Source organism: Artibeus jamaicensis, unplaced genomic scaffold, assembly GCF_021234435.1.
Source record: "Artibeus jamaicensis isolate MK-2021 breed Jamaican fruit bat unplaced genomic scaffold, CSHL_Jam_final contig_1028, whole genome shotgun sequence".
In the NCBI taxonomy this organism is placed as follows: Eukaryota; Metazoa; Chordata; class Mammalia; order Chiroptera; family Phyllostomidae; genus Artibeus; species Artibeus jamaicensis.
The window spans coordinates 715,625-959,417 of record NW_026521201.1 but is presented as its reverse complement, the minus strand read 5'-3'; the positions used below and the strand labels follow the sequence as shown (position 1 = coordinate 959,417).

Sequence of the window (243,793 nt, the reverse complement as noted above, 5' to 3'; positions counted from 1 at the left end):
GTTTCTCTCCTTTGCGTTCACCAAAGCGCTTCCAACAGAAATGAGGACCCAGTCCAGTCTCAGTGCAGTCACAATGACAAATTTCACAAAGCAGCCTGAGGTGCTGTAGCAAGGTACCTATCTCCGAGCTCCGCGGTCAGGGACACCCCCAACTGGGCCCCAGGGTTTCTCAACCATCTCCCTGGCAGGCACGCGGTCGGCTCTCAGTGCGACCTCTGACGGACAGCGAGCTTACGCTCAGTGGCCACCGTTTTTTTGCCGGACCACCGGAAGGAGCAGCGGAGCCCGTACCCAGCCGCTTGCCCATCACGCGGTCACGCACTTCACGCTGCTTCCGATTGGCGCGGGGCTGGGGCAGGCCCTTTCCAGCCCCACCCCCCGAGGATGGACAGGCTGGATGGGCGGGGTGGCGCCAGGCGGCCCGCCCAGCTGTCAGTTACTGGGGCGGCCCGGCGGGCGGGCGGATGCTCGCTGGCAACCTAGTCGCTGGCTGGCGCGCTCCCTCTCACCGCCTGTAGGGAAGTCCGGGCCGCTCCAGCGGTCACCGCTACATTCTCGCCCGGACCTCCTCCTTTGGTCCCCTCCTGGCTCAGTCCCTTCCTCCTGCGCACCCTTGAGTAGTCAGTGGCCCGGCGCAGGGTCCGGAGAGTCACCGCTGCGGCGCCGGGTGGTGTTTAAACCATGTTTAGGAGGATTTTGCAGAGGGTAAGAGAGTGAAACCGCCTTTCTGACAGCACGTGAGCGGGAGAGCCCAAGCACAGGGCTGTAGCTGGGGCGTCCCGGTGTCCCGTCTTCTCAGCGGGCTCCTTCCTTCCCTAGGCCCTGCTGCCTGGGAGGCGATTAGGCCTCGGTTGTCCGCCCCAGGGTCGGGCTGTGGGGGTGGGGAGAGTGGCCGGGGCGGCGGCGGGGCGACAGGCCGGAGCCCCGGGCCTGGAGCCCAGTCTTTGGTCCCACGCGCCCAGGTCAGCCGCCCCGCTCTGGCTCGGGGCTGTCAGTGCCAGAGAGGGCGGCGGGCGGGAGGGTGTGGTACCAGCACGTTCCTCCCAGATCCTGGAATGGCAGTGTAAATGGGGAGTTTGCGCCTGTGGGACCCGCCGTCCATCTGCCGGGCTAGTGATCGCCCGGTGGGAGAGCGCGGGAGGCTTGCTTAGCCTTAACCCCACTCTCCTCGCCCCCCGTGTCCCCAACTTAAACCTCACACACCTGCTACACAGGGCTTCCGATTCGCATCTGGACAATGTTGGCCTAGCATGGGCCCAATCGTGCTGCCGACACTTACAGGCAAAGTCAGCTGAGAAAGAAGATATTACTCACTGTTGGAAACTTTTTTTTCCAATTAAAAATGTATTCTCTCCTCCCAGTCAGTACCTTTTCTGAGCTATCCAGGAATAAATCCACAGTAAGCTTTGTCCAGTGGTATTCATTTACTCTTCCACTTTCTGCCAGTGCTATCTGTATTTGAATCTGGAAACACCCCTTAAGATAGAAAGATGAGAGCATTGGAAAGCTGTAGGTGTATTGTTTAGGAATCAGTTCCTATAATAAATAAAATCTGTTTTTCTATAAGAGTTACTGTACTAAATTTTTGTTGTTTTGGACGGCTTCTTTTTTATTTTGGAGACTAATAGGGTGCACCAAAATGTAAATGATTGTGTAGTGGGTGCTGAGCCCATTTGTTGGTTATTGAGTGAGTAGGATAACTAATTCAAAAACAGAAGAAATTAGTGAATTTGTGGTATTTAGCCCGTGTGCTAAGACAGTTGAAGCCTTCTTGCTTTTGCATAGCTTTTGTGAAATGTTCAAGTAATGAGAAACTTGATCATATATCAGGTGTAGAAATAGTTAACTCCTGTATATGCCACCCTTTATTGACATTTGATGATTTTTTGGTAGTGGTTTTGTCAGATTTTTTTTTAACATCTTAATAAGCTGGTGATTTTGGCAGTGGCCAGGGTGTGCCCTTTGCTCTTCCTCTTGGTTCCTGTGTTCAACAGTAAAGACATCTGTGCGTGATATACTTGTAGTACTCAGAGATTTTTCTTTCATTGGACCTAGAGGAATGGATTACCTCATGCCTCAGATTTTTTGTCATAGTTCCACAACTGAAAATTAGTTTGCCTGTGGTTTCTTTTAAAGTTCAGTTTTCAGAAATAATGGGATGCCTTCTAGTACTCTTAATGTTGGTAAGCATTACAGTTACATAAAGATAATTTTTAGTGTTGGTGCATACACATCAACTGTTACAGAAGTTTCAGTTGAAACTACAAAATTTGAATTTATTCTGGTTATTGATGAGATGTGAATCATTGCATATGAATAAGTTAATTGACAGTTGAGTTCCTTGACCATGGCAGTATTGACATTTGTGACTGGATAATTCTTTATTTTAAGTGGGCTGTTCTTTGCACTGTGAGATATTTAACAGCGTCCCTGTCTTCTACCTGTTAGATGCCAGTAGTATCCGCTCCCCCAAATCCCCTTCCCCTTGTGTGACAACCAAGACTTTACCAAATGTCCTCTAGGGGCTAAGTTGCCCCTGGTTTAGAACCACTGTGTTAAATGTATATACTCTTTTATAGGCAAGTTTGAATTGTTTCTCAGTCAACTACTTAACTTTTTTTTTTTTTCAGTGTACTTATATTGAGTGTCAGTAAATGCCAGTTATATAGGGGCTGGGAAACAGTTAAATTAAAATATGGGTCCTCCCTGTAGAACTCACAACTTGTTTGTGGAAGTGGACATTTAATAGTAATTACAATACTATGTAATAGAAGAGTGAAGAGTGCCCTGGGAGCCACTTTGTAGGAGAGTGTTGGGACAGTCATGAAAAACTTCTGGAAGTAGGAAATATTCGAAGCTCAAAAGAGGGAATGGCATGTCTAGCAGAGGGAACTGCAAATACCAAGATACAGAGTCATAAAAGGGTGGGTAATATTATGGGGAACATCAACAATTAAGTTTAGGAAGTGAAATGATGTCTGGGGATTGGCGGGTGATGGTGCTGCAGAGGTAGCTACAGACCAGATCTGGAGAGTCCTGTAATGCCTTCCAGGGCTCATCTTTATCTTGTAGATGGGTCAGTGTTAATGCTCAGCATTTAGTAGGGGCATTTTGATAAAAGCCTTAAAGAAATCTTATGATTTTATTAATATTTTTGAACCTAGACTACATATTTAATTCCACAGGTGATATTTATTAACAAGTATAAGTGGGATCCTTAAATTATGTAACTAGTAACCATTTTATTTTATCCCACTTTAATAATCTTTTCAGTGGAAGTATTAAGATATAGAATTAAAACTAAAGTTGCTGATTTAGAGATTTGTTTGAAATGGTCTCCATGCTTTGAAATTATATTGTATTCCTTTAATATTATGTTTTTAGATGACCATTTCATTTTAACTGTTGTATTTTCTTTTAATAGTGTCCTTTAAATAGAATTTTTGAAAGAAGAAATGACAATGTGCTTAAAATCCATTATAATTCAGAGTCTTTGAACATAACCAGGTCCCAGGGTACTTTACAGAAGATTTAGTGTCTGATTCCCTTCCTCCTGCTGCTTCTCCTCCTCCTTCTAAAGAGTATCTCTCTGAGGTTTGAAAGAGTCTGAAAAAAATTGAGGTGTCTTCTCTATGTATGTATTGACTATTTTACTAATAGTCCTTTGAAGAGAAATGTGAATTTAAAGTGCTAGATGGCCAGAAACTTGATCAGCATTTAGTAGTTTAGGCAGTTTATAAATTTCATTGCAATTTCTTTCTTAAGTAACTTACTGTGATTTAACAGTGTATGTGATGTATTTTTACTGGTATATATCAATAATATTGCTAGGGAAAATGGATTTAATTATCCTAGAATTGTAGAAATAGGAGGCTTCTATGGTCAACAGGTCTATCTGATTTAAAAGATGAGGAAGTAGAAGCAGAGAGATTCAGTGATTTATCTAAGGCACACAGTTAGTAGATGTCAAAGCAGACTACAGTCAAATTTTTCAACTCCTAACCTATTTCTCTTTTTGGTGTCTTGTTGCTGGGGCCCTTCTCCCCACCCCTGGATCCCTCCCTACCCCCTCCTTCTGCCCCCCTCCCCATCAACTGATATAGTTAAGACTGTGCTAGTCACTGTGGAAGATATAGGAAAAATATGAGATCTGACCTCTCCCCAAGGAACTTATATGATTAAGTGCCAAAGTAAATGATACAGCCAATGAAGGCTATAGTAGCACAGAGGAGGAAAGATGAAAATGAACCTGTGTGAGTGGGAAGTCTCCTTGGAGAAAATGGGCATACAAAAATGAGTTTTGAAGAGTATTAGAAGAGGAAAAGTTTCCTTGTAGGAAGGAGTTACAGTATAAGCAAAGACTCAGATGGGAATGAGTACATTCTTGCTGCCCACCCTTCTTCCTTTGCATATTGCCTTTGAATAAACAAATATTTATAACACTCTGTATTAGGTACTAGGGATACAATAAAGACCCAACCCCTACCCTTTGGGAAGCTTAAAAGCAAGTGATTTTTAGAGAGAGAGATATGCTTAGAATTTGAGAGAGACAAAGAAATTGAGAGACAAATTTACAAAAATAGTGTGCTACCCCATTTTGGAGATTCTTGTCTAGCTCAGCCCTGTCCAATGCAGATGAGCCACACATGTAATTTAAAGTTTCTAGTAGCCACACTTTTAAAAATTAGAAAGAGGTAAAATTAATTTTAAAAACATATTTCCTTTGACCTAATACATCTAATATTTTCACATGTAATCAATATAAAAATTATTAATGAGATACCTTACATTCTTTTTTGTACTAAGTTTTTGAAATCTGGTATATTTTTTGCACTAAAAGTACATAGTAATTTGGACTAATCATATTTCAGCTGTTCAACAGCCTCATTTAGCTAGTAGCTACTGTACTGGATTATGCAGGTTTAGCTGAATACATATATAATTTTTAACTTTTTATTTAGAATGAATTTCAAGCCTACAAAAAGTTTCAAGAATAAAACATTGGGCTGGCCAAAAGTCAGGGTTTTTTTTTTTTGGTAGAATAAAAGACACACTTTTCATTTTTACCAATAACTTTATTGATTTGGATATTTTGAGTATGTTGGCTATCTCTTGCATGGTATAACGTTAATGGTTCTCATTGTCTTGATTTGGTCACTATCAGCTTCAACTGGTCTACCTGACTGTGGAGCATCATCCAGCGAGAACTCTCTAGCATGAAACTTCAGAAACCACTTTTGACATGTTCAGTCACTCCCAGCACTGTCTCCATACATTGCATGAATCTTTTTTTTGCATTTCTGTTGCATTTTTACCTTTCTTGAAATAATAAATCATAATATATGCTGAAAATGTTGCATATTTGTTACAGAACAGACCAGGGGGGTGCGCATGATATACTGTTACCAAATGGACCCACCCTTGTGCTTCAGTGTCCCTCTCCTACCCCCTGTACTAGGTTTACCTCGCCCGTGGGCAGGCAAAGACATCTCTCAATGCCAGAGATTGGTGAAAAGGGAAGGGATTAGTTATTTTAAAAGTTATACAGACTTAGAGTAATGCCTTAATGTTTTCATTAAAAATATTAAAGTCCTTTGGAATGTTCACAAATGCACAGTCCTTCCTTTTCCCCTTTGCCCTGTCCAGGGTACCATATCTCAGAAAAAGAAGTAGAAGTCCGTGGTTCAGGCAGCCCCTTGGTTCTGGCACCATCAGCTGTGTCACTGCTGTGATCTCCAGTTAATCCAAAACCATGTGGCACCTTCTCATGGCCCACCAGCAAGAATCCCTTCACTCCCTCTCTTCCAGGCAAAGTCTCTCCTGCTTCCAAAGCCATGCGGCAAAAAGGGTGCACCGTAAAGCTGCACAGTTCCAACTTTTGCCAAAGCCATGTGGTCCTAAAAAGCCCCCAGCATAGCTGCTACACCTGGGTTTAAATCCCAGCACCAATCTTCCTCTGCAGCATCATTTCCGACTCTTCCCACAATCAGTTATACCTGGCAGCATTTCTGTATTTTTTCCAGCTTTACTGGGCTGCCATAGTTAAGTCTGGGCGGGTGTGGCCCCATGGCTTGGAGCCAGTCATCTCCAAGCTCTCACACAGGTGCCGTAATTAGTGGGAGTTGCCTCCCAGTTACATCATGGGTTGAAGTCACTCCCATCCCCCTGGCTCAAAGCATGGCCACAGCTACTTAACATATCAATGAAACCAGTTAAAGGTTATAGATATGTTAAATGGCCATTCTAGAGGTTATCTGTAAAACTGTGGCTATACAAAACAGCTCTCAATGGCTCTACTCCATGCATCCCATCTCCCAGCTCAGACTTGTGGGGATGAGGACATCCTATATATATATATATTTCTAATATTTCCTGGACACACTGAGTTCTGGACCCCATTACAAATCCCCATTTGGTTCCCCCCTTGGCTGTACCCTGTTACATATATTCTTTCATCTTCAATATTAAAATGGCTACACAAAAATTCACCATTTTTGATACATTTCTTTAAATACATGCCGATATGACAGCTTTCACAATGCAATCTAACAGAATTGTTTTGAATGAAGTTAAAGACAACTCAGCATTGCCAGAGCCATCCTGAGGAAAAGCAAACAAACTTTTTGGCCAACCCAGTAATGCAAGGAACACATGTTATGTGCTTTATCTAGATTTACCTATTATTTAACATTTTATCTTATTTGTTTTATCATTTGCTTAGGTCTTCTCTTGCCTTGATGCTTCCCTTCCCCCTTATCCTTTTCCTTCTCTTCTTCCTCTTCCTCTGTGGTGTTGGTGTTCTTCCTCCTTCTCTTCCTTCTGTCACTGTCTCTCTGTAATTTTTTTTTCTGAATCATATCAGGATCAGTTGTAGTCCTTCACCTCTGAATACTTCAGTGAAGATTAGGGATATTTTCTTACATAACCATGATATAGTTGTCAAATACATAAATTTGCATCGATTCAGTTTATTATTTATAATTTCAGTTTTGTCACTTGATCTGATAATGTCCTTTGTAGCATTTTCCCTCTGTGGTATAGGGTCCAGTTAGGATTGAATATTATATTTTATTGCAATGCATTTCCACAGCATTTCTTTGTAATTTATGACATTTGTGAATAATACAGAGTGCCCCCTTGCTTCCCACCCCTCCCCCCACCCCAGTATGTTCGTCCTGTTGTGTTTGTGCCTTTCTTGTGATTAGATTGGGTTTATTCACTTTTGGCCAGAATGCTTCCTAGAAGATGTTGTGTCTTGAGATTATCACATCAGGAGGCCCGTGATGTCTTTTTTTCTTTCCCAGGTGATGTTAACTTTAATAAGTTTGTCAAAGGTCAAGATGTAGCCCAGTTTTTTTGACTGGATGATAATTAATTTTCTTCTTTTGCATCTATAGGCAGATATTTATAAGACCATGCAAATATTCTGCTCTTTGTCAGAATTTTCCCTGGATTTAACTTCCATTGTTGATTCATATCTGATCTAGTCTTCACCACAGTGATTGAAAATGATGATTTTCCCACTCCAGCATTCCCTCCACATTTACCATTTGGCTCCTTCCCCTGCTTCCCTTCTACCTCTCTTCTATCATAGCCCTGCTTCCCTTCTCTAGAAGTTCCCCTCCCGCTCAGCTTCATCTCCCTTCTTCCCTCCCTCCCTCTCTCCCTCCTTTTCTTCCCTTCCCCTCTTCCCTTCTTTCCTTTCTCTTCTTTTTTCCCTCTCTTTCTTCTTCCCTCCCTTCTGCCTTCTTTTCCTATTGGTGTGAACTCATAATTTCAATTTTTTCGTGGTTATACTCATCACTGTACTTAACTATTTTGGTGCTCAAATTGTCTCAAATTTGAACAGTGGGAGTCCCTTCCAAATGGTTCCTGAGTCCTTTGACATGCCCCTATCATTTTTTTTTGAGCTTTTCCTTAATTTCTGGCTTAACAAGCTATTCCAGTCTCGTCCTTTATCTACCTTTTCCAGCTCTGAAATTAGCCATCTCTCTGAGGACCCCTTTTCTTTTAGTGGGGAATGGTATTGAGACCAAGTTTGGGGTGACTTTCCTTCTTGTTTCTTTCAGCAGATAAACCTAACTGAAATTTTGAACTTTGTTCTGTAGGCATTAGGAAATCAATAAGATTTTATTAAGCAGTGTAATATATTTATCATGAAGGGGAGGAAAAATTCATCTCTGCATTGTTTGGGTTTTGACTGGGCCTAAGAATTAAGCTGACATAAAACAGATTAATAGGAGTAAAGCATACAAATTTTATTAAATTTTTACATGTACATGGGAGCCTTCCCAAGAAAATGAAGACCCAAAGAAATGAGCAGAGCAGAAAGTGTTTATGTTTTTTAGAAAAAGAAATAATACATTTCTGAAGAGCTGGCAAGACAAAGGGCTTTGGGTTAGGGGTAGTAAATGGTGAAGAAATAACTAGGAAGATAAGGATGAGTTTAATAATGTTTGTTAGTATAGGTTTCTCAGCCCCAAGTTCTCCATCTCTGGTGATGAGGGTGCCTTCTATCTCGTTGGTGTAGGGAGGGCACCTTTCACATAGGAGCTTTGCCTCCCGCTTTCAGGAAGAGAAGGGAGGGTCAGAGTGTTATTTTTGTACATCATGTTTCTAAGTGCTTTTAATTAAAAATTGTCAATGTGCCAAAGTGGCATATTTTGAGGTAATGTAGTCTGGTTTCCTTCAGGCACATAGTAGGAGTTAATATTTGCTGAAATGAGTATTACAAGGAATGTTTTGGAAAGATTAACTTGCCAGTGTTGCATGTGATGCATTAAAACCATAGGCAGAGTATAGGCAGAGATCAGATTGGAGTGATTTAATATTTTAGGCATAAGTAATTATGTTTTATATTCAGATGATGGCTATGTGAGCAGAAAGAAAGGGTGATGAATAGGGAAGACATTTTGAATGTATCTATTCCCCAGACATCTATTAGGGGCCTGTTATATACTGTGGACACATTGTTGAGTAAAACAGACATTAACCCCTGAGGAACTCAGTGTCCAGGGAAGGAAAGAGGAACTGTTCGAAGAATCACATAACGATATGGTCACATTCTTGTATGAGTGTTAGGAAGGAAAAACATAGGTAGCCCTGAGAGTACACAGCAAGAGGACCCTAAGGTAAACTAAGATGCTAGGGATGGTGTCCCAGATTAGTTACTCCTTTAAGTTTCATTAAATTATAACTCACTTATTAAAGTAAAATTTAAAAAGTAGGATTAATTTCCTCTGTATAGATTTATTTTCAGTGTTCTGAGAATAAAGAAGAGATTATCAGGGCTGAAACTAAATTTTCTCTTCTAATTCTGGTGGTCTTTTGCTTGAGCTAGAGTCAACATACTTAGTGGTTAAGAATGAACTGTAGAGCCATGCATACTGGGGTGGTATCCACACCCCATTTACTAGCTGAGTTGCTTTTCTTGTAAGTTACTTGACTTCTCTGAGTCTCATTAAAATGGTTATAATACTACAATAGTACCCTTCTCACTGTGTTGTTGGGAGGACTAAATGAATTAGTACATATAAAGGTATCTGGCACACAATAAACTCTCTATAAGTGTTAGCTGCTGCTAATGTTGGTATTGTTATATACTCTAAATTTCTTAAAGGAACACTTTCCTTATCACTCCCTTGCTTTATCTAAAAAAATTCCATGTGTGTTTGTCTGTAGTCATTCATTCATCATACTGTTAAATGTTCCGTTTGTGCTAATTTCTGTGCTGGGTTTAGGTGCTTTGAGTTTTAATGGGAGAGACAGATGCTTAAATAATTACAAAGCAATGTGATAAGTGTTAATAGATACATAGAGGAAGTTTTTGAGTACAAAAGAAAAAGTAATTTTAGTGTCAGAGGGGTGAGGGAGAATTGGGGCAGAGTGTTGAAGGTCTTGCGGAAGTTGGAAGAGTAGTAAGGCAAGGAGGAGCAATGGAGAGAAGGCATTTTAGAGACAGGAATGAGGTAAATGCAAAAGTATTTCTGCATGGGGATAGGGTTAGTTATAACATGTGAGATTGGAAAGGGTTTTGGACTTTATACTATAGAAAATAAGGAGCCATGAAAGCTTTTTAAATGATTGAATTTATAATAAGGAAAACCCTTAAAAATATTTTTTTCCAAGTAATCTTTATAAAAAGCAAATCAGGTGAATACGTCACTCTTCTGTCTAAACTCTTCTGGTGACTACTCAGTGCCCATAGGAAAGATGTACAGATTCCTTACCTTGGGCCTCATGCTCTGGTCCCTTTAATACATTTCAGGCTCATCTTCATGCATCTCTGTACACATATTCCCTTATGACCTGGCTATTCCATTAATTACATTTCCCCCAATTTACCCTGTTCTCTCATCCCATCATACCTCTGTAGGAGCTCTTCATTCTGCTCAGCGTCCTACAATCACTTTTCCACATTGCTCAGTTTAGATTGATTTTTCAAGAAAGTTAAGAGATAGAATTGATAGGAGGTAAATGTGGTACTTACATCCTCCCACAACCACATCAAAATTACATCTAAACTACAGAACAACTATCATTTAGAACTGTCTGAAATCAAACTGAATAGTAGCCCTACAATTAAGGATGTAAAGAAGAAGCCACATCAAGACAGGTAGGAGGGGCAGAGGCATGGAATGGGCTGGTCCCACACCCACGTGTGGTGGATAAAAACTGTGAGGGGTATCTCAACCATAGACATTCTCCCTGAGGAGCAAAGGGTCTCAGCCCCGTACCAGGCTCTTCAGCCCAGTGTTCAGTGCCAGGAAGAGACCCTGTAACTTGTAGCTGTAAAAACCAGCTGGGATTGTGGTTGAGTGAGAGGGAGGGCTTCTGGAATCCCAGGTAGTTCCTCTTAAAGGACCTGTGCAAAGACTAACTTGGACTTACTCCCTCTGAGTTCCAGTGCTGGGGCTGCAGCTTGAAAGGCACCAGGGATATATGGAGAGGAACTGTATTATATGACATCAGGGCATGATCTGGAGGGGCAGGTTTTTCCCAAACCAGAGTCCTGGAAGAAACCAGTTACTTTTTCTGAGCCCTTCCCCTGACAGAGATAGAAGGCAGGTGCCATATCTGAGATTCTATTAACCTGCCTCACACTGTTTGTCCTGCCCTGGTGATACCTTCAGGCCCCACTTTAACCAACATTCAAACCCATCTGTTTCCAGTGGGTTTTCCATAATAATGGAAATGAATGAATGAAGAATAATTTATAGGGAATCAACAGTAGAGTAGATGAAGCTGAGAATCAAAACAGCGATTTGGAATATAAGGCAGCAAAAAACACCCAATCACTGCAGCAAAAAGAAAAAAGAATTGCCCTGCCCTCACAAAATGAGGAAAGTGTAAGGAGTTTCTGGGACAACTTCAAGAAGACCAACATTTTCAAATTGAAAACCTGTTTGAAAAAATAATGACCGAAAACTTTCTTAACCTGGTGTAGGAAATAGACATACAAGTCCAGGCAGTGCAGAGAGTCCCAAACAAGATGAATCCAAAGAGCCCCCTCCACACATCATAATTAAAATGCCAAAGGTTAAAGACAAAAAGAGTATTTAAAAAATACTTATTTTTAGAGAGAGATGAAGAGAGGGAGAGAAACATCAATTTGTGAGAGAAACATCAGCTGGTTGCCTTTGCATGCACCCCAGCTGGTACTGGCTTACAACCAAGCATGTTACCTGTCTGGGAATTGAACCATTGACCTTTTGCTTTGTGGGTTGACACCCATTGAACTGAGCTATACTAGTCAAGGCCAAAGAGAGAACCATAAAACCACCAAGAGAAAAGCAGTTAGTTACCTATGACAGAGCTCCCATGAGATTGTCAGCTGATTTCTCAATAGAAACTTTGCATGCCAGAAGAGAGTGGCAGGAAATATTCAAAGTGATGAAAAACAAGGACCTGGAACCACCCATGGGAGATTACTCCACCCACGAGAGCTATCATCTAGAATTGAAGGGCACAGAAAGAACTTTCCATGAGATACAAGTATTAGAGCTTTTGGCCAAGATGTAGGTAGATACACTTTACTTCCTTGCACAACCAAAAGATGGATAACAATCAATTTAAAAATAAAAAACAACTGGAACTACCAGAAAAGTGAACTGTATGGAAATCAGATAACCAAGGAGTTAAAGAAGAAACATTCATTCACACTGGTAAGAGGGGCAGAGGCCAGGAGCTGGGACAGTGAGGACATGCAGCAAGGTAGCTGGTGGACTGGGCAAATCCACATTTGTATGCAGATAAGCCAGGAGGAACAACTGGGGAGTGAGAGACCATGCAACCCAGGGTTCCAGCATGGGAAACTAAAGCCTCAGAACCTCTGGCTATAAAAATCTGTGGCAGCAGGAAAAACTCCCAATCTCACAGGAGAGTCCATTGTAGGAATCTGTGGGGTCCTAGAACTTACATAAACCCACCCCTCCTGGGAATTAGCACCAGAAGGGTCCAATAAGCTTGTGGATAGCTGGGGAAGTGACTGAAAGCAGGTTGAGGGCCAGGCAAGCAGCATTGTTCCCTCTGTGACCCCTCCTGGACGTACAGCACCACAACACAGCAAAGTGGGTTGTCCCCCCCTGGTGAATACCGAAGCCTCTGTCCCTTACTATGTAACAGGTACACAGAGGCAAAGAAGTATGGCTCAAATGAAAGAACAGATCAAAACTCCAGAAAAAGAACTAAGTGATGAGGACATAGCCAACCTATCAGATGTAGAGATCAAAACACTGGTACACAGTATGCTCACAAAAATGATTGAGTATGGTTGCAAAATAGAGGAAGAAGTGTAGGCTATGCAAAGTGAAATAAAGAAAATTATACAAGGAACCAACAGTGAATGGAAGGAAACTGGGACTCAAATCAATGATTTGGAACTGAAGGAAGAAATAAACTTTCAATCAGAGCAGAATGAAGAAATAAGGATTCAAAAAAAAAAAAAAAAGGAGAGGCTTAGGAATCTCTGGGACAACTTTAAACATTCCAACATCCTAATCATAGGGGTGCCAGAAGGAGAAGAGGAAGATCAAGAAATTGGAAACTTACTTGAAAAAATAATGAAGGAAAACTTCTCCAGTCTGGCAAAGAAACTATACACACAAGTCCAGGAAGTTCAGAGAGTCCCAAAGAAGGTGAATTGAAGGAGAAACACAAGACACATCATAATTACATTTCTCAAGAAGAAAGATAAGGAGAGAATCTTAAAAGCAGTAAGAGAAAAGGAGAGAGGTACCTACAAAAAAGTTCCCCTAAAGACTATCAGTGGACTTCTCAAAAGAAATCTTTCAGGTAAGAAGGGGCTAGAAAGAATTATTCAAAGTCATGAAAGGTGAGGACCTACATCCAAGATGACTCTATCTAGAAAAGCTATCATTTAGAATGGAAATACTTCCCAGATAAGGTTAAGTTAAAGGCGTTCACCATCACCAAACACTTATTATATGAAATTTTAAAGGGACTTATCTAAGAAAAAGGAGATAAAAACTATGAACAGTAAAATGACAACAAAGTCACAGCTATTAACAACTACACCTAAAAAGAAAAAAAATAAACTAAGCAAACAACTAGAACAGGAACAGAGTCACAGAAATGGAGATCACATGGAGGTTTATTAGCGGAAGGGGTGGTAGGAAAATGGATAAAATGGTACAGGGAATAAGAAGTACAATGGGTATGTGCAAAATAGACGGGGCTGTTAAGAATAGTATAGGAAATGAAGCCAAAGAACTTGTTTGTACTACCAGTGGACATGAACTAAGGTGGGGGATGCTGGAGGAAGGGGAGTGCCCAGCAGAGGGGGATAAAGGAGAGAAAAAGAATGGGATAACTGTAATAGCATAATTAATAAGATATACCTAAAAAATAAAAAAAAAAACCAGCTTTCTATGAAAGGGAAAAGCACCACCAAACCAATATTACATGCAATGTTAAAGGGTCTTCTTTAAGAAGAAGAAAAAAAAAAGTAAAAAGTATGAGCAATAAAATGGGAATAAATACATTTCTATCAATAATTGAATCTAAAATGCCAAATAAATGAACAAACAGAGGAGAAACAGACTAGGATAACAGAGAACATTTGATAGATGCCAGATGAAAGGGCTTTGGGGATGAAAAGGATGGGTGAAGGGATTAATAAGCAAAGATTGGTTGTTACAGAATAGTCATGAGGTTGTAAAACACAGCATAGGGAATATAGTCAATAATATTCCAATAATTATGTACTGTGTCAGATAGATATGAGATTTATGGGAATGATTGCTTAGTAAGATATTTTATAATATCTAATCACTGGAGTGTACATCAGGAACTATTATATTGCAATAATATAATATTGTATGTCAACTGAAATTGAAAAATAAAAATGATTTAAATTGTAAAAAAATAATAACATCGATAGGATTTGTTGGCTTGTGAGTAGTTTGGGTAGCTGAGAGGATGGTAGAATTAATTAAGGTAACGAACAGAGCAGGAAGAACTGGTTTGGGGAGGGAGGTGAGTTTGAACTAGAGGTGTAGACATCTCAGTGGAGAGGTTTGCTAGGCAAGTGGAAATATAGGTTCAGCACTCAGGTGACAAGTGGAGGCAAGTATGTATGAATGTTGGCGAAAATTCAAGTCAAAGACAGACATGTCCACTGAATGGAACAGGTATATCATACCTAGTTCAGTTTCAGACTAAATAATTGGGAAGTAAGGAAATAAATTTTTAAAATATAAAAAAACACTAAAAATAAGTAAAAAAGTAAATCAGCCTACTTGTCTAGAAAATGAGGAGAGGAAACAGATAGTAATTAAATATTAAATGGATAAATATGATCTGCCATCACTGGACAGTATTCTAATAAATTCTTTTTGTTTTTCGAGGATCACAAATTTTATCAAATCAGTTTAAGTTGAGAGGGGTATTTATTGTGAGGTTTCAAGGTGATAGAAGAATAAGATTTCCTGTACCATTGGGTGTCCAGAGAGTAGGATCTAGAATGGAGTTAGAGGCAGCCCTTTCCTCTTCCCCAAACACTCTCGGAGACCACTGACATCTTGTATCTTCATGTCAGCATGCATCCTCCCTGTTGCTGCTTGGTCAGTGTCTCAGGACCTCAAATTGCCATCTGACCACATGATTCTACTTACTTTTCACATACTTTTATATAACCAACTTGCCCAGGGCCTCCATTTTCAAATTCTAAGAAAAGAATCTGAAATGCTCTCCTTATCTTTTCTTGTGCGTCATGCATTGGTCTCTAGTTGGGCAAGAGAGTTGCTTCATCTGGGTCAGGTGTCCATTGCTGGTTTAGTCTTCTGAGGTTGGAAGTAGAGTGAGATCATAGGATATTTAAGATTCTTCTTTCTATGAACTGTGGCACCATGAAGCACATCTTTTATAGATCGTTCTAGAAATAAGCTTTGTCATGGCTCTGAAATAGTAATAATAATTATGAGTAGGTTTATCAGTTTCTAGGAAGAAAGGGTCTATCAGGTTAGCTCAAAAATAGAATAATGGTGGTTGCACTTAGCAATAAGAAAGATGGAATTTCATGGAAATTCAAAACCAAAAATTTAATATGGAGCTGAGTCTCTGAGACATTTTTATTAAAGGTCTTTGAAGAATCCAACACAGTGCAGTTCAGTACCTTTGTGACAGGGCTTTATAGGTTTTTGACTCTAGAGTTCTGCTGCTAAAGGTCTCAGTGACTTCTTCACAGATATGTGTCGTTTGCACAAGAGGTGACCGGAAAAACTTGGAATTTATTTATAAAAAATTGTGTATTTATTGTTATATTTAAATGTCAGTCACTTTCAAAGTACTCTCCATTCGATGCAATACACCTATCAAGACTTTTTTTCCATTGTTCAGAATAGTTTTTGAATTCACTAATTTTGATGCCTTTTATTGCTTCTGCCATTTTTTGTTTCATCTCTTCCACATCAGCAAAATGTGTCTTTTGTGAAATGCCTAAAGACATTGGAAGAGTCTTCAAAAAAATTCACTAAAGCTGAACACAGCCTCTCACAACAGTGCCAGTTGGTACACTGATATAGGTGGGATCCTAGAATGCTCACCTGACAGTGGAAGCCTGTACTACAAGAGATGCTCCCTCCAGATTTAATTTTGGTATTTTTGGGTCCCTCCTTGCATACTTTTGTTTCTGCTATTAGCTAATTTTCTTACCATCTATTTTAGTTTTTTTTCTTCATAGCTTCTGCATACTCAGAGTCTGTGGTATTTGAAACTTTGGCTGGGTTATAATTTTGATTTGCTTAATTCCTCAATACTCTTATTTTATATCATATCTGCACTGTGTATCTGTTTAGTGACAATTTGTGTAGCTAATTAATCATTTGTCTTTATAGTTTGCAATTCAAAGGCCTAAGCATGGGACTCAACAGTAGTTTTTAACATTTTTTTCTATTAAATATTTTTGTTGGCTGCTATCTAGTTTATGAATAATTGCTGTTGGGTCCAGGTGATCACGTCTGGTCAGTTGGCAATAGACAGGGGGCCCTGTAACCTGGGTGTCTTGGATTGTATTCTCAACATGGGCTGTGATAGGGTAACTTACTTTAGGGTAGATCCATGGCCATTACATACACTGTGATTGATTGGCATATTTATAAATCACATTTTCCCCTCATCTCAGTTTTTAATGTCAGACTATGATTAAATTTTACTTAAGTATGCTAATATTAAAGTTTATCCAGAGTCTAAGTGAAATTTTATTTGGATTTTATTAGCTAAATAATATTTGGAAAATGATTTAAGAATTTCTGTCTTTACACAGTGCTGTGCCAAATGCATTGTGGTGTGGTTTGAATTAAGTGATAAATCATATTGAGTTAGATCTCTAACAAGGATATGACTTTATTTTATGCTGTAACATGTTTATTTTTTGATATAACCTTATATTTTTAACTTCCTTTTTTCCTTTAAGTAGTCTATTTTATTTTTAGTTGTATTTTATTGATTATGCCATTACAATAGTCCTGATTTTTCCCCTTTTGCTTCCTTCCACACAGCACCCCCTACTCCCTCAGGCAGTCCCCAACCGTTGTTTGTGTCTGTGAGTCACACAAGAAATTCTTTGACTACTCCATTCCCTCTACTGTACTTTACATCTCCATGGCTTTTTTTTTTTTAAGATTTTATTTATTTATCTTTAGAGGGGAAGGGAAGGAGAGAGGGAGAGAAACATCAATGTATGGTTGCCTTTTGTGCGTCCCCTGCTGGAAACTAGCCTGCAGGGAACCGGCCGGCAACCCAGACATGTGCCCTGACTGGGAATCGAACCGAGATTGTCTGGTTCTCAGGCCCGCGCTCAATACACTGAGCTACACCAGCCTGGGCCCCCATGGCTTTTTTGTAACTACCTATTGGCACTTCTTAATTCCATCACCTCTTCACTCATTCCACCCTCCCTCCTCCCATCTGGCAACCATTGAAACACTCTCTGCATCCATGATTCTGTCTCTGTTCTTCTTGTGTTTTGTTTTTGTTTTTAGATTCAACTGTTGACAGGTATGTATTTATTGCCACTTTATTGTTTATAGTTTTTACCCTCTTTTTCTTAGTTAAGTCCCATTAACATTTGATATAATGATGGTTTGGTGATGATGAACTCCTTTAGTTTTTTTCTTACCTGGAAGCTCTTTATCTGCCCTTTGATTCTAAATGTATCTTTGCTGAGTAGCACAATATTGGCTGTAAGTCCCTACAGTATTGGAATATTTCTTGCCAATTCCTAGCCTGAAAAGTTTCTTTTGAGAAATCAGTTGACTGTCTTATGGGAACTCTCCAGTAGGTAACAAACTGCTTTTCTCTTGCTGCTTTTAAGATTCTCTCTCTATCTTTAACCTTTGACATTTTAATTATTGAGTATCTGGGAGTCGAAAACAAGCCTCTTTCCACTTGTTTGCAACTTTCTGTGTTTCCTGGACTTCCATGCCTATTTCCTTTACCAAGTTAGGGAAGTTTTTTTTTTTCATTATTTTTTTCAAACAGTTTTCCAATTTCTTTCTCTTTCTCTTCTCCTTCTGGAACCCCAATGATGCGAATGTTGGAGAGCTTGAAGTTGTGCCAGAGGCTGCTTATACTATCTTTGTTTTTTTAGATTCTTTTTTCTTGTTGTTCTGATTGGTTGTTTTTTTCTTCCTTATATTCCAAATCATTGATTTGATTCTTGGCTTCATCTACTCTACCATTGTTTCCCTGTAAACTGTTCTATATTTCAATCAGTGTATCTTTCATTTCTGACTGGATCCTTTTTATGCTGTTCCTCACTAAATTCCTTGAGCATCCTTATAACCAGTGTTTTGAACTCTGCATCTGATAGATTGCTTATCTCTGTTTTGTTTACTTCTTTTTCTGGAGTTTTTATCTGTTCTTTCATTTGGGCCTTTTCTTTGTCTCTTCCTTTTGGCAGCCTCCTTGTGTTTGTTTCTGTGTATTAGGTAGAGCTTCTATGACTCCCTGTCTTGGTGGTGTTGCCTAATGTAGCAGGTGTCCTATAGGATCCAGTGGCACAGTCCCCCGTAATCACACAAGCTGGGTACTTGAGGTGTGCCCTTTGTGTGGGCTGAGTACCTCCTCCTCTTCCAGTTGAGCTTTGGTTGCTGTTGGCAGGTCAGTGGGTGGGATTTACCCAGGCCAGTCAGTTGCAAGGATTGGCTGTGACCACTGACCACTAACCTCTGTCCTCTGTGGAAGATCAGCTCTGCAGGGATAGGGAGGTGGTATTCTGACGTGGCCTGTAGCTGTGTACTGGGTGCACAGGCCCTGGGCTTTCCTGGGTGGTGCAGGCTAAGGTCAGCCCTGACCTGTGTTTTGCTAGGGCCAACCAGCATGAGCTGTAGAGTAATCTGAGATGGCTGCTACTTGTGCTGGGTTTTGAAATTCCCAGGTGAAGCCAAGCTGTGAATCTAGTCTGGCTTCTGCTAGTGTTGTGCCTGAGGCTACTTAGCTAGTGGTATGGGGGCTGTGGAATCACTGAGGCCAGCTGTTGCTTTTTGGAAAGGATTTAGGAAGTTGCATGAACCAAGACAAACCATTTATATAGAAAAGCTATTGTTAGCAGCTATAAGTTGGGTGGGATGGAACCTCAGGGCATCTCCAGTGTAGAGCAAACATTGTTAGCCAGGTCAATGGAGTCTCAGATATGGTACCCACCAAATGGCTCTGTGGCTCTGGCTGCCTTTCTGTCTGGAAGAAAGCTGTAACCCAGGTCTTGCCTTGATGCCAGATACCACAATTCCTCCCTGTATGCAACTGGTGCCTTTTAAGCTGCTATTCTGGTGCTGGAGCTCAAAGGCAGTGAGTCTGAGTATGTTCATATGTGGGTTCTTTATGAGGTACTGCTGGAGACTCCTATAGTTCCTTCCACCAACTCAATCTCTGTTGGTTTTTACAGTTAGAAGTTAGGGACCTATCTTTCTGGCACTGGAACCTGGGCTTGGGGGCCTGGTGTGGGGTTGGGACTTCTTGCTCCCAAGATATCCATTCCTAATTTTTTCCCACCACATGTGGGTCTGAGAGCAGCTCATTCTGCATCTCTATCCCTCCTACCAGTCTGGATGGATGTGGTTTCTTTTAATTCCATAGTTGTCAGACCTCCATTCAACTTGATTTCTGCTAGTCTGAGTGATGGTTGTTCTATAATTTAGTTTTAATTTTGATGTCATTATACAAGGAGGCAAGCTGTGTTTACCTATGTCTCCATCTTTGGAAGTCTCAACTTTGAAATATTTTAAACAATGATTTAATCTTTAAAATAAAAATGTTCATATGTAATAATATATTTCTAGTTATGAAAATAAATTATGTGCATCATGGATATTTGCAAAGTTCAGAAAAGGAAAATTGAAAAGTGTAGCACAGTGGATGGTTTAACATTAAGAGCACAAGTTTTGAAATCAGGTAGAATTCTAAGTGGGCATTATTACATTCATGATCTTAGCTAACAACTTTTTTTTAGCTTTTTTAACCTTATTTTTTTCTTCTCGGCTAAGTGAGAACAATCCCTTTGACTTTATTCAAAGGATTGTTGAGTGGATTTAATGTATCATTTTGTATTGTCTTTGTCACAGAGGTTATATGTTAGCTGTTATTATTATTAATAGAAAGATAGAATTAATAGAAAGATAGATATTGAAAGATAGAATTTTTAGCAGATTACCAATTGTATTTTCCTTAAGTGAAGTTTCTTATGTTTATGACTTTGAAAATGCAAATGATCTAGGGGAGGTTGGTATTCTGAGCTTTCTTTTTTAAAAATTTTATTTATTTACTTATTTTTAGAGAGAAGGGAAGGGAGGGAGAAAAAGAGGGAGAGAAACATTGATGTGAGAAAGAAACACTGATCAGTTGCCTCTCGTATGCGCCCCTACCAGGTATCAAACCCACAACCCAAGCATGTACCCTGGCTGAAAATTGAGCTGGTGACTTTTCTCTGCTGCAGGATGATGTCCAACCAAGTCACACCAGACATGGTGATATTCTGAGTTTTTTAATAAGATTTATGCCTCAGGGCTATTTTGGTTTTACGTTTTTGAGTATAAAGGTACCAGAGCAAGTAGAGAAATCCCTGAATTTGGAATCAAAAGACCTGAGTACAGACTCTACCTCTGCTAGTGTGATCTTAGGAAAATCACCGAGCTACTCTTGGCTTGACTTTATCTGTCCATTGAGGGCATCACCTAGTGATTTCTGAAGGGCTTTTCAGGGTAAAAGTGTTAGTTGAAAATTAAGTACCAGGATTTACTTAATCCTGGTAAAGATTAAGTAACCCCAAAGTAGCATTTTAGGTATGGTACGTAACAAATCCTGATATCTTTTACCCTATTTTCTAACATTTTGCTTCAAGAAAACAGTGACTTCAGGAGGCAGGCATTCAGTGATAAAACTTGAATACTCCAGTAAAGTGAGTATTGTAGCACTTGGCACATACTAGGCCAGAGAAGATAATAGGTCCCCTGCTCATCTGAGATCTCTCCCCACTGTGTAGCCCTTTATGGCCGTCTCCAATGCAAGTAGGGTACATTCATTGCAGCGGATGTTTTGATGTGTACCTAGATTCTCCTTCAGGATGGAGAAACATTCTCCTAGTTGTCTGGAATCATGGCTGCCAAAGGCTAGTGCATCCTTCTCTGGGAATTGCCCTTGCAGAAGGAAGCTACCTTACCTAAGATTATGTCCTCTTTCTGGAACCATTCTGTCCTTAATCACTGGTTGATGTGGGGGTTACAAAGAATTATCATCCCTTTTCTTTGATTTGGGACTTCCAAGAAGGGACAGCCTAGCTTTACAACTCTTAGCAGGATTAGCTGAGGCTGCCGTTGCAACTGTGTTACTGATCAATACTGTTCTGTTTCTCCCTGGGCCCAGTCATGCTGCCTCTGTTGGCGCAGGTGTTCTCAAGAGCATTCCTCAACAAATCACCTGCGTGCAGATGTCAGCGTCTCAGTCTGTTTCCTTGGGAACCTGAATTACAAGTCATCTGCTATTTAGATAGTTTTTATCAGGAATTTTACATGATAAAAGATAACTTTATTCAGGATGGATTTTATTTTTAAGAATGTTGTGTTCTACTTCTTTGAAACTGGTATTCTACATATCTTTTGTAATAGGAATCCATGGCCAGTAGGTAAAAATTTCTGTTAGATTATAAAAATGCTAAGTAATATATGTTCAAGCCTGTTTGCTGGGATTTTGAACATGGCCTACAGATGCTCTGCTTAGGAAATTTTACTATCAACACCTTTTGCAGTTTCTTCAAGTGATTTTTTAAGACTTAAAAATGAAAAGTGACTTTTCAAAACTAGACTGTGATGCTTATTCTGGAATATTTTCATGTCTATCTATTTATATATTTGTTGAATCAAAATGTCTGGTACTCTAAACTTGTTTAAAATATGTAAGTCAATTTGAATTTGTTAGATATTTAAAAATATATTAGATATTTAAAAACTTTTATTTTGTTACTTAACATTGAATCGATTGTATGATATCTGTTAATACAATTTAGTTACTAGTAACTTATCTATAATTAGTTTTAGTAGTCTTGGTCTCTTACTGACTTGGTTGCTTTTTTTTTTTTTTGACTTGGTTGGTTTCGAGATGTAAATTACTTTCATGTAACCATGACAAAATAAGTTTTAGTGTTTTGAAAGTGTTTGTAAGAAAGCCAAGCATGTATAGAGATGGGAAATATGTTTAGGGCCCAAATGAATTTGGGAGCTGAAAGGGCCATGATCTTGTCCTGTCCATGCAATTTATTGATGAACATTGAGATTAGAGAAATTGTCTTGATGGGTATTAGAGGGATGCCTGAGAAACACTGTAGATAGTAGTAGTCTTGCTAGATTATTGAATTGGTTCCTGGGAAACCTAAGGTTCTTTTTTCATTACCATTTACCCTCTTTGACCTCCACCCCTTTTACCGTCTTTGACCTCCACCCCCTTCTCCCAGTCATCACACTGTTGTCCATTTCCATGACTTCTTTTTCTTTTTTACTCGATCCCTCTATCCCCCCCTCAGTCCTTACAACCCCCAGGAGCTATCAGTCTGTTTTCTGTCTATAAGTCTATTTTGCTTGCTGGTCCGGTTTGTTCATTAAATTCCACATATGAGTGAAATCGTGTGGTACTTGTCTTTCTATGACTGGCTTATTTCACTTAGCATAATGTTTTCTAGGTACATCCATGCTGTTGAAAAGGGTAATGTTTCCTTCTTTTTTATAGATTAGTAGTATTACATTGTGTAAGTGCACCATAGTTGTTTTATCCACTCATCTACTGATGGACACTTGGGTTGATTCCATATTTTGGCTATAGTAGATAATGCTGCAACAAACACAGGGGTGCACATATGTTCTTTGGAAGTATTATTTGGGGTTTCTTCAGATAAATTCCCAGAAGTGGATTGCTGGGTCATAGAGCAGATCCACTTCTAATTTTTTGAGGTATCTCCATACTGCTTTCCACAGTGGCTGCACTGATCTGCTTTCCCACCAACGGTGCACAAGCATTCCCCTTTCTCCACGTCCTTGCCAGTGGTTGTCAATTGATGATTTATTGATGGTGGCCATTCTGACTGGTGTGAGGTAATATCTTATTGTGGTTTTAATTTGAATTTCTGTGATGATTAGTGACATTGAGCATCTTTTCATATGTCTACTGGCCATATGTATGTCCTCTTTGGAGAAGTGTCCGTTTGGGTCCTTTGCCCATTTTAAAATTGGGTCGTTTATTGTTTCGATGTTGAGTTTTATAAGTTCTTTATAAATTTTGGATATTAACCCCTTATCATATATATTGGTGAAATGCTCTCCCATTCAGTGGATTGTCTTTTTATTTTGTTGATGATTTTCTTTGCTGTGGAAAAACCTTTTAATTTCATGTAGACCATTTGTTTTTTTTTCTTTTATTTGCCCGAGGAAATACAGAAGAAAAAAAAGTGTTGTTATGAGAAATGTCAGAGATTTTACTGTCTATGTTTTATTCTAGGATTTTTATGGACTTGGGTCTTATATCTAAGTCTTTAATTCATTTTGAGTTTATTCTTGTGTGTGGTGTAAGAGAGTGGTTTAGTTTCATTTTTTGCATGTATCTGTTCAATTTTCCCAACACTGTTTATTGAATAAACTGTCTTTAGCTCACTGTATGTTTTTGCCTCCTTTGTCAAATATTAATTGACTACAGAGGAATAGGTTTATTTCTGGGATCTCTATTCTGTTCCATTGATCTGTGGGTCTGCTTTTATGCTAGTATCATGCTGTATTGATTGCTATGTTCTTGTAGTATAGTTTAATATTAGGTAGAGTGGTTCCTCTACCTTTGTTCTTAAGATTGATGTTGCTGTTCAGGGCCTTTTGTGATTCCATATACATTTTTGAAATATTTGATCTGGTTCTGTAAATAGGTAGTTGGTATCTTGATAGGTATTACGTTGATTCTGTAGATTGCTTTGGGTAGTATGTACATATTAATGATGTTAATTATTCCTATCCTTGAACTTTCTGTATGTTTCCACTTATTTGTATCTTCTTCATTTATTGTCTTCACTGTTTTATAATTTTCTGAATATGGGTCTTTTATATCCTTGGTTAAATTTGTCCTGCAGCATTTTACTCTTTTTGTAGCAATTGTGAATGGGCTATGTTTTTTTTTTTTTAATTTCCCTTCCAGATAGTTCATGATTGGCATATAAAAAGGCAAATGGTTTCTGAATATTAACTTTGTATCCTGCTACTTTCCTGAATTTATTTATCAGTTTTGTAGTTTTGGTGAAGTCTTTAGGGTTCTCTATGTACAACATCATGTTATCTGCAATAATGACAGTTTTACTTCTTCTTTTCCAATTTGGATGTCTTTTACTTCTTCTTGTCTGATTGCCGTGACTAGGACTTCTAGTATTATGTTGAATAGAGTGGTGAAAGTGGACATCCCTGTCATGTTTCCAATCTTAAGGAAAATGCCTGTTTTCCTTGAGTTTTTGCTCCTTGAGTATGATATTGGCCTTTATTTTGTTGAGGTATGTTCTCTTTACCATTTTGCAGAAAGGTGTTTTATTTTGGTGCTTTTTTCTTTTCTTTTTAAAAAATATATTTTATTAATTATGCCATTACAGTTGTTCTATTCCCCCCTTCATTCCTCTCCACCCTGCACACCCCTCCCCCACCATTCCCCCCTTTAGTTTATGACCACCTGTCTCAAGTTCTTTAGATTCTATATTTCCCATGCTATTCATGCCTTCCCCCCATCTATTTTCTACCTACCATCTATGCTACTTATTTTCTGTACCTTCTCCCCCCTTCTCCTTCTCCCACTCCTCTGTTGCTAACCCTCCATGTGATCTCCATTTCTATGGTTCTGCTCCTGATCTAGCTGTCCTCTTAGTTTGCTTTTGTTTTAGGTGTGGTTGTTAATAACCGTGAGTTTGCTGTCCTTTCATTGTTCATATTTTTTATCTTCTTTTTTCTTAGGTAAGTCCCTTTAACATTTCATGTAATCAGGGCTTGGTGATGATGAACTCCTTGAATTTGATCTTATCTGAGAAGCACTTTATCTGCCCTTCCATTCTAAATGAAAGCTTTGCTGGATAGATCAATCATAGATGTAGGTCTTTGGATTTCATGACTTGGGATACTTCTTTCCAGCCCCTTCTTGCCTATAAGGTCTCTTTTGAGAAATCTGCTGACAGTCTGATGGGAACTCCTTTGTAGGTGACTGTCCCCTTATCTCTTGCTGCTTCTAGGATTCTTTCCTTCATTTTAATCTTGGCTAATAAAATGATGATGTGCCTTGGTATGTTCCTTCTTGGGTCCAACTTCTTTGGGACTCTCTGAGCTTCCTGGATTTCCTGGAAGTCTATTGCCTTTGCCAGATTGGGGAAATTCTCCTTTATTATTTGTTCAAATAAGTTTTCCACTAGTGGCTGTTCCTTTCCCCCTTCTGGTACCCCTATAATTTGGATGTTGGAGTGTTTAAAGATGTCCTGGAGGTTCCTAAGCCTCTCCTCATTTTTTTGAATTCTTGTTTCTTCATCCTTTTCTGTTCAGTCATTTTTTTCCTCTTTCTGGTCCACTCCATTGATTTGAGTCCCAGTTTCCTTTCCATTACTATTGGTTTCCCATGTATTTCCCTTCATTTCAATTAGTTTAGCCTTCATATGTTCCTCTAATTTGTGACTAAAATCAACCAGTTCTGTGAGCATCCTGATCACCAGTGTTTTGAACTGTGGATCTTAAAGTTTTGCTATTTCTTCATCGCTTAGATTTATTGGCTCTGGGGGCTCTGAGTTGTTCTTGAGCCATGTTTTTATCTGTTTGTGCCTGTTATGTATGAGGAGCAGAGCTTCAGGTATTCACCAGGGTGGGGCCACCCAGGTCGCTGGTTTGTGATGCTGCATGTGGGGGCGGGGTCAGAGAGGGACAATGGCGGTTCCCCCTGCTGCTTCCTGCTGCTGGGGCCTGCGTCCGTCTCACTGCTAGCTCCTTCACCGGTTTATCTGCGTGCGAATGTGTGACCACGATCAGCCCTCAGTGGGTCCACCGCCTTGTGCCCTCAGAAGCGGTTTGCCCGCTTCTCCACACCTGGGATCCGCCCACAGCTGCTGGCGCACCTGGGTCACGCCCGGGTTGGTCCAGTGGATCTTTCATGCCTGACCCCCCTCTGCTGCTGGCTCTGCCCCTCTTACTGGTTTGGCTGAAGGGTTCGTTGTTGTCAGACTTCCGTGTAGTTCAATTTTCTGTGCTTTGGCTGTGTTTTTGTTGCTAAAACTTTGATGTTTTTAAACTTGGTTGTGCGAGAAGGTGCAGTGCTTCCACCTACGCCTCCGTCTTGGCGGAAGTCCAGAAAGTTTCTTTTTTATTCATACACGGGTGCTGTATTTTATCAAATGATTTTCTGCATCTGTTGATATGATCATGTGGTTTTTATCCTTTATTTTGTTTATGTGGTGTAACATGTTTTCTGATTTGCAAACGTACCAAGCTTGCATCCCTAGAATAAATCTCAGTTGATCATGGTGAATGATCTTTTTGATGTATTACTGTATTCAGTTTGGTAAAATGTTGTTGAGGCTTTTAGCACCGAAGTTCATCAGGGATATTGGCCTATAATTTTCCTTGTTTGTAGTGTGTATATGGTTTGGGATTTAGGACAGTGCTGGCCTTGTAAAATGAGCTTGTGAGTTTTCCTTCCTCTTTAATTTTTTGGAATAGTTTGAGGAGAGATGTTAGTTCTTTTCTGAATGTTTGGTAAAATTCACCTGTGGAGCCATCTGGTCTAGGGCTTTTGTTTGTTGGGATTTTTTTGATTACTCCTTCAATTTCACTAGATGTAATGTTTCTATTCAGATTTTGATTCTTTCTGATTCAGTTTTGGAAGATTGTATGTTTGTAGGAATTTATCCATTTTGTCCAGGTTGTTCAGTTTGTTGGCATATAGCTATTTGTAATATTTTCTTATAATCATTTGTATTTCTCTGCTGTCAGTTGTTACTTCTCATCTTTCATTTCTGATTTTTATTTGGGTCTTCTCTTTTTTTGTCTTGATGAGTCTGTTTAAGGATATGTCAGTCTTATTTATCTTTTAAAAGAACTAGCTCTTGGATTCATTGATCTTTTGTATTTTTTAACTTTTATTTCATTTATTTCTGAGGGATTTTTATTATTTCCTTCTTCCACTCACTTTGGGGTTTGTTTGTTGTTCTTTTTCCAGTTCCTTTACGTGTGGAGTTACTTTAAGATTGTTTATTTGAGCTTTTGCCTGTTTTTTGAAATAGGCCTGTATTGCTATGAATTTGCCTCTTAGGACTCCTTTCCCTGTGTTCCACAGATTTTGGATTGTGTGTCCTCGTTTTCTTTTGTTTCAAGGTACGTTTTGATTTCTTCCTTGATCTCATTGTTAACCCATTTATTGTTTAATAACATGTTATTAGCTTTCATGTTTTTGTGTGTTTTTCAGTTTTATTCTTGTGATTGATTTCTCATTTTATGGCATTATGGTCAGAGAAGATGCTTGATATGATTTCAGTCTCATTAAGTTTATTGAGACTTGTTTTGTGTCCATGTGTGCTTGAAAACAATGTATGTTCTGCTGTTTTAGGTTGAAATGCTCTGAAGTTACCAATTAATTAAATCCATTTGATCTAGTGTGTCATTTAAGGCCACTGTGTCCTTGATTTTCTGTCTGGAAGAGCTATCCATTGAAGTCAATAGTGTGTTAAAAATCCGACTATGATTATATTTCTGTTATCACTGTCTTTATGTCCACCGATATTTGCTTCACATATTTATGTATTCCTATATTGGGTGTGTGAATATTTACTAGGATTGTATCCTCTTGTTGGATTGTTACTTTATCATTATGTTGTATCCTTTGTCACTTACTATAGCCTTGGTTTTAAAGTCTGTTTTGTCAGATATAAGTATTGCAATTCCAGCTTGTTTTTCCTTTCCATTTGCATGAAATAGTTTTTCCATCCCCTTAGGTTTATTCTGTGTGTATCTTTTGTTCTGAGGTGAGTTTTTTGATGACAGCAGTGTTTTGTTTTTCTTATCTATTCAGCTACCCTAAGTTTTTTGATTGGTGCATTTAAGCCATTTACATTTATAGTGATTATTAGTAGGTACATATTTATTGCCATTTGATTTTTAAAACTACGTTCCTTTGTTTTTTCTTTTTTAATTTAAATTATTTTATTGCTGTTTGATTACAGTTGTCTATATTTTTCCCTATCCTCCCTTCATCCTGTTTCTTTTTCTTAGTGTAAGCCCTTTAAATTGGTTGTGATTCTGTTTTATGGTAGCAAACTCCTTTAACTTCTTCTTGTCTGGGAAGCCCTTTATTTCTACTTTAGTTTTAAGTGATAGCCTTACTGGGTAAAGTAGCCTTTGTTACAGGTCCTTGCTTTTCATCACTTTGAATATTTTATGCTAATCCCTTCTGGCCTGAAATGTTTCTGTTGATAAATTAGTTAACATTCTTATGGGAGCGCCCTTGTAATTAACTAATTGCCCCCCATGCACCTTATTTTGCAGCTTTTAAGATTCTTTCCCTGTTTTTAACCTTTGCCATTTTAATTATGATGTGTCTGGGTGTGGGCTTTTTTGGGTCCACTTTGGACTCTCTGGCTTATATGTCTATTTCCTTTGCTACGTTAGGGAATTTTTCAGTCATTATTTTTTGAAATACATTCTCTGTCCCTTGCTCTGTTTCTTTCCCTTCTGGTACCCATATGATCCAGATGTTACACTTCATGTTGTCTCAGAGGTCCCTTGAACTGTTTTCATTTTTTTATTGTTTTTTTCTTTTTGGTACTCTGATTGCTTGTTTTTTTCTACCTTGTCTTCTTAATCGCTGATTCATCTGACCTACTCTTTATTACTTCCAGCGTTTTATTTATTACAGATGTTTTATTCTTCATTTTGACTGGGCCTCTTTTCTACTCGCATGTACTTTTTCATGCTGTTAAGCATCCTTATAATTATTACTTTGAACTAACTCTGTACTTATTAAATTGCTTGCCTCCATTTCATTTAACTCTTCTGGAGAATTCTTTTGTTCTTTTATTTGAGGCCTGTTTCTTTCTCACCCCATTTTGGCTGCCTCTGTGGTTGTATGTGTTAGGGAGGTTTGCAAAGACTCTCGTGCAAGCCTATGTGAGACTATATACCTGTGACTCTCCCTGGACAACCTGTTTGGAGCTTTCAGTGATCCACAGCTTGTGGCTCCCTCTGCTAGGCCTGGGTGTGTCTGGAAAGGACCACGCTTTACCCAAGGCTTCCTTTTAGTACCAGGCCCAGGGGCAGGTGAGCAAAAGTCTCAAAGCACCTGGAGATCCACTTTAACCTGTAGGCTGCCTGTTAGGCTTAGTCACTAAGAAAGCTTTGGCTCTGTTCCTCCGCGGGTCTTAAGCTCCACAGGTTGGGGAAAGAGGGATGTCTGCGTGTGGGACTATTGCTTCTACCCAGGGTGTATGGAGTGGAGCGATCTACCCAAGAAAGATGGTTTAGATGGTTTATGCAATATGGGGGGATGACTGAAAGCACAGGGATCCTGCTGACTGACCATTCAGTTATTTCCCCAGTGCCACCAACCCCAGACAGATATTCTTCTCACCGCCGTAGTTCACTCTGCTCTCTTACCACCAGAGCCCAGGTTAAGTAGCTACAAACCAGATTGTGTGCATTGGTCCTTTAAGAGGGTGGGTGCATCTCTAGCTGTTTTTCCTTGGTGGCAGAAACCCTGCTGCTTTTCACAGCCAAATGTTATGTGTGCACCTTTCCGGGTTTTGGTGCTCTAGACTGGGGAGCCTGGCTTGGGGTTTTAGACCCCACGCTTCTCGGGGCAACCCCCACAACTGAGATACACCCCCAGAACTTCAGCTGCCCATCCCACGGGAGCCCCGCCAGCCCCTCGGGCCTCTGCACTTCCTACTAGTGTTGCTGTGATTTCTTCTGTCAGTTCGTGGTTATGAGGCTTCTCTGCAGCTAGTCTTCATATGGTTATTTAGGATGATTTTCTATATTTTAGTTGTAATTTCAGTTTGGTCCTGGGAGGAGGTGAGTGTACCTTCCACCTAATCTGCTTCCATCTTGGAACCTCACAGAAACCTAAGTTTTAATTACAGCTCTACCATTTGATAGCAGAGTGATGTCAGGTAAGACGATTATACTTTCTCATAGATGTTACATACTTAACATCTATAAAGTTATACAATTGTAATATTATTTCTGAGATGCTTGATTTCTGATTTGCTTTTTGAGATGCTTTCCAGCTTTTACATTTGATTTGGGGAGAGGTGTACTTATTAATAAGTGCCTACTATTTATTGCATATCTACTAAAGGCAAGACACTGATTTGGACATTTTACATATATTTTTTATTTAATGTTCGCAAGTCTCTGAGGCTGACATTGTTAGTTCCACTTTAAAAATGGGAATTGGAAGTTTAGAGAAGTTATTAAGTTTACCAAGCTTCTAAGTGGGTAAACTGGAAGTTGAATTCAGTTCTTTGTGACTCTATATTCTAAATTTTGATTCACTGTTCCTAGATTTAGGTGGACTTTTGTTTTTGGAACACATGACAGGCCCTGCTAAAGACAGGAACCTATTATATTTAGATGAACATGTGCTTCTAAGCCTCTTCTCTGGCACAGTGTAGGACTGTCTGTCAGCAGGTTAGGCAGGCAGACTTAGGAAGCAGAAGTATGTTGTGTCTTGGTGCATGAGAAATTTTGAAGAGGAATGGAATCAATTATAATGGAGATTGGAATGAGTAGAAGTGACTGTTTTTAAGGTGAATATAAAGAGCAAGCAGGAAAGGGCTTAAGAGACAAATTGTTAGGTTTAGGTGGACAGAAACTGTAAAATGAAAAGTAGAAGTTTCCTTCTCCAATGATTATTTCTGATAGTTTCTTGTGTATCTTTCCACAATTTTTTGATGCACATAACCACTAACATTATACAAATATAATCATATTCTTCATATAAGTTTGCATTTTTTTCACGTAATATAATTTGGAGACCTTTTCAAATCAGCACTTTCAGACCTACCTCTTACTGTTTATTTTTAATAACTGCATTATATTCAGTTGTGTGGACTACCAAAACTGAACTAATCTTGTACTGTAGTACACTTAGTTTGTTGCCAGTTTTGCTATTATAATTGTGATTGCAGCGAACATGCTTATGCAGATAGGTGGTACTTTTGCGAATTTGTCCACTGGGTAATCTCCTAGTAGTGAGTCAGAGAGTATGTACATTTTTTATATTTAGTTAGACTCCCACTAACAATGTTTGAAAGTGCTGGTTTTCCAGCACTCTTTCCACCAATGGGTATTGTCAGAGGATAAAAACATCTTGATTTTACTCAAATATCCTGAAAACCAGATTGACAGATTGTCATTTAGACTTCCATTTTCTGTGTTGTATGAAAGGAGAGAAGGTTAGACTTCCATTTTCTTTTAACTTAAAAGGTTGACAAAGAAAAGATGGAAAATGGAATGCTGTAAACTTTGGAGTAGTTACATTAAGCCTTTGTCAATGTATAAAACCTATTGTGTTTGCTTGAATTCAGGTGGACACTTTTATTGTGTCCCTACTAGAAATTATGGTGAATACCTCACTCTGTATAGGGATCCCATCCTCCAAAAGTTTTATTTTCTCATTGTAGAGAAGATATGACATCACATGTACTACTTTTATGGTATCTATTGCTGCATAACAAACCACCCACACACTTTGGCTTTGGCTTAAAACCACCACTGTTTTATTTGCTCTAGATTCTGTAGGCTTGTATTTGTGCTAGGCTTAGCTGAGTGGTTCCCCTAAAGGTCTCTTTTGGAGTTACTCAGACAGCTGGAGTTATTAGTTTATTTGACTGGGACATGTAGTCTGCCGTGACCTCACTAGATTGCTGATTATATTCATTGGACCATATGTGTCCATGGCTAGCCTGAGCTTATAGAGTGGCAGAAGAATTTCCAGCAACAAGAGGGCAAACCTCACTGTGCCAGCCCTTCGCAAGTCTCTGTTTGTGTCTTGTTTGCTACTCTACCACCAGCCAAGTCAAGTCTCATGGCCAGTCCAGAGTCCATGTGGGAGAGGATTACACAAGAGAATTACCAGGGTGTTAAAACATAGCTGTTATTCATTGAGGTTCATTCCTGTAGCAGTCTCCAATAGGCACCACATTCTTTTTCTTTAATGTTACAAGAAAAGTATAAATAACAGACAGTAGAATTTAAATGACAGGAAGATTTTCTAACTGAATTGGAGGGGGTGTGGGGCTTCAGGGAAGGTTTTATGTCATTTAAGTTGAAAAAACTAATTTTATCAAAACTTAGAAAATAGTGATTTTCTAAAGTTTTTATTTCTTCTACATACATTGACATTTTTCTGTAAAGAACTTTTCATCATTAACCAGGGCTATTTGGTTACTATGAATTTCAGTGCATATTGGAAAGTCAGGATGAATGCTCAGTTCTTTTTATTTAATTACTAATTTTCAGAATAAGAATTGGTACACTACTTTAGTAGTGATCAGTGAGGCTCATTTGTTTTTTGACTTTCTTTTTCCTTGAGAAAAGAGAACTTAAGGATTTTTATATACTATTTTACGAACTTGTGGATTTATAGATGTTTAGTGGCTTTCAATCATTTGAAGTCAGTGTGAATTTTGATTTGTGAATTGTCCCAGCTTTGGCTAGTGTTAGGGCCTCCAAGGCAACTTTTGTCATCATGACAGGAGACCCTATTAATGTTTGATAGCTACCTTACTTTTTTGGCATAAGATGTTCTAGGTTTATCTTGTAAAATTTCTCCTCCAGGGTTGGAATCAGCTATTTCTCCAAAAAGTCTTGGGTTCCTTTCAGTGGGGAAGGCTATTTAGATATCACCATCTGGGCATTTAAGGTGCTCATTCCTCTGGGTTGCATTGCTTGTAAGTGATGAGAAATAAGATATATTTATCTTTAAATATCATTTTGTAAGCTTTAAGCAATAGAATTAAGATAAGTATATCTTTATATTTAAAGGTATATGAAAGCAAACAAAATTAGTTCAAATTTAGGAATACAAAATGGTTTTTACTTTTTTGATTTTTTGTATTTTGCATTTTATTTATTTTATTTTTTAGAGGGGGGGGAAGGGAGAGGAAGAGAAACATCAGTGTGAGAGAGAAACATTGATCATCTCTTAGAAGTGCCCCAGCTAGGGACTGAACCTGCAACCCAGGTATGTGCCCTGACTGGGAATTGAAACGGTGACCTTTGGCTTTGCAGAATGATGCCCAACCAACTGAGCCACACTGGTCAGGGCTGCTTTTGTATTTTTATCTGTTTTAACTTATATACTGAATTTCTTGGTTTGTAACATTTGCATAATTATTTTTTCTAAAAATATACATAAAATAGCTTTAAAATAATAATATTAATATTACTGTTAATAAGATTACTGATTAAACCTTTGTCTGAGGTATCAGTGGCAATTATGTTTTCCCATACAGTTGGTTGTCTTGCTAATTTAATACTGTTTTCTTTAGCCATGCAGAAGCTTTTTATTTTGATGAGATCCCATTTGTTTATTCTTTCCTTTATATTTCTTGCTCTAGGGGACATATCAGTAAAAAAGTTGCTGCGTGAAATATCTGAGATTTTCTTGCCGATGTTTTCCTCTAGGACTTTAATGGCCAGGTGCTGAAAGACAAATACCATATGATCTCACCTTTAACAGGAAGCTAAACAACAAAACAAACAAGCAAGCAAAAAAAAAAAAAAAAACAAAGACACTGAAATAGAGAACAAAGGGACAGTGACCAGAGGGGAGAAGGAAGGGAAGTTAAGGGAAAAAAGGGGGAGGGATTTGGAGGAACAAATAGGAAGGACACAGGGACAAGAACTAAGGGGGTGGAAATGGGAGGGAGGTGGGGAGCAAGGGGCGGGAGAGGCTGGGATGGGAGAAATAGAGAAAAAACTGTACTTGAAAAATAACTAAATAAATTAATTAAAATTAAAAAAAAGATTACTAAATGACTTTTACTTTTTTAGCAGTTTTCTTTCCTTGTACTAGTCAATATATCTCACAAAGGCTATGTAGTCAAAATGCTGTGTTCTTAAAGCACTTGGGATAATTATTTTAATCCCCAACTTTAGATTCTGTTAGATTTAAAAATATTTTTAAAAATTTAAAAATGTGATAACATAAAATTTAACATTTTGCCTGTGTAAGGCACACCATTAATATTGTGCCACCATGGCAACTGTCTGTCTTTATAGAGTTTTTACCATCTCAAACTACCATTAAATGGTAAGTCACAGTTCCTCCTACCCGCTAGCCTCTGGTAACCACTATTCTACTTTCTGTCTCTATGAATTGGATTATTCTATCCAATAATCCAAGGCTGCTACCTCATATAGGTGGAGTTTTATACATATCGGTCCTTTTACATCTGGCTTATTTCATTTAGCATAATGCTTCCTAAGTTCATCCATGTTGTAGCATGTTTTAGAATTTCTTTTTAACGTAGAATAATATTCCATTATATGTATTTACCACATTTTGTTTATTCATTCACCCATTAGTGGATGTTTGAGTTGTTTTCATCTTTTAACTATTGTGAATAAAATAGCATGTGAATTTCAGGCTGCTATCAAAATTGGAGCACAAATATCTATTCATATTAGACTGATGTTTTTAATAAATGCATATTATTATTAACTTATGTTAGAGAATTTAGGAGGGAAAGCAAAATCTTCCCCTGGGAAGGTGAAAGGTTGAGGTAAATGAAGGGTTTGATTTTTGACATGATTCATTTCAGGTGCTTTGGGAAATCAATCAGGAAGCAATTGGAAATGTGGGTATTGAGAGATATGGTGCTAAAGTACATCTTTTATAGTTGGGTGAGAGATGATGGCACCTTGAACTGAGGTAGTGGCAAAGGAGATGGACAAAGGACAGATTCAGAACTCATATAGGCGATTGAATTAGTTTGGTGTTGGGATGTGAAGGTTAAGGAAGAGAGGTGATGCTTTGGATTTAGGCAAGATAGGTATATGATGTTTCTAGAACTTTAGAGAGAATACAGATGAATGAAAGGTTTGTTAAGAAAAGATAATGACTTCAGTTTTGAATAAGCTGATTCTGGGGTGCTTTCATGGCCTTCCGGTAGAAATATTTAGTAGGACAGAAAAATAGGAATTTGAAGTTCAGCATAGATCTGGATTAGATTTAGAGTTTAATTGTTGTCAGCATTGAGATTTAATTAAAATTAAAGCAGTAAATGTGGTCACTTAGGGAAAGTATATGATAAGAAGGTTAAGCATGATAACTCCCTGAGAAGTCCTCAGATGTTTTCCGTGAAATAAAAAAAAAAAAATTCTCCATGAAATAGTACTTGTCATTTGTACATATACATTCTCACTTTATCTGTTGTGTGGTAAATTCTTAGCTTTCAATAGTAGGAAAAGAGTAGTAAGGGCCTTAAGAAATCTTTGGTTATCCATTTATGTATAATAAATGGATTAGGTGATAATTTAAAGCTCCCTTCTTAAGGGCTGCATATAATAGATAGCTTTTCAAACTTTTTAAATTTGAAAATCTTTCTAATTGGTTTTTATAGTGGGCTGAGGATGCAATAGAGTAACAAGATAAGTACTGAAAATTACATTTTATAAGAAATCCTAATGAAAGGATTTATATAGGGCGAGGGGAGATACTGAAAATTTGGTAGCTCTGACTCAGTATATCACCAAATATAGAAAAAACTTTTGGTATTCATCTATAAATATTTGTATTTTTGATGCTGTTAGGTGTTTGTTTTGTTTCTGTTTTTTTTCCTCCACTATTAGATTTAGTGATTGATTTGCAGGACACAGCTATTGGTTACTTTGGACTACAGTAGTGCATTGGTGGATTATTTAATTGTATCCAAATATACAACTAATCTGAGTAGGTAATTATTCCAAGAAACTTCATGTTGTTAAAACTTCTATTATAGTGATATTTTCTTTAAAGGTACAGTAAAAAATGATAACTTTCTTTGTGCTTTTTTTTTTGCCCATTAAAGTACTGTTCTTTCTCCAGAAGCTTGAATTTGATTTTTTGATAGTAGTTTTTGCAGAGTTTAATACTGCTTTCTATTGATCATGTGGTTGTTGATAATATGGATCTGTTTTTGTATTACCAGCCATTTGGTGTAGCCTATCTGTTGCAGGTATCTTATTTGGTTGAAGTAAATACTTCGAATACCTCTTGGGCTTATTCAGGTCTGTTTAATAGGATTATTTTAGGCAAGTTTTAAAAAGGGTACTTTTGGTGATGATAGTAAGATTATTACAAGATGTTTATTTATTGAGGCAAATGTGTATTGAATTGTTCTAGATCATGATGAGTGCTTGAAGTACAGCTCAGTGAATATTTCCAATGGAGAAGCAGAATAAGTTAGTGATTAAAAGCCAGACTTCAGGAGCTAAAAATCCTCTATTCCATTTATTAGCTATGTGATTTTGGGCAAGTTACTTAGATTCTAGCTTGGTTCTCTCTTTTTTTAAGTGAGAATTATAGAATTATTTTTTAAATAAGGATTATTAGTCAGTTCTTGTGCTCTGAATCTATTTGCTCAGTGTTTTAATAGACATTCAATTCCGTTAAGGTAACTTTTAGATATTAATGATGATTGTGTTAGATGATAACAGTTGCAGGGGGAGAAACAACTCTAACTCTGCACATTATATCTTTGGTGGTGGAATATCAAGTATTGGAGCCAGATTGGTAATGGCTGGTAGGTGGATGGGTGACTAGATAATGTGAACTATGTTGGTCTTTTGAGCACCTCTCAAATGATTGTAGTTTAGTTGGTATAGTAGGCAGAGCAATGCAAGAGGAATCAGATCAGTATTTTATTCCTGCTTCTTTCTGATTTTTGTACAATAAAATCTTGAGAAGTCCTTTTGCTGCTTTTAATCTGTCTTCCATTTATAGAGATAACCTTTTTCCTGCCTCTCACAGGGATGTCATTGTGATTAAATTAGATGTTCTGTGAAAGTGGGTTGAAACCATAAAGCACTATATCCAAAAGTAAAATTTTTATTAATTTAAAAAGAGTGAAAGTAAGATAACGCATATAGAGATCTTGATACAGTATTAGGTCCAGTCGGTTTTCAGTAAAAAATTGCTGCTAGGACTGTTTGTTATTATTGAGAACATATACTTATGAGGGATTACCAAAAACCCCTGAAATTTATTTATTAAAAAATATGCATTTGTTCTTACAGTTTAAATTTCAGTCACCTTTCAAGGATTCTCTATTTGATGCAATACACCCATGAAGACTTTTTTCCACTGCTCAAAATAGTTTTTAAACTCATTGATTTTGATGTCTTTTAGTGCTTCTGCCATTTTTAATTTCACCTCTTCCTCATGGCCAAAATATTTCCCTTTGAGGACTTCTTTCACGCAGGGAAACAGAAAAAAGTCACTTGGGGCAAGATGGGGTGAATAGAGACCTGGGGTGAGCACGGAGGTCATGCAATTTTTGGTCAAAAACTGCTGACCACCCATCCTGATATGGGCAGGTGCGCTTGTAAATCACCTATCATGAAATGGACAAACGTCTCAAAAAGGTCTTCAAAAAAACTCATTAAAAACAAATGCAGCCTCTAACAATAATGCCAGCTGGTATACTGATGCAGATGGGGTTCCTAGAACACTCACCAACTGGGGAAAGCCTGTACTACAAGGGGCCTGCCCTGCAGAAGATAATTTGGATTTTTTGGGGGGGCTGCCCCTCATATGCATTAGCCTAGACCTGATTACTATTTAGGTTATTAAATATTTTATGAATATATTGTTAATATATGCTTTGATTTCCCCCTTCTGTTTATGTTTTAGACTCCTGGGAGAGTTGGCTCTCAAGGTTCTGACTTAGATTCTTCAGCAACTCCTGTTAACACAGTGGATGTCAATAATGAAAGCTCTTCAGAGGTATGAAAAATAATAATTTGATAATAAAATTCAATATTATTTAAGGGGAAATAACAAATATTTGGAGTAATGATTGGTAATTTAAAGTTTCATAGGAAGAGTTGTTATATCTTTCTTATAAAGGAATGTAACTTTTGAATCATACTTGTAGATATATACTGGTTTTAGTTGTGAAAATGAGGAAATGGATATTAAGACTGAAAAATAATATTGCTAATATGTGTTTAATGCTAATGTAATTTCAATTTAATGAAGATTTAAAATCTGTTGTTAAAGAATTCTCAGTTAATAAGTACATATTTATGTGTTTTTACTGTCATGAACTGCTGAACTAATGAAAAATCAGGTTATCTTTAAAATTTCATAAGAACTTTTATTATACCTTTGATAATTAAAAATTAACAGAGAAAACAAATAAGTGTAAAAAAGAAATAACTTAAAATTTTGAGGTCAGCCTTAATAATTGCTTTATTATAATTATTTTAAAACAAACAATATTTGCACATTATAGAGAAAAGAGATAAGGAAAGAGAATAAGATAAAATCACTCATAGTACTGTCCCTGAGAGATGTACACACATTCTGCTCTGATAGTTGCCCCTTTCTGGGTCCAGCAGTACCACCTACCTAGTCCCCTTTTGTCTGTTCTCTCCTCCCTCACCTCTTGGTTAATGAGTCTCTCTCATATGTGTTTTGGGTATATTTTTCTTTCTAACCATTCATCCTCCTGTTTTTTCTCTCTGACCATTTGTCTTTTCAATTCATCTGTCTTCTTGTATATGTGTATTGACGTTAATATTTTATAAGATTGTGAGACCTAGAATAAAAGTACCAGATGAGCTTCATTAAGAACACGTTTTTAAGGAAATGTCTTTAAGAAAAATATTTCAAACTGTGTTCATGATATGATGAATTTAAAGTGCTCAGCTATAACAGCTCTAACCCTGGAAAGAAATCTATTAATAATTGTTGATTTCAGTTAGACCAAAAAGAAGATCTCCAATGGGTAATGAGTAGTGCCTGGTAATCTTGCTGTATTTTCTTATTAAGGTTATTGTCTTACTTTATGAGATAGTTGTTATCTGTTCTCTAGCCTCAAATCTCCCATGTATCTTGTCCTGTTCCCACCTTCCTCAGTCACCTTCTATGTCATGGGAAAATAGGAGTCGTAAGATGAAATGTTCTGTCACCAAACTTGCATTTCTGTTCTCTTTCTTACTTTAGTAAGACAAGTTTCCTTTCCTATCAAATTTCAGTCCTTTCTCTTGTGCACTGGAATCCATTTTTTCTTACATTCTCAGTTTATCTTCCTTCCCATTTGTTTTTACCTATGTCATAAATTATGCCCATCAGCATTGCTCTAGAGGTGCCACTTACTTGGGACTCTCTTAAATTAAGTTCTATGCTTAAAATTCTTCAGACTACACAGTAACATAAATTCCAACAACTAATCTAATTGAGGCTTATTGGTGATTGTGAATTCTCAGGGGAAATTGTTTTTGCCACGTGCCCATTGCTGAGGTACGGACTCGCCCAGGTCACTGTTGATCTCTCCCTTTCAGTCTCTCATTCTCTCTCTCAGGGTCGTTTCCCTTTTACTCTGAGGCCGGCTTCCCATTCGGAACAAACTCTAGGTTTTAACATTTTGCCCTTTGCAGCATCTAAATGGAATTTGAAATATCATGATATCCAGAAATATTAAGAAATAAAGCAATGGCTTGCTTTGTTGCTTATTTATGTTATGTTTTATATTTTATTATATATAATGTATATAATATTGTCTTAGTCATTATAGGCTGTTTGTTACAACAAAAGTACCATAAACTGAGCTGCTTAAACAACAGACATTTATTTCTCCCAGTTCTAGAGTTTGAGAAGTGCAGGATCAAAACTCCAGGAAATTTTATGTCTGGTGAGGGCCTGTTTCTTGGTTCGTAGGTGGCTGTCTCACCTGGCAGAAGGGATGAGAGAGCTTTTAGGTCTCTTTTGTAACTGCACTAGTCCCATTCATGAATTCTTCACCCTCATAGTCTAATCACCTCCCAAAGGCCCCACTTCCTAACACCATCACATTGTGGGTTAGGATTTCAACATGAATTTGGGGGTACAGAAACATTCAGTTCATAAGAAATATATAATATGTACAATTATATAACATAATAGTGATATTTTGTATCATTTAGTTGTTACCAGGATAGTTGTTCAGACTATTTAGTATATTCTATGGCCAGAAGCAAATGTCTGTGTTTCCTCTCTATCCCTTTCCAATCTGGCTTCCATCCTTAATACTTGATGAAACTACTCACTAATAACCTACTTATATATTGCACATAATGCAATATACAGGTCATGTATCATAGTAATGTATACTTGAAACTTATGTGACCCTATTAACCAATGTCACCTCAATAAATTTAATTAAAAAATCCTATATGATGCCAAATTTGATTTTCATTTTCCTGGTCCTTTGGCTAGAGAGAGTAAGTTTTTCTTAGAGCTTTTTTGTAAGTGCCCACTGAATTTCTAGGTTGCCAGCCTCTCTAGTAACTAGTCTAGATTATATGAGGCAAAAAGAAAAATCCACTGTGTCAGTCTTTGGGTCTTGAATTTTTAGCTGGTATGCCTTATTCTGTTTACTTTGCAGAGTCTTCTGATGTTTGTTTTATATATAATATCTAGGGATTTTTCCTGAGCAAGAAAGAATAGGGAAAAGTGCATCTATTCCATTTTGTTTGCAACCAGAAATTTGCCTATTTAAAAATTGGATTTATCTTTTTTACTGTCGAATTGTGAGAGTTCTTTATTCTGGATCCAAGTCTTCTGTCAGTGTATTAATTGCCTTCTGTTCACCCTGTTGAAGGTAATGGGGATGGCTGAACACATAATTAACCTAAAACTTGTCAGATGAAATCAAGAGTAGTTTGTTAGTCACATATATTCACACCCCAGGGGAGGAGGACATTGCATGCCATACAGAGCTACATGAGGATTGCACTTAGGAACAAAATGAGCAACCAGGGATTGTGAGAGGCTGGCTTTATTGTGTCAAGAGAGTGAGATGCCCCATGGTTCTTACAGGAGGATGTGATTGGCTTGTTTGAATAACTCCATGGATGGTGGGACACCGACACACACTACTTAGGGATAATAAGGAGGCCCTGTGCCTGTTTCCTGTGGGAAAGAGGGTTTTTTTCACTGGAGGAAGGGGAATTTAACACTTACTATGTTTTTCAAACTATAACATGCACCCTGCCCTCTCCCTTCCCCCCGCAAATTTGGGTGGAATATGGTTGTTAATGCTGCTGTTGAGTTCTGTTTACATTTACATTGGTGAAATATTATGTTATTAAATACTTTACCACATTTTTTGCTTCAAATTTTTTTTCTATTTTCCTCCTCTAAAACCTAGGTGCATCTTACAGTCCAAAAAATACAGTAAGTTGTCTGAAATGACAAGTGAAGTTTCATCACTCGTCAAGGCAGCATATAATACTGGGCCTCAATTTTAGGCCTTCCACCTCAGTCAGATAGATGGGATGTGGATATTTTCTCAGTCTGCAGCTTGTTTTCAAGGAGAAGTTTTTAATTTGGGTCAAGTCCAATTTGTCAGCCTTTTTTTTTAATGGTTAATGCTTTTTAAGTTCTATGAATTTTTTTGTACCCCTAAGATTGCAAAGACATTGTTATGCTTTCCTCTGATTAAAAAAATTATTTTAGGTTGTACATGCAAATCTATGATTATTAAAATTTCTTTAATTTTAATTTTTTATTTTACTTTTGAGATGTTTTATTGGATTTGTTATTACACTTGTCCCAATTTTTTTCCCCTTTGTCCCCTCCACCGAGTTCCCTCACTCCCTCCAGCAGTCCCCTCCCTTAGTTCATGTCCATGGACGATGCATGTAAGTTCTTCGGCTACTTCATTTCCTGCACTCTTCTCAATATTCCCCTATTTCGTACATACCAATTTGTACTTCTTATGGTGTGAGATAGTGTTTAAAATTCATTTTTTCCACATAAATGTGGAAACCACATTTTCCTATATCGTTGTTTTAGTACCATTTGTTGAAAATGTTACCTTTTCCCATTGAATTACATTTTCACTTTTGTGAGAATTCAGTTGACCTTATATGTGTGGCTGTATTTCCATTATCTTTATTCTGTTTCATTGGTCTTTATTTATGCCAATACTGTCTTAATTACTGTATAATTTCATAGTAAGTCTTCAAAATCAGATAGTTTAAGTCTCCCAATTTTGTTGTTCTTTTCAGATGTTTTATTTTTTATGTAATAGGGCTCTTCGCATTTCTATATTTATACTTGAGAAAAGTTCTACTAGGATTTTGATTAGGATTATATTTAACCTATAGATTAATTTGGGGAGAGGCCATCTTAATATTGAATCTTCTGATTCTTGCACACAATATAATTCTACTTCTTTAACTTTATGAGCTGTTTTGCAGTTCTTTTTTAACAGAACTCTTTTTAAAAATTTTTATTTATTTATTTATTTTATAGAGAGAGGAAGGGAGGGAGAAAGAGAGGGAGAGAAACATCAATGTGTGGTTGCCTCTCATGTGGCCCCCACTGGGGGGACTTGACCTGCAACCCAGGCATGTGCCCTGACTGGGAATCGAACTGGCGACCCTTTGGTTTGCAGCCCGCACTCAGTCCACTGAGCTACACCAGCCAGGGCTGTTTGGCAGTTTTCAGTGTAGAAGTCTTATATATCTTTTTAAATTTTTTATCTTTTTTTAGAGACGAGAAGTGAGGGGGAACAAAGAGAGGGAGAGAAACATTGCTGTGGGAGACAAACATTGATAGGTTGCCTTTCACACTCCCCCAGCTGGGGTCGTGGCCTGAAAACCAGGCGTGTGCCCTGACTGCATATGAATCAATCCTGTGGCCTTTTGATTCTCAGGCTGGTGCTCAATCCACTGAGCCACACCAGCCAGACCTTATATTAAATATTTTTTTAAAAGATTTTATTTATTTATCTTTAGAGGGGAAGGGAAGGAGAGAAGGAGAGAAATATCAATGTATGGTTGCCTCTCGTGCATCCCCTGCTGGGAACTGGCCTGCAACCCAGGCATGTGCCCTGACTGGGAATCGAACCATGATCATGTGGTTCGCAGGCCCACGCTCAATCCACTGAGCTACACCAGACAGGGCTATTAAATCTTTTATTAAATTTATTTATTGGTAATTTGTGTTCTTCATGCTAGTGTAAATAGTATTGCTTCTAATTTTATTTTCCACTTGTTTGTTTCTGTGATACAGAAGTCAGCATTTGTATGCCTATCTTTTATTTTACACCCTGGCTAAATCATTTATTCATTCCAATAGGTTTTTTGAGGGGATAGGTATATTAGGGTTCTCTAAAGAGAAACAACCAATAAATTCATATATATGTGTGTTCTCAGCACCATAGCATAGTGGATAGAGTATAGTAATCATACTGAGTAAATATTTTTGCATAAACAATTGTATGATTTTATGTGAAAATGTAAATAAACCAGAGTAAAGTGAAAGGTATAAAGCTGTGATAGAAAAAAAGTCAATGATGCCTTTACAATTTTTTTTTAATTTTCAAAAATTGTTCAAGTACAGTTGTCTTCATTTTTTCCCCCCTCCTCTCACCCCTTCCCCAGCCATTCCCACTTCCCACTCTCAATCCAATCCTCTGTTGGCTTTGTCCATGTGTCATTTATACATGTTCCTGACAACCCTTTCCCCTTTCCCCTCATTATCCTCTCCCACCTCCCCTCTGGTTACTGTCAGTTTGTTCTTAAGTGCAATGTCTTTGGTTATATTTTGCTTGCTTATTTGTTTTATAGATTAGTTTCCACGTATAGGTGAGATCATATGGTATTTGTCTTTTTCCGTCTCTCTAATTTCACTTAGCACAGTGCTCTCCAGATCCATACATGCTGTCCTGAAGGGTAGGAGCTCCTTTTTTTCTGCTGCATAGTATTTCATCATGTAAATGTACCATAGTTTTTGATCTATTAATTTACTGATGGGTACTTAGGTTGCTTCCAGCACTTGGCTATTGTAAATGTGTTGCTATGAACATTGGGGCGCATAGGCTCTTTTGAATTGGTGTTTCAGGATTCTTAGGGTGTAGGCCCAGCAGTGGAATTGCCAGGTCAAAAGCACTTCCATTTTTAGTTTTCTTAAGAAATTCCATACTGTTTTCCACAGTGACTGCACTAGTCTGCATTCCCACCAGCAATGTACTAGAGTTCCCTTTTCTCCAAAACCTCGCCAGCACTTCTTTTTTATTGATTTGGTTATTATGATGGCCATTCTGATGGTTGTGATGTGGTATCTCATTGTGGTTTTATTTTGTATCTCTCTGATGTTAGTGATGCTGAGCATCCTTTTATATGTCTCTGGGCTCTCTGTATGTTTTCCTTGAAGTGTCTGTTCAAGTTCTATTCCCATTTTTTTAGTTGGGTTGTTTGTCTTCCTAGAGTGGAGTCATGTGAGTTCTTTATAAATTTTGGAGTTCAAACCCTTGTCTCTGGTATCATTTGCAAATATATTTTCCCATATGATTGTTTCTCTTTTCATTTTAGTGCTATTTCCTTTATCCATGCAGAACCTTTTTATTTTGATGAGATCCCATTTGTTTATTCTTTCCTTTATGTCCCTTGCTCTAGGGGATGTATCGGTGAAAATATTGCTGTATGGAATATCTGAGATTTTCCTGCCTATGTTCTTTTCTGGGACTTCCACGGTGTTGTGATTTATATTTGTCTTTTATCCATCTTGAGTTCATTTTTATATTTGGTATAAGTAGGTGGTTGAGTTTCATTTTTTTGCACGTAGCTGTCCAGATCTTCCAACACCATTTGTTGAAGAGGGTATTTTTACTCCATTTTATGTTTCTACCCCTTTGTTAAATATTAATTAGCCATAGAGATTTGGGTTTATTTCTGGGCTGTCTAATCTGTTCCATTGTTTAATGTGTCTTATCTTATGCCAGTACCAGGCTGTTTTGATTACAGTGGCCTTATAATACAGTTTGATATCAGGTATTGTGATCGCTCCTGCTTTGTTCTTCTTTCTCAAAATTGCTGCGGCTCTTTGAGGTTGTTTATGGTTCCATATAAATTTTTGAATTGTTTGTTCTATATCTGTGAAATATGTCATTGGTATTTTAATAGGAATTGCATTGATCTATAAGTTGCTTTGGGTAGTATGGACATTTTGATGATGTTAATTCTTCCAATCCATGAACATGGTATATGTTTCCATTTGTTTGTGTCTTCTTTGATTTCTTTCTTCAGTGTTGTGTAGTTTTCTGCATACAGGTTATTTACCTCCTTGGTTAGGTTTATTCCCAGATATTTTATTTTTGTTTTTGCTATATTGAATGGAATTTTTTTCTTGATTTCTGCTTCTGTTGTTTCATTGTTGGTATACAAAAATGCCTTTAATTTCTGGATATTGACTTTGTATCCCACCGTTTTGCCAAAGTCATTTATTAGGTTGAGTAGTTTTTTTGGTGGAGTCTATAGGATTTTCTATGTATACTATCATGCCATTTGCAGATAATAACAATTTTACTTCTTCCTTTCCAATTTGGATGTCTTTTATTTCTTTTTCTTGTCTGATTGCTGTGGCTAAGACTTCTAATGTTATTTTGAATAGAAGTGGTAAAAGTAAGTGGACATCCTTCTGTTGTTTCTGATCTTAGTGGGAAAGCTTTCAATTTTTGGCTGCTGAGTATGATGTTGGCTATGGGTCTTTCATATATGGTCTTTATTATGTTGAATGCTCCCTCTATTCCCACTTTCTGAGTGTTTTTATCATAAATGGGTGCTGAACCTTATCAAATCTTTTTCTACCTCTATTGATATGATCATGTGATTTCTGTCTTTCCTTTTGTTTGTGTAATGTATTATGTTTATTGATTTGTGAATATTGTATCATACTTGCATCCTTGGGATGAATCTCATTTGATTATGGTATATGATCTTTTTAATGTATTGCTAGGTGTGGTTTGCCAATATTTTGTTGAGGATTTTGCATCTATATTTACCACCAATGTCAGCCTGTAGTTTTCTTTCTTCATTGTATCTTTGTCTGGTTTTGGGATTAGGATGATATTGGCTTCATAAAAAGAGTTTGGGAGTCTTCCTTCTTCTTGGATGTTTTGGAATAGTCTGTGCAGGTTAGGGGTTCACTCTTCCTTAAATGTTTTGTAAAATTCTCCTGTGAAACCATCCAGTCCAGGGCTTTTGTGTGCTGGGAGTGTTTTGATTAAAGCTTTGATTTTGTCAGCTGTTATTGGTCTGTTTAGGCTTTCTGCTTCTTCTACTTTAAAGTCATGGCATTATAACTTTATGACCTGTTTTTCTTCACCACTGTCCTCATTTTGTTTAATTTTCCCTTGATACTGCTAATTTTTCTAGTCTCTTGTCTTCTACTATTCTTGACAAACTTCTAAACCATAGCTCAGTGTAACAGTTCACATTTTAAAATACAGATTTTGTTAGGTATAGGGAATTGGAAAGATTTTTTTCAAATGGTATTATTTGACTCAGAAAAGTAAAATGAAGGGCCACCTACAGACAACTATGGGTGTGGGCAAGACAGGTATCTCAGAATATGGGGATATGATGAAGACTAAAAATTGCTTTCATTAACTTCCACCAAGATGGAGGCATAGGTGGAGATGCCATGCTTTCTCACACAACCAAGTTTAGAGACAACAAAATATTAGCAACAGAAAACACAGCCAGAACACAGAAAATTGAACTTTTTGGAAGTCTGATAACAACAAATTCTTCAGCCTGACCAGTAAGAGGGGTGAAGCCAGCAGCCAGCAGAGCAGAGTTGCACAGGAAAACTCTGTCAGATGGATGCAGGCACGCGGATCCCAGGTTTGGGGTTGCAATGGGCGGACCCAGTGAGTGACCCGCGGACCCAGTGAGGGCGCAGGGTGGCGGGTTGACTGTGGACTGTGCATTCATGCACAGATAGACTGGCAAGGGAGTGGGTGGTGAGATGGGACCGAGCAGGCCCCAGTGGTGAGAGGCAGCAGAAGAAGCCATTTCCCTGCTCTGACCCCGCCCCCACATACAGCGTCACAACCCTGGGCCCTGGTGAACATCTAAGGCTCCGCTCCTCATACTTAACGGGCACGAACAGACCAAAAATGGCTCAAGAAGATCTCAAAGCCCCAGAGCCCATAACTCTAAGTGACGAAGAAATAGCCAAATTTTCAGATGCACAGTTCAAAATATTGCTGATCAGGATGCTCACAGAACTGGTTGATTTTAGTCACAAATTAGAGGAACATATGAAGGCTAAACTAATTGAAATGAAGGGAATTGCACAGGAAACCAATAGTGATGAAGAGGAAACTGGGACTCAAATCAAGGGAGTGAACCAGCAGGAAGAAAAAAATGGTCAAACAGGAAAATATGAAGAAACGAGAATTCAAAAAAATCAGAAGAGACTTAGGAACCTCCAGGACATCTTTAAATGCTCCAACATCCAAATTATAGGGGTACCAGAAGGGGGAAAGGAACATCCACCAGTGGAAAACTTATTTGAACAAATAATAAAGGTGAATTTCCCTAATCTGGCAAAGGTAATAGACTTCCAGGAAATCCAGGAAGCTCAGACAGTCCCAAAGAAGTTGGACCCAAGAAGGAACACACCAAGGCACATCATAATTACATTGGCCAAGATTAAAATGAAGGAGAGAATCCTAGAAGCAGCAAGAGATAAGGGGACAGTCACATACAAAGGAGTTCCCATCAGACTGTCAGCAGATTTCTCAAAAGAGACCTTACAGGCAAGAAGGGGCTGGAAAGAAGTATTCTAAGTCATGAAATCCAAAGACCTACATCCAAGATTGATCTATCCAGAAAAGTTTTCATTTAGAATGGAAGGACAGATAAAGTGCTTCTCAGATAAGGTCAGGTTCAAGGAGTTCATCATCACCAAGCCTTTATTATGTGAAATGTTAAAGGGACTTATCTAAGAAAAAGAAGATAAAAAATATGAACAGTGAAAGGACAGCAAACTCACAGTTATTAAGAACCACACCTAAAACAAAAGCAAACCAAGAGGACAGCTAGATCAGGAGCGGAACCATAGAAATGAAGATCTCATGGAGGGTTAGCAACAGGGGGGTGGGAGGAGGAGAAGGTGGGAGAAGGTACAGAAAATAAGTAGCATAGACAGTAGGTAGAAAATAGGGGGAGGGCAAGAATAGTATGGGAAACATAGTATCTAAAAACTTGAGACACATGGTCATAGACTAAAGAGGGGAATGGTGGGGGTGGAGGATGCAGGATGGAGGGAAATGAAGGGGGGGAATAGAACAACTGTAATGGCATAATCAATAAAATTTAAAAAAATTGCTTTCATTATAAGAAATTTTGTTTAGTATATTGTATCACACAAAGGTATTTGTTATACTTACTAGACATTTCTTGATGAAAGTAAAAGCTAACTTGCTAATAATAGCTCTCAAGTAAGGATAAAGAGTCATAAACAAAAATAATAATCCAATTAATAATAAACACTGGGTTATTATAATTTAAAAAATGAACCAATGGCACTTTATAGCATAAGATGGGGATTAATTTTAGCAATTTTACTTTGTATTGATTTTCCATATTTTATGACATAACTACCCCAAACTTTCCTTTACATATTCTAAGAAGAGATAATACTAATTGTTTTCTTGTCATGTCTATTTACATTGTCTGTATTTTATTTTATAAATAACTTTTATGTAAATCATCCTGAAAGTTGTTATTTCACAGGGTTTCATCTGTCCATTATGTATGAAAAGATGTATAACTTCTATTGATTTGTCGGAGCATTACCAGAAAGTGCACGCTGAAAATGAAACAAGAGGACAGGAACTTCTTAATGACGCCAGTGCTACTGTGGGTCCTGTATATTTTGTTTTAGCAGCTTGGTTATGGGATGCTCAAAATAGCTTTGTTTTTCCTTGGCTTGGTGTCGTATACCTTTTTATGCTACAAGGGAATATGGGATTGATTGCTTTAATTATGCATGCTTTAAAGAAAATTCAGTAAGGAGAAGAGGCTCCTGGGAAATTGGCTTGGTTTCTTTTACTGTTTGCAGCTATCTTTTGGTGAATCTGTAAACAAGTATAAAAGTTTAAGTTGGTATCTGTGCATAAATTTTGTTATGAAATTTGAAGTATGTGAATGACATTTTATTTCAACATTTAAGCTGTATCTTAATTATATAGGTAATGCTTTAGTAATGAATGTATTAAAATGCTTTTGGTTAAAATGCTTTGCTCTTACACAGAAAGAGGATTTTGCATGTGAGCAGTTACTGTCTTGGGAAAATAGACAGCATTAGAACCTGGGTCTACCAGTCTTCTGACTCTCCAGATCTGAGATGACAGAGTGACACACACCCAATGTTTCTCAGTGGTGTGTACAACTGGTGCATGTCTAAGGCTGGGAGTGGGGTCCAGTGAGGGGAGGTGTTGTCCATTTTTAGGCTGGAAAAAGTTCCTCTGATGATCCTGATATATCTTTCCCTTGAAAATTACTGCAGTGTTCTAAAAAAAGAGAAACATAGCTTTTTCCCCCTTTTTTTATAAATCTTAACAAAAGGATGAAAATTTTTATATTAGGAAAGACAAAAATATCAGACTCAACTTTTTCTCTGTGAGGCAGTTACTCATATAAGGAAATGATCTCACCAAACACTCAGTTATTTAACATATTAATAGTGTAACGTGTTGCCAGGTATTTTGCTAGGTCAAGGAGACAAAAAGGTAAGATACGATATCTACCCCAGGAAGTGTCTATGATAGATTTTATTGGCAAAAAGAGTGCAATGACTAATTTATCTTGAGGGGACATCGGATAAACTTCACTGGGAAAAAAATTAAACTGGACATTCTCTGGGGTGGTAGGGAAAACGGATGTTGGTGAAACTTGCTGGAGCAGTGCTAACATAGAGGTCTAACTGATTCTTGGAACTCTGCTTAGCATTTTACTAATTGTTTTCCTTTCAGAAGTGTGGGTTAACTGTTCTGATTTGTAGCCCTCAAAATCAGAAGGGACAATCTCACCTGGGTCACTTAGATAAGAACTTTCTTTTTAATTCAAAGGACATTTGGTATTACAGGGATACCATAAGTATCAAGTTAAGTTTTTAGCTGTAGGAAATCTGAGAAAGGATTGCAGATAACTGAATATAAGAGTAAAGAACTTACTGTTTTTAATATTAGGTAAAATGTGTGTGGGTTTTTTTTAAGTGGGTGAGAATTTGGAATGATTAAGGGTAATGAATGTAGCTGACTATTTTTAGTGTTTTGTTTGCTAACAACAGCAAACTTCCACTTTTGTGGAAGTTATCTACCTAACAACCTCAATCCCCTTGAAAATAGTTTAGAAAAAATAGAGGTGGAGTCTCTTAACATCCAGAAATAGTATCACCTTGAGCTAAAGAGATCATGTATTCTATTCATGGAGTATCACTCAGGCACTCATTCTAAGCCTATTTTACTTCTTTTTTAAAAATGAGTGATGTTGTTTTAATAAAATATTTTTAATCTAACCTTCCTATCTGTAGCTGACTAACATTGTTAGACATAGCATGCAAATAATTTTCAGAAATGATTGTTGAAAGGCAAGACAGAATGTAGGAAAAGCTGTAAAATGTGGTACAGGTATTAAAGAGTCTTGCCACAATTAATAGAGTGGATGGCACCCAAATCAGTGATTAATAATTTATGCCTCTGAGACATCAAGCAAAGGTTTAGTATCACCTATTTAAGAAGTTGAGGAAATTTATGTATTTTGGAAAGATTTATTTTTATCATTAATATATCAAAATTGGAGTTTTATTTAAACGGGCAAGCTCTAATCACATGGAAAATTTACATAGGTGGAATATTTTCATTATTAAATATATATTACTGAATTTCTAAAATGTATCTTTAGGGGTGAATCAGCTCTTTCTGAATTATGAACCTGGTGATACTTAGAAGTTTTGATAATGTGTGGCACACCGTCATGCGAACGTTAGCTTTCTGGTGTCTTTTAGGCTCCTAGAGCCAAACGTTGGAAGTGGAGATGCTAGTCAGAGAGCCCAAATTGTGAAGACTGAAGTGTCATCTGGATGTGGGTTCTCTGAGGAATACTCTACAATTTGTCTTCTATGTCCTAGCAGAAGTTAAGACATAAAAGAGACATGACAGGCTGAATGTTGTAGGGTCCATGTGTTGTTGCGCTAAAGGCATTCCAGCTGGTACAGTGTAACAGTTACTGGGCAGAAGTTACAAGAATGCCATGTTAAGCATAATGTAGAGCCATTATACAACGTGGTAGTAGAAATGAGATGGTTTGGAAGAAAGAGAGTTGAATACCAGTTAGATTAACACACAAACTGGGAGCATTCATTCATTCAAAAGACAGTGCTGAGTACCAAATATCTCTGGGGGCCTAATGGCATTATTCTGCTGTCCAAAGGCATATCCTCAGTACTACTGTCTTTGCTTGTCTCAGGAGTTTTGTAGGGGATCACTGCCTTCATTCACCTGCTGTGCCCCTGCCCTTCACTCTGGCTCTCTCATCATGACATGCCTGTGTTTCCCAAACATGGCATGACTGTCATGGCATGACCTCTTCCTGCATCGTTGGTGATGCTCCTCCATTTGCTTAGAATGTCTTTCTTTTACTTCTCACAAGTAAATGTTACTCATTCTATAGTAACTAATTCCAGTGTCTCATTCATACATGTATATGTATATGTATGCATGTGTGTATGTATATCTCATTTTTTAAAGCATTAACTGTTTCCACAAGCAGAGGTAGCTGTGTCTTCCCCTGTGTGTCCACAGTTTTTCACACATACGTGTGTTACAGCATTGTCTGGTGACGTGTGTCTGTGTCTGCATATCAGTATTTCCAATACTCAGTGAGCCTTCATTTGGCCACTTGATGTACATGAATGGTAAGTGAGGATATGCTATTTGCATAATATCCAACAAAGAAGCACAATTTTAATTTATTTCTTTTTAGTTTTTACTAAAAATAGTAAATAGTGTTCAGAGTACTTATTGCTTAGTTCAGTCTTTCCCTCAGAAGGTTTGGTAATCTGTAAGCTGTTAAATCTTTTTTTCTTCACCAAATTCTGCATTGTTAGGTTCATTCACATTTCATAAAATAAATATACAATGTAGAAAGTATATAGTATGTTCAAAATTCTACATTAGCCATTAGGGAAACATAGATGAAAAGCTTTATGTATTACATGAATATAGTAATGTGGATAGTGTTGGAGGAGAAAGCAGTACATGCAAAGTCAGAGAAATGTGAAGTGCCATGGTGTGTTCAGGGCCTTACACATATCCAGTTCTGACTGTCCTGAGGAGGCCCCCTACAGCCCTCCTCTGATGTGGCAGCCCTCAGCCCTCTGTCCTCCGGTGGGCCTGAGGAGCAGGACACAGAACTGGGTAGTACCCACATAGAAATTTTGCCAACTGCAGTCTGGTCTCCTGCCTTACATCATCTCACGGGCCTGTATCTTCGACTGTTTCCTTCCAGCCCCTGGCCTGTTCCACCCCCAGGGCAAGCTGCTTTTCTGGACCCCCCATATCAGCTCTGTCTATTGGCACCTCTTCCTCCTCTGCAGGGGGTACTGGTAGGCTGAGGCTACCATCTGCTGCAGTGGGGTTGGGGTGCCCACAACTCTATGACTACCAGCACACCACACTCCGGGGTGCCCCTCTACTCAGCATTTAGCAGCACAGTGCCTTCCAACTTGCCCAACAGGTCGAAGCCTCCCGGTATAATGCCCACTAATGTGCCCACCAGTCTAGCCTATCAACCATCCAAACTGCCTATGCTGGCCCAGCACCACCCAAGGAAGGTACCAAGGTTGGCTTGGTGGCTGAACACAGGTTGCCTACAACCTTGGTGCCCAGCAAGGTGCCTGCCAATGTAACACCCACTATCAGGAGCAGCAACAGACCCACAGAGGAGACACCAGTGTCTCCAGTGCCCACAGGTGCCACTGCTGGAGGCAGCTCATCCTGTGCAGACAGAAGCTCTGACAATTGGAGCTCAGGGGCAGAGCTGAGCAAACCAGGCAGGCTGTTTTCCTAGGACAGCCAGCTATTCTCTGGCTGCTCTGTGGACTTTGCCATCAGCTGTGACTCCTTGGGCCCAGAACCTGACAGTGCCCCAGAGGAGAATGAGTTTGTGTTGGTGAATGTCCTGACATCCATATGGCTGAGGGTCCCAGCACTGACCTTCTGGTGAGCAACCCTGAGCTGCATGCTACCCCTTAGCTGAGGACAGAGGAGGAGGAGTCCCTGCTTTGTTAGGATGGCGTATGGGCTTCATGGCTAGGGGTAGCTGCTGCTGGGACACTCCTGTCCACACTCCTGGCTGTGCTGTACGAGTGGTGCCTGCTTTGGTGAGGCCCCTCTGGCCTCCCCACCATGCATCTGCTCCCTTCCCCTCCATACATTTGTCCTTAGCCACAGAGTTGGTCCCACCCACCTTGTCCCTTTCTTGGGGCTAGCAGAGGCTGGGTTAGAGGGGACTCAGGCTGAAGCCCTGAGTAGAGGCTGTGTCATCACCAATTTCATCCTAGGAGGCAACACTTATATCCTAGCTGGTGTGCTTTGCAGCTCCCTTACCATCCTTGGATTTCTGGGCTCAGAGTTGCTCTGGGCTGAGTTGCCCCGTGCTCTCCAGACCTGCTACCTGGCAATCTGGGTTGTTAACTTTGTCCTCTGGAGGAGGTGCCTACCTACAGGCCTTATTTCTGTTTGCCCAAGTCCATGGATCAGGAGGTGCCGCTGAAGAGTACAGGGGTTAGCAATACCCACCCATCCCTGGCAGCTGACAGATGCCCAGGAAGGGGGATCCACAGGACCTTACCTCTGGTCCCTTGGAGTGAAGCCTGAGGCTGTTGTTTTACCCCAGAGAATACCAGAACTGCTTCTAGTCCTCCACTCACGCCAGGCAAGGGTGGGGAAAAGATCTGGAGGTTCCTGTGGACCCCTGGGAAGCCTGAGACAGCTGCCAGGCCTGACGATACCCTCTGAAGCCTAGTTTCCCCACCCCTCTTCTCTTTCCCTTCCTCCTGGTCCCCATCCCCATGCAGATTGGGGAGGGGCCCTTTGGGTTGGGGCAGGAACCTTCTGAACAGAACTCAGGTTGAAGTTTGGACTTCAGCTTGACCCCTTCCTAGGCTCTGTAGCCTGGGCAGGTGATTAGACTTCTCTGGTCTTGTTCCTAACATGAGCTGTGTCATGGCTCATTCTTCACTGGGTTCTAATGAGATTAAAGCATACAGGTGTTTGTCAAGTGCCTGGCCCAGGGCAGGTAGCCACTAAGTGCTTCTCTCTCCTCTCCCCTGCCCACCGTGGTAGGAATGACGGCAGGAGAGGCAGAGTGCCCAGTCGGTAAGGGTGCAACTCGGCAGCATAGGGTAGCCTAGGCCTGAGTCCTGCTTGGCCTCTCATCACTCTGTGCTCTTGGGCAAGGTGTTAACCTCTGTGGCCCTGTTTTCTTAGCTGTGAAAGGGGGGTGAATAGTAAAATAATAATAATAATAAAATAAATAAGTATATTTTAAAAAGGTACTTCAGTATTTTAGTATTGTTGAAGCATGCTGTATGGAGAGAGAGGTGTCAAGAGATCATTTGGGGGGATAGTCATGCAGGATTTGGTACCCCATAACCATTTAATAATTCTGGGATTATTTGTAAGTTTTTTCTATTCTATGGGTCTGTATATTAATTTTAGGCTTTTGCAGTATTTATCTTAGAGTAGTGAGAAGATTTACTTCTCAAGCACTGTAGATACTCTGGTAGTTATGAGTTATATATTATATTACCCATTTCCTCATTCAGTGATGAGAGTGCTTCATATTCTTAATTTTATTGTTTTCATTCCTATGAAGTAGATTGGAGCAGAGATTATTTTATTGATGGGGATATCTAGAGAGAGGGAGGATACAATGGCGTATGTTCTCTACTGGTCCTCCGAATTAGAACTAATTTCACAGATTAGAATTGTATACTTTAGCCATTAATTTATTCAACCTAAAAAATGGTTGTAAGGGATTTCTTTATATTTTATAAACTCCAATCAGAAGAGACAGTGATGTACCTGTGTACAAAACCAGAATTTGGGGTTAATACCAAATTATAACGTACTTATTGGCACCATTGTGTGAATAAGACACTTGACTATATTTCATAATATACAAATAATTATTTTGCAATATTAAACAGTATTTTGAAATATTTTTTTCTGCCTTTTCTACAGGGTTTCATATGTCCCCAGTGTATGAAATCTCTTGGATCTGCTGATGAACTTTTCAAACACTATGAGGCAGTTCATGATGCTGGTAATGATTCAGGTCACGGAGGGGAGGCTAATCTTGCCCTGAAGCGGTAGGTATGGTATAATAGTTTTGAAGTGCAATGTTATGAACATATGTAATGTCACTGTTTACAGATGAATAGTTAGTTTGTGAAAATAGCAGTATTTTTATGTGATTTAATTTAAGTCTATCCTCAGCATAGCTTTTCTCCTTTACTATTGTAACCTTTTCTTTTCTTGCCCAGCAGTGATCTATATTAGTGTCTGTAGTATGGTCTAGAAGTTATGTTTTTAATGGAGATTGTAAGTTATCAAAAGATGGTTAAGTTATATGTATCATATTCTGTTTAATAAAGAATATATGCTTTGTTTAGAAGATTTTATGGTAAGTTGTTAAATAATAAATATAGCAAAGATTTAAAATTTCAGAATTATTTTCAAAAATTTCTTTTGTAATTACCAATTTAACAGTAAACACACATATACATTCTGCTTCTTGACAATTTTGCCTCGCCATTTTAAAAATTAAATTAAACTAAACTATAATTACTTAGAATAACACAGCAATATAATTTTGCTTTTCTTTTGCTATTGTTGAGAACTCTTGTCTTATACCACCACTAAGGAAGCAAGTTTGATTTCATTCTACTTGTAAAAATTTTTTTTCATGCTTCTCTTAAAAGCAAAAAAGGATGCCTCTTGCTTAATCTGCTATAACACAAAGAATATCACGTAAAGAAAAAACATTATGATCACAGTAACTCTGGTTGTTAGATAATATAGAATTATAAAATATGACTGTTTTAACTTATTAAAATATCTGGAAAAAGCAGTGCTTTTCAGAATTATGATTCTCCCCTTTTACTTGATTGTTAATGCTCTTCAGTATTTTTATGTGTGAGTTGATAATTCTGAGTACAACTTTGGTCATTTGTTAGGAAATTTATATAAAATATGTACTTAAAGCACATTATAAATGTTTATATATATATATCAATTTAACAGTTGCTTTTTCAGCTATAAATTAGTGCCAGTATATGAATTTTCAACATAAAATTATCCACAGTCTATACTTATTTTTGCTTTTTCTAAAAACAAATTTTATTTATTTACATATAGAGAGAAGGGAAGGGAGGGTTAAAGAAAGGGAGAGAAACATCAACGTGTGATTGCTTGCCTCTTACCTGTGCCCACCTGGATACCTGGCTTGCAACCCAGGCATGTACCCTGACTAGGAATTGAATTGGTGACCTTTAGGTTCGCAGGATGACGTCCAAGCCAGTGAGCTACACCAGTCAGGGCTATTTTTGCTCCTTGACTGTCATTTAATGTTTAGCAAGTCAAGGCCTGGAATCTGCCCTACCATTCTCCTGAAACTGTTCCTTTGAAGGCTAAGAGTAACCTGGATTATTTTCAGTTCTTATTGTGTATGAGGAAGAAATTTTCCTTTACCATCCCGGGTTATTTCAGCTGGTCTAATAATTAAATCAATACTTAAGATGGATTAACAAGAGAAAATAACCAAATTTAATTACATATGTACTCATGGGAACCCTATATATGTGAAAGAGTTAGACACACCACATGCATGAGAGTTTCAAATAAAGAAGGGTAAAAATGAGCATTTATGACATTCTGAGCTGAAAAATGAGATGAGGCACCTTTAAGGTTTCAGAGGGGAGGAAGGTCATTCCTAGGATAAAAAGAGCAGATATTAAATAATTAGAAGTTTTCCCTGCCCTAGGTCCTAAAAAGTTATTTCTGGTGATAACTTTTGTGGGCAAGTCCTCAGTTTAAATTCTTTAAGGGAACAGTACCGGTTCTCTTGAGCTTGTAGGATCTCCATTGCCTTCAGCTCAAAATAATCCCCATGCCAAAGTAGCACATCTTGGGGAGGCCTGTTGTGAATCCCTTTGGTATCTTACTTGACTTTTGTTTTGGTTCTCTATTTCCTTTTAACAATTCACCCAAGATTTGGTGGTTTAAAACTATAACAGTTTATTATTTATGATTTTTTGGGTTGACTGGATGGTTCTTTTGCTGTAAGTGATATAGACTGGGGTACTGGGAAGGCCAAAAGATCCAAAATGGCCTTAAATTCATTGCTGGGAATTGATGTTGGATACTGGCTGGAAGCTCAGCTGGGGCTATATGTGGGGCCTTAGTTCTCCTACTTACAGGCTTCTTCATGTGGCTGCTTGGACTTAACCGACCAGCAGTTGTGTTCTGAGAAGGAGAATTTCAAGATGAAAGAAGCCAGAAGCTGCTCATTTTCTTCAGGCCCGGCTTCACAAGTGTCAGAGCCTCACTTAAGCTACATTCTGTTGGTCAGAGTGCCACACAGGTACTCTGGAATCTGAGGGCCAGCTCAGTTTCAAGAGGCCAAGAAGCAAACTCTGTCAGTAGAGAAGTGGCTTCTGTAAATATGAAGGGAAGAACTTGATGGCGGCCATCTTTCTGGATTAACTACCACAATCTGCAAAATTTGGCTTTGCTTACTCTCTTCTTTCTACTCGTCTGAGATAACATACAGTTGTGATTATTCTTTCTTGATCTGTTTTGTGTCTCATCTTGCTCTGTATCCACATCCATGACTTCCTCCTAAACTACCTCTCCAGCACAGAATTATTTCCTGGGATGCCTATTAGGTATCTTCACATAGATGTTCCAAAGAAACATCTCACTGTTGACATTTTGTAAACAGGGGTTATTATGGTTACTTTAAACCTACTCATTATCTACCTCTTCTGGTGACTGGCAGCGTTATCTTTCCACCCAGTTACTAAAGCCAGAAAATTGAATTTGCTTATTTTTACATACCTGCCTCTGCTTCGCTATCTGACCTGTTACAAACTCTAGGTAATTTTGTCTCCCTTAGGGGTACTAGTCTTGTTGGGGTGATCACTTTATAAGGTATATAAATGTCTTATCACTATATAGTAAACCTGAAACTAATATAATATTGCATGTCACCTGTAATTAAAAAATTCTATCTCCTGAACAGCTCTCATAACCTTTTCCATATTTAGTGCTGCAGCTTATTTTAGGCTTCATCTCTCACTCAAAAATATTTTTTTCAGTATTTACAGTTGGCTCTCTTCCTTCAGTCTTGTACCTCTCCAATGAACTCTATATTGCTTCCAAGGTAATAATCTTAAGGTGCAAATTTGATCGCTGTTGCTCTAAGTAGTAATTTTCACTAGTTTATCTCTTACTGTATCTATTCTCATTTTTCTATATCTCTGCAGTTTCTGACAATTAATCCTGTCCCTCGCTAACACAGAGGATAACATGTGACTGTGGGCACCTCATGTTTTTTAGATCAAAAGCCCACATGAGTTGGGTGGGTCATGAAACCTTTTTGCTTTAAAACTCTTTGTTTATCACTTTACACATGAATTTTATCAACATCAGTTACATATTTGAAATCTGATGCATTAATAATTTTGTGGAGACCATATTTTTAAAATGTATGTATGGATAGTATATACAGAATGCAAAATTCAGATGATTCAAGAAGTTATATGGTAAAAATGTATTACTTGCCACTCTTTTCTAGCCCCTCACTGTTTATCAGTTTCCTGCATATACTTTCAGAAATAGTCTATACCTATATACCCATATGTTTATATCTATGTACAAATAAAAATATTTAAATTTCTGTAATTACATAAAAGAGCAGTTCTACAATGTTCAGCACCTTCTATTTCTCCGAGTATCTTATGAATTGCTTTACATAAATGCTGATAAAGCTGTTTCACTTTTTTTAAATGACAGCATGGAATTTTATCATTCTTCTATTGATGAGCATTTAAGGTATTTCCAGTGTTTTGCAATTACAAATGATATGATATATACCCTTGTGGATGTATCATTTGTATGTGAATGAGTATATCTGTAGGGTAAATTTCTAGAAGTGGAATTTTTGGACAAAATTTCTCTTTAAAATTTTAATAGATGTTGCCAATTTTCTTTTATAAATATCCTAAGATGTTTTATGTTATACGTTAGAAGATTTTTCTGTTGTAGGCAAATTACTTTCACTTCAACAAATTTGTTGAAGTGGCACTTTAAAAAAGAGTAATTGGAGCAACCGGGGCTACCAATTTAGAAGTTGAATTGGAATTATCCTGATTGGAATTTCATTACATTTTATGCGAGCCATTTAAGTATTCTGTTATTATTTTCTTTCTTCATCATTTTAGTTTATACATAGAGCTGGAAGATCACTTAATTGTAGAGAAAACTTAAAACGCACCCACAGTTTTCCATACACATGTGAAGACTAAGTGTCCTACATTAAATGTTCTCGTGTGATTTCTACACACGAGGTTAGTTGGTAGAGCCATATGGGAGAGAGGGAGTTGTGGGGGACACACACACGTGCCGGAAATGAGGACTAATGAAAATTTTACAAGAAAACAAATTTTAAGAATCAACAAAAGCAGGACTCTGTTATTAAACTTTACTTTTGTATTCAGAAGATTATAGACTTTCTCTCAGAGTTTCTATCATGAAGCCCTGCTAGGTAGAAGTTGCCACTATCTTTTTATCTGTTTTTATTTGTATCATAGAACTGATGATAGTCTATTACTCATACATATTTACGCGTTCACTTCTCCCATTAGTTTGAACAACTTGAGAGAATTAGCAACAAATTGCTTGAGAGAATTAGCAACAAAACAAGAATAGGCAACAAATGCCTGTTGAATAATGAATGAATTCCTTACTTATGAATAGCTATAAAAGTTAGAGGACTTATTTCTCCATCTTTTACATTTCTCTTAGTTGGCAATTTTCTTTCTTTTTCACTATTAACCTTATTTCACATATGAAGCTGACTCTGTCTTTTTATTCTCTATCTCTGCCCTCATTCTAGAGAAGAATTCTCCTATCAATATGTTTCATTGTCTTTTACCTTGCTGATAAATGCTTGTGCTGATGTGGACTTGGTCTTCTCCTCATTAGAAATGACCTTGTTCTCCTATTCCCTTCATCCTTGAATCAGTTCATTTGAGGACTCCTAATGAACTCGTTTCAGTTCTTGTGTCTTCTACCATGGCAGCTATTAGTAGTTACAAGGAACAAGAATTGTGTGTGTGTGTGTGTGTGTGTGTGTGTGTGTAAGAGATTTATAATCCAAAAGGGAAGATATGTCCAAATATCTAGAAGGACAATTCCAAAAGTATTTTATCATGGCATCTTTCTTGCATTAGGGCCTACAGTGGATCTTGGCTCACCATTCTTTTTCATACTGACTCTTAGGTGAGGGAAATAATGTGAGAAGTTTCCACAGGGAACAGCATGTCCGGCTTAAAGAACAGAGCTAAGTGAATGAGGGGTACAGTATACAGTGATAAGGCAGGGACTAGATGCTGCAGATTTTATATTTCTTGTTAATGAGTTTAGATTTTATGCTAACTACACTAGGAAACCATTGATGGTTGTTGGTAAATTAATCCAGTACATATAAAATCTGCAAGAGTCTTTATTTTTTTTTAATTGAGAAAACTAGAATATCAATATATAGTCACTAGCTGTGATTGTTAAGAGAGCAGGTTGTTAATTAAACAACATTAACTATTAATTCTCCATCCCCCCACCCCTGCCCCAAATATGTTTAGAGATGATGTAACACTACTTAGACAAGAGGTCCAAGACCTACAGGCTTCACTTAAGGTAAGGTTAACAAGGATTATATTTGTTTATTTTCAGAGTTTCCGGTAAGAAATCTTTTAAAATTTGCTAATTAAATCTTTTTCTTTTTAGGAAGAAAAATGGTATTCAGAAGAATTAAAAAAAGAATTAGAAAAATTTCAAGGGCTGCAGCAGCAAGTAATTGTTTTTAAATGCTTGAAGTATATTTATTAGTTGATGTCATTGTTGAAAATTAATTATAATGCTTTTTTTGTAAGCAAGAGGCCTGATAGAAACAAGTTCCTAATTTGTTTCCTGTGTTTAATAGCCAAGACATGTATGGGAATGAGAGATGTAACTTCTTAAAGGTGCTCTATTAAAAATCAGTTATCTGTGGATTGTTTTTTTATAATAGGCTGCATTATTTTATTCTAGCAATGTACCTAAATGGTAAAAATAATACAGGTTTAAACAATAGTGAAACTCTTTAAAGCATTTGTGGTCCTGACAAGTTGGAAATGACTAAAATGTGTGTTAAGGGAAAGAATTATTATTAACTGTTATAGTGAAAGGTGTTTGAAAATGTGGGAAAACTTGTATTAACAATGTCAGGTTTTGAAAACAGAATAAAATATTTATATATGTGTGTGCATACACACCGACATGTATATATTATATGACTTTAACCACATAAAGTGATACTAGAAAAAAACAAGAAAATCACTGTGCTGTCAAAAACTGGTTATCTCCAACTAAGATTCTTTTAATATCCTGATTCTTTATAGTTTAGAGTATTTTGTAAGTAAATATCTTAACCAATTATGATTTTTATACTAAAATTATATTGACTTCTGTACTAAAATGATATAAATTGCATAAAGAATTGTAGAATAATGAATTTTACCAAATCTGTATATAGTTTTCATTTGTAAGAATAAAATGAATACCCTTCAACAACAGTTTTAATATTTTCATAAAGTAATTAGTGATCTCCTTGCAGATTACCTGAGCATATTGTGACTCTCAGTCAGTCCCTTTGCCTTTTAGTCTTTTCACCAAAAATTGTCCTTTGGATTAGAAAAGACAAAAACAAATAAGTGGATAACAAGGTATCAGTCTTGCTACTACTCAGCCTCTATTAACTGAGGTTGCATTAAAGAGGTTTTTAATAATCTAAAATACTTGTGATTCAATTACTCATCTTTTACATGGATGCCATTAATGTGATGCCATTAACAGATGATCTGTATTATCGTCTGTACTTGAAAACAGACAGGAAATTCCTAACTACATTTGAGATGACTATTTCACGTTTAATAAATTAAATAAATTTTCCACAGTGCTAGGTATAAATTGACTTATTTGGAGATTTAACTTTGGGGAAAAATGTGTTTGAAATATTGATGATTCTTAGCAATCATAATGTCCAAATCCAAAGAATAGGAAAAATCCAGCTATATCATGAGATACTTCATCAAACACTAATCAGATGTGAATAACTTTTTAGTATATGAAAATACTGATGAAGCAGTACATTATTTTGTTCTAATGCATGTGATAAATTAAATGTTATGGAATATATTCTTTATTTTTGCTTTTTTAAAAGATGGTTTATAATCCTGAATTAAAAGTTTATGCTTTTAAAGCCATTTTTTTAATAGTGATAGTTCCCTGGAATATTTATCATATGCTAATTTTCAAATATTATAGGATTGAATTTTGCCTATTAACTTATTTGCTTTAGAATCCATTTAATTGTAATAATTTATATTTTCTTATTACTGAATTTATGGAATTTAAGGTGCCATCTACTGCAAGAAACAGTAATTTCTTATATGTTAACATAAAAACATTCTTAGAACCAGTGAGATGCATTTAAATTATTATGACAATGTGCCTAATGTTATCTTAGAGATATGGAAGAATGTGAGTAGGCCAAAATTTAACTTTTATCAAAATCTTCTTACCTGAGAGATTGCGTCTTTCAGAGATGTTTTTTAACATTGTATTTGTGTGTGTCTTATGTTTTCTTTGAGGAGTCTAAACCTGATGGATTGGTGGCTGATTCATCAGCAGGTAACTTTACTTAAAGCAGCTATTTCATTTCTCTTTTATGTCTTTCTCATTCTTCTTTCTTACTTTTTTCTTTTTCTCTTATGCCTGCTATATGATTTTTGTTTTGTGGTTATACTTTATGGCTCTAAAATAGTGAAGAGAACAATAATATTCTAAGTTTGCAGTGCTTGTTACCTGTGAACTCTCTAATTTAATCAGTGTACTGAAATCTTAGTGTTTTGTTTATTTTATTATAAAGTTATAAACTTCTGGATTACGTTGATATGGTTGTTTAATGAAAAGTTAAATCTGTTATCAAAGAGTGATGTAATCTTTTTCTCTTAAAATGATGAAACTAGCATCTTTGAAACTAACTTTAATTGGAGGAATGCTTAATGAATCAAAATTATTTTTGAGGTTAGTTTTGTCCATATTTAGCTTCCCTCCGAAATCTCTTTTCTTTATGAGAATTGGGATCTTTAAGAAGTATTATGAGAATGAAGGACTTGATTGCCTATTTTAATTGATTATTTTACTTAAGACCTTGATTATTTTTAAACCATTTCTCATTTTTTTCACATTATTACAAATTTCTTTTCAGAGAAGAAGAATATGTGTGTTCCTTTCTAGTCAGTTGAAAGATATAGGGAAATAACTATGAAATGTGAAATCAAAATAATTTTTAAAGAAATACTTATAGATTATTTGGGTGTGATGTTAAATACTTCTTTCACTTATTTTATATGTTTGTAAATGATGACTTATGCCTTAAATAAACCATATGTTTAATTCTTAAAATATGAAGATACTCATAATGGGTAATAGACATGTTAATTGTTTTTAACTAGTGCAATGATTATGATATAAGTTAGCCAATGTAAATAACATTGTATTTGAATAAATGATATACTTTTTTGTAGAACTTCACTCTTTGGAACGACAGTTAGAAGAAGCCCAAACAGAAAATTTTAATATTAAGCAAATGAAAGACTTATTTGAGCAGAAAGCAGCACAACTTGCCACTGAAATTGCAGGTAAATTGAATAAAAATTTTTTAGCTGATATATTAGTTTTATTTCTTTTTTGCCATTATATAGCCTAGAAATAAATATTGTATTTAGTGATAAAGTATGTGTTATAGAGTATGGTGGTTATTACTGCAATTTAATAACATAATTGCTATGTAAATTATTTTGTTTGTCCTCCCACGTGCTCCCTTCAAAGGACTGATTTTCTCTGTTGAATTTGTCTTGAATTGGGTGGGAAGGATATCTTAAAGGTTAACAAAGAACATTTTGAAAATGTTGAATAACATAGTATATATAGATTTAACCTTTGATTTATACTATCATTTACATATATTATTTACTAACTACATACTTTAGCTAAAATATTATATATGATTAAATATGCACTAAAACTCTATTTAGTAGGATACTATATATACAAACATTAGATTTTTAAAGTTCATTTAATGTAATCATAAGTATACTTTTATTAGGTTATCTAAGGAATGTGAATTTGAATTAAGTGGTATATAGATATGCACTGCAATGTACAGGAATTTCTAAAACTGTCTTCTAGAGTTAATCTCATGAAACATAATCTTTGTTTAGATATAAAGTCAAAATATGATGAAGAAAGGAGTCTTCGAGAAGCTGCTGAACAAAAAGTGTCACATTTTACAGAAGAATTAAACAAAGAGGCGACTATAATTCAAGATCTGAAGACTGAACTGGTAATTTACAAACCATTTATTAGAATGTATTTTATAATCTTCTAAATTAAAAATGAAATACCCGCTGTGATGAAATTAAAAAAATATATAGCTTGAATAAAATGGAGGAAATAAAATTCCCTGTAGTTCTTCTTCCATCTTCATATATACTATATATGATTTTTAAAAATCAAAATGGAATTTTGTGATACATAATCTATTACCTTAACATTTTTGTTGTTTCTATCTCGGTATCATCTGTCTTTTTAGTAGTATCTGTATCTCTGATCCTGGTCTTCCCTTGCACTTTAGTTTTATAAACCCACCTACTTTAGGATACTTCTAGTTGCATTTCTAGCTTTTATTTTGAATTCAATTAAGTATAACATCAAGTCATTGTATCTTCTCCATAACTGTATTTCTTTCATTGGTACTGTACATCTTCAGTACTTACCAGGTTTAACAGTCTTGGACCTGTTTTTGACTCTGTTCTTTATTTAGCAGTCAATAAGTGTATAAATGAATGAATCAACTATATTCAACCTACAACAAACCATAATTATGCTTACATCTGTTCCTTCTTCATTTTTATTACCAGTTTCTTAGGATGGAAAATGAAGGAATGTAAACTTTTATCAAGTGATTGTTATGACCAATGGGTGTAGTTTGTGCAAGAAAGGAAAGCAAAGAAAGTCCTAAGGATAATTGGGAATTTGCTATATTGTACCTGGAGTGTTAATACTATTAATTATAAGATAGAATGGGAAGAGGAGATGGTTATTATGGGAAGGAATCTGTGTGATGTTTAGAGTTCAGTAATTGATATTAAAGATTGTTTTCATTTTGATTTCTTTGTGGTGGAACCATTTAAAATGTTTATTATTTTAGTTTTTCACTATAATTTTTAATTAATATGTGTTGTTGCTTCATAGCTTCAGAGACCTGGTATAGAAGATGTTGCTGTGTTAAAGAAAGAACTAGTTCAAGTTCAGACACTAATGGATAACATGACCTTGGAACGTGAGAGAGAATCTGAAAAACTCAAAGATGAGTGCAAAAAGTTACAAGCAGATTATGCTAACTCAGAGGTAATGAAGTTCAGTGTACTTAAATGTGATTGACATTAACTTGTTTATACTGTCGAAATAATCAATATTTGAGATTTTTCTGAGTGACCTAACAAAATAGTATTCACCTTTCTTTCATTTACTCTGAGTAATATTTGTATATAGTCAGTATGGGTGAAAGTTAATATTTTTGTTTCTGTTTTATGTAGCTAGATACTCTGAGAAGAATGTTTTCTTAAAAGTGTATTGTGCTATTTAATGAATTATGTATATTGTGTAGAGATAATACTTAAAATTGTATGTGCTGCTGGCTAGTCAGTAAGTGGTGATTGAGCTTATTTCAGTTAAGCCAGGGGTAAAGGAAGCATCTCTGATAACAGATTCACTACTCTTGCTAGATGATGTAGGAGTTCATATTTCTTCAAAAGTTAGCCATTCCAGTGAGTTCCCTGTAACTTACATGCACAGGTTCCAGGTCTTCTGAAGAATCACACAGAATAAATCCTTTCTTTTTTCCTCAGGAGGGATTTGAAGGCCATTTGTTTCTTAAAGATTTTATCTATCTATCTATCTATCTATCTATCTATCTATCTATCTATCTATCTATCTATCTATCTATTTAGAAGGGAGAAAGGGAGAGAAACATCCATTGGTTGCCTCTCACATGCCCCCAACTGGGACCAGACCCACAATCCAGGCATGTGCTCTGACCGTGAATCCTGAATTCAACCTGTGACCTTTTGCAGGATGACGCTCAACCAGCTGAGCCATGCTGGTCAGGGCAAGGCTGTTCATGTTTACTCTGAGATTCTTCTCTTCCAGGATAAACATTCTCAGTTCCTTCTTTAATTTCTCGCATGGCGTTACTTTGGCCTTTAAATCCCTTATATAATTATGTCAGCATATAAGCTCTAGAATATGTAATAAACATATTTGCATAAAAATACTGGCTTTTATCCTTTTTACTGTATTATAGGAGGTATTGTTGTGACTATATTATTTGTAGTTCTTAAACTCAGAAAAGGGAGAAAAAGTGGGAACAACTATATAGCATAAACAATAAAAAATTAGAAAAAACAAAAAGTTAGGGAAAAAGTAAATTATAGTGATCTTTTAATTTGTCTTAGAGTTTTTAAAGTAGTGATCTAAAAGATACTCTGTTCATATTTGGTAATATATTAGTGAGCTATGGAGTATAAATATCAACTCATGTCTTCTTTTACTTTTTCATATATCTTACCAGTGGGGGAATGGTGAAAGTTTATGCAGAGAACACTCATAGGCATGTGAGGCTTTATGATGCTTAACCCTTCAGATTTTAAAGTTTATGAATTTCAGGTACGGATTTCCCAAAATTGATCTTCATAGCCCAATAACAAATCCACAATCCCACACTTTTTCCATCAGTTCAAGGAGTTCATGAACTTATCAAAGATGCTCAAAAGCTCCTAATGTGTAATCAAGTAGAGGCTGAACCAAACATGTCTCGATGTGGACCCCGGCCCCCAGGGTCCATGTGTTGTGGCTGTAATGAACAAATACACACAGACTACAGAAGTCCTGTGGGGAAAAGGGATGGCAGGGCCACTCTAAGTGAGAGAGAGGGCCCCTAACCCTTCCTGGACAGGCTTTTATTGCTTTTCTGGGTACATTAGATCGAGGATGGTCCTCATTTACTATGCACAGGTTCACCGTAGGTGACTACCTTTTACAGATAACAAAGGAAAGAATGTTGCTAATTACTTCAAAAAAAAAGGAATGTTTGCAAATCAAGGGGAAAAAGTGGTTGAACTGGTTACACTCCATACTTGGGAGGTTTAGCACATACTTTAGGAAGTTATTTTAAAGATATGCAGTAAACATTTCTGCTTCAATCCAGGGTGAGAGAGTTTTAGCAAAAGTAAGCCTCATAGCAGCCTAGGTATAATGCAGGCCTGATTCCCCATGGGAAAACCTATCTGTGGGCGTGGGCTCTGTGTGCCAACTCCCTCCCTATTGGTTTTCTGAATTAGGGGCTAGGCTACATTACTCATACCACCTGAAGTGGTTCCCTATAATGTCTCACAAGGAAATTCCTATTTAGATAATGCTAAATTAAAAATACTTGAACCTGGGTGAATCCAGTCATTTACTTCTGTGCTTCAATAAGAATTATTTTTGATTAAATTTGCCTGCCTCCTAGGATTTCTCAAATTAAAAAAATGCTCTTTTGATTAAAAATTCTTTTAACGGTATTTTAAATTTTAAGACAAATGCAATAGGGTGACTAAAATTTAATCAGAGCAATGGCAGCTTTAGAATATGTCTATGTTGAAGTACAGTTCTCTCTGACCTTTTCTAGCTGAGAATTATGGCATTATAGTTACACAAGTAGAATTGGAACAAGGAGAAGAAATTTGTGTACATATATACACACACTTGCACTTTAAGGAAAATGTATGTGGGAAAATATTTTTGAGTAATATTTTACTTAAGAATTATACTAAGTTTAATATGGAAGCTTTTTATGTTTATATTTTTATTTATATAGATCAACATGTCTTTGTATGTGATGAGAAGAGCTTATTTAAGATGACTAAGTTATAGCTAAAGTTATAAAAGATTTGTGAAAAGGTGTTCATGTCTTCTCACATTGTCCTTTCAATGGGGGAACAGCAATATTTTTTGTTTGTTTTTATTTTGATTCGTGTTTTCTTTAGAGAAGATTTTTTTAGGAAAGAAGAAAAGTGGCTTAGAAATTTATTTTTTACATCTTAACTTCCTTCAAGTTTTTATATAAAACACTTATGATTTGAAGTAAATTTTAAAATAAAGGGATTTATTCTTGATGAATGGTGATTTAATATTTTATTAATCATTAGTAAAACATGGATAATTAGTCCCTTCTTAGATAATTAACAGTTATATAGTTACTGAGACCTCAGATTGTTCTTTAAATATTTTTAACAGCTTCAGGAAATGGTACCATAAGAGAGCAATATTATTATTAGGAACAAAATCTTAACGTTTTCACCATTAGTTTTGGATACTATGCTAGGCACTTTAAATATGTGGTCCCATTTGTTTCTTTTAACCCTGTCAGCTAAGTACTATTTTAAGTTTGTTTTATATGTTAGGAATCTGAGGCTTAGTGAGGTTACACGACTTGTTCAAGGCTGTGCCCCTAATAATAGAAAGCTAACATTAGAGTGCAAAGCCTGTGGGTTGTTTTTTTTTTTACCGTTTTATCTTCTATTTCAGGCGGTCTGATGATTTGCCTTAAAAGTAAATTTGTGCTTTTAATATGGATCTAATACTTGTTGCTATTACTTTTTATCTGTTGCTGTATTGTATGTTATAATATTTATATTGAGTAAACTTAAAATTACTTTTGAGTTATTTCTTATATTATTTTTATATAAAAAAACTAAATATTCCATCTCATTTATTTATAACTGTATTGGTTTTTAGCCTTTGCTTACTCTCTAAATAGATGGCATTACTTTATTAACTTATTAAAATTCAATTCTATTTATTCTTAGTTAAGTGTGTTGGTCAATTACAGCACTTAAAGAACTTAATAAAAACTATTTTATATATTAACTAATTTTCTGAACTTAAATATTGGCATGAGAAACAAAACACATTAAAAGAAAATAAAGAAGCTAAAAAATGCAATGATTTATTTGTTATTTCTAGTTGAGGCTGGAAACACTGTTAAATATGTCCTTAAATTTCATTACTTTCATTAAATGTATACCTTATGAATTCATTGACAGGTTTTTGGGGGTGGCTTCTAGATATTTTAGAGGGTGCATATATGTGTGTTTATGTGTGTGTGTATATATATATAATATATGTCATTCTATAGAATTTACAAGTACTTTTTATATACTAATTAGCTATTTTATAGATCAGAAATTAAGGATTTGAAGCTAAAAATGGTATTCTAAAGATCTACATTATTGAAAATATCAAAGTTGCAATCCACTTACATTTAGTGTGGTCTTTAATAGAAATTCTTTTTTTTAGAATTTTATTTGTATTCCAGATAAATTAATTTGAATTTTACTTCTAGGAGCTAAAATGTTGATAAAGGTATAGAATAAATGTGATTATATTCAGCATGATTTTAAAAGAGAGTATATAAATGTCTTTTAAAAGTATGCTAGTACAAGAAATCAGATTCATCAGCATGGTTCTGACATTTTCATTGTGTGTTCGGTCTGTACTTTTGGTCTTGTTTCCCACCTTTCATCCACCATTTTATTATTTTTTCTGCTTTCTCGTGGAGATGCTTAAACTTGAGGTAATGTTTTTTTGGAAGGATTTTAATATTAGTAATACTTTTAATATAGTACCTTGATCTTCATATGGTGATTTATGATTTAGGCAATGTCAGGTCTTCATAGATATGCTTATTTTTGTTTTTATTAATTATGCAAAATTTTAACCACCTTTAAATGATTATTTGGTAAGAGTAGTAGTTATTGGGACAATAATTATAATTTTAGACTACTAGCAGGATATTTGCCTGAAATATCCTAGTTATTTTGTAATGTAAAGATTTTTAGTGAAAGTTCAATGTTGAATTCAATAACATGGCTTCAAGGAATACAAAGTATTTTTAGAATCTGAACTACTGTTTCCATGGAAACATATCTATTAACTCCTTAGAGATAGAATCACTCATTTCTTTGGTATTTTTTGAATGCCTATGTGTCAGTAGTTAGGTATATATATAGTCAGTAGTTAGGTCAGTAGTCAGGAGTGAGGGATATAATAGTGAATGAGACAGTGCCTGCTCTCATAAAGCTTGTATTCCTTCACAAGAAATGGAAGCCAAACAATACATATGTACGTAAATAAATCATGTTAGCAAGTCAATTAATGCTAAGTGCTATAAAGAAAAATAAAGCAGGACATGCAGTAGTGGAGCTGACAGAAATGTGGGACAATTTTAGATAGAATGATCAGGGGAGGTCTCCTCAAGGAACACCTGTGTGAGGAGAAGGACGTAAGAAGGAATCAGGGTGAAGAACTGGGAGCAGAAAGAGGCAGTGCAGGGGCTGAAGCCTCCTGGGCACAGGTGAGCTTGACCTGTTAAGTAAGGAGTAAAGGTAGTGCGGCTAAAGCAGAGGACCTTCTTTGCTTGGATTTCACCGTAGTGATATCTGAACAGGGAATGTACAGATATCATTTTTTTGGAAAATGATATTTATTTGGAAATTTTATCTTTCTTTAGTTTTTATTTTTCCCAAATATAAACATAATACTTGATCATTGTAAAAGATATATAATGTGCAATAAAATGCAAGTTCTTGTAATTCACTGCCCTCCCTCCCCTTCCCTATAATTAAAGTGTACCTTTTGTTGTATATTCTTTCCTCATCTTTCTTCTCACCCCTTGCTTAAATTTAAAAATGTAAATGCTTGCTTTTATATTTTCAAACATCTAGTTTTAAAAAATTTAGATCATGTACAAAGGATAACTGATAGATCTGATGTTCAGATCTTCAGATGTTAATGTTACAAAATCATTTATAAGAACATGTCTAAAAACTATAAAATAAAACTTACATATTTGGATATATTTTCTTTATATTTTGGATTTATTTTCTTTTGTGATAAGTTGGCATTTGTACTATATGATTAAGACAGTAATTTAAAGTAGCAAATTGTTCTAATATTTCCATTAACATCTAAAAATATTACTAACAAAATTATTCTGAGATTCCAAGTTGTTAGAAATAACAGTTAGAAATAAACTCCCAAAACCTATGTCCATGTCACAGCTACATGATTAGTTTAAGACAGAAGGTACTACGATATGCCTTTAATTTGAACACAAGTTACAGATGCATGAATAGTTAAACATTTCCTTCTTTGAAATTATTTATATATATATGTATATATAACACTAGTTGTTATATAGTATATTGAAATACACTGTATAAGGTATAACTATAAAGTACTGTATTTGAACAATAAAAAACAAAAAGAAAAAAAGTAATGTGACAAATTGCCTTTGAGTGTATCAGAATTGGTTCATTTTCATGAACGTTTTCCTTAAAAGGTCATCTATAAACATATCTCAGACATGCTGTCACTTCTAGAAAACGTTTTTAAATCCTCTTTGAATTGATTTTAAACTAGTTTGGAAAACAATAAAAAACTAGTTTCATTAATTTATGGTTATTAAAATAATAAAATAAAATAAATAGCCTATCTTTGATTATTCAGTTTAGTCACTTAACTTGTTTACTTGGTGGTTTCCAAAACCTAAAACCAAAGCCACTGTAAATGGATGAAGATACACCACTAATGAGAATGCTTTAAAAAGAAAAGGTGCCACACATTCTGGAAGGGTTTCCAGAAGAGGAGTAGCGTGTTGTATGAAAGGAGAGAAGGTTATTATCCCCTTGACAAAAGAGGAGTAGCAAAAGATCTGTTGACATTTTTGTCACCATAAATTAAGTAGCCTTCAGGGGGCGAGTGGGGTGAGAGGGAACTAAATGATAATAGGAAAAAATACAATAAAAAATATGAGTTAAAAAATTATAGCCTTCTAACTGTTCTTCTTTGAAGATGCAAGTACTTATTTGTAATATATGATGTAGGTAACTGTTGATGGCATTTTTTAAGAAAAAATTTTGAAGTTTGTCTAGCATATTATAAAGTTTATATACTAATATAGAATATAGACAGTGAAAATAATTGTAACTTTAGGAATATAAATAATGAAACATAAATTCAATAAGCTATTTTAGAAACAGTAAATTCTTTTGTTAATGTCACTTATAGGAAACCATACCAAAAATTCAGTTCTTAGTCTTTTTCTCTAGTATTTAAGCTTTCATGTATAGGAAGTTTGTATTTCCAAAATCTGCTTACCTTTCTCTTACGTTATTTTTAAATGATCAAATCATTGTGTTAAATATGGAGATTAATTTTCACTATCAATGTTAAAATGTATTTTTATAACTTTTATGTACAGTTTCCCTTACAGTAAAAAAGATGATTCATGTGACTCTGTGTTGTATAGTTGCATTTAATATGCTTTTAAAATAAAAGTAAAAGGCTATGTTAATAGAAATTGGGAGAAAATATAGGTGTAATTTGAATATTCTTTTTAAATTAAGGAGGATTAAAGTACAGTTTCAAAGTCAGTAAATTCAAGTTTGCAGTTTGATGCTTACCTCAGATGCATAAAGTAGGATGTCAATGTTTCATTTTATGTATTATTAAATAAATGAAGTTATGAATTTGGGTAAGTTTTGAAAACTATTTTTAGGCAAAAGCAATGTGGGATTGCAGTAGGGTGATAGGATAAAGAACCAACTTGAAACTTCTAAGGATTATTTCAATTTAAAAATAACAATAAACATCTATGTAATCTTAAAACCTTTGGATGATTCCGTTTCCTTTTTTATTTTAGTTTGCTCTATTTTTTTTTTTTAGGCCACAATAAGCCAGCTAAGGTGTGAACTTGCCAAAGGTCCCCAAGAAGTTGCTGTGTATGTGCAAGAACTACAAAAACTTAAAAGTTCTGTTAATGAATTAACACAAAAAAATCAGGTGAGAATTTAAACACTACATATTGTGCTGAATTGATTTTATATATCTTAAATTTTAATCCTGTGTATGTTATTTAGATATAAGCACAGTGCAATGTAATATATTCTGTATTTTTTTAGTCATAAGTACATTCATGATTATATACCCTATCTCCAGAACTCTCACCATCTTGCAAAGCTGAAACTACTAATTAAATAACTCCTCATTCACTGATACTCCCTACATCACTATTCTTTCTCTATGTATGAATTTACTGTTTTAAGTAACTTATAAGTGTAATCATATAGTATCTGTCCTTTTGTGCATGACTTATTTCACTTAGCATAATGTCCTCAAGGTTCATCTATGTTGTAACTTTGTCAGAATTTTCCTTTCTTTTCAAAAGGCTGAGTAATATTCTATTATATGTATATATCATATTATTGTTACCAAACAGAGGTCCGGAGGGGGGCAATATTTGGCCCACCTAGGGACGCCAAAAACTGCTACAGAACAACTGGGGCCCCTCCCAAGGATGGAATACTAATATCTACTGGGCTCTTCTGTCCACTGCCAATTGGAAAGACATCTCTCCATGCCAGAGATTTGTGAAAAGGAAACAGAATGTTTATTTAATGCTATTCAGGCCTAACGCCTCCACTAAAATATCAAAGTCCTTTAGGGTATACACCTACACCCACACAGCTCTCCCTTCTCCCACTGTCCCAACTCCGGGTACCGTAAATCAGGAAAAGAGCACACGTCTGTGTTTCAGGCCGCTGGCACCATCAGCTGTGTCACTGTGCAGGCAGGATCTCTCGTTAATCCAAAGTCATGTGGTACCCTCCTACGGTCCACTGGCAAGAGTTCTTTGTACCAAGTTCCAGTCAAAGTCTCTCCTGCTTTCTAGGCCACATGGCCAAAGGGGGCACCCCAAAGCTGCGTGGGCCTCTTCTACCAAAGCTGCAGGGGTCTGCACTCCACCAAAAGCATGTAGCTTTCTTCTTCACCTGGCTGCAGGGATCTCCATTCTGGCAAAGCTGCGTGGTACTCTTTCACTCTGCTGAAACCTCATGGCTCTCTCTTTTACCTCGCCAAGAGGGAACCCTTACTTTGCTGAAACCGCGTGGCTTTCCCTTTCACCTCACCAAGAGGGGGTCCTCACTCTGCTCAAAACTGCATAGCTCTCTCCTACATGACTTCAGGGGTCCTCACTCTGCCCCAAACCTCGTGGCTCTCCCCTCTTAATGGCTGCTGTGCTCTTGTTGTGGGAAGAAACTCACACTGAGAGGAGATAGAGGAAAGCACGAGAAGTTTATTACGTGCACGGGCCCATAGGAGTCAGTCTCCAAATTCTGAGCCCCGAACAAAGGATTCTTGGGGTTTATATAGTCTACGGGGTCTTCCTGTCTAAGTAGCAAAGCGGGATACAGAAGCAGAATGCGGAAGTTAGTTCTAGCTATAGGGCTCCATATACCTACCTGGCAGAAGCAGAGGTAGGTACAAAGGCTAAATGCGGAAATTAGTTCTGACTGCGGGGGTGGGGGGGTGGGGGGGTGGGGAGGTGGGGGGGAGTGGGCGGGGGGGGGGGCTAATCTTAGCCCTTGTGAACATCTAGGGTTCTTCCTAGGGTGCTTGGGGTTTGGGTAAACAAATGTTCTTCAAAGCTTCCCGCATCACTCTGGGTTTTAAATCCCTGAGCCAATCTTCCTCTGTACCCCTATTTCCAACTCCTCCCATGATCAGTTACACCTGCCAGTTTTATGTATTATTACAAGTTTACTGGGCTGCCATTGTTAGTCTGGGCAGTTATAGCCCATGTCCTGGAGCCAGTCTTCTCCAAGCTCCCATGCAGGTGCTGTAACTTGGGGGACCTGCCCCCAGTTACATCTTGGGGGAAGTGACTTTATCCCTTTGGCTCCAAGCCTGGCCGTAGCCATTTAACATATCCAAGTGACCCACCAAAGGCTATAGATATGTTAAATGACCCTGCCATTGATTAGCTGCAAGGCTGTGGCTGTACAAAACAGCCCTGCATGTTCCTGCTCCATGTGTCCCTTCCCCCAACTCACACCTGTGGGGGGAAGGAGTAGAAAGACTTATATGTCTCCCCAATATTCCTATACACTTTGAGTTCTGGACACCATTGCAAATCTTTTTGAGCCCCCCCCCCCCGCTGCACCCTGTATCATTATCTCTTCATTTGTTGATGGATACTTGGATTGCTACAATCTTTTGGTATTGTGAATAGTACTGCTATGAACATGGATATACAAATATCTCTTTAAGACCCTGCTTTCAATTTTTGGGGGTATATAAATGAAGCAGAATTGCTGTATCATCTCGTAATTCTGCTTTTAATTTTTTGAGGAAATCACCATAAACAATATATAGGGGTTCTCATAATTATGCACAAGAATTACATAATTTTTCCACTTTTTTACCAACATTTGTTTCTCTCCCTCCTTCTCCCCATTCTGTGTGTGTGTGTGTGTTTGCGCTTCTAGTCACCATCCTAATGAGTGTCAGCTGGTATTTGATCATAGTTGATTTTCCCTGTTGCATTTCCCTATTGGCCTATTGGTTAGGATGTTGAGTATCTTCCCATGTTAAGTGTGTTGTTTTTTGTTGTTGAGTTGTAGGAGTTCTATATATATTTTGAATATTTTCTTTCTTTTTTTAGGTTGCCTTTTCACTCTGTTGTTCCTTTTGTTAAAGAAAAACACCTCTCCTCCTATATGTCTCCTCTCCTCTTAATAAATACTCTGACATTAGATGTGTGGGTGCTCCTCACATCCTCAGTTCTGCAACACAAGCTGGGTGTCCTACAGTTTCCCTCAGTTCTGAAGCAACTTATATGTGGATGGCATAAGGGTTCCCACACATTAAGGGTTCAGTCCCACAAGACGGACATCGCCCTTCAGACATCAGTTGGATAGCTTGTTATCTATAATTCTGACCCTCTGGCTATAAATAGAGGGTTCCCACATGCCTCTCCTGGCGTTCAACTGATTTGCTAGGATGACTAACAGAAGTCAGGAAAACATTTTACTTACTAGATTTCTGGTTTATTATAAAGGATTATAACTCAAGAATAGCCAGATGAAGAGATGCACAGGGCAAGGTACGTGGGAAAGGGCTGAGCTTTCATGGTCTCTCTGTGTTCTCTCCACGTGTCCACCAACCAAGAATCTCTCCAATCCCTGTGCTTTTGAGCTTCATTACATAGACATATTGATTAATGCAGCCTCTAGCTCCTCTCCCCAGCCTGGAGTGCGGAGAGTAGGGCTGAAAGTTTTAACACTTGAATTATGATTAGTGCCCCTGCCCTGACCCCCACCCCCATCCTTAACTGCTTTCTAAACAAAACAGCTCATTAACATAAACTCAGAGGTGGTTGAAAGGGGCTTGTAATGAATAACAAAACACATCTTTATTGTTCTTATCACATGGAAGATTCTAAGGGTTTTAGTAGTCTGTTCCAGAAATGGGGATGAAACCCAAATATATATTTCTTATTATAAATCACAGTATCACACCTTTGATACACAGAAGCTTCTCATTTGATGTAATTTATCTATTTTTACTTTTGTTGCCTGTACTTTTGGCTTTATATCTAAGAAATCATTTCCAAATCCATTGTTGTTGTGACTACTGCAACTTTTAATAAGCTTTGAAATAAGGAAGTGTGAGACCTTCAACTTTGTTCCTTGTTTTGTATTTTGTAATGTTAATATTTTCTGCCTTGTTTTTTTATAGATGGACAACAGATAACATTTAGTTTGGGGGCAGGCAGGTAATAATAGTATTAGCACTTTTTCTCTGTAATTTTACTTTTTTGGTGGTTGGGGGAATACCAAATTAATAAACCTTTATATTCAAAGATATAGTGAATTTGTTGGCTTTCCTGTTAACTTCGACCAAATATTTCGGTGAAATGGAACAAGGGCAAAATCAGGAAAGAAAAGAACATGGTAAAAGGGAACTAAGAGGATCGACTTTGTTAAAGAAGCCATAGGCCTGAGTCTACAGGACTCAGGCAGGGCTGTTGAGGACGGGACACTGTGGACTTACTCGTTTGTAAGGTCTTAGGAGAAGGAACTGACTCAGTTGAACATAGCACACATAATTGGCTGTAAATGTTAAGTCTTTGGCCAACAGCCAGGTGACTAGTCAGGAAGAGGACCCTTCAACTCATGTCAAATCTTTAGAGACTGCAGCTCTGACTCACAGTTTGCTACAGTCTCGTGAGAGACTGTAAAGTGGAACCACCCGGCTAAGCTACTTCTGGATTCCTGAGTCTTAGAAGCTGTGTGAAATAATAGATACAATTTTACATTGCTAAGTTTTGGGTTAATTTGTTCCTTGTGCCTTGGCCAACAGTTCTCAAATTTCTTGATCTCTTTATATTCACAAAGTTGTTATGAACCTGAAAGAGCTTTTGTTTTTCTGAGTTTTATCTATGGGTACTTATTACATTAGAAATTAAAACATAAAATTTAAGATATTTATTATTTTATGTTATTTAAAAAAGATTTTTAAATTTATTTTTAGAGAGAGGGGGAGAGGAGAGGGAGAGAAACAGCAATGTGTGGTTGCCTCTCGCATGCCTCTTACTGGGGACCTGGCCTGCCACCCAGGCATGTGCTGTGATGGGGAATCAAACCTGCGACTGTTTGGTTCGCAGCCTGCACTTAATCTGCTGAGCTACACCAGCCAGGGCTATTAATTTATTTTAAAACAGCACTTAATTAACATAAATACTACTTTTTATGAGAAATAACTGTATTTTCCAAAACAAAGAATAATGATAGTGGTTTGCAGTTTTGCAAACCTCTTAAATATTTAGCTTACTGCAGGACAGGTGGATTCTCAATCAGCTTTTACATTTAATCTGTTATGATATGGTTGAAATATATGAATAAAGTAAGCCTCACACAGATGTGTAACTGGGAAAGGTAAGGATGTCTTAATAGGCTTTTTAGGTAATGTAGCTATTTTAATTTGATACTATACTGAAATTAGATAAGGTATAGTTTCTCAAAAGTTATAGTATAGAATCTTGAACCATATCAGTGGAGTTTTTGTACTTTGTAACATTAAAATTCATTCCTCTATCTTGCCTTTTGAGTCTGTCTTTACTATGCATGCCTTTGTAACATTGAGTCATGTAGAAAATATGGTTCACTGACTTAATGCAACTCCCCCAAATATTGACACATTCCATTGTACAGTATAAAAACTATAACATTTGTCAATATCACCATCCATAGTCTCAGACTAGGCTTTAAGTGTGAGGAAGTATCAAGTTCATGGTGGTGGATACAAGTTTTCCAAAATTCTAAGCTTCATTTGAAAACTCTAATTTTATCATTGGCACCAAATACTGTCAGTTCTGTTCTTTAAAGTGACAAGTTCTCTTCCTCTGCAAATCTGAATAATCATAGTTTGTCTTATTATTTCCATAAAAATGGTGTTTCATGAAAAAAAAAACAACTAACTCAGTTTATAACTTAGTGTGTTATAAAACACACACACGAAAGATTTTTTCCACGTGATAATTATATTATTCTTTGGAATGTAGCAGAAATCATTTATATTTACTTCCTATTTTTTCAGTCTTTTTTTGTTGCTATTACAAATATTGCAACTATGAATATTTGTAACCAGAAAAGACACCGGTGTTTGGGCTGTCTGTCATTACCAAACCCAATAAGCAATAACAGCTATTAAATCTTTATGGGAACTTTATTCAGATGGCCAGCGATATGAGAAGATGGTGGGTTCATACCCTAACAGACCATTTTCCCTTTTCTCTCTAGGCCAGACGTTTTATACCAGGGAAATACAAGGTGCAGTGAGGGCTTTGAGATTCAGGGAGGATTAGGTGAAAGAAGCTGCAACATTTCTGTCCTAGGCAGTTAGCTGTTCCCAGGGGTAGGTGGTCATCTGTCTCTCCCTGGAACACAAAAGCTCAGATGCTTCCACTTGTCCCCAGGTGGTAACCTTTAGCAGTGCCCCAGGAGGTCAGCTGTTTTCCCAGGAGCCAGGATGGGCCTTATCTGTAGTTTCTGAAACAAAAACTTTGACATACATATTACTTGCTAGATTTTTAACTTTTTACCTTAAGCTAAAATTTCTCTTGAGTCCCTTATCATATTCACATGTAAATCTCATGCATTTGTTTAAGAAATTTTTTGTTATATATTCCCAAGTGAAATTTGTATAGATTACAGACACGATCAAATATACTAGGTGACCCCAAATGATTTTCCAAAGTAATTATATCAGTTCACCAGGGTCCATTGTTTGCCTCTTACAAACTGACCAGCATGTGTGCATGCAGTGGATGTTTATGCTCAGTATAATTTACTGTATTTTTTTGAAATATTATACTATTAATAAAGGACATGGTTTGACACTGATAGCCTGAGATGTATTGTCAAATAATGAAGCACAGATTGTGTGTGTGTGTACATATATGTGTATACATACACACACACACATTGTTAAAGGAGGTACTGTAGCTATTTTATGAATAATACATGAAGTGGAGATGGTTTGGTTTAGTAAAATTAGAATATTTTTTATTAGAGACTGTGATCTTCTGCTAATCTTAATAATCTTTGTGAGTCTTCACATTTTTTTCAAAGTATTTTATTATTTAGAATTTGCTCACCAGTAAGAGCAAATGCTAAGGTGCATTTACCTATTTTTTTAATCCTTACCTGAGGATATATTAATTATTTGAGAGAGACAGAGAGAGATAGAAAGAGGGAGAGAGAGGTTGACATTGATTGGTTGCTTCTCATATGTGCCCAGACCAGGGAGCTAACCCGCAACCTGGTTTTGTACCCTGACCAGTGATGGAACTTGCAAACTTTTGGTGCATGGGGCAGTGCTCCAAGCAACTGAACCACCTGGCCAAGGCTGCATCTACCCTTTCTGATGGTCCTTGCTATTTGCCTCCCCCTTTCCTCCTCACTCCCTGTCCTTGGCAAACCATAATTGTTGACAGTAGTGATATCCAAGTGTTTTGAATTTGGAAATTTCTGTGTGCGGTCTCTTGAAAACTATTGCATAAAATGCCTTGGGCAGCTTCTGTGGATCTCCAGCAGCATCAAAGTGAGTAGGTGACATTATAATATATAATAAATAGAAAAATAATTGCTTTTGTGCCGATGTCAAGGTTTTTAGCATTAAAGCAATGTTTTATAATTTTTGGTTTTGAAAACTTAAAAACAATAGGGGGATATTGAAGAAACTACTTTTTTAGGTTTTAATAAAAATGATACTCTGACATTTAACAAAATCTGCAGTTTGATTTTAATTAACTATTTTCATATAAATTTTGAGCAAAATCATATGCTTAAAGCTACCATTATAATATTGGTTATTGTAAGAGACTGAGTTATTTTTGAGTTTCACCTCTCATTCATTTTCCATCCTTCTTTGCTCTTCTCTTTCTAACAGTCCCAGTATTAAGGTGCTCATTGGCCAAAGCAGGTACCAGGTGTGGCAAGAAGTTATATTGCTTTGTGTTACCACTGTATTGCAAAGTGGTGTATTTATGTGAATGGTAGAGTACAGTGATCAAAGGCATGTTTAAATCTCAGCTTCGCTGTGACACTTAACCTCTAAGAGTCTTTCCTCTTCTGCTATGAAGCACTGTTATACCCATTTGCTTCTTAGGGTTGATATGAGTATTAAAAACATTAATAGTGATTAGACCAGTTTCTGGTGTTTAGTAAGCACCTCAGTGAATGTTTGGTTTTGCTTTTATTTGGTAAGTATTATGATACAAGATTGGGTCAGGACCAAGGTACAAGTCTTCCTAACTTACTTTGTACTAACTCAGGAAAAGCTTTTGTAGAAGGCATAACTTTTTGGGTTAGTCTGTAAGGATTCTAAGGATCATTTTACATGGCAGAGGGGTAAACAACATATTATTTTGAAAGCTTGATACACAGGAGGCATGGGAACATGTAAGAGCACAAAATATGAGATGTATGGAGAAGTTCTTTTGAAGAAAATTTAATTTTCTCCCACCTGTAAATTTTTTCCTACCTGCAGTAAAGGAGGTAGATTTTGAATAATTTTTTAGGACAAGTGAATTTTAAACGGTCAGTTGTTGCTATGTATGTTTGCTTCTTAAAGAGCGAAGCGGTCTGAGGGGTCATTAATTTATAGTACTGGTAGGATTACTTGGTAAGCCTATGGAAGACTACTCAGTATGAGCCTTAATTTTTGTAGCATGTTTTAAAATTGTGTCTCATCGGAGCTCTCGGTATTTGTGAGCATGATTGCATTCATGACATTCAATAACTTAGAGTTTTCATTTACAAGATCTTATACTTTTATAGATCAATGAATGAACTTAATTTAGCCTACAAGTTCCAAAATAAATGTTATTGTCTTAAAAGAAAAAATGTAAAATTATTGCAAAAAAAGATTACTAGTTACTAACTAGTAACACAAAGAAATGTTTATAAAAAAGGAGTTTTCCTAGCATATCCTTTGACTGAAAAGTTTTTTCTCTAGAATTTTGGCTCTTCTACCTCTTATTTCTGTTTCTGCCAGTTCGTTGAGGCACACATCTCTGCACCGATTTTGCTGTCAACTTCTGGTTGCTCTTCTAAAGTTTTTCTCCCATCTTGTCTCTTTTGTATGTGCTTCTGTCATCTTTCTGGGCGGTACTTTTTTTTGGAATGTGTTACTACTTGATAATTTACATGAAGGTGCTTTTTCTCAGATAAGTTAGTGCTGCCTTTATCTGCGGTGCCTAGATTTATTACCCCCCTTAAGGTGATAGTGTTTGCTCTTTCCCCACATGCAACTCGTTCATCTGTGCCTCTCTCTCTTTTTATATGTTTGTGTCTCTTTGTGTAGAGCAGGTTGCATGAGTCATGTATGCTTATTACTTAACTCCTCTCACCACTTTATCAAGTTCAAATTTTATTTTTAGGTGATTAACTTACTAGTTAGCTCCACCTGACTTTGCTCATTTTACTTTTTAAAAAATTTGCACTTAAGAAATTTGACATACGTTTTATATTAATCTATTTTTGCTTGCACATTATGTTTTAACTTTCTTAGAAGAGTTTTTTTTAATGTGTGTATTTCATTTAGGTTATAGTCTGTTTAAAGGCCACAGACTTTGACTCTCTTCTACCATTTTTATATTATTTCCTTCTAGGGCACTACATATAAAAACTAAGTAAAATAAATGTCCATGGATAGATTCTCCAGGTGCTTGTAGTGGCTTCTTATTCTGGCTTACATAATTAAGTCAAAATTCTGATTTCTGTTTCATGTGTAAATATGTTGACTGAAAATGTTCAATATTAATTGTAACAAGTCCACTAAGACTGGACTTTGACATGTGCTTAGTGTTGTTGAGTCAGATCTTTGATTGGTGGTATCATTTTTACATTATGTACTTGACAGAATTAAGTGAAGTAATGAAATATAAAGCAGGTAAGTGATATTTTTAGATCACTACTTCTTATAGTCGGAAAGAAATTTGAATTAGTTGGAAAATTGTGACTCTTAAAAATGGCCTTTCCCAAGAACGAAGTAAGGAATGAGTAGGATCAGCATGAGCAGTGAATGGCATTGCTTATGCGGAAGCACTGACAACTGTGAAACTGCAAAGCCAGGAATCAGAACTGCAGCAGCATCGTTGTTCAAAGTCGTTTTTTGTGCTAGGAGGGTAGAATATAAATATTATTCTAAGGACTCTAGTAGGTTCTAGGGTTTTGATCTTATGTCAAAATTTTGTTGGTAATTCTTAAGTTATATTAAAGAGTTTAGTCAGGTGGACCAATAATAAAATCATATAATTATGTAATAACAATAATTCTTGACTCGAATAGTTGTACTGTTTTTATATCATAATATTAACTAAACTCTTTAGTAAGAGATGGTACTGCTGTGTAAATTATTTGAATAATTAGACTAATTAAAAATATTGGAAAGGGAAATAAATTGTTAAATTGATATTTCAGAATTTGACTGAAAAGCTGCTGAAGAAAGAACTTGACTATACCCAGCTAGAAGAGAAATATAGTGATGAATGTGTGAGTAAAAAGAATATACAAGCAAGCCTCCATCAAAAAGACCTAGATTGTCAACAGCTTCAGTCACGATTATCTGCATCTGAAACTTCACTGCAGAGAGTACAGGCAGAATTAGGTGAAAAGGGAGAAGCTACTCAAAAGCTCAAAGAAGAATTATCAGAAGTAGAGACCAAGTACCAGCATCTTAAGGCAGAGTTTAAACAGCTACAACAACAGAGAGAAGAAAAGGAACAGCATGGGTTACAACTCCAAGGTGAAATTAATCAGGTAAGAGGTGTTACTTTTATTTATTGGAATTTCTCCTATGGTTTCTTTTAGTGTACCTGATAGTTATTTGATCATAATATAGTTCATTAAAATGAACATTGTCAAATGACATTGTCATTTGAAAAATTAACTTTTAATTTTCACAACTGTAGTATTGAGTCAGATTGCATTTCCTTTCATTTCAGTTTTTCTTAAGATGAGACAGTGATATTATCTATCATGTAGTAATGTTGTGAAGTATTTATGACTTCATACGTATAATTGCTTAGGATGGTACCTGGCTCATGGTAGGTACTCTGACTATGTATTAGCTTTTGTAATTAATTCAAATTTTGACCATTCTTTAATTTAAAAACTTGTTTTTTCCTTACTAGATTTTCAAAATATAATTATTTTTAAACCAATAATACAAAATTAGATATTTTAAAAGAAGAAAACATATTAGTTCTAACAGGTATTTCTTAAAGATAAATAATGCCTCTCAGATGACATTATTGCAAGTTTTATACAGTTTAATGCAAGTTTTGACTTTTTTCCATTAATTTAATTTTTAAATTATATACTGTAGTTATTTCTTTTTATTTATTTATTTATTTTTCAAGAGAGGGGAAGGGAGGGGAAAGAGTAGGAGAGAAATATCAATGTATGGTTGCTCTCATGCGTCCCCTGCTGGGAACTGGCCTGCAACCCAGACATGTGCCCTGACTGGGAATCGAACCACGATACTCTGGTTCGCAGGCCTGCACTCAATCCACTGAGCTACGCCAGCCAGGGCTGTAGTTATTTCTTATAGATAACTAAAATTGATTAAGAAAATGGAAATTTTGGGAAGAACAAAGTCCTCAGCTAGTTTTTTTTATTATGTTCAACCATTTTTACTTAAATGGTATTGATATTTCCTTTTGTGGCATTAATTCTTCTGTCTTTCTATTCCTCTGCTACTTGATAAATAATGCTTATTTTACTTGTTACATTTCTAGAAATCTGTTTTTGAACAGTGCCAGTTCTAACCTCCCTCAAAAGACGGCTTAAGCATGCACATGATCTTGTTTTACTTACCATAGTGTACTACCAGACTACCAGATGTCTTTCTTTTCTCAACTCTGAACTCTTTGGGTACAAGACCATGTCTTATTCATTTTTTATCCTTACTACCTGGCATATTGCTTGCTTATCAGATGTTTTAGTGAGTAAATCAATGCAGGCATTCATGGAATGCAACAGAAGCTTGGAGTGAGCGTAGCAGTGAGTAACTTAACTTTTTGACTTTTCGTTCAGATAAGCAAATTGAGCATTTATGGTTTCTAAAGTATATTATTCCTTATTGTTGGGAGATACAGAAGTGAAAAAGGACACAGTACCTACCTTAAATCATTATGTAAATATCATTGAGAATAAGGCAAGTACCATCATATACTGAAGACCATGGAATTACAATAAAATGATCCCAAATACTGTGAGAATTTGGAAGAGTTCTTCTCCTGTGTTTTTTCCGTGCCCAGTGTACTTCATATTGTGTAATTGTTTTGTCCAGTTATGTGATCAGGAAAAGCTTTGTGGAAGAGAGAGGTGGTGCTTGAAGCTGTGAATGTTGAGTAGGTTTAGGCAAGTAGCAGTTTGAAGGCAGGAGGGCCCTCCAGGCTGAAGGATCAGAGAGAGTAAACTAGTGGCAGGAAAGTATTATAAGAATCAGGAGGGGACACTGATTTTTTCTTGGAATAGGTTATATGTGATAGGAGTGGACTATTGTGGAAGAGCATTTGGGATTTTTACGTAGGCTCTTGAATGACAGGCTGAGGAATTTGGGCTTTATTTTGTTGTCAGTGGATGGAAGGGCATTAGGAATTTTTGAGAACCTGCTCAAATATATTTTTATACAAAGACTTGAATGTGTGACCATTGGATTTAGCCACAGCTCTGTGACAAAATAGAGATTATACTAAGAACCTGAAGTGATATCATTTATCTTCTTTCTTTCAGCATGCTGTCTGGATTCTACCATCAAAGTATGTTTCAAATCTGTCCACTTCTTTTCATCTATACTGTTACCACCCTTAACCTAAGCCTCCGTCATTACTGACCTGGGCTACTGTATTAGCCTTCTTACAAGTTTCCCTTCTTCTAGTGACCTCCTTGATCTATTCTCCATACAGAAGTCAGAGACATCTTTTTAAAACATGAAGGATATCACTTTCTTCCCTGCTTAACACTGCTTAAAGTGGCTTTGCATTGAAACCAAATATCTTAATTTGGTATGTAAGCTTCTATATGTAATACGGCCCACACTGCGTCTTCAGAATCATCTTCTACCACTGCGAAGCCATGTTCGACTTCTTTCAGTTCCTCAGACCCACCAACACTTCAAGTGCTTTCCTGCCATAGGTCCTTTGGCAGGAAAAGGACCTGTGGCAGGATTTCCTGTATTTTCTTCTTATTGTGCCCTTGATTTCAGTTCTTCAGAAGGCTGGCCCAAGTGTTACTTTTGCTATAAAGCCTTCGGGGACCACTCTGTTTTAATAGCTTGTTTTCCATATGGTTTGACCCCTTCTTTATTTCAGCAAGCTTCTTCTTTCTTTTTCTCTATAACACTTTATATTGTATATTAGTTTCTTGTTTACAATTTCCCTTGGACTGTGAACACCTTAATGTGAGGAATTTGTTTTATTCTATACTCTAACAGCCTCTATACTTGGAGCTTTCAGTGAATATTTGTTGGAAGAATGGACGTGAATCTCACTTTAAACCTTTTTTCCAGCACTCTTAACGTGTGTAGGCACGAACTGTGTGTGTGTGGCTCTCCACTGCATCATACTCAGCATCCATTTCAGTGCTGACAAATGATGTAGTTGGCACTTGTCAACAAAGGACTTAAAGTAAACCATGTTCTTCATAGGTATGTTTATGAGCACTTCTACAATAGCCACAGATGTGCAGGTAGTGATTTATTAGTTAAAAGATTAGGTGTCGTCAATTTTACTTTTAAAAATTATCTAACGTACTATCTTCAATAGCATAGTGGTTTATCTGTGGATTTAGGGACCGACTATTGAGATTCTAGTTCTCTGGCCTACAGACTGATCTTGGACAAGTTATTTAATTTGTGCCTCAGTTTGTCCAACTATGAAATGAGGATAATAATGGAACTTTCTTTATAGGATTTTTATAAAGATTAAATCAGTTACTACTTGTGGAGCATGTAGAAGGGGCCTGGCACATAGTAGACGTTATTGGGAATATAAATAAGGAACTATATATATAAGTTTACACAACCGAATTTCCTGAAGAATGTATACATATATGTATATATATGCCAAAATGTGTCTTTAAAGTAGGATATTCTGTTAATAATTTCAATGTGTGATTTTACTTTTAATTTTTTAATTGAATTTATTGGGGTGACATTGGTTGATAAAATTATACAGGTTTCAGGTATAGTTCTACAGTACAGTATCAGATTGAGCACTTAATGTGCTTGAAATAGGAGTTTACTTTGAAGGTCTTTGCTTTCACATGTCAGGATTGCGCCTAGTTGTTTTAGTGAGAGGTGGTTTGGGTAGTTGTTATAGTACTAACTCACTGCATTTTCAGAAGAGTAAATGAGACAGGCGTTAGGGTACTGGCTAGGGACAAACATAAAGTAAGTTTATTCTCTTTAACTGTTATTGTTTCCTGTTTTAGTTTGATGGAAACATGTTTTACTTTAGAAAATAACTTCCTGAAAAAATTAAGGATAGGATATATTTCGATAGCCACAGTTTGTTTCATTCAAAAATAATGTCTAATTTTCTTGAAGAACTTTTTTCCTTGCCATATTTTTAATTTTTAAATTTTGCTGAGGTGTATGAATTTATTTTGAGTTTTGAGGCTGGTGTGTGAGAGCATTCTCAGTGCATAAGCCTTGCCAAATGTCCTGCATTCTTATCTCCATGCAACTCTTTTTTGTTCTGCACTTCCAATACTCGGGCAGTGATTCATCTGAAATTAATACAGACTTCTGTTTTTGTTTAATGGAACTGCCACCACTGCCCACTTACATCCCAAGAGAAAGTAACTTATTTCTGCTGGTGTTAGAAAAAAATAGTGAACTCGAGAGAGTGATGGTTCTTAGCTCCAGGCCAAATTTTTATTTTAGTTTTCACTGGGTGGCAATTTTAGAGTTAGTGAATGATAGTCTCCTAATGTTTTTTTTAAAATATTCTTTGCTCTATTTTATTTAAAAATTATCTACCAGTCTGAAAACTTTGGAATGCTTTGTGCTCTTTAATTTCCAGTGTAAGAAGTCAATTGTGGTGGTTCAGAATTGTGGAAAAATGGCAAGAATTGCTGTAATGTTTCAAACACACTGTGGAATAGGTCTGAGCTGCCCTGCCTTAGTTTTTAATGTTCACTTTATTATTTTTAAGTTTTTCAAGTGATTCCAATACTTATATCTAAACAACATCCTCTGGTTCACTACATTTTTTAAGAGCAAAAAAACTAGAAATTGTGATGTTTAATCACAATTTTATGTGATTCATCATATTTATGTGATGAAAATTCAGTTGTATTATGAAAATTACTATATTGTACTTATATTGGTGGAATATAAAACATCATTTGGAGACTAGGTGGTGGTAGTGATGGTGGTTCATGTGTTTATACATATGTGCACACCTTTTTTCTCTTTCAAGTTACATGGCAAACTTCTGGAGACTGAGCGGCAACTAGGTGAAGCCCATGGCAGGCTGAAGGAACAAAGGCAGCTCTCAAGTGAAAAGTTGCTGGATAAAGAGCAGCAAGTGGCTGATTTACAACTCAAGCTTTCTCGTTTAGAAGAACAGGTGAGTTAGCATTTCAAATGAGTTTATGTTAGCCAATTGGTTGATAGAGTTGAGGTGTCTTGACTATTGTTATAATTCATCCTTTTCAATAAGTGATAGTTATGATTCTTATAGAAAAAGAAAACAAATACTGATACTGTGGTTTAGATTATTGTTACAAAATATTTGTATGCAATGAATTCCTTGATCATATTAGCATACACAACAAAGTATAAAATAAATGCAAACCTGGAGAAAGGATTGTATTTTTCTCAAGATGAGAGTCTATTCCTAGGGAATAGTTTCTTAATCATGATATTGAGATTCTATAAGTAATGAGATACTGCTTTTAAAGGTTGATTTTATATATTGTCTGAATTTAGTTTTCTCTCCAGACTTCAGAATTATGAGATTTGAAGTAATGCCAATTTTTTATGAATGATAGCATTATACCTTTAAGTTGTCAACTGACAGGCTACGTCTTTTTAAGTTGAAGGAAAAAGTAACAAATTCCACGGAACTGCAGCATCAGTTAGAGAAAACAAAGCAACAGCATCAAGAACAGCAAGCCCTTCAGCAAAACATTACAGCAAAACTCCGAGAAGCTCAGGCAAGTAAATATTATTTGAATTATTAGCCTTTTAAACAAAACTAGCCAAATCATTATTCTTTTGTTGTAGTAAGGCTAGATGATGTAAAATACTTGATTATGAAGGATTTAGATAATTTTCAGTATCTGGATAATCAAAAAATCTTTTTATTTTGATTTCTATGTTGAAAATTTTCTCTAAAATATTTTAAGTAAATTTATTTAAAAATAGTCATTAAATTTTTTATTAATCAAATGTATATTAAATTTAAGTAAAATATATAGTGTTTAAATTATTTTTATATAATATATTATTCAGTGTGATTTATTATTTTATTTATTAAATTATTTTCCAGTTGCTGTTGACATACAATATTATATTTGTTGCAGGTATATTTAAATAACTTATTTGAGAAATAAAAATATATGAATAAAATTTTCTGGTCTATATAGTTAGCCCAGTAAATAAAAGAACATTTTGTATGTCCTACAGTAGAACATAATGTTTGTGGTCATGTCTTCTGCTTGAGAACTGTCATGTGAGCATTGGCCCTGGCTGGTGTGGCTCAGTGGATTGTGCACTGTCCTGCAAACCGGAAAATCGCCAGTTCAATTTCTGGTCAGGGCACATGCCTGGGTTGCAGACCAGGTCCCCAGTTGTGGGTCCCCAATTGAGCTATGTTTTTTATTCTCTTTCTCCCTTCTTTCCACTCTTTCTAACAATAAACTAGTAAAATCTTTTTTTTTAAAAAGAACTATCAGAAGAATATTGGAGTTGCTAGTATAGAAAATATAAGTGATCGGTTAAATTTATACAGATTCTAAAGAATAACTTAGAAGATTAAAAGAAATTAGATTTTTATTTTGTTATGGTAAGGGAGGAGGGCACCCAAATGTTTGAAATGAATTTGACTTTGACTTTCACTTATTTGATCTTGTATTTATTCATTGAATACTATTGAACACTGTATGTCAGGTCCTGTGGTACATGCTGAAAATAGAGGAGTAAGACACAGTGCTGCTTTCTGGGAAATGGCAATCTAATGTGCACACAGAACAGTGTTGGAGTTTAAAAGAGGCAGTGATATGCCTCTGTATCCCTTCTAAATTTGGAGAGTGGCTTGGGAGTCGCATGGACAGGGATCACAACACTGTATTCATTTTTTGTTCTTTCATTCACTCAGTTGACAAATATGGGTTATTGCCTGCTCTTAGCCAAGGAAGGGATTTCGTGTATATGACAGTGAAGAAAACAGACAAACATGTCTTCTCTCATGGAGCTTAGTGAGGGAGAAACTATAGCCAAGGTAAATAGGCAAAATATATAGTGTGTTAAATGGTGATAAGTGCTAGAGATGGTAAAAGGGATGGGGAGTAGGAAGTATCTGGGAAGCTGGAACTCAGTGACTGCAGTGTTAGATAGCATTGCCAGGGAAGGCCTTTCTCAGAAAATGAAAGTCCTGAGGGAGAGGAGGGTGTGAGGCATCTGGACATCAGAGAGAAGAGCATCAGTATATTAAAAAGCCATGAGCCAGGAGCATATGTAAGGAACCTCAGGAAGTCAGTGGTTGGAGTGGTGTGAATGATGAGACGTATTAAAAGGGGACACAATCAGAAATCATAGAGGGTCAGAACATGTTGAGCCACTTAGGCAATTTTAAGTATTTTACTCTGAGATGAGAAATCAGTGGAGGCTTCAGAGCAAAGAAGTACCATGATCTAACTTGTAATTTCACAGGATTACTCTGGCTGCTGTGTTGAGCAGACAGTAGGGGCACATGAGTAGAAGCAAAAAAAAAAAAAAAAAAGGCTGAGAGGCTACTATAATAATCCAACTTAAGAAATGGTATATAATTTTATTAATGTCATCCCGATGAATTCGATAAAAATTTAAAAAATAATGATACAGATTTGAAAAGTATAGGTAGTAAGAAGCAGTCAGATTCTAGATATATTTCAGAAGTAAAGCTGACAGACTTACTGATAGATCGATGTAGGGCATTGAGAAAGAAGTCAAGAATGATTCCAAGGATTTTGGTCTGGATGGTCAGAAGGATGGAGGTCAAGGAAGATGAAGATGGAGAATCCTAGTAGATTTGGCAACATGGAGGTCATTGATGATATTGATAAGAGCAAGTTGGATAGAGAAGGAGGACCGAAAGCCAGATGGAGAGAGTTCAAGAGAAAACGGGAAGAGAGGTTTGGCAAATGAATGTGGATAACTGTAGGAATTTTACTGTAAAGAGGAAAGAAGTAGGGTAGTAAAGCTGAGGGAGAATTTTGCATAGGTCTGTAGCAAGTGGGCATTCAGGTTCAGACACTATACCCCACAATTAAATTTATTCCTCCAGTCACAGGCAAAGCTGGAAATAATAGCCTTTCACCTTCTTATAGACAGATTTGTGTCTTACACTGAGGGGAAGCAAGGGGCTGAGTTTAATGTGTTTGGTCTTTTATCCAAACTTTCTAATTAGTCAAATTCTCATTCCCTGGGAAGGAATAAGAAAAGAATGGCAAAGAGGCCATGCAAAGTCTCTCATTATGGAAACATGAAAAGTCCTAAAAACTAATTAAAGAAATGTAACGAGTTTAATTCTAGCTGTATATATGTATATAAAATTATTATGATAGCATAGAAGATAGATATAACTTGGATAGAGTCTGGAAGGAGTAGTCATTAAGAAGTTCTTAGAAGTGACAGTCTGAGTTGCAAAGGATTCATAAATGTTTCTAGGTTGCAGAGAAGATGATAGTTAAGGGTATACTGCAAGGAGAGGTTACAAGCACAAGGATACTGAAGCTGGTGTGAGCCTAAACTATTAGGTTTTGCTGGAGCATTGAATGTCATTGAAAGATTAGTTAGAGAAGAGGCCAGAGCATTAGACATCTATAAGTTTATGAAAGGCCTTGTATGACATTTATTCTTGAATACAGAAAGGGGTTGAAGGTCTTTAGAAGTACCATAGTCAGATTTGATTTTTAAATAGGTTATTCTTGTGGTTGTGTGAAAGATGGATTTTGGAGAGAATAATCTGAAACAAGAAATCAATGAAAAGATCAATAAATACAGTATCTTAGATGAAAAATAATCTTAGTTTAAACATTTGTTTACAAATATCATAGGGACAAATATAACTAATACTTTGGAGGTAAAATTAAATAGGACTTGCTGACTTAATAGTTGGAGGGAATGAGAGAGAAAGGGAATGAATGGTTTCCTTACTGAAAACATTGAGGGCATGGTAAATGGGTGTGTCATCAATTGTGTTACTAAATATAAGACAAATAGCCATCATGTTTTATAAGAGAATGTGATGAGCACTGTTTTGAACATGTTTTGAAGCGCCTCTGAGAATATATTAAAGCTTATGTATATTAACTAAGAGACATCAGCGTATATGGGGTAAATGGAATTATTAGACTAGAAATGATGTAGTTGAAAGTCTGATTTTTGATTGATGAGTAAATAAGAGATGAGGGAGTTAGGAAACTAAATATGTATTGCTTTCAAAATTTAAATGTAAATTGTATAAAGATTGGGCAGAAACTGGAGTGGGGCGTGATTCAGGAAGTGTTTGGGAGACTAAGTGTCTGCCAATGTTTGTCGTCCAGCACAGAGGGGCTGATGGAAAGGGAGCAACTGAGGATGTTAGAGGAGAGATGACTAAAGGAATACGGTATTGAGAAAAAGCTATGATGTCATTGATACAGTGGGTGGTGGTAAATGTGAATTTGTCCTTTGCAGAATATCCTTTGAAACTTGATAAAAAGAGGTAAGTTGGATGTATATAATTTTATAGGTAAGGAGATGGAAAATTGAGGATATTCCTGAAGATCTACTCCTCACCTCTCTTGGATAATAGCTGAATGTCAAGCAGGCAGAAACTAAGAATTTGAGAGACTTTTGAAGCTTTTCCATAGATATTGAGGGAAATGTTTGAGGATGAGAACTTCACTAACTGATAGGGTTGACAAGATGATTCTGGATATGTAATGGAGATTGGATTATAGAAATTTGTAGAGAGGCCCATGTGGAATTTTGTGATATTTGCTCTAATGGTGCTTAGAAAGGGGTGAAGGAAGCAGATTGCAATATTGACCCAAGTTTGGGCTTTTTGAGGGGAAGGTGGCTGTATTAGAAATTTGGGAACAGGAAATGAAGAATGTAGTTGAAAGAAGAGTTAAAGTTAGTTCATATCCATATATGAGGTTCAGGAAGAAAAGCTAGGCTTATGTTAAATAAGCTTGAAGAAAATTCAGGTAAATGTCTCTTTGACCTTGAAGAGCAGAAATGGGTCATGCAATTGGAAGACAGGAAGTTGTGGTCACAGAGTAGGATAAATGAAATTTTTCATCTGGAGCAATTTCAGGTGATTTACAGGATTCCACATGTTGAATAGAATGACTAAGGTATAGTTATTAAGGTAATATGAATATTGAGGCTCTGCTTTTAATTTGCAATGTATTTTGTATTTCCCCGGAAATTGAAAGGAATTGGGATTGAGAGAAAGGCTAAATCAGGTCTCAAACTTCTGTGAATGAGGTAGAGATTTATAGATGACAGTAACACAGAATAGAGGGTAGAATAAGTGAATTACATACTCTCCAAAGCAGCATGAAACTTTTGCATAAAGGAGAGAGTAGTGGTGGTGAAAAACCAGGAAAGGGTCAATCTCCCCTGCTTTCCCAGAGGAATAAGCCTTAGAGGTATCAGATAGGGGTGAGAGGAACTCAGAATTTGTAAAGGGAGAACCGCATGTGAATTAGCCTTGGAAATAGTATGACTGGAAAAAAACTTAGGCCTGTGGTTCTAGAAGATTAGTGAAATGTGGAGAAGAGGGGTCATTAGTGGCAGGAAAGAGGAAGAAGTAGAGAGGTTAGGTTTCTTTCGTTTAGCGATTGAAGCTTAGAGGGTTGAGAAGTACATTTAAAACTGACTGACCTGAAAAATTTTAGTATTGGCACAAATTGTTGAGTATACCAGGTGGTTGCTGGTTCTGCCTCAGAAAGTAGAGTGGACTGTGATAAGATTTGCAGAGGGACTTGTTAGGGCCTTGTTCAGTGTAGGGGCTCTGGCTTTTAAAATGATTGAGGCAAAGGTTGTGTGTGGGTAAGACAACTTGAAAACATTGGTGGTCATTTTTCAGGATGTGGGCTGTTGCATTGTGTTCTGTGTAACATTACTTTGGTAAAGTGGAAGAGGGATCCATTGATGTGTTGATACATCGAAGAGTCCTTTTGTGGTATTGAAGTAAGTGAGTCTTCTAGAGTGTCTGTGTTAGAATGCAGTCATTTATTTTTCTGTTCTTTCAACAAATAGAGCATAGGTGTCTTAGATATCTTAGATATATCAGTGAATAAAACAGACAAAAGTCCTCCTCTTTGTGGAGCATAGATAAGTGCTATGAAAAGAAAAAAAATTCAGGAGAGGGGATATTGGGAAAGGCTGCAATTTTAAGTGTATTGGGTAGGGTAGGCTTGGGGGACATTTGAACAAACATTTGACGGAGAGGGAATCAGCCAGCACTGTGAGAGAAGTGTTCCAGGCAGAAGAAACAGTGTGAAGCCTCTGAGGTGGGAATGTGCCTGGAGTGACTAAGGAATAATGAGGAGTCCCATGTGTCTCAGGCGGATTGAACAAGGAGTAGTGGGTGGTGAAGTCTGTGCTGCAGTGCGAATGTGGTCAATTGAAGGTTTTTGTTGTGTTTGTTAAGTTCCAGTTTATTATCAATAATATAGATTTACATTCATATATAATGCTAATTATTTAATTAAATTTGTCATGTTAAAATGTAATAATAAGTAAAAGAGGTTTGAGTTATAAAATTTATTAGTTATTTTAAGAAGTAGCTTTCTAAGTTCTCTATCCTTAAGGTTAGTTTCCAATTCTTTACAGAATGACTTGGAACAAGTACTACGCCAAATCGGCGATAAGGACCAAAAGATCCAGAACCTTGAAGCCTTATTACAGAAGAGTAAAGAAAATATTTCCTTACTAGAAAAGGAAAGAGAAGATCTTTATGCAAAAATTCAGGCTGGTGAAGGGGAAACTGCCGTTCTTAACCAATTACAAGAAAAAAACCATACGTTACAAGAACAAGTAAGCTTGTCAAGTCTATTTCTAAAATTTCCTGTTATCTTTCTAAATCTTAAATGCCTTATTTAAATGATTCTTCATTATGGTTAGTTTTAGTACTTTTTAATATTCTATATTTATGACAAATACTATCTCATTTACATTAAAGGTGGGTTGCTATTGTAATGAAAGTAAGTTAACATGATTTGAGAAAGGAAACCCCAGTTCATGTGCCAGGGATGTAATTTATTACCTAATGTGACCACGAGAAAACCATTTAATCTTGTTAATTTATTTAAAAAGTAGAGATGTTACTGATAATTTTATTTGCCTTGTGGTAGTTTGTTATGTTTTGAAAAAAGAATGAATAACAAAACATGTTAATAAACTCCAAGTACTAATCAAGTAGTTATTACTCTGTATTGGTTAGCATATAGACTTAGTGATTACTTGTATTTTGACACTGTCTTTGGAATTTATAAGTAATAATAATTTTGATGTTACTATATTCTAACATTTGTATGTAGTTTAATAGAAGCTTATAAAATTCAGCTTATTACATTTTCACACTGAGAAGAATTTATAGTCACTTTTTTGGGGAAGAATTGTCCAATGAGAGAATCATAGTTATCTACATGAGAAAGCATTAAAGTATTAGTAGGTCATATCACTTCTCAAACTTGGGTATTAGATTACAAGGGGGACTCCCAAAATATGAAATTTATCTTCTTTGGGCTAGGCCCCTTGTAGTACAGGCCTCCCCTGCTACATGAGTGTTCTGGGAACCATCTATATCAGTGTGCTAGCTGGTGTTGTTGTGAGAGGCTGCATTCGGCTTCAGTGAATTTTTGAAGACCCTTCCAGTGCATTTGCCCATTTCGTGATGAGTGATTTAGGAGCACACCTGCTCACACTGTGCTGAGTGTTCAGCAGGTTTTGACCAAAAATGCCATGATCCCCATGCCCCATACTTCCTATTCACCGGATCTTGCCCCTAGTGATTTTTTGTTTGTTTTCCTGGATGAAAAAGTCCTCAAAGGGAAACATTTTGCCAATATGAAAGAGGTGAAACAAAAAATGGCAGAAGCAATACAAGGCATCAAAACCAACAAGTTCCAAAATGTTTTGAGCAGTAGAAAAAATGTCTCAATAGATACATTGCATCAAATGGAGACTTTGAAGGTGACTGAAATTTAAACATATAAGAATAAATACATAATTTTTATAAATAATTTCAGGTTTTTTGGGTCCCCTCTTGTTAAATAGAATTTTTTCTCAAATTTCAAAGTTAGCCTTGGTTACCAGTTTTTATGAAAAATTCTTTAGACTAGTTTTTAGTTGTGACTCACATACAACTTGACACTGCTTATCATATAAATGTGACCAGAATAGCCTATGCATGTTTTTATAAAGGAATAAATAAAAGTCTATGTACTTCTGCTTCTGGCTATTTCAAGTAACTGATACTTCTTTAGTCCTCCCACCATAAACAACTAGAAAATTGGGAAAAGATATGTAAAACCACTGTCTTTATTAGACATTGTACAACAAGCAGTACAATGAAAGAAGAGAAACAAATGAAATGAATCTTTCAGCTACTTCGACTTTGGACATGGAGACATTTTATAGACTGTGGTACAGGTTGCGGAAATCTAAGCAGCACAGTGGTCTCACTGAATTGAGGAGTGAGTGACTGAAGTCCAGGAAAGTTGACGCAGCTCAAACTTTCAGGGCAGAATATCAAAGAGGAGAGAACATGGAGATAAATCTGCATAGGGATCTGCTTGGGCCTTTGGCTGAGTATTAATCTTTGTGCTCACGAGATGGGATTCCCTGAGGCCAGGCAGTAAATAATTATTAGGAGCTGCAGGCTGAAAAATGATCAGATTTGCAGTCCTGGAGGATGTTCAAGTTCTAGCCAGTCAGAGAAGAAAGATGTGTATGGGTGAATGCTTGGGGGCGGTGAGTTGAAACCACAGAGATGTCACAACTTAGAAGAAACATTAAACTAGCCCTAGAGTCAAAAGCCAGTGCATATCCAATCTGACAAAGCATAAACACGAGCCTCAAAAGGATCCAGATGAACCACAAGTACATTAACTGCCACTGGAACAAAATTCATTCTTTGAAAGAAGTCAGCAAAATTCCGAGCTGTCACAATAAATATCAAAAGATGACTAGTTATATAGAGAGGTAGAAAGTGTGAGCTATAAGCTGAACAATCATTCAATGGAAAAAGACCCTGAAATGAGAGATGATAGAGTCATCAGACACGTACTTTAAAAAGTTCTTCAAATATACTTACGGATATAAAAGAAAAGCTATAATAATAGAAATAGAGGTGGATCCGTAAAACAGAACCAGATAGAACTTTTAGAGCAGTGATTTTCAGTTGGTGTACTGTGGAAGGCGCGCGAGTGTGAGCAAGAATTTTTAAAATGTACAATACATGACTGTTCAGTAAGGGGCAGTGACCTCTTTTCCCTTAGATTGTCAAATAAAAATGATAACAGCCAACCCAACAATAGCCATCCAGTGTGAATGAATAAAAATTTACCATATTTTTTGGACTACAAAATTCACTTTCCCCCCAAAATTTGGGGGGAAATGGGGTGCATCTTATAGTCCAAATGTGCTTACTTGGCTCGCTGTGGGGGGCGGAGGTAAAGCAGGGTCAAGGTTATTAAATATTTTACCATACTTTTTGCTTCAAAATTTTTTTTCCTATTTTCCTCCTCTAAAACCTAGGTGTGTCTTATGGTCTGTTGCGTCTTATAGTCCTAAAACTATGGTACCTATTTTTTGTCAGATCAGCAAAAATATATTTTTTTCTAGTGTGCCATAGAATTGTAGTAATGAATTTAGGTGTGTCGTGGAATGAAAAAGGTTGAAAATCACAGTTTAAGGGATTTTAAAAAGGTCTGAAATGAAAATTTCATTGGGTGGGCTTAATAGATTAAGCAAGTAAAAGACAACATCAGTGAACATGAAGAGAAGGTAATTGAAACTTCAAAATGAAGTGCAGAGAGAGAAAAGGCTAGGAAAAAATAAACAGTGCCTTGTTAATTAATGACCTGTGGGATAGTATCATGGAGGCTAGCACACATATAATTAATATCACAGAAGGGTGGGGAGGAGGAAAATAGTAATAGAAATGATGGCTGAAAAAATTAAATTTGATTAAAAATATAAATCTACATTCATGAAACTCAGTGAACTCCAAGCAGGGTATCCCCCACCCACAAAAAGTCAGATAAGTTGTATTTTATCTAAAATTAAAATACATACTCTTCAAAAGATACTATTGTGAAAATAAAAAACAAGACATAGACTAGGAGAAAATATTTGCAATACACATATCCGACAGTTTAGACCTATGTAGCATGTGTAAGGAACTCAGTGCTCAGGTCAGTGATTAGGGCTGAAGATGAGGAGAGGGTACCGACTGCAGAGGGGCACGAGGAAACTTTTTGGGGTAATTGACATTTTCTCTGTCTTGATTTTGGTGTTGGTTAAATGAGTGTATGTATTTATCAAATCTCAAACTGTACTATCCATTTGGGTTAGTTTTATTTCATGTAAATTTATTTCATGTAAATTATAGCTCAATAGAGGTGGTTTTAAAATAGTAGGAATCTCTGAATTTTATGTTATATTTTGTGATTTTGAGATACTATGTTTACTTATTTTTGGAAAGATGTGAATGATTCTTGAAAAAGTTTTAAGATAATCTATCACAATTTGGGTTTCTTAGTTCTTCTTATATCATTTGTGACCTACATAATAGCATCTTGCTAATGTGGTAGGTAACTCAACTAACAGAGAAGCTGAAGAATCAGTCAGAAAGCCATAAACAAGCCCAGGAGGATTTGCATGACCAGGTGCAAGAGCAGAAGGCACATCTTAGAGCTGCACAAGATCGTGTCCTTTCTCTAGAAACCAGTGTTGATGAATTAAATAGTCAATTAAATGAAAGCAAGGAGAAGGTCTCTCAGCTTGACATACAGGTAATATTGAATCATGCAATTTAATAAGTTTGTATGAATAAAATACTAATTTTAGGCCACGAAATGTTTATTTGTTTATTTATTTATAATCCTTACCTGAGGATATATTTATTGATATTAGAGAGAGAGGCTGGGATGGGGAGAGAAAGAGAAAGAGTGAGAGAGACATTGATGTGAGAGGCAAACATCGATCAGTTGCCTCTTGTATGTGCCCTGACTGGGGATCCAACCCTCAACCTTTTGCTTTATGGTGTGATACTGCAATTAACTGAGCCACCTAGCCAGGGCCGTCAGATGTTTTAAATTCTTTTCTTTTCCTCTCTCTCTTTCTGTCCCTTGCTCCCTACCCCCACTCCCTTGCCGCCCCCATGTCTCTCTGTCTTTCATTAATGGAAAAAAGTTAGGAATAGGAATTAAGTAAAGATTGTATTTAGTCAGTTGGTTGACGTTTCCTGTTTGCCATTTTTTCCTCTTTCTACTGATAAACTATACTTCCTTAAACTACTGATATTTTCACTTTTTTCCCCATGAGGTTATTATTATTATTTTTGAAGTTCAAAGTAGTTGGATATTATACTATTAGATTTCCAGGTTAAATACTTTTTTAAACTTTATTTTTTATTTAATTTTACTTTAAAGGTATGATTTAAAAAATACTTTTATATGGTATCATTGTTTTTAACTGTATATCCTTTCAGAGGCTAATATAGAAATTTTGCTCAATGAGTCAGTTATGGGGTGAATAAATAAATAAATTTAATAAATATATTAAAATATATTTATTTCTCCATTTGCATCATTGATTTCTTGTTTTATTCTATTGTAGAGAAAGTTATAGAAACATTTCTAACCTTTGATTTTCTTTATTTTAGGAGATTAATTCTATTGAAAATAAGAAATAGTATCATAAGTTGGAATATAAGGTTGCATATTTCTTTCTTTTAAAAATATAATTATTTGTCAGCTGAGTTATATGATAACTCAGTAAGTGGATATCCAGTTTAAGAGAGGGAGAAGTGTTTCAGTGGCTTATAGGAACATCTTTTCATCATTTAGCCAAACATTATTAGGAATCTTCTCCCCTACTCTTTTCTATTTGGAGGATTATCACATACTAATTTTTCAGCATTTAAATCCTTATGTTTTTGCCAAAGGACTTAAATTTTTAAGTTACTTAGTGAGAAAAGCAATGTATATTCAAGTAAAAGGAAATCAAGAACTAAATACGAATTAAATGACTTGTAAATTTTGTTACAGATTAAAGCCAAAACTGAATTATTGCTATCAGCAGAAGCAGCAAAAATTGCTCAAAGAGCAGATCTTCAAAATCATTTGGACACAGCCCAAAATGCATTACAAGATAAACAGCAGGTAGGGGGTGACCTGATGCAGTTCATACCATAGCCTAATATTCTGGAGGATAAATTCATTGCAAACATGTATGAAGATGATACCAAGTTTTACATAGTGTTGTGATTGACTTGCTTATTTTAATTTCTTCCTGAGTTCAGAACCAGTTGGAATGGTAGATGCAGGAGTCAGATAGATGAAGATAAAAATATATCTTTTTGTTTTTGATAAGCTCACCTGGAGTGCTGCTATGGTTGGGCTTCTTAATGTTCTGCTTCTCCCCTTGTCCAGAACTTGGTGTGGAACTGAAATATTCACTCCTATTAGTGCTTCGTCCCATCAAGTGCTAATACTGGGAAAGAGAGACAGACTTGCACGCATGTTTTTAGTAGACAGTTTGGGCCATAAACCAGATATACCAGTACTTACTCTTACCTCTTGGAAGCAGAAAAGAGCAACATGTATTCCATATCAATAATAAGAGTTACTGTCTTTTCTTGGGAGTAGAAGTCAATGGGGCTGAAGGGAATATAGAAGTTTTTCTATACCTCTTTTCTAATACCTCTGATAAAGTAAAAGCTTCCTTCTTAGGGCCAAGGTCAAAGTGCTGGTAGATTATTCTTATTTTTTTTACTAGGTAGGCATTTTTAAAATTTGTATTTTATTTAAGAGGTAATACCAGCTGTTGGTCTAATTTTTAAAAATGATATAGTAGCATATCAAGTTAATAAAACAAAACTGTTTTCTGTATTTACCCTAAACTCCCAATTCTTAGATGGGATATTTGCTATTAAATTTGGTATGGAATGTACACACAGATATTTTTCTTTTATGCACATAGAATCACTATATATGTTATTTATTCTGCAACTTGCTTGTTACTTACATTGTTGATAAACACATCTGGAAAGTATTTTCTAAGCACAAGATTAGTGCCAGAAACTATAATGGAAAAAAATATTTATAAGAATAACCACATAAAAGTTTACAATTTATCTGCCAAAAACATTAGTAACAAAATCCTAAATCCATTAACAAAATAATTATTTCCTGAAGTATGTCTGATGAAAGGTTACTAGCCTATATATTTAAAACACTTTTACATAATAAATAAGCCAACCTAATGACAAGTAAGTGATCAAAACTTTATTAGCAAATGTGCAAGTTCATTAAGAATCAACTGCAAATTAAGACAACAATGGAATATACCTTATGAGGTAAAATGTGTAGCTATGTGTTTAACACTCAGAGGATTAGAGATGGTGCAGAGGAACAAGCCACTTTCATGCATTGCTGGTGAGTTGTATAAATCAGTTCTGTATTTTGATGCTGGTAGGGGAAACTATAGCAGTTTATTTCAAGAACTTTAGGATTTTTCATATATTGTAGTTCACTCTTAGTTATTTTAAGGGACTTATAATAGCTTTAAGAATGCTTTTGTATCTCTGTTAATAAATGCAGAAAGTTTAGTCACAATCTAGGAATCTAAAATAGGGCATTTGGATAAAAAATGGCTTATATCAATAAAATGGAAATTTATATAGTCAAGTATAATGATATTTTAGAAAATGTTACAGTTTTATAGTACATTGTTATGTAACAGCAAAGGTGGTTACGGTACAACAGTATATAAAGTGAGATCCTGTTTTTATTATAAGCGTGCAAGTCAAAAAATAAAAACTAACAGAAAGACAAGTTATCAAAACATTAATAGTGGTTAACTGTGGGTGGTGGATTTACTAGTAGTAATTTTTATCTTGCTCTTTCTGTGTAACAAGATATTCCAAATGAATTGAACAATTGTAGATGTAATCATTTATTTTTAAAGTGTTATTTTAGGAGATGGCTACTCGAACATTGAAAACATTTAATTATAAAAGCATTATTTTATTATTAGCTTGTTTATTATTCTTTTGCATCTTTTGGCTTTCTGGAAAAAGTTACTGAGTTGTTATGTGTATAAACTTAATCTCTCACACTGTGCACAAGTTCAGTTCAGATTCTTTATATCAGTAGATAAATTTATGCTCTGAATCATTAGACTTACCTGCGATCTTACTTCAAATAGTTTGTTAAATAAAACTAGAGTTTTAATTTTACTTTGACCAAACATTTGGACACTACAATAAAGTAAACCTTGCCAAAGTTTTCTTTAATTATATTTCCCTATAGGAGTTAAACAAGATCACTACTCAGTTGGATCAGGTCACTACAAAGTTGCAGGATAAGCAAGAGCATTGCAGTCAGCTGGAAAGTCATCTTAAAGAATATAAAGAGAAACACCTGTCCTTAGAACAGAAAACCGAAGAATTAGAAAGTCAAGTTAAGGTTTGTATAAAAGAAATTGAACTTAGCCATGTTTTCTACAGCTGTAGCAATAGAAACTGATAAAGTGAATGGAATCAAAGATTTTACATTTGCAAACAAAGAGGAAGTTGTGATGTAAAATTTTTAAAAATTACTTGTAATTTTTATGTATTAATTTTGAATTCCACCTTTGCTCCATATTTTCTTCTTTAATGGTGGCTTTTACAAATGGTAGTTAACATATATACTGTTTCCATTGTAATGTGTTACTAGTATTTCAAAGAGACACGCAACCAGGGATCTACCCTATAATTATAAGGAACTTATAATTTTTTTTTGTTCTTGTAAAGTCTCTTTTGTTCTATTATTTCCACTTCCTTACCTCCTTATTCCAATAGAATATTGAGATATATTAGATATTTACCTTTTTTTACATTATTTTAAATTTAAATTATTTTATTGTTGTTTGATTACAGTTGTCTGTATTTTCTCCCCACCACTCCCCACCCACCCCAGCCAAGCCCACCTCTCTTCCTTGCTTCCACCCTCCCCCTTGGCTTTGTCCATGTGTCCTTTATAGTAGTTTCTGAAAGCCCTTCTTATCTCTGTCCCCTCCCCCTCCCCTCTGGCTATTATTAGATTGTTCTTGATTTCAACAGCTCTAGTTATATTTTGTTTGCTTTTTTCTTTTGTTGATTATGTTCCAGTTAAGGGTGAGATCATATGGTATTGGTCTCTCACCACCTGGCTTATTTCACTTAGCGTAATGTTCTCTAGTTTCATCCATGCTGTTGGAAAGGGTATAAGCTCTTTCTCTGCTGCGTGGAATTCCATTGTGTAAATGTACCATAGTTTTTTGATCCACTCATTTGCTGATGGGCACTTAGGTTGCTTCCAGCACTTGGCTATTGTAAATTGTGCTTCTATCAACATTGGGGTGCATAGGTTCTTTTGAATTGGTGTTTCAGGGCTCTTAGGGTATAATCGCAGCAGTGGAAATGCTGGGTTCCATTTTTAGTTTTCTGAGAAAATTCCATACTGTTTTCCACAGTGGTTGTACCAGTCTGCAATCCCACCAACAGTGCACTAGGGTTCCCTTTTCTCCACAGCCTCTCCAACACCTGTTTGTTGATTTGTTTATGATGGCCATTCTGACTGGTGTGAGGTGGTATCTCATTGTGGTTTTAAATTGCATCTCTCTGATGGTTAGTGATTCTGAGCATCTTTTTATGTGTCTCTGGGCCCTCTGTGTGTCCTCCTTGAAGAAATGTCTGTTCAAGTCTTTTGCCCATTTTATAATTGGGTTTTTTGTCTTCCTGGAGTGAAGTCATATGAGTTCTGTATATATTTTGGAGATCAAGCCCTTGTCTGAGGTATCACTAGCAAATATGTTTTTCCATACAGTTGGCTCTCTCTTCATTTTAGTGCTCTTTTCTTTAGCCATGTGGAAGCCTTTTAATTTGCTGAGGTCCCATTTGTTTATTCTTTCCTTTATGTACCTTGCTCTAGGGGATGTATCCATGAAGATGTTGCTGCATGGAATGTCTGAGACTTTCCTGCCAATGTTTTCCTCTAGGGCTTTTATAGTGTTATAACTTATATTTAAGTCTTTTATCCATCTTGAATTTTTTTTGTGTATGGTGTTAGTTGGTGATCAAGTTTCATTTTTTTTTGCATGTAGCTGTCCAGCTCTCCCAACACCATTTGTTGAAGAGGCTATTTTTGCTCCATTTTATGCTTCTTCCCCTTTGTCAAATATTAATTTACCGTAGAGACTTGGGTTTATTTCTGAGCTCTCTGTTCTGCTCCATTGGTCTATGTGCCTGTTTTTATGCCAGTACCAGTCTGTTTTGATTACAGTGGCCTTGTAATACAGTTTGGTATCAGGTATTGTGATCCCTCCTGCTTCGTTCTTCTTTCCCAAAATTGCAGCAGCTATTCAGGGTCATTTATGGTTCCATATAAATTTCTTAAAGGTTTGTTCTCCATCTGTGAAATAAGACATCTTCCTTTTTTAAACTTTACATTTATACCCTTTGGATTTTGTTTCTAATTTAATAATAAATTTACTCTGTGGTACCCTCCTTCTTTAACACAACTCTGAGTGAAAGTATTTTTTACTAAAGAGAATAAATTAAAAGATATCAGAGATGAAATTGACCTGAGTCCTTTTTTCTTTTAATTGGAACTGACAGTTAAACAAAAATTTCTCAAGTTTATAAGTCAGTCAACCATTACAATCAAATGAAGCACTTCAGAACCATTTCACAATCTTGGGATGTATATATGTATATATGTACAGCCACACCAATATATATTACATAGAAAAAGAATTACATTTACAATTCTGTTTATGGGTTTATTTTTTTCCCTTATGGCCAGTGGTAATAACAATGACAAATTTATGTAATAGTTGAAAGCATAGAAAAAACTATTTCACTGAAAAATAGCTAATGAGAATTCTATTTGGGTATCGTTTAAAGTAGTATTTTAGAATCAGTACTATATATTGTATTTATCAGATCTTTAACATTTTATAATTATTATTTTAAAGTGTTCCATATGTTTTATATCAATATATAGTTATAAAATTATTACATCAAATATCCAATAAAAATGTCAAGTAAGAGCCACAGGTACCTAGATTAGTTTATAAAATAGAGTGTAAAATTATCACAACTATATAAGAAAATACATTGCTTATAGATATTCATTCAGCCTATATACTTAACAGTTAGATTTTGGAAATTCGTAAAAATATGCACAGTTATATGATTATGTCTGAGTGAAACTGCACTGCGAGGGTCACTCTGTAGATCACTAAGAGACTAGAGAAGCAAAATCAGGAATTTAATTGGCTTTATATTTAGGATTAATAGATATTATGAGAAGGATGATAAGACAGCTTCATTTTGGTTTTGAACACCTGTAATAACATCAGTGTTGTGAATACAGAGGACAATAGGTTTTAAGTGGGTCTGTATGTGAAGTTTTTAGTTATTTTTCATACTTGAATTAGTAATTTTTACCCATTATAAATATAATTGTTTTAAGTTTAGTCTCTTTCAGATCATTTAAAAAGTAATAACTTAGTGACTATCGTGTGTAAAACCTGCTGCTAGCTCCTCTGAAATATTTTAAGATAAGTGGCTCCTTTACTCATTAATGGCTTCAAATGTATTTTTTATTTAAACAAGTATTTATGGCTTTTTTGTGTTATGTCAACAGCAATTTAAATATAAAACAAAAATATTACAATATTTAAAATAATTTTTGACATTGAAATGGTTACTATATTATTTCTTCCATAGAAACTAGAAGCTGATATTCTTGAAGTCAAAGCAAGCAAGGAGCAAACTTCGCAGGAGCTGCAACAGCAAAGACAGCTGAACACAGGTTTAGAACTTAGAGCCACAGAGTTGACTAAACAACTGGAAATGGAGAAAGAAATGTAAGCTTAACTGCTTAAGGGGAAAGATTATATTTAAGTATTATAATTTTTAAAATTTTAATTTTGCTAAAACAGTGCTTAAAGATTTAGTAAATATTTGTGTTGATTTTATAAACAGCCGATATTAATGTAAATGAAAAAGTAAAGCCATCATAATAGATTAAATTTACCTTCACTGCTGAAAATTTGAGTTGTTAACAGTAATGTGGTACTGATGTCTCTGGGTTAAAGCAATTGTTTTTAGTTGTTCACCAATTTGTAAAAGTTAATATAAATTAAAAGCATAGAAGGGTGTTTAGATATAATCACCCAAGAACAGCAAGGCTGCTGCTTTGAGGCACAGTACAAAGTAGGAATAAATACTTTGTGGTAAGAAATTATCTATTTTAGCTTTTGATGCATTTTGGCAAATTGTCTATGTTTATGAGCATATTTATTTTATTTTTAATAGTTTATTTTTTATTGTATTTTTCCCATTACTATTTATCCTCCTTATACCTTCTTCCACCTCCACCGACCCTTCTTCCCACTGTAGTTAGCACACTGTTGTCTGTGTCCATGAATTCTTTTTCTTTTTTGCTCAGTTCTTCCACAACTCACACTTCCCTCAGCCCCCAGAGCCTGCTCTCTATCTGTGAGTGTGTCTCTATTTTGCTTATTAGTTCAATTTGTTCATTAGATTCCACATCTGAGTGAAATCATATGGTATTTGTTTTTCTCTGCCTGGCTTATTTTACTTAACATGATGTTCTCCAGGTCCATGCATGCTGTTGCAAAGGGTAAAATTTCTTTCTTTTTTAAAGCCAAGTAGTGTTCTAGTGTGTAAAGTATCACAGCTGTTTTACTGACTCATCTACTGATGGGCACTTGAGCTACTTCGGTATCTTGGCGACTGTAAATAATGCTGCAATGAATATAGGGGTGCATATATTCTTTCAAATGATTGTTTCATGTTCCTTTGGATAAATTCCCAAGAAGTAGTATTTCTGGGTCATAAGGCTTTTTTTTAGGTAACTTCATAGTGCTTTCCTTAGTGGCTGCACCAGTCTGCATTCCCACCAACAGTGCACAAAGATTTCTTCTCCTTTCTTCACTTCCTCCCTAACAGTTGTTGTTTGTTGATTTAGTGATATGATGGCCATTCTGACAGATATGAAGTCATATCTCATTGTGGTTTTAATTTGCATTTCTCTGATGATTAATGACTTGAGCATTTTTCATATGTCTGTTGAGCATCTGTATGCCCTTTATGGAGAAGTGTCTGTTCAGGTCCTTTGCCCATTTTTAAATTGAATTGTTTGGTTTTTTGGTGTTGAGTTTTACAAGTTCTTTATAAGTTTTGGATATTAATCCCTTATCAGATGTATCAGTTGAATATGTTCTTTATGTTCTTTCATTCAGTGGATTGCCTTTTCATTTTGTTGATGGTTTCCTATGCCGTGCAGAACCTTTTTGTTTTGATGTAGTCCCATTTGTTTATTTTATTCTCTTCCCTTGCTCAAGGAGACACATCAGAAAAAAAACATTGCTATGAGAAATGCCTGAGATTTTACTGCCTATGTTTTCTTCTTGGAATTTTATGGTTTGGGGTCCAACATTTAAGTCTTTAAACTACTTTGAATTTATTCTTGTGCGTGGCAGTGGTCTCATTTTTTCCATGTGTTTGTCCAATTTTGCCAGTACCATTTATTGAACAGACTGCTTTAACCCACTGTATGTTCTTGCCTCCTTTGTCAAATATTAATTGACTATAAAGATGTGTTTTTTTTCTGAGCTCTATATTCTGTTCCTTTGATCTATATGTATGTTTTTATGCCAGTACCATGCTGTTTTGATTTCAATGGCCCTGTCATACAGTTTGATAACAGGTAGCATGCTTTCTCTAAATTCGTTCTTTTTTTCCTCAAGATTGCTATGGCTATTCGAGGTCTGTTGTCATTCCATGTAAATCCTGGAGTATTTGTTCTAGTTCTGTGAAATACGCCATTATGATGCAAATTGTTTTAAATCTATACTATAGATTACTTTGGATAGTATGGACATTTTCATGATTATTAAAATATTCCTATCCATGATCATGGTATGTATTTCCACTTATTAATTTTTTCTTCAGTATCTTATCATTTTAATCCTTGGCTAAATTTATTCTTAGGCATTTAATTTTTCCGTGAAGCAATTATGAATGGGATTTTTTTCTTAATTTCCCTTTCTGATCCTCATCGCTGTATAAAAATGTAACTGATTTCTGGATATTTATTTTGTAACCTGCTACTTTACTGAATTCATTTATCAGTTCTTAGTTTTTTGTTGGAACCTTTAGGGTTCTCTATATAGTATCATGTCATCTGCAAATGATAACAGTTTTACTTCTTCCTTTCCAATTTGGATGCCTTTTATTTCTTCTTTTTTTTTCTGATTGCTGTGGCTAAAACTTCCAGTACTATGTTGGATAAGAGTGATGAAATCTGACATCCATTTATTGTTCTTGATATTAAGGGAAACACTTGAACATTTTGACCATTGAGTATGATGTTGGCTGTGGGCTGAGAAATTTCTTGTTCTCACATGTATTAAATTGGGTCCTGATACTTTGAATTTGAGGATATAGCTACATTTTGTGCCTCAAATGGCATTTCTTCTCACTGCTGGCATCATAGTTTCCATTGCCAATGTATTTGGGGAACACATCTGAACCTTTTTATCACCAACTGAATTATTCTTTACCTCTGGAACCCAGTCATTGGTTTGTGAAGATCACCTCTGTTTTGGTTCTTCTTCTCTTTTCCAATACCCCTGGGCCTTTAGTTTCTTTTCATTTTTAGTGGACTCAATGCAAACGGGTCCATTTCCATTCTGTGTTCTATTCTCATGGTTCAGAACTCACTCAGTGGCTTCTCTATCATATTGGGTTAGTGAAACATTTTTCTAAAGCACTAAAATCATTTTTGCCTACATACTTTATTTAGACATTTCTTATGTGTAGAGTACTAGAAATGGAGAGCTGGATAAACATATCTCAGGTTTGACCAAACCTCCTCCTGATTCCAGGGCTCATCTTAAATAACCAGGTCCAGAGCTCCCCTTGCTCAGGGCCCATCAGCATCCAGCTCTTTCTCTTCAACTGACATTGTACAATATATTTTCATTACAGTGAAGTTTAATGTATTTTCTAATATCCTTTGTGATTTCTTCTTTTATGTTTGGGTGATATATATATATATATATATATATATATATATATATAATTTATTTTCTAATATTAGAAGGCTTATTTTCTTATATTATTGATTTCTAATATTATGTAAAATTGAGACTTTTCAGACTGTCTTATTTCTGGACCAGTGTATGGTTTATCTTGGTTAATTTTTCATGTGCACATGTGTGTACTCTGTTTTGGGGTAAAGTGTTCTATAAATCTCAGTTAGATCAAGGTGGTTGATAATGCAGTTCTAATCTTATTTTACCAGTTTTTTTCCTCTGGTTATTCTATAAATTTCTGAGAAAAAGGTATTAAAGTTTCCACCTAGGATTATGGATTTATTTATTGCTTTAGGAACTTTAAAGAAATAAACAACTTTATAATGACTGCAAGCCTTTATGTCTCTTTACCTCTTTTTTAACATAATCTTATTTTATAATAATTATTTATGGAAAGGTTCAGTAGCATAGTAAATAAATATGTCAACTTTTAATTTTACATTTTTTAAATTGGGGTTTTAACTATATTAAAATGATAAAATAATATTAGTATAATGACTTTTCTATTTAGATCTTTAAAATCAGTGAGGTACAGTATCCTATGAGTGTACTTAACTTCATCTTTTTTAGCTTTATTTAGGAAGTAAAAGTAAGTTTCTGGGACTAAATGTTGGAAAAATTCAAAGTTCTGGTATTGTATTCATACCTGACTTCAAATATGTGGCTAGTACATCTTTTACAACCTCTCCTTAACATCTTATTCAGTTTGTAATGATTATAAAGTACATTGGAAATCATGTGCATTCCAAAAAATATTACCTAGCATCTGGTATTATTTTCAGTGTAGAAAATGGTTGATATTTAATATTTGTTTTTTGGTGATATATTTAGAAATACACACATATACATATATATACATAAATATATAAATATATATGTAGTTCATTTCTTGTATGAAAACAATAAAACTTTAATTTTCCTAAAGTTATATATACATTTCCTCATTATTGTAGTTTATTTATTCAGGAGTAGAAAAGTTATGTTAGGGACAAATGACAGCATTTCTTGTATAATCTGATAAGCTCTAGACTTAAAGTGCATCTCTTGTGTTTCCTCTTTGTTTAAAATGAAATATTTGTTTTTTTAATTAATTTTTTTCCTGGGTTAACCTTACATGTTTTGAAGTTTAAGACCTATCAAACATATTATATATTTTATGTTTTAAAGAAAAGAGGCAAAGTTCTCTATATACTTGGAAGATAACACAATAAATCTGTTCTGTAAGGTACATGGAAAAACTTTTTTGGCTATTTTATACTAGAGGGTCTTTTATGTGCAGGGGTTTTTTGGATCCATTGTGGTAAGACTGAATTAAGTCAGGAGGCTTAAGCTAGATGCTCTTGGCTTTACTACTATCTTATTTCACTTGAAGAAAATCATTTTTGTCTGTTCAATGATCATATCATATATTTTGAGACATTTTTTGATTGTGGACATTAAGTTGTGTGTGTTTTTTTTTTTACTTAACTACACAAGAAAGTTTTAAAACTCAATAGTCATTCATTTTGAGTGGTAAATTAAGAAAGGTAAATTATACATTGTTCTTTAAAAAATTGTTTTTTTTTTTTTTTTTTTTACTATTTAGAGTATCCAGTACAAAATCGGACCTACAGAAAAAATCTGAAGCCCTTGAAAATATTAAGCAAATGCTTACCAAGCAAGAGGAAGAAAAAGTAATTCTTAAAAAAGAAATTGAAAATTTGAGTCAAGATGCAGAGATTCAGCACAAGGAATTGAGTAACAAATTTCAAACAGCAGTAACAGAACTACAAAAAGTGAAGATGGAGAAAGAAACTCTAATGGTAGAGCTTTCTGAAACAGTAGAGAAATTATCAAAAGTTTCTGATACTTTGAAGAATTCCAAAAGTGAATTTGAAAAGGAAAATAAGAAAGGAATGGCTACTATATCAGATTTGGTTAGTTGTTTACATTTATTTTCTTAGGTAGAGTGATTTTTAATTAAAAAGTAGTGATTTTTCTACTTAATTCACTGTTGACTTTTGATTTTACAATTGAATAATTTAAATAGTTCTTATGAGGAAAGGAATTGGGAGCTTAACCGGAAAAAGATCTTGTCACGTGCATGTGTAGTTTTCCAGAGACCCAGGAAGTTTCTGGTTGAATACACCATCTTACTCCTTTGTTAGTATGATGTGAGTTTTGGGAGAGACTGCGTCAGGTTTGTTCTCAGGCACAGTTCCACAGACAGCAGAGCTGCTAATTGAAATGTTATTCACATGTCTGAGAAAGAAAAAAGTCTAGAAAGATCTTGATGACTCCTATTAATTCTGGTACTGTAAACTTTCTAATACTTATTGAATATTCTAAAACCATCACTATTCCACGTTTTAGAGATGCCATAAAACCTATGTAAACTACAGAGGAAAAAAGTCTTGCAGTTTCAAAATGCTTAAAGAGGAATTCTCAGAAATATTTTAACATAGGATAACAATGAAAGTAAAGTCCTTTTGTTCTCCATATGAAAATTGGGGAAAATGTTTAGTAGTATGAAAAACACACGATGTTAATATGTTAACTTTATGTTCCTTTCTGTTTGGTAAAAACATCTTTTATCAGTATATCTTCCCTCTTAAATTGTGATCATTTTTTATTTAGTGTTTTAGTACTTTTTGTTAAAAAAATTTCATGCTTCCATTTTTGAAGCCTATTATTCTACTTTAAAAATTGCATGACAAGTTAATTATAATTAACATTGTGACATAAAAGTGTTCTAAAGTATTGCCTAAATATTATCTAAAATATTTATTGTGACTGTTGGTTGATGATAGAAACTCTTAGCCTTTCCCTGTCTCTCCCTTTACTGCTCTACTATGTGCTTGTTTTATAATCAAAGTGAGTCTATCCCATCTTAAAACACCAATGATTCTAGTTTATTTCTTTCTGTGGATCTTTATGTTTATAAACCAAACTTCTTAAACTTACTACAAATATCTTCTGCATAACAATGTAGTTTCCATTTTTTTTAGGAAAAAACTTGCAAAGAATTGAGGCATCAATTTCAAGTCCAGATGGAAAGCACACTTAAGGAACAGAATGAACTGAAAAAGTCACTTGAAAAAGAGAAAGAGGTAATATTTTTTTTTATTACATGAAGTATGTAAAGTATAAAAGATCTTTGTATTTTAAGGTGATATTTAAGTCTAAGGAAGGTTTATTTCTCTGAAATGTGGTATATTTATATATACATTTTATATACATTTATACATTTACATATACTTATACATTTATATATACATTATATATATACATTTTAAAGCTAAAATTTATGTTCTACTTATTACTAAAAAATTTGTTAGTGTACTACTATTACTAAAAAATTTGTATATATATTTATATATACATTTTATATACATTTATACCTTTATGTATATATTTATACATTTATAATACATTATACATATATATACATTTTAAAACTAAAAATTTATGTTCTACCTATTACTTAAAAATTTGTCAGTTTATAATAAAAGGCCCAAAATTGAGGATTATCATTAATAAAGGTGGCAGAGTGAGTCAACTAACTATTGAGTTATAGTTAGATAATCTAAATTAATGAACATTATTATAGTTGGGAAAATCTTTATAGACTTTCCATGGAAATGACCTTCTAAGGGCTCTTTATTTCATGGACATTTATATTAATGGTGTATTTGTTAATGGTTGAATAATAATCAAGAGATTTGTTTTCCCTATGGTTAATGCTTCAGTTGCTGTCTTTCAAGAACAAACAAGTAAATGAATAAATAAATTGTTTTAACATAAGGTTGTTATTTACTGAAGACATACGTCTAACAACTATTGTTCAGACATGTAGTTTTTTAGAGATCTGATTTGATAAAGCAGCAAAACCGATTGCTGACAAGTCTTTAATATGAAATGATGTTGGCTTAGTAGCCAAGCTCTGAATCTAGATTGTCCAGAAATATTTACTGGCTATGCCATTGATTAGCCTTGCTGTCTTGCCTTGTTTTAGGCAGGTTACTTAATCTCTCTTTGCTCCAGTTTCCTCAGCAGTACAATGGGGCTAATAATAAAATATATGTGATAGGATGATTGCCAGAAATAGGTGGGTTAATATATTTTAAAGTGCTTAGAACAAAATAAATGCTGAATGTTTGCTATTATTTTATTAGTGCTTATCATAGTATAATCATCATTATTGTTACTTTACCTGACTCTTATTTTACACAAAAAATGTTTTCCTTTGCATTGGAAATATCTGGAGTATCTGTATGTAGTACTGATACTTATTTTAAAAAGTATTGTAATGTTGAATATGTTCAAATGCTCAAATTAGTATCTTAATGAAATATACATAGGGCATGAAAACATGACTTTGGCTGAAAGGGTGGGAGGTAGCAGTAGTTCACTTTGGCCACAGAGAAACCTCAATATGAACCTTTTATATATATATATAAAATTTTGAATAGAAATATATGATAGTAGATTGTAAAAATAAGATAGTAAGTAACAAAATATGTCCAATTTCTCTAAATAAGGAAACTATTGAGTGGTATATTTCAGCATCATCAGACAGATACTAAACATATTTGCCAAAAGTGATTTTAATTTCTATCATAGTTAATATGGGGTTATTCTTTCTGATTAACCATGAGCAGCAGTCTCAGCATTTTGAGAATATTCTAGAAAGACATTAGGCCTTTGGCAGTCTAAAGAGTGATGTTGATATTTTTATTTTCTATGACACAAAGGGATACTAGTCTAGTTCATTTATAAGCTCTACCTAAGTACATAAGCATAAATTTAAATGGAAGTTAGGATTAAACAAATATTGAAGATTAATCCATTATGTCATCTAATACTGAATAGTGTCAATTATGAAAGTTCCATGAAAGTGAGGATTTTTTTGTTTTGTTTTGTTTTATTACTAATTACCTGTGGCCAACAGGCTCAGTAATTTCTACCTAGAATAGTGCTTGGCATGTAGTACTCAGTAAATGTTTGTTTGATGAATGAAATGATTTTATTCATTTTACTTAAATGATTGAAGAGATTTTTTCTTTTAGACTTCTCATCAGTTGAAGTTGGAACTCCATTCAGTTCAGGGACAACTCATACAGGCCCAGAATAATTTAAAACAAAAGGAAAAAGAAGAACAACAACTTCAGGAGAACATAAATGAGCTAAAGCAATGGACTGAACAGAGGAAAAAGCAAATTGAAGCACTCCAAGGAGAAGTTAAAATTGCTGTTTCACAAAAGGTAGTGATATGTTTGTTTCCTTTTTATGGGAAGAAAAACTTTATAATTAAGGTAATATGATAATTAAACAGATGAATTGCAACAAAGAAAATTTATATATGCTTAACATAGTTCTAAGTTAAATGTATTAAAGTACTTAATGATATATTTAAATATCTAAATCCATCTTTTTATGGCCAAGTAGCATTCCACTGTGTAATGCACCACAGCTTTTTTTATCCACGCATCTACTGATGGACACTTGGGCTGCTTCCAAATCTTGGCTATTGTAAATAACACTGCAATGAACATAGAGGTGTATATATGCTTTCAAATTAGTATTTCAGGTTTCTTCAGATATATTCTAAAAAGTGGTATCTCTGAGTCATAACGCAGTCCAATTTTTAATTTTTTGACATAACTCCACACAGACAACAGTCTGATGATTACCAGAGGGAAAAGGGGTGGGGGATGGATGTAGAGAGGGTACAGGGGGGATAAATGGTGATGGAAGTAGACTTGACTTGGGGTGGTAAATACACAATACAATATGCAGATGATGTATTGTAGAATTGTATATCTGAAACCTATATAATTTTATTAACCAATGTCACCCCAATAAGTTCAAGAAAAAAGAAAAAAGATCTAAGTCCAGATTCTTATTTGGTATAACCATTGTCAGATAATTTGTATTTAAAATTCTAGAACTAATCATTTGTCTGATAGACATAAAATGACCTTTTTGTAAATTAACATATAACTAACACTTATTAAGAGAATGCCTATTAGTATAACATTTCTAATGAATTTTATACAATTTCTAGAGAGTTTTAAAGGAATTTAAAAATAAATTATTTTTATTAAGGGAAAATAATGAAGAACAAAAATCACAAATTAGGTATTTTTTAAAAATTCAGCAGGGGAGATTTTATATAGTTGTAAATCATTTGATATTTTAAGTTATCATCATGGCTTTCAGTTCTAAACCTATTCTAATAGGTTTAGCATCTGTTTAAAGCATCTGTTTTGATTTTAAATGTTTTAATACTTGTCCAGATTAAGAGTTGATAAAAATGGACCATACCTGTTATTTGAACAAAATGAACATTTCCCCACCTTTGGTACATGCATATTAAGTGTTCCATGGAGAAGAGGGAGGTAAAATCCCTGCTATGTAGAGCAAATAAAATATGTCATATAATTAAAAGATAGCTATGATAAGAATATTGATTCTATAAATAGATATTTTACATTGACTACTGTTTTTATAATTATTATTATGCCACTTTATAAAAGTAATTTTCTAAAAATACAAACAAGCATAGACAAATTTTTCTACCCTTTGTATGTGTTGTTATATATAATCACAGGTTAGTATATAATTATCATAATACATATTTTGTTGTATGCTTTGGTATCTTGCTCAATTTTTTAAAATCTGTTAGACTTGTATCCAAGTATTCCCCAGATCTTCATTTTTATAGCATCATAATTAGTTAATTTAAAAAAACACCATTTTAGCATACTCTGTTTTCATTAAATTATTGGTTATAATAAAATTTCTTTCAGATTTATGGTGAATGTATCTTGCCTGTATCTTGCATGGTTTTACTAGATCAACAGGAAATGTTCATATTGGTAATTGTTTTAGTTCAGACTGCTATAGCGAAAAGTACCATAGACTGGGTGGCTTGAATAATAGACCTTTATTTCTCACAGTTCTGGAAGCTGGGAAGTCCAAGATAAAGGCCCTTGACTTAATCCATTTCTGGTGAGGGCCCACGTTCTGGTTTGTTGCAGCAGCCTTCTTACTATAATAACCTCATATGGCAGAGAGAGATTATCTTTCTTATGTTTATTTTTATAAGGATCCAGAGGACTCTACCTTGATGACCTAATGACCTCCCAAAGGCACCACTTCCAAATACCATCACATTGGGTATTAGTGTTTCCACATGTGAATTTGGGAGTGGCAAGCATTCAGCCATAGCAGTAGTTCACTTATGTTAGTATGGATGGTAGAATAAGGAACACACTTTTTAACTTTGGGAAGGACAGTATTTTGGGGAGTATTGGGTAGATAGCTAGTCTCTGAAAATTAGACTGGGAATTTAGAATAACTGGAGAATCATTGAAAGGCAAGAATGGTTAGGTTTTGTTGAGGAGTATAGCATCATGGAAAGAAGAGACATTTTGGATCCAGGCAAATCTTAATTTAAATTTTATATAACATACATTAGATATATGCTCACAGGGAAGTAAGTGATTTATCTTTCTGAGCTAAATAAAATGGAGTAATAGAACTGTGGTAATGATGAAGATAATGTATTCAAAGCACCTAGTACTGTTCCCAGTGCAATATGGGAGCAAAATAGTTGTTGAATATTATATGCAAGTTTAGCAACCTATGACCTAAGAGTGTCAGTGAGCATGATAGGTTAGTGTGATGGTCTGTGACAAAGTTATCACTGGTCTACAGTGAAATAAGAAAACAAGAATAATGTTTACATGGGTGTAGATGTATATTGTGTATATGTACACACACACATTTTATATGTATATATTTACATCTAATCCTATTTTTATTTACATGTAATTATTATATAATGCACATGTATACACTTATATACAGTGATATATATATGATTATTTAGGAGCCATTGATCGAGGATCCAGCACACAGGCCGTAAGTCAACAGTTACTGTACCCACTTTATTCAAACCCTAGTGCGGGAATACAGAATGAATAGTATATGACCTCCTCCTCTCAAGCAGCTTATAATTTAATGAGGAAGCTAGTATATAAAGAAAAAGCTGTGATAAATGAAAATGAAACAAGAATTTTAAGTAGAAATATAAGAAAAATTATAATTTAGTAAAAATTTTGACTGCCTTTCTGATGGGACTAGCATTAGAGCTGGGCCTTTAAAGATAATTATTATAATTTTACAATTAAAAAAAGTGGAATTCAGGCATTTCAAAGACAGGAAATAATACAAGCAAAATTTGCAAAACTTAATGTCATTTCGAATATTAGCTATTGTAGTGCATGGTAAATGGAGAAATGAGGGGAGATTTAGCCACAAAATTAGATGAAGCCAGGTCTCAGTTCATGTATGTAATTGTTTCCACTTTAAATTTTTAATATAGGAGAACTAAAGGTTATTAATAAAGGAGAAATGTGTTCAGACCTAAAAACATGCAGAAACTGTTTTTTTAAGAGGAAAAACTTATGGTTTACTGAAGAGTAAATTGTAAATGTCTAAACATCCTGTATTCTCCTTTGGGGCTTTGGGTTTACTGCTATTAAAGCAATTATCAAACTGTTGCCTTGATCTGTTTAAAAATTTTTTGTTTTGATATCCTTACCTGAGGACATGCTCACTGATCCTAGAGAGAGGGGAAGGGAGGGAGAGAAACATGGATGCAAGAGAAACATCGATCAGTTGCCTGTCATGTGTGATCTGACCAGGGTCCAAACGCGCAACCCAGGCGTGTGCCTTAGGCAGGAATTGAACCTGTAGCCTTTCGGTGTACAGGACTGATGCTCTAACCTACTGAGCCAGGGCGTTTTTTAAATTTTTAAATTTTTAATAATTCAACTTTCCCACTGCCAGATTTGAGTTCTTCAGAGTTAGACAACTGTGTCTTTTCACAAATAAGCTATCATCACTATTTTTAAAAAATGTATGAATGAATCATTCTGTCAGGATAAAGGTAATGAAGGCCCAGATATAAGCCTGAAGGGCCATTATGGTCATTGTTGAGACTTCACAGAGGGCTTAGTTGAGAGCCATGAAGGTTATAAAAAAAAAGAACACTAGGTCTCTGAAAAATGTTAAAGAAATTAAGTAGTGTTCTACAAAGAACATATATTTGTATGTATATCTGTGTGTGTGTATAAATACAGCATAGTCTTCAACATGAAAAAAAGATGTCCAGGCATTTATCATCATAAAAAAATGTAAATTACAGGAAATGAAAGAGAGGTAATATGGGATGTTACCAGGTGAGGTGTAGGGAGATCAACCCCACTTTTCTCCATAGACAGTTAGCACCACCTTCTGGCCACCTGCCTCCTTGGTCTCTATCCGTCCTCTTCTGATTTCCCACTGCCAGTCTTGATCCAGTCTATCTTTTTCTCTTATGTGGGCCATTACAATAGCCTCTTGATAGACATTTTGGTTTTTCCACCTCATATCTATTTTTCATTCATTTATTCGAAATATTACTAGGCACCTGTTTTATGTCACTGCACAATTCTGGGTGTTAGACATATAGCTGTGAACAGAAAAGGAATGTGTTCTCATGGAGCATACACTTTCTTGGGGAAACATAGTAAACAGGGTGATGCAAAAGATAGCAATGAGGCAGAGTATCACTAAAGACTGAGTATCTCAGAAGCCTCTCTGTGAACAGCTTTGTGCTGCTACATGGAATACAAGAGCTATCCGTACAAAGGTCAGGGGAGACAACTGGTGCATAGACTTTAAGGCTAGAACAGCTCAATATTTTCTAAAAAGACTAGTATAGGTTAAGTATAGTGGGAGAGAAGAAGCATAATATGATACAAGCTCAGAGAAGTAGGGATCAAAGCATATACATGCCAACTTGTAGATTATAAGACTACAAAGAATGATATACTTTGTTCTAAGGACAATTAGAATCAACTGGAGAGTTTTGAGCAGAGAATAGTACTGTCTGACTAAAGGGAGATAAATAAGCAAGCAAAGAAAGCATTGAAAAATTATTGCAGTAATTTAGACATGATGATGGCATGAACTAAAGTGTTAGAAGTGGATGATTTTGTATAATTTCTTGGTATTGAGTTTTATAAGTTCTTTATATATATTTGGATATTAACACCTTATCAGATATATCAACAAGTATGTTCTGTTATTCAGTGGGTTGTCTTTTTATTTTGTTGATGGTTTCCTTTGCAGTACAAAAACTTTTTAGTTTGATGTAGGTCCCATTTGTTTATTTGTTCTTGTATTTCCCTTGCCTGAGGAGATATATCAGAAGAAATATTGCTATAAGCAATGTCTGAGAATTTACTGCCTATGTTTTCTTTTATGAATTTTATGATTTGGGGGTCTAACACTTAAGTCTGTAAACCACTTTGAATTTATTCTTGTGTGTGGTAGAAGACGGTGGTCTAGATTCATTTCCTTGCACGTATCTGTTCAATTTTCCCAACATCATTTATTAAATAAAATATCTTTAGCACATTGTATGTGCTTGTTTCCTCTGTCAAATATTAATTGACTATAAATATGTGGGTTTATTTCTGGGCTCTCTGTTCCATTGATCTGTGTGTCTGTTTTTATGCCAGTACCATGCTGTTTTGATTACTATGGGTGTAGTATAGTTTGATATTAGGTAGCGTGATTCCTCCAACTTTGTTCTTCTTTCTCAGGATTGCTGTTGCTATGTGGGACCTTTTGTGTTCCATGTAACTTTTTGAAATATTTGTTCTAGTTCTGTCAAATATATCATTGGAACCTTGATTGGAATCGCATTGAATCTATAGATTGCTTTGGGTAGTGTGGACATTTTAATGATGTTACTTCTTCCTATCTATGAACACAGTATGTGCTTTCACCTATTTTTATGTTCTTTTTCCTTGTTTATTGTCGTATAATTTTCTGAGTACAGGTGTTTTGCATCCTTGGTTAGGTTTATTCCTAGATATTTTATTCTTTTTTGTAGCAATTGTAAATAGGATTGTTTTCATAATTTCCCTTTCTGTTACTTTGTTATTGGCATATAATAATGCAATTAATTTCTAGATATTAATTTTGTATCCTGCTATTTTGCTGAGTTCATTTATCAGTTCTAGTAGTTTCTTGGTGGAATCTTTGGGGTTCTCTATGCACAGTATCATGTCATCTGCAAATAAAGACAGTTTTACTTCTTCTTTTCCAATTTAGATGCCTTTTATTTCATCTTCCTGTCTGATTGCTGTGGTTGGAACTTCCAGTATTAATGTTGACTAAGAGAAGTAAAAGCAGACATACCTGTGTTGTTCCTTACTTAAGGGGAATGTTTATAGTTTTTGTCCATGGAGTAAGATGGTGGCAGTGGGTTTGTCATATGTGGCCTTTATTATGTTTAGGTATGTTTCCTCTAATCCTACTTTACTGAGAGTTTTTTTATCATAAACGGGGCTGGATTCTATTAAATGCTTTTTCTGCCTCTATTGATATGATCCTGTGGTTTTTTACCTTTCATTGTGTTTATGTGGTGAATCACATTTAGAGATTTGCAAATGTTGTACCAACCTTGCATTCCTGGAATGAATCCCATTTGATCGTGGTGTATGATCTTTCTGATGCATTGTTGTATTCAGTTTGCTAATATTCTGTAGAGAATTTTAGCATGGTATGTTCATCAAGGATATCGGCCTATAATTTTCTTTGTAGTGTCTTTTTCTGGTTTTGGAATTAGGATAATGCTGGCCTCATAAAATGAATTTGGGAGCCTTCCCTCCTCTTGAATTTTGTGAAATAGTTTGAGAAGCAAAGGTGTTAGTTCTTCTTGGGATGTTTGGTAAAATTCACTTGTGAAGCCATCCAGTCCAGGACTTTTGTGTGTTGGGAGTTTTTTGATTACTGCTTTAATTTAACTGGGTATAATCTGTCTATTCAGATTCTCTGATTCTTCCGGATTTATTTTTGGAAGATTGTATGTTTCTAGAAATGTATCCATTTTGTCCAGGTTGTCCAGGTTATTGGCATATAGTTGTTCATAATATTTTCTTACTATCCCTTGTATTTCTTTGGTGTCAGTTGTTATTTGTCCTCTTTCATTTCTGATTTTATTTATTTGGGTCCTTTCTCTTTTTTCTTTATGAATTTGGTTAAAGGTTTGTCAATCTTACTTATCTTTTCAAAGAACCAGCTCTTGAAGTCATTGATCTTTTGTATCATTTTTTTACTCTATTTTGTTTATGTCTTCCCTGACAATATTATTTCCTTCTTTCTACTCACTTTGGGCTTTGTTTGTTGTTTTTTTCCAAGTTCCTTTAAGTTTGAAGTTAGACTGTCTGAGCTTTTTCTTGTTTTTTTTGTTTGTTTGTTTGTTTTTTTGAGATAGGCCTATATTGCTATGAATTTCCCTCTTCAGACTGCTTTTCCAGTGTCCCATAGATTTTGGATTGCTGTGTCCTCATTTTCATTTATCTCAAGGTATCTTTTGATTTCTCTCTTGATCTCATTGTACAGACCCATGTATGGTTTAGTAATATGTTATTTAGCTTCCATGTCTTTTCTTGTTTTTCAGTGTTTTGTGATTGATTTCTAGTTTCATAGCATTGTAGTCAGAGAAGATGCTTTCATGATTTCAGCCTTCTTAAATTTATTGAGACTTGTTTTATGTCCTAACATGTGGTATACCCTAGAATACATATCTTATGGGTTGAAAAGTATGTATATTCTGCTGCTTTGGTGTGAAATGCTCTGAAGATATTAATTAAATCCATTTGATCTAGTGTGTCATTTAAGGCTGCTATCTCCTTGTTGAATTTCTGTCTGGAGGATCTATCCATTGAAGTCAATGGGGTGTTAAAAGCCATGACTATGACTGTATTTCTGTTGATTTCTCTCTTTATGTCTATCAAGATTTGCTTCACATATTTAGGTGCTCCTATGTTGGGTATGTGAATATTTACTAGGGTTGTATCCTCTTGTTGGATCATTCCCTTCATCATTATGTAGTGTCCTTTGTCTCTTACTATAGCCTTGGTTTTAAAGCCTATTTTATTGGATACGAGTACTGCTGTCCTGGCTTTTTTGTTCCTTTCCATTTGCATGAAATATTTTTTCCATTCCTTTACTTTTAGTCTCTGTGTGTCTTTCAAAATGAAATGGTCTATTGGAAGAAGCATATATGTGGGTCTTGTTTTCTTATCCATTCAGGTATCCAGTTTCTTTTGGTTGGAGCATTTAAGCCATTTACATTTAGATAAATACCTGCTTAGTGTCATGATATTGTTAGACTATTTTCCTCTGTTTTTTTCTCTTCCTCCTCCTTCTTTTCCTTCTCTTCCTCCCCTTCTTCCTTCATCTCCTTTTCCTCCTCTTTTTCCTCCTCCTCTTCCTTCTTCTTCTTCTCCTGTAACATTTGTTGCAGTACTGGTTTGGTGGTAACAAACTCCTTTAGCTTTTTCTTATCTGAGAAGCTCCTTATTTCTCTCTCAATTTTTAATCACAGCTTTACTGGGTGAAGTAACCTTGGTTTTAGGTCCTTGCTTTTCATCATCTTGAATATTTTATGCTTCTATTTCTATTTCATGCTTCTATAAATAGAAATGTTTCTGTTGAGAAATCAGATGACAGTCTAATTAGTGCTCCTTGTAGGTAACTCCCTGTTTTTCTCTTGTGGCTTTTAGGATCCTCTTCTTGTCTATTTAAGCCTTGTCATTTTATGATATTTTATGTTGTGCTTTCACGTGGGTGTCTTTGAGTCTATCTTGCTTAGGACTCTGAGCTTCCTGGGCTTATGTGTCTTTTTCTTCAGCAGGTTAGGAAAGTTTTCAGTCATTTGTTCAAATATCTTCACTATCGCTTGCTCATTTTCTTCTCCTTCTGGTATTCCCATGATGTAGCTGTTGTTACACTTAATGTTGTCCAAAATGTTTCTTAAGCTCTCCTCATTTTTCTTTCTTTCTTCTTTTTTTCTTTTTGCTGCTATGCCTGGGTGTTTTTTTGTACTTCATCTTCCAAATCACTGATTTGATCTTCTGCTTCATCTAACCTACTGTTTATTCCTTCCAGTGTATTATCTATTTCAGATAGTGCGTTATTATTTCTGACTGGTCCTTTTCTACAATTTCTGGGTCTTTTTTCATGTTGTTGAGTATCCTTATAATCATTACTCTAAACTATCTGATAAATTGCTTGCCTCCATTTTGTCTAGTTCTCCTTCTGGAGAATTCTTGTGGGTTTTTTTTTTTTTTTGGTATCTGTTTCTTTGTCTTCCCATTTTGGCTGCTTCTTTGTATTTTCTGACTTAGTTGTTAAATTAATCAATGATAAAGCCTTAATCTGTAACCAGCAGCCCAGTTTAAGCTCCACAGCTTGAGGCAAAGTAATTCCTGTGGGCGGGGCTATTGCTTCCCCTCAGGCTGATGCCACTGGGAGAGGAGTGCTCTGCCTGAGAGAGATGGCTCCACCAGTATGGGGAATGATTTAGCATGGGGACCCTGGCAGCTTTTACTTCAGTTTTCTCCTCAGAGCCACCAACCCTAGACTTTCCTCAAGTACCTCTAGTCCATTCTGCCCTCCCTTTGCTAGAGCCCAAGGTAAACTGCTGTAAATGAAATGTTGTGCATTGGCCCTATAAAAGGGTCACTGTGTCTTTAGCCATTTTTCCCTGGCAGACGGAAACCCTGCTGCTTTTCACAGCTGGGTGTTATCTGGCCTCCTTTCTGGCTCTGGTGCTGTACACTGGGGCGCCCAGCTTGGAGTTCAGACCTCACACTTCTCAGGGGGACCTCCAAATCACTGAAATATCCCTCTGGAACTTCAGCTGCTGCCTGTGGGAGCCCAGCCAGCCTGTTTGCACCTCCTCTCTACACGGTACCAGTCTCATTGCAATGAAGTGGTTTACCTCTTGTGTCCTTGGCTATAAGGCTTCTCTCCAGCTAGTGTTCAGTTGTTATTCTGGATGATTTCTCTACAATTCTAGATCATTTTGTAATTCTAAATTGGTCCTGGGAAGCTACAAAGGTTAGTGTAGCTTCCACTTACTCCTCTGTCATCTTGGATCCCCACCAGTTTTTGTAAGTGTTTTTTAAATGCATGCTGGTAGGACAGCTGTCATGATATAAACTAATAAAATTGTTTCTAATGAAGTTAAAGATAAATAAGTGCTTCTAGAGCCATCTTACAAAAGAAAATAAATCAATTTTTTTGACAACACAATAAATTCAGGAGTCGGTTGTAAATAAATATTTAAAGCCTTGAGTCTAGTTGAGATCTTCTAGAGAGAGACTGTATACAGAAGAGAAGAAGGCCAGGAACAGAAACTTGGGACTCTGTAATTTTGAGAAGTCAAACAGAAGAACACTATCTAATAAAAGATTTTAAGAGGGAACAACCAGTGAGGTAGGAGCACCTAAAACATAAGGTGCCTGGAAACCAGGCTGAAAATGTTTCTGGGAGGAGACATCCTCACCTAATTCAGGTACTGCTGGGAGGTGGGGTAAGATGTGAGCAACGACGTAACTATTGGATATCCAATAACTATAGTTATAGTTATGTGAATAACTGTTGGATATTGCAAAAAGATGGTTGCAGTTTCATTGAAGTAGTATGTTTAAAAACCAAGTGTTTATTTGCATACCATGCATATATGTATTTTAATAATGCATAACTTGTGCATAGCTTCTGAATCTTCTTAAAGTCTAACGACAAGTTTAGAAGTTTAGAGGAGTTGAACCTTTGAAAGACTTTCTTTTTCTGCCTTGATGTTAACAAAGATGACCTATAGAAATTTCCTTAGCTTTTTTTTTCTAATTTCAAGGAGAGAAAAATTTTAACACAGTAATAGCTTTTTAATTTCTTTCATGTGCAAATTTTATTCAGTTTAACTGTTAGCTGTTGTCATTTCCCACAGTCTCTCTCACATCTTCTCTCAGAATGTGGTTGTTGCCTGCCCCTCTCCTGAGACTTGGATACTTAGGGCTTTCCATTAAAATGCTTTTGTTCCTTATTTAATTGCTCCTTCATTTTTTTGGTTTTGAAATTTGAACATGTTGGAGTTTGTAATTCTTTAACTTTGTAACTATGTGGTACATACGTTACTCTTTATTAAAGTAGAAAAAACATAGGGCTTGGATGCAGTTCACTTTGTTCTCAAGATTCTTCTTAGTTGTGTGGATTTAATTTTATATTTGTAACTGGTTTTTGGCTTACATACTGTTTTAAGTAACTATTGTATATTTCAGACAGAGCTTGAGAAAAAACTACAGCAGCAGTCAACCCAAGCAGTGCAGGAACTTGCAGCAGAGAAGGAGAAAATGTCTGTGTTACAAAACACCTATGAAAAAAGTCAGGAAAATCTAAAACAGCTTCAGTCTGATTTCTATGGGAAGGAATCTGAACTTCTTGCCACAAGGCAAGATCTTAAGGTATGGTAAACTATATTTTTTATTAAAAATTGTAAGTTGTTTATAGACCTTCATTAAATGATTGATTTCAACACGAGTTGTCAAGGGAATGTTAATATTTGTGGAGTATCATTCTTGTTTTCTTTTTTTAGTTCTATTTTATTGACTATGCTACTATAGTTGTCCCAAATTTTCTTCCCTTTGCATCCCTCTGCCCAACACACCCCACCCTCTCAGGTAATCCCCACACCATTGTTCATGTTCATGGGCTATGCATGTAAGTTACTTGGCACTATATCTCCCATGCTGTATTTTACATTCCCATGGCTATTCAGTAACTGCCAGTCAGTACTTCTTAATCCCCTCACCCATTCACCCATTCCTTCACACTTCTGTCCCACTGACAACCATTTTCTTTAACATTTAACATTTCATGTAATAACAGTTTGGTAGTGATGAACTCATTTAGTTTTTTCTTGTTTTGGAAGTTTTTTATGTGCCGTTCGATTGTTAAAAGTAGCTTTGCTGGGTAGAGCAATCTTGGCTATAGGTCCCTGCTTTTTATGACTTTCATAAGTACGGGTATGACACACTCTACTGTAATCACCCAAGCTGGGGACTTGAGGTGATTACACAGTCCTTTCTGTAGGACGAGTACACCCTTCTCTTGTAGTTGAACCTCAAGTGCTATTGGCAGGTCAATGGGAGGAATTTACCCAAGCCAATCAGCTGTAAGGACTGGCTTTGACCACTGACCACCAACTTGACCCTTTATGGAGCATCAGCTTTGCAGGGTAGGGAGCTTGTGCTCTAATGTGGTCTGCAGCTGTCCATTGAGTACATAGGTTCTGGGGTTTCTGGTTTGTGAAGGCCAAGGTCAGCCCCTGTCTGCATTCTGCCTGGGGCCACCGTGCATCAGTTATAAAGCAATCTGAGATGGCCATTACTTGTACTGGGCTTGAGGCCAGGCAAAGCCAGGCTGTGAATCTAGGTTGGCTTCTGCTAGTACTGGACCTGGGGCCACTGAACAAGAGGTACACTGTGAATCCAGGTTGGCTGCTGCTAGTGCTTGGCCTAGGGTCACTTAGCAAGAGATATGGGGATTAGGGGTTTACTGAGGCTAGCTATTGCTTGCTTGAGAAGATTGAGGAAGTTCTGAAGCATGAGCCAAGATCAGCCATTCATATGGAAAAGCTACTGTTAACAGCTTGGCCGAGCCTGGAAGTATGGTGGGACAGAGCCTTAGGGGATCTCCAGAGTGGGTTGACTGAGTCTCAGATATGGCCCCAGCCTGCCTACTCTGTGGCTCTGTGGTGGGAAGGTTTAGAAGGTGGACAGTGGCCTCTGCCCACCTTTCTATCTCAGAGAAAGCTGTCCCCCAGCTTTTGCCTTAATGCCAGACACTTCATTTCTTCCCCATATGCCACTGGTACCTTTTAAGCTTCTGCCCTGGTGCTGGAGCTCAGAGGGATTGAGTCTGAGCAAGTCCGTGTGTGGGTTCTTTAAGAAGAACAGCCTGGGACTCCAGAAGAGTTTTCCCAGCCAGAAATTATGGGGACTTATCATCCTGGCACTGGAACCCTAGGTTAGGGGACCTGGTGTGGGGCTGGGACTCCTCACTCCTGATGTATCCCTTGCAAATTTTTTATCCACCACACCTGTCAGTGTAGGTGGATATGTTTCTTTAATTCTGTAGTTGTTAGACTTCCATTCAACTTGATTTCTGATTGTTCTGAGGGATAGTTATGCTGTATTTTAGTTGTAATTTTGATGTGGTTGTGCAAGGTGGCGAGCCGTGTTTCCCTATGCCTCCATCTTAACCAGAATCATACTTGTTTCCTATTAAACTTTTACTTTTGATGTAACATAAATTTTAAAAGTGAAATTGTTTTATAATAAAATGTTGTGTAACTTTACACTAGTCAGGATGGCTATAATAAACAAAGCAACAAACAACAAATGTTGGAGAGGTTGTGGGGAAAAGGGGACCTTAGTTCACTGTTGGTGGGATTGCAGACTGGTACAACCATTATGGAAAACAGTATGGAATTTTCTCAGAAAACTAAAAATCGACCTGCCTTTTGACCTAGCAATTCCACTGCTAGGATTATACCCCAAGAATCCTAAAACATCAATTTCAAAGAACCTATGCACCACAATGTTCATAGCAGCACAATTTACAAAAGCCAAGAGTTGGAAGCAACCTAGGTGCCCATCAGTAAATGAATGGATCAAAAAATTGTGGTACATATACACAATGGAATTCTATGCAGCAGAGAGAAAGAAGGAGCTACTACCTTTTGCAACAACATGGATGGAACTGGAAAGCATTATGCTGAGTGAAATAGGCCAGGCATTGAAGGACAAATACCATATGATCTCACCTTTGACAGGAAGCTAAACAATAAAACAAACAAGCAAACAGAATAAAAACAAAGACACTGAAATAGAGAACAAGTGGGCAGTGACCAGAGGGGAGAGGGAAGGGAATTTAAGGGGAAAAATGGGGAGGGATTTTGAGGAACAAGTATGAAAGACACAGGGATGAGGACTGGGGGGGGAGGGAATGGGAGGAAGGTGGGGAGACGCGGTGGGTGGGGCTGGGATGGGAGAAATAGACAAAAAAATGTACTTGAAAATAAAATGTTGTGTATAAACATTTAAAATAACATCTGTAATAGTAAAAAAATTGTAAATATGTTTATTGCTATATTATTAGCTTATTTACAAACTTTGCTTCTCTATGTAAAAAGTAAACTTTAAAATATACTACAGTTAGGAATTCTAAGGAGTTTTAAATGTAAACTACTTGTGAAAATGAAGGCAATTTTAAAGCATATTTTACTGATTATTCAGCTGTCTCACCTTTTTTCTTCCCCTTTATCTCCTTCCACCCTATACCTTCCCACTCTAGCATTCCTCCCCTTACTATGTCCATGGTTCATGCATATAAGTTCTCTGGCTTCTCTATTTCCTGTACTATTCTTAACTGCTCCATCTATTTTCTACCTACCAATTATGCTTCTTATTCCCTGTAACTTTCCCCCCATTCTCTCCCCTCCTACTCTCTGCTGGTAACCTTCCATGCGATCTCCATTTCTGTGATTCTGTTCCTGTTCTAGTTGTTTGTCTAGATTGTTTTTGTTTTTAGGTTTGGTTGTTGATAGTTGTGAGTTTGCTGTCATTTTACTGTTCATAGTTTTGAAATCCTTCCTTTTCTTAGTTAAGTCCCTTTAATATTTCATATAATAAAGGCTTGGTGATGATGAACTCCTTTAATTTGACCTTATCTGGGAAGAATTTGATCTGCCTGTACATTCTAAATGATAGCTTTGCTGGATAGAGTCGTCTTGGATGTAGGTCCTTGGCTTTTGTGACTTAGAATACTTCTTTCTGGCCCCTTTTTGTCTGCAAGGTTTATTTTGATAAATCAGCTGACACTCTTATGGGAACTCCTTTGAAAAGAAAAGGTCACTCTTTCCTTTTCTCTTGCTGCTTTTAAGAGTCTCTCCTTATCTTTAAACTTGGCTAATTTAATTATGATGTGTCTTAGTGTATTGCTCCTTGGGTACAAGTTCTTTGGGATTCTCTGAGCTTCCTGAATTTGTATGTCTGTTTCCTTCACCAGACTGGGGAAGTTTTCCTTCATTATTTTTTCAAATAAGTGTTTAATTTCTTCCTCTTCTTCTCCTCCTTCTGGCACCGCTGTTATTCAGATTTTTGAATGTTTAAAGATGTCCCAGAAGTTTCCAAGCCTCTCTTCATTTTTTTGAATTCTTGTTTCTTCATTCTGTTCTGGTTGAATGTTTATTTCTTCCTTCTGTTCTAAATTGTTGATTTGAGTCCTGGTTTCTTTCCCATCACTGCTGGTTGCCTATATATTTTTCTTTATTTCACTTTGCATAGCCTTCATTTCTTCCTTTACTTTGCAGCCATCCACAATAATTTCTGTGAGTATCCTGATTACCAGTGTTTTGAACTCTGTATCTGATAGATTGGCTACCTCCTTGTTGCTTAGTTCTTTTTCTGGAGTTTTGATCTGCTCTTTCATTTGGGCCATATTTCTTTTGTCTCAGTGCACCTGTTACATTGTAAGGAGTGGAGCCTTAAGTATTTGCCAAGGTGGGGCAATCCACGTTGTTGTGTTGTGGTACTGTATATGGGGGAAGGGTCAGAGAGGAAACCATGACACTTGCTCAGCTCTTGCCCTGCTTTCAGTTACATCCCCACTACCCACAAGTGAATTGGGCCTTTCTGGTGCTCATTTGTGGGTGAGTGGGTTCGTGAATGTTTAAAGACCCTATGGGTCTCTCTAATGGACTCTCCTGAGACTGGGAGTCTCTCCCACCACTGAAACCCCCACAGGTTTTTACATCTAGAGGTTTGGGGGCTTTATTTCCTGTGCTGGAGTCCTGGGTTGCACAGTGTCTCACTCCCTAGTTGTTCCAGCTTATCCACACACGATGTGTGGCCATCTAGTCCACCAGCCGCCACCTTGCCCACCTGCTCTACTGCCTTGCCTTGTGTCCTCTCTGCCCTGGCTATTCATCTCCACCCCTTCTACCAGTCTGGATGAATGTTTCTTCTTTAAACCCTTGGTTGTTGGACTTCCATACAGTTTGATTTTCTGGGAGTTTTGGTTGCCTTTTGTTTTTAAATTGGTGGTGGTTGTGCTTTTGGTTGTTCAAGGAAGCAAAGCATATCTACCTATGCCTTCTTCTTGGCTGGAAGTCAAAAGCAGTTTTATCATTACTTATCCAGCAATATTGACTTCAGTTTTATATATTTTTTACCTCTCCAAAACTCTAAATTAAAATTAGGAAATTAGACTTCCGGCCAAGATGGAGGCATAGGTGGAAACACTGTGCCTCCTCACACAACCAAAATTAAGGACAACAAAGATTTAGAAACAAAAACACAATCAGAACAGACAGAAAATTAAACTGTATGGAAGTCCGACAACCATTCATACACACAGGTAAGAGGGGCAGAGTCGGTGGCTGGCAGAGAGGGGTTGCGGCAGGAAAAGGCAGTGGTTGGCAGACCCTGGGTGTGCAGGCAGTGTGTGGCTAGCAGACTTCGGGCAAGGGGAGGAAACAAGCAGACCCAGTGAGGTGCGCAAGGTGGTTGGCTGACCATGGTCACACATTCACATGCCGATAAACCAGGCAAAAACAGGCAGCCAGACATACCATGCAACCCAGGGCCCCAGTGGCAGGAAATAAAGACTAAAAGCACCGATTGAAAAGGTGCCAGGAGAGATTCCCTGCCTCACAGGAGAATTCATTGGAGAGATCCACAGGGTCCTAGAATGTACACAGGCTCACCTACCTAGGAATCAGTACCAGAAGGGACCAATTTGCTTGTGGGAAGTAGCAGAAGGGACTGAAATCCAAGAGAGAGCAGAGCAAGTACCATTGTTCCCTCTCTGATCCCATCCCCACAGACAGTGTCACAACCCAGCAATTGGGTCGCCCCACCCTGGTGAATACCTAAGCCTCTACCCCTCATACATAACAGGCACGAACAGACAAAAACATTATGGCTTAAACAGAAGAACAGATCAAAGAAAGCCCCAGAGGGACCAAGAGTTAGCCAATGTATCAGATGCACATTGATAAGAGATAAGGAGCCAATTACCTACACTGTTCAAAACACTGCTGATCAGGACGCTCACAGAACTGGTTGATTTTGGTCCCAAATTAGATGAAAAAATGAAGACTACACTAAGTGAAATGAAGGGAAATGTACAGGGAACCAATAGTGATGGAAAGGAAACTGGGAATAAAATTAATCCAGTGGACCAGAAGGAAGAAAAAAATGACCAAACAGAAAAGAATGAAGAAACAAGAATTCAGTAAAACGAGGAGAGGCTTAGGAACCTCCAGGACATCTTCAAACGTTCCAACATCTGAATTATAGGGGTACCAGAAGGGGAAGAGGAACAGCCACAAGTGGAACACTTATCTGAGCAAATAATGAAGGAGAACTTCCCCAATCTGGCAAAGGAAATAGACTTCCAGGAAGTCCAGGAATCTCAGAGAGTTTTAAAGAAGTTGGACCCAAGAAGGAGCACACCAAGGCACATCATAATTACATTAGCCAAGATTAAAATGAAGGAGAGAATTCTAGAAGCAGCAAGAGATAAGGAGCCAAGAGTGCCCATCAGACTGTCAACTGATTTCTCAACAGAAATCAGCAAGAAATCTTGCCTGATTTCTTGCAGGCAAGAAGGGGCTGGAAAGAAGTATTCCAAGTCATGAAATACAAGGACCTACATCCAAGATTGCTTTATCCAGCAAAGCTTTCTTTAGAATGGAAGGACAGATAAAGTGCTTCTCAGATAAGGTCAAGTTCAAGGAGTTCATCATCACCAAGCCTTTATTATATGAAATATTAAAGGAACTTATCTAAGAAAAAGAAGATAAAAAATATGAATAGTGAAAGGACAGCAAACTCACAGTTATTAACAACCACACCTAAAACAAAAGCAAACTAAGCGGACTCCTAAAACAGGAGCGGAGCCACAGAAATGGAGATCACATGGAAGGTTAGCAACAGGGGAGTGGGAGGAGGAGAGTGGAGAAGGTACAGAGAATAAGTAGCATAGATGGTGAGAAGAAAATAGACAGGGGGAGGGCAAGAGTAGTGTGGGAAATGTAGAAGCTAAAGAACTTATGACACATGGACATGAACTAAAGAGGGAGAATGTGGGTGGGAGGGGGTGTCCAGGGTGGAGGGGAATGAAGGGGAGGACTGGGACAATTCTAATGGCATAATCAATAAAATATATTATTTAAAAAATTAGGAAATTATAGCTCAAAGTAAATTTACTCTTAATTATGTAAAACACATGGAATGCTATATTATTAGATAAAGTATCATGTTTATGAAAATGGAGGATATGGAAAAAGGGTAAATAAATTATGTAGCATTAAGGTATCAGTTTTCTAAGGGAAATGCAACACATATTCTCTCGTAGAAGATTAAGTCAGTTCAGTCTTTGTCTCTCTTTCTTTTTCATTTTTCTTTTTTAGTGAAATATAGTTTTTTGTTTTTATGCTTAAATTTTTGTTTGTTTAACTTAGAGTGCATTATTGAAATATTTGAAAATCATAGAATATTTACATATGTTTTATATATATAAATATGCATAAATATACTAAGTCTATATTTTATTCATAGGCTGCTGGCATAGGGAAGGCTCTATGAAGGTGGTCGGATTGGACCAGGTCCTTAAGAATACATGGAATTTGAGTACACGGAATGTCTTGAAAAAGGTTATTTTACTCAGGGTCTCATTTGAGAAAAGCTATTGCAGAGGGAATGAGCAAAGTCAGGAGACAGTTAACAACACGCTTGTCTTGCTAGAGTGCTGGTTTGTGTTTGGAAGTGAAGGTTTAAAAGGTTGGGATCAAATGGTGAAATATCTTAGATGCCTACCAAGGATAATATTTGGGGGGAAAATGAAGAGTGTAAACAGAGGAGCAGAAGCTTCATTTTGGGCAACTTAACCTGGAAGGGGATGCACAGGTAGCTCGGACCGGACTGGGGATGTGCTGGTGTTAGGGAGATTAGTGAGGAGGCTCTCTCCCTTCCTTCCTGCACACATTGCAATAATCCAGGTGTGAGTTGATTTTAACTAGGCTTAAGGTGAAAGAGGATGAAACAGAAGAGACTTATGAGAGAGACAAGATAAAACAGAAGGGCTGAGTACATACAGGCTTGCAAGGAATCAGTGGTGACTAATGATTTGACACAGAAATAGGAAGTTAGGTAAAAGAATTTTTGCAGTGCCGACAGGCAGAATTTATATCTATTTAACTATTCAAAATTAATAATAGTTTTTATAAGAAAAACCATACCACCTGAAATATAGAAAGTGTCTTATTTCTATGCCAAGTAATTTTAAATTATTTTTTTCTTTACAACATATTGAAAGTCAGGGAAATGTTTGTAGAAGAGTTTGGACTTTATTTTAAAGGCAATAGGGAACCACTGAAAAGGTTTGTTCAGATTCTTATTTAGGCCAATGACTGGCTGTAGGATAAGGGATAGACCGCAGAAACTAGAGAGGAGACTTTGCAGCAGTCCAATTGCAGATGATGGCAGCTTGGGCTACTAATAGTAAGACTGGAAAATATGGTTGACTTTGAAGGGTATTTAGTTGATAGAAAAGATGAAACTTGACTGATCATAGAAGTCACACTCTTTTTTTCAGATGAAAGTGTTTTACCCAAGAATATAACATAGTAACAAGACTTAGATCTCTTAAATCAATATTCTTCCATTAAGCCAATGACAATTTTTATTATGCCTAAAAGCTACATCATGCTTATTTTTATACATGAAAGAAAAATTCAAATGTAAGTATGGGCAAAAGTGAAGGGCAGAGGGCTAACCCTGCTGTGGAGTGTTGCAGCTATTAAGAGGCCATGAGAGACCTCCTTCCAAAGCCTCCCTGAGCAGACTGAGGCCCAGCTTGGTTTGTGACAGGCCTGGTGCTACACAATAACGGAACCGTGATCAGACACCAGTTCTTCTGATTCACTGCCTTGTAAATACTCTTTTATCATAATGTCACTAGAATTTTTTAATAACTAAGAATATGATAAATTCTATACTAATGCTTCCAAAATCAGAAGTATCTGAATTACTCAGGAAGTTAACTTTCTAAAAAAGAAGCAATTCCTAGGGAAGTTCAAATGATATTATAGGCCAAAATAAGATAGTTATCAGTCATTGACTTTCTTTTGCTTAAGTGATGCTATATGATCTTGTGTGTAAGAGAGAAAGGGTTCAGAACCTTATAACATGACACCTACCTAAGGCAAGGCTGCCATCTGTGGGCTGAGGGTGTCCACCAGGACACCAGAATGGAAGGTAGGTGGTTTGTCCTTATCTATGCCTGTAGCCCCACCTGCTGGATTACTTGTGGAATACTTGTTTGTTGACTGGGTATTTCAAATTGGCTGTGCTATGTGCTATTCTTTGTTGTTGTGGAAGGGTAGAAGTGGACTTTAACTGTAAATTTCACACCCTGACTGAAGTGAAAATTCTAGGTTAAGCTCAGAATTAATATAAATCTTCTTAGCCTACTATTCTTCCTTATGTCATTTTATCAGTTATCAAGAAAATATTAACTAAAAATAAAGTTTTATTTTGAAAGAAGAAAGGAAAAAATTGTTGAATGAACAAAAAACCCACAAAAGCTATGACACAGCACTTCCGAAATTCTTGTTTAGCTACAGTACTATAATGTGATTGGGGTATTTATTTGGAGGCAAGGTTTGATGTACTCAGGGATTTGCCTCTTCCGGTGGGAGTGGGATGGCTTGAAGATAGCCCCAGCAAAACCACTGAATGAGAGAGAGGGGTTTCTTAAGGGAAGAGATGCTGCGCGGATGAAAATAACAGGTTCTGCAATAGGAAACCAATGGAACACTTACAGTATATGTCAGTATACCTCGGAATGACACATAAATATTTAGAGGCAAGGTAGAGCAGCAATATGTGTGGACATCTTCAGAAAAAGAGTAGTCCAGATTTTGAACTTGACAGTAAAGATTTATTCACTGGGTTTTTGTGAATTTAAAATTTTACAGGCTTTTTTAAACCATGAGCATTTTGGAATTCTTGTGGTCAGAGATCGGGGGTACTGCTACTTTCTGGTTCTAGCAAGCCTTGGTATTCCTTAGCCTCCATTGCCTAATTACAACTGCTGTAGGCCACAGGTGGCAAACACAGGGCCTGGGGCTGGATCCGGCCTCCACCTTGTTTTACCCAGCAGGCACCTTGTTCTATCCAGCAGCAATGCTGAGCTTCTTGCCTCTAGTTAAGGAGTAGTTACATTTATATGGTCCTAAAATTGCATTCAGCCCTTTGAAGGCAGCTGCCAGGCTGATGCGGCCCCCCAGTGAAAATGAGTGTGACGCCCTGCTGTAAACTGTGTGGATTAGGCATTGTCAAATGTTGTTCTTTTTATCTGAAATCACTCTCACTCCTTTACAGTGAGGCTTCTGTAAAAACATTGTACAGAAAGCTCTCACACTGGTCATTTTTCTGTGCGTTTGGCACACAGCAAATGCTCTACTGCCTTGTTCTTCTGTTTTACATTCTGGTTCTGTTTTTCAGGCTACGTAGTCATCTCCTTTAGTCAAGGACCACCTTATACCCTTGGACCTACTCCAGTAGTAAACTTAATTATTGGTTAGCTGCTTGATTAATAAAGGACTAGATGACTTTAGGTCTTTCCTGAGTAAAGAAGTTTTAGGGTGGGTTTTTTGTGTTCTTGCCAAGGTTCTTGCCATTTCTATTACCTACCTTTTCTCATATCTGCCCCTAAATGAAACCTAATATGTCAAAAAGCTTGCCCTTTCCCCCATCATCGGCACCTCAAGACGTGTGGGCCTTAGAACAGTCAACGGCTGTGAGCTGTGTTAACTGGCAACAGTGCATCTATGACACGGGTGGGAAGTTGAGAGCAGGGGGTGACGGTCTTGTCAGAAATGAAGCCTCGGATGTCCAGTGGACTTTCCTCTTCTAGTTCACTTGGTCAGGTTGGCAGATGTGAAATACAGTTTTGTTTGATACTTTTTATTTATTAAAGGTTTTAGCAAGTCGGGATATCACAGGTCCTAGAAAACGTATGCAAAACAGTATGTTATTATTTATTAACTATTGTGTTATTTTTAATATGAATAACTGTACACCTACTTTTGTCCTATCCTATGTGTACACATAACACAGAGTTTAACTGTATCTCTCTTTAGTTTTTTTCATGTCTCTCTAGGTCTTCTCTCTAATCATATGTATATTCTGTGTGTTCGATATGGTTCCTACTTACTTGATATTCTTTCATATCACTTATCCAGTAAATAATTATAGATTATTTATAGATATTTTGGAATCATTTCAGCTTTGTTTGCTTGTGTTAATTATTATGTTTCTGTTGAAATTTGCAAAGACAATGGCATGCAATAATTTGGGGAAATTGTTTTTTTTATAAGTCTGTAGAAGAGAAGCTTTCTCTAGCACAGGAGGACTTGATTGCAAACAGAAATCAGATTGGAAACCAAAGTAAATTAATTCAAGAACTAAAGACTACCAAAGCAACGTTGGAGCAGGATGTCGCAAAGAAAGAACAGCAACTAAGGGAGCAGTGTGCAGCACTACAAGATACCCAGAAAGAAAAGGTATTTCATTTTCAGACTAAATCCAGAGTCTTAGAGTTGAAATGGCCTTGGAGTTGAAATGGCCTTGGAGATCATCCAGTCAAACCTCCTCATTTCAATGCATGTATCACCTTTCTTTTCAACTGCTCTTTCAGGTGGACTTTTAACTTCTGATAAACAGTTTTAGTAACTGAAATTTTAATTTTAAGAAATACTTCTTAATAACCTCCTTTCATTTCCATCTGTTTTTAATACTATTTTTAGTTTTATAAACTAATCTATTTTTCATATTATAGATCCTTGGTTATTCAAAAACATATATCCCTTCAACTATTTCTCATATAATATGCTGTTCTCTACATGTGGGAATGAGATAATAAAAGGTCTAGAAATAATTCCTAAGCTTGTTAAAAATTCTTAAAATTAAGAACTAGCTTTTTTTTAGAAGGAAGTATGGGTATATATATATATATTTTTTTTTTTTTTTAAAGATTTTTTATTTATCTTTAGAGGGGAAGGAGAGAGGGAGAGAAACATCAATGTATGGTTGCCTCTAGTGCATCCCCTGCAGGGAACTGGCCTGCAGGGAACCTGACTGCAACCCAGGCATGTGCCCTGACTGGGAATCGAACTGCGATTGTCTGGTTCACAGGTCCGTGCTCAATCCACTGAGCTACACCAGCCAGGGCTATATGGGTATATTTTTAATAAATGATGCTAAGTTATAAAATTTAAAACATTGCATTATATGACCAGTACATTTAAAAATCAGTTAAAATTCCATATGAAAGAGAAATTCAGCTTCTGGGGAACACTGTTTGGATTTCATAATTGAAATCTTCTGTTTCCATCACTGATAGGATATTATTCCAAAGTATGCAATTCCTGAAGTGCTTGGTATTCTTAAATTGTAAAATTCCTGAAATTCTCTTTAATTAAAAAAATGAGTGATATTTTTGTGGGAGCGAGGCTGGTAAAATCATGAATTCTTGATTTGTGCTTTAAGTTTAGAAAATTCTGACAGAACTATAGTTTATAGGCCTTTAATTGCAAGGGCTGTGATTTAGTTAAAACTTGTTTTAGTTTTACCTCTAATAGGTTATTCAGCTTTTCTAAAGCATATTGTTCATTTACCTATAAAATGGGTAAAAGAGCTACCTAGTATAGAGATTAAATTAGATAATATACTACTAGCTTAGGTGTCTTATGTAAAGTTAACAGTAATAACAATAGTATTAATAAGAGTAAGAATAGTAGATTTGGCTAAATTTTATAGTATTCTTACTTGGTTAGTCACTATTCTTTTTACAGTATTAACTCTATAATTCTTATAATGATCTTATGGTTCATATTGTATAAATAAGGACATGGAGGCAAGAGAAGGTGAGTAATTTACTGATGTTAGGTAGAAAGGGGAAGAGAATGTGTTATAAGTGGTGGCAGTCATTTTGATAACATTAATAATCAGTTAAGTATTTACTTTAAAATTATTTTAATACATCTTTTTTCTACAGTCACTGAAAGAAAAAGAACTAGTAAATGAAAAATCTAAATTAGCAGAAATAGAAGAAATTAAGTATAGACAAGAAAAAGAAATATCTAAACTGAGTGAAGAACTCAAGTTCCACAAGCAAGAAAGCATGAAGGTATATTAAGATAATCATCGTTCTTCCTTCAACATTGTATTATTGTAGCTGAAATTTAAATGTATACTTTTGTTTTTGAAAAATTCTTTTGTTCTCAAGAGTATTCTTGAGTTGTATAATATCAGTGTACATATTGAAAATATATTACATTTGTTTTCAGGTTACTGAATAAAACAAAGTAACCTTAAAAATTTAGATTTTGTTGAAATGATAATCAAGAGAGCTATAGATTTAGAAACTTCTACTTGTAGATAAACTTCAAAATATGTAAGACTTTACAATTAAAAATTTTTAAGATTTTATTTATTTATTTTTAGAGAGGGAAAGAGAGGGAGAAATGGAGAGAAACATAAATGTGTGGTTGCCCCTCAAGCGCCCCCAACAGGGGACCTGGCCCGCAACCCTTTGGTTCACAGGCTGGCACTCAATCCACTGAGCCACAGCATCCAGGGCAGAATTAAGATTTTTTTAGGAATTCTGTTTCTTCAGCTGTTTTTTTTCAAAAGTTCTTTAATAATCTCTTGAATATTCTTCCTGTCATAAGCAAAGCCAGGGTGCTATTTAAAGAAATTAATTGTTTATAATTTGCTCTGAAAAATGTTATTCATTTTCTTAGAAAAAGGTTAGATTCTCTCAAGTGCTCTCATACTACCTGCTATGTCTATCAGTATAATTACAATTTTGCTTTATAATTAATTATCTCTATATTATGTCATTAAGTTCTTCCAGATGGATTTCCTTAAAGCAGTTAATGTATACAGTGCATCTTCGTGTAAATCCTCAGAACCTAACACAGTGTGTGATGCTTAAATGGCAACTATTAAACACTTGCTAAGTGAATAAGTAGAAATTGAGGGTAGAAATTTTTCTGTCAAAACCTATATGTAAAGTACCACTTGAATTTAAATGATTGTTGAGCAGACTAAATAATCTTACATTGTTCTATTTGTATTAATTTGTTTTTCTTAAAAATTGTTGACACTATTATAGCTGTCCCCCATTTCCCCTCCACTTTGCCCCTCCATCCAGCCCCTGCCTCCCCTCCTTCCCCAGCCTTCACTGCACTGTCGTCTGTGAGCATGGGCCATGCACATGTGCATTCGTGTTCTTTGGCTAATCTCTTCCAGTCCTCTCACTGTCCCCTCTGCAGTGTATCAGTCTGTCTCACATATGCATATGTATCCATGCCGTCTTGAATCTTTTTAAACAATTATTTGAAATACCAAACTTTAAGAATTAGAAAAGAGACTAAGACTCATGTTGTGTATATTTCAGCTGTATTTTGAAATATTTACTATGAAGGATGGTTTATTTTTGGCCTTTTTTAAATAGGAGTTAACAAATCTCAAGGAAGCCAAACAGCTTCTGATTCAGCAGAAATTAGAGCTTCAGGGGAAAGTAGATTCCCTGAAGGCAACCCTTGAACAGGAGAAGAGGAATCAGCAAATGCTAAAAGAGCAGGTGAAAAAGGAAGAAGATGAGCTGAAGAAACAATTGATTGAGAAGGAAGCTAAATTGGTCAGTAGGTTAATAGTGGGAAGTGTGTTTTGTGATTGATTTTGTAAGTCAGTCCTTAAGAAGGATTTTTCTACCTAGAATGTTCACCTCACATTTTAATTTTATTTAAGAGATCTGATTTGTTTAAATGACTGAGGTACTACTAGAATATGTATTTTAGTTTATATTGGTTTATATAGATGAAAATCCAATAAAACATGATTAAAAAAAACATTTTTAGTGTCAGAAAAACCCACAACTGTGCAGATTGAGGTAAATGGGATTAATGCTAATCATGTTCAACTCATTTGCTTGGTCAAAGTGAATGTTGCTAAAGGGGGAATGTAAACCTACATTTCAGATTCTGATGCCAAAGTCTACTTTTCATTGCCTAAGTTGTGGATGCCAAATGGGAAGCATCTGGCTTTCCTTTGTTGAATGAAGTCCAAATATTCTCAGGCAATTTGTTCACTGAATGTTTTAGTTGAAGAATTGCAATCCCAAATTCAGTTATTTAAAGGGTTTGTATTGGTTTTTGACAGGTTGGTAGAGACAAAAGGATTTAGGTGGATTTTGAGACATAAGAAAATGCTAGCTTTGTCTCTGGGGCACTTTGCCACCCTCACCATGTGTTCTTCTCCTGCTCTAGTGGGAGAAAGGGAAATCTCAAATTGCTCTGCTTCGGCTTGTTCTTACAGAGACTTGCTGACCATTGTTTCAGCATTACAGCCTTTGAACCAATTCAAATTGAACAGATGTTTGTGGAATCAATTTTATTAGTGCACAATGAAATATATTTTCCTGCTGCTTTCCTGAAGAAGTATTACCTTGTCACTATTTTAAATTGAAGAACTAAAATTTATTTTGCACTATTCCTGTAATAGTTTTTTTCTCCTTGTTCTTCCTTTTCTCAGCATTCTGAAATAAAAGAAAAAGAAGTAGAAATGAAGAAGAATGAAGAAAATGAAGCGAAGCTCACCATGCAGGTTACAGCATTAAATGAAAATCTGGGCACCGTGAAAAAGGAGTGGCAGTCCAGTCAACGGAGGGTCAGCGAGCTGGAGAAGCAGACAGATGACCTGCGGGGCGAGATTGCGGTGCTGGAGGCCACGGTGCAGAACAACCAGGACGAGAGGAGAGCACTCCTAGAACGGTGATTGCTGTCCAGTAAAATTAGTTTATTTTAATTCTAAGTGATAAAAAGATTGTCACATCTCACATTTTTTTAAAATAGAAGAAGTGTCTTAAGAAAAGTACATAGCTTCTGTGGGAATTTAAGTAGCCATTCAATAAAAACTCATACTTAAAACAATCAGATTGTTGAAATTAATGTATCCTATTTAAAGTTACTAATTATTTACGTTTTAGAAGGGACTTTAATGACTTTTTAAAAATTAATGACTTTTTACCATCTATTCTAGATGTCTTAAAGGAGAAGGTGAAATAGAAAAGCTTCAGACCAAAGTACTAGAAGTGCAAAGAAAGCTGGACAACACAACCGCAGCAGTGCAGGAGCTGGGCAGGGAAAACCAGTCCCTTCAAGTGAGTCACGTGGCGATGGGACGCAGTTACTTAGTCTAGCAGTCAGCTCTTAGTGAAAAGTATATTTCAGCCCTTTTAAAGAAATCTCATATATTTAATAAATACTTTTGAGCGGCTGCTTTCCATGTAGCAGTATTAGAGATGCTGTAATTAAGTATAAGAGAGAAAGAACTTGTCTGAGAGACCGTAGCGATAGTGAGAGAGCCGTGTCATTCATGAATGGTCAGTAAGGGGAAACTTCGAGAGCCCCAAGGAATGGAGGAGCTGCTGTGTGCTGAAGAAGTGGACTGAGTATGTGCTCAGAGTCCCAAGGAAGGATTCATTGTTAGAGTTAGAGTGGGTGAGAAATCACCAAAGGTTGGAGAATAAAGTCCGATTTACTCTACGTACCTACCTGTCTGTCTGTCTGTCATTCAGACTTAAGAATGTAGCAGCCTTTGATAATGGAAGTTGACCAAAGTATTTCTGATTATTAAAATTTTATACCATGGTACATATAGTCAAAATTTTATTAAATTAAGGCACCAAATTAGAAAATATCCATCATTCTTCCAAAAGTCGATATTACAGTGTATCAAAACTTTGTTTCTCATAGATCAAACACACCCAAGCATTGAATAGAAAGTGGGCTGAAGACAATGAAGTGCAAAACTGTATGGCCTGTGGGAAAGGCTTCTCAGTGACAGTGAGACGGGTAAGTGATTTCGTTCACGTTGCTCTGGTTCTGGGTTTTATTCCTCAGTGACAGTCGATGTTTTGACAGGTTAAAACAAATTTCCATATTTTTGGTTTATGTACAACTACATAGAGTAATTAAATTTAGTTTCTGGTTAGCATGTGTGTTTCAATTTTAGTTTTGAATTCAGTCATTGCCTTCTTACCGAGTTACTCTCTGGAATAATCATTTTCTGAGTCAGTGCACCAGTATTAAACACTAATGTTTTAGTCATCATTGAGTTCTTTCAAAGGAAGAAAAAGCAGAGATAAAAAAAAATATTTTCTAAACAATACCATTATGTGATGTTTCAAGATTTTATTCCTACTGAAGGAATGCCTGAAATATTTGGCAAATATTATAGTAATAGTTTTTCACCTGGTAGAGGTGGTTTATTAACACTTTAAAAAGCTTCCTGTTTCTTTTGAGAATTCCATGATAAAATTCATATAAAATGTTTAGCATACTATCTGATAAGTAGGAAGCATTCCATTTAACTAAGAAATTACATCGACATATTAAAATATTACATTATTAAATAATGCATTCATCACTTGAAAGTTAATACCTTCATAGTGCAGTTTGCAGTATTGTTAATTTTATAATGCATTTGGTGTAGTTTCTGTGCTTAAAATATTTCATTTTTGTCACCTACAGCATCACTGCAGACACTGTGGAAATATCTTCTGTGCCGAGTGTTCAGCCAAAAATGCCTTAACTCCTTCTTCCAAGAAGCCTGTCCGTGTCTGTGATGCATGTTTCAATGACTTGCAAGGGTAATGGGTATCGCAAACTTCAGAGTAATATGACACTAACATTAGATTTTTAATAAATGTACTTAATAGAGGTCTTGGACTACTCTGGTTTGGACGCTGGTTTCCATACTAAACCAAATTAGAATTCATATATTTTGGAATGCTATCAATATCAAGTAAAACTCTTCTATTTTTGTGAAACTTGGGCTCATCGTTCATTACTTTTTTCCGTTTAACCCCTGGAACAGCTTTCACACTAAGTTTAGAATTAGCCAATGAAATGTAAATAAATTTTGGACAGAAAATAGCAATGTATTTTTTTAAATATAATTTTGTTGTTCACAAATGACATGAATATACTTCAATAACTTCTTTCTCCCAAATTTAATGGACAGAAATGTACATGGATGATGTCACATTATGTATGTTGCACAATAACATATTAAATACATCGCGTGTTCTCTGTGTGAAGTTGCGCACAGAACTATGAAACTTTCTGACTCTTTTCATATGTATTGGTACATGCCTTAGTTACACTGTTATGTTATAAATTTACTACTTAAGTGTTCTAAACACATTCTGTGTTGAAATATGTATTAACCATGAATTCAAAATTGTTTTTGCTTTAATAATACTTACATTAGAGTCTCTTGGGTAGATTTTATGAAAACCTGTGTACAACTGATTTGCTTACTTTATGATTATCCTAGAATTGTATTGTAACAATTAGGGTTAATATTTCTTTTTCATTCTCATTTTTAAACTCCAAATTATTCTCCATTAGGAACTCTGCTAAGCTTCCCACCCTCACCCCATTTGGAAGGTGAATAGTAGAAATTGTCTAGTAGTCCTATTCTCAATTTCTAGTAAGTGGAAAATTTTCTGAGATTAGCCTTTATATTATCCCCTCATTTTGTCTCTCCAGTATCTTCAGGAATGAGTTTGCTTTTTCAGAGGATCTGCTTTTTACCTTTATTTGGTTCAATCTTCTCAAGTATAGCTCACCTTCACTGTAATTGTTATATAATTTTTGCATCTTAAAGTCAGTAACCGATGTTGCTAGAGTTTTTCTATATTTGTGAAAACAAATGAAAAAGGATAAGGGAACATTAAATATTCTTCTTTATATTTTCTTTTTACCTAATAGGGAAGAATTTTTTTAAATTGTGAATTTAAATTTAAAATGGTTCTGAATTTGGGTTCCATACTAACTGGGAAATCTTTTTACTTTGCAAAAATAATGCTGTGAAGTTACCTTGAAGTAATAGCTTGAGAATAGAGTTTCACTAGAAACAAATGTATTTAGGAATCCTGAAGTTGCAATCAGAAATGAAACAGAATGGCTAATTAAAGATAATTAAAAACTGGCTTATTTGTATGCTGAACAATCACATTGAACTTTAAATTATCATAGTCTTATTAATTTGGAAAATTGGGAAATATCTGAAAAGAGAAATCATTAATGTTGGTTTATTACTCCCTAGAGAAGAAATGTAAAGTTACACATATTTTTCAGTGCAGTTATTTGGTAGGAATATCAGGAAAGGAAGGGAGTTAATTTTCCATTTCCAATAAATAGTGTATAATATACACTTGCTTTCAAATATCATGCTGAAATGAAATGTTTATGCTACACTTACTACATATATATATAAACTTAAAGAGATTGCCACATACTCATTTAATTATTTAAAAACCCCATTTAAGTAAACCCTATTGTTAGTATCTATTAAGGACCTGGACTGAAGCTCTGGACTTGGATAAACATGTGACATTTAACACATATAATGAAGAAATCCAATGACTCTTCATTAAAAATAATACTTGGCTAATAGAAATTGAGGTAAAGTTATTTATTTATTTTCAAATACTTCTCCTTTCAAATAACCTTAATTCTGTGCTTTCACAAATAAGGGATTTAATAAATATATTAGAAAAAATAGTCACAGCACTGCTATTTATTCTTTAAGATAATAAAATTTCATGAGAATTATGCTGGGTTAGAATATTTGTTTACTCCATCCCCTAATTGTATACACTAAAGGCCTTTTCCCGTATTCCCCTATCCACAGTATTCACCCCCCAGAAACTGTAAGGACAACAAGTAGAACTGTGCCTGAGAGATTCTCTAGTTTTCATCTAGCTAATGTCGTCTCATAGGTCCTTAGTAATTTACTGTAGGCTGTTGTACTAATCATAATAGAAATGAAACCTAATATTTTTGCTGTTAACTCTCACCAATTTTAGGTGTTTGGAAACAAAAACAAAAGAGTTTTCTCTTTCTTTTCATTGAAAAAGTCAACTTCTCCCATCCAAGTACTAACCAGGCCCAATCCTGCTTAGCTTCTGAGACTAGACAGTATCAGGTGCGTTCAGGGTGGAATGGCTGTAGACAAAAAGTCATCTTTTCAGTCCTTGTCAGCTCTACAGTTCAGAGGTCTGCTGGTTCTGTTCGGTAGTGAGTTAGAGTATGTGTGGAGTCTCAGCTCTCAGCTCTAATGCAAAACATACTAGCATTGCGTGTTAGTGAATTCCAAACCCCAGCACAGACATGTGAGCTGAAATCAAGTCTTGCTGGGTTAGCAGATAGTAAACTATACCTATGGAATTTTTAGAAGACAGAGCTGCTGGTATGGGATTTGTTCATTTTGAAGAAAAACAAGGGAAACAAACACAAAAACCTCAAAGCAGTGTACAAATAACCTTTTGTTCAACTACCTCTTAATGTGGAATAGGCTAGTTTCATAGTTTCCTCACAGTAGTGTTAAATAGTAACTGCCAAATTTGTTAGTTTCCCATTTCTCTTTAAAAAGGCTTTATGATTATTTTATAGTTTTGAGAACTTCAAATAAACTTTTTTTAAACCTTGCATTTGCATATAAGTATTCAGCTTTTAAGTGGAGAGCAAATTATGATCATATATTTTGATATTCATGATCTATTTGACTATAGCAATTTTTTTTAATGCACTTTGGCTATAAAACCATGGATGACTTGATCTATAAGATTTAAATGTGCCGTCAATTTAGTATTCCTAGACATGAGTGTGATGAATGCTATTCTGTAATTACAGTGTGCCACACATTAGCGTGTCTTAATCGCCCTTTGCCTGAATTTCAAAGATCAATTTGTTATTGTTACAGATGTGAATATTGTGCATAAACTTACTAAATTTATGTAAAACTGTAAAATAGAGCTAAGTTCTTCCAGTGTGGGAGTAATGGATTCACTGTAACACAATGCAGTCGTGTCCATGACATTCTGTACTTCTTTGAACTGGATCACATATCATATCTTATGTAGATACTTTTGCATGAGGATTTCCTTGTTTAGTTTTTGGATTCATTATTTGTATTGTGTTTACTACTTGTGATCATGTTGTTGTGCCTTACTTTGTGAGAGAGTTTAGCTCAGTAAATACTGTAATTTCTAAACTCAGTGATTGGAAGGTTATTGATTATAAATGTAACTGATGACAGCATTTAAATCTGTATAAAGATCAATGGAAGGATCCTTATTGAATTGTTGCTTTTGTTTTTTAATATGTTAAAGATGATATTAAAAACATTTCTTTATGCTAGATGTATTCTATGGCTACAAATTATTTTGTCTATTTAAAAAAGAGACAGCAAGATATTAACCATTTTGCATTAATTTATTTACAGAATGTTAGAACCTTGCTTGGATATAGGGAGTGAATATGCCCTAATGTGCAGCTTAGAACAGTAATTAAGTTCATAATTTTAAAAGAAATTACTAATGCCATTTTGCTTGAGACATTCCCTTTTCATTCCATTCATTATTGTGGAAAATTAACAAAACTAAAAAGAAATATTAAACAAAATTAAATTAATTTCATTATATATCTAAGTTTAATAACCAGGTGACCATTTAAAAATATTCTTGTGAAGGCTTTACGTACCACTGTTTTTGTTTTTTTTTGTCCCCTTACCCCACCCCTGGGAACCAAAGTTCCAGACTGTTTTTTTCATTTTACTCTGATATGCTTCCCTCTGAAGAGTTTACTGTGTATATTCTCTAGCACTTAATATATAACATATTAGACATGTTCTCTTGTAAGCCTTATAGAATTCCAGTTTAAGTACATAGCATATTCTTCTTTTAAATTTTATGGTACTGTCATAAGAATACAACATGAGATCTATCCTCATGACATCTTTTTAAGTGTACAGAAGATAGCTAAGGCTTCTTCACCTTCCTTAACTGAAGCTTCACGCATTGGCATTGATTTGTAACTACTCATTTCCTCCTCTCTCTGTTTCGCTGGCAACCAGCACTTCATGCTTTGATTCTATGACTTTGACTATTATAGATATCTCATATAAGTGGAATCATACAGTACTTGTCTTTCTCTGTGATTTGCTTATTTCACTTAGCATATAATGTCCTTAAGGTTCATCTACATTGTTATATATTGCAGGATTTCCTTCTTTTTACAGGCTGTGCAGTATTCCATCCTATACATACATCCCACATTTTCTTTATTCATTCATCTGTCAATGGCCATTAAGGTTTTTTCCACATCTGACTATGTGAATAGTGCTGCAATGAACATAGGAGTGCTAATATTTCTTTGCATATAAGCTACTTTAAATTCTTTATTAATTTAGTCAGTTTTTCCCTCATGGAATTTTAGGGAGAAACTAGTCCTTTATGCATATAAATATATAATTACTGGACTCATATGACTAAAGGAATCTTGAGAGATTGCCTAGTCCTAGTCCATTGTCATCCTCCTAAGTTGGCTGATATCTAAAAATCCATGCAAGACTAATATTAATTTCTTTTTCTAAGTACGCATATGTGTATAGTTTTTGGCCATATTTTTTTTGTACATCTTGTGTTAGTCTGTATTGTCTTCTGAAGATAAATTCCTTTCAGTCTCACCCAGGTTCCATCTCTAGGAATTCACTTGAAGTCTGTTCTCCCCTTTGTCTTTTTTTCCTTATTTGTTTTTAGCCTTTAACAGTAGTTACTGCTCTCCAGATTTTATTTTTATTTGCGCTTCCTTCTACGAACGTGTCCCATCATTACTCAGTGACCCTCCATGACAGCAGTGGCCAGCCTCTGCCCTCCACCCGTCTGCACTGCCTGGTTGGGCAGGAAGGTGGGCTTTTCCTCTGACGGTTAACCATCCCACATGACCTCTCCAAGCACCATCCCATTCTCGATCGTGTTCTCCAACTTAAAGAGATCAGTTGACTGTTTATCTGGAAGCCCAAGTTAATAAATTTATGACTTGCATTTTGGAAATTTATGACACATGGTTGAAAATGAAATTTATGGATTTCCATTTGATACAATCTGACTATAAGACCTAGTTCCTTAAATACAGTTAATAGTTTGTTCTACAACAATAATGTAGTAATTCAAGCTGCCTTTCTTAATAAAAATTCTAATGAGATTTTGAGTCTTGCCAAGTTAAATTAAGTGGCTGTGCTGTGCTAAACACACAACAACCCCATCCTATTCAAAACTATAATATTTTCTATGACAAACTCCATTACTCTTCAAAAAATGAGGTTTAGAGAAAGATATCTTTCTATTCCTAAGAAAATTTGCCATGTGAAAGTGTTAACTGTGAAACTGGAACAGGTAGATACTTGCTATTCCTTTTGTAAAATAATAGAGTTTAGTCTTTGGGATTTTCTATTTCCAAGTTAGAGTATTATGAAGTATACCTGAGATAAGTAAACTGTTAGAGAATAGGAATTTAAAAACGATTAAAATGTAGGCCTTATTTACTGCTTATGTATTAAGAGAGCAATTAAACTCTGTATCAAAAGAAGCGTCATTGTGTGTGAGGTAGGACTGTAAAGCAGTGAGATGTTTACGAGCCCTGTAGGCAGGAAAGTCGGCTTCATTACAGAGATACACAAAGATGCCAGAATTCCTATCGGACACAAATGATGCTTTCCTCCTGCCCTTCCATTCACCTGATAGTTTGCCCTTTACAAATTTTAATAGCACCCTACCTCACTCATGCCTCGCCAGCCTGACTGAAACATTTTAAGGTAGTCTGAATATCAGTGTATACCTGACAAGAAATTCCTCACTTTGAAGAAGTTCAAATTTGTTGCAGCCATTATTCCTCTGAACTGAGAATTTCCTTAGCTAAAATTCTCCAATTCTGGAATTCCTCTAAAAGGTACATTTCTTTCTAACTCATCACTAAGCGTTAAAAAAGTTTGAATGGATACCCTAATCCCTCATTTCTAGAAAGGCTGTTTTAGGTCCCTAAATTTCAGAGGATTCTGCAGGCGATGGGAATAAAGGTATTTTCTTGGTCTCGCGACTCTTGGTGAAGCAAGTGATTGCTGCTGTTATTTGTACCATCCATGTTTTCTGTAAATAAAATACACATACACACATATGGGGGGGGAGAGAAGAATGTTAACTTGACAATTTTTCACAATTGGATTAATATTTTCCTTTACTGACTTGTTCTTTAAAACTGAGAACTAATAAAATACTTGCATATGACTCCTATTTTCTTACATCTAAGATATCATCACTGAGTCTGCAAATGGATTAAATGAATATGCAAGTGGGATAAGTGGGAGTAATCAAAGAACCATAATAATCAATATGACTAGTTACACTATAAATAGTTTGAAAATTGAGTTTCTGTTTTGTGTGGAAATAGAAGTTCTTAACCAATGGTATAATTTGAAAATCAGACTAAGAGATACGACCCAGGAAACAGTCCCTAAGAAGAATGCAATATTGTATTTACTGCCTGGCCACCCCGTTGCTATGGTGAAAGCCTACTAGACGAAAGACAAAAATGGAAACTTCTAAGATAGAGAAATCAGAGTCAGGCAGCTGATTTTCAACTCCATTGTTCTAAAAACAGGGGCATAATTTCAAAGGTTGGAGAGCCGACTGGACATGGCTCATGGCTGCAGTGGTCCCTTACTGAAGTCAACATCACGTTATTTGTTCAATGAGACTTTAGAAATTGGTTGGAGCATCTTAAAGCCAGTCGTGCAATCCAAAGCAGTCCTTCCCCCATTTCATACAGAAACTGTATACAACTCAGAAGTCATTCTGGAGCTTCTGCCCCAGGAGAAAATGAGGGAGGCTGTGTCAGCTCTGCGAGTGTCAGGAGATTGTCAGCTTGAGGTTTCTGAGCACGAGACAGACTACATGTTCACATTCCTCCCCACCTCGCAACCCCTCCCCTTCCCAAAGCCGGTGAGGGAAACACACACAACTTTCCTTTGAGGTGAGATTTTTTTCTTACATCAAGTTTAAAGAATCAAAACCTACAAAATTGGAATACATACTTTGATGTTTTCCGTTGGGGCTTGTAATAAGAATGCTGCTACACACTGTCGATACCGGTTTTCATGTTGAACAAGGAAGGCATTTCTCAGTCCAAAGACTAGAAAAAGATTACAAAGACAAAAAGCCAAATCACTTAGTGTGAAATCCAAACAATGTCTCAAGTTCTTCTCAGAGAACCTTGAGTTTTTGCTTGTTTTTTAAAGAAGGTGGGAGGTTTATATAGATGACAAAATAAAGTCTGATTCCAAAACCAAGACTTCACTACTGTGTGCAAACGGAGCCTGCTGACATATGAAAACCGTTTCTTCCCTAGCCTGACAACTTCCAGGGCAACCATGTAAGATAAGTCAGCCGATTCCCACATACAGATGTAGATTAATTTTTCCATGCAGTTATGGCTTGTGATGGGAAATGAGCTCCTCAAGGAAGAAGCTTAGAATGTTGGGAGGATTGTGTGTGTGTAAAATATAGATAATATAAATATGGAAAACAATGAGATTATTGTTTCTTTTTAGACCCCACCACTCCTTTAAAAATGTTTTATTTATTTTTTGTATTTAAAAAGGAAGCCATATCAAAACAAGGGTTATAAGCGAATTAAGGTGCGGCGAAAGTAAAAACCACCTCTGAATGCTTCACAACAGGGTGAGAAAAGGCAAAAAAAATGGACTCAAATAAAACCCAACATCCACCAAAGTATGTGAAATGTACAACAAAACAAAAAGAGACAAACATTGGCATGGTTTCTGTGTGTGCAGAAGGACAGCCTGTCCTGCCATTTCCCAGCTGGTCTCTTTAGTAATGACAGGAGAGAGAGGGAGAGCAGACTCCTTTATAAATACATGTATCAGCGGGAGCGCTTAATATAAAAGCTGCTTCCTTGAATTACTAATACAACATAGAGAATAACATTCTGCAACCTATAGCTCCTTTCTATAGTTGATTAATGTTTAGAAGCAAACCCAAACATCGAACCAGAGTGTGTCCTTGTCAAGTAAGTGAGAAAGGGACTAGAAGACCGCTTTTTCCTGGCTGACCGTTGAAGCCAATGCTTACCCACCATCATTTTCTCCATTCGTTGGAGTTTGTGGGTTTAACTCAGACTTATTGAGGCAGGTTGGGCCTCACTTCAGAATCAAAGAAACTGCCAGACTTTTATTTTAACTGCAAGAACCATTCCAGTATCACACATACTCATAATGATCTAAAACTAATACTTCCTAAGTCCTACTGCAACAAAGTCTGTCAAGGTCATGAAATTGTCCAGCTTCTCTGAGGTGAGAGGACTGGAATCGATTGAATGACTGTCTGGAGAAAAAGATGTGCTTGTGTTGGTTTGACTCCCTCCCTGATTTTTTTTTCCTTATAAATTCCCTGTAGCAAATGAGGCTTTAAAGATCAGGTGGTTTTCCTCAGCTAGGTTTTTGAATCCATGTTCCTCAAAATTGTGACTGTAGTTCTGAGTTATTGAAGGCGTCCTTCACTTTCTTGGTTTGCAAATATGGGTATGAGGGACTCCATAAGCAAGAGGACCTGGTATGGTTAGGCTTGCAAAATAATAAAGGAGATAACACGTGGTCAAGAATAGCTCTCTTTCCCCCTGACATTCTATATATAATAATGAGTATAATAATTGACACTGTTCATTAAGTATTTATTTGGTGCTGAGCACTGTGCTGTTTCTCTTTCTCTTTTTCTCACCACCCCTCCCTCTTCTGCGTGGAATTTAAGCCTACAGCAACCATATAAGATAAGTCACCTGGTTTCCTCATACAGATTTAGATAAATTTTTCCAAGGTCACACAGTAAATCATACAGCCAGGGTTTGAAATCATGTCTCAGTCACTCCAAAGCTCAATCTCTTCTCCCTTCACCCTTGACCTTTCACCCTCTACAGCTGTCCTGTCTCAAGCACTGGGTCTGAGCAGTCAAAGCAATAGACCAGAGGAATGAGGAAAACATTTTTTAAAAAAGAAGAAATGGTAGTGACAAATTAAAAAGCAATAAAATGATGGAAGTATAGTTTTAAAAAAGGTATTTTTATTTTTAAAAAAAGAAAAACCCTTAGTTGTATACCATAGTGGTATAAATGTTTGCTGTTATTATCATTAATGTGTGTACTCTTCCACTGATTCGTTCACTGTGAGATGCGCTCTGTACGGACAGGTCCTCCCGCGCCTATCATTGATGCTTTCGGCTTGGCCACAGGGGTGGGAATTGAGGGGAATGGGTACTGCTCCCTCTTTTCCTGCTCCTCCCTTGGAACAGAAAGGCAATCCCCTCCTTCCTGGCTTCAGGGGGTCTCCTCGGAGCCTACACCCAGGGCAGAATGACACCTGCTTCCTCCCGAACACTCCCCAGCACTGAAGAGTCGGAAATGTCCTTTAAATGCCTTGAGTGCTTTCATGACAGGAGTTACTGATCTCGCATTGTTCTGGGAGACGCCCAAGGAAAGGGGCTGTTTCTCATTCATCTCTGTAACCCCAGGGCACTCACAAAGTGGCTGGTTCTCTGCAGACACTCAGGAAATGCTTGAAAATGAATAAAAATGATATACATCTATTTATGACACATGACATACATGCCAACATTATTTCTGGCATATTTCTTTTTATGTTGCTATGTAACAGAATATCTTAGGGTTTCATAGAGTGTTGTGGTATACTAGTGATTTATCAATAGCAAGAATATTAATAGTGATAATATAATACTACTAAATATAGCTATCATTTATTGAGTGCTTTACATGCATTATTTCATTTAATTCTCATGATGACCCACTAGCATAGATATTATTATCTCTATTTCACCAACAGGAATCTGTGGCATAGAAACATCATTTCCTTGCCTTTGCTCACACAGCCAGCCAGTGGCAGAGTGGGTCGTGCAGGCGTCGGAGACCAGCCCAACAGTTCCGCAGCCAGTGTGTGGAGTGTGTGCTATACAGCTGCACAGAAAGCCAGTATTTGCTCTTATGAGGACTTCAATTGGGTTTACATGCTGTCACCAAAAATGGCCAACATAAAGCTCTACAGTGGCAAACAGATAAATGGAATGATGAAACTGACACAAACCTGACACGTGGAGAGGATCAATACTTTTGACTACCAGTCTATCGAGTGGAATGGGCTGATCGAGTACTGTACACGAACCACCCTCTTTTATCACCGTTTGCAGCTCAGGAGTAAGTGCAGGACACATCACACCTGTGTCTGAGCCGCCAGCTTTCTGAAATCAAAGGGAAAAATAATGCCGTAAACAGGAAGTAAACATTGGTGCCCACCCCTAAATCGATTTTTAGAAACAATTGCTTGAAATCCAGCTTGCTATTTCTTGGAAAGCAGTTCCCCAAAGTACGTAGTGATTTAAAGCGTAGTGTTCCTGAAACATAACTTTAATTACCTGAGTAAATGTGTGAAGCCTGTGACTGGGAAGCATTTCAATCACATCATGTCTCTTCATTTCTGGTGTCTCACTATAGCCCTGAGTGAGATGAATGAGAAAGGGCCGTTCACGAATGAATTCTGGCCAGCTCTGTCCATTCGGTCTAACCCTCTACTCTAAGGAGATTCCATACTCTATGATTTGTAAATAATCAAAATTATTTTGAATATATAAGATAGTGAATTTTTAAAAAGGATATCAAAGATTGTGATTTGCATGACACATATTGTTCATTAAATTGCAAAGAGGAATTTAAAACATAATAGTTCCATTCTTCCCCCCCCCCAAAAAAAAAGTGAAACCTGATGTTTTCTCTGGGTGTTTACTTTTGTGCCTATGAAGTCAATAAAACCTCCAGACTTAGTAGACAGAGGAATTCAATGAGGAATTTAAAATAGATAACATTCCTCACTTTGGAGTCAGGTTGTCAGGCATGAAACCAGAACATTGCCTTATAAATATAATCGATACGGGCTGCCATTAATTCGTGCACTCAGATTTGAGCCATTGTTCGATATGAAGGTAGGCAGTGCTCAGGGTCAGGTTTTTGGTGGGGATAGAAGTTTTCCAGAGCTTGTCAGACATTCCTTGTCTGGGTAATTTAAGAGAAAAGGCCATCTAAGTTTTAAAACTGCAATTCTTAATATTCTCCAACATCCATTCTTTCCTCAACAACCATTCAATTATTCACGGATCGATCAATCGGTGTCTGTTTATTTATAGACCCTCAAATTATTTAGCTCTACAAACCCATCTGAAGCTTATGTTGTTAAAATCCGAGATGTCTAGTCTCATGGAGTTGCATCTGTGTAAGGCTAGTCATCTAGTGAGGAAGTGAGTAAATAAAACAACAGATAGCTCCGATGGCTGACCGCATCGCAGCTCCTCCGCCCCCTCTGGGAGCAGATGCCTAGGTGCCTTAGAGGAGGTCCCCTTCGTAACACCACTCACACCATTCAGGGGACAGACTGTGACATGAGAGATTAGACAGAAGGCCGTTAGTAGACCATGATACTCATGGCTTAATTAGTAAGAACAATAACAGTGGCCATAAATACATAGTGGAAAAATCTCTGCTCTTGGAAGAGATTTTTGTGGCTTTAACCCCCAGTTGACTCATTTGGTCTGTGACGCTGGCTATGTAATTACTTGGCTTCTGCAGCTCTTATGTACAGGTAGGTGCCCAGAGTCAGGGCCTCCTCCCACCCTAAGTCCCCAGGTCACTAATTTCCAGGCATGATGTGACCTTTGAACTCAGAATGAGTCACGGATGTCACCTTAGCATGTGGCAGCAGACACTTTCAAGAGACGCCCCATTCTGGCAGTTTTTATTGTGGACAATTTGGGTGATGAAAAGGCCAATATGGACAAAAGCAATTGGGTTTCATTGGCTTTGGCAGGTCAGCAATAAAGTTCTCAGCTTCTGAGACTTACCTTGAAAGTATACAAAGTTACTCTAAAATGCACACATTCCTCTGACATCCTTAAGAAACGTAACTTGCTTTTCTTATTGCTATTTTTTAGTTCAGAACTATCTTTTGTAATGTTTCAGTTTTTTAGAGGGTGAATCCCAATTGATGTATTAAAATATTTTATATTTTAACACAATTTATTGGGAAATATTTCTAATCTTATTTAGCAGACATTCAGAAATAACAGCATTTTACCTTTTTGTTGCGCTTAGTTTTCGTAACTAAGAGGAAATCATCAAAGAGAAACAGATAAACATCTAGGAATCTTGTACTTTCTGAGAAAAGAAAGAAGATGAAATTGGGGCTGGAAATAGTAAGCAGAGGGTTTTTGCTTTTTAAACCAAAAAAATTGCTTCGAGAACAAGAGCATCTGGGCCCCCTGGCATCCAACCAGCCTGGCTCGGGGCGTGGCCATCACCTGGGTCAGAAAACTGCGCGGCTGTTGGACTGATTTCTTCCTAAAGCAGAGACTGTAGGAAGCTCACAGTTTTAAAGACATTGTATTTGGGGCGCATATCGTGTGTATCTAAGATAACTTGGATGATGTTTATGATAGTTTCAACTAAGCTTCAGACACACCTGTCAGTTATTGAACTTACAGCATTTTTGCCTTTTGACTCACCTGGGTGTCATCGGCAAAGGCACACGTTAGCAGGGGAAGGGGGCATTTTGTCTTTGCTGCGGACTGCATTGTGCCCTCCCCACCCCTTACCCCAGTCCCCGTTTATATGTTGAAGTCCTACTCCCCCATATGGCTCATTTGGAAGCACGGAAGTGATTAAGAGTAAATAAAGGTGTGAGGGCGGGGCCCTGGTCCAGCAGGATGAGTGTCCTCGGAGGAGACGCCAGGAAGAGAGCCACCTGCATCGGAGAAGGAGGCCGCCTGCAGGCCGGGTGGAGAGAGAGCTCCCACCAGGGCACGAGTCAGGTCGGCCACTTCGCCTTGGGCTTTCTGCCCGCAGCGCTGTGAGAAATAAACCTACCAGCCTCCTTGTAGTTACATTTGACCAGGTGACCTCATCTGACCAATGGAATATGAGCAAAAGCGTACAGTTTGTGAGTCTTAGCCTTCAACAGCCAGGCTCTGCCTGCCTGTTCCCTTTTCCCTCCCACCAGCTGGACACCCTGGTGACTCCTCTACGACCACAGAGAAGAAAGCCATGTCCCAGGGATGGCAGAATAGAGACCAGAGAGACCTGGGTCCCCAATCACACCATGGAGGAAAGCTGTCACAGAGCTCTGATCTTACACGAGACAGAAATAAACTTGTTCTTTTAAGCATTTATTATCTGTCTCTGTCTCCCATGGCTGAACAAATATCTTAACAAATACAGACGTAGCATCAGGATTGAGACACTGAACTACATTTGACCTGTTAAATGTTGTTTTCCCTGCCCCGTGCTATTCATGTATAAACTAGGCTGATGATCATTGTCAAAATGCAACAGGTTTTTTCTCTCTTGCTAACTTTATGTATTTTATTTTAACAAGCAGTTAGGAAGCGTCTGCTAGGCCCGGCAGTGTATTCTAGGAAACGGTGATGACTCTGGCCATTTACTGAGGCCCTCGTGTCCCACCAAGCAGTTGTCGAGCAGTGACCGCCTGCTGGGCACCAGTGTTTCAGACAGAATCTCTGCCTTCAAGGAGCTTTCATTCTGCTGACAGCAGACACACCGTAACTGGTAAACTAGATTTAAAACAAGGTAACTCAGAACCTGATAGCACTAAAGAGTAGACAAGGTAATATGAAAGAGCATGACTCGGGGGGAGCACGTGAAGCATGAAATCAGGCTGCTGACATTTGTTAGTGGAGGACTTAGATGCTATCGCAGCCAGTGAAAAACTTCCACCGAGTTGCTCTGTGAGATGTGGTCAGTGAACACTGTGACCCTGAAATCCTCAGCCAAGTGCTGCACAGCCAGATCTGAGACGCCCGAGTTTTCACAGTGCTGTGTTGGGCAGCAGCTTGAACAACACTCGTTCTTCAATGTTGCGGCTGTCAGGCAATTTGTATTCGTCTGCACCTCACTCATTTTTCTATTTAGAAATACCAATCTATGGGGAAAAACACGTTTGTGAAGGGTAAGCTGGCTTGACCTCCAGTGGGAAGTTGGTAATGCTCCAAAAGTTATGAAAACTTGTATTTTCTGGGGACAAGAAAATATACTTATTTGGTTACAAGAGTACAGATTTTAAAGCTGAGAGAAATTTGGGGACAAAATTTATGTTTTAGATATTATCATCATCATCACTGTCATTATCACCATCATCACCATCAACATTTACAGAAGAGATGAGGGCAATTTAAACAATTCTACCCAAAATGGTTTGGATCTCCTGAGTCTTGGCCCACTGCTCTTCCCATTCAAAATGATGCCCTGTTTCTTCTACCACTATCACCCCCACTGCCACCCCATCTCCATGAAAACTTTGAGTCGAAGTCCCAGTGACCTTAAACTTGACATGTTACCACTACTACACGGTGTCCCCTCTCTGATGGAATTTGACGAACACAGCATGCGCCATTGAACAAGTGCCTGGTGTTAGCAACATTTATGCGCTTCATCTTCACTCTACCACATTTGACTCTACAAGAAACTTTTTCTGAGAAATTGGGTCTATTTGTAAGGACTCCTTCTTAGGCCAGCCTCCCACCCACACTTCCATGACAAGCACCCCGATGCCACGTGGCATGTGAATGCACATCTAACATAGCTTTTCACTGAGAGATGGTCGTTGTCATGTTCATCCAACTTCCACGTGGCTTCTCAGCCCTCCCTAAAATTGCCTCCCTGACCCATTCCTGCTGCCTCGCTCCATGTGGTCAGCCAGCCTTCCAGGCACAGAGATTAGAGCACTTGAAGACATCCACTCATTTCCTCCTCAACTATTTTTGCCTTTGAAACATCTCTCACATTTATCCTTTTCTACCCGCGTGCATTTCTACCATTTTAGGATAGGCCAGCACATCTGACAGTGTTGGAAAGTTGGTAGATAGAGAGAAGGGGTGAATCAAAATCTCTGATAATTCCAGGCAGAAACCAATTTTGAAGGGAAAGGCGTAGATGTTTGAACACAAAGCTGTGTTTTGCTTTATTACTTTGGTTTGATTTTTGCCACAATATATAATTATTTTTTAAATTGTAAATAACATCAAAGAAATTAATAATTGTTGTCTTTTGAAATGAAAGTGGATGGTCCAAGGTTAAGAAGGGTGAGGAAGCAGGCTCAGGGCCTTCTTGCCGTACCCTGCGTCACTGCAGAGCTGGCGGCCTGGTCCCTCTGCTGCGGTCTCCTCCTCTCCTCCGTCTTGTGCATCACTTCTGGTGACTCTGCCTTCGGCACCCTGTTGAGCCTGTCACTTATTGCTGGCAGTTTCCTGGCCAGGCCCCTCTTTTTGGAAGCCGAGTAGGCTGAGCCTGCCTGGACTCTGCCATTAACCTCCAGGTGATCTTGAGTGTGATTCAGAACCTCCCTGAGCCTCATATTTCTCAATTTTGGATTAAATGTAATTTCTCTGCATAATACACTGGAAAGGCAAAATGTGTGAAAAAGCCCTTTGATCTAAAATGTCAGGCATGTCTACCTTCCCTAACTGGTAGGTACCAGGTGGGGGTTACATCCCAATCTCACATCTAGAGCTAAAATATAGCAGATTCTCCACAAACATGTACCACATCAAGAGTTATTGCCTGGCACTCCCCAACAGATCTCACGCTGCCATAAATAGACAACTCCCATCCCACAGGTCTTCTCACACAGTAGGTACCCCATTGAGATTTTGTGCAGAAACAAATAGTTGAAGGACTGCAAATCCTGTGGGAGGTCCTCCCCACTGTCCCTCCAGTGACCTCCATCTTTCCATCCCCCCAAGCCCACCTCCAGGCCCGTGGACCATGTGAAGCCTTCCCTGGGTGTTCCAGTCTCTCTTCTTTTCTGAACTTACCCTGCAGGCCTGCTCAGCTAGTTAGAAGTACAGCTTTATCCTCCAGTGCTACCCACACGGCACAACACACTGTACAGAACAGGTTCTCAGTCAACACTGACAGGATGATCACCCAGCTCACTGGTGGAGCAAAATGATGGTAACAGCTGACGTGGAGTGTTTATTATGTTCCCAACCTTGAGTTAAGATCTTCGTGTAATGATTTTATTTTAACAACAATCTTATGAGATATGTATAGTTATCTCGTTTTACAGAGAGACAATGAAGGGCATGTAGCTAGTTACATTGTGAAGTCTTTGATCAAGCCAGCACCTGCGTGAGTCCATAGCACGTTCTCTAACTCACATCTTCCATGGCCTTGGCCATGGACAAACACAATTCTCCACACCCTTTAATTAGCAAGAGTTGGACAAGTTACGCGATAGCAAAGTAGTTGATTTTTTTAAAGGAAAAGTTATTTACCTGCAAGGGTTAATTTTCCCTCATAGAGAAGGTGTCTGTTGGTTGGTGACAGGATGTTTTCTGCCATATGTTCTTTAAAAATGTGCTTCAGGCACTTGGGAAACAAGGGAGAAAATCAAAGAGAGGTTGTTAGTGGTTGGAAGAAAACACGTTTCTGGAGCTGAGGCAATGCGCTCTGTCTACAAAGTTTAAGACATTCAGAAATGTCAGTATATGGACACGGGAAGGGGAAAGGAGGAGAAAATCTCCCGGAAGGACCACCCGAGAACCGCAGGGTGGCGTCCGCCTCCCCACATATGGACCATCCCGTGTGGATGAAGGCTCTACCCTGTGCTCCTAGCACTACGTTCAGGGCGCCAGCGGACCGCTGGGTCTTCGTTAGCCTGAATGCCGCGCTCCGCCCCAGGGGACCTTTACCTCTGGGATGAAAAACCTTTTGTCTCTGTCCCACAGCGGGGGCCACACTATAATCTCCTGTAGATGTCTAAGTTTTTGAAAATTGTCAAGCCACTTCACTTTTCCTTCAAGGTCCCCTGAAAGACAAGATACATGCAATATACTTTTAAATTTATGTGACATTACAGCATAAAGTCTAACTAAGATGTACCATAAAGATTTGGAGACATTGCCCCGGGGGCAAACCACATCTTAGGTTCATTGAACATACTGCTTGCAGTTTAAATGTCTTAGAAAAACTCACTAATTTGAAATCAGCCTCTTGCGGAGAAAGATGAAGCTTAAGGAATTTAATTCAATAATTTGTGAATATATTGTGCATTTTTATTTAAATAATACAAATAAAGTCTCTGGTAGCTTTTTCTATTTCCCTATAGCACATAGCCTGTAATTAGAAGAAGACAAAAAACATCAGAATAACAAGGACAAACATATTTTTTGCCCTAATTATAAAACATGCATTTGCTTAATGATAAAGATAATTATTTCTCTTTGGTAAAACCTATTTTTTTCCTTTTGAAGATTTGTATTAACTTTCCAGCATTTTCTAATAACATCGTTATTGAGGTTTTGAAGTGATTTGGGGGAACATGGAGGGCCAGTCCCAGACGCACAGAGCCACGTGGTTAGGGGATCCCTGCGAATTCACTATCTTTAAGCTTAGACTTCAAGTAAGGCCGCAGGGACCTGTTCCGCCAACAATGAAAATCCACATTTTACTGAGAAATCTCCGGAGGAGATGCTATTATCTTCTTCACCAAGCTATCAAAAGGAGTGATAATCTTCAAAATTACTTTAAAAGTTTTAAAAGTCTGTTTTTAATAGAAGTTTTTTGTCTTACTCACTTGATAAGCTCAATTATAGTTCCGTGGTTCATTTTAGAATTTGAACAAAAAAATTAAAATAAGGAAAAACTCACATTGAAAGGCCATTTTACATTTAAACTTTCAGAAATAAAAATATGTCACTTCTGTGCAACTGATAATCATAATTTTGAATTGTTCCCTTTTGACATGCCCAGAAAATCTTGGTTTATGGGACATATATCATGGACTTCTTTATTTGAGTGTAATTATACAGAGCTACACAAATAAACTTAACTCATCAAAGGGCTTGTTCTGTTCCCATTCCCAAATTTCAGTCCTAAGGATTGCAGTTGGCATTATTTTTAGATGGGCCCTGGATTTCAGTGATCTAAAAAGTAGTGAACAGTAATTTATCAGTCAGAAAGGCCTTCCCTGGTGTTTATTCCCATTTGTTTTGTTTGGGCTCAGGACAGATGTTAAAAACAAAGTCTGCAGTCATTTGGGAAGTAGAGCTTTTCCTGCCTGGACTCACACGTGAGAGCCTTGGAGACAGCCACGGCCTGCGTACACTTGCGGGTAGAGCTCCCTCAGGACTCGCCAGGATGTGACTGGAGCCCATTGTTTTGTGTATTTTTGGATGAAGCCCAGATCACTCCCAGGAGCCAGAGTCTCCTCCCTGACCAAGACCCCTTCCCCCGAACTCTCTGATTAAGCTTCCACTGGAGCTCTGGGTCACCTGTCTCAGGGACTTACGGATTGACTTTTCCACCTTTTCCTTGATGGAGTAGATCATGATTTTCTCAGTAGCGTCTGTACTTCTTTTCCAGATATTCTTCAGCAACAAGGGGTATCGAGTCAGCCTGTGCAGTGGGGCCACGAGCAGCTCAGACAGGTGAAGCCGTCTGCACTGCTCGTTTTGCTCGCACCACTGGGGAAGGCGAAAGCAGACACAATCAGAATATCACTTCCATCAAGGCCCTGAGAAGCCTGGATGTGCAAAACTCAGAGGTTTTAATTAGGAGCCACATGATGCAACTGTGAGCTTGTTGGAGGAGTTTATGAGCCACAGGCTAGATTTGGCTTTTGAAAATTTACATTAAAGTGTCTTTAGTAGCAAATTCAGGGTCTGAAATGGGGTTCTTAGAAGTGGTTCAGAGGTATTATTGAATATTACTGACTGACATTATTACTTTCTTATTAAAGAAATGAGTGAATCCTCCTTTGGCTGTCTTGCCTTCCCAGTAATGGTGATGAAGGCAGCGCTTAGCATTACGTGTAACGTCACCTGTCAATCCTCCTAAATGGGAAGATTTATCAAGATGGAGAGGCACAGGAGAAGTTTAAAGTTTCTTCAATCCCCTGGAGAATACATGTTCCCTCTGTGGCAGTGCTACGAGTTCCTGCCTTGTTTACCCTTCTCACTTATGAGTTCAGTTTGCCCTTTGGCGTCTGCGTCTTCCCAAGCCCCCGGCAGGAGATTTCTGGTTTTGCCAGCTCTGTTCCCATCCTCATTGTGAGGCACAGTTAGGAGAACTGAGAACCAACACTTGCAGGGAAAAGGAAGGATTTTTGCTTGGTGGATCAGTTTTTTGATTTTCTTTTCTTGGAGGCAATCAGGGTAATATGAGAAAATGAAAATAGAAGTCAAAGAGGCTAAATTTGGCTACATGCTATAGGGAAGAGAGGGAGAGGAAAAGGATGAAGACAAAGAGCATTTTCAACAGAGAGTTTGACAAAGAGGTGGCTGCAGGGTGTGCAAAGCACTGGGGTAGCAGGAGAAGGAATTCGAGTAAGTACTGCTGTGGGTTGCACATGGAATTTCCATAAATGTGCAGAAATGGTATTTGAGAAATGCAAATAAACATGAGAATAGTTCATAAATTTGTTTCCTTTGTTGTATTATTCTTTAACTGTGATGCAGTCTTAAACCTGAGGAGCCCCAGCTCTTATGCAGGTGACACATGACACATGGAATCAGGTCTCTGGCTTCTATGCACATAAGCACATCAAAAATATGCCTGGGGATGTGATTTTCTTCTTCTTCTCTTCTCCCACCTATTCTTCACTCACACCTTAGTTCAGCTCTGAAGGGGTCCTGCCCTTTGGCCTGCCAATTCTTTGTCGTCTTTCATGCTCAGACCAGGGCCATGTTATTGCCTCTGCCTTGTGGCCTGGACCCTTCACAGCCAGCTTCAGGTGCACCCTCTGGAAGGCTCTCTCTGCTCTCACACATCTTCACGCCCACACATCAGCCCTTGCATTTTGGAGCTCTAGGCACAATTGGCTCAAACCCCCACCAAGTCCAAAGCCTTCCCTTAGATATTTACAAACTCGCTGAGAAACTGATATTTCAATGGCTTCCTCCGGCCCCTGGACTCCTGCTTACATACACAGTTTCTTCCCTGAACAGTGTGGGCCAACTGATGCCAAACTTAGCCCTTTGGTTGGTTTCCTGTGCTGGTTTCCACTGTAATGCCACTCATAACGAATGTTTTTTTTTTTGAGTGAACATATTTATTTTACTGAAGATTTGCGACTGTAGCGATGGATCAAATATATAGCTCACAGTACTTCCTCCCCATTCTGATTGCACCATTTTCTTCTATGGAAAGAGAATTCTTCCTCTCGCTTTCTCCCTCCAACTCCCAGCCTCGTGCCTAGCAATTTGCACTTGTCTTCCATAGCTTGGCCATGTCCTCGGGTGTTTTGCCCTCTCCCACTAGGAACTTTATCAACGTATTTCTTCTGAAAACATCCAGGGCTCTTCCTCACATGAATTCTGCTGGACACGATCTTTTCTACTTCCCTACATAAGAGGCAGGTCAGGAAAGTGGGCACAGGAGTGCATGGGTGGGGGATGGTCAAGGTGGACCAGCTCAAGGAGCCAGGCTTCAAGACTTTCTGTGGGACCACCTTTCCTTCTCCATAAGTCAGACCCCTCCTAGTGGGAGGTACTAGATCATCTCCTAGTTCTCATCTGGCTCGGAATGGCTGGGATTCTCACTGATGTTGGAAGGGATGGAGAATAATGCAGGAACTGCAGTTGTGGAAAGGTCAGGGTGGTAATGAGTGGGAAGAAGAGTTGTGGGGAGGCCTCGGTCCGTGGCCCGAGTGGCTGATTTCCACGCCCACTCACTGGCTGCAGCATTCTAGCTCCAGTGCCTGGGAGCTCCTGTAACTGATTTCTCAGAAACAGTTAGGTATTTCCTCAAAACACAGCCCTGGCTACTGCTCCAAATTTTGATGTCACAGAAACCCGCTCTGGCTGCCAGCACCCAAAAGAAATGTGAGGACATCCAGTCTACCCCACACATCAATCAGGCAAGATGCACCAGTGATAAATAATTGAGACAAAGATCCTGGCAGGGATAACAGAAGCTTTTAGTGTTTCAGAAGGCACCAGAGGAGAGAAAAGAGATACTTGATGATTCTAAAAGAAGGTATAAGTTTTTCTTTCATCTCTCTATTGCCTTTATTTTTCAGATCCATTAGGGAAAAATAGAACATCTCAGTCAAGAGAGATTGGACATAAAAGGCTTTTTAATAGATAGGTCTAGACCAATGGAAGATGCTTCTGTTTTATAATACACAGCCACTGAGTTTAGGGCAACAGTAAAAGGAATTCAAAGACCCATATAGAAGCATTCTCCTCGTAAGTCTGTCTTAGTGGTGTGCAACATTGGGCTGGGGCAACCAGCATTCTTGGAATTTTGGGCAATTTACATAAACTCTCTAAACCTCATCTATGAAGTGTGCATAACGAGAATAACTACCTCAGCAGCTTGATGAGAGATTTTTAATGAGATAATTCATACAAAGTGCCCAGAACCATGCCTTGAACCTTTTGAACACTCAGTCCAAGGTAGGTAGAACTCTTAGTGATTGTTAGCAGTACCCCACAAAGAGACCTGGTACAAAGTTCCAGTCTCCTTCTCTGCATCATTTTAATTGTCTCTGAAAGAGCAGGGAAAATTCCATTCCCATCCCAATGTGCACCAACATAATGTACAGACATTCATAAAGCCTGGCCTCACGTGATGCGGAGGTAAATTCATCCCAGTGCATCAGTAGCCCAATTCCAGGTAGCCCATACATGGCACAGATGGGTTTCAGCTAACAACATTGTTTATGTCAGCACATAGTAGGGAAATGAATGTCAGCTTCAGACAGGTCTGAATCGAATCCTGCCTCTGCTCCCGACAACTGTATCCTCAGCTAATTGCCTAACTTGTCTGAGCTCTCGAAAAATGTGGAAGGACTTCTGGTCAAGATGGCGGCATAGGTAGACTTGGCTCACTTCTTTGCACAACCACATAAAAATTACAATTAAAATATAGAACCACCATCACTCAGAACTGTCAGAAATTGAGCTGAATGGAAGTCTGACAACTATGGAATTAAAGAAACCACATCCATCCAGACCTGTAAGAGGTGCACATATATGGAACAAGCTGGTTCCACACACACGTGGATAGAAATTTGGGAGGGATATCTTGAGAGTGAGGAGTCCCAGACCCACACTAGGCTCCCCAGCCCGGGATTCTAATGCTAAGAAGATAACTCCACACAACTTTCTGGCTGCAAAAAGCAGCAGGGTTTGATTTGGTGAAAGAAACTTCTGGAGCTCCAAGCAGTTGCTCTTAAAGAACACACACATGGATCCACCTATTCAGACTCACTGCCTCTGGGCTGTAGCCCTGGGGCAGCAGCTTGAAAGGCACCAGTGGTATTGTTGTAGACCACTCTGCCTGGTTCTAGGAATTGTATATCGACCTCTTCTGGCTAAGGGCGATGGACACCTTTGGAATGCGAGCCACAGAAGACAAAGCTTGGCTCTGGTAGCAAACGCTGCCTCAGTTTCTTCTCCCTGCCCCAAAGCTTGGTCAGAAGTCAATGATGGATAAGACCCCTCACAGTGGGGGGCAACCTAAGCCAGACTGGATCACTTGGGAGGCCTTCATGGAAGGACTCAGGGGGCTGCAGCATAGAGCAATGGACTCTCACTGCCCTGGCTTTGAGATAGCCCGAGTCCCCATGTCCTCTGAGAGAAGTGCTTCCTGGCTCTAATCCCCTTAAGCCTGAATACCTGTTGGGGAGGGGTGCAGCTCCTTGCCTTGCTAGAGCATGTCCTGGGGAAAAATCTGGCATCACAAAGATTTCCTGATAAACCTGTGAAATCTGCTCTGCTAAGAGTGTTTTCATTCATATGCTAAGGGTTCGAGCAGGAAACCCTAAAATTCTGTTCCTGATAGACTCTGACTCATACTAAGCTCTCAGATTTTTTTGGAATGTTATCTACTGTTTGATCCTTGCCGCCCTGTATTCCTGTGTATTAGAACCCAATAAAAGGTCTTGGAGGAGGGGGCTTGAGGCCTTTTTCTCCTCGGAGATACTGGCCGATGCTGGCCTTTTTCCCCTGAGAAACTGGCCACAGCTCATGGCCTTTTTCCTCCGGGAAAATGGCCACTTCTCCTCCCTAAGCAGATCACATCACGTTTCAGTCATATTTACTCTCATCCGTGGCACATGGGGGGGTCATGCGAGGAAAGTCACCCCCACATGGTATAGAGGGAGGAACTGAAGTGTTGGCCATCAACATAAGCAGAGACCATTGTCTCTTTGCTAAACCCTCCCCCCAAAGAGCCGATAAGCTGGTGTTATACCTGAGACTCCATCAACATGGGTAACACTTGAATGGCCTTGGAGATTCCCAGAGGCTCTACCCATCCAATTTACAGGCCCAACCAAGCAGCTTTTCAATGAGAATGGCTGGTCTTGGCTACTAAATCTTATCTAACAAGCAACAGTTGGCTTCAGTGAGCCCTAATTAGATTCACAGCTCAGCTTTGCCTGGGAATCTCCAATCCCAGCACAAGTAGCAGCCATCTCAGATTGTTTAACAGTTCAGGCAGAGTGCCCCAGTTAACACACAGGTGGGAGCTGACCTTGGCCTGCACCATACAGGAAAACCCAGGGCCAGTGCACCCAGTAGACAGCTACAGACCATGTTGGAACACCACCACTCTGCCCCCACACAGCTGATCATCCACAGAGCGTGGAGGTTGGTGGTCAGAAGTCACAGTCAGTCCTTGCCCTTGACTGGCCTGAGTAAATCCCTCCCATTGATTTGCCAACAGCAACCAAGTCTGAACTACAAGAGGAGTTGTAGACCCCTCAACCCACACGAAGGGCACATCTCAAGTACCCAGCGGGGGTGATGAAGAGGCTGTGCCACTGGACCCTACAGGACACCTACTACGTTAAGCCATCTACCAAGACATGAAGTGAAAGCAGCTCTACCTAATGCATAGAGACAAACACAGGGAGGCTGCCAAAATGAGGAGATAAAGAAACATGGTCCAAATGAAAGAACAGATCAAAACTCCAGGAAAATAGCTAAATAAAACAGAGATAAGCAATCTATCAGGTACAGAGTTCAAAAAACTATTTATAAGGATGCTGAAGGAACTCAGCGAGGACCTCAGCAGTATAAAAAAAGACCCAGTCAGAAAAAAAGGATACACTAACTGAAATAAAGAACAATTTACATGGAAACAACAGTAGAGTGCATGAAACCAAGAATCAGATCAATGATTTGGAACATAAAATAGCACATACAACCATGCAGAACAACAACAACAAAAAGAATCTTAAACTGTTAAAAGTGATGGGGAACTCAAATGTTGGACAAATTTTAGTTTCGGGTAACAGCTAATAAGCTTAGTAATCAGTGTATGTTAAGACTATTGTTTCAGGAACTGAAGGTATGACCCACCCTGACTCCAGAAGCCCATAAGCAGTTCCACCTCTGATCCTCAGGAGGTCTGCAAGCATCAAGATGGAATCTGAGCCCTTGTGCTCCAGGGTGAGGTGATCACTGCCCAGGGCACAGATGAAAGAATGCTGCAGCTTTTTATTTGATTAACTTTCTCCCTGAATTCCATACATTTTTACCCACACTTTTCTTCTCCTTATTAAAAGGGTCAGTTTAAAATGGAATTTAAGACAGTCTGTTAGGGTCCAAACCTACCACCTTCTCAGATTGCTGGCCATCTGAATAAAGTACCTGTAAAGATTCAACCCCTGTATCTGTTTATTGGGTCTAGTAGGTGACAGGAGGTAATGAGCATGAGCTTTTCTGGTTTCAAAAGGAGCAAGAGAAAAGAAGTTAGTTACCAGACAGTTGCCAGATGGGAGGGGGGTGGGGAGAATAGGTGAAGGGGTGAGGGGATTAAGAAGTACAAATAAGTAGTTACAGAATAGCCATGCTAATGTCAAGTATAGTACAGGAAATGGAGAAGTCAAAGAACTTATATGCATGACCCATGGATATGAACAATGATGGGGGGATTGCCGAAGGGAGTGGGGGGTGCTGGTTGGAGGGGGGCAAAGGGGAAAAAATTGGGACAACTGTAACAGCGTGATCAATAAAATATAATTTAAAAAGTGAAAAAAACAAGAAAAATGGAGATAATATCACATTCCACAGGGTTACTGTGTAGACAAAGTGACCATAGATGACCAGCAAGCAATACAGTGAGTGGCCATAGCAAGAGCTTGAAAACCAGTCACCTTTATTATTATTATCACTGGTCGTACATTATAATTATTATGTTATAATCATTATATTCATTAGATATTATAATTAAATTATTATTAATGATCTGTGATGACGCTTTTGTTCTATACTATGGGGCTGTGGAAGGCAGATTCACCTTAATTCCTCCAAAGCCTCTCCTGACCCCTCACCTTTGTTTCATGACACTAACAGTTCCCATGTGATGGAAAAAAGCCCTGAAAAGCTGTAAATAGTTTTGGTGGAAAGAGCATTTGTTTTTTGTACCTGAAGTCCTTTACCCAGTTTTTTTTTGCCAACTATTAGCCATGTGGCCTTGCAAAAGTTTTACAACTTCTCTGAGCCTCAGGGACACTTGGGGACACTGCAACCAATGTCATAGTTTTATGCTAAGGATTAGCAAGATGTTTGATAAAGTGCCTGGAAGGGCACTGTACATTAAAAAAGTATTGTGCTCATTATCATCACAGCATTGCATCACTACTTCCTTTCCCTGAATATCTTTGGACACAATGTATATTTCATATAAAAACGTGAGCTACCCGTGTATGTCACAACTGGTAAGAGATTTTTCTCAGTTATTTGAAAATGGTCCCGGCTGGTGTGGCTCAATGGATTGAGGCTGGCCCGTGAACCAAAAGGATGCCAGTTTGATTCCTAGTCAGGGCATGTGCCTGGATTGGGGGCCAGGTCCTCAGTGCAGGGCATGGGAGAGGCGACCACACATTGAAGTTTATCTCTTTCTCCCTTCCTTCCCCTGTCTAAAAATAAAATAAGTAAAATAAAATAAAATAAAAACTTGGTAGCTGAGCCTTGCTGAATTCATCTTTGCCCTGGCTTGAAAGAGACATAGAATTGGATTCTCCCTAGTTTGGGAGCCAGGCTGGGAGTCTAACCCAGCTTCCAGGACAAACTTTTGAAACGGGATTCTTCATACCTTGGAAATTTAATGAGATTTCAGTTTTTCGTGTGAGTAGCAAAGAAAACCCTGAAAGTTTGAAGCTACAAAAATAGGATCAAGTCTCTTGCCCAAGATTGTCCCTCTTCTCTCAGCCACAGCACACCCAGGCTTCCTTGTGTACCGGTTGCAGGTGCACGGATTCACAGCTAAATTTGGGAACCGTGGCAGCCTTTCCTCCCACGCCTCTGAGGTGATCCTCTGCCAGGGGCTTTTTGCAGCTGCAGGAAGAGATGGTTTTCTGAAAAGTCTTGGACTATTTTCTCTGGATCATACAAAAGGGCTCTGCCATAACACCGAAAAGGTACATACAGTTCATACCAAAGAAATGTCAAGAGGGGTCAAAGGAACTGAAGAAGCCCAGGAAAATCCTTTCCGTGTCCGCTTGTTAGCAAATGCCGAAGGTCCTTAGCAGAAATCACTGCTCTGGCGGTGTGGGACCCTGCCTGCCACGTTGCACAGTTTCGGGGACAACATTTCCGCTGTGCTCTATCTACCACGCAATCCAGGGGACGCCATTCGCACAGAACACAATGCAAAGGGTCCCCCTAGCCAGTCTGCAATAGATTCGTGCTGGAACCAAAGCCACGGGAGCCAAACATCTAGTCACGAACAAAGCCTCAGGTCTTAGTCTAGCTTTCTCCTTACAATGCACCAATCTCCTCCACAGACACACCGATGAACAAATGAAACATTTTAGAGCCTCAGCCAAAATTTCAGGAGGGACGTGAGATGACAGAATGTTTCCAGATGTGCACCATTTAAAATTCCTCAGTGTGCAGCATTTATGAGGAAGATGTATTCATGAGGAAAGCAGATTTGTAATTAAAATGTATTGTTGATCATTTGTTTTTCTTCTTTCCCACTTCATTTGGGTGTAATAATTCCTAGCACCCACTATACCTCAAAGAGTCTCAGGAAAAATATAAAAGAAAAGCAAATGGTACTTTACTTTTAAATAAATTCCAAAGTCATCCCTCTGCTTCAGGCTCTCCAGATAAAAGACGGCGGCGGAGTAATTCAGGCAGTAGGTCTGGTGGCTCTGACAGAGGCTCCCCCGGAAACACTGCGGGAGGAGAAGAGATCACTGCAGGGAGCGCAGGGAGCGCAGGGAGCGCAGGGAGCGCAGGGAGCGCAGGGAGCGCAGGGAGCGCAGGGAGCGCAGGGAGCGCAGGGAGCGCAGGGAGCGCAGGGAGCGCAGGGAGCGCAGGGAGCGCAGGGAGCGCAGGGAGCGCAGGGAGCGCAGGGACTTCTGTGCGCAGGAGCGCAGGGAGCGCAGGGAGCGCAGGAGCGCAGGGACCAGGGCGCAGGAGGCAGGCAGCGCAGGGAGCGCAGGGAGCGCAGGAGTCAGGCAGCTCTATGGGTGCAGGAGCGCAGGAGCGCAGTGGCTTGGAGCGCAGGAAGCGGGCTTTTAGAGCGCAGGGAGCGCATGCGGTTCCCATTATACAACAGTTAACTCCTCGATAAATCACCTTTTAGGAAAATCATACTTAAAGAAAATTCTAAAGGACGCTCGATTGAATTCACCTTTCTGTTTACACTTTGTTGAGGTCTACACTCTATGGCGCCGGGTAAGAAACACTGTTTCCTTGATTTCAGGGCTTCTGGTGGTTGACCTTAAGCTTGTGTTTGGTAGTTAAGTGACTAACTTAACTTTTCAACAACTTGTCCTCAAAAGTATCCATAAACTCAATTCTCCTGTTGGCTCCTAAAACTGTAGAGTCAAATTCGAGGACCTCTGCTAAGGCGCGTGTATGTGAGTGTAGTAGTCGGGCTGAGCGCCCCACACCACGGGTCGCCATCTCTGTTCGCCGTGTTTCTTCGGAATGAGTTACTCTTCTCCTCACCAAAGCTGTCTCCTTGCAGGCAGACGTTCTCTTCAGGATTTCACAGTGTCTATCAAGTTGCTAATTCAATATACTGCCTGGCAGATTTATTGATTAGTGTAATAAGTAATGGGTTCCATTAATGAATTTCCGATAGTGTCATCATGTGGTAGAGCTAGAGAAGGAAGGCACACTTGTTGATAGTGCTACGACCACACTTACTAGAGATAGAGACCTGGCCTAAACAGTCCCTAAAGGAGGTGACAGTAACAAAGGCAGAAACACTCAAAACCTAGAAAAATACTTTGTTGTAGGACAGAAGAGAAAACACCATGGGGGGAAAATGTCAAGTTTTGGCTGCAGCAAGAAGTAATTTGAAAGATGATGTGAATTTATTTTCGAGGGGGTGGAGGGGACATTTGTTGATAGCTTGGAGATAAAGGACATTGCGATGCTTGAGACACTTCATTAGTAAGGAGGCAACTGTGGAGACCACATATGGTCAGGCTTAGAAATCCGGCTCCACAATTTATCAGCTATATGAGCTCGGCCAAATGGCCTCACCTTCCAAGGCTCAGTTCACTTTTCAGTGACTTGCTCACATGGCTCGTGCATGAATAACACAACATGCCATCCTTTGGTCTGGTGAACTGCTTATGAGGCTGTATTACTGTTCATCTATTTTCCCTCCCCAGGGAGGATTATGTGGACCCTATCTGCTGAAGGTAGGCATGGCCACGTGACTTTCTTGGCTGATGAAATACGAACAGACCTGCCATGTGCTGCTTTAGGCAGAACCTGAAGCGTCAGTGAGGGCTCTGACCAGTCTCTGTTGTCTCTGCCATGGCAACTGGTAACACTCCAGGTTGTGCCTGCTCCCTCAGCATGGGTACCAGACACAGGACAGTGACAAAGTACAATAGAAGGGAAGCATAGGGAGATGTGGACCAAGTTAGCGAGACTTGGGGATTGTTACTCTGGTACAACTGAATCAAACCTGACTGATAAAGGACCTTTTAAATTTAGGAAAAACTCCTATAACCAATCTTTGCTTAACTGCAGTGTAAAGCATTCATATGTGGGCTGTGTTATAGACCTTCTGTAAAGAGTCTGTTAACACCACATGCTTCAGCAGGCCATGGGTGCACTTACACAACGGTGTGAATGTTTGTGTCCCCCTCAAATTGGTGTGTTGAATCCTAACCCCAAAGTGATGGTATTAGGAGGTGGGCCTTTCAGGGGGTGTTTCATTCATGAAGGTGGAGTCCTCATGAATGATATAAATTCTTTTATAAAGAGGGGCCAGAGAGCCACATGAAGGACAACATAAGTCTGTGACCAGAACTCTCACTTAATCTCAGAATTCCACCCTCCAGAATGGTGAAAAATAAATGTGTTGTTTGTAGACCACCCGGTCTGCAATATTTTGTTATAGCGCCTGAGCAGTCTAACTTATATGTTTTAATGAGAAGCTGGTATTTCTCTAGACTGTTTACTTAAAACTTAATTTAAGGTCCTGGCTGGTGTGGCTCAGTGGATTGAGCACAGGCCTGCGAACCAAAAGATCACAGTTTGATTCCCAGTCAGGGCACATGCTTGGGTTGCAGGCCAGTTCCCAGCAGGGGATGCATGAGAGGCAAGCATACATTGATATTTCTCTCCCTCTCTCCTTCCCTTCCCTTCTAAAGATAAATAAATAAAAAAATTTTTAAAGCTTAATTTGAAACTTTTCTTACTATAAATAAATTGAGAGAGCTCAAGACTTCATCTACTTCCCAATACATTCTCTTGCTTTTCAAAGTAGTTCTTGTTCAAATCTGTGTTCAATCCATAAGGATCTCCCTGATTTCACCTAGTTTTCTCCTTGGGAGAATTTCCTGTGTGTAATTACTTCACACCCTGCCTCAATGAAACTTTCCTTCATAATAGTCATGTTCTTTTCTCCTCAGTATTGATATCAATTTGATTGTATAATTATTCCTGTTATTAGTGAGTTAATTTCTCCCCACTAGACTGGAAACGAGCAGGAATGTTTCTGGTTTTGCATATTATTGTGTATAGGATATCAGCCCCTCACGTAAGCACTTAGGAAGTACTCAATAAATCTCAACCTATGCTTTTTTAAAGTGGATTATAAGAGGTCAAATCTTGCCAAATGAGAATGGATAGAAACTGGATTCAAAAGCTTAAAGTAAAAAAAAAAAAACATATGGAGGAGGCTCACATATCTACTCAAAAAATAAATAACATTTATCAGTTCAGGGCTACAGGGTTTCCTTATTCCTGCTTTCATTTGTGGAAGTCCTATTAAGAGTACTGATGGATTTCAAGGTTTATTATTTTTATTTTTTGTCCGGAAGGCTGGCACTCTTGTTAGAAAAACAGCTGAGCCATGTAATTAGCCTACACAAGCTTGCCATGAGTATTGTTTTAAATTGAAGTCATTTAAAAAACAGACCTGGAAATGGCTTTCCCATGCATGCAGATTCCTGTGTTAATAAAACCCACACAGTGGAGGTGACAATGGGAAAACAGAATCTGCAAGTTATTTTTGAAAATGGGGATTGTCAGAGAAAAGGACGGTTCTTCCGTGGGAGGGTGAGGTGGAACTTTCCCAGGAACACAGGACAAAAACAGAAAGCCAGGTAGATGTTAACAACTATCCTGGAAGGGGGTCAGTTTATTGCAAGCAGCTGAGATCTCCTGGAAGGATTTTACCTTCATGAGCACGGGGATGAAATCCATGGATGGTGAAGTCTCAGAAGTGTCCAAGTAGTCCTTGATGGTGGCAAAAAGGCTGCTCACAAACCCAAAGCTTGTCTAAGGGCAGAGAGAAAGAAAATGAGAGTAGACCCAGGGGTAAGGAATAAATAGTTAATGAACTTCAAATATCACCCTATACATGTTTTCACATTTCAAATTTAGCCGCTGGCAAAATTCAGATTTATTTTTCTTTGCAATATATTTCTTCTTATAAGTTTTCTTTTATAAATAGATTCTTTTTAGAATCTCTCTTCATTTTTGGAGGAGAGAGATTATTTGTTTAAAATATATGAGAAAAGGACATTCATTTGAGAATAAACATTTATGAAGGTTAAGGAGGTCTTAGGAGTATGTTTACTTTCTTAAAGAGACAAGAGAAAATGAAAAATGCTACTGAAGGCTGGTATCTGCAATCTTTTGGCAAGGTGTCAGTAAATGTGTAGATTTGCTTTTTATTAATCCGATCCCCTGGCCATAAGGTTATGTGAGGGAACCGTGCATATTCCCAATCCCAGGGTGGAACAAGCCACAGGAATAGAACAGACACGCATTTTCATGACCCCTCTGGAAAATTTTAAAACATGTCTCCTGACACCTTCAACTTTAGCTCACCTGACTTAACTCCTCCAGGTTTGCAAAAAGTCTCCATAAATCCACGTCCAGGAGATATTCATACGTTTGTAGATATTTTAGTGTATTCATGAAGATCTTTTAAAAAATAAATGCACATTACTTCCTGATTTTCAGTTTTTAAACTTGTCCTTTTCAAGAACCTCCAAGAGCAACTTTACAAAACAGTTTAGAAATCATCGTTTTCAAAGTATAAGCATTTTCCCAAATATGACTGACGACATTTAAGCTCCATAGAACATACGGGAAATGTGCTCCTCTGTATGGCATTATTGTTGCTGATATGCTCCCTAACAACATCCCTGTTGAACAGAATCCGTTCACGTGGGCTTGCCCTGCCTCCTGGAGTCAGAGAAATCTCACAGGTGCTCTTCTTGCCGACAGGGCTGAGATCGAAGCAACATTCACGCTGCGTTCTCATCTCTACCTTTCTCCGCGAAGATCCAAGTGTCTTTTACTTTTGGGAAATTAAAAATGGAGAACTAATGAGTGAATATCTGATAACTGGTAAGATATTTAGATTTAAATAAAGGTATTAAATAGTAATGAGAGCATTAGAGGAGTGTTTATGCTATTGTTACTTGAGTTGATGCTTCCATACAATGGGAGTTTACTTTATAGCAAGAAAGAACTACACTCTTCACAGGTAACCTTCCCCTGATCCTAAAACTAAAGAAAGATCAATTTATTGACATTGGAATGCTTTGCATAAATATGATGAAGTATTCAAAGGGAACAATTATCTCAAGAATTTTAAGTGTAAAGAAGACTGGCCTTTAGATGCCAGCCTTCTGCAGTTTCATTTCCATATCACTTAATTTATGCAGTGAATGGTCCTTGAACTTGCCTCAGCATCACCTAGAGGCCTTGTTAAACCAGAGACTGGGCCCCGCCCCCAGAGTTTCTGATTCAGTGGGTCCCTGATGGAGCCTGAGGATCTGCGTTTCTAACAAGTTCCCATGGATTCTGTCTCGGTGGGTCCGGGGAGCACTCCTCAGAACCTCTGACTAGGCGCTTCCCCACGGCCGTGTAGTTCGTGTTGGTTGTCTGGAAGTCTGTCCCTATCCAAGCATTTAAAACATGTAACTGTAAGAAACAAAACTCATGACTGCAGATAAATTTGGAAGATTTAAAAGAAGTCTTTTTGCTACAAGAGTCTCTGCTCTACTGAAAATTTTGCCATTAAAAAAAATTGAGTACTCCAGTACATTCATTTTACTACTTGAATGTACTAATTTATAAGAACTTTGGGAAACTCACATTGATTTTGTAAAGGGATAACCATGTATACTCTATGTACACCAGGACACTGAAAAATAAATAAACTCAAAAAAATTTTTTTTAAACAGGAAAGTTTGAAACGCTCATGCAGGTAACGGGCGGGGCAGAAAGTTCTGTGCTTTGATTAGAGCTGGGGAAGGAGGGCTCAGGGGTCTGTGCCGGACAGTGAACAGCTGTTGGTTAGGACCCAGTTCGATGAGCCTCTTCCCTGAGCTCATCCTGGTTTCACCTCTGTGTCTACTCTTCCCCAGGCCTGGATGTGCCCGGTGGCAAGCAGGCCTTACTCCCAGGGCTGGGCCTTGAGGGTCTTATCAGAGCAGTCCAATCAGAATGAAATTCAAGCTTTTGCTATGAATGTGGAAAGGAGATACTCTCTCCCTCTCTCTCTCTCTTTTTCTCTTTCCTTCCATGGGTTTAGGGAAAACAGCCATGCTGTGCCTACAGCATAAGCCAGCCATGAGGCTGATGACTGGGAAGGCAGGAGTGACACATGGGAAAAACCTGTCCTTGGTTTTCAGCTCCTTGATCAAACCAACCTTGAAATCTCTCCCGACTCTGGACTTTGTGTGCGCCCAGAAAAGCCTGGAGTGCTTAAGCTAGTTTTCTGTGTCCTAAGGATACATTCCTTAAGTTTTCATTTTCTCAGAGTGTCTTTGTGGTTTATGTTTTGTTGGTAAAGTACTTGGTGCTGTGACTAACAATAAACATTACTTACAGAAAATAATAACTGACATTTGTGTGTCACTGGACAGATTCTGGAGAAGACTCATCTGGTGATCACAACACCCAGATGTTATGAGACAGGCAGAAATGGTGTTGTTGTCCTTCTTTTAAAGCTCAGGACAGAGATTCCCGATGATGGCCTGTGTGATGAATCAGGCCTGCTATCTGTCCTAGTATTTTATTGTAATGCAGCTGTGCCCATTGCTTTATAAATCACCCATGGCTCCTTTTTCACTGCAAGGGAAGAGTTCAGTAGTTGCCATGAGTACCACACGGTCTGCAAAGCCTAAGATATGGGGTGGGGCAAAGTGCAATTTACAGTTTTGAGTACATGAAACACAGAGTTTATTCATGCATTATTACTTATGAATTATTATATTATTTCCTATACCAACATTCCTACATTTCTCCCACCTCGTATGTACTATCTGGGCCTATATAGAAGATGTTTGCCAATATTTAGTTTTGGAAATGGAGGATTGGACTCTTCTAAAGTCACGTGGTAAGTCAGAAGCACATCCAGGACTTGAACTTAGACCCCCCCAAGTGCTTTTTTTTACAGTGATTTTTCCTGTATAAGAGAGTAGGCAGATTTCAACAGCGCTTAGGCAGAGGCAAGCTTGGGTGTAATATGGATCTTCTTCCCCTATGGTTTTGGAAGGCAATTGCTCCCTTGCTCTCCCTTGCCCTATGCTCCTTCTACAAGGAATTCTCTGCTCGGAGCCTCATCAGGTCAGGGCTGAGGCACTGTACCACCTCGGGGACACTGTTTACGTGGCAGACATCATGAATATACCACATCATCCAACTCCACCACAATACATGTGGATGGCTGCCTGGGAAACCATGGCTGTGGCCCTGCAGCTGATAGAAAGCATTCTCCTGGCACTGTTCACCGAGGAGCAAGAGCTCTGAAAGTGGAAGCTGACCAGCGCTGAAATGGGTGCCTGGAGCGCGGCTGTGAGCTCCCTGACTGTAGGACTGTGTGAACACGGGGTGGGAATAGGCAGAGGAGATTCAGACATCAGATGGAGAGCTGGCCAGTTTACTTACCTCTCCTCCAATCCTGCGAGACTACGTTTAAGAAGAGAATAAAGAGAGGACCAAGTAGTAGGGAAACAATAGGTAAAATTTTCTTAAGATCTCCAAAAGGAGGAGAACCCCACCCATGCTCCTAACTTTTTTCAGTGTGGAAGAGGAAAACAAATCCCCCCAAGTCAAATTAATATTTTCCATCTACTGCAAAAATTAAGCCCAGCATTACCATCTTAAGAACTAATAAATGGTCCAAGAAATAAGTGCATTCACTCGTGAAAAGTTCCCACACGGCTTCTTGCTGCTTCCTCAAGTCTAATGGATCAGTAGGAAGTTTTTGATGTGTGTCCACGACTTCATTCCAGGTCTTACCCTGCACGCAGGAGGAAAAAAGAACAAAACATCTCCACTTCGATGGGTTGGCCTGTTCACCATTTGCCTCCATTTGTACTGAGCACAGCGAGAACAAGCAAACGTTCCTGAAATCATGGTTTCCTGCTCAGGCCCCCGTCCCGCCACAGTGGCTCCTCAAGCTGCCCGAACCACAGTTCTCTGTGGGGCCCTGGGATGAGTGTCACGCATTATTTTTAGTTTAAATAAAAAGGCATTTAAATGGATGTGCATTATGCTTGAGAATTTCATGAGCCTTGTTCAGTTTACTGCAAAAATATCACAAAGAATCCCAAACTCAGAACTGGGAAGTCTGATCCGGGCTTCCCTGCTAAAGCTTGTTGAAATCAATTACATGCAATGAGAGTTTTAAAGTTCACAGAGACTTATTGAAAACAGTCTTATCAAAAGCAAGTTATTTTTCAAATGAGGAAATTGAGACCCTGAGGTGAGTGAGAAGAACCACTGTTCACACTTGCACAGGCCTCTGGTATCCATTGTTATTTCAGTTACGATGAAATGACTTTTCTGAGGTTTCAGTGTGAGTTAGAGAGAGCAGATGCGACTCAGCCCCGCTCTGTGCTCCTCTCCAGCACTTTGCTGTTATATGAACAAAAGCAATAAAATAATGCCTAAGCCAGGAAAAAAAGCCAAGTCACTCAGTATGCAATTTGTGAGATACCTTAAGGCTGTGGAACTCATAGGCCCTGAAGTCTGCAATCTTCACAGAGGAGAGGCAGGTTTCCAGATCAGATATGTGCTTGTGTCTGTCTTTGCCCTGCTTAAAGATGGTGAGAAACAGAATTTTCAAACAGGAATTCTGCCATGACACGACTTTGGTAGCCTCGGCATCTTCTGATACTTTCATTCTCTAACATGCATGAGAACGGACTGCACACTTTGTCTAGTAGCCACTGACAGTTGAAAAACCATCTCCCAGCAATAGTCTGACCCACAGCACCACAGAATGCCAAGTCTGGAGGACAGAGGCTAGTGCAGATGCCTGATCCAAACCTCTCATTTGACCATGGCAAAAAAAAAATTATCTGAGGCATGGAACAGGCATATAGTAAACAGAGGGGCTCCAGGTTTTGTACTCCCCCTATGGGGTGATAGTATGTCCTTCACAGTTCTAACTTTTCCAAACACAGGATTATAGGACTTTAACGTCGGAAGGTACCTAGGATGCCCTGGTTCCACCTCTCAGTTGGCAGATGACTGGGGAGAGCCCAGTGTTGAAGGAACTGCCCCACGTGCCAGTTCACTGCTACACAACACTAGAACGTGCTAGAAACCAGTTTCCTTGGAATGAAACTACCACTTATTTTTGTTACCACTTCTGTGTTTAAAATATTAGTCAAAAAATCTGATTACAAAGGTAATGTATGGTTATTGCAGGAAATTTGAGAAACAAAGAAAATCAAAGTTACCTGTAATCTTTATTCCTGGATAACCACTGAAAACCTTTTTTTGATTGTATTTATAATTTTTTAATGGTGTCATATTTGCACACCCTTCAGTTACTTGCTTTCTAAAGTTAAGATACTGTGACTTTTTTGACTTGTTCGGCACCCTGCTGTGACATCATACATTAATACATCGCCCACTTAAAACGCTCGTTTTGCCACCTATACCAGGAAGAAGCCATCAAATAAAGTGTAAAGACTCCTAAAGTAAACTGGCTTCATTTCAAATGACTGTTTATCACAAATAATGTTTTAACCTGTTCTATTGCCTCAGGGTCAATTCTGGCATGGATCTAGGCTGTTTGGTGGGAGTTATTCAACTTTATGTTAATGAGCAAGGGGACCCAGGGGTTATCGCTGCAGGCTGCCCCCTGTGTGTCTAAAAGAGACCCTGTAATCTGCCCAGAACCTGCTGAAGGGCTGGGGCTGGCTTTTGTCACTGAAAGATAAAACCTATTAGAGACTCATTAGCTTCCACAGTAGCAAAGCAATCTTAGAGGGGGTTGGGGACCGCCTACAGCAATTGAAACATATGCCTTTTGTTGATGTCTGAAACCATAGTGACTGCAAGTTGTGGAAATAAAAAGTCAGCAGCCTGTCTGAGAATAAAGACTCTGAGACAATGGGAGAGCTGTGGGAAAGTGGGCACCAGCCCGTCCTGAAGGGCACTCACCTCGGCTTTCCTTGGGTCTGAGCAACCTCCTGACCAAAGTGCTTGGACAGACCAGTGAGAAGGGAGCAGAAAGTGCTCTCAGAGATCACATTAACCCTTCAGAGGAACAGACCTGTTGTTGGAAGCCTGCATGCTTCCAATGTGGTGGCATTGGCAAGGAGAGGCAATGACAAGAATTTGAAGGAGAGGATACACAGCATGAAGGAGAGTAGAAACCAAGCTTGATTCCGGGGTCTCCAAGTTAGTAACTAAGAGTTGGGTGGGATGGAAATTCATAGTAGGCACTGATGACACGGGACTGGAGCAAAATGAATATATGTGATATGTGAACATGAGCATACACACTTCAGAGTGGTTGACAAAGAGATGGCGTTGAGTCTGTGAGAACAGACAGGATCTCGGAGTGCTCTGGTGAGATAAAGGAGGCAGGAGTGTGCAGCCCCACATTCGGAGGAAAGATTCAATGCCAGGGCTAAAACACACTCAGAACCACAGGTCCTGGGACTACTGGGGACCGATCCCTACTCTGCTGCTTATAAGCTATGTGAACACAGGCAAGCTGTTCAGCCTCTCTGAACCTCAGTTTCTCCATTTGCAAAATAGGGGTAGTCATGTTGCCTGCTTGTTGTGAGAATTAATGAGTTAACGTATGTGAAGTACAACATGCATAAACAAGAACACATGCAAGCAGAGATAGTGCCTGATAACGTGGTGAACATTTATGTGTTTGCTTTCATTTCTAATATTCATTAGAAAAGAGAGAAGAAAGGTTGTAAAAGGAAAAACTATGTAATTGGAAAAATACATTTTAATGTAGCAGTGTGTTTGTTTTATTTATGTGGATTATTTACATAGATAAAAATTACATAATAAGTCAGACAAAAAGGCAGAAGGAGCAAGTGGACATAGTAATTTGAAGGAGACCAGATACTGTGTCCTTACAAAAGCCAGCCTTAGAGATTGACTCTCCCTTCATTACTGAGGACATTTGCTGAAACATTTTATCATCCCACTAAGTATTCTGTCTTTGTGTGTCTCTACCACTGCTTACCCACATCCAACATCCTGCAAGCCATTTATCACAATTTTCTCCCTAATTTACATGTCAGTTTGACCTCAATTATGAGCTGACAATGGGCATCTTGGGCTCTTAGATATCTAGCCCAGTGTTTGGCACATCCAGTCACCCATTGCGTGGAACAAATTGCTACTTTATGGGGAAAAATACTTTGATCACAACAACTTGTATAGCATCCCTTCCCTAGGTAAGTCCCTGCAGCCCTTAGAACCTCTCTGCTCCAGAGGAGCCCCTAGGAGAGCTGGTGGGAGACTGCCCTTCTCCAGAGACCCCAGACCTGACTAACTAGCCCTGCTTCCATTTACAGGTAAGCTTGTGCCACAAGCCTCAGACCTGCCAGGAAAACAGCCAAATAAGGTCCATAAAGAGGGGCAAAATGAGCACAGTTTGTGTTATTTTGTTATAGCAGTCCAAGCTGATAAAGACATTCATACAAATATTTTATGCTTGGAAAAATAATGTGAAAGTCACTCATACAATTAATTATAAGAACAAATAGTTTTCTACACTTTAATTACAAATAAAACTACCAATAATATGACCAACATTGATAGAGAGTTTATGATGCGCCAGCTCCAGGGTAAGCTCCACATGCATTATTTAATTTACTCATCACAGCCACCCTCGACGCTGGCACTGTCACTGTCCAGATTCTACAGAGAAGGGCCTGAAGCTGAGGGCGGTTGACTCATTCGGCCGAGGTGACAGAATAGTAAGTGGAGTTGCTGGGATTGGAACCTCAGAGAGCTTTTGATTTAGCTGTGGTACTTAAAACTGGTATTGCAACCGGTATTGTTGGGAGAACAGAGTCAGTCCTTCCCCATCTTACAAAAACAGGAGTGAGGAGTCAGGTCGTGGGCAGGAATGCTTCGTCCCCCCGCCCCAGCCTGAAGGAAAGCCTGCCCTGTGGCCAACGCTTGTTGTGGGTGATAAAGAGTCAGGGACCACTAATGTTGATTTATAGCTCTTTCATAATTGATGGTACCAATAATGAATTCTTAACAAACACACACACACACACGGACTAATCCAACTGGTTTCCCCAGAAACAGAAGAGTATTTGTAGAATCTGTTTCTGTAATAGCTCATCAATTTTTCAATGTCCCGAATATATACTGCACTGACTGCAAACTGGGGCATATACTGTGCAAGCTGATTCATCAAGTGAGCTGTTTCCAAAACCACATTGAGTTATAAATTTAGAATTGTAAAGTGTCATGATATTAGAATTGCTTTTTTTTGTAGAGCTCGTTAACCAGTTGTAATTAGCATGCTTCTGCTGCAGAAAATGGCCTCATCTGGCATGTTCTGCAGCCGCTACTATGAATGGGATGATATAATTTAAATTTCACGTGCCATCTGCCATCATGCAAAGATAAAGGGACTCTTCGGCCTTTTCTTACTTTCTTAGCTACAGGAGACTTAATTAAAACAGAAAAGACAAGGCACAGCACTCACCACTCCTTTCTTGGAGAAAGGCCATCTTGGCTTTTTGGATTCTGGTGGGTGAAATGAAAGAAAGTATATTAGGACTTTGAGTAACTAGTGACAGGGCATTGCAGGGCTTTAAAAACCCTGCTTTTTCAAATGAGCCAAACATAATTCTTCCTGCTTTAACTCTCCCTCTCTGGAGAACACACAGAGTAAATATTTATAGTTCTTCAGATGAGTGAAGGAAGCAGTGCTGCAACCCGAAAGTCGGTATTCTGTTGCAACCTGAAGGTAGTATTGTCCGTCTCCTTTATTACTCAGGGGAAAAAAATCTATGAAATGTAATAAAGATGCTGAGTAGTTTATTTAAGACAGAGAGTCGTAGGACTTGGGGGCTGAAAGGACTTCATTTTTACCCTGTTCCACCAGCCATTCCCTCAGCATGTGCCCCACCAATGGCCCCATCAAATTTGAGACTTGAGACTGCATGGACCTGATGTCCCCCAGGTGGTTAGACACAGGCTCCCCAAACAGGGAGGCATCGACATTTCACCGTCTTTATGATGCAGGTTTATCGTTGGCTATCCACCACCACCGAGTGGTCCTCAGGAGTTGTTTGCGTTGAGAAGAAAGTCATTGTTCAAAAACTGACATTCTTTTGATGATCAGAAAGTAAACAGATGAGATTCTGGACTCCCGATTTTTATGTCATTTCATCAATTTGTAATGTTACCCAGCAACAGCTGGGAATCATTCTTTAGGTTTAAGTAAGGTGTTCTGTTGACTCAGTATAAAAAATAGGTATCATTTTTTAAAAAGATTTTATTTACTTATCTTTAGAGGGGAAGGGAAGGAGAGAAATACCAATGTACGGTTGCCTCTGGTGAGTCCCCTGTTGGGAACTGGCCTGCAACCCAGGCATGTGCCTTGACTGGGAATTGAACCAGGATTATGTGGGTTCGCAGGCCTGCGCTCAATCCACTGAGATACACCAGCCAGGAAAAAATAGGTATCTTATAGGTCTAGATCTCTGTTCAATTCATCAGGGGACTCTGCATAATACTTTAACCAGATGGAGGCAATTACCAAGCAGCATTAACTACAAAGGGTGTGCTCAAGGACTTTTCTGACTGGAACCCTGGAAGGCACCTGTCCAACTGATTATCTTGCTCATTCTGACCACCTTGTTAATCTTTTAAAAGGGGAGTGTGGGTGGAATCTCCTTCAGGGACAAATCAGCTTCACCAATCTTAGCCTTCAAATGCCTGGTGGTTCAACTTAACTGCCATAATTGGGGTTTTCTAGTCTTAACGGATTTCTCTCCTCTGCTTTTCTAACCCAGAGGGCTAGTTTAGGGCCTTGGGAAAGCTCCAAAGATATTCAGAAGTATCTGTGAATATCCAGAAGACTGAAATGGGTCTTTATGGCAGCCACAGTCTTTTATTATCTGTGCTAAATATTCAGGTTTGCTGACTCGGAATCCCTAACTCAGGGACGTGGCTGTGCTGCACTGAGTGTAGGTGCGGGTGACTCCCATGTGCGTCAGGGCTGGAGCGGCGATTTGGAGCGCTGCGTCGGACTGTGATTCGGGGACATGAGCGCTCTCCTGAACTCCCTGAGAAGAGGGCAGGGAGGGGTTTGGTGGAGAATGCTGCACAACTTTACTGTGCGGTTTCTGCCGTGATGCTGGGCACACAGCAAAGAACAATGACTTGATTCGGAAGCATCACATGGACCTTACCACCTGTTTCCTAGTGCGGTGGTTTTCAAATTTTAGCTGGCATCAGAATCACCTGGAGGGCTTATTAAGGGAACAGATTTCTGGGCCCCACCCCCAGAATTTCTCATTCAAAAGTCTGGAGCAGGGCCCCGGAATCTGTATTTCTGACAATTTCCCAGGTAATGTTGAAGCTTCTCATCTGGGACCTGCCTTTGGGAAGCACTGCTTTCGTTGCTAACCAGTTTAAAGCATTTTCAGAGAATCATGGAACAAATACTAATTTCTTTTAAAGTCATACTGTCTTTAGAGCTAGCTCTGATTTCTAGGGGCCAGTCCTTGAGTAGGTCACTGAACCTTTGGTTTGTTCATTTGGGTGATTGTATCCTATGAGAGAGTAGATGTTCATTTGGATAGTTGTGTCGTATAAGACAGTAGATGAGAAACGGGTGTATGAAGAGTGAAGAACTATACAAGTGTCAGGTATGATGTATTTACTGGTGGCTTCAGGCTTCTGGGGTCTGTATCATGGGTGGTGGTTACAGGCTGGTGGTGGGCGCGTGGCCCAGGCAGGCAGGAGCCTAGATTCCACGCCTCTGGCACAGACCAGCTGACAGCAGGGCCGGGTCGCCTCTCCTATCTGGGTCTCTCTTTGCACACAGGTGAATGAGGAATGAGCTGGGTGGTTTTCCAACCGAGTTGCCCAATGTCCTGGGCTCCTGGGGGGGCCTTTGAGTGAGGCTTTGGGATCCACCACACTTTCAAGCATTGCAGATCTGCCTGGATCTGTTTTACATGCTGGATTTTCAAGTGAGGATTCTTATGGCAAACGGGCTTTGTTAAGAACAAAGCCAGTTTAACAACAATCAAGATGGATAATTCTTTTAACTCTCCTTTTAACTCTCAAAGGTTACCCTCAGATTCATGGGGAGCTATTCTTTTCTTTCCCAACTAAGTTCAAAATGCAGGAAATTGACCCTTAAGGCTGCCTCTTGCTAATCTTCTTTCACAGTAATCTGCTGTTACCAGGACCTCTGTCTCCAAAGGGCACCACGCTTGTGGGCAGGTACCAGTGTGCGGCTGAGGACCAGGAGCAGGGCAGGGGTGTGGTGGTACCGCAACGATGGGGAAGCTGCCCGTCAACCCAGAGAAAGCATTCAGTTCCCTGATGGCGACCATCACTGGTGTACCTGTTACAGGTCCTGGACAGGGGGTACATCATTTGACAGAGAGGACCTTTTGAGAGAAGGCCCATACCTAGTCCCTCTCTGTAACTGGAATAGCCAACACCAGAGTGATACTCAGCTGGTTCCAGCTATTCATGGCTAATGCCTGCCCTAATTTAGTGAGAGATCTGTTTTAACTTAGTGTACATATTGTACTGACTATTAGCTATTTTGAAAATACTCCCTGCTTCTTACAATATTGTTCACATAGCAGCCATGTAATGTAAGTATGATGAATGACAGCACCTGAATTCAGCAGCAGAAGTGGGTGGCACAGGTAATGGGCAGCTCCTTCGGACACCAGAAGGTCCCCAGGGAACACCTCAAGTCCAGGCAAGTTAAGCACCACCGAACTCCGTCTGTGCTCGTAGAACCTGTGCTCAGAAGGCAGAAAGAGAGGGCTTAGAGCCAGAGCCGGCACGCAGGAGGGTCATCATTCCTCCACCTCTGCCCATCCGCATCCGGGAGTGACTGCCGCAAGCCTGATGAATGCCTGCATTTTTTAGGAAGGATTTGGAGGCCACCTCAGGCTGCAGGCACAGGAGGGCCAGGAGGATGCACACCATCCGCACCTTTTTTGAGCTTTATGGACCATTTACGGTTCTGACTAATGCAGAGCAGAACAGCTCTCTCAAAAATGTCAGCACAAACAAACATACTCAACATGCTCTGATTCAGAAGGATACTAGGAGAAAGCCCTCACACACGAGTCTTTGCACGTAATTCACAGGGTCTTGGAGAGGGCAGGATGCACGGCGTGGCTGCCAGCATCTCTAGGGATCCAAGGCTGGTCGTTTCAAGTCAGTTTTTTTTTTCTCCAGAGAAAAATGAGAATTGTGATTGGTAAAGCTTAGCAAACAGGCCTATTCACCTCCTTTTCTCTACTCCATTTCGTGAAACTTTCTGTCTGTTGGATAGTCACAAAATAAGTGGCTGACATATCAGACACAGCGGGGGGCAGCTCCAAGGCCACTGGCAGGTGCTCAGAGATCTCTAAGAAGCAAAGGGGCAGGGGATCTGCCCCCTGGGAACCTGCCTGATAGCATCGAGTTGTCGGGATTTTCATAGCTTCCTCGTCAGAGCTGCTCAGACATTCCTTTGGTCTATTCTGAGGGATGAGAGATGCAACTCTTTCTACTGACTGACCACTGTAATCTCTACATTCTCTTTTCCCTATCAACAAATAGCTTCCTATATAGCTTACTTTTATATACAGAGGAATTTTGTCTCAAATTACCAACAAAAGCATAGCTATGGAATTGCCTTGGAAGTTGAGTCTCTTATACTCTGGACACTATGATTTGGTCCATTATTACCCCCTCCCCACAAAGTGGTCATAGGTGGAGCCCATTAATCTCCCCAGCATAGCCCTTCCACTGCCGCTGCCACTTTCCCACCTGCCTGCTGCTTAAGTCCTCCAGGCTTTGTAGCCAAGCTCCATTCTCCTGACCTTCTGCACAAGTGATGGTCTTTCTGCCTGTATTTCTCATCTCTTGCCTCGCCATTGTACATTCTTGGATCTCATGCCCCCTTTCTCATCAATATGTTTGATGCCGGGGTCCTGGTTATGCCCTGCAAGGCCTATCATGCTGTTGACCACAGCCTGATATTAGAATTTCTTGTGGAATTTCTTATAATACCCAGCCCTCAGTCCTTCCCTCAAGATTCTGATCCAGGTGGTCTGAAGGTGGGCCTCTGAATCTGCAGTTTTTCCAGCTCCCTAGATATTCACCAGAGTTGAAGGACAACTGATTTTGAGGATACAAGTACCTTGATGTAGCATTTTCCTACCTCTCGATATTAACAATTATTTCAAATTTTCAGCCTTTTGTTAAAAGCATTTCTGGATCATTTTACTTATCAATAGCAGAACAAATTGCCTAGGAATTTCTATTAATGAATATAGCCTATGTCCCATAAACTCCTCCGAAATATATGAAGGAAGGCTGTCTCAGACTTTGCAGATAGATGCTGCATGCATAAAAGAAAGTTAATTTGTAGTAACAAAAGGCTGCTTCCTCCAAGAAGTCTCCTCTGATTGGTCAAAGAATTACTTCCTCATATTTGTGCACTGCTCTTCATCCCCACTAGTTCAGGCCCTTGGCATCTTCCATCTTCATTAATCCAGTTGCCTCTTAACTTATATTTTCATCTTTAGCTTTATCTTCTTGATTCCGTGCTAAACCCAGTCACTAAGTAGGAGTTCTTCAAAGTGCAAGTCTGACTAGCCCCTCCTGTCCTCCTCAGACCTTTCAGTGGCTCTTCCCTCTGCACCAGATGAATGCCTTTTTAAAGCATATACACAAGCCTCTGTGATCTGGCCCCTGATATTCCTTACTTTGTCATTTATTCTCTGGAACTAGGGAACAGATTACAACACCAACACAAAAGGTTTCACATTTCAATGCCTTAGCTGGGAATGTCTGGCCCTCACTTTGACTTCTCTGAAACTTTCTAACCCCTAATTGTCCCATAAGATTTAGAGCCATGGATTATCTGAATAACTTAAAAGGAAAATACTTATAAAATTGCTTGGCTTTATTCAATTAGCTGTATTTCTTGGGGTTTTAAAGTCTGTTTCGACTGCCCTTTCTTGCTCATCTCTCTTGTCCTCTCTTTTTGTAATTAGAAAACTTTAGATTAATTTTGCAGACGTCTCTTGCTGCCAGACCACTGTGCATGCTCTCCATTTTTCTTACTATCAAAACCCTGCTTTCCTTGGAATGAGTGGCATGTACTGAGATAACACAGTGATTTGCCCTGACCACGTTGAAGCTAGCAGAGGCCTGGTGACCCAAATATGGCCAATGAGATTTAAACAAAAATTGCAGGGTGTGGATTCTGGGAAACTTTTTCAAAGTGGAAAGCGTTCCTTAACTTTTCCTTTTACCTTTTGTGCTTTGCCCTCATGATTGCCTTGACTATGGCTTGATGCCTAAAACTATGCCAGGAATCTTGCAAAGATAACAGTGGAGCAGGAAAACAGAAGGAGCCTGGGAGGTTACCAACACGGTAACCTCCCGTTACCGTGTAACCAACACGGCAGAGGTCCCATCTGCCGTGGCCTAGGCTTTGATTAAGTACAAGAGAAATGCCTTTTTTTTGCTTAGGTTGTTCTGGCTGGGTTGTTACATGCAGACAAATGTTACCCTAACCAACACAAATCAGCCCATCCTGGGCTTCCTTCTCCAAAAAATAAGGTCACCTTTTGGCATTCAACACTCCTCTGGGTTTATTTTGCCACCTATTTGTGATGAGGTTTCATAAAAACATTAGAATTACAACTCTAATTCTTAGAACTCTCCCCATTTTGTTACTTGTCAACCTAGTATCCATGGTGGTTAAATTTGGTGGCAGTTGAAAAAGTTACAGTAATTTGAGTGGGAAATATAATTCTAGTTTCATTGTCTTGAATACAGTACTTTGGAACTGATACATTATTCATTACCAGTACACAAATCCAGCCAGGAATTTTCACGTTGCTATTCAAAAGGTATTATATAACATAAAATGCTGAGAACCCACAAGAAAAAAGCTCCTTGGAAAAAAGATTAGAAGCTTTCCTGTAAACCTCATACTTTTCTTGATAAAGACCCTAGAAACATATAATAAGATTTGGTATTTATGGAGATAGACGAGATTGGAAAAGTTACAATAATTCGAATGAGAAATGTAACCTAGCTGAACTTTGGGGGGAAAGTTAGCTCTTTTGAGCTTTAACTCTAGATGTTATACAATCTGGCGAGTACAATGAGTTTTGTAGCTTCCTACCACTCTATAAGCAATCTCTAGGGACCTCAGAGAGAACACAACTACCAGTGGAGCGGGAGGGTCGGCGCCCCCCCACTGCCTCTAGGCTACCTTATGTGTTTCTCTTCCTTGCTTCTGCAGTTCTCCGGAGTGATGGTTAAGAATGAGGAGTCAATGGCCTGGATTTTAAACCTTGGCTGAGTGACCTCAGTGGGGCAAGTTAACAGCTTCTCTGCCCCTGACTTTGCTGTTAGGAAATGTAGACAATAATCATACCTACTTATTGTGTGAGGATGGACAAATGCAATCAACGTAATGTAGATCAGTGTCTGGAACTTAGTAGTCTGTTAATAAATGCTATTATGTTGATTACTGAATATATTATGATATAATACTCTATTTACATGTCTGTTTACTCCACAAGACTGCCAGCTCCTTCAGAGCAAGGAACACATCTTGTTATCATTTTTGTTGGTGGCTGCTCATTTAGTAGTCAATCCATTGTTTTAGATAAACCTCAGTGGATGAAATTGTCCTCTACTATTGTCCTCCCTCATGCAAAGTTTCTTACTTTATTAGGTGGTGCTCCAGAATCATGTCTTATCTCCCCTCTTTCCCTAAATTTCTAGCTACTGCTCTAACTCCCTGTGTTTAGTAAGAGCTCAGTGAACACTTGTTGTGTCGATCAGGGCTCCCCATGGCTGCAGGCCAGTCCCTGACCTGGCCTGTTAGGAACAAGGCTGTACAGCAGGAGCTGAGCTCGAATGCAGTGTGCTTGAATCCTCCCCAAATCATCCCACTCCCACTCCAGTCAGTGGAAAAATTTCTTCCATTAAACTTGTCCCTGGTGCCAAAAAGGTTGGGCGACCACTGGTGCAGCTAAAATCATAACCAGATTGTCGTTGCCCGGGGTCATCGCTGCCATTTTGTCACACAGACTCCTGCGGAACGTGCACTCCAGGAACAGCCAGCCACTCGCTATTCTTTAAATTTGCCCTGCACTTCATGCCTCCACCCCTTGGCTCAGGCAGTTCCCATCTGCCTGCCTACTTTCTCCAGTTGCCCGGCAAACTCACAGTCATCTCTAAATCCCAGCTTGGACTCCCTTTCTCCAGGAGTGTTTTCCTGATCTGCTCAGGGAGAGACAACTCTCTTTTCCTCCCTCCCCTCCCCCCACTTTGTGTTTTTGTAATGATTTTATTGAAGGCCCATGCTGTGCCTTAAATAGCATATAACCTAAGCATTAACAAAGAAATTGACATAGAGCAGGTATTTAAATAAGCTTGTTGAATACATAGGTATATTGGCCTATGGAATGATATATACACATTTCTGAAATGGATTTGCTTTTCCATTTTGGAACATGAGTAAATAATCATACACATATACAAGAGTAAAATGCAATTTAAGTCTTCCATTAAAAGTGGTTAAATTACTCCTATCCACTTCTCCCTGGACTAGGCTAACATCTGAGCACAGAGGCCAGGTTTTGGAGTTCAATTTGTACATATGGAGCAGAGCTAAGACAACCAACTTACACTGGGCTTGGGCTGTGGCCGTGGTTTGTTGCTTTGGTGTTAAAAACCCAGGATGCTCATTCTAAAAAGGTGGGCATGTCTCCGGAAGGGAAAAGCAGAATCTCTGTGGACATGACATTTTTATGTTTATCACAAGAGGGCATGGGTTAGTAAAACTATTGAAATTACCATCGTAACCATGTGGAGACCTAGGGCAACAATAAGAAAGAATACCTGCACATAGTAACACGAAGAGGCACGAATTGCTGCAGAAAGCCTGTCCCTGTATTACCTGGGCCTGGCGGTGGGCTAGATTTCTGGGACCTCAGGAAAAGGACCCTACGTCTCTGTCAGCGGGGTTGCTCAGATTGATGTATTAATAATATTACTGTAAATAATTGTAGTGAATTCAGAATGACTTTGAATTTAGGTTTCCAGAAGGGAGAGGTGTTGGTGATTCCAAATTGGTACTTTATTTTTGCCATTTCAAATATTAAGCTTGCTTCTTATAAAAAATGACATGCATGCAGTACCATCATGTCCAATTCTAGACTGAATATCCACTGGAAGCAATCATTGCAATGAATTCAGAATTTTTATCTGTCTCTCTCAAGCAAAGTGGTGTGTTGCATGGGGCAGGTGGGAAAGGAATTCTTTGAGAACCTAATTTTCTCAGAGGGATATTAAGCTAGGAAATGAACTAATAATAAATGCAAAGTATCTGGGGTGGGGCTGGCAACCCACTGTGGCTGTGTAGGTGCCGGACAGCTTCACGCTGGCCTTGGTTTGGGAAAGCACAACTAAACCAACATCCTTGAGAAATGCTTTTTTTTTTCTTTTTGGCTTGATGCTGTTTGGCTACTCTGATTCTTTGCTTTAGTAGAAAACTCTAGACCCAGGAGCCTGACCCAGACTTCACACCCTATGAGCTTGCCAGCCACCTCCCCCAACCCCTGCATTCAGACACCCCAACATGGCCACACTTTCACTGACCCTGAGTTGCGAGTCCCCAGGCTGGTCAGATCCGAAGGGACTAATCCCATGGTTGTTGGAATAATCTTGTCTCCCTTCTGGTACGTCTCCTTATTCTGTCCTTTGCAGAAGATCTGAAGGTCCATGGTGTGGGCCGGGATGGCAGAAAGTCAGAGAATTCAGAGAATTCTCTCCCACTGCTGAGCGGGCCGCACACCCGTGAGTCAACACTCAACAATGAGCCTGCTCTTGCGTGCTGGTGCCAGGAAAGTTTCTGGCTGGAGGAAATGTGTCCCCAGTGGACCTCCAATGCATACACTCTGAACAGATTGGTCTTGGTGAATATTATTCTAATTTAAAATCAACTAGTATTACTGAGCACCCTGGTAAGTGGCTGACATGCATTATAATCATGTTCACAGGCACCCTATGAAATGGAAATCACTGCCCTTACCATAGAGGGGAGGAAACTGAGGCTTAAAGGGAGTTAAGAAACCCACCTAAGGTCATGTTGTTAATAAAAGAGCCAGAATTCAAAATTCATATGCACAAATCTAACTCCTAAAAGACTTGTAACTGGAAAAAGAGGAAAGGATACACACTATGATGTAATATTCTATCTACATGTCTGTTTACTCCACCAGACTGCCAGCTCCTTCAGTGCAAGGAACACATCTTGCTATGCTGGTGGCTGCTCATTTAGTACTCAATCCACTGTTTTAGATAAATACCAATAAATAAAATGCTCCTCTACTGTTGTCCTCCCTCATGGAAAGTGTCTTACTTCCTAAGGTCACTACGCAGAATCATGTCTTTTCTCCCCTCTTTCCCTAAACTTCTAGCTTCTGGTCTAATTATTGTATTGTGTAAGAGCTCAGTGAACATTTGTTGTGTAAATGGAACCATCTCAAATTTGCATCACCCGGAGTCATCGCTGCCATTTCGTCACACAGACTCCTGCGGAATGTGCACTCCAGGAACAGCCAGCCACTCTCTATTCTTTAAATTTAGCCTGCACTTCATGCCTCCACCCCTTGGCTCAGGCAGTTCCCATCTGCCTGCCTACTTTCTCCAGTTGCCCGGCAAACTCACAATCCTCTCTAAATCCCAGCTTGGACTCCCTTTCTCCAGGAGTGTTTTCCTGATCTGCTCAGGGAGAGACAACTCTCTTTTCCTCCCTCCCCTCCCCCCACTTTGTGTTTTTGTAATGATTTTATTGAAGGCCCATGCTGTGCCTTAAATAGCATATAACCTAAGCATTAACAAAGAAATTGACATAGAGCAGGTATTTAAATAAGCTTGTTGAATACATAGGTATATTGACCTATGGAATGATATAAACACATTTCTGAAATGGATTTGCTTTTCCATTTTGGAATATGAATAAAAAATCATATGCACAAAGTGTTTTTAAAAATTGATATAATTATGGCCCTGACGGGGTGGCTCTGTTGGTTGGAGCATCAGCCCACGTGCCAGAAAGGTTGTGGTTTAGGTTCCCAGTCAGGGCACACACCTGGGTTGTGGGTTTGAGGCCCAGTCAGGGTCCATCCAGGAGGCTACTAATCAGAGTTTCTGGCTCACATCAGTGTGTGTGTGTCTCTCTCTGCCCCCATTTCTCTCTCTCTAAAATCATACATATTTTTAGATGATGATTTTAAAAAATTGACATAATGATGGTTACTATGGCAAATGAAGGGATAGAGTGCGTTAAATAGAGGTCACCCAAGATATGTGTCCACATCCTAACTCTTGAAAGTTGTTAATGTGACCTTATTGTAAAAAGGGTCTTTGTAGACGTAACTAAAGATCCGGAGAGGAGATTTTCCTGGATTACCTGGTTGAGCCCTAAATCCAATGACATGTGCATCTCTCAGACACCTAGAGAGAAGACGCAGAGAAAATAGAAAGCCATGTGAAGACAGAGGCGGAGATAACACCTGGGTGACGAGGCAAGGACAGGTCCGCCCCCAGAACCTGCAGAGGGAGCGTGGCTCTGCCAACACCTTGATTTTAGGCTTTCGGCTTCTAGAACAGTAAGAGCATAAATTTCTGTTGTTTTAAGCCACCCAGTTGGTGGTAATTTATTATAACAGCGGCAGGAAGAAATACAGGAGGCAACACAGCAGAGTGGCAAGGGCATTGGATTTGTGATACTTGAATCTCAACTCTGAACTTCATGCGTGACCTAGCATGCGTGACCTTCATGCGTTGCTTCACTGGGCCTCAGTATCCTCCTGTGGAGGACAACTGTGAGGGGGACCCTTTTCGTTCCTTACGATCTATGGCTCAAGGGTGTAGGAGCACTGCTCTTATTTTCCCACCCATAGCCAGAGGGTGGGGGCAATAATTATGTGGTGACCTTTATCTTGACAGAAATATTTGAAAAGAAATAATTAAAGTGTCTCCTTTAAGAATAAGACTAATGTCTTTTCTGCATTTTAAAAAGATTTCTTCCAGTAGGCTTAAGCCAAGGACTGCTGGCCTTTAATTCCCAGGTGCAAATTTTAAGGCAAAATAATAAAAAATGCTAGAGAATATGGGGGCTAGCAAATGCCCTATGGTTATACGTGTATCTTAATGGAATAAAAACCTTCATGAATGTACTACTATTTGGATAAGGCACAGCTTTATTGCTATGAATGTTGCCCACTATTTTCTTTCTTTATCCCCCCCCCCCAATCAGGAAGGTTATCAGGCCTCCTTCTCCAAACACTGTGCTGCCTGTCTGTTAGTGAAATTCATGGTAAATGTACCTTTTTCAGCAGGTGTCACTCCAGCAATTGTGTGATAAGAAGAGGTAGGTGTTCTATTTTAAGAATCATAGTGTTTTCCCATGTGTAAGAAATATAGTGCAATTTGAAATGCTTGCTTTTAACTATGGGTTGATTACATAAGAAGAATACATTAAGAATCTGTAACAATCTTTTAAAAAAACTTTTTAAAATAAATAATGGAGAAGTGACAACTAGGCTGCCAGTTATGGAGCTGTAGCTCTCATGGATGAATCTGGGGTATATTTTTCCATTTTGAGATTCAGAAGATTGTCGAAAACTTTCCTTTGCATCTTTGACAATAGTTTCCAGTTCAACTTTCTAACAAAGATTACATTTTCTGGAAATCCAACCAGGAAGGCAGAAAAGATGGGGCATCTCTAGCTCACTGCCCAGGGCCAGGCACAGAGTGGCTACTTCATGGATATGGGGTGGACAAGTGCTGGGGACATTCCCCAGCATACTGTGTTTTGGTTATCATATCATATCATATCATATCATATCATATCATATATCATCAAAAAGCCTTATTAGATGGGTATGTATTAAGTGACAAGACATACCAGTTTGCACAGACAACAGAAATACTTTTTGGAGTCTCATCAGTGTAGAAAACATCCCATGTTGTGACTTCTTGGGATCCACAAGTAATATTTATCAAACACACATGTTCAGAGCAGGGTAGTTGCTAGAACTTGTCTAGAACTCTCAATGTCTTTCTAGGCCAACATCTTTTCTGGACAAGAATTAAAATACTGCCCAGAGGGATCAAATACTTGTACAAATACCCAACAAACCCAAGGTATATTCAAGAGAGAAACACAAAACAGATTAGGGAGGTGGGGGAGGTTGAAAGAAGCCGAATGGAGACAAATAAGTAGCTGGAGGAGAAAGCATACAAAACCAAAGTGGAACATACCAGGTTTATCCTAATCTAACAAATTAATTGACTTTCTATTTTTCTTCCTTAAACATTTATTGAGTATGTATTCAGTGCCAGGCAGTATTACAGGTACTAGGGTTACAACGATGGACAAAACTGACACAAGCCCTGATTTCCTGGAGCTTTACATCTAGAGGAGCTGGCGCCAGCGGCAGAGCCACGCAGGTCCCCGACCTGGGAGGACACTGGCGGGCCACACCCTGCTCTCCAGCTGTGCCCAGGTCAGGAAGGTTCCCCGACTCCCTCAGGCTGCAGTCTTCCCTTCTGCAGCCTGGTTAACAGTCTTCCATCTATGTGATCACAGGGGGAGGGGGGAGGGTGTAACTGTGTGAGGTAATTATATTAACTAAAGTTATTGTAGTGACCATTTTGTTTGCGTACCTTGAACTCACACGATGTTGTATGTCAGTTATATCTCAATAAAAGGGTATGTGGGAGGGAGAAAGTAATACAGGAAAACATGATCTTACAGAGTGCAGAAACTAAATGAACAAACAACTATACAAACAAAATAATGGCATGCCGTCTACTAGTCTCTAGTTAACAACACCCTTCTAACGGACTCTCAAGTTCCACGAGAGCTGGGCAGAGTCTTCTCTCTGTCTCTCTATTTCCCACAGTTTACAGACAGTGCTAGGTAGCAGTTTTTAAATAAAAGTCTGCAGAAGATATAATATTATATGGAATCTAATTTTCAGGCACATTGAATTAGTTTCCTGTGAACAATGTGCATTCAGAATATTTTAGAAAGAATAAATCCATGACTTGAGTGGAGGAAGTGCTTATGAGTAAGTGAATGGATAAATAAATGAATGGTTTCTTAAAAGATAACACCACCTCATATTTTAGTGATGACATTTAATCATATCAAACGCTGTGTTAGATGGGTACTGTTTGTATCACCACTTCCTGGATGATGACTTGGAGGTTTCAGATTGTTAGAGAACTTGCCCGAGGTCACACTGCAGGAGAAAAGTAGAGGTAGGATTCAAACCCAGAGTTTGATTCCAATAGGTCTTAATAGCACCTATGCTGCCCACTAAGGCTAGCTCCAGCTGGCCTTGGGTGATATTTTACTGGCATCAATGTTTTTGTCTGGTTTCTTCCTGGCAATAGACTTTCCAATACCTTGCCATTTAGTTTTCATGCTGTTGCCTCAGTTGCTAATTTGGATATATTTAGCATTTTTTAAAATTTTATTTTGAACACTGGAAGGGTCTTCTTTATTCTCACAGGTGTGGTACATAGGTTTCCCTGTTCCGTTTCAGGACTGACCAGAAAATTATTAGGTGTGACAGAGAGCCTTCTGTGAATAGAGATTTTAAGGGGTGCCAGCAAAGTTTTCCTAACCCCCAAACCTCCTTCATTTGCTTCATGATGTTTAAAATCCCACCAATGCAGCTTCATTGTTTGGCTTCGAGTCTTGTTCTCTCAAAATGCAATACATCTGGGAGAGAGACAAGTAGTACTCTAAACCAAGAAGCCTACCAGCTGGCCTATCTTCCTTTTTCCTTCTATCCATCCCCTCAATGAGTGTTTGTGGAGATAGATGTTTAGTCAAGTACTGAATGTTAGAGCTTTAAGGATAAGTAAGTGGCCCCTGGCCTTATGAAGGTCTTAAAGCAGATGAATATAGAAGGAATACAATAGTGTTTTAATGCTATGATGAGGCATTTACAAGGTGTAGGGAAGCCCAAAAGGGAGGAATACATGCTCTCCTTGGAAAGGTAAAGATAGATATATTTTAAGCTTAAAGTCCTTCACATTTTAGAAAGAATGAATTGTAAAGATTCTTTTGCAGGAGGTATACTTTGGTAATGGGAGAAGAAGGTTCAGAAAGAAAGTGAGTTCTCTGACATATTATGGAGAAAGAGGGGGAATGACAGAGCGAAAAAAGTTCACAAAGAAAAATTGTAATCAAAGTCGTAATACTGAGCTGATTTCAGAACCAGGAGTAGGTTGGGTCCTTCTCATTTATATGAGTCTACCCAATTATTAGGCTGTGTGTTAAAACACTATGGCAAAAAAAAATCAGAATTTCTGGAAAAGTTTTATATCTGAAATTCTGCAAGGCAAAAAGTTTGTTGTGGCTGACTGACAGCCACAGAAGCAAGCATTTCTTAAAATACTAGAAAGTTTAAAATACTAAACTTTTTGTATTGGACAAGATAGTAAATGTTGTAGGCTTTCTGGGCTATACAGTCTCTTCCATTGCATGGCTAGAAAGACAGCCATAGACAGCATTTAAATGAATGGTTGTGGCTGTATTTCAATGAAACTTGACCTGTAAAAAGAGTTAGTGGGGCTGAATTTGGGCCATAGGCCATCATTTGCTAGCCCCTGGTTTCTACCATTTAATAGGCATGTTAAAGTCCTAAGTAAATAAGTTTACATAGGTTTTCTGAGGTGAGGTCCCTGGCTCCTGGGCAGACAGCAGGGCCTCAGGCGGAGCTCCAGTTCCTGAGTTGGCCTGACTAGGCCTGGGGATCGATCTGAAGGGAGGGGCCCTTGGAACAAATGGCAACTGTGGGAAAGACTGCGAAGACCTGACAAAGATGAGGGGGAGGGAGGGAGCAAAAGACAGACAGGGGATCTTTGTGCTACAGATGGCTAGATTTTACCAAAGATTCATGCTTAAGGTGAACTTTTTGATTTAAAAAAGTATAGATTAAGTGGTCTATGGCTGATATGAAAAAAATTCTTCTTCATTAGTAGTAATAGATGAATATTTAACATATTATTAATTCATATATTATAGTTACTTAGTCTTCTATTTATTCATTCAACAAATCTTGCCTTCTGCATGCCAAGTATTATATTAAATCCTAGAGAAACCATATTTAGTAATTCAGGGTCATCATTAGATACCAAGATGTCCAAATCACCTCCCTTCTAATTTCTCGTTGTGATTTTCTGTAACCCTTCCACTTTATAGTAGGTGGTTATGTCATATGAAACTTCATAGAGATTTTTAAGGCCTCAAGTCCTTTGCCCAAGCTGTTCCTTTGAATTTATAAAGACTATTTGTGTTATTGACTCACAAAGATTGTGCATGTCAGTGAAAACTATCTTCATGGCATCTTGCAAATGGCTTAATGTGTCCCATCACTTAGCCTTCATGTCTGCTAACTCCAACTTATAATCAAAGCTGGACACAGACTTCACCTGCTCTGGGAAGGATCCTTTGATTAAAGACTTGTAGATAGGTATCTCTCTCTCTCTCTCCATCCTGATGCCTTCTCTAATCAAGTATCTACTCAAAATCTCTACTCACATGTTCCATAGGTCTTCTAACTTAGCATGTCCAGACTTCAAGTCAAGACCTATACCTATGGTCTACAATTCACAAAACCTAGATGATTGTAGCTCTTAAATAGCTCAGTGTAACTTCTTTCTAACTCCACTGCCTTCCTCAGAGCCTAACCTACCAACTTCTCATACCTGAATATTCTAATTGTTCTGCTGGAGTCCACTCTCATCTAAATTTCATGCGTGCCCTGTATCCATCTGATCACATCAATCCATTCCTTGGTTTCACACTGCTTTTTGGGTAAGGAACACATCCCTAAATATCTTGCATGATCGACTCTAATCAACATCATCAACTTTCTCTCAAGCTACTCTCTTTTTCTTTCTTCAACACATCTGAAGTAGGTGTCATTTTAGAATTTTATTTTTGTTTGCATCTGTGAAAGATTTGCATGAATGGCCCCATTCTTCACTGACCCTTGTACCCATACTATTTGCCATGTGGCATTTCAGTGGTCCCCCACTGTTGCTGACACATAATTTCTTGTCCCTGAGTTCAGCCATGTGACTTGCTTTGGCTGATAGAATTAGGCAGGATACAGAGCCCAGGCTCCAAGAGGCCTGGAACATTTCTGTCTGCCCTCTTGAACCTCTTCCTTCACTATAAGAAAAAGAAACATGTCTAGGGAAGATCTTTGGTCCCATGAAAGGGATGAGGGGCATGTGGAGTGGAACTACCCAGCTAAATACAGCCCAGATCACCTGACTCTTGGAAGGCACATGGATTTATAAGAAGCAATAAGTGGTTATTGTTTTAAGCCACTGAGATTTGAGATGGTTTGTTAGGCAGCAATAGCTAACTGATACACTAACACAAAAATGTACATTTTCCTGTGTAGAATAACATCCTCTACCTTTGTTCACATATTTCAGTCAATCAGGGTTAAAATAAACAATGACTGTGGAAATGGACCCATCTTTCCTATTTTGGACACAAATTCTTGCCTGGGGACTGAGGGCCAGTAATAAAACAATGGCTAATTCCTTGAGTATTCCTCCATGATTTTCCAAATGAAATGAGGGCTTTCCCACCAATCTCACCGATTGAGGGCAGGGTGAAACTGGGCACAGATCATTTCCTTGCAGCCAGAGAAGCTCTTCCTCCCTGGGAGGGAAAGCCATTCCACTGTCACAACCTGAGGACCAGGCTGCGAGTTCAGGGTGGGTTTCCAAGGTGATGCAATCCACCTGTGTTCTGGATAAGGGCACAGTCTGTCATACCTGGCATTTTAAAGATTGTCCTAGATTTAAACAGCACATCTTGTTGCTTTTTACCTTTGTCTTCTAAATTTCTCTTTGAAAAGCTGTTGAATGTTTCTGTCCTTCCCATTTTTTTTTTCTACCTGACAAAATCTATTATTAAATGGATGTTGGTGAAGCCACAGGGCCAATTCGTTGACACTTCCAAATGAAAACCATGACTGCATGTGACTGACTACTCTGCCCCCCAAAGCCACAGCAAAACACTGTGTTTTCAAAGGAGATTCTTGAAACTAAGACTCTTAGTTGTAAATGCGAGGAGTGACCTGGGGGCTGTAAATAAAGTGCCCTGATTAAAAAGCATCAGGTTTGCCTCATCAGAACAGAAAAACAGGTGTAAAAGTAAACAGTCAACAGATTTCACAACATCAGAGAAAGACAAATCCATACACACCTGGACTGATGTAATTCTTCTCCCTGAAATAAATTTAAAAAACATATGTTTTAGTTTTGCTTGCATCCACCCAGAATTCCGAAGCAAACATCTTTAAGGAAAAAACAACTAACTGACTAGCTAAAATGTTCTCAATTTCTCTTCTTTTGGAGGGAGTGGGAGAAGATTCAAAATTGGAATAAATTTGCTCTTTCTGTTTAAACTGGCCATACAATATCATCTTTAAACTGCGTGTACCAGCAAGGGGGCCACCTTTACTACTCAGTGCGCGACAGACCATCTCTTCTGGCCTGACCTTGGTGGCCCTTTCTTAAAGTGCTTTCAGGGATACAGATGATGAAAGTGAGCTAGACCTCCATTCTTCTTTTTCCCCAAACTGCTGCACCCCTTTTACTTAAGAGTCAGTATGTCCAAAAGAATGTGTGTCCCCTCAGTTGTGATTCTTGTGCTGTCCCCCACCACAAAACCCTCCTGGCCTTTGGGGTAACGTGGAAACTCCAAGGCCTGTTTTGCTTAGTGGCCCACCGAATGAGAGGTAGGAAGCTTAGAGCTGTTACCTGAGGCCTGGGGAGCTGTGCAGCAGGGCTGAGCGGTGAGTGGCTTCCTCTCCCTGAAAGAAAGCCCTGGGAAAGACACCTGTCTTGGACAGGCAGAGACAGTGGAAGGGCAGCCTCATCTGTGGGCCCTGTTTGGGGCTCAGATGAGTCAGCGGCATCGAGGATGCTTGTGGGATCCAGAGGCAATGTTAGATGGAGTCTGGCTGATAAGGAGTGCGAAGAAATTTGGGGGCTTCCGGGTAGACTCTTGGAAAGGTAACGTGGAGAGCCTGCAGGCTCCTTCCAGCCTCCCCAGGTGTGTGCTTCCAAGGCCTCTTGCTGAGGCAGGGAGTACTTCATCCCACAGCCACTGCCCCTTAACCTCCTCAAAGTGGGAGAAGTGGAAATCCTCCCTGGGGCTTGCCGATCAAAGTGGAGAAGACTCCTCTGGTTCTCACACTGCTTCTTGGACTGGCTCCTTAGGGGGTGCAGTGGAGAGGCCCTGAGGCTTTGGGGCTGCTCTCCTGGGCAGGGTGACTCTGTCTTCTCCATGCAGCTAAGAGGCTGTGTGGCTGGAATCTTCCGGGGGACACTGTCAGAATTGCTATTCTCTGGACCACACTGGGGTTGTTCAGTTTCTGCATCCAGGTGCCACTCTTCCTCTAGGACATCCTCATCCTTTTCCAGAGGATAATTATAGGCAGGTTGTTGCATCTTTAGTGATAAAGATCAGAGTGTGGAATCTGTCACAAACGAGGGACACAGAGGTGAGAAAAATGGGTCTGAAATTTCACATGAAACTTCTAATTCAGCATAGGAGACAGGAATAGTTCAGTTAACAGCATCCTTTATGTTTGGAAGATAACTAACTTAAGTGAGTCCAGTCTTCTCATCTGAATAGCCTGTGCGTGGCAATTTGTTTGCTGTTTACCTGATAGCTCTTCCAAGTTCAATCAAAAAGGGTTTAAAAATTTTAGTGACCTAAGATTCCTCTTAGAAGCCAGATAGCTCATCATCTTCTGATTACCCTCTTTAATAGAGTCAAATATACATTAAATGTTAATTACTTTATTTACATATTTATGTATGTATACATACTTTGGTGTATTTCAGGGATATAAGGATGTAAGAACAAGGGAAATAAGACTCTTTCCCTCAGACTTTAAATTACAGAATGGACATGGTTGCAAAAATATTAATGTAAAATATTTGGCAGAAGACATTCTAGATATCTATCCCAAAGTTTTGGAAAATCAACTTGTGAGTCTGAAGAGAAAAGTCCAGATGTCCCCCAGCTGCCCTACCATGATCAGGGGCATTTTCGAGGACTCACTAATGCAAACTCACCTCCCGGTTAATCACGCTCCTTCCTTGCTCAAGCAAAGCTGACTCTACCACTCTGCAATCTGATTCATGTTGGCATGGGAATGACTTACTGTTGTTCCATTATTTTGTAGTTTCCCGTATGAAGATAGTAGTTATGTGTGGGAAGCTATCTTCTCTTGCCACGTACAATGGCAAGGTGGTTTCAGTCTGTGCATGGCTCGTTTATGGGTGAACCATTAGTGTTGAGCACACATTCTGAAATCTCCAATAACATATCATATTTTGCTGTATATAATGTGCACTGTTTTTCCCAAATTTTAAAAACTATTTTATTTATTTATCTTTAGAGAGGAAGGGAAGGAGAGAAGGAGAGAAATATCAATGTATGTTTGCCTCTCATGCATCCCCTGCTGGGAACTGGCCTGAAACCCAGACATGTGCCCTGACTGGGAATCGAACCATGATTGTGTGGTTCCCAGGCCCATGCTCAATCCACTGAGCCACACCAGCCAGGGCCTGTTTTGCCCAAATTTTTGAGGGAGAAATAAGTATGCACATTACACATGGGTAGTAGTAATTCCATATCTATATAAAGTGTTTAATTCTTTTATTTATGCTTATGCATTAAAAGTGTAACTTTAGAAAGCAATAACAATATCTTTATGCAAAAATAATACCCTAGAATATGATAATTGGTTTTGTTTCTAAATATAAATAAATAAAATTGAATTGAAAAGTTAAATTGAAAGATTTTTTTCCCTGAAAGTTTGGGTCAAAAAACATGGGTGTGCATTATACACTGTAAGATATGGTAATTTTAGTGGGTCTATACCTTAACAGTGAAACTCAGCAAGCTGGAACCCTTTAAGAATTAGTGTGTTTGGATAGCCAAATTTTAAGAATAGCTAATAATTTACGTTCTTACTGCTATAAAATTTTAATTGCACTAACAACATTTTTTCATAGAACTTTTTCTACAGTGTATTATTTACTCCCTCAGCTTGGTAACAGAGAACACTGAACACCAGTACACCCTTTCCTGATGACCTGACCTTCTGAAGTTGCTTATCACTCATAGTACTCCCTGAAATACAATTCGTATAATCTATATTTAGTGTAGTTCCATGAGGAATGCAATGCTTGTTACAGTTTTTGTAGCATATGATTACTTACCTCACACTGAATGGCCTCAGACTGATATACTCCCTAATTTTTATTCCCTGCCTCTCATTATAGTTTGGGCACTGGACTATGGCAGCTGCTCTCCCCTTCAATTTTTTTCTTCCAATCTGTTTCAAGCATTCAGGTTCAAAAACTCTATGTTGAGAAAATTAATCGGCTTTTGGATTTACTCTTATCAGCAAAGAGGAGGAGCCCAATGTTATGACATTGTTCTGACAATGCCGTGACATTTATCTCGGGGACTTTCCATTCTCTTCCATTTACTCCCTAGTTCTCATCTGGTCAAAGGCCAAATGCAACTAAGAGTTAATGAATTTTAAATTGAGAGTTGTTTGAGAAACCACTTAGATACCAACTAAAGTAATTCAGCTCTTATTTGCAAAAGAAATCTGTAATCCTTAATGCTGGTTTTGCTTTAAGATTTTGAGCTAAGGACTCAAGTATACAGAACTTTACATGTAGAATAAAAATGCACAAGGTACCTTTATTTGGGATGTCTGGGGAGAGGGCAATACCAGTTAGGAAACTTTCAGTTCAGTGAACTGGCTTTGTTTTTAGATTGCTGACTCTGACTGCTGCTTTCACGGCTGACACCAGCTTTGCTGGAGAAGAATGAGAAAGCCCATCCTGACCCCTGATGAAAACAGGTAAGTTCAATGTCTTTTCAGGTCCTAACTGGAGGCGTCAGTTTCTCATTCTCTCAACAAACAGGTGGCCAAGCTGAGTTACAAGCCCTTCCACATACATGCACACCCAGGGGATTTTTACTTCTTTATGGCATCGTCCAAGTCCTAGGCAGCCACCTCCTTATGTGAATTCTGTCTGTTTACATAGGCACCTGCAGATTAGTTCCATCAAAGTCTTAGTCCTTGGGTTTCCCCTCTATCCTTGTGCTTTTCTTCTCTGTTGAGGGATTAGGACACTGCTTCGGGTTTCCTTTCAAGTCACGCTGACTCAAGGCTGTGGAAGCCAGTAGGGGGCTATTATGTCCAATAGAACTTAAGTGTTATTAGGTATTATTTATTGGCCAGTGTCTCAAATATTGGAACCAAGGCAGTAGTGACAGCTGACATAACTCACTGCAGAACCAGGGAAAATTTAAATACAGCAGGGCTTTGGGATGCTCTGGACATCCTGCTTGCTCTCCCCTCCTCACCTCACTGCCAGCTGGCCTGTGACCTAGGACAAGCCCTTCCCCTCTGTTTGCCTCCAGGCCACATTGCGAAGAGGCATCCAAGTTCCTTGTTCAGAAGCCTGGTGCAAGGGTTAAAAGAGATAATGGCAGAGAGTCCTGGGAAGCCCTCTCTAAATAATGAACTCTATGGATATGATTAGGAGTCATTACCAGAATAATTCAGGCTAACTCTTCTCCTTTCAATCCTCTAAAAGGCTCAATCAACAGATGATCATTATAAAGAAAATTCACCAGCCTTTGACCTTCCAAGCTTCAAGATCCCAGCAAACACCACCTGCACAGTTGGGAAGCAGCCTGAAGTGTCCTGGAAATGAAACCGTACAGGTTAAGGAGTCACCCATTCCTCTAGACCTGGAGAAGCCGGCAAGACAGGACCAAGAGAAGCTGGTAGCAGCAGGAACTGGGCAAAGGGAAAGTGCAAGAGGGAAACCCGATAGCAGCTAAAGGTCGCCTCTAATACCTGTGGGTGGTCTGCCTCTGAAGGAGACATTGTCCAGGTGGGTTCTGACAAGGCAGTCAGCAGAACCACAAAGCCAGCTGCCGGGTGAGAGCTTGGGAGAACAAGTTCCACACCTGTAACGATGGACCCGCCTCAAACCCGATGCAAGTTGAAATGAGGAACTGGTCTCTCCCTTCCTTAGAGACTTTTCAGTTATTTGTTTATGAAAAGCCTAAAGGGAAGCAAGTTCAGAATCTAAGATCACCTCAGAAAAAGACAGGTGATTTGTTTCTGCTGAACAATGGCCTATCTAATACGGATGTAATGCAAATGTGGCTTTTTTACTTCCCTTCAATAATAGGCATTGAGAGTTCAGTGAGGCACTCCTAGGTTTCTGGTCTGTTTATTTTCTTAAAGGTTGTGAGAATAATTTCTTTTGACTTTACTTTGCTCACATTTCAAGACATTTTGTGTGGATCTATTTAATTAGTGGACTGTTTGAGAAGCAGTGAATGACAGAGGAACTAATCATTGTGCCTGGGAACAAATTTGTGAATTAATTTTCACATCATTACAATGAAATAGAAGGCACTTGTATTTACTGGCATTCTCATTAGAGCAGTGTCCTGAAGAACCTTTATGTAGTGTCTAGGTGGAGATACTGCATGCATGCCCTAGAATGCATGCAATATTAAAAGAATACTTCTACGGACTCTTTATAAAAACAAATCCAAATGAATTCTTGTTAAGTCTAACTTACTGAAGTTCTCATCACTTAGAATCATGACCTACCAGTTGTGAAGGTCATTTTTAGGTCAGTGGTTCTCAAAGTGGGGTCCCTGGACTGGCAGCATCACATCACTTGGGGACTGATGTAAAGGTCAGTTCTGGCCCCTCCTCACCTCCCGAATCCAGAGCTCCAGGGGTGAGGCCAGAAGCCTGTGTTTCCACAAGTCTTCCAGATGATTCTTACACATATTAAAAATTTGAGAACTGTTGCATCAGGTAGAAAAAAAAGGTTTAACTTATAGGTATCAGTCTTGTGATAACCTTTGCATTAGTCTTTAATTCTTTCATATTGGCCTTATTTGGACATTATTTACTTAGAACATTGAAAAATGACTTGAATCCTCTCTTCACACTGTGGCCACCATCACTTGCCAACCTGAAAAGAATACTGAGGGCACTTCTCTGTTTTGCCAGTGTGGAGCCAGCATAGAACAGTCCACGTTCTTGCCAAGGCTGTCTAGAAATAACATTTTCACTTTAGAAAGGAAGAAGTGTAAAGTATTTTAGCTGTTGGTTTGTGGGAAAAAGTTCCCCTCACGCATTTGTGATTGTAAAACTGTCTCTCCCTGGGGGATAATGATATTGGGATACTTGATTTCCATCCAAAAATTTCTAAGCTCTGATTGTAACTTAAATAACAAAATCAAGAGTCTACAAAAATGTCACAAAGAATTATGAGGAAAAAAAATTTGCAACTTGTAAGGAGAAAGGGGAGAGAAAGTCCTTGTGGATGGGGAAGGGACACTGGGGACAATTCCAAGGGTCGCTTCTCCTCCGAGATCTTGGGACAACCTACTGAAAGCCAAGGGGTTCCTGATCACTGGGGTGGCGCCCAGCGTCCCTCTCCCGTCTGCACAGGGGGCAGCTTTCCTTGTGCACTTTACCTCCTGCCTAGGAGAAGTTTTGTTTACTCACCCTGGAGAAGTTTTGTTTCAGGAAAAGCCATCTGGGATGTGTGCCGTGCAAAATCTGAAGCCCGACAACCTGTTCTTGTATCATGAATATCCAGACCTCTGGCTGCAAACTATGGAATTCTGATTGGCCTTTCCGCTTAAAAAAATTAATTCAACATTAGAAATTAGGAGATTTTATAGAAAGATTTAGATTGCAAGCTTTTTAAAAAATTTAATGGATCTGGCAACATTACATTCCTATTCCCACACTTTCATATCTACAAGTGAGACCCCCCAAAACCTAGAATTTGTATATAAAAATTATGTATTTATTCTTACATGTTTAAACTTCAGTCACCTTCAAAGTACTCTCCATTTGATGCAATACACCTATCAAAAGATTTTTTTCTACTGCTTTACGGGTTTTGAATTCATCCATCTTGATGCCTTTTGGTGCTTCTGCCACTTTTTGTTTCACCTCCTTCACATCAGCAAAACATTTCCCCTTGAGGACTTTTTTCATTTTGGAAAATAAAACAAAAAAAGTGGCTTGGGGTAAGATCGGGCGAATAGGGAAGGTGGAGTCCGGGGAGTCATGTTGTTTTTGACCAAAAATTGCTAAACACTCACTGTGGTGTGGGCAGATGCACTTATAAATCACCCACCAGGAAATGGGCAAATACGCTGAGTCTTCAGAAAAGTTTACTGATGCCCGATACAGCCTCTCACAACAACACCAGCTGGCACACTGATACGGATGGGTTCCTAGAACACTCCTGTAGTGGGGGAAGTCTGTACTAAAAAGGGCCCACCCTCCAGAAGATAATTCCATTTTTGGGGGGTCTCCCCTCATATGCTCATATAAAACCACTGGATCTGAAGACAGGCTTCCTGTTTTGGACAGGACAAGCAGCGCCCAGTTCACACACTGTCCGTCTCTCTCCACAGTTGCCCTGAAGTTGGCTCATGTTGGGAGCTATTTATCATTGTGTTTGTAGAGTTTTTTCTCTAGGTTCTTGAATCACGTTGAAATACAAGTTATTTAGTGTGTTATGAACTGAGATATATGATGAACTCAACTGTACACTTGTGGTCTAAAAATTAAAGTAAAAGATTCAAGAATCAGATAAATTTTAATTTTTTAAATTTCTTGAAATGACTCTATTTCAAAGAAGGATAGTTCTACCGAGCCATTTTAGAAATTTTTACTTTATTCTTTCACCTGTAGACTATTTTACTGAATTCTGTGGTTATTCTATTTGCTGTTCATATGGAGGGATATATTTACTTTGCTTGGTGTTGATTTCTGGCCAGGAAAGTGTTGGCCTGGGTTCTGATAGTGTGTGAGTTTATGACAGAATATACTAAATATAATTTGTTAGAAAAGAAGGAATAAGAGAAGTACAGTTAATAGTCAGAGAGCTTGCCCACTGGTTTGGAAGCCTGAGGGGTATGGACGAGGGTCTGGAGCCACAGCTGTAGGCACGGTGAGCGCTTGGCACTTTGTGCCACTAAACAAATGCAGCTCTCGGTCGGGCCCCGTCCTCTGCTGAGATTTTTTATCAGGAGCAAAATCTGAGGCCTCCCCACACAGCTACTGCCAAAGCCCTAGTGCTGTTTATCAGCTAAAATGAGAAGGTCCTATGGGCTGGGGTTCCCAGTGAGTTTTCAGTGCTCTCCTCCTTTCTACGTTGCAGGACAGCGCTAACCTACCCTCTTTGAATTCGGAGTTTAGTAGACCTTCGGTAGTAGCCTCCTTGGATCCATGACCTACCCCACTTTCCAAAGAGTTGTGATTTCCATTTAGGTTTTGTGTGTCCATAGTGTCCAGCTTGTGGGACGGAACACATGACCATGGCTGAGCCAAATATGCATTCTAATCCCCTGGCTTCTTATAAGGATTAGCTTATTAAGATGAGTGTGTGAGCTAAGTGAGTCCAGTCAATGTGACTCTCAGGAATTTGCTGAGAGCACTAGGACAAAAGCTCTCTTTCCTGATGGATGTGAAAGAGGAAGCATGCAGAGGAAGAACTGGGAACAGTTAGGAGTCATCTTGAGACAATAGGGGAGGAGGAGCCAGTCTTTGGCTATATCTGACACCATGGCAGGGAGAATGCAGTTAAAAACAAAACAAAACTGAGCTTAATGACATCTTTGAGTAGCTGAATTAGCCCTTGTCAGACTCCAGAAAGACATTTCTCTACTTTTATGTTTTCCCACTATTACCTTTTTTAACTGTTAAGCCACTTTGGGTCATGCTTTCTTTGCTTGCCTCCAAATGAATCCTCCCTGATACAGAGGCTTTGGGCTGGGGGTCTGTTGCTCTCACAGCAACGTTCTCTAGAAACATTGCTCTCAGGAAGAAGGCAGCTTTCTTGGTCTTCTTTGATCTGTACCACTTAGACTATATCTGGAGAATAAGCTCCTACAGATTTCTGGCCTGTCGGCAGCACCAATCCCTGATTTCCGGTGACCATGCAGCTGTTTTCCAATGTAAAAATTTTGTTGGTCACTATGTTAATTTTCTGTTATTGCATTGAAAAACTACACTAAATTTAGTAGCTCAGAAGCACACACTTTGTATCTTTTAGTTACTATGGGTTGGGAGTCTGGGCACAGTTTTATGAGTCTTCTGCTCACTCACTGTCTCACAAGGCTACCATTCTGCTGTTGGCTGGGCTGCACTCCTTCCTGGAGTTTGGGGTCTTCTTCTGATTTCTCCTGGTTGCTGGAAGAATTCTGTTCCTTGTGGTTGTAGGTCTGAGGCCCTCAGGTCCCGGATACCACCTGCAGTTCCTGGCCACATGCTTCTCTCCATGGACGGCTCACATGCTTCCTCAGGGCCAAGAGTCTCTTCTTCCAGCCTGGCAAAATGGAGTCTAATACATATATTGTAGCATAACCCCAGGAGTGGCATTCCATCACCTTTGCCACATTCTGTGGGTCAGAAGCATACAGGACCCACCCACACTTAAATTGAAAGGGTGATAGAAGAGTGTGACTGGGGGGTCACGTTAGGCTGTGTCCACCGCAGTCATTTCAATAGTAACTTAGTTTTCTCAAAACTGGGATGCGGCTAGGCCATGTCCCCAACTTCTCACATCGTATCTTACTTTTAAACAGCAGATGGGTCTGAAGAATAGTTTGTGTGTTTCTGAAAAATAGAAGCCAGTGTGGAAGAGGGGAAGTAAACCTCACACCATTAAAACCCATCAGGCAGGCACGGCTAAAGTTAAACAACTCCTTAGCCTGTCCCTGGCTCTGCACCAGCCTATCTGTGTTTGCCAACACCCAGCAGAGATACTGTGTGGTTTTTTTCTTCTGTTTAATTTGAGTGTGGGATGCTTTGAACTTTACTTGATGTTTAACAGGGGCTCACAGCAATGCTTAGACTTAGGTGGATGAATGTGTTCCGATGTTGACTGAAGCAGCAACAAATTGCCTACTTTGGAAAGTGTGGAGATGAGATTTAGGTGTGAAATTTATTTCTGAACTGTGCTGAAGTGCTAAGCTGCTGCTGATGTGTCTAATGCTTTTACTCCAGCATAATTCAACCAATATTTAGTGATGACGTTTTTGAAGTGACCAAGTTTGCTCTCCTTGTCAGAATTTTGACTGCGAAGAAGTTAATGACTGCAATAACAACCCTGGAAATGAGTTTTCTAAGCCCAATCAGAGGTAAAACAAGCCTGTGAATTTTATTTGTAAGTGTAGTAAAGCCAGAACACGTAATTTGGCTGACAATTATCCTGTTTCTGTCTTGTGTATGTGTATGATTTAGGACCCATTGTTAGATTTCATTCACTTCCCTATGATGTCTGTCCTCGAGTAATAATTCTAGCATGATTATGTCAAAATTATCTCTCCAGTAGCCAATTGTGGTGTTACAAACAGAGAATTAAGACTTCAGGTGGCAAATAAGTAGAAGCAGCAAGAGCCCTGGAAATGGAGAGCCATTAAACTTCTGCTCTCCTGAAATTTTTCCTGAGGATGGCAAAGGAGTGGGGAGGAAAGAGGGAGGAGACAGCAATATGGCTTGTTATGTAAGCCAGAATAATTTCCAAATGGAAGAAAGGTGGATTCAATTTTCTCCAGTGACACTTGTAAGTCTTTCTCAAGCAAAGAGACCCATGAGAAGGGTTATGTTACTGTTGCATTATGTATGGATGTGAAGTTGTTTCAAAATGCAATACACATCACTCTCTGTACAACCTCCAGTCATATGAAGATAGAGTCATTTTTTAAACTTTTATAAGCAAAAACAACTTGGCTTGATTTCATTTTTTAATTTACTTTGCATGCAGAAGTATTTCTCTGGACATTGTTTAAGAGATTATATAATCAGAAACCGGTTTGTGCATGGGATAGCCTGGTGAGCACATTTACTGTGGAGATGATTGGTGTGCATGGCTGATTATAGTACAGTAGAGAGTTAAATAATCACTTGCAATTAATTGGTTTTGTCTTTGTTTTTGGCAGAAGTTGCCATAAGCGATGACTGTACATTTTGTTGAACCCCAGGAGGGCCCCGGGCGCATGCTTTAAGACTCAACTCTCACAGGGTCAATCAAACCAACTCCGAAGAGCGTCCGTGGGTCCACATGGCCCTGTCTGAACAAGAATGCTTTATATTTTTATTTTCTGCTTTTCATAGATAATGATAATTTTTATATGTAGTATATATTAATTTTAATACCGTATCTAACAAATATTCTCCTGCTATCTTTCTGGCCTAGATGGGGAAGTATGGGCTAAATCAGAGTTCAGGTAGGTTAATGGGGACCGACCGCAACCCAAAGGCCTCATGGCGGTAAGTGTGGAAAGCAGGCTACAGGGCAGGACCACATATTTCTGCCTTCGGTCTCTGCTGATCAGCCTTTTAGTCAGTGTTTGTATGATGAAATAGAAGTCCTGTTTGTCAGATGTCTGGATGTCACAGTGGTAGAGCATGTGGCCAATGAAATGGAAAATGAATCAAAACTACGCAAGACGGCCTCTGTCATTGATAGAAAGAACAAAGAGAAATGCAGGAAGGTGGCATATGACTGGTGTACTCATTGAAAGAGATTTAAATTTTTATTTGTTTTACTTTAATTTTAGATAGTAAAACATTTAAGAATCATACAAAAAAGAAAATAAGAGTGTCTCATGTACTTTATAACTGCTAACATTGTGACTTTTTTTTTTACAGATTTTTAACAACTGTGTATGTGCATTCTCATACAAATATTTATATTTATATATTTTGGATGCATATGAGTAATATAAAATGTTTTCCTGTGAAAAATATTATAGGTATTATTAACTCTCACTATGATCTGGATATGTCCCCCACAAACTCATAAGTTGAATTCTAACCCTCAAAGGCAGTGGCATCAAGGAGGTGAGGACGGGAGGTGAGTGGGTCCTGACCCCCATGGATGGGACCAGTGCTCCTATAAAATGGCTCCAGAGAGATCCCTTATCACTCTTGACATGGGAGGGCCCGGTGAGAAGGAGCAGCTGTGCCCTAGGAAGTGGGCTCTCCTCGGCAGACACCAGATCTGCCGTTGTCTTGATGTTGGGTTTCCCAGCCTCCGGAGCTGTGAGAAATACACTCCTGTTGTTTGTAAGCCCCCCAGTCTCTGGTTTTCTGTCATTGCAGCCTGAATGGACAAAGAGAAATCCCGCCTGACTTCCTTCCTGCTTCTTCACTTCCCACCTAATGCCCAGGGTTTACTTTGGACTTGAAGATCTTCTAAAAAACAATGAATAGTATCATTGTGCTTGTTAAAGAATTTTTAGGAATGTCATCTTGCTGTATAATCATTATTTTGCATCTTGTGTTCTTCACTCAACAGTATTCTTGAGATATAAGCATGTTGATGTGTCCCTTCCAACTGAGAGTAAGAGCCCAAGTCCTGCCATAGTGTATGGGTCTCTCTGTTGCTTCTAGGTCCTCCTCTCTTGCCGCATTGCCCTGCCTGCCACGCTGGCCTGCTCACTGCTCCTCGAACGCATTAGATGTGTTTCACCTCGGTGCCTTTGCACTTGCTATTTGGGCTGCTCTTCTGTTAGTACACAGATGCACACCTAACCCACACTTTCCAAGCCTTTGCTCCAATGCCACTTCTCCACAAGGCCCCCACAACACTCAGGATACACTCAGAATTCACGTCCCAAGCCTGCCTCCACTCTACTGTTTTCTACGTAACAGTTGTTATTTTTCTAACATACTAAATAGTATTAATTATACTTATTATCTGTACTTTTGTCTGTTTATTAGGATATAAGCTTTATATGGGAAGGGAGCTGTGTGCATACAAGGTTGCACACAACATTAGAAATTAATGTATTTTATGTAATTAACAACATTAACAACAAAGAAAATCATATGGTATTATGCGATTATTTGTTGCCAGTGCTGTTCTTATTCCATTACCACTGTCTCGCTGCCTCTTCTCCAACTCGTTTTTGTGCATTGACTTTGTCCCGCATGTTATATTCTGTTCTGTTATTTCCATCTTTTTTTCCCCAACCCCTTTTTAAAAAATCCCAACACGAGGGTATGCTTATTGATCTTTAGAGAGAGGAAAAGAGAGAGAGGGATTTACGTGAGACAGAAACATTGATCGGTTGCCTCCTGATGCACCCCAGCTGGGGATCTAACCCACAACCTGAGTGTGTGCCCTGACCGGAGAGCAGACCTGCAGCCTTTTGGTGCTTGGGATGATGCGCCAAACAACTGAGCCACCGGGCCATGGGTCCCTCCTTTTTTCAATTTCAGGACTTCTGTTTGGAAAGTTTTATTGACCTATTTTTTACTTCATTAATTCTGCCTTCAACTTCTGGTCTACTGTTAAACTCATCCAATTTCAGATATATTATTTGTTCAGTTCTAGAACTTCCATTTAAATTTTTTTACAGATTGTAATTTTGTGTCATCTTCTTTTTTATTTTCCCTATCTTTCTCCCATTTTCATGGGAGAAATAATAAAGATAATAATAAAAATGTATTATGTTTAACACAGTTATTTTAAAGTTTTTGTCTGCTAACTCCAACATGTGGATCCTATATGGTAGGCCTAATTCTTTTGTCTCTTTTGTCCCTTGATTATGAGTCAGTTTTTTTCACGCCTGGTCTTGAAATGCATTGTAGTGTTTGACTGGGTGTCATGTGCACAGTGTATATAAAAGAAACAAAATTACTGCCAGGGAGTTCTTGCCCTTTCCTTTGTTTGTAGCTAGACTGAAGTGTTCCTCGCCTCAATCCAATTAGATTTCTGTGTCAGGGCTGGGTAGCAGCTTTGGTTACATTCAGTCCACTTCTCGCAGATGTTTCAAGATCCATGGTGTTCTTGTTACAGAGAACTCCCTCTAGTGGAAGTTTGCGGCCTAAGCATTGTAGACTTTGTACGGAATGAAACTGAGATCTCTTCAAACTCCTTCACACTTTGGCTTCAGCATGCTTTCCCAATCTCCCCCCCTTTTCTGTCCCTTTCGTCCTGGGTCCTGGAACAAGCATCTTTCTGAGACACACCAGCAACTCTTCTGTGCTCATGTTGTCCCCTTTGCCTGCCCGAAATGTCCTTAGATCTGACCTCCTTACTTCAGATTTCACTGATATCTGTATTCGGAAGTAACTGTTTTCTTCCCTCTTTAGTGTTTCTGGTCTCTTCCGCTACAGCCACTCTGGTGTTGTATTCTAACCTTGGGGTCATGCTTTCATCCTTCTTGACCCCACCTTGGATGACTTGGTTGTCTCAGCTTTTCCCCCCTTATCTCAGTTCCACCAGTTGTCTCATAATGGCGGGGTAATAGTGTTCATTTAAAAAGTATTAAAATGCTTATCATTAAGTTTCCAAACCTAGTCAGCACATACTTTCTTGCTGTGCTCTTAAAGTTATGATATTTGTATTTTCTCAACTGTTAATACTTGATATATACAGTCCGGTTAAACCAACTGGGGAGAGAAGTTCCGTGACACCATGGTGTTGAACTCAAAGCTCCAACCACCACCACCCGGCATCTCGGGAGCTGCTCGGAGCTCCGTTCTGACAGGGTGAGTGCCTTGCGTGCCCAGCGCGGGGCCCCAGAAAGTACGGGCGGGGGTATTTTCCCTTCCTCGTTTGGAAGTCAGTCTCGGAGGCCAAATACTAACGTGATCTGCCACTGCTTCAGCATCCATAGCCGTCCTTGACTTGCCTGATTCTGGAATGCACACTGAGAACAGGCTTCTTTTTAGGATCCGTGCTACACCTGGTATTTATTATTTTCCTTCAGTAATCTCTGTGGTCAGAAAGCAGTGGTAATTATCCGGTTGGTCTCTGTTGTTCTTAGCAAACATTTGTGGAACACTTATTTTGTTCTGGACACTTTGCTAAGCATTCTACAATATCTCGGTTAATTTTATAAAAGCCCTTTGAGAAAAGTACTCTATTGTCCCCATTATATACTGGGTGTAAATGAAACCTAGAGAAGTTAAGCTACTTGCTCAAGGTCACACAGCAGAGAGTGCATTTAGAATCTGAACCCAGGGGCTCTGACTCCAGAGCCCCTTAGTCATTTTGCTGTTCTGCACAGGGCCCTGGGCTCAGGACCTTTATCCACAACTTTTCAGTGAGGGCTGGACACAGAGTGACAGAACTCAAACATGTCACTGCAGTGATAGTCTCACCCTAGAGAGTCTGGACTCCATTGTTTCAGGGAGTGTTCGAAGGAGCAGGATGAAATCAGGAACTTCTTGGAGTCTTTGGGACAATCAGGTTGGCCCTTATCACATGCAGAATTGCCTGGCTTGGACCTTTTTTATGACTGTCTCTTCTCTTGGGTTTGTTGACCCCCAGTTCATGTGACTTGAATGTTGGGGCTGGGTCCAAGGTTTCAGGGGGCCCTTTGTGCCTGTAGTAAAGTGGACAAGGCCGGGCTAACAGGTCCTTGTTGTGTAGCAGAGAAGAATTGCAGCACTGAGAAAACCTCTAGCTCACCTGCTCTGCTGCTCCATTAGCAGCTGTGCATAGGCAAGCACGCACACACCTGCGCTGCACCACCTCCGTGTTCCTGGTAACCTGGTGGCTGTTTTTCCACCTCATTTGCATAGAAGGCTCCAGACTGAAATTGCATCAGGAGAGAGAATTGTGAGGAAAGAGTTGATCTGGCAACATCTTTGCGCACAATGCTTGTTTCTGAGATGTGTGGATGTGATTTGTAAAGTATGGAAGCAGTACCCCATTTGCCTGTGAATCTGGATATTATACCTGCTTTCTCCACTGGGGAAGTTCATGTCATGCTGTCCTGGGCATTACAGAGTCTGTTCAGATTTGGGGAAAAAAAAAGCCCATGCATTTCAGGATGTCTTAAGCATCAGTATAGTCATCAATGATACCCTGAGATCCAAATCCTTATCATTGTTCAAACACTAATTGGGAAAAACATAGCTATTTAGGGGGAGGGGAAAGGGATTGTGTGTGTGTGTGTGTGTGTGTGTGTGTGTGTGTGTGTGTGTGAAAGAGAGAGAGAACAGGAATACACTGTTCTTTATTCATAGTGGCCACCACTCTGACCCACCATGGAAGACTGGTTAATTGCCTTTTGATAATGGGGTAATTTAGAAAGGATCCTTATTTTCTCTTTTTTAGTGCCAAATGTAGTCATAAGCTTTTCAGAGTTTGAGTCAAATTTGAACAAATGAGAGAGATGGAGTATTTGTCTGCAAAGAGTATTTCTTTATATGAAGAAAATAAAATTCATGGAGAAGGAATTATATTGGGGAAGTGACAGATGCTGAAAATAACTCTTAATGAGTAAATAAATCAATGATTTCTGTTTTCACATTCTGTTAGGAGAGAAATCATTATATGTGCTGCAAATCTGCTCTGCTGCTATTTAGGAGAGCAAAGCCAGTTTCTTTTCTGCTCTGGCATTTAACACAATGACTCTGAAGTCTCTCTGAATAAACACCCATCTTTGTCAAGTGCATTAGAATGCAATTCTCTTCATTCATTCCTATCACTGAGCTGACAGGTGTGTCAATATGTCACCATGGATGTAATCCCCCCACCCCCGACCCCCAGGCTATTTAAACGTTGTGTACATTTCTTTCCATTTCAGTTGCAGGAAAAGCACAAAAGAAAGGAGAGGGCTAGAATAATTAAAAACTGACTAGCGTTGTCCTGACCCAAGATGGGGCTGAATATGACCTCTAGGAGATCCTGGGCTAGTTATACCCTGATTATAATACATTAGCATGCTAATCAACATACCTGCCTATGCCAGGCAGAGTCCAACTTGGACCATACAAGGGAAGAAGAGGGGTAGTGCCCAATTCTGGGAAAAGGTGGGCTCATTCCCTTAAAATTAATGCATATGCCTCCTCCTCATTACGTTGTTTCCCAGACTTCTTTAGACAAGAGGTCGATCTGTGAGTTTAACTCTGTTTCTCCATTCCCTGGCCATTGAATAAAGTTTGTACTGCTGAATGTCCAGCTTCAGTTTAGTTCTTGGCTCAGAGACACTGAACAGAGAAAGAACCCTTGAAAAGACAGAAAGTTCTTCCTGGGGACCAGGTTCCCACAATTGGGGCCTGAGTGCTCAAAATTGGTAACAGATATTTAAGAAAAATATAGATGTTTATATGTAGATATACAGGTTTAAAGACAGAAACACACACAGTAAGATATTTCATACTTTAGTAGAGGTTCTCAGATATGAAGGTGATGATATAAGACATTGATTTGCTTTTCTAGAGGAGCCAGGTGTTGGATAGACAAATTAGATATAAGGGCAGTGGAAGCAGAGCAGCTCATACTTAAAAAGCTCAAGTGACTTCCGGCCAAGGTGGAGGCATAGGTGGAAATAGTGTGCCTCCTCGCACAACCAAGTTTAAAGACAACAAAGTTTTTGTAACAAAAACGCAACCAAAACACAGAAAAATTGAACTATATGGAAGTCTGCTAACAACGAACCGTTCAGCCAGACCGGTAAAAGGGGCGGAGCCAGCAGAGGGGCGGCAGCTGTGGACGGATCCCAGGTGTGGAGTAGCAATAGGTGGACCCAGTGAGGGCGCAAGGTGGCAGGCTGACTGTGGTCACATATTCGTGCACAGATAAACCAGGTGAAAGATCAAGGAGTGGGACAGACCACACAGGCACCAGTGGCGGAAAGCAGCAGAGGGGACTGCTGTCGCCCCTCTATGACCCCGCCCCCACATACAGCGTCACAACCCAGCGACTTGGGTGGCCCCACCCTGGTGAACACTGAAAGCTCCGCCCCTCATACCTAACAGGCAACAACAGACCAAAACATTATGGCTCAAGAAGAACTCAAAGCCCCAGAGCCAATAACTCTAAGTAGCCAAGAAATAGCCAAACTGTCAGATGCACAGTTCAGAAAACACTGGTGATCAGGATGCTCGCAGGACTGGTTGATTTTAGTCCCAAATTAGAGGAACATATGAAGGCTAAACTAATTGAAATGAAGGGAAATGCACAGAAAACCAATAGTGATGGAAAGGAAACTGAGACTCAAATCAAGAAAGTGGACCAGAAGGAGGAAAAAAATGACCAAACAGAAAAATATGAAGAAACAAGAATTCAAAAAAACGAGGAGAGGCTTAGGAACCTCCAGGACATCTTTAAATATTCCAACATCTGAATTATAGGGGTACCAAAGGGGGGAGAGGAACAGTCACAAGTGGAAAACTTATTTGAACAAATAATAAAGGAGAACTTCCCCAATCTGGCAAAAGAAATGGACTTCTGGGAAATCCAGGAAGCTCAGAGAGTCCCAGAGAAGTTGGACCAAAGAAGGAACACACCAAAGCACATCATCATTATATTAGCCAAGATTAAAATGAAGGAGAAAATCCTAGAAGCAGCAAGAGATAAGGGGACTGTCACCTACAAAGGAGTTCCCATCAGACTGTCAGCTGATTTCTCAAAAGAGACCTTAGAGGCAAGAAGGGGCTAGAAAGAAATATTCCAAGTCATGAAATCCAAAGACCTATATCCAAGATTGCTCTATCCAGCAAAACTTTCATTTAGAATGGAAGGACAGATAAAGTGCTTCTCAGATAAGGTCATGTTCAAGGAATTCATCATCACCAAGCCTTTACTATATGAAATGTTAAAGAGACTTATCTAAGAAAAAGAAGATAAAAAATAGAAATAGTGAAAGGACAGCAAACTCACAGTTATTAACAACCACACCTAAAACAAAAGCAAACTAAGAGGACAGCTAGATCAGGAGCAGAACCATAGAAATGAAGATCACATGGAGGGTTAGCAACAGGGGAGTGGGAGGAGGAGGCGGGGGAGAAGGTACAAAGAATAAGTAGCATAGATGGCAGGTAGAAAATAGATAGGGGGGAGGGCGAGAATAGTATGGGAAATATAGAATCTAAAGAACTGGAGACACGTGGACATAAACTAAAGGGGGAGGGGGTATGCAGGGTGGAGGGGAGTAAAGGGGGGAAATAAGACAACTGTAATGGCATAATCAATGAAATATATTTAAAAAAATCTCAAGTGCTCAGCTCACCAAGCCCTGCTCACCACATGTCAGGGATGCAGCAAAGTCTTACAATTCCTCCGCAGATAACTATAGAAAAAGGAGCATGAAAAGGTGACTCTGCTGAAAGGATTTGAGGGCACTACTTGGTGCTCAACCATGGATTTGTTTCCTATTGTTTCAATTATCTTTGCCACAGGACAAATTATCCCACAACTTAGTGACATAGAGCAACAAATGTTTATTGTGTCACAGTTTCTGTGGGTCAAAAACCCAGATGAAGCCTGTCTGGGAGCCTCTGACTCAGGCCTTTCAAGAGGTTGCAGTCAAGGTCATCTGGGGGCCTTATGGCTCTGTTAGAATAGGATCTGCTCCCACAATCTCATGTGGCTATTGGTAGCCTCAGCTTCACACTGGCTATTGGCTATAGGTATCGATCAGTGCCTTGTTAAGTGAGTCTTTCCATCAGGCTGCTCACAGCACAGCAACTGGCTGGCTTCACTCAGAGTGAGCGAACCAGGGGGCGGTGAGCGTCCGAAAGAGCAGTCACAGACATTATGACCTACTCCTGAAGGTGGCGTTCATCCCTTTGGCTGTATTCTAGTCTCAGAAGTGAGTTGCCCCATCTTGCTCACTGAAGAGGAGAGGACTTCACTGGGGCACAAATAAAGTACAGGGGGTGGGGATGATCGGGGCTGTCTCAGAGCCAACCCATGGATGCACGTCTTGCTTAATGTGCTGCAGTGGGGCATTGGTCCCCAACATCAGGTAGTGGGGGATCTCAGGGAGGAAACAAGACACCCAGAACCATCTTTGGCTCCTGCTTTGTGGGCTCCACACTGCACTGGCCTGTGAGACATTTCAAGTGTAGCAAACGTGGGATTTAGATCAAGCTCCTGCAAGTCATTTCTGCAGCCTTTGGCTCTCCTTATGACTCTGAAGGTCATGTCAGTGGTACATCAGGCAATGTGCAGTGTACTCGCAGAAGTGTCCAGAAAACCCGCCACACAGCTTTGGTTGTCTCCTAACACAGGGCCAAGCCACTGACAGGCTTTCCTGGCCCCTGGGGCTCAGACGCACTAACCTGTAGAAAACTTTACCTTACAGCCTGTGTTGGCAGACAACAAGGATTTCTTTAAAAATGAACTGATTCTTATAGAGATCAGACCTTTGGATGTACTTATGGGCACCCATGTAAGGCAGTGTGGCTAAGTGGTCAAAAATGGCCTATAGGGTCAGAGTTGATTTGAGTGTTGGCATATTAACTAGATAAATGTAAAAAAAAATTGGCTAACCTCATGAAGTCCTACTTTTCTCACCAGTGAAATGGGGACCACATTAGCACTGCCCTGCCAGGCCTGACGTGAGCTTGGGCGTCACCTGTGATAACATGAGGAAGGGGTTAGCCCATCTTGCTGTAGTTACAATGACGATGACTGTGTGTGTGGGAAATGCAGTCCACTGCTTATATGTTGGTAGAAGACTAGGAGTTCTACTCCAATCCTCAGAAATAAAAAGACCAGGAAGAAGACTTCTATCTTCTCTGTACCCCTCCTCTGCCTCCCTCCTAGAAGAGGAGCAGACTTGGTTCCCTCACGTCTGCCTCTCTAAAAGCTTACCCAGGCCAGTTTTGAGGGGCAAGTTCTCTTTTATAGCAGAGTATTCAGGAAGCCAAATGTGGCCACGTTCTCCAGTCCAGCCTTTATCAGCCATCATAAAACTGCTAGTTTAATCTTTATTTATAGGCGTACTTTCCTCAACCAATTTCACACAGATAGGAGTGATATCACTTCTCAGCTAGTGAAGGTAAAAACAAAGGCAAACATCCATTCATTTGGAACAATCTCAAGCTTTTCTCTGCTTCTCAAGAAATCTCTTGCACTTTTGTGGGCCATTCAGGCCAGAATTTGGGGTTACATTATCCATGAAGTGCTTTTTTTGGCCTCAGTTTGGAGTCACGGAGCAGAACTCCTGAAGGCAGGCGGTGTTACTGCAGGCACAGGTCCTTTCGCTAAGAGGCTGGTCACTCAGGGCTGGGGAAGGGCAGTGCATGCGCGGAGCTGGGCTGTGGACTCTCCCAGGACAGCTTCACTCTGAGGCTCTGCTGGGCAGGCTGCCAGGGGGCCTTTAGTCCTTGATCATTCCATCCTTTAGCTGCTGGTTCTCACATAAGAGTCTTTTGCATATTGAATCATCTGTGAACAAACTGCCATTCCACTCCTGCTTTGCAGAATAGAGTAAAAGATGTTCTAAAATTAGCTGATTAAGTTTCTCATAATTATAATGACAACATTACCAAAATGCACACCTGGCAGGGCAGAGAATACCACACAGAGTGGCTACAGAGGGCTTTAGAATACACACCCCTGTTGTTACTGTTCTTCTCTCTCTCCTTCTCTTAAGTAAAAAAGGAAAGAAAGATAAAACCAGTGAGATTAATTGTTAGGAATTTAAAATTAATGTTGGATAGCTTCACTATGCCTTTGTAAAACCTTGTGAAAATTTATCTTCACCGGCAGGAGTCACTAAGTTCAGAGCGACTGCTAGAAGGAGAAAAATGAGATGAAATATGTGACGCATTTAGTGCCAAACACCCACAACGAGTCAGCACTGAGTAGTAACTACTACTACTAAGAAACAACAACGATTATACCGTCAATAGGCCGAACATTTATGAGTGCTACGAGGAAGGCAGCCCGTGACGAACTGAAGGACGTTTCAGCGCCTGTGCTGGGCCCGCAGGACCCTGTGCTGGCGCCACCGTGAGTTTCACGTACAGGAGGGAACGTCCGAGGGGCGCGGATCCGGGTTTAAGCCTAATCAGTGTTTCCCGAACTGGTGTCCCAGAAAACAGTATTTTCAAGAAAGTAGATGAAAACGCTGTTGAAAATAGGTGACTTCAAGAAAAAAAAATCAAGATGTGGTATATAATGGAATATTACTGGGCCACGAAAAGAATGAACTCTTGCTAATTTGCAACACTATGGACAGACCTAGAGGTTCTTATGCTAAGCGAAGCAAGTCAGAGAAAGACAAATACTGTATAATTTCATTTTGTATCTAAAAAATTAAAAAATGAAGAAACAAAACAGCAGAAATGGACCCCTGGATACAGAGTACAAGCTGATGGTTGCCACAGGGGAGGTGGGTGAGGGATGGGTGAAAATAAACCCCAGAACTGAGAGGTGAAGGAGGGAGTTGGGTGAGGGGCTGCCACTCAGTGCCTGACCTTCTTGGTCTCTTTATGAGATCAATCACCCTACACTGACGAGGAAAGGAGCAGCCCACACAGAGAGTTAGGGCAGGGGTCCCTCAAAAAAAAAATCGAAGAGTTTTATGGTCAAACACATGTGTGAAAATCTGCATCCTGATTGCTCCTTTCCCTAGATTTATAATGCAAGTTTGTTTTTTATCGCCTTTGAAAAGTCCAATAAGAAAAAAAGCTGATTACTTCTGTTTAACTCTCTTTCCTAAACCAGCACATACCCTCCGTTGTCTACACTGTAACCAGAGGAATCCTTTCAAAAGACAAACATCACCTCCCTGCTCATAGCCCGCTGCTGACTCCCCATGGCTCTCAGGGTACGTTAAAATCTCTGCAACGGAGCCCGTCAGACTTGGTCTGTGCGCCCAGCTCTGGGTCTCCAGCTTCACCTCACACCACGTTGTCCTGTGCTCTGGGCGCTGTTTCTCACTGGCCACCTTTCTGGTTCTTGAACACGACCTGGGCTTCCCGGTTCAGGGTCCAACTCTTCCCTGTGTGGAGAGTTTCCCTGGTTCCTCCCACATTCGGCCTTTACCCTCCCACTTTCTTCTGCTCTGCTTCCAGTTCCCAAAACACTCTTCCTCCCCTGCACTCCTGGTGTGTGTTCGCTGAGGGACTGTTTTACTCACTGATCCCTTCTGCCCACTACTGTCAGATCCGCGGGGGCACCCTGCTGCCGAAATTTACCCTTCCAGGCTAGTATGGGCTGCCCGCAGGACCTGCATGTCAGGTGGGGTGGGCCAGTGAGGGACGCTCTCTGTTGTTGTTTGTGGACTGTTATCAGACTCATTATTTCACCCCGAGAAACCTGGGAGTACAGAGTGGAATGTGAGAAGTCCCACGGGGGGGGGGGTGCATAAGAAGCTGGGCTGCGGGCCTATGTGAGAAAGATATATTTCCAAGTTATCACGACAACCGACATTTATCAGGTTCTCTATGAGCGAAGAAGCACTTTTCAGTATTTACTTAATTTTCAGAGCAACTCTATGAGCTTTTACAAATGGGTCAACCAGGACAGAGGTAAGGTGCCTAATGGCCGGCTCCTTGGACAAGCCCGGGCTGCGACCCTAACCCAGGCAGCTTGTTGCTGAGCCTGCCTAGTTCACAGTAGAAATGGCTTCCCCAAAGAGGCAGCCTTTAAGGGGGACCTTTAAAATTAGACAAGGTTTGGATATTGGGAGGGAGGATATTAAAAGACAAAGGTTGAACGTTGGGGAAAGGTGTAACATAGGTTCCCGAGTTTGGTGGAAGTGGTGGGGAAGGAAGAAGAGTGGAGAGAAACTATGTTGGGATGACCAGCTAGGGCTGGAGCCTTCAATGCTGTGTGAAGAAGTGCTAAATCCATTCGATAAGCAGCAATGAGTCAGTGAAGGTTTTAATTCCAAGCCGTACAATGTCAGAATTCAGCTTTAAAGAGATCAGTTTGTCAGAAGGGTGCAGAGTCAGGGTCACTGCAGACCAGGGTTATATCTGTTCCCCTGAGGTAGTTATGAGTAGTGCCCTGTTTCACTCTTAAAAAGTGTCCTGGTTCAGATGATAACTTAAGTGGTCACCCTATAACGGCAGTGTTGGAGTTGGGAAAAGATGGCAGGCTGGGAAGGGAGGTTGTTGCAGTACACAAGGGAGAGGGAGGGATTTGGGGACTCAGTGCTCGGAGAGAGAGAAAGCAAGAGAGACAGAGATGAATTCCAGGACACTGGCACAGGCTACGGTATCCACAAATGTGCAGGTATTTAGGGGCAAGAGAGACAGGACTCATAAGTGGTTTGGAGATTCAGGTGGCCGACTGGTTGGTAGCAACCATAGTGTCTAAGTCCCAGTATCTAAGGACAAGAGCCGATATGGCATGGACGAGTGGGGAATGCTCTGGGCCCCCAGCGTGGTTACTCAGTGGGGAGTCCGAGGGAGATGTTGACCAGTGTCTGAAGATGGGGCAGAGGCAGAATGGCCACCCGAACAGGAAGATGTCTTCAGACGGAGAAGTGACTCAGGGAACGGCCTAGAATACAGCAGAACTTATTATAGGATAATTTATTTACAGGGATATAGGGTCAGAGCAGACTGGAACCCAGCAGTTTTGAGCAAATTATTTTCTGTTAACAGATCCTTGTTATAGTACTTTTTAAAAATGGTATGACTCAGGTATCAATAATTGACAGGACAAGGAGACAGAAGGTGTAGTACATGCTGGGGGCCATACCTCCCGGTGGTCTTGTAATGAACGGTAGTTTATAACCTGCACTCTATCCAACTGGAGATTTATCTGGGTCGTCATGCCATCCCACATTACTAATAAAAGTATTGATGGCCATGTTTTTGGAACACAGATAATCGTCAACAGGAAGGCTCTGATATGTTCGGTGAGAACAGTGAGTATGATAAAAGGTCACAGCATGAAAGGAGTCTGTGGCCCGGAGATGAAGCTGACTTTGTTCACGCCTGTATCTACACGGCCAGAGAGCTGGGCCAGTGCGCTGGGCTGTGGCACGAAAGTCTCAGAGACGAAGACTGAGGACTGGGGTTCTTTTCACAGAGATGATTACACTGGGAGAGTGTTTGACATTAGTGACGGCCTTGTTTATTTACTTTAGGTGTGTATTTATTTACTCCTACGACTTAGAAAAGTGGACTTAGGGTGGCTTAAAACAAGAACAGCAAAACTCCGACCATCCAAACTAGAGAAAAAAGATAAGTAATGGAAGAAAAGGGAAAAAGAGAGTTTGCTGAGGTTGTTCAAAGCATAGTAGGAAAAGAAAAGGGCCAAGAATAGAGCACGAAGAGGCTCTTAAAATGGGAACTCCAGTAGTGTGCAGGGTAGAGGAGAAGCTAAACTTCTTGAATGCTCCTGTTTACCACCTGTCTCACTCCCATTTTTTCTTTCTAACTCTGGAACTACTCCCAGTTTCTCTCTGATAGTCCCCAAACTCTCTCTGGAATTCAGGCTCCAAGAGAAGTTCGCTGAAGGCCCACTTTTCTACCTATGACTCCTCTCCGATCTGTGATTCTGACCGCAGTGCATCTGAGAGCTATTGGGAGTGGGGACGATGACTTGGCACAGCAGAGCACTTGGAGCAGCAACCCTCAAAGGGCGTTGTTTTTCATTTTTTAATTCTTGCACCGTGCCTGGCTTACGGCACTGCTTTCTCTTTTAATGACTGGCAGTCACCTCTGCTACTGGTCAGGAAGCCATGTCACTGAACCGCAGGACGATTTTCTTACAGTGCTGCCGATGGACGACTCTGCTAATTAGAAAACTTCTCTGTGTCACTGCTCCCCTGCCTCCACTCCCCCCCACCTGTCCCTCTGTCTTTCAGCCCCGTGGAACAAACATGCTCTGACCAATCCGACCTTACCAGTCTGCCCACCCTCACTTCCTCCCTCCACAGATTTGAGAGAGTCTCCCCAAAGAAGAAGAAATATGTGGCCTACTAAGAAGGTCATCGTCAACTCATGATTATATGGTTGAGGTTTTCTGGCTGTTTTCAGGCTGTGTTTGTGAGCTGGCCAGTGCTCACAGCATCACCGTCCCTTTGTGAGACCAATGTGTAAGTTCCGAAGTCTCCCTGGAGTTTCTGGCTTTGCAAAGAGATTCGATCCAGCAGAGACCTGCCGACACACGTGGAATGTGTGCCAGCCCAAGTGCCAAGAGCTGGAGACTCGAGTTCTCGGTTTCTCTCCAAGGACCCTGGGGCTGGGAATCGCCAGAGAATGGTTGCGGTTCCCTTTCAAAGAGCCCCCGGAGGGAACAGCTGCCCAAGCCGAAGGTCAAGGCCCATTTTGATGCAATACCACCTCCCTCCCTCTCTTCCAGGAATTGTTTGTGTTCTTGACCTTTAAAAAAAATCTCTGTGTTAAAGGACATGTTATTCCTGACCTATGTTTTCTCTTTCCAAATTTTTTATTTTACTGGTTAGACTACTATATTTCTAACCTACATGTAGATCATGCTGACAAAACCAGAAGACAGTGGAGCCTTCTGAAGCTCCAACTGTAAAATCTCTTCCCAGGACAAAGGATTGATTTTCACTTAAAACAGGGATCCAAAAATCAGTATCCCCCCTCCAGCTCAGTGATTTAAAGGGGGGCAGAGGAATAAGGCTTTCATGTACTTCTACCACCAGAGTCCAGAGTGGTAGTGGGAAAAACACAGATGCTCATCTGAGCCAAGTTAAGTTGATTTGGGAGACTCAGGGAGCAGGTTCTTGTGATTTCTTTGCACCACATCTATTCTGAGCTCCCGCCCATTCGTCAGCTGCTGTCGGCTGCAAGTGCTGGCTAGGAGTTTATTTCAGCCTCGCTGTTCCTTTTGAAAGGCTATCCATTCTTCTGACACTTAATAATTGCATAACGGCGTGGCTTCCTAGGTCAAGGCTCATCAATATCCTAAAATATACCACCAGGGGGTCATTAATAATAATGAAAATAATAATAGAAAAGAACTGAAATATTCACTTGCCTATAGTCTGGTTTCTTTTAGCCTCTTTTTAATATTTTTCATAATTTAAGACCCATTAGTTTATATTAATCCCAACATAAGTTGGGATCCAACTTACTGTATGTGCAAGAGAGCTGGAATTGAAATTCTGAGATTGGATTTTGATGATGGTGAGACCTTACATAAGTTCATCCACCGCCACGGTCCTCAGTTTCCTCCTCAACACCAGGGGACATATTATCTCCCAGACCTACTGTGTAAGGTATTGAAGATACAAAGAGATTTCAGCAGGTAAAAAAACATACACCTATAAATGCATTGTATTATTGTTGTCTTTTCTTGTCTTATTTTGAAAATTTTAATAATTAATTTAAAAAATCTGTTCCAAGATCAAATACAAGAAGAACTGGGTTCTTACAGCTGGGGAGGAGGCGAACAGAAAATTCAGGTCTCTCGGCCTTGAGAGGGTGCCAGCCCCTGAGGAGGAGATGCTGGGTCTGTGGGAGGGGCCTCTGCCTGACGGTTGATGACTGACAGAAAAGCAACAATGAAAAGAGGCCCCCCTTTAGATGGAAGGTTAACTACCTGTATCTAAGGCGAGGCCTTTGCCTGTTTTTCTGTGATGATATTTAGTACATCTTAACAGTAATTATGTCAACATAGTTGGCTTAAAAACCTCGAAAAGGCATCAATTTGAAGAATGCGCTCAAGTTGAGACAACCTTTTTATTCCAAACCAACTCTTCCCTCTGGCCTTGCCACTGCAAGTCACATCCTTGCCTCTGGGTCAAATGTAAACAGAGGGTCTCCCTGGGAATGGATAGCAATGAAGAGACAGTGACCTTTCTCAAACTAGGAGAGCACGTGACACAAGTCACGTGTAACCAAGGACAGCAAAATTTAGAAGTCCAGGAGTTTCTGGCAAGCACATGTCACATGGTTCGAGTCCACCTTGTGGGGAGAGAAAATACAGAAGTGGAGTTGGAAGGTGGGTGGCGGAGGATTAGAGATGCGGCTTGGACAGGAAAATAAGAGGCAGAGACGGTCACGCAGCTGCAGGAGGAGCTGCCCTCGGTGAGGAGGGAGGGACTAGACAGTGGCCAGGGAGGGGGCAAATGATCTGAGAGGCTCCTGGAAAGTTACATTTTTTAAAAAAAAGTAATTATCCCTTGATTGTTATTCGGCCAGATTTGACGAGTTGCTATAGACTTGCAGATTAGATCACTGGAATCACAAGCAAAGAGCACACTCAAGCCCACAAATGCAGGTGCTCTGCTGTGGGGACTGTGGTCTTGAGCACCTTGGCAAGTACTTCATTCAGCAGAAACTGAAGAACTTTTACAGAGGCTTATATTGTCCTGGCAATTTTATTTGTGTCCTAACTAGAATAGAGACAAAGCTTGTTGTTTGGTATAACAACCTTTGGACTGTGTTGAGTCCATTTCCCATCTTTCCTTTTCATGTTCTTTAATGAAAAGCAAATGAATACCCATTTGTTTATTTGCAACTGCAAAGGTAATAACTTAAAAAAATTAAAATCCCCTAATTTATGTAAGAATATGATGAATGTAAATTAAGATTTAGGTGGAAAGAATTGAATGTTGTGTTACAGATATTATGCTTTTATTAATACAAATAATATATTGATTACTGGTGTTCTGTGAGTTGTCAGACAGGGCTGGGCAAAAGTAGGTTTACAGTTGTTCACATGGGGAAAGACATGAAGGCTGTGATTATTACAGTAGCTCTGTCTTATGTACTCACATGTATGTTATCTCCTCGATCATTATCAAGAAAGTTTCATGAATCCTTCTGTTGTTTTTTCACTCCTAACAGAGTTAGATGATCAATACTTACAGTGTGCTAATTTCCAGAGCTCAAAAATACATATCTTGTTTACTCTCACTCCACTGTTATGTGTAATATGAATAAAATATATATAAAATATAATTGAGAGTCCAAGAAAACCAGCGTGAGTTTCCCACCTTGGCAGGGGAAGTGGACACGGTGGCTCAAGCTAGACGTCTCTGCAGACTCAGGAGCCGCGTGGCTGCTGCTGGGCCAGGCGAGGAGCACCGGTCAGTTTGAGGAGCCCACGCCTGCTGGTTGAGGCCTCCCCCAGGGCACAGGTTACACTTTGCCTGGAGTACACAAAAACAGTTCTGCAAGGCAGGCATCACTCCTCTCTAGCTCATATTTCACAGGTGAGGAAACTGAGGCACAGGAGCATCCAGTCACTGTTGCAAGGGCACACGGTTAGCAAGTGGCCGATGTGAACTTGAACCAGGTCTGAACCCAGACACCTTGCTGCTGCCACCACATGCTGCTGCTGCTCAGTGGAGGGCATGCTGAGAACACCGACTGTCCTCACAATTCCCTCCACACAGTAGGTTACAGTCACCAGCCCGTGTGTTTTGTGGGGTAGAGATCTTTAACCAGTATTACTTAAAGGAAAAGCTACCCATTTTTGAAAGAAAAAATAGAACCCTAAGATAATCTTCTGGTGATGTTTGCCTTGTAAATTGCCCACACCACACTGAGAGGAATAACCTGTGTAATTTGGGGGACGTACTGAAGATTCAGGTGGTAGACATTAAGTGGCTTCAACATCGTGCTCTCAACCTCTCCCTAAGCTTTGTAATATTATGAACTAGAACAACATTAACAGAAGAATCCATTCTGCTTTTACATTGTACTTCCCATCTTACAAAATACTTTTCCATCAACTATTTCATTTCATCTTCACACATGCATGTGCAACCACAGATTTCTTAAAGACAGGCTCTCGTGATTCTCCATGTCAGGGGTGCAGAGGGTTTCACTCACTTGGCCTGAGTCCCGTAGGGGCAGGTGGTGGAGGCCAGCCCGCCCATCCATGCCCTGGGGGTGCGGATCCAGGGCTTCCTTGGGGCCTTGCTGCCTGGCACCAGTGCCCTGCAGCTCCCAGGCAGCCCTGTCCTGGGGCTTTGCCTGTGGGGTAAGGTCATTCTTCAAAGCTGGCAGCAAAAGTGTTTGCTTCCTGCTCACTGTCTTCTGTGCAGGATGCAGGGCTGGCCACAGCACAGGGATGGAGCTGCTCGTGGTGGGAATTCTGTGACCACATTTTCAACACTGAACATTTGGAGTTGGTAACTAAGTGAAATTGGTTAATGGTCCTGAGTATCCTGTTCTCATTAAAAGTATATAAAAGGCTATTTATTCCGAACAAATGAGGACATAATTACATTTTCTGAATGATTTTAAAGGTGTTTTCTAGTTTCTCTTGGCTCAATTCTTCCACTTTATGTTGGCTCTGGAGGAGCATCAGGCATTTTATATCCTTTTTCAAAAGGACATTAAGGATGAAGGTGGCTTTGGACGCTGCTCAACTCTGGTTCTCAAATATTTAGGGCAGATATTTAACCTCTGCTCTTATTTTTCTAAAATCTTTGTTAAGAGTTTCTTAAAACATCACTAGTGAGTTCTTGTGCATCATTCCAGGTAAAGCCATTTAGTAATTCTCCATTGAAATGTTTAGCTTTGTGATTTGTTTCCTGTTAAACATTTACAAACTAACACTACTTCATGTAGCAGATAGGATAATTTTATGGGTCTCCCTAATTTTCATTAGGACTTTAAAGACAAACAGAAAATGAACATTTTCAAAAAAAGTATAACATTTTTGTGTATATGTTTGTTCAGTTCTCCAAACTGAGCAGATTTAGCAAGATCAAAATAGTTGACTTTGGTTTCTGACATTGTCTTTCATTTGGAAACACCGTATGTACTATTTAGTAATCAAACTTTATGTGGTGTAACTTCTGATTAATTCTATAATTACTTTGAAAATCTCTGATACTCAAATCTCTTTCCAGCTAACTTTTCTTTTGTAATTTTCTTCCTATAGCTTAAACATGTGGAAATATGATTCAGAGGAATTACATTTTTAAAAATATTTTTTAGAATTTATTTCAGAGAGGAGAAAAAGAGGGAGAGAAACATCAGCGTGGTTGCCTCTTGTGTGCCCTCTACTGGGGGCCTGGCCCACAGCCCAAGCATGTGCCCTGACTGAGAGTCGAACCAGTGACCCTTTGGTTTGCAGACTGCCACTCAGTCGATGGAGCCACGCCAGCCAAGGCACAGTTCTTTTCTGAAACCACAAATCAGCGGAGCATTCAGCCCAAACCTCAGCTGGAAAGTTCAGGTGCTTTTCCAGCTCCTCTGTGTCTCTCACGGCCCTTGGCTCTCCTGCAGTCAGTAAACTTCTTTCCTTTTCTTCCTCACCGATGAAGGCTTAGCTCAGGCCTCACCTTCTCTGCCTGCACTGTCTCCATCAGCTTCCCCTCTGACTCCAGGTGTGGTATCACCTGGCTCCCAATCACCGCTGCACCCATCCCATCACTTTACCACAGATGTACATGCAACCCAAACAGATGAACGATCCATATTTGACTGCTTTCTGATTCAAAAGCCTCCATCACTTATATGGAGACTGTTAAAGATAAAGCTGGATACTTGCTGATGTGGTAGGGGGCAGATTTCAATCAGTAATGTCCTATTGCTGTGGGGGAAAGAGTCCAGTGTGAACTGAGCTGAATTTTGGTTTGGGCAGAGGTATCTGGGAGAGGGAGGGAATGGGTGGGGGGTTGAGTGGCAGCTTAGTATAGTCAGGGAAGTGAAAACGTCACAAGAACTGGGAAGGGGGTTGCGGATTATAAGGAACCTGTCCGGTTTTGCTAATTGGCACTCGTCAAAGTTAGGCTTCTACTCTCGCGCAGAGGCTGAGGGTCAAGCTCTATCTTCAGGTGTTGGCTGAAACAAACAGCAGATTCTCTTGGCAGCCTTGGGTTTCTTAAGGCAGCACTTTAAGGGGGACTAGGGTCATCCTGGGGATGTAGCCTTGAGCTGTTAGAAATTATATGAGTGTTTGTTCAAGTTTTCACAGGCCAAAGTTGAGGCCTAACTGAGAAAGCCTCAGATGATCCTGGCGAGAATTTGGTCAAGGAGAGAATCTTTGTGAAAACAAATTCAAAGTCTTGAGCTTGTAGGTAAGACCTTGTGTATTTAGACTTTCTTATGTCTTATTGTTGCCACTTACCTCATGGCCTTTGTGCTCCAACCACACAGACTTTCTCCTCCACTTGCATAGACTCTCTCAGAAGTGTAGTTTTACGTGTACTGACTACTCTTCTAAAATATCCCTCCTTCTGGAGAGGAAAGTGACGTCACCCTTCTGTGAAGTTTTCCAAGTCTGGGGCTACACATTTATGCTCCTCTGGATTCTCAGAGCACTTTGTGCCTAATTCTAGCATAGAACTCTCTACTTGTCTTGTTCTCTGTTTTCTTGTATGTGCTTCTTGTGCATAAAACTGAGCATGAAGAGGCAGGGACATTATGGAGACCACAATGGTTCCACGAATTGCTACACTGAATATTGTGGGGTGCAGAAGTCAGTGTATACGTCCTGCACACTAGCTACATTTCTAAGCAGTACGATACCTGAGCATCCCACAGTAGACAAACAAAAAGCCAGCAGACAGAATAAGGCAGAGCTGAGACGGAATAGAAAAGAGCCAAGAGAAAAATCGAGACTGTGGATCCCTGGACACCACTGTGCCTGATACATGACTTCTACCTTCCTGGGTGTAAAGTCCGGCTGTGCAGAAATGCAGTAAGTTCATCAAAACCCATTTCATTTTTCTCCTGTGCACACAGCTGAACTGTACTTCCCAGCCTTCTCTGAAGATGGGTGTGGCCGAAACATATATAATCTATTTTAGGCTTAGCCCAGAAATACCCCATGAGGGACCTTTCCCTTCCTTATCCCTTGGGTAGGAGGCTGAAGACTCAGAAGAGGGTGGATGTTGCAGCCCTCTGACCAGGTCACCAGAGTCGAACAGTGGCATGAGCAAAAAATAAATGTTCCTTGTGTTAAAACAGTGAGAATTGGGAGGTCAACTTTTTAAGCAACTAGTGATTCACACTTTAATTAGTAACTAATGCTAATCTGTCTAGTAGTTGTTAATGTTTTATTGCTTAAGCTAATTTAGGTTGCATTTCTGTTACTTGCCACCAGAAAAGCCCGATTTACACCCTTTGGCCACTTAAAATTAAAGTGAAGGACTAGCAAAGTTGCGGTGAAAAAATAGTGGACTTGAAGTCAGAATATCCAAGTTCCCTGTCCTTTCCTCATTAACTTTACAATTTTCATTAAGTGCAGTTCAGGTTTACGTTGCTGAACTGATTTCCTTTCTTGGGTTTGACTCTTGCCGTGGCTCTTCAGCTAATCTAATCTGCACTCCCATTACTTGCTCCCTTCTGCTTCCACGGTGGCAGTGCAAAATTTATGGGTTATTTGCGCAGACAGCCTAGTGATTGTATGACATGGTCTTTCTATTTAGTGGTTGCTTTCTTTCCAGGTACTTGGAAAAGTCCCAGAAATCATGTTAAGAAACTCTTTCCAGGTAAAGTATTTTTAGAAATTATTTTGGATATTTCCAAAACACACAATAGTAGAGAGGAGAGCATAACAAACTTCCGTGTAGCTATTATCAGCCTTCAAACATTATCTCTACACCTTTTTGCCTAGTTCATCTCTTCTATGCCCTGCTCACCTCTTTTTTCATTGCTGGAGTATGATGAAGTAAATTTCAAGCATAATGTTATTTGACCCTTAAATATTTCTATGTTTACATGCATGCATAGGTGTACATTTATTTTATATATGTATGTAAATATATGTTATTATGGACATTTATATGTACATATTTTTGTCCCTAACAGATAAAGACTTTTTTGAAACCTAAGCACAATACAATGATCATATCATAAAATTGGCAATAATTCTTCAATAACATCTAATATATATTTATTTTAAATTTTCCCAACTACCCTAGTATATGTCCTTTGAGAGTGGATTTTATTTCAATCAGCATCCAAAACAGAAAGAAGGATCCACATATTGCATTGGGTTGGTGAGTCTGAGTTTAATCTGTAGGTAACTGAAACAGTTTTAACTATAAAACCACTGCAAAACTTAATGGTTTAAGCAAACACTACTTATTAAGCACAAGAGGCTGTGATTGGCAGTTGAGCTGGGCTCAGTTGTGGTAGGTGCTGAGTCAGTGAACATCTGGCTGGGTTGGCGTAGGGCACTCACCTGATGGTTCCCCTTTGCTCTGTGTGGCCTTTCATTCCCCAGACTAACCTGGGTTTGTTCACATGGTATCAAGTTTCCCTAAGCCACAAGTAGGAACTCCTGCAAGGCCCCCTGAAGCCTAGGCTCACACTGCACATACTGCTTTGAACTCTAGTTGGCCAAATGATTAGCTCATGGGGTGAGCTCACATTCAAGAGGTAGGTAAGTAAACCTTGCCTTTGATGGGAAACTTGCAAAGTCACATTGTGAAAGACATGGCTATACAATAAGGGGAATAACTTGTGGTCATTCTAGCAATCTACTTATAATCACCTTCCATTTATTCCCAGGTAAAAATGTTTGAACTTCCATTACCCTTAAAAGCTATCAAGAATATATATTTCCTAAAGTTTATAATTTAAGTTCAACTTCACTATTCTTAAACTAATAGAAATTGACCCCTTTATGAAGTTTAAAGAAACACTAGATCAGAAGGCATAAGATGGCCTTATTCCTATATAAAAATGCTATCCCAAGTTTTCATCCAATAGCAGGTTCAATTCATGTGTACATTTATTTGCAACACATCTTTACAATGTCTGAAATAAATTTCTTAAGATAAGTAACTGGAGCATAATGAAAAGTTTTTAATTATAATATAAGCATGAGTAGCAGATTTCCTTCTCTCCCAGAAAGCTGCCAAATGCATGGGAACCATCAGGAAGGGAATTCTATTTCTGTGCTCCATGGTAACAGATCAGTAGTGGACAGAGAAACCTAAGTATCAAGGCTGTCTGTAGACCAAGGGCCCTATGTATGTGATGGGAATGTGTCTGCCAAATACGATGTGATAAAAAAAAATTATCAACTGTTAATGAACTTGCCAGGTCAGCTTAATTTGGTAATAAAGGGGGTTGACAAGAAGGTTAAAACAACTGTAAATCTTTACTGAATTATACAGCTTTAGTTGTCTGGCTTTAAACTTATAGGCTCTACTTGTGATGAACTGAAGCCAGCTCATACCAGCTTGTGCTCAACTCTTCCTAATGCCAAGTTCAATAAAGTCAGATTAGTAGCTTGAAATTGACCAGAGTGGGAGTATTTACACAATGGCAACTGGCAAATGCTACAAATCGGGCCCCTTTTTTCCTAACAATCAATTGTTGAAGATTGACAGCATACTGCAGACTTTTACCTACATAAAAAAGGGACAGGCACCACTTCCTAGGAATATTCGAAGAAAGTTTCTCATGTGATGGAGGACAGCCATTATAGAGGAGAGAAGGGGGCTTTGCTGAGTATCTTGTCCATTAACCTGTGTTTCCTGACTACTGGTAGCTTAGGGGGATATGAGCAAGGAAAGAGATTCTTTGAGAATTGAATGGAAGCAGAGACAAAAGAAAGGAACAGAAGGTGCATTTGGTCGTTTGCTTATCCTGTTAACTTGGACTTTCATCAGACTCAGGCTAGATATGTTCTTGAGCTTGTTTCTAAGCATTTAAACCATAATTGGAGTCTGTTAGAAACAAATTGAAATAGTTCTTTCTACATTAGAGAATTCTGCCGTTTAGCCTTGTATGAGTCCCTGACTGGCCCCAGGTTTTCCTATGTGCAAGACAGAGATGGGACACCTGTTCCATCCTGTTGTGCACATAGTTATGGTTTGTGCCATGCTGTTGCTTCCTGTAGAGTAAGAAATGGAACAGAATGAGCTTATGGAGAAGATTCAAGGCTGTCTATGAAGAAAGGAAGTTGAAAGTCATCAGATAAGATCTTGCTATTGAAAGTGAGTTTATGGGCCAGAAGAATTGATATCACCTGGGAGCTTTCCAGAAATGAAAAATCTCAGGCCTAACCTGGACCTACTGCATTAGAACCTGCATTTTAACAAGATTCCAGGTGGTTTTTATGCATGTTATAAGTTTGAGAGTGATCTAAGTGATGGTTTATTCATGGGAACAGAGAAATACCCATATGTTTTCTGTGTATGTTAATCCTATTTCTAACTCCCTTTTATTTCTTAGACTTGTTTTTCCACTTTCCGGTTCCCATTTAAGCATCATGGTTAGCAAACTGCTTTGTCTTTCCAGGAATAATATTTATATTAATCATCATAATAGAAAAATGTATATTGATTAACTTAAAATAGTAGTACCTTGGGTGGCTGGGGAAGGTGACCATTAATTCCTTATCCATAATAACAGAACCAAAAGAAGAACAACAGCAAATTTAAAAACTAAAAACAACCAGAACTGTGAGAAAATAGAACTGTATGGAAGTCCAACAACCAAGGAGTTAAAGAGGAAACATTCATCCAGACTGGTAGGAAGGATGGAGATGGGAAGTGGGGGTGGAGAGGACATGTGGCAAGGCAGAGGACTGGGCAGTCCTACATTCATGTGCAGATAAGCTGTAAGGAACAACTGGGCAGTGAGACAGACCACAAAACTCAGGGCGCCAGTGCAGGGAAATAAAGCTTCAGAACGTCTGGGTATAAAAATCTGTGGGGGTTGTGGCAGCAGGAGAAACTCCCAATCTTACAAGAGCATCTGTCGGAGAGGTCCAAGGGGTCCTAGAGCATGTACAGGCACATCCACCTGGGAATCAGCACCAGAAGGGTCCGATTTGCTTGTGAGGTGGCAGGGGAAGTGACTGAGAGTGAGGAGAGGGCTGAGCAAGTGGCACTGTTCCCTCTCTGACCCCTCCCCACAGATAGCACCATGATTCAGCAATGTGGGTTGCCCCACCGTGGCGAATACCGAAGGCTCCGCCCCTTGTAACATAACAGGTACACGAAGACAAAGAAATATGGCCCTAATGAAAGAATAGATCAAAACTCCAGAAAAAGAACTAAGTGATGAGGAGATAACCAACCTATCAAATGCAGAGTTCAAGATGCTGATGATAAGGATGCTCAGAGAACTCACTGAATGTGGCAAAAGCAGAAGGGAAGCAATGAAGGCAATACTAAGTGAAATAAAGAAAAAATCCACAGGCAACCAACAGTGAAGGAATGGAAGCTGGGGCTCAAGTCAGTGATTTGGAACATAAGGAAGAGATAAACAACCAGAACAGGATGAAGAAACAAGAATTCAAAAAAATGAGAAGAAAATAAGAAGACTCTGGGACATCTCCAAAACTTCCAACATCCAAATCATAGGGATGTCAGAAGAAAAAAGGGGAGAACAAGAAATTAAAAACTTATTTGAAAAAAAAAACAATGGAGACCTTCCTGAGTCTGACAAAGGAAATAGACTTCCAGGAAGTCCAGGAAGCTCAGAGAGTCCCAAAGAAGTTGGATCCAAGGAGGAACACACCAAGGCACATCATAATTACATTACCCAAGATGAAAGATAAAGGGAGAATCTTAAAAGCACCAAGAGAAAAGGAGATAGTTACCTACAAAGGAGTTCCCATCAGACTGTCAGCTGATTTCTCAAGAGACCTTCCAGGCAAGAAGGGGCTGGAAAGAAGTATTCCAAGTCATGAAAGGCAAAGACCTACATCCAAGATTGCTCTATCCAGCAAAGCTTTCATTTAGAATGGTAGGGCAGATAAAGTGCTTCTCAGATAAGGTCAGGTTCAAGGAGTTCATCATCACCAAGCCCTTATTATATGAAATGTTAAAGGGACTTATCTAAGCGAAAGAAGAAACTAAAAAGTACGAATGGTAAAATAACAACAAATTCACAAATATCAACAACTGAACCTAAAAAACAAAAACAAAAACTACACAGACAACTAGAACAGGAATAGAATCACAAAAATGGAGATCACATGAAGGGTTATTAGTGAGGAAGGGGGTGAATGGGGGAAAAGATACAGGGAATAAGAAGCATAATTGGTAGGTAGAACATAGAGAGGGAGAGGTTAAGGATAGTATAGGAAAAGGAGAAGCCAAAGAACTTATATGTACCACCTATGGACATGAACTAAGGGTGGGGGGATGATGTTTGGAGGGGGTTGCAGGGCAGACGGGGATAAAGGGGAGAAAAATGGCACAAGTGTAACAGCATAATCAATAAAATATACTTAAAAAAATAAAATGTCATGCAATCTTGTATTTTATGTGTTCCTGTAACCTACCTTAGATCTTTTATGAGAACAAGGTGGAATATAAATCAGCAAACAAACAAAACCAAAAATCTTCCCCAGGGAGAATGAGCAGCCTATAATGACAGCTGAAATAGGAAATGCGGTGGTTTATGCAAGGAAAATATTTCAAGAATGATAACTTGGAGAGAAAATGAGCTCTTCATACCAGTGATGACCTTATATTGGTGATCTTATATCTGAAGATGAGCAGAGGCAACCTAGGATATGAGAAGGGGGAGAAGCTACTCAAGGATGTGGTAGGATAACAGTTATGAGAGAAGCCCATGTTATCGGGAGAGGAATTTTTGTCAGAGAATTATCCCAGTGATTTTTCTGCCAGAGATAAAAGACTGATACACGTTCCTGTTCCTGAAGGCAGAAACAATGACATTTGGGAAAATAAAATTTTCCCCTACATTATTTAGGACAGTATTTGTCAAAATTTATTTTAGCTGTTGAGGTTCTGCACATCCCAAATTAGATCTTACTCTGAATTCCAATATATTAAAACAGAAGCAGAGCTGCTGAGGTTGAAGTAGAGGGTGGAAAGCCTAGGGCCAGCCTGGACCCATGAACTTCATATTGCCCTCAAGATGCTCTGAGCTCTGAGGACCACAAGCAGAAAGCATGTGGCAGCTTACACACACCCTGGTTTTACAAAGTCTTAGGGAGACATGGACTTGCTCATGATCATGCATAAGGTCAATGGCAGAGCCAAGTCGAGACCTCAATTTTCTTGACTTGGAGTCCAATGCTCTTTCCAATTTCTCTTATGCTGCACAAGGTTGGAGGAGCAGTCTGCTCCAACAGACTATGAACTCTCTGAGGACTAAGATTGGGTTTGACTTCTTCACTACCGTATAATGCGTGGCATGAAGTAGGCCCTCAAGAAATATTTGTTGTGTAAATGAAATATACAATGTCATGTTGGATTAATTCCTTGATACTTTTAGGGAATTAAATGGAGTTAAAAGATGTGAATACAGTTACTTCATCTTGTAAAATTCCTTCTCCAGGAATAGAGGTTAGTTCTTTGAAGACAAACAATTTACTATTTTTACCTCCTTAAGTCTTACAGGATCCTTCCTTTAACACTCTCCAGATTGGTGCTCTTTAGCACAGAGCTTTCCTTTCTCTAGGATTGAGATCTTCTTGGTCTTCCTGTCTATGAATAACTCAGAATGCAGGTCATGTTTTTAGACTGGCTCTTCTAGAAGCTTTATTTCTATGAAGATGGACTTTGGCTATGGAGATATGTAAGTTGCATGTCTTCTCACAGACCCATAAACTGAGTCAAAGGCAGTCCGGCAGTGACATATCTCAGAAAAAATACTCAGTTGAAACCAAGCCCTCGTCAGTTTCACCCAGCTACAGCAGAAGCAGCAATGGGCCATAATAACTCAGCTGTGATCATTCACTATAATTACCTTTTAATAGCTTGTCTTGAGAAGGGGGCTTGTGCAGAAAATCTGTCTTGATGTCAGAGTCTCCATTTAGTTCAGGTAAAGGTGGCAGCTAAAGGCAATGTGTTTGATGACTTCCACCTGTGTCTTAATGGGTACCTCTCCCTCTCAGGTGTCCTGGGCAATTGACAATGAGAATGAACATCAGAAGAGGCACATTGAGAAGTTAACAAAAAAAGAGTAAGCCATCCCCTCTTTTGAAATCAGAGTTACAGGCAACAGCTCAGCTTGACTGCCAGGCCAGCACATTTCCAGGGCCCTAAGGTATCTGTGTTCACTGTGTTTTTCTTTGGAAGAATCAGCAAAAGGTATTGGTTGGCTGACCTACCAGCTATACCCTGTGACTAAAACAGCCTGTTTAGGCCAAAGTGAATGGTTAGTTATTCCTCCATCCTTATTAGTTATTCCACTGTGCTGAAGTTACCTTTCCAAAGAAGCAGCTACAAAGATCATTTTATCCTCAGTGCCAGAGGGTGGGCCTAAGAAGGAGCGGCCAAGGCTTGGAGTGGCTGGGCATGGCGGGCTAGCTTTTAAGCAGGCAAATTGACCAGAGGAACTTTTCGAAAGTTGGCATCAGGACTTTTTCTCCTTTTAAAAAATTCTGACAATAATGAATGATGTTAGGCTTGTTTTCAATTATGCAACAAGTACCCATTCATTAGAAACCAAGGCGGTGATGCCAGCTGTATTTCAGTGACTTTGAAAGTGCAGTTTCCTACTTGGCCAAGGTCGGGCACTTTCAGCGTTCAGCAGCCAGGCCACCAGCTCAGGTGGCCTGGGAGTGAGTAAATGTTTGCATATCCAGGAAAGAGACGAATCTTTCTCATGCGAGTTTAGAGGGCTGTGGGCTTATCATTTGTTTTGGGGATGTGGAGAAGTGGGAAATGCAAGAGTTCCAACCTCGTTCTGTGTTACAACAAAAGGGACTGTCATACATATAGCCAAATGAGTGGGGCTCTTGACCAACTCACTGTCTCCTCACTGTGATTACTCCACAAACTAAACACATTGTGGCTTTGAGAATTCATATTCCTTTGAATTAATATTCATATTCCTATGGCCAGGGACATTCGAGATATCACCGTGAATGCAGAATTTTTCATACTGGGGTAGATGAAAGCAGAACCCACTTATAGTCTTTAGTTCTAAATTGTCACAAAGTATTAGATACACCCTGATTTAATAACATATCTTTTGAGGGGCATTGGGGACTGGGAAGAAAAATCAAGTATATAATCAATACATACAAATATGTATTGATTATAAAATACACTTCAATGTCAGAAACATTGAATGTCAAAAAATTGCATTTTAGCCTTGAGGAAAATATATTATGAGATCATGGGGAAATAAAGTTTTATTAGAACTGATTAGAACTGCATATATACAACAAGGACTGGTTCTTTCTTTTCCAGTGATGCAATAGATCCTTGAAGGCTAAGGTACACTCACAGATTTTGTTCCCTCCTTTCTGGCAGTGACAACCTCCCCAGGACAATGTGCCTCTCACTCAGGATCTCTTCACCCCACCCCAGAGGAGCAGAGGAAACACGGGAAGAGGCACCGGGTGCAGAGTCCCAGTTCCTGCTTCATGGATGTGAAGTGCTCAGGATGCTATAAAGTCACCACCACTGTTAGCTGTGCACAGACGGTAGTTCTGTGTGCCGGCAGCTCCCCTGTCCTATGTCAGCCCCTAGGAAGGAGAGCCAGGCTGACGGAGAACGCGCCTTCAGAAGGGAGCAGCACTAAAAGCACCCTGACTCAAGATAAGTGGGGAACAATCTCCATAAAAAATAGTAAATACATTAAAAATTTGTTGTTTCTTGAAATATGAAGGGAAGACTGGAGAATTATAATGAACAACAATAACGACAATAATAAGAATGATAACCATATAGTACAATGACTATATGTAAGGCATGGAGCCAGATGCTTGGTGCATATTATTTACAACACTGTATAATCTGGAGACATGGGTAGTATTAACCTATTTTACAGATGAGAAAACCAGGCTCAGGAAGTTTCCGTGACTTGGCAAAAAGATCACAAAACTGCTAGAGGATAAAAATGAGATTTGAATTGTGTTCTCTTTAATTCCCCCAAAGCCAGGTTCAGGAGTAGGGAAAGATGGAATGTTTCAGCTTGGAAGCAAAGAGCGGTGAAGTGGAAAGGGAGAGTCGCAGGAAATGACAGAGAGGAGGGTTTGGGGGCTTTGGAGAGGAGAGCTGGTTTCCTTTTTCAGCTCCATTACAATTGCAAAGTTTATCATGTGGCAGGTTCAAGGCCAAGGACTTTGCTCACATTGTCTTGCTTAATTCTTTAAACAGCCCTGACAAGTCATTACAATTTCCATTCTGTAGATAAAGAACCTGAGGCCCAGAGAGGGAGTTATTTAGTTGGTAAGTTTAAACTGTCATCTGACTCCAAGTCATGAAATGACCAGTAGCTGATTGTGTGACAAAGATCCCCCTGACAAGTTAGGACATCTCTTTCATCATGTTCTCTCCCAAACCTCCATTTCTCTCCTTTAGCCCCTGCTCCAAACCCCAGGTGGCTTCTTTGACTGGCTTTGGCCCCACCACCAGGCTTTGTTGCTGAGTTCACATGAAGACACCACAAGGTGGCAGTGTAACATTACACAGTTCAAACATGGGGGAAGGAGTGATGTCTTCCCAGATGTACTAACCAAGTCAGACTAAACCTCAGACAAGCAAACCATTGACAGTAAGACTGGCTGGAGTAGTTTATGCTGTTATACATGCAAACACATGGAATTTATTCCTTACTGGCTAATCCCAGAAGAAAGGATCCAAGAGACCTCTGTTGAGCAATAATTGTTGTCCCAATGTTAAGGGGTAGTGGGTTAAAGTGCTCCATTATGACCGGAAAACCAGGAAAAGGTGTTTTTATTTTTTAAATATCTTGCATCCTGACCCTTCAACCCCCTCCTTATTTAGAGTCTATGGGATCTATGTTTGAAAAGTACACAAGTTGTGGAAAGAGCAAGGAGAATAAGAGAAAGAAAGAAGGCAGGGCACTGTCGTAAGAGGACAGGGACTCAGAGCCAGGGTGCACCTGGGCCTCTTTCCAGGTGTGTGATATTCACCATGGCTCCTAATCTCCCTGGACTCACCTCCTCATGCTGAAATCTAAGGACAGTGTCTGCATGCAAATTATTGGGAATATTAGATAAGGCAAAGTCATGCAGCATGTTCAGGTGCTGAATCATGGAAACTGTTTTCTTCAGATGTTTGTTTCCTTAGCTTGGAGATGTAGAGCAGCCAAGACAAAGACTGAGTCTCCTGTCAAAGAAAGAGGACAGCAGGGCTTGGGTGGAAGTTAATCCACGGTCTAGGAACAAAGAGAATTCCTGTGGCTCTAATAACATAAAAATATTTATGAGGCTGACAGAACAAAGGGAATTTTGTCTGCATTTCTCTGCATTATTTTGTAATTTGTGTAGTGCAGTGACAATAAGAAATATTCACGTTTTTCAAGGGGAGTGAGGAGATATGCATAGTGAAGTGTTTGATTTCTAAAGGTTCTTAGGCACCAGTACAGTTTTATGGACGTGCATCTCACAGGTCATTCTTCACCTGTGCCAGTGTTGTCTGAATGTAAACCAGGCTCAGAAGTGCACAGCGAGCTCTGGTTTACAAACCAGATCATTATTCACTGGTTTTGTGATTTATTTGCTTAACCTCAATTTCCTCATTTGAAAAATGGGAAAAATTACAGTAGTTTCTTCATAGATGGCATAAGGATTATATGGGATAAT

At 38.7% G+C, this 243,793-nt stretch overlaps 2 protein-coding genes and 1 pseudogene across 4 annotated transcripts; 2 read left to right on the top strand and 1 right to left on the bottom strand.

Annotated features, from left to right (window-relative positions):
* Positions 1-419: 419 nt before the first annotated feature.
* Positions 420-143,297, top strand: EEA1 (early endosome antigen 1). Of its 2 annotated transcripts, XM_053662097.1 has the most exons (30): positions 420-705; positions 37,891-37,983; positions 48,777-48,902; positions 55,292-55,419; positions 60,973-61,027; positions 61,118-61,183; positions 63,022-63,061; positions 63,961-64,074; positions 64,657-64,778; positions 65,690-65,845; positions 73,265-73,381; positions 83,368-83,706; positions 88,377-88,526; positions 88,996-89,115; positions 94,991-95,194; positions 98,977-99,177; positions 100,435-100,548; positions 102,700-102,855; positions 106,146-106,285; positions 111,129-111,459; positions 112,531-112,632; positions 114,592-114,786; positions 125,716-125,898; positions 136,887-137,072; positions 138,566-138,697; positions 140,030-140,215; positions 141,109-141,347; positions 141,616-141,736; positions 142,332-142,430; positions 143,109-143,297. In XM_053662097.1, the coding sequence occupies exons 1-30, from the start codon at positions 682-684 to the stop codon at positions 143,229-143,231; spliced, it is 4,362 nt and encodes a 1,453-aa protein (XP_053518072.1). In that variant the 5' UTR covers positions 420-681; the 3' UTR covers positions 143,232-143,297. The 2 variants fall into 2 exon arrangements, with proteins under 2 accessions (XP_053518072.1, XP_053518078.1); XM_053662103.1 differs by lacking the exon at positions 48,777-48,902 and having other exon boundaries at positions 421-705.
* Positions 72,192-72,267, top strand: LOC119034760 (uncharacterized; annotated as a pseudogene).
* A 3,545-nt stretch (positions 143,298-146,842) lies between the features above and the next one.
* Positions 146,843-201,883, bottom strand: PLEKHG7 (pleckstrin homology and RhoGEF domain containing G7). 2 transcript variants are annotated; one of them, XM_037125867.2, is made up of 16 exons: positions 201,353-201,883; positions 200,796-200,818; positions 186,123-186,250; positions 182,961-183,001; positions 178,968-179,063; positions 178,125-178,268; positions 174,839-174,934; positions 174,182-174,283; positions 170,590-170,703; positions 161,857-162,031; positions 160,259-160,374; positions 159,842-159,935; positions 155,629-155,708; positions 153,592-153,745; positions 150,517-150,614; positions 146,843-149,572 (listed from the first exon to the last, which is right to left on the bottom strand). In XM_037125867.2, the coding sequence occupies exons 1-16, from the start codon at positions 201,881-201,883 to the stop codon at positions 149,465-149,467; spliced, it is 2,100 nt and encodes a 699-aa protein (XP_036981762.2). In that variant the 3' UTR covers positions 146,843-149,464. The 2 variants fall into 2 exon arrangements, with proteins under 2 accessions (XP_036981762.2, XP_036981763.2); XM_037125868.2 differs by lacking the exons at positions 200,796-200,818; positions 201,353-201,883 and adding an exon at positions 192,137-192,331 and having other exon boundaries at positions 178,968-179,066.
* Between the last annotated feature and the right edge of the window lie 41,910 nt (positions 201,884-243,793).

Excerpts from the sequence above, each read along its gene's own strand:
- EEA1 (XM_053662097.1), top strand. The coding sequence starts at position 682 with ATGTTTAGGAGGATTTTGCAGAGG. Across the intron at positions 61,028-61,117 it reads ACCTACAGGCTTCACTTAAG|GAAGAAAAATGGTATTCAGA; the intron begins GTAAGGTTAACA and ends TTTTCTTTTTAG. Across the intron at positions 141,737-142,331 it reads GGGAAAACCAGTCCCTTCAA|ATCAAACACACCCAAGCATT; the intron begins GTGAGTCACGTG and ends TGTTTCTCATAG.
- PLEKHG7 (XM_037125867.2), bottom strand. The coding sequence starts at position 201,883 with ATGGAGAAGACAGAGTCACCCTGCCCAGGAGAGCAGCCCCAAAGCCTC. Across the intron at positions 159,936-160,258 it reads AAAGGTTTTTCATCCCAGAG|TGCCTGAAGCACATTTTTAA; the intron begins GTAAAGGTCCCC and ends TTGTTTCCCAAG. Across the intron at positions 149,573-150,516 it reads CCCCAACGGAAAACATCAAA|AAAACATGGATGGTACAAAT; the intron begins GTATGTATTCCA and ends TTTTATTTACAG.